The sequence below is a fragment of the Corvus moneduloides genome, chromosome 10, assembly GCF_009650955.1.
Source record: "Corvus moneduloides isolate bCorMon1 chromosome 10, bCorMon1.pri, whole genome shotgun sequence".
NCBI lineage: Eukaryota > Metazoa > Chordata > Aves > Passeriformes > Corvidae > Corvus > Corvus moneduloides.
This window is the reverse complement of record NC_045485.1, coordinates 23,463,452-23,694,464: the sequence shown is the minus strand read 5'-3', so window position 1 is coordinate 23,694,464 and position 231,013 is coordinate 23,463,452. Positions and strand designations below refer to the sequence as shown.

At 47.3% G+C, this 231,013-nt stretch overlaps 4 protein-coding genes across 12 annotated transcripts; all 4 read right to left on the bottom strand.

Moving 5' to 3' along the window:
• Window positions 1–46,721: 46,721 nt before the first annotated feature.
• RPL22L1 (ribosomal protein L22 like 1) lies at window positions 46,722–48,886 on the bottom strand. The gene is made up of 4 exons (XM_032119447.1): window positions 48,793–48,886; window positions 48,394–48,486; window positions 47,887–48,008; window positions 46,722–46,976 (listed from the first exon to the last, which is right to left on the bottom strand). Exons 1-4 carry the CDS (start codon window positions 48,799–48,801, stop codon window positions 46,832–46,834), a joined length of 369 nt encoding a protein of 122 aa, XP_031975338.1. The 5' UTR covers window positions 48,802–48,886; the 3' UTR covers window positions 46,722–46,831.
• Window positions 48,887–49,116: 230 nt separating this feature from the next.
• On the bottom strand, window positions 49,117–56,870 carry EIF5A2 (eukaryotic translation initiation factor 5A2). Its single transcript, XM_032119448.1, has 5 exons — window positions 56,771–56,870; window positions 56,317–56,515; window positions 54,834–54,938; window positions 53,239–53,370; window positions 49,117–52,981 (listed from the first exon to the last, which is right to left on the bottom strand). Exons 2-5 carry the CDS (start codon window positions 56,479–56,481, stop codon window positions 52,922–52,924), a joined length of 462 nt encoding a protein of 153 aa, XP_031975339.1. The 5' UTR covers window positions 56,482–56,515; window positions 56,771–56,870; the 3' UTR covers window positions 49,117–52,921.
• A 7,165-nt stretch (window positions 56,871–64,035) lies between these two features.
• Window positions 64,036–72,775, bottom strand: SLC2A2 (solute carrier family 2 member 2). Its single transcript, XM_032118858.1, has 11 exons — window positions 72,612–72,775; window positions 71,858–71,953; window positions 71,085–71,341; window positions 70,445–70,569; window positions 69,591–69,706; window positions 68,889–69,051; window positions 68,273–68,460; window positions 67,285–67,389; window positions 65,052–65,153; window positions 64,432–64,635; window positions 64,036–64,227 (listed from the first exon to the last, which is right to left on the bottom strand). The coding sequence occupies exons 1-11, from the start codon at window positions 72,624–72,626 to the stop codon at window positions 64,036–64,038; spliced, it is 1,563 nt and encodes a 520-aa protein (XP_031974749.1). The 5' UTR covers window positions 72,627–72,775.
• A 4,359-nt stretch (window positions 72,776–77,134) lies between these two features.
• Window positions 77,135–229,234, bottom strand: TNIK (TRAF2 and NCK interacting kinase). Of its 9 annotated transcripts, none has more exons than XM_032118849.1 (34): window positions 228,978–229,234; window positions 202,172–202,237; window positions 150,775–150,831; window positions 145,690–145,815; window positions 138,574–138,684; window positions 136,176–136,266; window positions 134,705–134,835; window positions 131,342–131,396; window positions 130,507–130,585; window positions 126,379–126,554; window positions 124,718–124,784; window positions 123,689–123,893; window positions 115,503–115,613; window positions 114,954–115,040; window positions 113,472–113,672; window positions 108,602–108,766; window positions 106,702–106,941; window positions 104,336–104,442; window positions 101,912–102,075; window positions 100,688–100,785; window positions 99,942–99,965; window positions 98,298–98,300; window positions 95,895–96,079; window positions 92,625–92,751; window positions 90,329–90,493; window positions 87,322–87,436; window positions 86,773–86,943; window positions 86,347–86,490; window positions 84,669–84,803; window positions 84,327–84,427; window positions 82,726–82,875; window positions 81,633–81,792; window positions 80,892–81,031; window positions 77,135–79,361 (listed from the first exon to the last, which is right to left on the bottom strand). In XM_032118849.1, the coding sequence occupies exons 1-34, from the start codon at window positions 229,032–229,034 to the stop codon at window positions 79,278–79,280; spliced, it is 4,098 nt and encodes a 1,365-aa protein (XP_031974740.1). In that variant the 5' UTR covers window positions 229,035–229,234; the 3' UTR covers window positions 77,135–79,277. The 9 variants fall into 9 exon arrangements, with proteins under 9 accessions (XP_031974740.1, XP_031974739.1, XP_031974747.1 ...); XM_032118848.1 differs by lacking the exon at window positions 98,298–98,300 and adding an exon at window positions 97,127–97,135; XM_032118856.1 differs by lacking the exons at window positions 90,329–90,493; window positions 98,298–98,300 and adding an exon at window positions 97,127–97,135.
• Between the last annotated feature and the right edge of the window lie 1,779 nt (window positions 229,235–231,013).

Below are 231,013 nucleotides of genomic sequence, written 5' to 3'. Positions count from 1 at the left end.
ACCAGCTGCTATCTCATTGTCTTGGCTATTTTTCTTATCAGCATCAAATTTGGCCATTCCAATTTCATGGGACATAATTTTCTTTTTTTATGACTCTAAATACAGAGAGAGAAGAAGCCAGCAAAAGCTGCCCTATTGACTTTCTTTCTTACTTTTATGAAAATGTTTGTTTACCTCTCATAGTCCCCTCACACTTGTCTCATCTGTGACTAATTAATCATGTCGTCTAAATACCACAGTTCCTGCTTTTCTGGGTTATCTCTTTGTCTACACAGCTTTGTGTGTAAACAGTCAACATCTCTTGGCCTGCTGACCCTTAGATTCTTCTAGGGCGTCCAGCATCCTCACCTTATCAGCTGTCTTTCCCTCCATGAAATCTCTTCAGAGAGGAAGGGATCATCCCCAGTTCCATTAGTTTGATGAGTTTTCCTCAGTGCTGTTTCTCAAAATGTTTTGACATCATCGAAACTGACTAATGGAATGTTCAAGACAAACAGCTTGGGTTCCCAAACTATTACGGTAAAAGGAAAACCCTGTACATTGAGACATACAGGCTGAGTCTTGGGTAGAGAACAGTTTCTGTGCTTGGTGGTCGTTGGTGGCTGGCAGCCCCCAGCCAGCCCTGGGGCACAGAAGGGGCTGGCTGATGGAATGTTCAAGACAAACAGCTTGGGTTCCCCTTGGATTTACATTGGGGTCCCAGTGTGTGTGCTTGGTCACTCCATGACATTTTTGTTGGTTTTACAAAAGTGCACTGATTTGGGTTATGTTTCCAAAGAAAAAAGCCTATTTGAAGCTAAGAGGGAGAAGCTGCAGCACCTCTCCTGTGCCGTTTGTATGTCCATATGTGCTGGCTGCCATCCCTCCAGCAGCCTCTGTTAGATGAGCAGGGCTGAATGCACAGCACATCACACTCCTATCATTTAGTGAAGGTGGTTGGAGAGTGTCAGCTGTCTGTCAGGAATGACATAGAATTCATAGAAAAGCACTTCTGTCTGCAAGCACCCAGCTGCACAGGGACATCATAGAAAGCAGCCACTGGGATGTAGTGATGGGAGCTGGTTACTCCTCCACCTGCTTGCTCTGCATGTCCAACGGCTCGTGTCCATGGCTCTGACAAGTGTTCTCTCTTTGATTTGGTCTGTAGCAGCACAAGCCATCTCCCAGAAGAGCAATATCTCCCAGATGACCACTGCAAAGTTCAGCTGACAGTGTCTCTGAGCAGAGACCAGGTGGAGTCCTGCAGAGGTACTGGTATTTTTAGAAACTGTGCCAGGATGCTTGACCTCCCTTTTTCTTCCTTTTGCATCAGCTGGAACCTCAGTGAGTACCTATAGGGGTCAGAGAGATGGAGGCATCCATGTAAGAGGATAAGAAGAAGGATTAATCTTGCTGTCTCATCTGATGACTAGTACCACAATGAATACCAGCATGATGAAGAAGAGTTCTGTCACTAAAGCTCTGACTTGAGATTCATAAAACCTCACTTGAGTTACTGGCTCTGCAACAGGAGTCCTGGGTGAGCTTCGGAGTTCTTTGCATCCCATATGAAATGACATTGGAAGTATTGCCCAGTCTCAGGGAGTGAGCTGGCTGCACAGGCTCTAATTTCTTTGGGTGAGGGACTGTCTCTAAATGTTTTATGGGATCCTGACCTCAGTGGGGCAGTCCAGCTGGATGGTGCAATTAGCTGGGCAGGTGAAAGAAAGTGCCTGGAGTGGTGAGCTGGGCCTCCCTGACCCCATGAGCTCTTACCCTGATGCACAGGGACTGCAGCCCTGACACTGCTGGGCAGGGGATGAGCCCAGCACTCACAGGGCCCCCCCCTCCATTATTTAAATTACTTGTCTGTGGTGGAACTGGCTATGGGTCTAATTTATGCTTAAGGTAATGGAAAGGATTATTCTGGGGTTATTCTGCATTGCTAAGAGGCATCTTGGACAGGTTGAAAGGAAACATCCACAGGGATGTTTCTCATAAACCCATATCAGGCGCTTCCCTTTGCATCAGAGGGGAATCTCAGTGGTACGTGGGCACAAACAGAAACTGGGGTAAAATCCCAGCCCAGCAAACCCCAGGAGTGCTTTGTCATTTGGTGTTATCCAGCTAAAATTTCTCCCAGCCCCTTTCTTTCTTGCTCTGTATCATCCATGCCAGGTTGAGCAGAGAAGATGGATAATGCATCCGTCAGACACATTTGCTGTTCAGAGACACACGGAGTGATGGAGCATTAAATAAATCCCTTTGAAATCCCCACGCAAACAAACAGTCCAAGCCTAGCTCCATCACGAGCTGTGGCCTCTCCCCTGGCTGGAGGCTGTCACTGGTGCGTGCAAAAGCAGTGATGCCCTTTGGCTGTGCCATCACCATCCCCAGCAGGGAGCTCCTACCGGCACTGAGACAGCAGCCTTAACCTTGGCCACAGACACACCAAGAACTCTGTGATGGGGCTGGGGGCTGTGTGGGGTGGGGACACCCCACACTGGGGAGCTGCAGTCCCCAGTGGGGCTGCCCTTCCTGCACTGGGACAGGGGCTGCAGACCTGTGTGGGGGGAGGCTGGGATAAAGCAGCTGCCAGCAAGAGGGGATTAAATGATTCAGTGTTTGGCGGCTGCTGCCTTATTTAAAGGACCACACACTATTTTTTTTCTTATTCAGAGAAGCCTGCTTTTAATAACCAAACCAGACAGAAGTCCCATTTTTGCCTTCTCAGCTTCTTCATATCATGGTTTAATATGAATGTTTTGGGCCACTGTGTAGCCTTTAAGTGGGACCTGTCCATCCAGGCCTCACGGTGTATGCTGTGATGATTATGGATCAATCAAGGGATACTCGATCAGTTCCTGCTGTCCTGCAGGTGGGTTTAGCTCATCTGGATTTTGATAAAGTCATAAGGTGAAGCTGGTGGCAGGATTTGGTCTTAGTTGTCTGTTCTGAGAGTAGCAGATAAAGTAACAGCACAATGAAGGTACCAGTGCAGGGACATTCAATGGATCTGTTGGCAGATCATATACAGGATGTGGATCTGGATATGGAGTTGTCACAGGACAACATCTCTGCTCTAGGCATGAGTGTGGCATCCACTTGGATGCTCCCCAGAAAAGCAGCTCTTACTTGATGTCTTTCAGCCCCCCAAAATCTACCAGCCATGCTGAGTTTGATGGGATGTGCCACATGGAGCCTGTACCGGCTGACACTGACTCGTCTGGTGGTTCAGTGTGGTGGGTCCTGGTGTTTGGCACCCATCACGTGCCCTGTAAAGATGTGCCTCTGACACTGAGAGGACTGCTTGTCTTAGCTGGTTACTCATCTCAGTAAAGCTGTGGTTCTAGCAGGAGCCATGCTGGGCTACTTTTAGGCAGAAACTCACTCTTACCAATGCAAAGCTTGGAGATCTTATTTTTGATTTGCTATAGGAGCAGGTGCTGTAAATTTGTTAACGGTGTGGGAATGCTTTGAGGACGAGGCTTTGGCAAGGGGACACACAGCCTGGTTCACCTGCAATGAGCAGGGGGCAGGGAAGACGTGTTGCCACAGGGCTTATTCATAGAATCACGGAGAAGTTTGGGTTGGAAGAGACTTTAAACACCATGTCATTCCAACCCCCTGCCATGGGCAGGAACACCTTCTACCAGACCAGGTAGCTCCAAGGCCCAGCTTGGCCTTGAACAGTTCAAGGGAGTTCTGGGAGGCTACTGAGGGCTGGCTTGCTCTGCTGTGATGCTGCACACACCAGACTGTGCTTGATCTCCACAGTTCTCCCCTGCTGCCTCTCATGGCCCCCACCTTGAATTCATTTCAGTTGCCCATCACCTGTACCTTGTTTTAGATGGCTGGGAGAGCCAGGCTCTGGGTGGGCAGTGCTGCATCAAGGGCTAGGGAACACCCACGAGCTGCTTGTCCCCAGTGTGACACACTATGGTGACAGGTCCAGCTTAGTCTCAGCTGGGCTCTCCACACACAGGAGAAGCAGTTTGTGTAGTCCTCAGTAACAGCAGTGTTACCCACAGTATTTCTTTTGGGTTCATACACAAAAGGTCACTCACTACAGCTGAGAACGCCAGGTTAAATCAGTGGTCTGCAGAATATTCTACCATTTGCTTGCTGGATTTGACCCAGAGACTGAACTGTTTCTGCTTGGATAAAAAATAAAACAAAAATTTTTTTCTGAGGAAGGAAAAAAGAAAGATATCTGAATGCTTCCCAAGCTTAATAGCTGGCTGTGTGATTTATCCATCTTGCTAATAATAATGGACAGGGCTTTGCCCATCCCAGGGTTTGACGAGAGGCTGCTGTTTGTGTCAGTGCATTTGCTTTGCATGCAAATAAGAGGGTTTATTGTCTGTTGTTTGTTTTTCACAAAAGTGCCGCTTTTTGCGTGTCCAGAATAACCGCTGCTGTCCCAGGAGCAGGCCTTGTGGGACGGGGAAGGTTTATAAACATCCCAGGGTCTGAAGCTCAGTAGCATCAGCTGTTCAGCAGGAGAGCACTGCACATCTGCTCTGAAACCGACAGCACTGCAGAACAAAAGAGGACGATATTGATCTGATAGTTTGTTGTCAGTGACATTTCCATTGATGTACTCTTCCCCGATGATTTCTTACTGCTAAAGCCAAGGGCCAGCGCTGGGAAGGGTCAGCACTGAAGGCAAAAGCCTTATCCAGATGTGCACCATAGTGCAATTTTCCTTGGACTAAACGCAGCTTCTCAGTTGAAGCTCAGCCAAGATATTTTAGCTGGGTCATTCCAGGTCTGTTCAACCTGATTTTGCATGTCAGCTGAAGGACGAGGAGCCAAAGCATACACCTCTGAAGTCACAGTGGATTTAATATCGTAATGCAGCCTTGGCCGAGTGCTGCTTGGAAAAGCAGAGCGGCATGGATTGAATTACCTGCAGCATATTAGTTGAAATCTCCTATTCAAGACCCGCAGGGGCTGGTGCAGCTCAGCTTTCGGGGGAGGTTGATAAGATCATAGCCTGCGGTAGCATAGTTTTAGGTTTTAGTTTGGCATTCATTATATCCTTATCAGCGATCGGGGTCCTGGCTCGCTTACGAGCTGCTAATGGGATCTCAGCCCTGTGGCTGCCCGATGCCCTGGCTTTGGAGCAATGCCTTGCCATGTGTCAGGTCCCTCGCACAGGTCCCTTTACCTGGGCAAACATCCTTTATTGACCTTTTGTTGATACACGGGGAGGTGCTGTTCGTAGGAGCACCCCAAAGAAGCTTTAAAACTAAAGCAAAAGAAGGAACGCGTGCCAGATGGCTTCTCTAGAAAACAAAGATCGGACTTTGAATAGTTTGTGTATCTTCTACTAACTTAAAATAGCTCCTCTCTGTTTGTTGAGGCAAATAAGACAAGACATTAATATGCGCATCCCAGCAGTAAATAGGTTTCAAGTAAGCTTCTATAGAGCTGGGGGAGGATATTAGGACAGCGTGTTTTTCATCATTGATGTGCCAGCTACCATGCAAAAGACTCACAGTGCAGGGAAAGGACTGGAAAACTGAGGAAAAAACAAGTTTTTCACAGGAAAAAACCTGTCGATCCAGAATGTAAATCACTTACTGGGTTTGTGTCTGGTTCCATGAGATCTAGTGCTAAAAGTGCATGCTTTGATGAACTGGTTCAGGAGTGGGCCAGGTGTAGACACAATGTATCTCTGGAAATCAGGTGGAATGTACATAAATAAAATGCTGCTTGCATTGACCCGTTCTGCTGCCTTTTTTTTTTTTTTTTTTAATTTATTGTTTTTTTCCTGGCCCTTGACGTTGCACATTTATAAAGACAGGCTTTTGGAAATTACATATCATGGAAAAATCCACTGGGCTTTTCCACAGAGGAGTTAATGGCTTTTATGAAAAGATGTACCTAATGTGAGGTGATGTTTTCAGTCTCATGAAACCAGCACTGAGCAGAGCTGGAAACGAGAGCTGAAGCAGGAGCTGGTGCCATCTCTTCCATGCAGGGCATAAGGGAAAATGAAGGGGTTTGCTTTGTTTCTTGATTTTGGGTACAGTGAAAGAGATTTCAGTAAAAAACCAGGAGGAGTGAATGAACAATTTATTAATGTATCCAGTCAGTAAAAGAGAAACAACCACATCAATTAGACAAACCAGATTAATGCTCAGGGCGTGTCCTCGCTGCCCACATACAGCATCGACAGCCCGGCTTCTGCTCAAACACACCCTGATAAACCCAGGCAATGGCTGATCTATATTTACCTTCTTGATTTATGAGAACAGAGACCAGCAGGGACTCTGAAGAAGATGATTCAGTCATGTTTCTCCTGCCTTATACAACTCCTGGTTAGGAAAGGCCGCCTGTTGCAGTCAGGGGAGGGGGCGAGGGAAAGCCCCCTCCTCCCACCCCCTCTCCAGCTCCTTGAGAGGGATGTGAACCTTCAGTGGTCCTTACCACCCAGGGCTGGAGATGGCATTTACATCCTGGATCACCGCCGTCTCACGTGGGTGTTGTGTTTGACTTGCTCTGTGAAAACACGGTATTTGAGCTGCATTTTGATGACCTGCATCGAACCATGAGCCAGGGCTGTGGGCTCACTGCCCTGCTGCAGGGCAAAGGGCTGTGCCACAGCTCCACGGCCTCTCTGAGGACAACAGGGACCCCAGGTGCTCCAGCGTGGCCGGGGGCTTGGCAGGGTGGGCAAAGCTAACAAGAGGTAGCTGTTAACCAAACAAGAGCATGGGAAAATCAGCAGACAAACCTAAGCAGCGGAGGAATCATGGAGCACTACAAAGGGAAGGAGGAGAAACCCTCTGTGCAGAGTTCATCATTGTCATCTTTTAGATTTGCAGCATCACAACTAATTATAAAATGTTAATGCTTCAGTGTTTTCCCACTAGCCTAATAAAAAATGGTTTTAATACCCATTTCTTATTTTCATTCTGTTTGTGCTGGTGCTGGGCTGATGGGTGCAGCACTGAGAACAGGGAATGGCCTCTGGGTCTTTCCCACTGGGAAGGATCAGGCTGAGGGACCAGGGACAAAGCTGCTCTGTGCTTCTTGGAAATGGTAACCAGTGGCTGCTGACCTAAAAGCTGCTTCTGTGTGGTGGCACTGGTCACCCCAGGGCACAGTGGGGACCTGCCTGCACAAGAGCAGCCACACAGCAGGAGGAGCAGGAGCACCGACGGCAGAGGAAGGAATTAAACCCAAGATCTATGCTTTAAGGAGAAATTTAAACCGATCTTCTGTTAACAACTTTATTGTGCTGATACAGGATTATTTCTAGTCTGAGATCTGAATGGAGACTTGGCTACTGATTTTAGCATTACGGAATTTCCTGAGGTGTTTTTATTACACAAATTGGAGTAAGAAAAGTTGTGCATAATGAAATTTTGCTGTAGGACAGCACATACTGTAGTGTGAAAGTTATTTAACCACTACCACCCCACACTAATGTTTGTATAAACAGGCTTCACCCAGCTTGAATTGCCACTTTCCCATTCACCAGGGAGCATGAGCTGCCTGATGCCCTGTGCCACACACAGTGCCTGACACCACCAGTTCCTTAAATACACTACAGATGGACATGCCTGCAGGCAATTTTTATCCTCTTGTGCCCACACCAAATCACAAAGTCAGTTTATCCTGGGCCTTTTATGGAGTTTCTGGTGCTCAAGCATACGAGAGAGGACTCAGGAAGATGTGGTTTGCTGGGTATTCCATTCATTTTAATGCAGACTCTGGAAATAGCAGTCTAGGAGTGTAATATCCCTTTTCCTGCTGGGCATTGGTCTGGAGGTGTGCTGTGCTTCAACAGAGTTGCTGTGGAGCATCCCTGGCCACTGCTGGGTGACTTATCCCTTGTATCTCTCCACCAGCTGGTCTTTGGAAAGGTGGGTAATGAATAAGGAGCATTGGCTTTGACAATATGTCTGTTTTCCTTCTTATATTTCTAAGCAAGAAACCCCGGTGATTTGTTGACACAGAACAAGTAACAGTTCATTTGCAACTCCCCAAATGAAGCTAAATTATTCTGAATAAATTAAACATTAAAACAGCATCTGAGCAAACCCAGTCTCCTGATCGAGTTTAGTCCTACTTGGAAATGCAGATGTGCAGCCTAATGGGCTCCTCAAAGATAACCAATGTCAGCCCTTACCCTCACAATTCCCTATCTGTAGGACTTATCCAAGCCTATCCTCCTTTTTTTTCCTGGCTTTTCCATGACTTACAAGATATTATTTCCTGCTGGCAGTTGGATTATCTGAATATTTCCCAGTCAGAGCATGCTCACAAGTGGAATACCACCAGTCGGTCTCATCACACAGCAGCACGGCCCTGGATTGATGAAAACAGATGAACACTTAAATTGAAGAGTCATTTGACATTGTGCAGTTAAAGGAAATGTTTCTCCTTATGATAATTAATGATTCTTGAAGGCAGGGGGGAGCAGGGGATGGGCAGCCCAGGGTGCTGCTGGCCAGGGAGGTGAGCAGGCAGGGGAACGTATCACCGGCTCCTCTCTGCAGGAAAAGCAGAGGGTATCTGTGGGAAGGAAAGAAAGGCTACCCGAGAGTGAAGCAGAAATCTAGAGCCATCTTAGCAATCTCCGAGGAAATTTGTGATTTTGCCTCAGTAGGAAGGATCACCGGGTAATACGCGGCTGCCAGCGGGTGCCAAGTGGCCAAATCTGGCAGCAGAGACGTGCTTAAATCAGAGCTGAATTTGCCTGCTTGTTCTGCTTTATTGGTGCCCTTCCCCGACTTTCCCCCCTGTTGAGGTTGTAATTTCTGTCAAGATGTAACTGCAGAGCTCCGCATTTTAATCCCGTGTAATTACAGTCCGCGGGAACTCGGTCATCCCCTGCATCAGCCATCATCCCTGTCCCCGCTGCCCCGGCAGAAGCAGACTGACGAGCTGTCACAGAAGGGGGCTGGAAGGGGAGGTCTTGTTCTCAGGGGCCTTTCTTATCCCCCCTGCTGTCATTTTCAGAGCTCTGACTCGAGGTTCGCTGCCACAGGGACAACCTCCTCCCCAGCATCCCCCCCGGGGCAGGGTGGGACACGAGAGCCACCCCACCGCCACCTTCAAAGCAGCTGTGACTCAGCCTGGCGTTCGGGGGCTCTTTGTTTGCTTCGGAGGAGGATGAGTCACAGGAGCAGAGGCTCAGCTGGCAGGAATCAGCTGATGGCCTCACAAGTCGGCTCAGCTGGGCTGATTCACCCTGGTGGAGGGTCCTACCCACAGCCATCCCACCCACCCAGCTCCCGGCTGTGCTGGGTAAACACCATCAGTACGGGGCAGCTGATCTGAGAGGTGCAATTAATCAAGGCAATTGTGATGGAGATAAATGGGGGGGGAAAAAAAAAAAAAAAAAAAAGAAAAAAAAGAAAAAGGTCTTCCTGTTCCATTTAAAGATCTGGGAAAACCAGTTTTCTGTTATTAGTTCTCTGTGTACCCCAGTAGGATGTCTGGTGTCCTTGTCCAGCAGTATGGTAAGTGTGGGCCTGGGAGGGCTTGCAGCAAGCTTCTTCTTCAGTTCAAAATACCTTGCAGTAGAGGAAGAAAATGCTATCTATGAAACTTATTTTATTTGCAAGGATGAGGATGGCAATTAGAATGCAGAGAAAGCCAAGTAAAAAAATAGTGTTTCCGGCAGCTGTTTTGAGGAATATTCCTGCTTTTATTTATTTTATCAGTGTGTCACTGTTGCTTTCCTATTCCTTCAATGTATTTAGTCCACACACTTGTCAATTTTCCTTGCTCTTTCAGCTGGGTTCTGTGTTCTCCTTCCCATCCTCTAAATCACGTCAGTTTGCTGCATCCCACGGATGATGCAGCTCAGAGTCAATAATCCTCTCCTGAAGAAATTGCTTCTAACAGGCTGGAGGCCCGACTGAACTAAAGACACCTACAGAGTGGTGTGTTTTCCTCTGGGCTCAGAGCACCTTCCTGTATAGGAGAGGGGATGTGACTTAGAAGGCAGCTCTCAGATGAGCTGTCCAAGAACTATCACCAATTAAAAATGCTTTTTTTGGTACTAATATAGAAGCAGAATTTCCTTTGCCTTTGTGTCAGGTTGGCTGTCAAATGCGCTGTTTGGTGCTGATGGGAAACAGCCTCAGTCCTGTTCCCCTCCTGAAATGAAAAACAGGAGATTTTACATGAAGGAAGTGCAAGGACAGAGTAGAACCATTGAAAGGTATCAGTGTGGATACAACAGGTTGTAATCGTTGTGTAACACGGGATACAAAACAGCTTCATATAGAACTGCTGCTGGTGGTAACTCTTGTCACACATGGACCCAAAGAACCTTATGCAAAAGCTGTGTTATTTATAGAACAGGCTGCAAAAGGGCACCTCTTTAAACCAAAATAAGTCCGTTTGTCATTATGATAAACATTCCTGTTTGGCTGTGTGGACAGTAGATGTGCACCAACCCAAACTTTTTAAATGATAACAGTACTAAAGATGGAATAGAACGTTTTAGAAAAGACAAATTTTAACTGTTACTCAGGTTTTGATGGAAGACCTGTGTGGTAGCCACGAGAGACCTTACAAAAGAATGTTGGGAGCACAACTGTTGGCTTTTTGAGCAAGGACAAAAATTTAAAATACATGGCAGAGAGTGAATAAAAACAAACCAAGTGTGGTCCTGCTGTCAAGTGTCCATTGCACGCAGGAGAGAGCGCGTGGCAAATGCAGCATTTTGCTGGCAGAGTGCTCTTGTTGGGTCTGGAAATTCTTGTCAAAAGCTCAAAAAAATCAAGCAGCCCCCATTGAGTTCCTTGGCCTTGGGATTAAGCAGGATGTAAAATAAGGAGGGCACGGACAGCGATAACTTGTTTCAGAAAAGTTATGCAGATTATGTTAAAATATGCGATTTAAAATATTAGTTCTGGCAGAGAGATTGCTGGAGTTTCGGTCAAGGGGAACAAATATTCAATAAATTAAAAAGTCAGGAGCTGGCTCTGCAACAATTGCTTTGTAAGCAAATGTTGGCTTTTGTGGCTGGTGTGAGATGTGCTGGGGAAGGGATCCAGCTCAGCGGCATTCCCGGGGTAGGCATGGCCATCACCAAATCCATCTGAAGGAACAGCTCAAGTTTGCACTTTTGTTGGTGCTCAGGAACCTGACAAAGGTTTACCAACTCTTTTTATCCTTTTCTTTATACGTGGGAATCTTCCCAGAACAGAACTGTGGTCCATTTGCAAATGTAGGAGAAAAACTGATCAGAGCCCCCTCTATGCCAGTCCAGCACCATCATGAGCAAGGGTTAAATAGTATCTTAAAATTAAAAGTCATATCTAGTCCAAGAAGTGCATTTTATTTTTTTAGAAGCTTGTTGTTTTGGTTTTTTTTTAATGCTGGAAACACACACATATTTGTTGCTTTCAAGGCAAAGTCTAGAGTATCTAATAATACTTCTTTTGTTATTTATCTGGTAAATCCGCAGTGCTATTATTCACTATGGCTTTGTCTCCACAGGAAAATGGAGACTATATACTACAAGAAGGAACTGGAAAAGAGAAGTCAGTTTTTGGCAGTGCAAATAATCTTTAATGGCAAGGGGAAATTTATAACATTTGAAAAATAAAAGATGGCTAAACAGTGGTAATTTCCTCTGTGTGGAAGGGCAGTGTTGTTTTGATTTTAATTCTCCTCCCTGCTTCAACATTTCCAGAATATTGAACAGTTTCTTTTATTTTCTTAAAACTTTTTTCCTGGTCTTCCACCTGAGCATCCAGTGGATGAGCTAAAAGAAGGAGAGGTCTGAACAGTGAGGGTGAGGTATATCCTAAAACTATGTGAAGTGCCTTTTGGGCATGCAAAATCATTACCTGGATCTGGATGCATGTTTTCCACTGCCTCACAGGAGGCTGATCCATGGAAGTCATGTGGTCCAGATGGATTAAACTTCAACCAAACAGTGGGCAGAAATGAAGGAAAGAGAAGCAATAAGTACAGATAGTAATGAAAAAAAAAAAAATAACCTCTGCGTTTGGGTTTGTTTATTTAATTATCTCATTGATTGATCAATCTGATAAAGTGGCATTTTGACATCTGTGCTTGCTTTTCCCCCAAACTGAACATACCTGCTCCCTGCCTGCAGCTGCCAGGGGGTTCCAGGCCTTTTCCAGCAGTCAAAGCAACCAGAGCTTTCCATTGATATTAGCCAGGAACAGGTGGTTGGCCAAAACTTTGCTCTGGGGATGGCACAACCCTTCTGAGGTCTGAGCCTGACCCCAGACCTTCAGGTCTGTGCCACCATCTTCACAATGACCCACCCTCATGATGAACTTTTTACCCAAGGGTGTTTGGAGATGGACTCAGGAATGCTTGTGGAGGGATACTGATACACCGAGATCCTCTGGTCCTTAAAACAGCTACAAGAAAAGCAAAATAGACATTAAAGGTTTTACTTCTGTTTTCAAATTATTGAAATGACACTGGAGTGGGAGGCATTAGTCTTACACTGCTGAAGAACATTGAATTTGATTAGTCCTTCCTCTGCTTTTTTTCTGGCTCGGAAAATACCTATTCCTATTGCAGAAACAATTTATTTGCAGTGTGTAATAGCAGAGCACTGGGATGTGCTCTGTCCCCATTTTCAGATTTTGTGTTATGGAGAACAACTTCATTGCTTTTTCTTGCCTGAATATTTAACATTCACCTTCCTCTGTGATTTTTGCCACCTGAACATTTTTCATTTCTGTGTTTTTCAGCTGAACATTTCTCATTTTGCACAGGCAGACAGTGATAGGACAAGAGGGAATGGTTTTAAACTAAAAGAAGAGAGATTAAGATTAGATATTTGGAAGAAATTCCTTGTTCAGAGTGTGATGAGGCCCTGGCACAGGTTGCCCAGAGAAGCTGTGGCTGCCCCATCCCTGGAAGTGTCCAAGGCCAGGCTGGACAGGGCTTGGAGCAACCTGGGATAGTGGAAGGTGTCCCTGCCCATGGCAGGGGGTAGAATGAGATGAGCTTTAATGTCCCTTCCAACCCAAACCATTCCATGATTTCTGTATGAGAAGGAGATCACTGGCCTCGTCTCACAGACAGAAGAGCAGTCCCTGGCTCTGCCCTGGCACTGGGGGGACCCCACCTTGCTCAGACAATGACTCCAGGTGAGATAAGGAGCCCCCGGGTCGTGGGGGGTTGGGGAGACACTGGCAGCTCCCAGTCTGATTGCACAGCCTGCTGCAAATACCCCGTTCCTTCCCAAAAGGTCAAGGCAAGTGGGGACCAAGACAAAGCCAGCATGATGAGAGTCTGCTCTGTTTAACTGTGGGAAGATGTGAAGGGTGAGCTTGTCCATCGCTGCTCTCAAGAGCAAAATATAATGATACAGAACTTCTTCTGGAGATATTGCTAAGCTGAGAACCCATCACTCACCCACAGTCTCTCCCTGCAGTAATTTTTCTTCTATTGAGTGCACAAAAAAAAAAAAAAAAAAAAAAAAAAAAAAAAAAAAAAAAAAAAATTCTGTCTTTCTTGTCTAATGCAATTGCTTTACTTCCCATCCCAGTTCAGTCCTGTGCTCAGTGAATCCCTCAGGTTGTCAGGGCTGTGCTGAGAGTCCCCTCCTGCAAAGTCCCCTACCTGCTGGGTAGCACTGGAGATGAAGTCTCATATATAACCACAGGTTTGGAACAGGAGGACTGGGTAATGTTTTCCAGGATGACTTTGAGCAAAAAGTCCATGTGCTTGTCATAGTCTCTGTAGGAGTAACTGTAAATGCAGAAGGACTGTAGGGCAGTAGAAACCAAGAAATGTTTATGGAGTGGCTGGAAGCATGGTAGGGGGTTTGCAGATGGGCAACTATCAGTGATATCTGAGTGCTGGAAAGCTACACAGGACTGGCAGATGGCAGAAGGCATTTTAGAAAACATTTTGCTGTCCTAATCACTCTCTTTGCAGTCCATTGGACTCTGGTCAGAGACACTTTTGGGACATGGCCTTAATACTCTGAAATAATAGTACTAATTTAGTGATAGTAATAATGTAGTCCAAAGTAGCCAACACTTTCCTTTTGAGGTGTTAGGATGGAATATTTGACTGCCTTGCTCTTTTCCCCCGGAGTTATGGTTTTTCCTGACTTACGGTGCAGTTATTTATTTTCTTTCTTTTTCTTTTTCAATTTTACATTGTAAAAGACCTGACTTATGTCAGTGGAGAATATCCCAGGCCTTTTGAGCAAGGCCAGCCCTGGCCAGAGCTCTGCTGATGCCTGGGAGGACCAGCCTGCACCAGCCCCTGGCCCACTTGGTGCACGCACAAAGCTTTTGTAGAGTGTAACAACACCGTGCTGTGCTAGGACTGTTCTGGAGGTTGGTAATATAACTCTGAGTTTCTGTGAGAGGAATGAAGAACTCTAAAGCACTTAAAATGGGTGAAGGAGGAGAGAATGAACCTTTTTCTCACAACAGCCTCAGCATGGGGTCACGAATTATTACTCATGGCTTCCCTAGCCCGGCCCACTCCTCCATAATGTCTTTTCTTTTTTTTCCCCTTTTAAGTTTGAAAAGAGCTATGTGTAGATGAGATTCTCATTTTAATTCTGAAGTCCCATCACACGCTGTGTGATCCTGTGTTGGTGTCTGGGGGCGAGGGATTGAACTGCTTCTCTTCATGCCCCAGCCAGGGTGCTGCCTTTGCTGCTGAGAGCGTGGGGAAACAGCAGGTCAGCTTTGGTAAATTGGGATATTGGGTCCCTTGTTATCCCAGACTACCATGGATGTTTCCCTGTCTCCATCTTTTGTTCTGTTGGCCTCCTTTTACATTTTCCTTTGTCAGCCTTCCCAGTCCCTGTGGGATGTGCAGCGCTGTGCCACGCGCAGGGCACATCCCACAGGCTGTGTGGGAGGGCAGTGAACACACGTGAAGCCATGGATGAGCATTTAGTGCATCTGCACACAATTGCCAACTTCTCTGCTCAGGCTGCTGCAGCCGTGTTTCCAGGTTAAATATCTTTGGGAACTGGGAAACAGCTCAGCATCCAAGAAAAATCCAATTGACTGTACAATGGCCTGGAAATTGTTCTTTGATCAAGTAGCACTTTCATATCATCCTAAACAGTGTAGAAGCACAAACTAGGTTACAGGATGGCTTTTTTTTCCCCATTGTTCCATTTAATCTGATAGCCTTTCCTTGGGTATGTTAAGTGCTTCCTGCCTCTCTCTCCCTGAGCGTGAAACACAGATGGTGCAGTACTGCCAGTATTACACAGACAATACAAGGTATTTAACTTTTTTTTAATATGCATTTTAAGCAGTAGAGAAGAAAAACCATCCTCAGAGTTTTTGAGACATCCTTTAGCCCATGGCTTGGCCTGAACAAGGGAAGGACTGGACAGAGAGGATGAGCACCAGAGGAACGGTGCTAAATGGAGGTCACAGTGCAAAACACAGCTCAGGTTCCATGTTCAGGGCTCCCCTTGGCTTTGTTGTGAGACCTCTGGAGGAAGCAGACACTGGAGCAAGCAGCAAGAACTTTGAAATAATTGACTTAAATGAAAAGTGCTCCCTTGAAGAGGACAGCGGTGTCCTTGAGGGAGGGTGACTCCTGAGCCATGAGCACCAAGCTGGTGGTGAGCCCAAGAGCCCCCTGGCTCTGGCTTTGGCTGTCCTTCCCCTCCCTTCAGAACAGGTTCTCCCTGTTCAGACTCCAATATAAATTTACATTGCAGTACAAGCAATACAAAGCCATATTAAGGAAATTGAATATGGCATTAGTCATTCCCTAGGCAAGAGCCATGCCTGAGGAGGGGGAGGAAAGCAGAGCAAGGCATCACACCATGGTTTCTGTGTGGTGCCAAGGCAGCCAAAGCCCAGACCTCCCTCGCTGTTGCTCAGGGGCAGCAATATGTTCAATACTGAGCATATTTCACAACATTGGTCTGTCAGTAGTGCCAATTCATCCTGTTCTCTTAGTGCTTCCTCTCACTCACTCATATCCATGAGGGATTAAGTGAAGAAATACAGTAATGTGGTGGGTTGTACAAGGATTATCCAGGTTTTCCTACCAACTGTATCAAGAAGGCATTATAACTGGAAAAGTGCAAGTTCAAGCTTCCAAGATTAACCCAAAGAGTGTCATGGTTTGCTAAATTTGTGAGCCTTATGTTTGGATTCACTGATAGTTTCCATGATAAAGGACTGTGCAAACCCAGCAACAAGCGTTGGCCCAACGTGGAGTTTGAGGCTGCATTTGTGCTCATGTCCAAGGAGTCTGGGGTCTCATTTCCTGGTGCAGGAGGTCAGTCCTTGATACCATTCAGTTGTCAGAGATGTCCATGGCACACCCCAGGCATGGTGCAGGTGGGATGGGTCACGGGATGGGATGATATCATGGTGCATCAGGATGGGTCAATGCTCCCCACAGGCAATTTTCACAAAAATTTTTTGTTCTGCAGATTGGGAGTGTTAAGCATTATGGACACATACTGTGCCAGCTGGCCAGTATCTGAGAGACTGCTCCTAAACCTATTTAATTTATTAGCAGAGGGGTAGCCTGATGGAATGGATGGTTTTATTTCTGGGGCTGAATCTTCTTTCAAGATTTGGTCATTTGGAGGTGATGAATCTTTGCCTCAATAAAGGCTTCTGGATTTGACCCAAAGTAAATTTGTTCAGATGAGTCAAAAAGCCAGGCACAAAAAAGCTCAGAGAGCCCCATACAAACCGTAAGTTGTGTATGAAGAGTTATGAAGGCAACCTCTTTATTGTCTTGTTCTTTTGGTGTTCCAGGGAATACTTTAGGCAAATACTGTGGGAATAAAGGAAATATTTTTGTCAACAGAAAATTCTCAGTCTCAAAAGGGCAACTCTGCCAATAAATATGTTGAGGGTATGTTCTGCCTTGTGCAGAAACTGCTGAGCATTATGTACAGTGCTTAAACTTGATTACTTCATGTCATGCAACTCCAATCACTTCTGAGTGTTAACGTACGTGAATTAGGGAAAGGATTAAAATTATTCTTGGGAGTGAAATGTGTTCTTTCTGATGAAGCATAAAATTAGTTGTCTCTCAGGGAAGGCCCAGTTGAACTGTTGTTTCCAGGGGTTTCTTTCAGAATTGGGGCATTGACGGTTTTGGTTCAGATTTAATTTAAAGAAGAAAAGGAAAATATTTGTCACATGTTCAGGACCACTGTGTGGCGTTTTGTTTGCTGACATTGATGTTGCTTGCTGCAAGATAACACCAAGTTATCCCAGGGTTTCCTTTCCACTGTTGCTTAACTTATAATGGATGACCCTTTTCAGGTAGGGAATAGTTTCCCTTATTAGGGAAGATGAGAAATTGTATGATTTAAAAAACTGAATTTAAACAAGACAGTTGTTGTCCAGGCAGTCTAGAGGAAAGCGGGAACACACATAAACCAGGGGCATGAGAAGCAGGATCATAGGAATAGACAAGCTGTGCCCAAGGGAAATGCCAAGGCAGAGTAACAAATCAGTTTTAACCCCCCTGCCTCTGTTGTGTTCGTGTGGATAAATGAGTCAGGCTTTGTAGGGAAGAGACTGTATGTTGCCACTCCATTTTCTGAATCAAGAAAATCCATAGGGAAGAGTCAAAGCCAGTAAATGATCCTCAGGAGGATGCCTATTTCATTTCATTCAAATGACCTTCACATGAGATTGTACGAGCTGGGCTATGACCACAACAATCAATTGAAAGCTGAGTCACAGGTGCTTGAATCACTCCATGAGTCATGTCTAATCCAAGATATTTCTGTGAAGATCCCTAGGGTTCATGAACAGATGTCTGGGGCAGGTGAGATACATTGTCCCCATGAAGTGCTTCCATCCCTTGCTGGCTGTGGAGGAGCTGGATGAGGTCTTAGGCCAGGCAGGAACCCTTCAGGCAGACACATCTTGTCATGTTATGGCGTGAGGCCACCCTGAAGCTGGTGGACTTGGCAGTGTTAGATTTATGTCTGGACTCAGTGATCCTAGAATTCCAGCCTAGAGGATTCTATGAGTCTACATCACTCTTTGCCCAAGCAGAGATTAATCTGGTGACAGGGCTGAGAGCAACCCTTGGGGCAAACTGGACTGAAGTCCAAAGACCACTGGTAAAGCACTGCTGAAGGATCTCCAGGGTACAGACACCTTCCAAATTCTCTGACAAATGGCACATTTTCCAGCTGCTGTTCTCAGTAAGTTCTCATCTGATCAAACTTGTGATCTACAACAGCTCTATTCATTCCTGGTTTTGCATCTGTGCCGTGGCCCAGAGGGCAGTGATTAGGTGTAGCCTGGCAAGAGCATGTGCCAGCTGCATTAGTGGCTGCTGCTTGGCTACACAGCAGGGAATGGGGAGTTCTCACAGTGGGGTTTGAAAGTTTATACTAAAAATGAATGCCTAGAAAATAAGTGGTTTGCAATTTTAATCCAAGTAAGTCCAAGCAGGTAATATTTGTGTTGTAAAGATCAGTAAGGTTGAGCCCTCAGGTAGATGAATGCTTTAGGGACAGCTAGAAAAGCTTCAGAGCTCAGAGGCTGATTGATTTACCATCCAGAGCAGAGATCACTGCTTCTGTGAGTGGGCCTGTGAACATCCTGCACTCAGAGACTGTAGGAATGTGTCATTTTTGTCATATCTACTGGTTGGAGCTACTGGGCATTTGCATAACAATGCTGTAAGAGAGTGAAAAGCTGTCAGAGCCTGCTCAGAGGATTCATGGGTGAACCACAGGTCTTACAGCAATGAGGAACTGAACATCCTCATTATCCTCCAAATGCAACATCACATCCCTTTCTGTTCATTTAGAAATCTTTTATGAGTTCAGGTGATCATCTGAGCCCGTGGGCTGCCATCTTCTCACGTGAGCCATTTGTTCTGGTGCTAGATTTAGTCTGCAGCACTCAGGAATATGTGATTCACCAAGAAGAGTTCAGTCAGTGCAAGCCCAAGGCCCTCGCCAGGAGATGCCGAGCAGCCCATTGGGCCACTCTGCAGTGGTCAGCATCATTAAAACTCCATGGTAGCATCTAAATCTGCTCCAAATAACCCCAAATCAACATTTTTCCCTGATGAGTGATGGGTGTTGGCTGGGCTTGCAGCTTTGCTTTTTGGGCACTGTCCTGTCTTACATTTCTTTGTGGGTTTTTTAATCAAGAGTTAACCCGCTTATTCCAAGAGTGGAGGAGACTTGCCAGACATAACAGTATTGGTTTGATTTCCTTCTGTGTAAGCACTTTTGTGCTCGTTTTTCATTAAAATTTATTTCCATTTCATCTTCCTGAAAACAAATGTATCTTTTTGAAGACCTGCCAGGACAATTAAAAGAATACTGCAAGGCCACAGCGATGTCACATATGAGCTTCATGAGCCATTTGCAATGGAAATATCTGTGACAGCATTAGATTGGCCTTCCAGGGGCTAAACAGGATTTCCAGGGGCTAAACTGCACTTCCAGGGCCTGAACTGCACTTCCAGGGCCTGATGTAGTTCCAGCTGCAAGTTACTCTCTTCTGCCCTACATCAGAGCAGTCAGGTTTTAATTGCAGTTTCGTGTCGTGCAAGGTTGGACATGGTGTTTAATGCCAAACAATGGAACTTAGCTCTTCTTTTGTTAACTTCAGAAAATAGTTCCTAGTTATAATGTCTGGCAAAGAAGCTTCAAATGTGACTCAGTATGGTGGGTCTGTGTGGATTGTGGGGACTGCAAATCTCACTTCTGAGACGGTGAGCTGCGCTATTCATCCCCATGAGAAACTGTTACAAGACTCAGAGGAAATGATGAGGACACCCTTGTCTGCATTTAAATGTCTTTTTACTTTCATCCACCTCTGGTCTGCGCAGAGGTAGGTGCTGGGAGGAGTTGAGACTTGCCAAGGGTTAGACAACAAGCACTAAATTCCTGCTGAAACTCTCAAAGTAGGGATGAAGAAGGCTGGAAGTCTGAACTGCCTCTGCTGCTGAAGTTGAAATTGCCTCCTACATGGAGTGATTTAAGTCCTCACTCCTCCAGACTTCAGCTGTGGAGTAAATAAGTGGTGTAGTTCAGCACACAGTGAAGAACAACATTGAATTTAATACTCCCAATACTTTCAAACAAGAGAACTTTCCATAGCAGTCACTCAAATTGTACATTAATTAGAAACAAAGATCTTAAAATACACCGATGACAGATTTAATTCTAGAGGGACTTTCTGCAGTTCAGTTTACTGGAAGCCATGCAAATATACTGTGGTGTGGGATGTAGTTTCACAGTGAAGAGTTTGAGATTCAGCTTTCTGGATGACCTGTCTTCACAGTCACTGATGTGCAGGTTCCTTCAGCCCTCTAACCAAAGTGCTTTCACTGGCTGGAGTCTCTGGTCGTCAGGACAGGGACAAACACCTGCTTCCAACCTCCCAGTTTTTACCTGATGGCCACAGCATCAGCAGAAGCAAATCCCCTGTGCAAACTGCCCTTCATCTCCCAAAGAAAGGCTGATTTTTTTCCAGATCTGACTTTTCCTGCTGTTTTCTTTTTTGCTCCAACTCTAGTGGTAGATCTCCCAGGGCTGCTCCAATCCCTATCACCTTACAGGAGACCTTGAATCCTGTGTCTGCCTTCACCTGCAACAGGCTGGGGCATCCAGGAGCCTCACAGGTGTAAAGCTGGGAAAGAGCCTCTGGAAGCACTAAAGTGGCAAAGCAAAACCCAAAATGCAAACCCTTTGGGGAAAGATGGAAATTATTAGATGCATTGGTTTTGATCTTTGAGCTCTTGTAATGGGAACTGAAATTTTGCAGCTTTGGGAAGAATGAGTTTTGCACAGTCTCTGATAAGCTGGAGGTTTGACACCTTGCAAGGCAGAGGTGGCAAAGGCCGTGTCCTGCTGAAATCACCTGGGAAACAGGTGACCACCTTCAAATCCACCCCTCGCCATCATTCAGCCCAGGACACCAGGGTTAAAGCTCTTACATGTCCAAAGCATTATGTCTTCTCCTGAAAACTCACTCTCCAGAAAATAAACCAGGCCATTCATCCCAACCTTCTGGCACCGTCTCCAAATGCAAATACCAGGTTGCACAGCCTGCTCTTCTCAGCATTGCATGCTCCAAACTGGGAGGCTTTTTGTGCGCAATGCCTCCTGCAGCTGGCATGTCCCCATTTTGTACTAGACAAACACTGACAGCTTTATTTCTTGTTTGTTTGGTCGCAAAGATCCTCAACATCCTGGTTTGAATTGAGTATTGTGGTTCTTCACTAGCAGAAATGTAAATAACAAAGAAATTGCATGTATTTTAATTACCTGAAGGCGTCTGTTTTAATCTGGTAAATCCTCTTATGTGATAAAAGTAATGTTGCTATGGGAACCCTATCTAACAGGAAAGGTAGCACCAGTCTGCCTGTAGATAATTAGGAAACTGATGCAATGAAGTGATTTTTCGGTCACTTGGCACAGAACAGGCTTCACGGTGAAAGTTTAGACCTGTGTTATGGTTTTATATGTATGAGTGAAAGAGGCAGAGATTTAACTGAGAGGATCCCCTTCAGGCATCTTGGAAGGGTCAGAAAAATGTTTCTTTCTCACATATATTCACCAAAATACAGCCCACCCCCACCAGCAGTGCATTTGCATACTGTGACACTCTCGTCAGTGTTTATTAATTATTTTTACTCAATAATGTGTGAAGTCCTCTCAGGAGTGAGACACTCACTGAAATAATCCCTCAAAGGCACATTCTAGCCAGTAAATTACTTGTGCATCTCTGCAGCAGCCCTGGAGCCCCACTGGTGCTCGAAAGCAGAACCAGCACTGGGGGTCTCCTCTGTCTCCCCCAGCAGTGGTTGGTGTGGCAGCAGCTCCTGCCGTGGTTTTGGCTGGAATGGGCGGGGGAAGGGTTTAGGAGTTGGTCGTGGTCCTGTTTGTCTTTAAGTCACCAAATTTCTTTGCTTTGGGAAAAGCCTCCAAGGACAGCAGTGCTGCCCACATGGATGAGTGTCTGCTGGTGAGTCCCTCAGGGGCAGGACAGGCATCCTCTCTCTTCCCTGGAGCCCATCCCCTGTCTCCTTTGTCCCACCCCACGGTCAGCATTTGTGCCAGAGCTGTGTTGTGAAAGGGTTTATTCGTTTACCAAGAGGATATGCTGATAAGAGCCCTGTGATAACAGGCAATAAAGCAATAATGGCAATATGGTTCAATATATTAGAAAATTTTTCATGCTATGAAATCCTTTTCTCTTTTCTTAGATTAAAATGAATAGACTAATAGGATATTTCTCATTTTACTTTCTGTAAGTACATAATAATCAGTATATTCTTGTGCCTCAAGGCCACTATTGAGAAAGAAGCTCCCATTATAAATTTGGAAGAGATATTGAGTTACTCCAAAGTCAGGGATTCAAAGAAAAAGGGGGGAGATGAAATTTACCATTTGTTATATACTTCTGTATTAATTAAATTAATTACACAGTAAAGAGAACTCATTGTTTGCACATAAATGTAGGGTGATCGCTGAAAAGCTTGTAGACTTTGTTTCACAAGCTGAAGAACTATATATCAACCTACTCCTCATCCACAGGTTATTGTGCAGTGGTGGGTGACATTTGTGTCTCATTGCATATCAGTAGCATGGTTTCCATGGATAATGCTTCCATGAGAAATTGTAAATTTTTGTCAGGAAAATATTTTGTCTGCAAAGAAAAACCATTGTAGAGGCAACCTTAATATATATGCTGCATAAATACAGGTTTTTTGCAAGTTATGATTATTTCAGTCAACACTGACAATGTGCTGACATAACTTGAATGGAATGATTTCCTTTAACACAGGAAAAAGTTTGTTATAGTTGAATAGGAAGGCTTGAACATATCCTAAAATCTTGACTTCCAGGAATGTGACAATCAGAGATTTTTTTTTAAGACTGTTCCTGGTAGGAGCACCATGTGTACCAGTCTCAGGATAAGGTTTCAGTGATCTCATGGATTTTATTCAGACTCACCAATTAGAAGATCATATTGTAATAAATTGACTCTCAGAAATCATAATTAGGTTCATGGAAAATAATCCCACTGGTCCAGCAATTTCAGATTGAGCCTGCCTCATGGCAAGAGCATTAAGGACAATTAACTGCTATTTGGGTTGTGCAGGTGGTCTCCAAATGTCCTTGTCTGGGACAGTGATTTGGGGAGAAGGGGTGGGAGAGGAGAGGCAGCAACACTGGGAGGATCTGGGCATAAAAATATTGCAAAGCATGTTTTGTACTGCAGTATTATGTTAAATTAAAGTTGTATTCCTGACAGAGCTCCTGCCCAGCTAGATATGAATCATTAGTACAAAACCAATTTCCTAATTATCTTTCCATTGCAGGGTAATGCAATGAGTTTTGTAAAGCTGTAATTTTACCGTGGTTTATTTCCATGTCCTCTACCCTCCCTAGAGACGTGCTCTGTTCTCCTCTGAGGTTATTTCTGACGTGGTCTTTGGCAGCAGGAAAGGTGGTGGCGCACGGATGAATTCATCCATCGTCAGCTGCTTTCCCAGATTCCCCGGGAATTTTTGCTGGGAATGTATAAACTTGTACAGGTGTTGGATGGTCTCTAGCAAAACAAGTAGTTTGTCTTAATGATTGAATTGAACTTCATGGCAGATTATAGGAATATTTTTGTTGCTGACCTGCTGTATCATCAATTGGTATTTTTAGGTGGTTTATATAAAACAGGTGTAAAAAACACAGCAGGGGACCATATTATGAGGAGGTTCCTGAAAAACCCTCTGCGTTAACAGACATTTCTGTCAGTACCTGTAGATATCAGAGAGGTGAATTAGTGGATTTTGTGAAAAAAGCTGAAGCAGGAAAGTGTTGGAGGAGGAAGTTCTGTCCTCCCTCACCTTCTGAAGGTGCAGATGCTCCTGTTCTGCACAAGGCTACTTCGGTTGGGTTCAAAAACTCAGTCTCTATGTAGAAACAGGGGGAAGACCTCAAACTTGAGTGACGTGGCATCACCAGCGGGTCTGTGAGAACTGCAGCCGCGCTGCCAGCAGATGACCTGTCCCTTGACCAAGGGAGGGAAAGAAACCATTGCCACCACCCCGGGAGGGGAAGGATGGGAGAGTCCCCAGCTCCACTTAGTGGGCAAAGCATAAACAACATGTAACAGCTCGGCAGCGACAGCTGAAGCCAACTGAAGAGTGTTCAATCCTCCAGCTCAGCCATGACTAGGAAAAGGCTTTCTTTGGCCTCAGAAGTCCATCCTGAAGCCCTGGATTCCTGGAGGAGGACCCATAGGAAGTGTCCCCACACGGACTCATCTGGGTTTCTCTTGGAATTACAGAGGGATGTGGTGGATTGATCATGTTCCTGCTCAGGCAGATATTATTTATTAGCCATGATCAGACTTTCTAACTTTTGTTATTCAAATCTCCTGTGAAACATACCCACAAGGAGGACCAGGAAACCTCTTCTGAAAGGAAGGCTTCAGCCTGGCAGCAAGGATCAGCCTGCACAGCAGGGGCTTCTCTCCAAGGGTCAGAAGGATGTTTGTTGGTAGCTCTGGTTCTTCAGGCTGCGGGGGAGGCTGCACAGGGATTTCCAGAAGGGTCATCAGAACCAGGGGAAAAGAAAAACCAGGATTTTAGTGCAATCATCTTTTCTGCTGATATCTGCAAAACATCTCAGTAGCTCTGTTGCTGGTTTAAGGGCAATTAATCATTTCCATTGGTTAGACATCTCACCCAAATCACTTGCTTCTTCTCTAGTGCTCCTACTTTTGGCATTTCATCAAGAAAAGCCTTTTTAGGTTATATCTTAATTAAAAGCATCCCCTGAGCCTGGCTGCAGCTCTCCCTGGAATGCTCCTCAAGCAACAGCACTTCATGTGCTATTAGCTACCTCCTGACCCCATCCTCTCCTGGTGGCCAGGTCCATTTAAGATGATAAATTAACACAAATCATATAAATGCAGCACATTTTGAGGGGCCAGTTGCCATTGCACATTGTCCTGTGCTCCACAGGGATTTTGGGGGTGTTTCCTGTACTCCCACAGGGATCTTTTTACTAAATAATCCCTTGAATCAGTAAAAAAGACTCCTAGTCCCAGGATTTCAGGATTACTTGCAAACAGGATGGGTCTCACATCATATAAAGTTTCATCTAAACAAGTGTTCTCCTCTTCCTCCACGTCAGGACCTGTCCCACATTGAAGGAGCAGGGAACTAAAAGTGCTTTTAGCATCTGGTTTTTTTTTTTCCTTATTCTTTTATGAGAAAGAGTTGCAGGGGAATCAGGAAAAATGGAAACGGTCCCCTGTGCATTTGGAAAGGATGCAGAGAGAGGATAATGCTTGGTGGGCTGGCATTCTACTTTAGATATCCAACCTTTATATATATATATATATGTATATATGTGTTTTTTTGTTATTATTCCTTCTTGTGAAATTCAGGTTAAAGGCATTCCCAATCCACCACTGTTTACAAAAGTTGCCGGATTTTTTTTTCCCCATCCCCTCTGTCTCTCTGCTGCTGCTCCACCCCTCCCTCACCCTGGGAAGCTGATGAGCATGGAGGTAGCTGCACAGCAGATAGTGGATCCTCAGTATAATTTTCAGCACTTAATTAGCAGCTCTGCTTCTGACATTAAAAAAAAAAAAAAAAAAAAAGGAAAGCTTTAACTAGACTCACAAAGGGACCCGAAAAACGAGCTGGCAAGTAGCATCTCTTTGCCTGGGTAGGTGAGGGACTTGCATTGAAGTGTGGCTGTGCTTGCAACCTCTGCCGTGCTCAGAAAAACCAGTTTTATTAGAGAAAAACATGAGAAGGAGACGGGAGAGGTTCTTATTCACAATCTGAACTGTGTCTTCTCTACTTAGTGCCCCACACTGGCTTGAAGTGTAGTTTTGCAAGTCATTATTCTGTACCCACTGTCAGGAAGCAGCTATTGCTGCTCCTGCTCTTGCTTAGCTTTTTTACCGTGGGATGTAGCTCTGCCTTCTCCATCCACCTTTGCTCATTTCAGTGTCTCTAGAAATATTGGCAGCTTCCAGGTTGCCTTTTCAGATGTGTGGCTGAGAAGTGCCCACTCAGGAGTGAAACACACAAGTCTTGTGTGCGGATGGGCCCCAATTAAAATGCAAAAGCTGGACAGTGTTGAGAGGGGATGGAATATAGGATCAGAATGGCTTGGGTTGGAAGGGAGCTTAAAGAACATCTCGTTCCACCCCCCTGCCATGGGCAGGGACACCTTCCACTACACCAGGTTGCTCAGAACCCCATCCAACCTGGCCTCAAACACTCTCGGGAATGGGCTGTCCATGGGGAGTCTCTTAATAGCTGCATTATCAGTCTTAAGTTCTGTGCTGATGCCAATATCTACTGTAGAAAGGGGTTTTTTTTGAGACTGGAAAAGATGTATTGACTTGGCAATCTAGGCACTGTGCTACAGCTAACATTTAAAATAAATTATTACACTGTTGTATGATTTAATCAGTTAATGAATATAACATTTTTGGATAATGCTTTTGCTAATATTTTTAGAGTCTCTTTAAGATACTCTTCCCTTGCATTAAATACTTTCCTGACCTTAAACTGGCCTTCTCTCAAGGCAATGAGAAGGGTGAAACACAGGTCTGGGTGTTGCACTGCCTGCTTCAAGAGTCAGCTGTGAGGGTGCAGGGTCTGTGTTTGGGGTCTTGACACACAGGAAATCCTTTGATGCTGAAATGTCCTCTATGCTCAGGGTTTGTTTCATGTTCTTCATCCTGATGGAATTTACTCAATTTGCAGAAATTTAAAATAAATTCATCAGGGTAAGGCATTTCCACTGCATTTTTTTTTCTGCCAGAGAGCACATGAGGATGAAAAGGAGAGGCAGCTTTTACCTTGAAAGGGGCTGGGATGCCCATCTAGAGGATGGGGGATCAAAGGAGTGGGATCACTGCTGCTCCCTGGGCCACTCCTCCCCCGGTGCTGGGGGGAACTTTGCTTTCCCCTTGGGCTGTTTGGGGGGCTGGTTCAAGCTGCAAAATCCATTTAGCTGCTGCACATCTGCCAGTGCTCTGCCCCAGAGAGACGTTATTACATTGAGCTGCAGATCTCAGAGACTGCAGGAATATTTTTGTACTAAAAGATGCGTTGTCCCAAGATGCCCCTGACGGCAGGGGACTGATGGCCACCATGCATGTTGATGTCCTGCCCTAATTACCCCCCAGCCGAGCTTTTGCAGCCATGCATTGACGGCAAAGCTCCTTATTTTGGAAAGGAGAGTGAAGCTGCAGGGCAGAGAACGACCCCAGGAGCAACCTGGATGCTTTTTGTCTCTCTCCAAAATTGTAACCTATTTTTGGACCAGTCATTGAGAGGATTGCAATTTTATTAGCTGAAATAACCTCAAACTGCAGCTACTCACCAAATGGCTGCAGCTTTTGACCCGTGTTTTTGCCTCCTTCTCTAGGGGTTGGTGTTTGTGGCTCAGAACAGGCTGTGACCCTCTGCTTGCTGCCAGCCAGGGTGATGTGGGCACTGCTGCAAGGTACCTGCACAAAAAAACCCCAAACCAAGGAGGGATGCTATTTAAAGGAGAAAGAGATAATTTTAAGATTAATTTTAGCTATTTCCTCTGTTCTGCTCTCTCCAGATGTCAGCTATACTTAAGTATAAGTGGGAAGTGGGTACCAAATTCCTTATATCCCTCAAGGGTCCTCTTACCTTCATTTTCAAAATATCTCTGATGTATACAAGAAGCTGGTGTCTTGGAAACAGGAACACCCAAGTCATTTGCCTCAGATTGCACAGCCAGTGCACCACAGATCCTGCCTAGGAATCATTCCCCTCTAAACATTGCTGCAGGTCAAGGCTGGGCAGGGAAGGACCAGCAGGTGCCAATGCTGGAGCGTGCCCTGCTGAGTCCCCTCACCCTCCCTTCCATGTTATGCCCTGGTTTTAATGCCACAGTGGAGCCAGATCACACACAGGAAGGAAATCTCCAGCTTTCATCACTCAAGCCATGTGGTGCTGGGCTGTGTGGAATCCCCCAATGTTGTTTTATCAGCTATGTGCCATTGGGTTTACACGAAAAAAACACCATTATTGCACAGCACAGGCTCCCCTGGGATGCTGAGGCTGCCCAGGCTGGAGCAGGTCACACAGACTGGGCAGGATGGAAGTGCTGGCACAGCTTTTGCTTGCTTGATGCCACAACACTCCTGCCCAGGAAAGTCAGGCTTCCTCTACCACATCCCTGTGGGTTTCAGGCAGGGTCATTCTAAAATAAGTAGGGTTTGCTTCAATCTGCTGGTCCCAGTGAAATAGAATTTTAGCAGTAGGTTTGTGTGTAAACTCTGATCTTCAGGATGGAGATGATCAGTTTCAGAGGACCCTAGATCCATCCTGAAAGTCAACATTTGATCTGTCTGGAGCCACAATTGTGTCCTCCACACCTGCAGCTACTAAGTAAGATGTCCATCACCTTATGGTAGTCACAGCCCTCATGACCTGCCTTGGCCTGTGCAGATACCTCTGCCCAGCAGCATGTAGATAAATTCACCTGTAGCTTGCAAAGCACAGGGTTTAGCAGACATCCCCTCATGTTTAGGCTGTTTATGGGGCTGCAGTTCTGTCCTCAGGCTGGGGCAAAGATTTTGTCAAATCGTACAGCGAGTTGGAGAACGGGGGGAGGCTTTGGCTGCTCTACAGCCTGAGAAATTCTACAATGACTCAGAAAGGGAAATTTTCTGCCTGAAGAAACTGGCAAGATGCTACAAGCCATGAAAAGGGACCTGTCACTGCAGTGGTGATGAGAAAGGTGAAAGAGAGATTGATGCAGGAGCTGAAATATTCGTCTGGCACGAGAAGGCATGAGAAGTTTCACTCCTCCAAATATTAGATTGCACTCTGAGTGGTGCTTTGCAGTTAATGATCTGACCAGAAGCACACTTTGATGGAATAAATGCATGTAATTAGAGACATCTCCTACTTTTCCTCCTGTTCTAGATGACAGTCTCTCCTCACACAATTCTCCAGCACAATTTGCATGTGCACATTAATTAATGCCTGGTATAGAATGGAAAAATATAGAAGCCCATAATGCAGACCTTCCTCAGAGGTGGCAGACCTACTGCCTGCTCCACAGGGAGACTCTCCCAGTGCCTTGGGCTGTGTGGGGACATCAGCCAGAGCAATCTCATTTTGCAACCCACGATTCCACCAGCAAGGGAGTGAGATATTTTGGCATTTAGTGCTCAAAGAATTTTTAAGAATGATAAAAAGGATTGGGTAGCTCAGGATGGAGTGATGCAGAGGAAGTGCCTTAAAGGAGTGGAGGGCCTTTTGTGCATTTTGGACCACGGGAGCCGTGCTGGCTGCCAGGAGCATCCTGCAGGTCCCCACTCACAGCAAGGAGAGCAGGCACCGTGTCCTTCCCTGCCCAGAACTCTCGAATTGCTGCCACTTGCAGTTCCTTATTAGAAGAAACAGCATGGGTAAAGCTGAAAAGAAAAAAAAAAAGAAAGAAAAAGAAAAATCCAGCATGGTCATTAGGATGAACTGCTTGGAGTTAGATAACCAGAAAGGAGTTGCTAAGCAATGCTCAGGGAAAATGATTTCAAGAGAACGTCATGGTGTGTGATACCTAAGGAGGGAGAGATGCGTGTTTTTAGCAGAAATCATGCTCAGCTACCATGGCACAGCAAGCTGGGCACCAGGGCCATTACAGAGAGGAAATGCAGCATTTTGATCTATGGATTATTACCTTTATTATTTACTCCTTTATTGTTACTTGATGCGTTCTGGAACTTTCAGGGTCTGAATTTGCAGAGGAGCTCATCTTGAAAATGCATCTTCACCCTTCTGTCTTGAGACCTACACAAATGTATTTACTCCTTAGTTAAACAGATTTCCATCATTTTGAAAAGCCTGTCAAAACCATTTAGCTATGAAAAATCACTGATTGTTTCAGGTATCTTCAGAAGGAGAGTGTATTTGTGGAACTAATTAGCTCCTGTCAACACATAATGTGTGCCTTTACTTTCTCTGGTGTGGAAAACCACTCAACCCCAGCCCTGAGAGATGCTGGGCAGCATCAGGGCACTAGGGACTCCGAGGAAGATGAGATCTCTGCCGTGCAGTTCAAGGTTCCCTGGCTGCACATGCTTGGCATGGAAACTATTTAAGGATTTTGGTGTTCAGTACAGACCAAGCTGCAAAACGGTTAATCAGCAATAGCCTCCTCAGTAAAATCGAAGCTCCTTTTTCTCCTGGCATTTATTCATGGTATCTATTTACAACCCCTTGTCTCTTACCCCGGCTCTGAGCCGTAGCTAATGACTCAGTGCTGTGATATCACCGTGCTTGGCTGTTCTCCCCCCGCCATCCGCCGCGTGTCTGCAGCCCGTCCTTGGTGCCTTTTCCCGAGATAAACCCTGCCTGGAGCGGCACAAAGCGCGGACTCCCCGCAGCCTCGCTGCTCCAGCACTCTGGGAAAGCCAGCCTGCCCCACGCCAGCTCGCATCCAACAATCGGCAGCATCAGTTTGGATGGCCCCAAAGAGCAGCTCCCCCGTGTGAGACCCTCCCTCCCGTCAGCACATTTCCCAGGGAACAAAGGCGGTGTATCCGCGTTATCTCCAGGCTGGAATCGCCTCTCCCAGGCACAGCCCCTGGCTCGCACAGAAATGTTTCTGGTTTAGGCATGGGGGACAGCAAGCACTGTGAGGAGTGTCCTTGTTGATAAGGGATGTGTTGAGCTAAGCAAGCCTGGTGTTTTCATGGGCCAGCTCTGACATCGAGGGGGTGAAGGTGGCTCTGCCAAGCTCGTGCTTAACCAGACCTGGATGTCCCCAGACTGGGGCCGATCCATGCTGGCTCATTAAAGGATGATCCAGGTGTGTGAGGAGGGATTTACCATCAGTGAAAGTGCCATGGTCAAGCATCAGTGGCATGTGGGAATGGGACATGCCCTGAAACTCTGGCACTCTAGATTTGGGGTGGCTAGTGGAAAAGGTTTGGGACAGTTGTAGAGAAACCTGATCATGCCATGTTTACTGTGTGGAGAAGCTGGTGGGCTTATCTGGTGGGACCTGGTTTTAGAGGGGAGTTCACGGTGGTGGTAAGGAGGGAGTGCCCAGGGAGACCCCAGGTCCTTAAGGACACCCAAAGGGTTGCTAGGACCAAACCTGGAGCTGGTTGTTAGGACTTTTTAGGAGCAGACCACCTCAGAAAGAGGCAGAGCGAGCTCCAAACCTTTGGAGCTGGATTTTCCCATCCCATGTTGCACCTTTGCCTTTTGCAGCATCCCCCGGTGAGGCAGTGATGTTGGGTGCCCACGAGCTGGTGGCACAGCAGAGCCTGGCACTCAGCACTTTGTCAGAGCACAGACTTCAGGCCTAGCCTGGCGTGATTTTGCTTTTATTATTTGCTATAAAACAGCAGTGATCTGGGTCAGGACAGGGCCCCTCCTGCTGAGCTGTGAATACCCTGTGCTGATCAGTTAATCTCTGTCTGCTTTGCTTTTTGCTGGGTGTAACAGCCTTGTGAGGGCTTTGGGAGAATTAATAGCCATAAACAGCTTTGATGAGCGCTACAATTAAAGACAAATTGCAAGTTCAAGGAATTGCAACCGACCAGCTTGGGAATGTATTGCAGGTTGGTGGTGGTTGTCCCTCAGATGCTGGAGAGCAAAGGGAGATGTGTCTGTCAATGCCTCAGGCAGGATTCAGACCTCTGGGAGTCAGGGGGTTGTCCCCTCTGTGCTGGGAGGGGACAGTGTCATGCCCACAGCACTATAGCAGAAAGGGTGTTGCTCAAAACCACCCTCCACCTGACAACTTTGCTTATTTTTAGCTTTCTATGAATTTTCTCTGGTCAGAAGATCACAGGTCACCAGCACTGCTTGCTTTCAAGACAGTGAGAGCAAGAAAATTCTAATGAACTCCTCATTCCCCAAGTATTTTCTTCTATTTTGGGCAGTTAAATAAGACTCAGACTGCAATTAGCCAGCCCAGTCTTTCTCATACCCTGACCCTGGGTTTAGACAAGGCCACAGTGCTGTCTCATTAAAGTTTCACAGAGACATTTATTTTCATAAGAAAGTTTGAAAAAATACTAGTTTATTAAACAAATGTATTTTTAAACTGACCTTCCTGCAATTTGCATTCAGGCCATCCTATAAAATGCCAGTAGGTGCTTAATGGCAATTACAAAGAAACCATAAACTTAGAGGAGCCAGGGATATTGGCCATCTCCTCCCCAAGACTGTTGGTCTGCAGTGTGTGTATTTGCACTGGATTGTGGTTGGGTATTTGTTGCCCTGTATAAAGGGTGGAATGAAATTCTGGTAAATTCTCCTGTCTGCCCCTCCCTCCCATCCCCATATTTTAGACTAACTGGAGGCAAGAACTGATGTTTTTATGAAGATTTCGTTAATGGAGTGAAACTTCTCATTTCCATCCTGAATAATTTATGGCCAGCTCATTCCCACTAGTTCTAACTAGGGTTGTTAGCCTAATTATTTTCTTTTCCTGCTGATATTCCTTATTTACTTATAAACAGCAGTTGTATCCTCTCTCAACCTGTTTTGTTTGGTTTTTGGGTTTTTTTAGCTATATAAGCCAAAATTCTCTAAGCTCATAAAGTTGTGCTCTCTCATTTCAGGTAATAAAATTATTAAATCCATAAATGAAGACCCAGCCGGGATCCTGATCACCTGTCCCACTTAATCTTTGCCCAGCAGGTGAAATGCTGCTGCGTGGGGCTGCTGAGCAAACCTCCACTGATTTTAACATGATCACGATTTCCCTTGCCAAATGTAAGCATTTGTAAAGTCATACGAAGGAGCTTGACAAATAAACTGATTTTTAAGTGGGGGTTATTTATGTGCAGCCACAGAAAAGAAGAAGGTTTGACTGTTTGATTGAGGAAGTGGTCTAGTGGAAGGTGTCCCTGCTCATGACAGGAGGTTGGAATGAGATGGTCTTTAAGATCCCTTCCAACCCAAATCATCCTAAGGTCTGCGGTTATCTGCAGAGCAGTTGCAGAGAAGAGCTGTCTGCATTGCTGATGTCCAAGTCTGACATTCAAAGGTTAGAGGTCTTTCAGGTGGCATTTCTGCTTAATTGTCACTGATGAAACTAATTTACAGCAAATTGTATGAAATTTGAGTGAATTTTCTGAGAGCTACTTTCACAGAAGGCAATTCCACCTGAAAAAGTAAGGTTTTTCCTTGGCTGCCTCATCAAACCCCTTTACTAAACCTTTTTAGCTGTGTCATGAGATGTCCATGTTGCAAAGTTTAGGGTTTTCACATCTTTTCCTGGGGCTTAGAGCAGAGTGTTGTTGGCATGAGGAGCGAGGCTGTGCACAGGAATCACATCACAACACTTCATCCATCGCTGGATTCCCCCGTTCTCTCTCCTGGAATATCTGTATTTCACATTTGAAGGCTATAAATGAATCATTTCAGAAAAGAGAATGCAGCTAAATCTCAGGGAAAGCACGTATTTGGCATCCATCTCCACCATGTGAGATCTGTGCCAAATCTGCTGCTCTCTTTTGAGGCACAAGAAAACGTCCCCAGTTTTGTAGCAGCCAGCAGCACCCACTGAGCACTTCAGAAATCTGATCTATTTTCTTCTGGAAATGTGATGGAGCGTTTGAACTACACGACTGGGAATGATTTTGAAAAATGGTGCTAGGCAGCCTTGTTTACTTTCTGAAATCTTTTGAAAACACCAGTTTTAGGAAAACTAACTGCAACCCTAGCAGAAGGATTAATTCATCTGTTTTCTTAGGGAAAAATAATTACTACGGATCTTTCATAGCTCCCAAGGAGTGGGCAGAGAAGTCTTCCCCAGAGCTGTCATCTGTGACAGCAGATCTAGCTGTGATACTGTAAAATCAATCATCCCTCTTGGCCAGGGCAGCGAGCGGGAGGAGGCACCTCTGTGCTGGAAGCTGGAGACTCAGAGCTGCTGCTGAGGCTTTCCTTTTGCTGAATGTTTCAAGAGATGCAGCATCTGCCGTGGTTGGTGGTGATGAATATATATGAGGGAGATGGTTTTAATTTAAAATATTCCAGTTCTTCGTTAGTAGGGAGGCACAGTGCCCCAAAGGGAAGCAAAGCTCAGCGCTGGTGGTGGTCCCTGGAGCCTGGCAGTGGGAGAGGGTGGGTGCACAGGCAGGGTGGGCAATGAAGCATTTTACATCTAAGTGAAACCACTGGGAAAACGGAACCAGTGGTGGCAAAGGGCAGCAGGGAATGAATCTGGATAAAAGCCTTGCAGGGAAGCTGTGAGCACATGAGGGGGTTGGTGTTGGGGCTTCAGAGAGCTCAGAGACATCCCAGAGGTCCGCAGGAGGGTGAGGATGGTCCCGATGCTGGATCATCCGTGACGGCTGCCGGCAGGGAGGCGCCTGGTGAGACTTTAATAGCTATCAGCACGCTGCTGTAAAGTATTAGTTCTCCTGGGAGGAGAGCCCCAGGCAAGTGGTAGAAACAGGAAGAAAAATAGGAAGAAAAAAGAAAAGGGATGGGGAGGCAGCAGAGCTGGGCTGGGTGGCTGAGCATCAGAGTGCTCAGCTCGCCTCTACCTGCTCTGCTCCGGGGCTGGTGGGATGGATTCTCGGCAGGGACTGCCTGTCTTGAGTTGCTTTCCCACTGAACAAGACATTTTTCATTTCACATTTCCACAGGAAAATGTCAGCTCCAGAGAAAAAAAAAGAAAAAGTGATTGTTGTTTTTATTGTTATCTGCTGTCAGTTCTTTCTTCGGGCTCTCACTTTTCTCACTGTAAGCTCTGCAGGCAGGGGTTTATTCACCACTTTCAAATGACTGGCATGAAGGTACCATGCCAGCAGAAATAAATGTCCATACTGATAGGAGTTAGTATCTTACTTAAGCATTTTCCTTTTGGAATGAAATGAAAAACTGGACAACCAAAATTCAAGTTGCTTTTGTATTATTTTGAAACCTCTTTTTAATTGATTGGCTTCAAATCTTTTTTGGGGGAAGTATATTTTTGCTACTAAAAACCTGTAAGCAAGGATTTTTCTCCAGGCATGTCTTGTCATGTGAATTTTATCAGCTCTCCAGACAAATGAAAAGCTCAGGTAAGTGACAGTGGAGGTGGGAATGACTCTTTCGTTCAAGAAGATCTTGTCTTTAGAGCTTTGAAGATATTTCTGGCTTTGAAGAAGACCTCACCCACTTCTTTTTCCTAATTCTCAGCCTGTGGCTTCTTGCTTGTCGAGAGGTGCTGGACACTGGAGCTGTTTGGCCTCTAAACCTCAAGGAAAATCAGTGTGCCTGCAGCAAGAAGAAAGGAGACTTCAGCTTCTCTTTTAGGTACTTGTAAAACCATTGCGTTCCTCCTCTGAGATTTTGTTCAAAGCCCTTGAAAATCAATTGTACCATGAGCAGACAAGCTGGCAGCTTGTGCTTTGCCTGGTTCCATGGGTTCTCTGTCCTGCCCTGCCACCTCTCCCTGCCCAGTGCTCCCATCGTGTCCCCAGTGCCATCAGGGACCTCAGGAGGAGGTGCTCTTGCCTCTCTCCACTCCCCTGCCTGGTCCCTCACTGTCTTGAAATCTGAGCAAATGCAGCACTCTGAGAGCACCACTGCCACGCCAGATTTGGAACAATGCTGGCAAATGGGTTCAAAGCCTGTTAGAAGAGTGGTGGGAGAGGGGCAGGCCAGGCAGGGGAATACACCAGAGGACCTTTGCCTCTGTCAGTGTGGACAGCCACTGTTTCCCTTCATCTGCAGAGCACAGCACAGCCATTCCCGAGCACAGACTTCCCCTCTCTGACATCCCCCAGTGCATCCCTGTCCCCACTCTGCTCCCCAAGGGCTTGAGGTCACCTTTGTAGTGGGTTTGTTCAATGATTAGCAGGGAATCAGGGGGGTTATTCTGTTTGTGTTGGCATCTGCTGTTTTGTGGAGGAAGAAAGGTTTAGTTGTGCTGGTGATGGACAGAGGTCATAAGTGCTGACTTCAAATGCTGCTCCCACTCTGGTGGTGTGGAGTGACTCCTGCAGGATCCACTGTCCTGGTATGGCTGTTTAACTGCAGCTGGATGATGGTGTTGGGAGCCTGCCCATCACATCCACCGGGCTTTCTGGATAACAACCCCACTGCTCTCTGACATGGTGACTGTGAGGGGCCTGAGCCAAAGCTATGGGTTTGGTCCTTCTGGGCATTTTGGAATCAAAGCACAGCTGGGACCTGACCACAAAGGCAGACTGTACCCCAGCTTTGGGTAGAGCAGAGAGATGTATAGAGATGTACAGCCACCTACGTTTAGTGGCTCACACCGGTCTCTGAGCAGACCTTGCAGTAACAGGACTGTTCTTCATTTTCTTGAAAAGCAGATTTTAGCATGATGAGTGATTTCTTGGCAGGATATCGAGTATTGCTGAGGCCATGGAAACCAAACTCCTCCACTAGCAAGAAGGCTTTAAAGTTTCAGAATGTCCATCCCACCCCTGCTGCCTATGTCCATCATTGGTGGATCTTGGTGGTCCCAGTACCTCCAAAACCTTGCTCAGATGTTGCAGTGATGGAGCCCAGCCCAGCTGGGCACACACACCTCCCCACCTGGGGCAATGGCCCCACAGCTCTGACAATGTCCCAGCTGTGCCTGTCCTCAAATGGACCTTGGGTGGACCTGAAGGAGCCTGAACAGGTCCCAAGGACTGATGCTGCTCATTGCATCCAAAGCTGTTGAGCATCCCACATGAGGGTGCTGGGACATGGATAAACCACAGTCACAGCTTGCTTTGCCCAATACTCTTCCTTCAATCTCCCCACTCCTGTCTCTGTGAGCAGCAGAGCCTGTGACACCTTCTCTCCTTCACCACTCAACAGCTGCAGATTCACTCTTCACATAGAATCAGAGAATGGCTTGGGTTCAAAGAGACTTTAAATCTCATCCAGGTCCAACATCCTGTCGTGGGCACGGACACTTTCCACTGGACCAAGTTACTCCAGGCCACATCCAGCCTGGCCTTGGACACTTCCAGGGATGGGGCAGCCACAGCTTCTCTGGGCAACCTGTGCCAGGGCCTTCCCACCCTCACAGTAAAGAATTTCTTCCCAACATCTAATCTAAATTACTCTCCTCCAGTTTAAAGCCTTTCTGCTTTGTCATCTCTTCACTTAGATTCTGCAAATGGAAATTAAAAAGCCTCTGAAAGAATCTGTAAGTAATTTCTAATGATTCTTCCCAGGACATTTTATAAAATGAAAGACCCCTGTGCTCTGTCTGCAGTTAACCAAGGTCCTCTGGAACCAGGAGAATATTTTAAGAACAACATTACTTTGCAGCAGCTCATAGCTAATGAATTCCCAATTCATATTTCACAATAGGTTTAGAAGAAAAGAAAAATCCATTTTCCTCACAGCTGTAATGCATTTTCCAGTCACTTGTGGAACAGACTGTGCTCAGTCCTGCAGCAGTGTAAAAAAGCACAGCTCGAGTTTGGCTACTTTGTGGCCGGGGTCCCTCATCCACTCCATGCTCTAATTGCATTAAAAGTGTGCATTGCAGGGGCTGCCAGAGGCTCCATTTTCATATTACTTTGTTGGGTGCTCTCCCCATTTCTTCTTATTCTGGTTTTGTTAAGTGCCTGCAAAACAAATTACAGCAAATATTCCCTCATCAGGGCAATGCTTCTTAATTCCCAGTGCATTATAGTTTGTACATGTTGATGCATCCATCTAAATTGTGCCGGCGGAGACCTTGAAGGGAGTCATCAGGAAATTTCATCTGTTTGGTGATCAACTTTCTTTCACTTATCCTGGTTCCTCTGATTCAGGATCAAAGGAGAGAGGCATGACAGTAAAATCATAGAATCCTAGAGGGGTTTGGGTTGGAAGAGACCTTAAAGATCATCTTGGTCCACCCCCTGCCATGAGCAGAATGACCCCTTAGGAAGGAAGACACCTTCCACTATCCCAGGTTGCTCCAAGCCCTGTCCAACCTGGCCTTGGACACTGCCAGGGATGGGGCAGCCACAGCTGCTCTGGGCAACCTGTGCCAGTGCCTCACCACCCTCACAGGGAAGAATTTCTTTAATCTCGTTCAGTAAATTATGGTATTTTGAATATCCCTACTGCAAACAAAAGCTGGTATTCAGTTACTTCCCATAACAAAGTCAAGGAGGTTTCTTGGTGGATCTTCCATGACTTTAGGGAACTGGAAGCTCCCAGCATGGAGCAGGATGTGATGGTGTTTGCTGGACACGGCTCCTCCTACATGACAATGGATCTGGGTGAGGAATCCTCAGCACCACTTTGGGGTGGGGAGAGACACAAGAATTTGTCCTCGGGTATCTCTGCAAAGCCAACAAGTGCTGCCCTCGAGGCTGCTGCCCACCAGAGCTGCTTGTTGTCACTGTCATCTGACGCTCTGTTGGTCCTGGGGCTGTGAACAAACAGCAGGGATGCAAAACCTGACTCTCACCAGATGATGAAGCATCTTCTGGCATCTATGCTCACCTTTAGGCAGCAGCCAGCACAGAATGGCAGCAGGTCTGTGCTGGAGAGGTGGCAAACAGGGCTGGTGTGACCTGGCTGTGGCTTTTTCAAGGCATTTAGTCTGCCAGACAGGGCAACAAAATCCCCATGCATTATTCTGGCTGTGTATTTGAGTCTGGCAGAGGGCCAGGATGCAGTTGGAGTCAGAACAGCCTCTCTGGGTCACAATTCTTCCTTCCTCTTTGCTCCCAGGAGTCACCTTCAGTCCCATGTCTGCTGGGTCTTTAAAATTTTAGGAAAAATACTCATTTCCAGTCAGTGTGATAAACTCTTAAGGGAAATGGGAGGAAATCTTCCTAGCAAATATTTTACCCAAATCGATGGGTTTCTAAAGAATGTTTTTATTTTGGCTAATCAACCAAGAACTAGTCTGGTGACAATTCTCCCCAGCTCTTGTTCCTGGAGATCCACTATTTGCTCCTGGACTGTGCTAGTATGTGCTTTGCCATAAATGTAATGATTTTGGGCAGCTCCTTCAGCAAGTGAGTTGGAGCATCCCATCAGCTTATCCTCAGTGAGCATTTTCCTCATATCTAGACTACAAGCTTCCAACTTCACTTGGGATCTAGCTTTCCCATATCTCATCTCTTCCATATGATTCCATGTTTTTAAAGGCTTGGCATGAGGTAATTGTGGTTCTGCCTGTGTCAGCCAGGGCTGTCACAGCCAATAGACCCACATCCCATGATGTGGATGCTGACTTGCATCCCAGCTCTGCTTCTCACTCGCCTATTCGGTTGTTCTTTTGCATCTGCAATGAATCGAAGTGTGGTCTCATTAATAATAGGGTCTTGAAGCATTTTAGCTTCAATATTTGGTCTTCAAGGTATTGTAAATAGTACCTAAGTAGTGACATCAATGCACTGCCTTAGAAGTAAGAGCAAAGGAGGAATCTGGAAGTACAAGGGGATGTGGATGTGCATGCCAACATGCTGATTCTTGGAGTTCATTGAGAAAAATACCCAGGGAAATGTAAAATTTGTAAAATTGGTTATGGATAATGAATGCAGCTGTAAAAGTGCATTGTGCACCAGCTGGAATGTTGTGTACCAGCTGGACAAGCAGCTCTTTTCCATAATTCTGGATTCACCTTAGAACTTTTAATTACTCAAATTTCCAATTATTTTCAAGACTGTGTGACAGGTTGTAAAATAATCCTGATTCATTCAACCCAGCCTGGGCCATCAGCCCCTGGCTGCTGCTGCCCACCCAGGCTGGAGCTGGGCTATTTGGGTTGTGTCCTGCCTGCAATGGGGGGTCCTGGGCAGAACATGGCTACAGCTACTTGGTGCAAAATACGATCTTCTGCCTTGATCTTTCCCCTGTGCAGCTGAGATGGACTTTGCTGCTGTGTTTTCCATTTTGGAGGCAAGCTCTTCTGTTATCACCCCCTGACATGAGCAATGGATCTGATACGTTGTCTCACCCTGGAGAAGTTTTATGAAAAATCAGTGCAGCGTTGCTTAACCTCTACTTCTAAGTCCAGATAAACACTCGTGCAGCGAATTTCAAATCAAAAGAATAAACCACAGAGCTGTCCCAGGTACTGGGTAAATAATGAATGAGCAGTCCTTGGTGCCTCGTGTGGATTGCCCGCTGCAGCTCTCCAAGTGCATTGCTTTGGTATTACTCCCTCCAGCACTTCGGCAAGAGCTCACGGAGTGTTTGTGACCAGCTCACCACCACCTTGCTCCATTTGCAGCCCAGGCCAGGGTTGATAGGATGTTGCAGAAGCCCTCAGGTTTCAGCAAGGTATTTCCCTGCAAACAAGACTATCAAAAATGGGCAAACTGGGAAGGAGCTTGATTGTACCCCGTGTTCACTCATCCCTCTGTCAGTCCAATCCTGGCCTAACATCAGCACTGATTCTGACTCATATTTTCTCTCATATCTTTGAGTAACTGTGCTGAATGTAGCCACGCTAGAAGACTGATTTTTTGAGCTCGTATCTCTAAAGTCTATTTGTAAAACTGTCTTGAAAGGGCTGGCACAGGAGTACCATTTGTTTTACAGGAAGTTAGGCATCCCAGCTCCTTCTGGGGCCTAGCAAAGCTGAGGAGAGCACACATAAACATCCTCATAATCATAACGCTTTTTACTTGGCTGTGTGCAATACAAAAGGCCCAGAGGAATTAGGCAATCAACAGCAGAAGCTTCTTGACCTGCAAGCAAAAATCTCCTCAGAGGTTTTGTGTACAGCAGAACAATGTCCTTTCTGCACTGGGTCCAGCAATCCCACCCTGGCAAAGAGCATTGGAGCTGGGGCAGGGAGATGCCCCTGCCAAGGGTACTGACAGACACAATCCCCAAAATATACTGGAACAAAAGCCGAGGGTTTTGCCTGGCTTCTGGTTTCATGGGCTTTGATTTTTTTTGGTTACTGGGCTGATGTGGGAAACAGGCTCCCTGCTAAGGGTGAGCAGGAAAGCCGCAGCTTCATGTCACAATCTCTGCAGCTTGTTCTCCCAACAGATAATTCTGCACCTGCAAAAACATTGGTCACTTTGTGCCTCTTTATTGTGTTTGAGGGGAGAGGAAAAGAACCCTCCTGAGCTTTCCAGTGTGGGTTTGAAGGTCAGAAGTCACTGAGAATAAGCAGATTTCCTCTCCCTGCTAACCTCCAAGGGCCATCCAGCTCATCCCAGTCCCCAGTACTCAGGACTGACACCAAATACTCAGTTACACTTCTATGACTGCTGTGTGTAATTATGGAGATATCCTGATGGAGTTTGGAACTCAAGTACTCAGTGCAAGCTCAGATGTGGGGCAGCACTGTCAGCACCTGCTGCTGTGATCCCTGTCCTCTTAAAGGCACTTTCCCTGGGAACCATACATATTTATAGATAGATGGACAATTTATCCTGCTTTGGGCTTCAGGCTTCTCACCCCAGTTCAGCTTCCCCTTTCTTCCCACCCACAGGCTCTGCAAATGACTCCTGCCAGCCCCACACTGTGCCCCGTTGCAGCTGAGGGCCATGGGGAGGGTCTTTACCACCGGGGGTCTCAGCATGGCAGGTTGTGGCAGGAGGAAGAACCCTGAAGCAGCTGCTGGGGGAGAAGCACAGAGGCTTTACAGCTCCCAGCCTGTTGTGTCAGCAAAACTACCCTTATCTCAGGACCCTTATCTGCCAACAGTGCAAATAATTTCTAAATGAGCTGGAAGGAGGAAGACTGATGAATGCAGTTTTGCTGGAAAATGTTATCAGGTTGGGAACAGGGATGGCTGAACACTCCCTTATCTGTCCTGGACAAGAAGTGGGGGATAACAGGGTCTCCCCAGCCTGACTCAGTGACAGCACTGCTCCCAGAAGCATTTTACTCTTCTGTATCAAACTGAAGAGTTTTAGCTATTTGCTTTCAATTCTGCTGTTTGTGCACCTTGCTGTTTATTATTCAGTGCCTTCTGTCCTCTGCCTGCACCCTGTGCCAGGGATTAAGAAGATGCTGATGCTGTTGTTGGCTTTGCCTCCTGGAGGTTGGGCTTAGAGCATCCTGTTGGTGTGCAGGGAACACCAGTGTGGTGATGGAGCCACTGTGTGGGCACTGGGCCACTGTTTAAAAATCCTGTTGTCCCATGTCCCCATTTAAAATCCTTACTAAACCTCCAACCTGACAGCAAAAACCGTGTAACAAACGTGAGGCTTAAATCATGCTTTAAAGCTTGCTGGGATGTGCTGTTTGAACTGCCTTGACATGTTAAATCATTTAATTAAAAAAAAAAGATAGTAATCTATTAAAGCATTTCTCTCTTAGTTTCTCATTTAAATCCAGAATGGAAGGACAGCAATGGAAAATCTTTCCTGGCTGGTGGCTCTTCAGTGTTTTATGAGTTTATTAATGCCCAGACCAAAGGGATTCAGGTACAAAAAGCTGCTCAGGGCAGTTTCCAGGTTCAGAGTGCTCACAGAAACCCCCCTTGGAAACAATCCCTCAATCTCCTCCATGAGGACATCATGGGATCCAGCTGGATCCAATTTGGGGCATGTTGTAGCCACTGTCCCAGTTATTGCAGGCCACTCCTCCCACCCAGCATTGCTCCAGCATGAGCTGGGGCTCAAATAGCAGCCAGAGAGCTGAGGCAAGCCTCAAAGGGGCTTCATGCCAGCACCCTGCCAAAAATGCACACCCCACAGGAATTTAGTTATTCCTGTGTCCCCAGGACAGTGAGGCAGCAGTAGGAGGCAGCAGGATGGGCTGAGTGGATTTAGTTGCTGCAATAGGATGGTGCTGACAGGAGTCCCTGCCAAGCCCCACCAGGACACCTGGGGCAGCCCCAGAGCTCTCTGAACACATGATGATAAATAAAATAGATGCCTATGTAGAGCGTATGCAAATATTATACTCATACGCATACAAAATGAGGAGGTAACTTGATCCCTTCTGATCTGCCCAATAAGAAGCCTTTGCTTTGTTTTTGTCTGTAAAAAGAAACAACAATTGCTCCTATTTTTTGTCTATATTTGGTGTAATCAGATCCCTCCATCACTGAAGCTCATTTCCTGCTGCTGGGCACATCCAAGCTATTATTATTTATTTTTCCATGGGCCTCTCAGTTTCTAATTACTTTGTGCTGATGTTACGTGACAATGTTGAGTCTGCACCTCCATTAATACCTGCCACATGCTGAGTATATTGTAAACAACACATTTTTCAGATATTTCCTGCTATTATTTACCTCTTTATTTCTGATCTTACTGTTTCTGGATACTTAATGAAGCTGCTTTCTGATGGGGTTTTTGGCTGGGAGGGCAAGCAGACAGAAAGCAAACAGGTACATTAGAAGTAACTTAGCTAGTGATGCTTAAAATTGGTGAAACCCTGTGGGGTTTGTTGCTCTTTTTTTAATAGAAGACAGTGAGAATTTTGCTGCAGCAAAAGTGATAAAAGACTGGCGGTGCAGAAAAATAATATCTCTGTATGCTCACACATAAATAGCCTGTGTGGTGCTGCTACTGCTGCTCTGGCAACAGCCATTTGTGCTTAAAATCTGTTTCTTCTTATTTGACAGACACTGGAATTTTACATGTGTGGGATGTCTCCCATAAACTGATTTTATTTGGAAGACAGCAGCGAAAACATTTTTTTGAGAAATGAAGGGGAAAACCATTGAAAAATGAAAGGGGGAAGAACATACTTGTTATTTTATTTATATATATTTATAAAATATATTTATGTAAGTATCTTGGCTGTATTAAGGCCTTGTAAGAGTTATGGTGCCATTGCCCTCCTGAGCCCTGAGCTGGCAGGTGTTGGCCCTGGCCCATCTGCTGTGCTACCAGTGCAATTTGCAATGATTCTGGTGCTCTGCAATGATTATTCCTCTTCCCAAATTAAACCTCTGGCTTGATGGACCAGGGCTCTCAGCTGGGGGAAGGCAAAGCAGTGCTCCTGGAGCACTCACTCCTGCTGGATTTTGCACTTGCCCCTTCTGGAAATCCTAAAGCACCCTGAGCATCATCTGAGACTGGGGTGTTTCTGTGGCTGCTGAACTTGGCAGCAGCTCCTGTCACCTGTTAGGTCTCTATTCTGTGGGTGCATTATTTTTCCCAACAGCTTCATCCCGTGGCTGACACAGGAGCACATCCCTGCAGATCTGAGGAGAGCCTGGCCCTCCATCTAGCAGGGCTCTTGTCCAGCACTAAACATGGAAAATTCCAACAGTAAATCCTGTGCATGATCAAGCTGTTTGGGATCTTTTAACTTTCAAAACAAACGCGAACAAAACTGGTTATTTTACAGCAGATTCTGTTGGAAAGAAGCAACTGGCAAAGCATGTTCCTGGCTGAGCTATTCTCTGCCTAAGAGCACAGAAACACTGACCTCCGGCTTTTAAAAAAGCTTGCTTCAACTCTAATCTGGGTGATTTGCATAAATTTACATTTGAACAATAACAGGCTCTGTTTCCTGCTTGCCACCTGCATCACACCTGGCCACTTCAGCTGCAAAAATACTTGAAATTATGAAAGAATCACGATTTTTCTGAAGCATTGCCTGGAGTCAGCTTCTCATTTGTAGTGGTAGTTTTCTCCATGAACCTTTTAACAATCTAACCATACAAGCTCCACTTAAATTTAAACCTTTTTGTGGTTTCTATGCCTAACACATACAGGGACCATGACCTGATAAAAGTCCGACCTGCACAAGAGCTGCAATAGCATCCACACTCAGAATGGGAAGCTCTGGGTATGGTCAGTGGAGCTTGGGCACCAACACAGGGACAGGACAAAAAAGCCTGGCTCGATCTAAAGGAAAATTTTACTAAGATTATTAAGTACTCTAGATCCACAGTTGTTACTAGAATTTTGCTTTTTCAAAGTTTAACAATATTTTCAAGCATTGGGAAAAGAAATTCCTGCCTTCCATCCTCAGGGAGCAATACAACCTGCAGGAGCACGTTGGCAGTTTTTTCTCCAAACCCAGCTATGAAATAAATTGCTTTGCTTGCTATCCCAGGCCTTGTTTTCCTCTGACTGGTGACAATCTTTATCTAGGCTCTACCACCACATGGGTGGCTGCCAGCCTGCTTTGAAAGGAAGGATAACAAGGCAGTGTGATCCCATTAGCTCCGATTTTTGTTCGTGCTTGTTCCATTTAATCAGAACAGGTTTGTTGTGTCAGTGTGGTGTAAAGGAGATACTGTCACATAAAAGCACAGCTCTGAAAAACCAGGTGGGGCTCTGTTTTGAAATACAACTGTTAAGTCAGGCCCTTTGCTTAACTTTGTGCAGCAAAGAAAACAGATCAGATCAGTTTTACAAATACTTGCAGCCTTACTGTGAAAAAAGTGGCTTGTTCAAAACAGTATCAACTACTGCCACTGTAAATGCTTTCTAACAGCAAAACCACCCTCAATTGTTGCTTCTACACTGCCTGGTTCTTCTCCAGTGGGAAATCCCAAGGCAGCACTACCCAGTGGCCCAGACTGCAGCAGGACTTTTGCAGTTTATTTCCACTGAAACATATGAAGTCCAACACATCGTGTCTTGCAGCCAGTTACACACACTGCTCCCTTCCTTTTGCTACCTCTGAAGCAGCAAAATAAAACAACCACTGAGGCAGACATGGCACAAGTAGCAGTTATTCCACTGCTGCTGCTTCTCTTCTCCCTGGGCCAGGAACAGCTGCTCAAGCACATTGGAAAATGACAAATGATACCCAAAAGGCTGTTGACAAAATTAATTTCCCCTTCTGTACTTCTCATTTCGATTTAGGTAGCAAAAGTGGGTATCATTTGACTGTAAAGTATTGTTTTGTGCTTTGTCAAGTCTCTAAATCATCTGTCTCAGAGGTTTGTCAGTAAAAACAATGCCAATCAGATCAAAAAATTTAGTGGGCACACTTCAGCCCCAACTACCAGACTTATTCAAGCACAAAGTTCAGTATCAGAGTCTAAATATATCCCTGGTTTATGACACTGAACAAATAGGGCATTACTTATTCCAGAGTTCACCAACACACCGGAACATGAGTAAATATTCCAAGTAATCACCTGCAGAGGACACTACGTGGCAATGAAATGCATCTACATGCAAGTTACTGCAACCTCAGTCTCACAAATACTCTTTCCATAATGAAAACACAAATCTCTCTTGATATTACATGAAGAACTAGTTCATAGTTATGGAATTGTTTGTTCCAATGAAGAATTCTCCACTTGTACTAGAGAAATACCTGTTTTAAAGAAATAATCCCAGAAGTCAAATACAAGAACTGTAAAATATATCATAAAAGCAGAAATCTGTATGGATTTTATGGGATTCAGGCACTGTCAATACAGAAGGACATCTCACTCCTTCCCTTAAGATGTTCTAGCTGGTTGCTGGCAATCAGGTTTGTCTTCATATCCTTATTTATCCATCTAATATAACCTTTCAAATCTCTGTTCTCCTGCAGTTTGACTTCTGGTTACACACAGGAATACCACAACCAACTAGTGAATGAGGTAAATCACACAGGAAAAAAAATATTTACAATTTGTAAGCCTATTTTTAAACTAAAATAACTAGAAGTAAACTTAGTATTAAGTATTATGCCATTACCTTCACATAAATTCACTGAAGGAGCTGGAACTTTCAGTCACAACAAGCTCTAGAACTATTTATACCAACATGATTAACAATTGATTAAACTGTCCTACACATGGGCAAAGGGCTTAGTTTTTTCCTACTGGGACTTTCACCAGTGCCAACTGAACAGCTGATTCCTGGCAGTGGAAGGAAAACTGCAAGTCAAACAATTCCCGTGCTGTTTTCTAACTAGAATTTAAGAAAAATACTAGAAAACCAACCATGCTCTGTCCAACAGGGTACAAAATCTTTATTCACCAATAAGTTAGAAGTGTTTTTATAAATAGATGTTCTAGTCTTTTGTACTCTGCACTGAGCATAAAGCCAAGGTTCAGTTACTCCTCAGACTCGGATCCCTCTTCATCCTGGCTGATCTGGAAGTAGCGCAGCTCGTACGTCTCCTTGTCGGACGCGACAACGCGGAGCCAGTCCCGCAGGTTGTTCTTCTTGAGGTACTTCTTGGTGAGGTATTTCAGGTACCTGAAAAGCAGGAATTTCACATTAGAAGTTTCTCACTGAACAAGCATTACTGCTGTCTGCACTACAGCCAAGACAATGTCTTGAGCAGGGCAATAACACAGTAACTATACCCAGAAATGGGAAGTTTTCACATGTAACAGGCAATAAAAGTGTATTTTCACTACAAGTATGTAAGAATTTGTTATCTGTTGCTTTTTGACTACACAGTAAAACGCCTGCAACTGAAAAGCATTGTTAAGTGGTTCTAAACCTCAGTCTAAGGTAACAGATTCTGGTGCACCTGTACCAGCAAACAAAGAGGGGATGCAAGGAAGGATCCGTACCTCTCATCAATGCACTCAGTTCTTGTGTGTCCTAACAAACCAAACAGTTTAAGGCTTCATTTGGTTTAAAGGGTTTGTTTGCAACAACTCACATCATGCACGCATTCATTATAATACAACCAATTAAGTAATCAAACAGCCATCCACGACATTAGTTCAGTGTTATTTTAAAGGTCCATCTTCTCCTGATACATTTCTAAGGACCGATATAAAGTACCTCTATTAATATGCTTAGAGTCAACATTAATTAGCAATCAAGCCTTGAGTTTTAAAAAGTGGTTTTTAAATATCTGATATAATAAATCTGTTTTAATTACATGTTTCACTAATATTTACAAGTGCTATGAAGGTTAGAGCTAACACCTCTCCAAGTATCAGAAGTGGACTAATTTGAACTCATTTTGCAGGCAAGAGCTGAATATTAATGTGTGTTTTAAGGGACATGGTTTAGTGGTGAATTTGACAGTGCCAGCTTTATTGCTGGACTTGATTGTGAAGATCTTTTCCAAGCTAAATGACTCTGTTTTTATGGTCAACATGCCACAGTTCAAACCCCACAAACACAGCAGAACGACACCCATGCCAACCTTTTAGAGAACTGCTTCTCGGATGTCACTGTGATCTTGTTCTTCAGACGTTCAATGTGAACGGTGTTGCCCAAGTTTCCAGTTTTCCCATTGACCTTAACCTTCTCCTTTAGGAACTGTTCCTGTTTCAACATTAAAGAAATAGAACACTAGGGAATGGCACCCTAGGTATGAACTAGGGAAGGGACCCTAGTCAGGTAACAACATTAAAAACCACTGTTTACTTATGTCCTGACAGAAACACTTACAGCACAAAAATATTTTACAGCATGCAATTATTAAAAAATCACCCCAGTGCTAAAACAGAATTTAATCTAAAACAGTTCTATTGCTGGACAGGTATGAAGCATGCTATGGAACCAAATGGCTTTTTTAAAATGACAGTATTTTAAAGAACAGCTAATGATCTAACTCATTTAAAATGCAGCTTGTCAACTGCAACTCAGTTACTGCACTAAGGCTTTTATTATACTATGCGTCACAAGAATGAGCAAAACCACAACTTACAAAATTCCCGGAATCAAAGATTCCATCTTCCACAGGATGGGTCAGGTCAAGGCAAAACTTCCAGGTTGACTTTTTGCATTTTCTGTCCTTCTGCTAAAACACCAAAGAATCCCCCATCATTAACAAACCACGCCGTAAAAAACTTTTATCCGACCCAAGGGGGGACACACACATGGTAGCGGGAGCGCCATCTCCCGGCCAACTCTGCTCGCTGCAGCCGGCTCGGCTCGGCTCGGCTCGGCTCGGCTCGGCTCGGCTCGGCCCGGCCCGGCCCGGCCGCCTCCCACAAGAAGCCCTCTCGGGGAAAGCCCCGCTCGCAGCGGGACGGCCGCCGGCTCCCGACCCGCCCCACGGCTCCCGCAGCTCCCCCGGCCGCCGCCGCCGCCCTCCCGCTCTCACCGGCGCCATGGCGCTCCGCCGCGCTGCCCCGGCCGAAAGGAAGTGAGGCCGGCCACGCCGCCTTTTTATACCCCCGCCATGTGACGTCACCGCGCAGGTGCGCGGCGCGGCGCGGAGCAGGCCGGGAGGGGCTGGCGCTCCCGGGAAGATGGCGGCCCTGGGAAGGGAATCACGTGTGGAATTTCCCGGCGTTATTCCCCTGGGACAGGACACGGCCGCACGGGCTCCTCTTCCTCCCACAGCCACCCGTCCTCCGCCCCTGGAAGTGGCTGCGAAGTCCCTTGGCAGCCCCCCCGCGCTCCCGTCACTGTAACGAGCACCAGCTCCCCACAGCACTGACACCTTTATTATTTCTGGAGCAAAACACACACACACGTACAAATCTTTCCCCTGATCGTTTCCATGGTGTTGAGAACAGTAACAGAGCTTCCCAAACAGACACCGGAGCTGCCGCCGCACGGGTTGCAGGGCCGGGGGTGTCCCACGAGCAGCAGAAGCCGCGGTGGCCATCGGTGGCCATCGCTCGCCGCTCCCCCGCATTCCAGGAGCCGCGGCAGCCGGGTTTGCTTACAACAGACAGCACAGGACAAAGGGGTTCCGCGATACAGCAAAGCACAGCAAACGTTTCCCTGGAGTTCACAAACCAAGTCCCTCTCGGCTGCCAAATCCTGCAGGGCCACAGTGCAGGTGCTGCAGAGCCTCCGACCACCTCACGCTGAGCTGCCGATCGCTCCAGGAGCCACACCTTCAGGAACATTCCCAGTGGATACTCGAAATATCCTGAACAAGGTCTCTTTATAGCCTGAAGTTTAGTTGTACTGTAACAAACTACATTCTAATTACTCAATCGAAAAAAAAAAAAAAAAAAAAAGTGGGATTTATTGAATTTTGAATTCTGTGAGACTGACCTGCAGTAACCATTAAGAGTTAGAACTGTCAACAAACTTGACTTCTTAACAGATTACTATGTAAAGTTATCTGTATTGTGAAACTACAGACTGTGCACCGTTTCTGGGTACACTTTGGATTAGAAAAACCTGCAAGAGAAACAATGAACTTCAGCTTAAAAAAAAACAGCCCTGAGAACGTGGCTCAACCAGCAAGAGCCCAGTTGAAAAACCACCATTACAAGCAAAAATTAGAAGGATCTATTGGATTCTCAAAGTATTATTTGCCAACATTTGAGGCAGGAAACACTGCAGTCTTTCCAATTGTGTGAAGTTGTTAAGAGAAACTCAATGAACAGGAGCCATAAAAAACCGCCTTATTTGTGTGGAGTGGAAATACTGCTCACCAGCTCCCTGTGTTCACAGGCTTTACTCTAAGCAATTGCCATCATCTGTAAGTTGTTTATGGTTTTGACACAATTTAAGTGTTAAGACAGTAATACAGAACAAATACACCGGTAAGATTTGTTTTAAAGTAAAGCTATGAAAAGAGAACTTCCCTAAGCACTTGGTTATGGATATTAAAAATACACATCTCTATGGACTACTGATCACAAACAAAGTTTGTTGCAATGATTCTGACAGGAAACTGAAGCGTCTTGCTTTGGAAAAAAATGCCTCAAATACATGTTCTAATTTAGAAGCAACTTTTAACCTTACTGAAACTTGGAGATTATGCTTTAAGACATGCTTATGTATTACCTATGGGAAACTTCATGCATGATGCTCTGCACTTCCATGGTGCCTGAAGTGCTTCACAAAGACAACTAAGTATATAAGAACAAACCTATAATGAAGTACTTAATCATTTAAATCTTGCAGAACTGAAGGTTGCAGCAGAAGGACATGTGGAAGTCCCGAGGAGGGCTCTTCCAGCAAGCTGGAGGTCATAAAACCTCTATGTTTAAATTGCTGTAGTACCTGAAAACTCTAGTCAGGCCAGGACCCTGCTTGTAGGAACAGGGCTTACACCAGCCCTGCTCCCAGAGAGCTTAGTCCAAGTAACTGCTCAGATTGTGGGCCAGTGGCACCAAGTACCTGTCTTCCAACAAGGTTTCAGAGGACAGACAGGCACCTGATAATAGACTAAAACACTACCAGAGCAAGGACAAATTCAAGTCTTGTAGTTTTCAAGCATATTGGAAGTATTTGTAATATGGTGATAGAACTTGCATTAGTTTGACTTCCCATGTGACACCACACAGCTCAGCTTGCTGTCAGCACCATCAGCAATCATTTCAGTCAGCTCCAAAGCCAACAAAGCCTGACTTTCAGGTACCAGCTCGATGGAGAGGCAGAAAGGAGGATAGTGCAGACTAGCCTGAACTATTTCTCATCTGCTTCAGAACGGTTCTGAAGCATTTCAATCTACAGCTTCTTTTAAAAGCAGTTTTGCCATTTCCGTCAAGGTGCTATTTATAGAATTCACCTGCAACATGTTTTGTGCTAGGCAAGAGCATGTGGCAGGTCCTACCTCTGCCAGGTGTCCCAGGTAGCTGTGCTTTATTACCAGAGTGTATTTATTGCTGTCTTTACCTTCACTGGCACTGCTCTCCCTGGCACGGGAAGTCTGCGGACAATGCGTGCTTTTGCCACCTGCACTGCACCTCCAAGGTTTGCTAAGCCCTGCCCCAGTGTAGCCAAGGACAGCTCAGGACAGTTGCCACGAGCCCTTCGGGGACTAGAGAGTACAAACTGTGAAGCTGAAATCATTTTAAGCAGTTAAGAGCAGCATGAAGTCCGACTCTGGCTGCCAGTAGTGTGAATTGTGCGTGCTGTCCGGGGCAGCTTCCGTGTCAGCCTCCATCAGCCACTGAGCATTAAGGCAAGTTCAGGAAACAATTTATCAACTGTGAAGAGAGGTCTGAGCCATGGACTAAGGAAGTTTCCCCACTCATGAAAAGTCACCAAGCCTTAGAATTCTAAGTTGAACGCCTTAAACAGGAGCAGGCTAATTATCCTTCCATAACTATTGCTGTGAAGCCTTGTTAAGGTACTAAATAGTTAGAGGCATGCATGCGTGTTGCTATGACTCAGAACTCCCCAGGATAGGAGCCAGCTTCCCTAACTAGGTAGCAAGTTAGTTACTCTTATAGTGAAGCCATGGTTGTTCGGTATCATCTGTCAAGTTTATGTTTTGAAAATACAATAGGTTTTTTTTTTTTAAAAAAAAGAATCACATGCATTTAGTTTAGGCTCAATGCTACAGTTTGTCCCACTTTCTGAAAAACGTGTGGTCCCTGTGCTACAAAAATATGGTCTGAACCTGAAGGTTAAAACCTAAAGCTGGAAGCACTGCAACAGATTCCCATGGAGTTTGTCACCCTTTTATAGTTTAAGATAAATATAATAAAGGAAAGCAATTGAACTGCATTTTTCTATTTTATTTTTCAAGTCTGACAAAGGCCTCGAGTGAAAGTCTATAGCTTTAACATCCATTCTCACCTTTGTGTCCCCTTGACCTAAATATGTCTTATCTACTCAATATTCCAACGGCCTGCCTAAACCACAGGTAGGCTTTTTTTAAAATCATTTTATCATTACAATAAGCCAACAAGTTGGCAAAGAAGAAAACAGAGGTAATACAGTTTAGTTGCACATGGCCACTGGGGCTTGGTCAAGCCAGCTGGCATTTCTGATCACTTGAGTTGCTTGGTCTAAAAGTTGCGATTGGCACCTACAGTTCTGCAAGAGTCCCAATCCACAAAGTACTTAAGCTTTAAAAAAAGGGGGAAAAAAAAAGCTACTTTTATTGTCAGTTCTACCTAAAGATGTCAAGAAAAATACTATTTGTGCTCTAGGTCACTTTATAATCCTAGATACCTACCAGCTTATCTAAAAGCCCCTGAATACTGTATTTTGTCTGTTCATACAGACAAACACTGTTTTGCTCAAGCAAATAAAAATATATCCACTAGTAACACCTGATTGGTTTCTTAGATCCATAGCTGAAACCCACAGGAATGTTAAAATAGTTACAATTAAGGAATTAAAATCTCAGTGATTTTGAAAACTGCCAGTTAGCCTGCAACACTAATCCAGAATCCAGCACTGCTTTTTAACAATTCAAAAAGGAAATGAGGTTGCTTGTGAAGGCCAGAGCTTTGGTGACAATAAGGACCAAATTTATAGATTTGTGGTTTGTCCAGACCTGAGCAGTTGCCCGAGCCTGGAGATCTTCTTTACTTGCAAGGCTTTATGGCTACAGCACATTCTTCATTCATTGCACTTATGACAGATATCTGGAAGAGAAGACACGGAGGTGAGCTCCAGCCCAGGCCACAGGAAGGAGGTTACAAACTTTCACATTTTACTATCTATCCCATCTCTTTTGAGTGCTCCAGTACAAATGTCCTTCTGCATCTCCAAGTACCAATCCCCACCCCTCCAACCCACTCTTCACAGAGAGATACAAGAGGTCAATATCAGAATAATACTTTTTCATTGTATCGACAAGTGAGATTAACCAGAACTGTTCTTGTCTGCCCTCCCTACTCACCTGCACATCTTCATTGGCATTGAATTTTCCTTCTATTTCTTTGCCAAGATCCCCTTCTGGCAACTTTAGGTCCTCACGAACTTCACCACTTTCTGTCAGCAGGGAGAGATACCCATCCTGAATGCCTATCAGCTGCAAAGAGAAGTTCATTTTTACAAGTCTAACATCAGCAGTCACCAGCAGGTAGTAGCTTAATGTAAGCAGAAGGCAGTGAACTCTCCCTGTTACAATAATTCTTCAGTACTGTAACAATTAAGGACCTTATTCAAATCCATTTTTAACAAAGGCTGAGTGGGCTAAGAGTTAGGGCAACTGTAGCAAAGGCATTCTGCTATCAAGAACCAACAGAACCCTGCTGGTTACATCCTTGTAGGTGGGACACTACAAACCCTGTATGTGTGATTTAGGAAATGTACTGCTTCCAGGTCACTGGTTCAGCTTTCTTTATCTGTGAATTAGAAACAGTATCTGGAATGGTGTTCACTCAACTACACTGCTTGTATAAAGTGTAAAAAGTACACAACAGTGTAACTATACCCTTCTATACCTGCATGTCTACAGTGAGATACAATCATTTACATTAAACTAATCAATAAATTAGGGAACATCCACCAAGACCTGGGCCATTTTATAATGCTGTTTTCAGCCTAAACAAAAGCCTGAGCTAAGAGGAATGGCTATTTTGACAGAGCAGGTTGAAAAATTTGGGACATGTAACAGTGAATCCAAAAGATCAGAATCCCAGAACAATAGAGAAAGACCACCAAGATAACATTAAGAATTTCTTGTAAGGTCTGAACACTAAGACAGGCTGGTCACACTTTATTCCAACAGCATCAGCTGTCCTGAAGAGTTGCTAAAACACTGAACTTGGCCTGTGTCAAGCAACTGCAGCTTTCCAGATGATGTGGATGTGTCAGTTCCTGACTAGAACTATTCCCAATGCAATGAGAAGATAGCAAACAAGTTATAAGTCAACCTGAACTGTGCTTTTAAGAGCTCACTAACCATATCACAGACAGCATTACAGAAGTTGCTCCTTTCATACATGTATTTCAGTGCAGAGTTCAGGAGCTTCAGAACTGTTTAGTATCACCTATAGCCACTTTCCACACAAGGAGCAAAAAAGTTAGAATTGGCATCAGATGCAGTTTAAGACTATTTTGGGGATTCATCTACCATATGTAAGAGTGAAACTATAAATGACAATTTATGTTTAGATTCAAATTTACTTATGTGAGATCTTGATTCTCATTTAACTAATATTAACTTGCAGCAGGGATAACCTCTCTCCATATTCTAAAGCATGCCAGTACCACAAGGAATCCAGAAGTGGCGTTATAACAATGGCTAGAAGAAGCATGGTTATGAATTATGTCTATTACCTGTAATGCCTAAAGACTACTACTCTAACCTGAGGTTGTTTATACACCAAGGAGCTCTCTCTCTCTCCATCAGTGAGTTTTGACAGTTTTAGCAATTCAGTAAATGCTATGTCATATCAAGACAGTACTTTATTGAGAGGCAAATTTGGGGATGAAGAGAGTTTATGTGTGGTACAAAGAGTATAAAGCCTGGTATGACTGTTAACTCACCTGGTAATCATTCCTCTTGATATTTGGAACATCCATGTTATGAGTTGATGGGCAAATATCTTCATATTTTTTACCAGTGAAGATATCAATACCAACCAAATGGACCTGTAAGAGCAGAAAAATAACTTCAGTTACTGTTGGTCCTGGAGAAGCAAGATGCTATTGCCATCAGTATTGCTGGTTCTACTCACTTCCCTACGAGATCATGTGCAATCCCAGATTCTGCCTCAACCCTTCGCTTGTGGTATGAAAACATCCCTCACATCAAGAGGAGGCCTCTCACTCCCTTCCACAGTACACTACAGAAACCCCACAGGAGAGCAAGCCACTGTTATCTTCCACTGCCTTCTGCAGCTTTACAGCAGCAAGCTAAGAGTTCACAGTGGTTAAGAAAATGTTTATTTAAAGACCTAGCTGTTCTGAGAAACAGAACAGTGGAGGTTAAGGGGAAAGAGTGGTCATGCACAGCGATCACAGCAGCTCCCACCTCCCTTTATGCCAGCTGCACTGCTCTCTGCAGCTAGAGCTTAGATGACCAGTTCAACCAGTTCTTCTCAGGTCCTTTTCTTCTCACAGCTGTTTCTATATTTAAGAAAATTGGATCTGTCTATTAAAACAAGCCAAGGGGAAGGAGAAGGGGAAATACTAGGAAGAGCTTGGTCGACTCTAGCTTGGAAAAATCCCAAATACTCTACTCCCCTATACATATGGCACAAGGTTGTGGAAACTTATAAATCTCTGTAGTCTGCACTTGTAACAGATCTGTCTCCAAACTCTGATATACCCACCCTAAAGTGTGGCTGAATGAATGAATGAAGAGGGATTCCAGCCTTGCTCCAAGCTCTGGACAGCTGCATGAGCCAACTGCTTAGGCAGCAGGGCTGCAGCCCCAGACAGCAGCTAAGAACATCCCTACTGGGACACAGGCACTCCTCTCTCACTGCTGGAATAAGGAAAGAAGCTGCGAGGCAAAGGCAGCAAAACAGGGCCAGAGCAGGCCCACAGAGTAACGAGTGTCCGCGGAGCTCTGGATTATGTAACACAGCCTGGGCACTCCTGGTCTAACACTGCAACAGTAAAAGTCTGCCGGCACGGGCAGACACAGAAGTGCTCTGGTGGGTATCGACAGCACAAGCCAACCACGCCCTAGTGATTTCATCAGCCCCCCTTCCAGAACTTACTCTACCCCCACTACAGAAACTGGTTTTGTCACTATGAGTGTTAAAGCTTTTTTTTTTTTTTTTTAAAAAACGTTAACTAGTTAAAGTTGGGAGAAAAAAACAACCCCCCCGGTCCTCGATCCTTCCTGCTTTGTATGACTGGAAACCCTTGAGCCAGCTCTGGAATGATGAGACACTGCTGCGAGAAAGGCAAAGGCGGGACGCAGAGCCAATTGAAACGCTACACCCTTCCCTGTCGGCCAGCCGGGAGCCGCAGGAGCGCACACTGCGGGCTGTGCGACAGCCGGGCCGGCAGCGCTCACCTTGGCGTGGCCGTGCTTGCCCGTCTTGGAGGTGGACATCTCCACGATCTTGCAGGGGCGCCCCTTGAGCACCACGAAGCCGTTCTTGCGCAGCGCCGAGCACTGCATGGGGTAGGTGGAGGAGGCGCCGGCATCGCCCGTGGTGAAGTCGAGCTCGTCGGCCATGGCGGTGCGAGGGGGAGGGCTGGCGGCGGGGGGGCTGCGCGATAACGAGAGAGGGTCTGCTCGGAGCCCCGGCGGCGGGAGGGGGTGGCGGGGAAGGGGAGAGGGGGACAGACACGAAGCCAACCACCCACCGCGGGGAGCGCGGGCCGGACCCCCCCCCCCCCCCCACCCCGCCCCGCACACGTGCGCGGCAGGCGGGTCCCGCCACGTGCCGCGAGCCCCCGGCCTCCCGCCCCCGGGCCTGCCTCGCCCCCCTCCCTTCCCGTGCCGTCCCCGCGGCCCCCGTTACCTTGCGAGGAGAGTCGGGGGGTGCCGGGGGTCGCGGCGGTGCCGGGGGAGCGGGGCGGGAGCGGCGGGCGCGGCGCACACGCGCCCGACACCACTGCGGCGGCCGGCGGGAAGGGGCGGCGCGGGCAGCGCGCGCACGGCCCAGCCCCGCCCCTCCGCTTCCGCCGCCGCTCATTGGCCCACGGCCGTTCCGCGGGGAGGGGCGTGGCCTAGAGGCCCCTCCCCGAACCACGTGCCCGCGGCCCTTCCCGCGCCCGCCCACTCGCGCGCTCTGGCCACGCCCCGGCGCCGGCGGGGAGCGGGCGGGTGCCGGGCGGGTGCCGGGCGGGTGCCGGGCGCTGCGGAGGCGCCGCTCATCGGCCGCCAGGCGGTGCCGCGCGCCGCCTCCTCCCCACAGCCCGCACCCCGCGCCGCCATCTTGGGTGGCTGAGGCCGCCGCGGGTGTGTCCGGGCTGGTTGGCTACGGCGGTGGGAGTTACACGAATGTGGGGGGAAATGTGCGTCCCCAAAATGTCCCCAAAGCCGTGTGAGCCGTGCATGGCGGTACACACAAAGCTCCTTTGTCTGCCTCGTGTGCCCCCTCTCAGAGTAATCAGAAACGAGCGTTTTGAAAGCATTATAATCAGCCAAAAGGGACGGAGATGGCTGAGATCCATACCGAGAGTTTCTGTTTGATATTCCATGAATAGTGGAATTATTAGTACTGGAATACTGTGTCCAGCTCTGTGGTCTTCAACATAGGAAACACAGGGATCTGTTGGAGCAGATGCAGGGGAGGAACATGAAGATGATCCTCTGTAAAGAAAATCAGAAGGTTCAGCCTGGAGAAGGGAGACCTTCCTGCAGTATTTTCTCTTATAAAGGAGAGTTATGTGAGAGATAGAGACTTTTTACCAGGGCCTATTGTGACAGGACAAGGACCAAGGCTTTCAAACTGAAAAGAGGGTAGGTTTGGAAAAACCATGTTCAGAAAAAATGTGGATGTCCCATCTTTGGAAGTGTTCCAGGCCAGGGTGGATGGCATTTAGAGCAATCTGATCTAGTGAAAGATGTCTGTGCCCATGGCAGGGATTTGGAGCAGATGATCTTTAAAGAGGTTTTCCAATCCTAAGTGTTCTAGACTATGGCACAGCCCTCATCCTGTCCAACAACCATTCCCTGCACTGCCTCAGGAGAGGTCTGTGGCCATGGAAGCCTGACTGTGGGATCCTGAGCAAAACGAGGCCAAAGGACTGTTTTTACTAAATCCTTCCTAGGGAAATGTTGTAATACTTCGAGATCTTTGAACAAATTCACCTGGAGCGTTCCTGTGGAGCTGCTGGTGGATGTGCTCCAGCTCTGCAGGTTGCCCTGCAGATCACCTACAAACACAACAAAACCAGGAAAATTCAGTGGCAGCACCTGCCTCAGCTATCACCACCACAGGGTGCTGTGTGCTGTCCTACGTTTTTTGCCCTGAGACCCTGAGTTTGTCATCTGTGCTCTAATGGGGTAGCTACACAAGTCACTGTTAACATCACATTTTTAAATGCTTCATCATGAGATGTTTTATTTAATCTGTGTTAACTTTTGTGATCTGTTTGCCTGTGGTCCCCCTGTTGTTGTTACACAGATCCCACTCCAAATTGTACAGCCAAGGAGTTAAATTTGGCTCTTATTTACATGGGGCCACTTCATGAGGTCCCAGCATCGTGTCTTTCTCCTTTACTTGGGCTTTCCTTGGATGCTGCCTCACCCAGCCCGCTATGGAGATGATAACACTTTATCCTGCCCATTTTATTGCTGTCTCAGTTGATAAGCAGAATCTGGGGCATCCTGTTAAATGTTTTAACATGTGCAGTGTGTGTTTACCTGCACGTGTGTGACAAGTTGCACATGCTCTAGGGCTTTTTATCTTCTAATAAAATACTTCGTGAGAAAACGACCAACTGCTCTGAACCCAAACTGCAGCAGCCTGGGGCTAAGCACTACTGATATATTTTTTTCTTTTCTCAAGTATCAGTTGATAAATTTGGCTGATTTTCCACAATTAACAGATTCATTTTGAATTACTTGAGAGATCTTATGGGGTGAATCAAGTCTTTTTACTGAAGTGCAGCTGTAGATGATATTTATTTTTTCAGACACAAATATTCCAAGACAGCCTTTATTTGAGAGTCAATAAAAAATACTGGAAATCCAATCCATCAGTCATTACCTGTAGGCATCCTTCCTTTGTCTGGATGAACATTTATTTTCTGAAGTGTGTTTCTTGATAGTATTAATGTGATTATCCCACTTTTCTATACAAGAACAGCAATTGGGTTCAAAGCATATTTGTAAATAAAATACCATGGTCTTTCACATTTAAAGGCGTTTTCTTTCCAGTGTTGCACACACACACCTTTTCTCTCAAGTAGGCTCAGGATGTTATCAAGCTTTGCTTCTCCTATCTGTGTCTTTAAGATGTGAAGAGGGATTAGAAAACTTTTGGAAGATTTAAACTTAGTGAGTTGTGTGTGTTCTCAGTTATGTTTTGGAGAAGTGTCTGATGCCCTAAAGCTCCTCATCAAAGCCCAGCCGTGAGAATATGCATTTCAGCCAGTGCTGGGGGAAACATGCCGCCTTGTTTCCAGAAACATCCCACCTCGTTTCCAGCCGGCCCACTGGAACGCAGGAGGTGGTGTTTACACCTCTGGGCCATGGGGTCAGGTCACACGATTAGAAATACCAGGCCATGAGCGGAGTGGTGTAAACAGCCCAGTTCCAGCCTGAGCAGTGTCTCTGTTTCAGCTGCTGAGCTGACTTTCCTGGGATCCTGCTGTGTCCTGACTGTTGGGGTGAGGGCTCACAGCAGCTTGTGTGCGCAGCCTTGAGCAGGAGGACGTGAGAGAGGCTGTGAATCAGTGATCCCCCTCCACAGGACAGTGTCACGCTCAGCAGGACTTCAGAGTTCCTATGTAGGTGTATCTGTGTGGCAGGAATGGGGTCAGGGACCCTCTGCAGTGACCTTGCCACAGGCACCCACTCTGCTGTCACTGCTGTTCGCTGTCAGCTTCCTGTGCCAAGCCCATGTCCGAATCAGGGAATCACCCTGGGCACACGCTGGGGATCAGAGGCAAGCGGTGACAGTGCAGTGACACTGTGAGCTGGCGGGAACCACTGTAATTGTAACTTCCCCAAAGGGAAAGCACAAAGTAACTCCAGCTGTTCCCTCCTCCTGGGGCTGCAACTGTGCTGGAGCGGTGATATCCCACCCACGACCCGCAGGGACCTGATGCTTTTCAGAGTCACAGAGCCGCTCTCTCTCCTGAACAGCCGCTCTCTCTCCCTCCTGCAGGGAGGCAAAACCGCAGGACACTACCCAAGCCTTGGGTCTGGAGTTGTATCTACAGCCTGTAAAATTTAAGGACTGCTGATCTACAGCCAGGATTTATTGCTCTAGTGCTGGGGAGGAGATTCCTTTCTTTTCAGCACAGCTACTCAGGCTGTGCCTCTGGGTAAAATCTGCAAGTGTTGCTTCAGGATTTAGTGAAACACTTGAGCACAGTTACCTTAAATTTAATCTGATGCTTACACATTCTGCTGGATCCAGTCCTGATGTCCTGCCTTGAAATTCCTCAGCTCCCATAGATTCCAGTGAAAGATAAGCACACTGAACACCTCAGAAAATTCTTCATACCTCAAAGACTTTGTCCCTGTATATGTAGTACTTGGGTTAGCTTCATCATTATCAGTGGTTTGACTCCAGAGATACAGGGTAGTGCTTCTCAGTGATGAAAAACAAGTTGAAGTGAGGCAGAAAAACCTGTGATAAATTAGTGTGGAGAGCATTAATGGAGTCAAATGTCCTGAGTTTATTGAATTAGGGAAGTCAAACTAATTTTAAAATTAAGCCTAGAGAGTGGGAGACTAGATACTGTAGGCACAACAAAAAAGTCTTAATGGCTGTCATCTCAGCACATTAGGAAAACACTGTCAAAGCTCTTGCTGACAAGATGCTTTCTCGGGGATTATTAATTATATTGCATTATTAGCCAGGCATGGTATGAGAACATATTTAACACGTTAACTAAAATGCAACAACCATTTAGCTAATAAGTTTGACTTGCTCTTTTAAATTTTCTTAATGATTAGCAACTTAGTAAAACTGTAATGGTAAGAGATAAAAATAATGATTCAACAAGCCGTGTCTCAAGGACAAGTTTTAACTGGAACTTGCATGTGGCAAGGATAGATAAAGTGTACAGTCCTAATTATCAGGACAAGACAAAAGTAAACATATCATCAGATTTAACTAACTCTAATGACCCTGTCCTGTGCTGGCATATGGTTAAAGTGCTCTTGTGATAGTTCAGCCCAGCTTGATCCTTCCACTGCAGCCATGGGGAGGACAAAGGGTCAGCAGTGCCTCACTCTGCTCATCCTGTCCCAGGCTGGAAGGAGAAAACTCCCTTACCTTCCACATGACAGCTGCTGCAAGGAAACACAGCCTGGCAGTCCATTTTCCTTAGGTGCCTCTGAACTCCTAGGCAGCACTTCCGGGAAGTTCAGCACTGTAGCCATGGGCAATGTTAATGCTGTGGGCTGTGTTAAACTGAATTATGTGCTGCATTACAATAATTGGATCAGGCTTTCTATTGTCATTCACCAGTGACACAGGAAAACAAGGACTGACTGCTCAATGTTGATCAATAAGGCCCCTCACTGCTGAGTTGCCAGCAGCGTCACTGATGCCCCGCAGAAAATAGGACAAAACTTAGCAGAAGTTTAGGAAATAGTTTTGTACCCCCTGTATAATCACAGGGGACTCAGCCTGCCTGGGCCCTGAGAGCAGCAGCAAATCTGCTTTGAACTTCACCTCTCCCCAAATGCTCCTCCTGCCTCTCGTGCCTAGAGAGGCCCCAGCACCAGGTTTTAGGCTGCACCAGCACCATGCAAGCAGAGGTGCTTCACAGTGGGGTGGAGTGGGCAGCGGGGTCAGCTGGGGCCAGACAGCGGCACCCCTCCAGTCAGGGTTCATCCTGGCCCAGAGCCAGCTCCCACCGGCTCCAGGGCTGCCTCTAACCCCACAGTCTCACCTCTGGACCACCCTTTTCAAAGGGATTTAGCTGAGGGCTTGCACATCTTTGACCACCTATGGAGCAAATGTGTCCTGCTAGGAAAACAGCTCCCATCTGGCATTGGATGTGTGTCTGGGATGTACAGACGGGAAGAAACAGCAGCGCAAGCCAACACCTGCCATAGATATTGTTCATCTTTTATCTAACAGACCTAGATAACAATGCTGATAGCAAGAATTCTCTTTTTTTCTCCTTTTTGTACATTCAGACAATCCATTATAATATTTATGGCAGTAAACACTGTGGAGAGCTTCTGAGTCTGCTTTGTCCATTGGTCTCACCTGGGGGGACCTGTGTGCAGCACACAGATGGACAGCCCGACACAGACCTGTGCCCCAGCTCTGCTGCTCTCTTCTCAGCCCCAGCCTGGTTCCAGCAGCCCTGCATGCCCTGTGTCAGACCCGGGTCACTCACCACTGCAGCACATGACAGCAGTGACCCAGTTCTCCTCTAGTTAAATCCCAGCAGTTGCTCCAGCAAAGCCTTTGGTGCAATCTTACTGCTTCAGTGCACACACTGTGGCCAGACATTTTTCCCAGTGGACCTCGTGGCTGCACTTCCCATCACTTGGAAGTGATGAGAATTGGCTGTAGGGACTTAGTACCAAGAGAGTAAAGTCTACAAAGGAAAAATGTTCACAAAAAGGAGCATAAACCTCCCCTAAAACCAAACCCATAGCAGCAGCATGATCCTCCTCAGCCCTTCTATGATGTGCTTTTCATTATGCTTGATCCTCTGTTACATTTTGGCCACTGCTTCGCCAGGAGCTGTGGTGAGCACACAGTGACCAAGCAATGCTGGTGTTTCATCTCTAAATAAATAATGGGTTTCTACCCCGAGAAAGCTGCTAGAAAGTAACCTGGTATCACAACAAGTAATATGCAAATCTTAAAAGTCAAGCAGAGAGCAGGCTTTTACAATGGTTCCAACTATCTCCCCAAAAAAGGAAGAAAAATCCTTGGAGTTTGATTCTGCCACATAAAAGTGTCTCATAAAGAAGCAAAAGGAGCATAAACAAGGCTATGGAAACAGCACGACCTCCTGCTTGCACACGATCTTGGCTGAAGCACACCCAGCCAGCAAGATGCTAAGTGATGCAAAGTGGGAGTTGGGTAAGTGGCACCTTCCAGTTAACCTTTCAATACCCATTTCTTCTTTGGGTCATCATTAATTGTTGCTTTATGGGCAGCCTGAGCCCTTGGCTGGACCTGGAGCCTGTGGGTCTTGAGCACTGCGTGAAAGGAAGGGAAGGAAGTTGCAGATGGGGACGGAGGTGCCCTGGCAATGGTCACACCATGGAAGGGGTGGCAGCAGGACTCCAGTCTCCTCACACGGAGACCAGGAGTGCCCAGGCCTCTTGTGTGGTCAGTGTTGTGCTGTGCCTTGTGCTGAAGCAGCAAGAAGGGAGAGAGGAGAGGCTTCCTGGGAGGAAAGAGGGAGCTAAGTAGTCTGGCTGAATTGTAAGGGAAATACCCATCAGCCCAGCCACAGTTTCTAAGACTCTCCAAAAAATACTGTGACTGAGAAATCTGTATGAGATCAGACAGAATTTCCATAATGCACAGATAGCAAAGCAAGGGAGGATCATCCCAACCAGTTCAGGTGGGATCCACCGTCTTCCTCTGCAGAAGCAAGAGTGAGGGGGAGTTTGCTCCACCTGTTTTCCTTAGCACCTGGGGTGATCAGTGCTGTGTGCTGGTGACACAACTGCGCTAGCAATTGGTTTCTCAAGGCACCAGGTCTCTCAGCAGAATGAAGCAGAGAGCAGGGGATAAAAAAGTGAAAACATGACGCTGCAGCATCAGCCAGCCCCCTTTCCTTCATCTCAGCTAAGAGATGGCCCTGCTCAGTGCCGTCTGGTAAGCTCATTGTCCCAATGGGCTCTTCCCATAGGGCATGGAGACACACATGTAACATACTCCTCCAGTCCTTTCCCTGGCTCTTCCTGCAGCCCAGTTGTCCCAAGTGTCTTAGAGTAAAAGGCCAAGTTAGCACCTGTTGCTGGGAGGTGTGAACCACAGCAACCAGAAGGAATCCAATGGATGGGTCCTCCTGGTCTGCCAGCTGCAAGGTTTTTGCGAAATGAGACTTTTGCCCAACGTTCTTCTCATGGTTCCCGAAGGAGGTCCATGCCCAGTCCCTCCTTTCTGGGTGCGTGGGATGTCTATGCCTCCTCGCTGCGTCGCAGGTCTTGCAGCTCAGTCATGGCTTTGGCCGAGAGCTTCTTGCGGCGGAACGCGGCTGCGATCTCCTCAAAGGACTTTCCTTTCGTCTCCGGTACTTTGAAGTACGCAAACAGAAAGAAGACGAGGAGCAGACCCGCAAAGATCACAAACACGTATGGTCCGCATAGATCCTGCAGTGGGAAAGTGGGAACAGGGGAGACCACCATCAGCACCACAGGGATGGCTTCCCCTTCCTACTCCCAGTGGCTGCGGTGCCCAGCCAGTCTAGGGGATGGAAATCTGGGAGGCACATTCACATCCTGATGGGCTGCTTTGGGAGCCAAGCAGTGGGGTCATGCCAGTTGTTTATTTGTATGGTTTAAGGGATTTCTTACCGCTATATACTGGAAACACATTCCCACGATGAAGTTGCAGGCCCAGTTGCAGAAGCCAGCGACAGCAATGGCGGCAGGGCGTGGGCCTTGGCTGAACAGTTCAGCTACAATAAACCAGGGAATGGGCCCGGGCCCCACTTCGAAGAAGATGACGAAGAGGAAGATCGCAACCATGCTGACATAGCTCATCCAGGCAAACTGGCTCTGCAAGAGGTTGGTGTTAGAGTCCCAACACAACTCTCATTAATTATCACTAATTACCTTATGTAGGCTTCTTTTTCAGAAATTCCTTTCTATTCAGACAAAGGGGGACTGGACATGAATAATTAAGGTTTTAAACTCTTGTGGCAGGTGCTGGCTGGGCATGTAGTACCAGCATTGCTGCCTGGAGGAGTTCACAGCCATCAGTTCAGCTGTTACTTTGAGCCCTCTCCTTGCCTGCGGCTCAGCAAAATGAGGCAGAATGGCAGCCTTTAATAACCAGGGTGTTCAGCAAAGGAGGCCACTCCTTACTTGCTTTTTCATCTGGACAGGCGCTTGCACCAGTGGTTTGGACTGACTTTGATGGGATCTTCTCTTGTTTTCAAACCGAGGAGGAAAAAATGGAGAGAAATCCTTACCAGGAGCACAAGCCCAACTGTCATGGCCACAGCGCTGACTAACATGCCCATCAAACCAGCCAGGAACAGGGACCGCCTGCCTGCCTTCTCCACCAGAAGGACCTGTAGAAATACATGCAGCAGCTCAGTGTCCAGCACCACCACTCTCAGGATCAGGGCCATTAGCAATAACCAACCTGCTACCACTGCCACACTGCTCTTTTGCTCTTTTAGCTCCAGTGGTAGAGATTTATGGGCTGGTTTCCAAGTATCAGAAACTCTGCTTGCGGCTGCTGGGAAGCCAGACTGAGCAGTCACCCTGCCAAGGGCAAGGCAAAGGCACATACGCTCAGAGCCCATGTATTTCCAAGCTCTCAGGACTTCCCACCACTCCTACATGAGTTGCTGACTGTGGACTTTCTCTCTCTCTCCCTTTTCTTTTTTTCTTCCAGTAACTAAAAACTTACTAGGTCTGCATTAGTTCGAAATCAGCCTTCAAAATGTAGCATGATTCAGGCCACATCTTGGGCCCTTGCACCTTGCCTGTCTAGGGCAGGGATACTTGTGTAGCAGCTGCAGTCAGGATTTTTCCTCCAATCACTGCCAGACTCCTTTTGCTTCCCTGGTAGTCACAAGGCTTAGTTTTCTCCTTCTCAGCTCCTCTTGGTGGGTTCCAGTCGTCTCACACAGCTTTTGACAGATACCTAAGTCTGTACCAGACACCTCACCGGGCGGGAAGCTGTAGGTCCCTCCGAGGACAGTGCAGCTAGCCTGGCCTAACCATGCAGCAGCCTCTGAGGCTGCCTGCTCTTTTCCCTCTGCTTGAAAGGACACCTCTGGCCAGCAGCTCCACCTTTCCTGCCATTACAGCCATGATTTACACTTCCCAGAGACCGTCTCTTTTGCTGGAGGCAGTTCATGTGCTGACACGTGAAGTTGTAGAGGATGAATCTCTGCTCCCTTCTCCCCATGCCAAGGTCCACCCAGCTGTCAGTGCCTCTGTCTTTTGATTTGGGTCTGTCATTTATTGACAAAAGCAGGTAATTTTTAAGTGCTCATGGACAAAAGAAGCAAAGAGCAAATGCCCAAGGCTGCAAGTAACACAGCCCTGGGATGGGGACTGAACTGCAGGACACCCTCCATGCTGAAGAAAGGCTTCTTCCAGCTGCACATCTCTGTGCCTCCTTTCACAATAAATATCACATTTTCTCCTCAGTATGGGGCCTGTGATGGACTTTAAAGCAGGTTCACTCCAAGACCTCCTATCTCATAGGTGCTGGGTTGGAAGGGACCTTAAAGATCATCCAATTTCAACCCCTCTGCCATGGGCAGGGACACCTTCCACAAGACCAGGTTGCTCCAAGCCCTGTCTAACCTGGCCTTAGACAATTCAGGGATGGGGCATCCACAACCTCTCTGAGAAACCTGTGCCAGTGCCTCACCACCTTCACAGCCAAGAATTTCTTTCTAATATCTAATCAAAACCTGCTCTTTCAGTTTAAAATGATTCCTCCTTGTCCTAAATCTCTTGGAGCTGTGTATTTCTGTCTTGCAGCCAGTCCTGCATCATGTTGGTGAAAGTCCTTTATTCCCTAAATCTCTTGAGAGATAATAGGGAAATAGGCTTGGCATTTCCTGATCTTATATTAATGGCCACATCATAAAACTAATTGCCAGCTGATAGGAATTGTATTAATCCTCTCAGGAGAGAGACGAACAAAGGGAAGGTCTGTGGAAACAGAACCATCCTTTTATTGCTGCAGAGCCCTGCTGAGATAGGATGAGGATAGGTGCTGGATTACTTTTATTACTGTGGAACAGCCTTTGGGTATCACTCGTGCAGGTGCTGTGTACATACAGAAAACAGTTTGAAAGATAACAGGTAAGAGCAGACTGTGAGCTGGTGACTTCTCCATCGCAGCCCCCATCCCGTGCCTGCTCCCTGGGGGAATAGGACCTGCACAATTGCAATCCCAAGGGCAACTTTTATGTGGGGGGGAAATGCAGAGTTTTCAGAACTTCCTTGAACACAGTGGTGCAGTTTCTACTGATGAGACATTTAGCAGTGCTGATTGATAGCAACATGCTCTATGTCAAGACTTGAATTTTCAAATGAAACTTGTCCAGGGAATGATTTTTCCCTGTAAGGTGTTCAGGGTCAGTCCTGCAACACTGCAAATCCCAGCTCTGGGATAAAATCATATTTCAAAACCACATTGTAGCTTCTGTCCAGCGGGCAGAAGTGTTTACTTACAGAGATAACAGTGAAGACTGTGTTCACCACTCCAACACCGATGGTTGCATAAACTGGTTGTTCAACCCCAGCTCTCTCGAAAATGTTTGTGGAGTAGTAAAAGATCTATCAAAATACATCAAGATGAAGGATTAGGCAATAGGGCTGGTGAAACTTTTTGTTCTCATGAGGGAACAGTTGCGTTTGCTTGGCTGAGATGTGATGTAATTTAATTATGAATAATTTTTCAACTTTTAACTGCTTGTTATAATAATTAAAGCTGAAAATTTCAAAGGAGCCTGAGGGAGTTAAAAATCCTGTTGAAATTCCCCTCTTGAGCTACTGCATTTGCACATCTGTTTTCTTCTATGTAGTCCATGTTTAATCTCAAAATCCAGATTGCCAGCACTGAGCACTGAAGACAAATATCTTAATATGACCAAGTTTTACATGAATTTTAAAATATTGTCATTGCAATGACTCCCATTTCTTCCTTCTCTCCAAGAATAAGATAATTCCTTTTGGGTGAAAGCTAAGGGCAGGAGGTAAACGGGTGGCTGACCCAGTGGCTGATGGATACGTTGGGCATGGCCTGGAGCCAGCTGGGCTGGGCATCCCTGTGTGCTACTTAATGCTTCTGGGTGTCAAGTGGTGATGTCTGGTATTCCAGGAGGTGATGCAAAAGTTGTTTAGCTAAAAATGGCTACAAAATAGTGATTCTGGGGTGCGCATGATGTCATTTAAGAGAGCAAACTGCTGACAAACTCGGGTAGGTGGAGGGTCATGGGAGGGCTCAGCATGGGCCTGCTGTGCCAGCTGGTTTTGTGCTGGACTCCCTCCTACTCTTCTTCCCTCCTGCCCTCCCACAGCCAGCTTTGCAGGGACTGAGGAGCCCATTGCAGCCATGGGAAAGCCTTCTTTCATCCCTGCAGGACTTGGATTGAACCAGAGCTGCCTTTTCACGCTCAACATGGATTTCTTGAAAGACGAACATTTTGGGGAGACTCACCGCATTGATTCCTGAGAACTGCTGGGATATTTGCACCATCAGTGCCACGATGACAGCCTGCCTGTACTTGGAAGAGGTGAAAAGCTGTTTTATGGAGACTTTCTTCTCACTAGCAGCCTCTTGCTTTTCCTTTTCCATCTCTTCAATCTCTTTCATCGGATCACAGTTTCCTCGAAGCCTCTTCAAATCTTAGGGAAACAAAAGATTGAAATTTTATTTTCAGTGGTAGGTAAGGTGTAAGTAAGGACAAGAATTTCTTTAGGCAAAACTTAAGGTAAGCCAACCACATGGACAGCTGTGCCCTCTTGCTCTGAGGGTTCCTGTGGCACACCCAAGGTATCCAGGGTGGGTCTGCTTGGTCAGGGGAAGCAGCACATCAGCTTTGCAACAGCCCTGAGACATCACTCTCAAGCCTCATCCCTCAGCAGTGCTGCTTGGTCCCATGCAAACGTCTCCGTAGTTTTTGATCCAGAGCTAGTTTGTACCTCAGCAGCTCAGAGCATGAGATGGAGCAACCACAATCACATGGGAGTCCTCAGCTGGGCTTTTCCTTCTGTGTTTAATACTATGTACAGTATAAAAACAACTCTAGACAAGCCCAGAATATCTTTCTTACTTTTTTTAGCTTCCTCCACCTTCCCCAGTTTGATGTAAAGGTATCGGGGGCTCTCGGGGCACAGTAAGAGCAGGAAGAACTGCAGCAGGGCAGCCACGCCAGACAGACCAAGGAGCAGGGGCCACATCTCATCATTGCCCAGGAGAAAGTCTAGTCCAAGGACCTGGAATAATTGAGGCATATTTGAGTGGATCATTTTGCACTGTAAGAAAAGAAAGTGATTGACCACTATGGCATTTTGAAGTGACAAGCTGGAGGAAAACTAGAAGCAAATACCAGCTCTTTTTCTGGATGTGTTTGTTTTCTGTACATTTTTGTGCCCACCTGTTGTGTAGCTGGGACTTGTGCCATGGTGGGCAGTGCTGATGGGGACTTTGGGCTCCCTGCTTCCCTGAAGAAGCCATTTTTGAGAACCTGATTACCAGGGGTTGAATGCTCAGGATCCAGCCTGATGTTGATGAGATGCTGAGAAAACTTCCTCAGGGAGAGGAGAAATTGTTTGCAGAAGTATTTTTTATTTCTTGAGAAGTTGTCTTTGTTAAGACACCTCTTACCTAAGGCAGGGGTTTAACCCCATTAGAGCAGATTGTTTTGCACACTACTTCGGTTTTGGGGTAGAATGGTGAACAACACCTCATTATATCACTGGGTCTTCCTAATCTCTGAAATGCTCTCTCTGGATGTGTGTGTTTTCCTTCTTACCTGGCTGAAGAGGATACCTGTGACGATAGCGAGCTGGTGCAGCGTCCCCAGCGCTCCTCGAAGGGCCGTGGGAGAGACCTCGCTGACGTACATGGGCACGAGTCCGGAGGAGAGCCCTGCACCGAGCACACACAGGCATCACCACTTCCAGACACAGCTCAGCAACCAGCAGAAACCACTTCCCAAACAGGAAAGGAGGATGGAGCCTGTGTGCTGCACCCCACACCCCACCAAGCCCTTCGCGCCTGGCTGGGACCCACCTGCACCTTGGAAAGGTCAGAGCTCAAAACTGGGAAGCCTTTTTGCTTGAATACACCGAGCTTGAATCATAGCACAGAGCAGGGATTGTCTGCTGGGAGAAGTTACCACAGGGCAAGGAGCTTTCCTAAAACTTGCCTTGAAACCTCAGAGTGGAGTATTGTATTTGCATAGTAGTAACAGTGATAAAGAGCTGTTATTTCTAAGCTAATTCTAATGGAATGCCATATTATTTGCTGGCTACCGTAACCTCTCTGTGCACAGTGCTCCTGTGCTCTCTGTCTAGGGAACCTGTTAACCAGGCTGGCTAATGATGTCCTCTTACAGCAGCCACCAGCAAACCCCAGCCTTGAGATACAGAGCAACCTGCTCCCTTCTAGGATATGTAAAATGAACATGTGATAGAGCCAACCCAAATACTTCTGGGAAAGATCCTGGATCAAGAAGGGCAGACACAGGGAGAAGAGGGAAACTCCCATCTTTGAAACCCCTTCTGAACTAAAAAAAGGATTAAAAAATACAGGAAACTCTGAACTGCAGCCCTGGAGCCTGATGCCAAGGAGCTGCTTTCAGTGGCTGACCCAGCCTGGACTCACCACAGTACAGCCCCGTGACCGCTCTGCCGGAGATGATGAGGATGTGGGATGGCCCAAATTTTGCCAGCCCCATGAGGAGGTTCCCAGCAATGGAAAGGACGTTCACCACCAGCATGGCTTTCACCCTGCAAGGCAGCAGCAGCACAGCTCCTCTGGCACCTTGCTCAGCCAAAGCAGCCTTTGCAACACACAAGAGGAGCTATGAAGTGATTTAATCAGCACTATAGGGGAAAAACAATGATTGTAGGCACTGCAAAGTATGGGGCCAGGGTGCAATCAGAGTAGTTAAAATGATATTATAATTGATACTATACATCCTGTGCAAATGCCATTCAGATGTCCTCCTCTTCCTTTTGCCATGGAAAGAAAAGGGGGAATTCAGAAGTTAATCAAGGCTGCTCATCAGCTGCTGTCTGAAATGCTCAAGTTGCAATAAAATGTCTGATTTGTAACTGAGGATTTTAATTGGCCCAACCTCTGTGATGGTTGAAACAGTGTTTTGGAAGTTGGAGGATTTTTTCCTAAATTGGGGAGAATAACACAAATTGTATTTCTACAGGGAGGAAATGGTTCTATGGGAAAAATCAATCAGAAGGGTTTGGGCTGTGGCACAGAGCCCCAGCACACACGAGCCTCTCACCTCCCGAGCCGGTCGCCGATCCAGCCCACAGTGAAGGAGGAAACCATGCCGCCGATGGCAAACACGGACACAGACAGGGACCAGTACATGGTGAGGATGTGTGGGGAGGTAGCGAGATCCTCACTGATGTCAGTCAGGGGTGGGAGTGTGCCCTCTGTTCCAGCCTGGAGGAACGTGCCATCCTCCCCAGAGGCATTGGTGGCATATCTGTCTGGGGAGACGATGCCCAGCACGCGCCCGTAGTGCGCTTCTATCACCTGCGACAGGCAAAGATGAAAAACACCATCAGCTCAGATCTATAACCACCCCAACCCCTGTTTTGGATTTTTTTATGCCTCAGGAGAAACTTTTCCTTGCAGGCTCTGCAGGGGTAAAATCTCGGGGTTCACCCCAGCTCCACAACACCCAGACCCCAGCGGGGAGGGGCTGCCAGAGCATTCCCCCTCCCAGGGCTGGGCTGAGCTTGGTGTCCGGATTTGGCACTGCATTTGTTGGGGGGGGGTGCAGTCCCTTGGCCTGGGTACAGGGACTGTGCTTCAGTGGAGGCAGCTCCATTATGTGCAGAGACCCACTCCTTTTCCTGGGGAAGTGCCAGCGGAGGGTCCTGGCTATGTTCTCACCCCACTGCCTTGTCGTGGGGGCTTTGTTCTGTGGGAGAGACTGCCTTGGAAGGGACAGAGCTCTCCTGAGGGCTTCTGCAAGGCACAAACTGGCCCTGGCTGCCCTGAAGCCGTAGTTCCTTGGCCATGCAAAGCTTGAGGGGCTCAACTTACCTTCTGGGGTGCGTTAATGACCCCCAGGCTGTAGCCGTACTGGAAGAAGCCCAACACCGCGGTGAAGACCGAGAGGACCAATGTTCCCGTGAGGTGCTGGGGCAGGAAGCACAGAACAACCTCATCATATGGTCCTAGCAGTGCCCAAAAGTGGGGGAGGGCTGCATCCCATCCCTGTCCCAAGGGACCCTGCTGCCCAGCTGGCTGGGACAGTGGCATCCAGGGATGCTGCTGCAGCAGCACAGGTGGTTAGCTCTCCCCAAAGGAGAAGGAAAGCCCCTGGGGACAGGCAAGATCAGGCCCCCAGGGCAGAGGGGTGTTGCCCCACAATGACAGTCCAGCTCTCCCTGCTGCACTGACCATCCTGGCCCTGGAGCTCACAGGAGCCAGAGCTCTGCCCGGCACAGCAGTGCAAGAAGCAGCAGCAGTAGCAGTAAGTCATGCACCATCCCCACCCCTGGAGCATAACAGCTGGGAAAAAAACACCAAAAGGGTTTTTCAGCAGCACTGTTTCAAGAATTTTTTCCTCCCATCACAGTTAAAGCTACTCAGTGAGCCAACAGAGCTCTTAAAAATAAAAAATAATCCCTTGGCCCTTTTCCCCTTTTGCCCCTGTGCACAGTTAATTAGTGGAGGGGATTTTTTTCTGGTTGGTTTTGGTTTTGCAAGGCATTGCTCAGTGCTGCACTCCTGCAGAAATTCTAATCATTTCACTAGAAAGCCTAGTGCAAAAATACCGACGAGCCATGATTACCTTCTCTGTCTGCATTTTCCTTTTCTCATCCACCTCGCAGCTCCTCCGCCCTCCTCCTGGGAACAGTCACTGTCCTGGGCTGCAGAGCGAGGTAGGGGCTTGGGCAGGGAGGGAAGGACAGCAGAGCTGGGATGGAGGCAGGAAAACAGGCTGGTGCTTGGAGAGATGGGACTATATCAGCTCTGGAGTTAATGAGAAACCCAAGTCTTCCACGCATTATTTGGCCACCACTCAGCTCAAAGCAGCCACCACCAATCCCCGTGTTTGGGACACACATGAAACAATGGGAGACCTGCAAAGACATAGAGTAGATCTGGAAAATTCAAATGATCCAGCTTGCAGGGCTGGTTTGGGGCTGTCCCTCAGCTGAACCATTGGAAACGTGACATACCAGGGGCTTGAGAACACGGTAGAGCCTGTTTTGAGATGCTCAACACCTTCCTCAGCTTCTGTGCTGGGTGTACATGTCGCATCACAAACCTCTTGCTGAATCAGGGAGAAGAAACCTCTCCAGCACATGTAGCAAAGCAGTGAGAAAATGACTGTTTTATTTAAATAGCACTTAGCACCTGCTTTAAAATATATTCATGTGTATATATCACATCCAGAGCCACATATAAACACAGATGTATACAAGGTCTCTCTGTGTGTCCATACACAGACACCTGCACACACAGAGCCCCCCAGCAGGCAGCTCTAATGCCAGTACACACCTATCAGAGGAGACAGCTGTGTGTGTATATGGACATAAAATGTAGCAAAATTACCCTGAATATTACAATAAAAGAGGCTTTCATTAAAAACCCCACAGTGGTGGAACAGTGAGCCTTTCAGCACTACCAGCTGATGGTTGCACTGTCAAATGTTGGGGATTCTGGGAAATACTGCCAATGCTGCCAAATACTACTGATGCTGCCAAATATTTTTGCCTTGGCTCACTTGGTTTTCATGAACTTTGCACATCTGCACAAGCTGGTCTGAGCTGGTCTCGCTCTGGCTTGGGCTTTGCTGTCCTTGACATGGTCAGAGAGAGGAGCTGCAGGGCTGGGGGGACAGTGGCATCCTTAGTGGTAGCAGACCGTGCCAAAATCTGAGTCAGCTGGGAAGGTGATTAATGCTGATTAAAGTCATTATCTTCCAGATCAGCCCCTGATGGGTCCGGCAGCCAAATCACAGCACTCATTGGAAAATGCTCTCAGTCAGCCAGGCTTCACATGGGCACAAAATGTACTTTCTACAGAGGAAGAGCAAGAGAAAAAACAACAAAGATGAGTGTAAGACCACTAATCTTTGCACTGGTCTCCAGTAAAGTAAAACTTTAACTGGAGGAGGAAAGTTCATTGCATTAAGCAGGCTTTGATTTCAGCCACAGCACCTGCATTCCCCTCTTGGGCTGGTGTAGCTGTGACAGGAAGGGCCCCAAGGATGAGCTTTTTAGTTTTCCCCAATATTTGTCCTTCCTGCTGAGATCTTTGCCAATGGTGTTTGTTTGCTCGCTGTGTGTGGATACCCAGGCATTTACAAGCAGTTTCTTTGCATTGCAGTTAAATACCTTCACAATGGGACTGGCAGGATTTGACAGTTACCAGGCTGCTCAAGCTTGAATCAGAAAACAAATGGGAGCCCTGACCCAAGACCCCAAACTGAAACCCTCGGGCACTGTGAAATCCTTGCCAGGACAGATGTCCCCCTCCAGGATTCCCATGTACCCCTCTGGGATCCCCATCCTGTTGCAGGTGCCTGGCCAAAAGAGGATGATGCTTTCCCTCCCTACTCTTCCCATCCTATTGGAGTTGGAGGGATCAAAGGCCACCAACATCCCACGAGCAGGGTGGCCTTTCCATGCCCTCCCCACTGCTGCTTAGAGCAGAACCTTCCTGTAATCTGGCTTCCTGGGGACGGGGTGTGAAGCAGCTGGAGCAGTGCTGGGGAGGCATGGGTGAACACCACTTACCTCCCCAGGAGCAGCCCTTCAACTTCCATGGAAACTTTGGATGCCAAAGGCAGGAAGCCCCACAGCCACACATATCCCTCGGCCAGGTATGGTGGCAAAAGGATGGAGCTATCCCAGACTTCTCCCATCCCTCCCTGGCCCCTCTCACCCTCCCTGCCAGGCAGGATGCTGTGTGCCAGTGCCAGGGCTGCCTCACCTTCGTCTTTGAGCCCCTGGCTGGTGCCAGCTGGGCTGTCACATACTCCTCCACAGCCTGGCCCCAGGCAATTTAAGCACATATTGAACTCTCAGTGGCACTAACAGACTCCAGACCTTGTGTTTCTCTGAACAGGGGGCTGGATGTGGATGTGCTGATTAGCAGAGGCCAGCTTGAGGCTCATGGATGGAAAAGGTTGGTGTGTAAATCTTCCTGTCATGGCAATCACTTCCCAAAGGGGCTGACTGTTAGCTTGAAAAGCAGAAGCACAATGTTCCTACAGGACAGAGAATCAGGCCTGGCTCCACCAGGATGAATGATCAGTCCATCAAATCTCTTGCCCATCTGACAGCCAGTTGTGGTCACAGTGCAGAGGGTGCAGAGAGTGGCACAGCACAGCCCAAAGCAACACTGACCCATTCCCCAGCTGGCCAGGCAGTGGTTAGGTGATTGGCAAACAACAGTGCCTGCATTATTGCTAATGCTTTATTTAAATAATAAAGTGCAAGAATTGTGCATAATGTTAGTTAGGCAGAATTGCCATGCTTACTGCCCACTCTATGTTGTGTGTAGTGTAATTGGTGTTGTTGATAATCTTACACTGTGTGATAGAAGCAATGGGCTGAAGTTTATGGCGGGGCTCTGCTTTTGAACAGCTGAACATGCTTGTCACCTCAGTGGAAGGAATTCAAAGATTCCAGAGGGGCTGTGAGGCTACCCCCAGGTGCTGGGGTAATTTGCACACCCATTTTACTGCCTCTGGGTCATTCAGAGACAGCTTTGATGTTAAAAAAAAAAAAAAGGAAAAGTATGCCATAAACCAAAACAAAGAAAAAAGGTAGATCTGGTCTGCAAGACTCTGGATCTCTAAGAGCAGGCTGATGTAGCACATCAGTGGCTGGCACAAAACCGAAATTGCGTGTTCATTTCTCCTCTCTAAGCACATCAGCTGGGGCAGGCAGCAGTGCTGGGGCCACATGTGAGACAGCAGCTCAGGCTGATAAAACACATTTAGGAGAGAGAATTTGGCGCATTTACAGCACTGCTGTAAAGATACCAGAGGTTAATGAGCCCCTTCCCACCCCCAACTCTGGGTGGTGCAGTGTGTCCCAGAATAGAAAAACTGGGAGGCAAACCCAGCAAACCTCTCCTGCTGCAAGTCCCGACTGCACAGATGGAAGTGGCAGCACAGGGCAGGACACAGATGCTGCAGGGCTGTGACAGGCATCCTGTGCCAGGAACTGCATCCTTATTGCTGAGGAAATCTCTGCTGGATCTCCTCAGAGCCGTGCCCAGGTGGGTGACTTACCCCGGACACAGACAGGGTATGACATGGGAGTTCCACCCCCCACCTTTGGGAACAGACAGGTTCAGTCTCTGCCAGCCCACACAATACTCACTCTGGCCCCAATGAGAGAGTATCAAATTGTTGCATGAGCAGGAAAGGACCTTAAGTGGGCTCACGTCGAGACAATGAACTGCAGCACAACTTCAACCATTTCCAGCAACCAGTCCAGCTCTGGGGTTGGGGCCAGGGTCATCTTGAGCATCCCTGTTCTGTCCCAAAACACATAGTGTCAACCCCCAAACCATCTCACAACAAGAAAAAGGCCATTTGATAATAATTCTGAAACAGGTTTGAAAAGATTCAGTTCCCACAAGCAGCTGCTACAGCCTTACCTCTGAGCACCCTTCACCTGGCAGTGGTACCCAGCATCTCCCCAGGGTGGTGGAGCTAACCAGGGCCCTTGCACGGCCTCATGCCAGCTCTCAGGGCTTTTCTTCCATTTACCATGACTCATCCCTGAAGTTATACAATATTTCACAGCAACTCTGTAAATAAGTGAATCTTCAACAGGCTCAAGCGATCCCTGCATGCACAGACATTACTGCTTTTTCCTCCTGCAGCACTGCACAGCTGAACAAATAGATTTCCTTTCCTGGGTGAAAAGTCCCAGAAACAGGGTTTTAAAATGAGCCCCAGGTTTTATTTCTTTAAACACTAGTAATAAGTAGTTTCTGAGAGCACTGATCAACCATAAGCACATTTTACTTAGAGCAAAAGACAAGCAAATCAAAGCTAGTAACATTTGGAGGGGAAATGTCTTTATAATAACCATGAGTTGATTTTGTAGAAGAGCAGTTTTCAGGTGGTGAAGGTCCATCACAACATCCCTTGGCCACTGCCTATTGCTGGGCAGCATCACAAGGGACATGTCCCACTTCCCTGCACTCTTCCTGTTCCAAAACCACCTTCCCAAGAGTCTCCAGACAAAGACCATCATGGCTGGGAGCCCTTGAAATCCCCTTTACCTCCATGTCCTCCAACACCCCAGGTTTATTTACCCAAACATAAAAGGCATGGCTTAATGGTGAAGTTTTGTGTTTTATTGTGGTTGGCACCAGAAAAGCATTTGCTCTGTGTTATCTCCATACACACATGCCATCAACAAGACTGTGGCAATATTGGCTTATTGTGATTTTTGCTTCAAATGATTCTGAGATTTAGAAAAATACATTCACAAACTACCTGAGTCATTTAAACTCAACGACTTCCTTCTATTTCATCACTGTACCCAAAAACCCGTAATAAAAAAATCATCCAAAGCTGTGCATTTGTCACTTGAAATAGAACAAAACCACCCCAAAACAGTTATCAGTTTGCAACACAATAAAAGCTCTGGGCTTTATTTAATTTGTATTTTAACCACAATGAAAATACAAAGAGCTGGTGGCAATCAGTGTTGGCGATGGGATTTATATGGGGTTTGAATACTAGTATTGTGGTCCTGTGGCCATCCCTACACGCTGCAGGCTGCACCAGCACAGTGGGAGGGTGCCTGGTGCTGGAAGAAGGCACCACAAAGCACATCCCACCTGTTTTTCCCTGGACTCCACATCCTGGGAGTCCCACCACTGGCAATCCCTGCGGTACCAAACCCTGACACCCTGCCCACAGAATGCTTCAGGTGAGGGTGGCCCAGCCCATCCCACCCCTGCCACCCCACATCACCTCTTACCCTTGATAAAGATTCAAGTTTGACCAAGTCCTGTTGATTTAATCATTTTTTAATAAAGCCATCGTTACTGAGTACACCAAGATTGCCAGTTAAGCTCTCTATATGTCGCTGGAGGTAACAGCGCTGTGATCGACAGCGGAACGGAAAAAAAAACCGAAACCAAACCAAAAAACAAACCCCAACCGAAACGAGGTAGGTTAAAACCAGCAACACAGACCTTGTTATGCGACACCCCAACACCACAGGCGGCCATGCTTGCAGCTACTGAGAAAGAAAACCCCAGATACGCACCGAAAACGGAAATCAACTGAGCAGAGTTTATAAGGACACGATTCAACCTGAACTAAACACACACACACGGTTCGGCACAGATGTTGTCTTTCACTGTATGTTGGGTAATTCCTAGGGAGTGGAGGGGGTGGAAAACAAGTAGATTCAGACCCTTGGCCGAAGAAATCACACATATATATATTTTTTTTAAGCTCTTTACAAGCCCAATCTAGCAACGTGGGGGACAGGCAGCTTGTTTCGTGGTCCCCATCCCTGTGCCGGCTGCTTCCGCACGCCAGTGCCCGGCTCCGGACTCGGGGAAACGAGCGCCCACAACCTGCGCCGGCTTTGGCAGCACGGTCTGGTGCCCACGGCATCCCGGGAGCCGTCTGCGGCCACAAATCCCCCTCAGGGGTGAGCACGGGGCTCCTCCGACAGCTCCGCCGTCCTCTCCTCCTCCGATCCCCTGTCCCGGTGCCCGTGGCCAAGCCCCGGGGCCGGCGGGCACCTCTGGAGCAACAAGAAAGGGCACCTCTGTCCCTATCAAGACACACCATTATGTGAAGATCCATATAGAAATATGGATTGACAGACTTGACAAAAATGGTAGCTGATTTTTATTAGTCTAAGGCTAGTAGTTTAGCCATTTAAAATCCATTTCCCAAAAGAGGGGAAAAAAACCTATTATTTTTTCTCTTCTTTAAAAATCCGTTAAGCCGTTGCTGCCAAAAGCAACATGTAAATGTTGGTGAAGGCAAAAGATTTCTAAAATTACCCAGCTATATGGTTATGGCCTTCATCACAAAGATAAAAGGTACATTTATTGTGCTGTCTCTCACCAGATTTAATTGGTAACTTTACAACATACTATATATTTGATGCTAGCAGGCAGACAGAATTAAAAACAGACTTTTTGACACTGTTTCTTTCCCCGTTCTTACAAAGTAGGGGACAAAGAAAAAGTAAAACTAAAAAATAAAATAAAATAAAATAAAGGAAAACTCATAACCCACTATAACACAGCGTAATCAGGAGACCTCGGGGGTTCCAAGCGTGAAAGTCCATCCCTGGCTGCAGTCCCTGCCCCGGGGCTGGCGGCACCGGGGGAGCGTGGGGAGAGGGTTCCTCAGTGCCCTCCACACCTGCCTCTACAGTGTTAGTCCATGTGTTTAATGTCCTTTAAATTACAAATAATGCCATGGTGGTGAGTGCCAAGTGCTCCTCTGTTACCAGTTCATCATGGAGTTTCTGTTGAGGGTCATGAAAAACACTTGGCTGCTTCCTCCGGATCTCACCGATGCAAAAAATACCTGTTTGGAAAGAAAAAACCCTTATTAAATACTCAGAGGATGGAGCTAACCCATGCCAGACTGGGATTAAATTGAGCCACTCATTAGTAAATGCAGTAATTAAAGCTCTTTCTCTCTCACTACCAAAAGGAGTTTGGAATGCCTTAAAAATACCAGGTTTTACTGCCACAGCATCATTTATTATGAAGTACTAACAAAAAACTGCTGTCAGTGGTCTGGATCTTGCTAAACATTCACCATTTGGGTCGATATCTGCCTCAGTCTGAAATGGCTTTTTTTGGAAAAGTTAGTCCTGGTATTTCAGCTATTCCTGAAAGTAAAGCCCAGAAAAACAACTTCCCTTCAACATGCTCAAAGCACAGAAACGGATCAGGACTCTGGATGAAGAACTGGTTTGGTGCTTCTAGCAGGATCCACCAGCATTTGATCCCAATGGGAGTCTTAAAAAATATGTAAGTTATAATTTGCAAATATTGAAGCAGACAGTCTGAAGCCTCTGTCCTTATTAAAACCAAAAATTACTCAATCTTACCAGTTTAACCAGTTGTCCAGAAAGAGAAACATCTGGGTTTAGTATTTCAAACCCATCAGTGATCAGTTGGTTCCAGTATTTTAGAAAGATCAAGGTGGGTTTTTTCCAGCTTTGTTACAATTAGATTACACTTAAATTAAACTTAAATTCAGCTTCTTGGGCAGCTTCCCATGACATACTCAACTGCAAAGTTAGGATACATTTTCCTGTGGAGCTTCAGCCTAACTCCATGCCTCAGGTAGGGCAGTGCTCAGCTAATGAGCAGTTGTTCAGTCACTAAAGTGATCATGGCCTCAAAGCTCACTTACTGCACATTATTAAACCCTGCTCTGGGGACACAGCAACCAGTTTCTTCACTGGTTTTGTGATTGTGTTCATTATGAAAGATCTCCCTCCTGCTTGGTCCTGACTTATCTTAGTGAAACCTTGTGAGAGGAGGGAACACCACCAGCAGAAACAGACCTCGGCATTTAACCATCTCTTCCATGCAAATATGCCTTTTCCTCCAGCAATTCCTCCTCATTCCCTGCCCTCCTTGCAACACCTGTGGCAGGGGTCATCTACATGACAGCCATGCAACTCTGGTGACCCTCCAGAGCAGTATTTTTCTCTGCTGTCCACAGAAACAGACAAGGCTGTAGAAGAAAATAATTTAAGATGCATCAAAATGTTTCTGCGCCAGAGCTCAAATCAGGGTCACTTACACACCCTTGTTGCTACTCAACTTGTTGATTTCACTTGGAAGCCTCAATTTAATGTTCAAATAAAAGAACTGTGAGAAAGTCAAGCAAAGCCAATGCAGATCTCAGCTAGACATGGAAGAGATCTTGCAGGCTGAGGTCTCCCTCCACTGGAGAAAATTAACTGGGAATAAGCTTATGGGCACTTCTTATTAAACAGGACCTTCAGATTAATTATTAACTCAAGACAAACCAGACATAAGGTCTAAAAGCTCCTTGCAGCTGGCAGCACAGATACAGGCTTTGAAGTGGACTTACCTTATCATTTCTTTCACATAGAAACTTTAACCTTTGAGCTCGCTTGTGCATAAATACTCCATCCAAGTGTCCTGTCTCCACGGACCGGATTTCAATAGCTTTCTCTCCCCAGCCCATTATTTGATTGGAATGAATGTAGGCTGTCAAAAGGAAGCGTTTGGCAGGTGTTACAACTTGTGTTGAGTTAAATATTATGCAATGGGCAGAAAAGCTCTCATCAGCTGTTACTCAAAGCCTAAGCAGATCAGTGGAAGAGCTCTGACAGTCCCGCGTGCCCTGCCTGCAGGGACAGCAGCCTTTTCAGAGCACTTTTCATCCAGAAATTGCTGAGCAACTTAAACAGAAGCAGCACCACTTCTTCCGATTTCAGAAGGTCAGGAGCTGGGCAGTGTTTTGCCTCCATGGGTTGTGGAGCTGAGCAACAGCAGAGCCAGAAGAGCAATGCAAGGGTTCCCAGCTTCACACCCAGCCCCCCTCCACTCAACACAGTATCCCACCAGTGCAACAGCTTGCATTATCTTACATTTATCTTATCTCATACTCAAAAATTTCAAATCTGCAAGAAATCACTTGCTTTTATTATGGAAGATCAAACTGCAAAAATTTAGCAGCTGCATCTCAGAGCTGGCTGAGGGAAATCCCTTTTGATAAAAGCCCAAACGACTCTATCTCAGCATTCTCAACTCCTCATCTTACTTGTGGCTTGTATTTTAAGCAGGTGAAGAGGAAGGGTTGACCTACCCACGGAAGTAGGCATTTCTCCCCACTGGAGCACCACGTCTTTAGTTATCCGCCCGTAGGTGTTCACATAGACACCCTCATCCTCGTAGCACACCAGCATCTCCATCCCGTCTGTCTTGGGCAGGATGACAATGGCATGAGGAGTAATATTGCCCTGAATCTGCAGGTGAAACAGACCCTGAGAGTCAGAATTACACTGAATGGACAAAGGGGAAGGGGCAAGGGAGCAGAGCCTTGGGGGAAAAAAGCCCAAACCAACTAGAGAACAAAGCCCTCCCTCCATTCCCCAAACAGGCACAGGCTTTCAGAGATAAGCCTGAAGGGGAATAAACTGTCATGTTTACCCTACCATCAAAGCTGTCTGACACAGCAAGGATAAACAGGTTCAGCAATTACAGACAGATAACAACATACACGCCCCCAAGACTGATGGCTGACACTTGGCTGGAACACAAGCAAGCGACTGAGCCGATGAATCCATCACCAGTTCAAATCAAGGTAAATAAACTCAGAATTTTACAGGCAGGAAAGGGAGGAAATATCCTGTTTTTTAGCAATCATCCTCTAGCTCCAAGGGCAGCTACACTGACCTTCCACCCATATCTACCTTTCCATAGCTAAGACAACACAAAACCATCCCAAACTGCACCAGTATTTCTCCCTCTGCTCTTGCCAGTTCTCACAAAGGAGACTGCTGCTTGGATCAGATTCAACAATTCCTGGATTTGTTTAGTGACACAGTTTCCCCAAGACCAGTTTATGCTGGGCCAGCAGCACGGATGGAGCTTAAATGACCCAACAAGAAAATCCTGCAGAGGATACACTGCTCCATGCAGTAATGCAGTGTACAGACAGATTCTCCTTTCTGTGGGACATGGCAACCTTAAACTTTACTGCTCCTGCACGAGGGCAGAAACAGCCTGTGCAAATGATGAACATGAAGTATGTGACAGCTCCACGTCCTCTTTAAGTGAGCACAGCACTAGGGAATGTCACACCCATCACTGGTCCCTCCTTCTGAGCCCCCGGGAGCCTGTCCAAACCTCACTGATGCCCCGTGTTCTTCAGGCAGCAGCACTGCCTCTGTACTCACGTGAGATGGTATATAGATATCATAGGAGTTCCCAGAATCTACATCAATCACATGGAAACCAGTGTGGGATCCAAAGATAACCTTCAGCCTCTGACCCTCTTCTACAGTGAGATCCACGAGCAGCGGCTTGTGCTGGAGATCTGCAAAAGACTTTTATAATCCCTTCCATGAGCATCACTGAAAACCAACAAATCCCCATTGCAGCAGCGTGATATGGTTTTGAAATTGTATTTGACTGTGTTTCCTACTAAATATGTGGTTATTTATACTGCTGCCTCTCTGTTCCCCTGTCAGATGCCTCAGAGGGTATTCAGCCATCCCAGCAGATCAGTGCCCACCCTTGCCAAACACAGCTCTCTCTCACAAGAGCCCGAGGCCAACACAAGGATTTGGTCTCTAAAGGAAGGCGACAGCTCAGTTTTACATGAGCGTGTGTTCAGTCTCTCTCCGCAGAGATCCGTGACCACCCACCTCCTCTCTTGGCAGGGATCACCGCTCTGGTTTGGGCAGCTGAAATCAGTCAGGTGAGCAAAGACCTGCTTTCCCTGCTCCATTTAACCTGCTGCATCAAGGCTGGGACCAACCCCCAGCCATGGATCAATGTCCCCATGGCTTAGGTGCTCAGCAGGACACTGAAACACCCGTGGGGAGAGGAAAGGGCTCCTGGCACTCTGTGCAAGGACCACTCTGAATCCTCACAGGGAAAATCAGTGAGTAGCATTTCCCTCTCCCAACAGATCCCTGCCTACAAGACAAGGCAAGGATGTTCATCCCCCCAGGCTGCAGGAGCAGCACCAGGAACATCAACCAACACTCTCAGAGCCCATGGAAGTTGGATCCCAGACCATTTTGATGCTGCTGAGCTCTCCATGTCACTGAGCCCATTTATTCTGGCTTTTGTTCAGAAAATGCAAATGTGACCTAATACTGAGTAAGTCCATTTGTGTTGGAAAGATGTAAAATCAGATTACTCAGCATGAACATCTCCACAAGGCATTGCCCCTTGTGACTTGTCTCTGCACAGAGCTTGGGATGAAAAGTGCTCTAAAGGACTAAGTACAAAATACCCACTACTGGCAGGCTGGAGAGGAGGAAGGTCTCCCTCAGGAAGCCGAGGTACGTGAAAAGGGAGAAAAAAAGAGAGAGAAAGAGAGAAAGAGAGGGTCACTCTCCCAAACTTTCTGTCTTGAAACAGAATCCACATTGCAGAAGGGGAGAGGACCTTGAAAATGAAAATAGAAAATCACGCCAGCCTATTTTTGTACTGTATGTTAAAAATTAGTCAGAGGGGAAAAAAAAAAAACCCAAACACAAAAACCCCACAAAAAACACCCACCCAAATCCCCAACTCAATTTTACTCATATGCATTTGATCAGCTTTCTGCACGTTCCTTAAGTAAAGCCTGCTAGCATAAACTAATAATAACACTTCTTCATTGGCCGTAAGCAGAACATATCCAATCTCTTCAGCCAGCAAGGATCCCGTCTCCCATGCCTGCCAGGCATCCTGAGGAGCTCAGCTACATAAGCAGGGTGCTTTACTGCTCTGAGTACAGAAATCTCATGTATTTACAATTACAGAGTGTAAAAGGCAAACATACCTTAAATGCCATAAACTTGTGATATGGTTTAGGAGCCCAAGCGTAGATCTCTACAGCGTTCTTTAAGGCAATCACCAAGAACTTGATTCTTTCGTATTTCACTAAAATAAAAATAAACCCAATTTTAAAAACATTCACTCTCTTTCCGACACATCTCCAGGAACAGCTTCTCAGGCTATCCCTCTCTTGATTCTCATTACATGGAGTCCACCTAATGCATAAAGATTAATTCCAAATTTACTTGTGGCTATGGTCTACCCATACTTTTAATATCAAATTGTCAGGTCAGACCTAAGACTAGAGAACAAAACCACATCTCTTCAGACATTTATTTCCACTCACCGACTTTGTAATGGATGCATCCCTCCAGGTCCCCAACTGTGATCCAGCCCTGCTTCTTCTCCACCTCAGGGTCATTGTGTAAAATCCTGTTTCTCAGCCAGGACAGGTAGTACACACGCAGCTTGTTCTTCTTTCCTGTTGGCAAAGGAAATGTCCCTGTCAGAGCAGAGCACGTCTGCATGGGCCATCTTGAGGTTTCAGTGCTTATTTTCAATCACAAGATGATGGAATTCAAGTCCATTCCATGATAAAAGTAATATAAACAGTAATGGAAAATAGCAATTTAATTGTTGGGTTTTTCCTTGGGAAGAAATATATGGAAAGCAAAGCCCAGCCCTCTGTCTCACAGGCTGCAGGCAGACACTGGAAAAGCCAGGGTTTTGCTTCCCACAGGCTGGAAATAATCCTTTTCCTATAAATCAGTGTTCACAGAGGGACAGTGGGGCTCAGTGGGGCAGTGACCCCAACCCTCATACAGCTAAAAGCTTATCCAACCACTCAGCTACCTGGTTTCGTCCCTTTCCTCTCCTTCATACAACATTAATTCCACCCTGAAGATGAGACAGGAGCTCCTTGACCTGCAACAGGCACTGCTGTTTGCCAGCAAGCCTGGTGCTGGGCTCTGCAATGCTGAGGGGCTGCCAAATTCCTGCACGGCTGCCTGCTCTTGGATGGCTGTGACATGGCTGCAAAATCCCTGTGGCTGCAGAGCCCCCGTTACAGGGACAGGACACAGCTCACACCAAGCCTGGTGGGACGGGACCCAAATGATAAACCCTGTCTGCTCACAGGTTTCCACAAGTCCCCAGGACTCATTCTCAGCATCATCTTGGGGCTTGGTGCTCCCCCCACTCATTTTCCAGCTGTACTAAACCCCTTATCCCTACAGCTGTATCCCAAAACCACAGGGGAGCTGCAGACCAAGGTAAATGATGGAGCTGGGAGTTTGGAGCCCTGTCTGAATGGAGGCAGCAGGAATTTGCAGGTGAATGCTGAGCAAGGCCAGGGGGTGTTAACAATGTGAAAGCAAATAGAAGGATGATATCAAGCAATTTCCTAATGAGCATTATCTTGCTGCCCTCTGTGAGCTTTGTGGGACAGGTATCAGCAGGAGAAGACTCTGCCCTGGCTCCGTCACCCGTGTGCTCCTCGGGGCTGCTCTGCAGGAGGATGCTGGATGCTCTCCTGGGAGGCTGGACTACAGAGGTTTTGGGTTTTTTGCCAGAAATCACCCCATGAGCCTGACATGAGCACTCTGGAGCTCCCAGCTAAACATGGGCACAGTGAAAAGTCTGTGGCCCTCACAACACTTGGGACAGCCCGAGCACAGCCGTGGTCTGAACTGGAAATCTGAAGCCATGGATGATGGCTCCCTCAGCCAGAGCCAAACAGAGCCAAAAGCAGAGCTCTCTGCCCCTCAAGCTGCGACTACCTGCCTTGCCTGTATCCTGCACCCCCCTTCACGGCTAAAGGAGGCTGGAGATGATGTGCAGTCAGCAGGTGAAGGGACCAAACTCTCTTGAAGGCAGATTTAACTCATTTGATTCCGGAATAAACCACCTCCATCTCCCCTGGGAGCTTCCCTCTGACACCAGTGAGCAGGTTTTGTCTGAGCTGGAACTACTTGGGGCTTGTGGCCGAGCAGGTGAATGACGGGCTGAAAACACGAGAGGAGCACCTGATATTGTCACGAGGACGTTGAGGCCCTCGAGGACGTCCATCTGCTGGAATCGCCGCCTGTTGATGAGGTTGTACACCTTTCCTTGCCCACTTCGATCCAGCAGCATCAGGCCATTCTCTGTGCCCACCAGCAGATTGACACCTGGAGAGGAGAGGGCCATGGGCGCCAGGAGCCACGGCTGCTCCCAAGGACAACACCCCGAGCTCGTCTCTGCTGCCACCCAAAGTGTGGCCAATCCAGCTGATGCTGGGACCTTCCCATGGACAGAAAGGGTCACTCCTAGAGCGCAGGGGGATGTGAGCCTTGGGGGAGGGAGAAGGGGCCAAGTAGAAGCAGGGCCTTGGTGCTGCGGTGACACATTCCCGTCCCAGCACCACGGGCTCCCGGGAGCCGCGCCGAGGGCCGGGCGTGCCCGGGGCTTACCCCACAAAGCAGCACAGAGAATCTCCGAGTTGAAGCGCTTCTTGTACTTCCGGATCTCCGGGGTGTCGCTGTGGGGACGGATGTTGGTGGGGTTCACGTTCACCACCGAGATCTTCCGCGCCTCGTTCAGCTTGGCCTGCTCCTGCCTGAGCAGCTCGCTGGTGAACAGGGCTGGCAAGGAAACACCAGAGGACAGGGAGGGGTGATGGGTTAACTGTTCCGTCACCTCTTTTTTTGGGACACAATGACAATACTTGGGTTATTTCTCAATGAGGGAGGCATCACTGTGTTACAAGACATTAGTTTGCCCAAGCAGTCAGGAGGGTGGATTTCTGCTGCTCCCTGTTTCCTCCCAGACCTTTCTGGTGGCATTTTGCTGGTGGGGGAGAAAAAGATGGATGGCAGCTGGAGAGGGCAAGGATACAGGCAGTAGTTATGTTTGGACAAGAGTGAGTGAAATGTAAGAGAGGTTCACTGGGGTTATTCAGGCTCCCCGACCTGCTTTTCCACAAAGCACTCCCATCTCAAACTGGCCACACTGCCTCCTACCAGTAGCAGATGACTCTTCGTCCTCGTCTTCATCTTCATCGGTTGGCGAGGTCTGATACACTCTGGTGTCCACAAAGGGGGTGAAAGAGGCTTTGGTGCTACTTCCCATACCATACTGGAAAATAAACAGTAAAGAGAGAGCTCAGAGCACAGAAATAACAGTAATTTTGTGCATCTGTGTACGTGTAAGACTTTCTAATTAGCAAACAGCGCCTGCCTCTGCGGTGCCCTTTTTGAGCCCTCTATGAACATCTGCTCCTCCTCCCCAAAACTAATCAGAAACAAACACTAAATTGGATTTCTGAGTGTCTGTGAGCAACAGAAAATGGGAGGAGCAGGGCCTGGCTCTGCTCCCTCCTCACAGGCAGAAGCACAGCCATGAGGACAGTCAGCAGAGAAGCCACAGGGCCAGAGGCAAAAGCCAACACAGATGAAAACCAATCGAGAATCACAGAATCATTTAGACTGGAGCAGACCTTTAAGATCATCAGTCCACCTGGTTCCTTGTCTGCATGCCTTAAACCCTCTCTGGGATGTCAGGCAGGCGAGGGTTTGCTTTTCCCACTTTCCCATAGCAGCTGAAGTTGGCAGGATGGTGCTAGGAGCCCCTGTGAAGCCCTGGCCTGGGGCAGCTGGCACAGTTTTAAATTGTCCCCAGCATTTCAAGGGGGACTGCAGAAAAGGGCATTTCTAAGTTAACAAAACTTAACCTGAGGGTATCACAGGGAATGCTGGAGCCAATACTTCACTGAGGGAATCTGGGGATGAACACACTGCAGTGTCACATTGCTTTCTTTTTAAAACCGTTGCTTTAAGGCAGAAAATGAGGCTAAGACCACCTTCTGAGCAAAAGGAAATCCTTGCCTTTGGAGTCAAAGTGACGTGAATTCCCACCTTCTTTGAGCAGCTTATCCTTCCCACTCCAGCATTTACCCAGGACATGCTTTATGGATGAGCTCAGTTTAGAGCTGCAACAGCAGCAAAACCCAGCTCACTCTGCAGCACCACTACAGCTCATGTTTTTCTTCTCTGGGACATTGTCCTTTTTGTGAAATTAATCTTCCTCAGCTTTCACCCAGTTACCAAGCCTAGGCTGCTCCCCATGCCCACTGCCACAGACTCCGTGTGACAGCTGCCATGGGGACAAGTCCCCCATGCCGTGGGGAGATGTGCCATGGGGAACACCACCACCCTGGTACATCCCCACTGAAACCAGGCTGGGCCTGTGCCTGTCCTCCAGTGGGCTACAAAGGATTCGGGGGCACAAAAAAACAGGTGTAGGAGCAGCTTCGTGGCTCGTGACTTTTCCAAGCATTTTGGGGCTGGCATCCATGGGCAAGCCAGCATCCATTCCAAAATCAGGCTGCACATCCTGCTTCCCTCCCAACCCTATTCCCTGACAGCCTGGCTGTTTCCATAGAAACGGGATGGATTTCTAAACAGAACATGGCAACTGAGGCCCGCAGAAGGAGTTAACAGCCTGCGGCAGGGAAGGCTGCAGGCACAGATAGCACTACTTTGTGCTTCTCCCCTATCCAAGAAATACATAGATTTTTTTCCCTGTGCTGGATGTCTTTTCCATACAACAATAGCAATTTAAGGAAGAGAAGATTTCAGTATTTGCAGGGATTTCCAGCTGAGAGCCAGGTGCTTTCCAGCAAATGAATTACGAATAAACCCCTTATCCCAATGCACCGAGCATTTTTCCTTGCTCACATTCAGTTTTTCTCCTCAGAAGCTGACATTTTAATAGCTTCCTAGTCTGATATTTAAATATTAAGACTTCATCTTCCTCCAGGTCCTGTTCAACAGCCTCTAAACCTGTGTGGTGGCTTACAAAGAGCATCAAGATGCAGGCTGAGGTCGTGCTTGCATGAGTCACCTGGAAGCCCGTGAACAAAATCCCCAAGTTTCCACTCACACCCACGCCCTGCTCAGTCAACTCTAAAAATACAGTCTTAGATATGGAAAAGATCTTTTTGGTTGATATTCTATAAATGAATACATCTAAACCCGATCCCAGGCTGCATTTCAGCAGCCCCAGGATGACCGTGGAAGGTGTTACTTTCAGGATCAACTCCCTCATTTTTGCTTTTAATGCCAATGAGGAAACGGATAAAAACTTGAGGTCAAGTCAGGCACCATCTGTTCTTACGTTTTATCAATGCCCAATTCCAAGAAATTTTTATTTTTATACTGCTTGTAAAAGTACACCATAAAGTGAGAACGTAATTTCTATGGAAGAACATAGGATGGCAGAACTTTTGAAGCACAATCCACAAAATGAAACAAAAACATTAAATACAATAGCTTAATTAGCACCAAATGGGTTGATTTCTCATGGGAAAAGAGAACTGTGTCTGGTTCCCACAGCTAGGGATGGTGAGCAGGACACATCAGTTCCCTTGGTTTATTTGTCACATCTTGTACTTTTTAAGACTTTTTACACTTTACACAGTTTTGATGTTCAATTGTGTCCCTGTAAAACACCTACCAGAAGAGAAACACTTTGCCATGACAGGAAACACACGATTTTAGACGTGTGCAGGTTTTTCCTACTCTGAAGAACTATCTGGAATTTTGTTGGCTTTGATTTTTGGTGACCTTTTCAGTCATGATAATTATCAGAGGTTGCACAGATGGAAGCTGGGCCCAGTTGAAGCTAATGGCATCACTGGGTCTCAGCACTTCCTTTTATATCCAAGTGTCAAACAAACACGGGACTTTCTCATCAGTTGGCAGCACTCGTGTCACACCACCAGAACTCCAGCTGGTGGGCTTGAAAGACCTAATAAATCTTTCTCTCATCAGCCACAGACCCCTGTAGCAGTAACCCATCTGACTCCCTCGTATTTCCACTACACTCACCCACGTGGACCAGAAATGCAGAGAGGGAAGAGCCAAGAAAGCCAGGGAGGGAAACAGAAGAGCCCCGTCACGGGGCGGAGATGTTAATATTTGATTTAAAAGCGATGCAAAGGAGAAAGAGGAGCCCCCCACCACCTACTTCAGGCACCGAGTCCATGTCCTGTGCATGCGTGGAGACTCGCCCCAGGGCCTCGGTCGGCGTGCCCGCCGGCGAGTGGCTTTGCTGCACCAGGTCAGGCAGATTGATGTGACCTGCAAAGCCATTGCTGGCTGCGTGGCCAGAACGCTTTTTTTCACCAGAGGTCTGCAGAGACACAAGGCATGAGGAAGAAAGAGAGGGGGCGGGGGAGGGAAAAGAAAAAGAAGAGAAAAAAACCAAAACTAAGTTGTCGGCAGTTCCCCCTTCCCAGAGCAAGCGCAGGAGAAGGACCCTCTCTGTTCCATCCCCATGCAGTCTGGCAAGCAGCAAACCAACCCCCCGCTCCAGGAGAATTAAAGACAGGATTAATGACAAAGTCAATACAGAGTAATTAGCCACGAAACAGCGAGAGAAGCCTGATCACTGTTGTATGAAGAAAAGGAATGTAGGGCAGATTCTGCGCTTGCTCCCGTGGGTGCAAACCCCATGGCCAGCTCTCCTCCCACACGGCCACCGGCCCCTGGCGACAGCAGAATCTGAGCCCTCCATCAGCGTTAGCCTGGACAGCTTTGCACAGCTATGGCAAAGAGCAGCCTGACTGCAAGTGCCAGCACAGCCCTGTCCCATGTTTCTGTGACCCAAACCAGCAGTGAACAGCAGCAGCAGCAGCGCAGGAGCGGCAGAACCACCGGCAGCTCGCCCTGCACATGACGCTCCTTGGGTTTCCTTGGGGTTCCCCTTCCTCTCCATCCCCTCCCTGTGCAAGGCAGGTACTGGGAAGTTTCTCCCTTTGCCATTTTGATGAACTTCACCTACCTGGAGCACATCAATGAGATTGTCACAGAGATTTACCCATTTACTGGGATTAGTGGAAACTCTAACTGGGCTCACCAAGCCCCTGACTAGTCCTGATGACATTTATCTTTTGATTGCTCATTACCATCACCTCCAACCACACTTTGCCATCCCACCAAAGAGTGAAAAGCCCTTTGCCAAAGCCCACCAACCTCAGTGAGACCATCCTCTGATGGCTATGGTGGTGAGGAGGGGAAAAACAGTAAACACCCAGCACGAGGCTACAGTTTGGATTTCTTATCATGCTTTCTCCTCCCAGTGGGGTTTTCCAGCTGCCTGTCTTGCCCATGGCTTTTGAACCCTTCTGCATCCCATTTCTCACACAGCCTCACTGGCACAGCATGGGTTTCACTGCTGTGCTGCTGAACACAAGCTCATTTCAGAAACAGCTGCCAGTTACACAGGACCTTGTTCTCCCACTCACCCAATCATCCTCCCTGATTCTGGGAGGTGCAGAGCCATGGGGACCCCTGCTCTGAACAGCTCCAGTCCAGTGAGGGATGAGGTGGACTGTACTACCACCCCCCCCCAAAACTGATAGAGAAAGGCAGAGAACAGTGACTTCTTTTGCTAACTCCTTCCTCTCTTTCAAAGTTGCATTCATCTTTTTCCTTCATATGCGAATATTTTAGATAAATGGAATTAAGAACTAAAATGCTGCTCAAGTCTCGCTTGCATTTGACCTAAACATCCCTCCTTTATGATTGCTGACTCCAAGCTCCCCTCCCTCCTTCTCCTCTCCCATCCACCACCCTTATGTGCTGGTGGGACACTGACTCCCCTGCTCCCTAACTGCATCCCTACCAGGGCCTCCTGCCCTCTCACCAGGAGTCCAGCTGTCCATCTGCACTTCCAGCAGCATCACCAGAGCGTTCCAGCTACTGGGAAACCAAGAAACACTGAGGGAGATCTTCCACAGCCACTGAAGGTGCCTCCTCTGCCCCACTCCTGCAGTACCATCCCTCAGCATTGCTCCCACCTCTAAAGCACTGGCTCACATCCATCTGGGATGCCCAATGCCTCCCACAGTGCGCTCTGAGCAGGACCAGCCTCTGCTACAAGCCCCCAAATGCTCTACAAACACTGCACGGCTCTAACAGTCACAGGCGGCAAAGGCTGGGAAGAAGAGGGGAAACTTCGGGCCAGTTCCAAGTGAATTAACTAAATGCTGTAAATTGAAGGTAACTCCTGCTGCCTGGAGCCATTTGCAGGAGCCTCCTCCCCGCGTGCCCTGGCACTGCCATTCACTGCTGTTTGTAGTTCTGAGAAACATTTGCACTTGTCACATTTGCTCCGAGTGTAAATTGCATTAACGAGAGCGCTAACGAGCACAATTTACTCCGTGTTTTGTGTTCCGGACACACAGCACTGTTAGTTTTTGTGCTTACATGGGCAAAACCTCCTGAAGATGCTCCATGGAAGTGTTTGTTTTACAACTTACCTCCCTCACCATTAAAGTCCCTTCCCTTGAAATATTGCTAAACGTATCTGCGTGGGAAGTCTCTAGCCCATGGGTTGTCACCATTCCCAGGTTGTACGGCTCGTTGCTTCCAGGAATTCCTGTTGGTCTGGGGACAGGATGGAAAAGCATTAATGATGAGTATTTCCTCTGTTAAACTAGATGAAAAATCCTCTAGTACCGTATTATTTCAATAAGGGTAAGGCTCTGTATCTCCCAGGAAAAAGAGTTAGAAAAATATATCCACTTAGCTGTATGGGGAAGTGATTGATGCTGCCAGAAATACAGGACCAGGGTTAGGTTGATAAACTACAGATATAGCACAGAGACCAAAGAGAGGGACCATTCTCTTTCTTATCCCAAGGTGTCCTGAGAGGAGTACTGATGAACAGGTAACAAGGAATGGCACTCCTGCTCTACTTTGTGTCATTTTTTTCTACTTAAAAAAGCTACAGAAACCCAAAATTTACTCCCTTTATTCCCCATCTCAACTCCTGAAAAGGGAACACCAGAGCACCTGATGGCAAATAACAAGGGAGGGGTGGGGTTTGGAGAAGGTGTGGGCAGGAGGACAAGTTGTGTCCTGTAGCTTTCTGCTGTTTTCCCGGTGAAAATGTAGCCCTAACCCGTGGTTTCACCTTGAAATTTCCATGCTCCTATCTCAAGAAGGAGGCTGGAATTTATTAAATTTTAGGACTGCCTGAGACTGGATGTCACAGGTGCTGAGCAGCCCCCATTACTTTACTATTACATTCTTGGCAGCCTGGGTGCTTAAATATAACTTGAACAAATCCTCAGGCAAATGACAAGCACCCCTGGATGATCAGACCTGTTACTTTGCATTTAAAAGCCACACAGACCACTTGCTTCCATCAGTGTGAGGCAATGCACTCTTTAACTCCTGTGCACACCAACAAGCCCGGAGGCTTGTGAGGGAGCCTGGTCGGTGAAAAGCCAAAACAAGCCTGCACTAATCATGGGGTTACTGCTCCAAGGTGAGAACTGAGCCTTGGGGACCCCAAGGTGGGACTGGCTCCTTACCTGTATCGTATCAAACCTACAACTGGACAAGCATCACAAAGGCACTCCAGACAACAGCGTGCCATATTCCTATGGCACCTTTCATGAGAGGAGCTCACACCTCCCCACCATTAGCCTTTCACCAAAGGATGAGAAAATAGCAGAGTTATTCCAGTTTTAAAATAAGAAAGCAGGGCCAGAGGAGGTTATGTTAATTTTGAGACCGTACAGCCAGTGAATGAATGGCTGTGGTAGCCTTGAGGTCCCAGATTTCCACGTCATCCTGCAAGAATTCCCTGGCCACAGGCAAGAGTTGGCTTGCACAGCTCAAGGAGAGGGAGCTGAAGGGAGTCATCAGTGTTCAGATGGAGAAATGGTATCTCCAGAGGAGGAGGGAATAAACAACCCCTCCTGTCCACTGGGACACAAAGCAACGGATAGGTTTATCCTGCAGCAGGAGAGACCTGGATAGAGCTGGAATGAAGAGCAGCCAAATGTTCAGGGAGGATACTCAAGGAAGTTTAAACATGGGTGACATGAAGATCACTCAGAAGGTGCAGCAGAAGATGAGATGATCTCTCTTGGCCCCACTTTCCACTGACAAACACTGAACACAGAAAAATAAATCTCTGACAAAAAACCACCGCAGTACATCGAGGCTGAACTCGAGTTAAGGTCCCTTTTGTGAAATAAGGGTGTAACTCAGAGCATTTGCTTTCTTTTTTCCCAGACATGGGCCAGTGCAGCTCTGCTTGCAGACACCCCTGCATCTCCACCCTCCATCTCTGGGACATGACAGAGACAGGACATTATGGGACATGTGGCATTGGGCTGGCAGGGGCTGGGGGCATCCAGCTCACTGCTGTGCCTGTCATCCCCCACATGTGACTGCAAGGCACCCACTGAGACATCTATCCGCTGGGAAGTGCTGTGTCAAACCCAAGGTGTCTGAAGAAGGATGTCAGCACAGATTAACCACTCCTGATTAAACTCCTCTTCCACGAGCAGCTTGAGGCCCCTTCTCGCATGCCTGACTGCCCAACCGACTGCTGCACATTCAGAGCCATCCCTCTGCCTCCTGACTTGCTCCAACCAATTCCAAGAGCTCTGTTTTAATTCTTCTGCTGGAAGGAAGCTCCAATCCAGGAGCTTGGCACTCTGAATAACACTGACCCAAGGAGACATGGTCTCCCTGCCACTTAGAGGGCTTCTGTGCTGCTCCATGCCCTACCCACCACCATGAATCAGAGAATCAAGGAATAGTTTAGGTTGGAAAAGACCTCTAAATTCCTTGAGTCCAACCATTCACCCAGCACCATCATGCTCACTGCTAAACCATGTTCCTGAAGCCAGGTATGCCTATATCGACTGCAACTCATTTAGCAGGAAAAATGGAAATTAACTGATTAAAATGATCCCCTGAAACCTTCCCACAGCTCCTTTGCAAACTCAAAGGGGCAGAATTTAGATCCTGCTGCCAGGCAAAGACCTCCAGAAATGCCCCTGCAAAGCACTGGGTGGGAAGCCTGAGCAGGGATGCTCCAGGAACTCTCTCTGCATGGCAACAGCTCCCTGCGAGTGTTGAAGCTGTGCTGCCCTGATCTGGAGAGACTCAAAAGCACAGGTGTCCCATGGGACACAACAGTCTGCTGACCTCGTCATTTCACCACTTTAACCCACCAACACTGACTGAGCCAATGGCAGAAATCCAAGACAAAGATTCAGAATTATTACAATCCTGGCTCTACCAGTTGGCACTGGGCAGGCCACCAAGTACTGACACTTTAGCATGGCTTAATTTGGGGCAAGACCAGACTCAAGAGCAGGCAGAGCTTTAACACACCCATCCCATGGGCAGGGCCCATGGTGTTGGTGAGGTCAGCTGTGCCCACTCTGGCCAAAAACCTGCCTGGATCATCAGCAGGAACAGCTCCATCAGCTTTGAGCCAACATTAACTGAATATGCAGTGGAAATAGCTCAGTTTTTCACATTAATTTCTCTAGTTTGGAACAGGAAAAACACTCATGTGAGTACATGATCCCTTGCAACCATGACGCTGTTCCCAGTGCCAGCCACCAAACACGGACACATCCTTCATCACAGCCACTGCTCCTCCATGCCAAGACACACCAGAGTTTCACCTCCAGGCCAAGACACATCGGGGTTGCATCTCCAGAAAAACCCACCCTGGAGTTTCATGGTTTGTCCCCCCAAAAGAAAGCGTTCCTCACATGAGCCGTGGGATGTCACTGACAGGCACGGTCCCATCATGTGTCTCGTTCTCCCCATCCTCCTCCTCCTCCTCGCTGCTCTCTGACTCCTCGCTGGAGGAGGAATAGTCCGTCACCTTCTTCAGGGGCCGATTGGTTTCTTCAATGCGCAGCTCCCGCAACTCTTTGGCTAAAGCCGTCAGATCCTACAGGGGATGGGGGCAAGGAAACAAGGAAGCGATGGCTGTTACATTCAGAGCAAGAAGAACGTCACATACATCTCTCCAAAAGCCAATGCTAACAGCACGAGCAACAAGAAATAGCTTTACAGAGTCGTTACAAACATGAGACAAACGTAAGACAATGTTTGTAGCATGTAGCATTTATTAAACAAAACAAAACTGGTTTACGCTCACTGAAAAGTCAATAGCCAACCTCTTCTTTTTCTCTTTGGAACGTGTATGTGCATATATATACACACACTTATATGTATATACACGACAAAATTATATTTGTTGGAAAAGGTGAAGTTCAGTCACCATCATAGTAAACTGGAAAACAACGTCACTTCAAAGATTGGCTCGGAGAATTTCTCCTGCAGGGTTTTCTCTTCTTTCAAACTTCTCAAAGAGACCCCGTAATGGTATTTATTCTGTAATAAATGCATTTGGGAAGGAAGCAATGACAGCATCTCCCATGGAGTGGTGCAATCCCCACGTCAAGAGCTGCTTCCATGGTGAGTCCCCGCTGTCGGGCGGCTGCTGAGAGGCGGTGAGGAGCACGAGGAGAAGCGCCCAGCTCAGCCAGACTTTGGAGTCACAGCTCTGAGTCAGCCACACGATCAAAAAATAATAATAACAAAAAAATAAATCCCTCAGCGGGACCCATTAAGCACTTTATGTGAAATGTGGCAGCCTACAAGCTAAGGGAAAAATAAAAAAAAAAAAAAGTCTTGAAACAAGAAAAAAGATAGGAGCAGTCCCAAAGCCTACTCATAATTTTTCAGTTTACCATGACTTTGATGAGGTCTCAGACCCGACAGTCATATAAAATAGACACTGCTATTTCAAAACAAGGAACATGGCAGGCACCGTGTAGAAAAGAGACTTTTTGTTATCTTACATGCTTTTATAGCAATGCAGGGGGAAGCAGTAGGGCAGAAAAGCATGAGAGCTCGAATTAGAATGGGTTAGAGAACTCTGTTGCACAAGACATGCACATGACGAACAAAGCATCGCAATTGTCAGTCTTACCATTTCTCCCTATATTAGTGACCGAGGTAGCCATCAGTGCATTCGGTCAGAGATAAAGGATTAGGGAGAAAGAAACTCATTGAAAAAGACTAAATTCCACAATTGTCTTACGGCCATACTCTCATTTACTGCATTTCCAGTTTACCGTTCCAGCAGGGCGACTACGGCAATATTAATTATGGTTGCAAAAGGAGCTCTTAAAATCTATCCTGTTGACATGTGGAGAAAAGGATGGAAAAGCTCTATGGCTGAGATGCAAACCCAGTTTATTTTTTAATGGTGAGGTAGGAATGTTTTGTAAGCAATCTGTGCTTTGGTTGCTGATAACCCACACCTCCCGGCGGGCTCCCACTGGTGACAGCTGCACATTCTGCTCCCAGGTCTGCCCTGCCTCTGATGTACAAACTCCCCTGGATATTGGAGAGCTTTGCATCAGACCCATAAGTATTAGTACACCAAAAAAGGCCTTGTTTTTTTAAAAAATCAAATTGGTCAATCCGTGTTTCACAGCAGGTACCTCTGATGGGTTTTATATGGGTTGTTCTGTCTGGAGAAGAGAAGGCTCCACAGGGAGACTTCAGAGCATCTTCCAGCACCTAAAGAAGCTCTAACAGAGTTGGAGAGGGACTTTGGACAAGGGTATGGAGTGACTGGACAAGGGGAAATGGCTTCACACTGACAGAGAGTAGGTTTAGATTAGATATTTGGAAGAAGTTCTTTATTCAGACTGTGGTGAAGCCCTGGTACAGGCTGCCCAGGGAAGCTGTGGCTGCCCCATGCCTGGAAATGTTCAAGGCCAGGATGAATGGGGCTTGGAGCAACCTGGGATAGTGGAAGGTGTCCTTGCTTATGGACAGGGTGGGGTGGGAACAAGATGAACTTTAAGGTCCCTTCCAACACAAACCATTCCCTGATTCTGTAATTCTCTGTCACTCCAAATGCTCTCTGTACCTTTAAAGAAAGGCTCTTTATCATGATTAAAGAGAGACTGCGGTATTTCAAGAGCTCCTTTCTGATGCCAACATGTTTGGGATTGAAATAGAGTCAAATCTGCAGTCACGACAACTAATTATTTTAATTAGCGCTGTAGCAGCTTCTATGATATGACTGCTTCTTTTCCTAAATAAGAATTTCAGCAGCTTAACAATGCTTTCCATTTAGAGTATCAAACATGCTCTTTATTGAGCACTTGCCTTTGAATTGGATTAGAGCCTCTCACTTTAAAAGGGATTTTAGGACTCTGTAAGAGCCTCTTAAAACTGCAGCTGGACTTCTGCAGCGCAGGACTAGGACTGAGCTCCTCCCTGTCACAGCACTGGACTGTGAAAATTACTTCTCTTTTGCACCTTTCATTTCTAATGTGCTTCAAGGCACCCTCTCAGCCTTCTTTGGCCATCGCTAGCCGATAGCCAAGTATTTTAAAAATCAGCTTAATTACTTTTTAATAACTAATTTGGAAGTTACAAGAGTAATAATACTCCCAGACAATATCATCAGATAACTCATATTTCCTAGTTAAAGCTTTGCCTCAGGATGGTTAATTCTTTGATGCTATCATTTTCTGTAAGTAATGAGCACTTTGTAGGATTAAACGGCTTCACCGAGTTGCTCTTGGACCAAAAACAATCTGACAACTGGAGAGAAAGTGCTCTGTAGTTCCACACATGTTCCAAGTGTTATTACTGAGGGTGACATAATACATAAGTTAGTAGTGACAGTGCTCTTTAATTACTTTTAATTACAAAGCCTTCTTTAGATTTAATATTTGCTGGAATCAAGTCAGATTGGTTTCCAAAATCACATTGCTCCTTCAGTTTGAATTTAGCACACACGCTGCCTCTATTTAGACACTGATTTATGTGCTTTTTTCTTAACAAAGCACCTCATTAAACAAAATGTATTGCTCATATTTTATCCAAGAGAACAAGTTAACTAACCAGCACATCTTCCTTCTTTCATATCTTCTATTTTTAGAGAAAAGAGGCTGCAGGAGAGGCTGCTGAAACCAGTGCTTTCCACTACAGCCCTGCAGTTACCAGTATCAGCAGTGTGCATAGGGATGCATGTGTGAGGCAAGTGAAATGCTAAATCAGCAATGCTGGGTCTTTTCCCATGAATGTTTAAACACTCACCACTGCCAGATGCACATTTAAAATATTATCATACATGAAAAAGGTGTACTTCAGGACTCTCATTTTTTAAGCAGATGAATGAGGACCAGCACTGCCAGCATCAAGATCCAAGATGGCTCTGCTGACTCTGGCTTTGCAGTGGATGCTGGTCCATGAGAATGAACAACCCACTGTATTTCCACTGCTCTGTTGTCCAGGTGCCTTCATTCGAATTAGGCTTAGAAGAACATTTCAAACAGCACTTGATGGCCCCACTGAAATCAGCGGGTGGCCGGGGGCTGTGGCTGAGAGCAGAATGTGGTGAGGGGTCCAGGCTGCCCGACCTCCTGCACCGGCAGGAGAAACCTCCGCTCTCGCTCCTTCTCCTTCCAACACGCCGAACAACGGCAGCACCACGTGCTCCCCCATGTGAACGCCGGGATGCCTCTGCCCTGGCCTCCATGCAAATGGTGTGGCCAGGGGGTTTTGGGCAGCCCAGGGCTGAGCAGAGCACACCAGCAGTGCTGTCCCCTCCCCGCGGGCGGGCTCCCGACGCTGGAACGCCACCGGTTCGCTCTCCCGTCCGACCCGAGATCGCATCGCCGCCTTTATCAACGCCAGCACCAAGAAAACCCAGCTCGGAATTAAGCACTAACTAGTCAACCTTGCATAGGCATGACCCACTGAGAAAAGATATCACTAACCTCATCTATAGCTTTCTTATAGCTCTGTGGGTAAAGGAAGAATAATCAGCATCAGAGGAAACAGATCGGGACAGGAAAAAGCCAGAGGAAGGGCAAGCAGGTTAGAAATAAAATTAGAATTGTTAGCTCAATGCTGTGGAGTGTAGAGAAAAAAAAAACATCATCAACAAAACATTAATACACATTAAAATAGAGAAGCAGTGGAAATTCATATCGTTATTAGGCCGACTCTGCAGTTTTAAGATACAAATGTCAACAGCATTAAACCAGGAGGAAACACTTCGGATGAGATTTTGCTCAGACTGTTAAAAGGGGAGTGTACAGAGACCACTACCAGGTGGGGTTTAAAGCTGGGAAGGCTGTCAGGGGCTGGTTGGTTCCCCAGCCTTCCTGAGCAGAGCATCCCTCCGCGGGTGCTGCGGGGGACATGCAGCACGGAACACAACAATGTGCCATCGGCCACTGCCGCACCCAAGCTAGCAAAGCCCTTAAGCCTCTGCTTCGCCTGGAAACACAGGCTTAAGTGCTTTCCCCTAGGCTTGGGCTCCTGGTAAAAACTCATGCACTCTCTTAAGCATTCAAATCTCCCAGGGGCTCTCGCCATACTGCTGCTTTCCAGTCTCTCTGCTGGAGCAGCAGCAGTATTAGCCTCGTTTTTGGGGTCCCCGCAGTTGTGCCACCGCACCGAAGGGAAACGCGGCCAAGCTGGCTGGCAGCATTCCCACGGGAAGTAACTGAGGACTCACAGCGGGTCGGCTCGGTCGCGTCACGTCCCTGTTGTCCTCCTGCTTGACCTTGGCGGGCTCATGGGAGAGCACAGGAGACCCTTCGGGCTTGGCATTCCCTGGGTGAGAGGCAGGTGGAGAGAGTGGGAATTAAAATGCTGCCGAAAGCCACCACTGCATCCTGTCAGCTGGGACAAGTGGGCACAGGGGCTTCATCATCACTTTGCTTCTGCTGTCTTGAAAAACCCTCCTGGCTCCTTTCTGCTTCTCCACCAACAGAGCAAGAGAAGTCATAATCCTGCCCAGCCTCCACTGACAGCCCTCTTGCAGAGTTACTGCTCCTTTTCTACTAAAGAAAGAAATTTACTTTGCAGAAGAGCAGGGCATGTGGTAAATGAAAAGCTCTGCAGTATTTGACATTGCTAGGACATTACTTGTCACAGGATTCCTCATTAGTAAAAACAAAACCAAACCCAAAATGACAATGGGTTACAAACTCCTTTTATTGACTATCTAGAGGAGTGATGGTTTCAACAACAGACACATCATCTTATGGCCAAGTTGTAAAATAGTCAAAGCATGGAGGCAGCATTTGTCTTAATGCTCTTCAGCCCTGGGGACTGGAAGTGTGGGACTGTGCCTGAATGCAGATGTGTGCGGTGTACGGGCTGTGGCAACTTCACTGCCATTAAACAGGGGAATGGAGTATCTTTAAGAGGAGCTCTAGGAAGGGAGGGATCAATGTGGCTACAAACATAAACCCCATGCCAGCATTGCTGCCTGGCAAAAGCATTTGAGAGAAAGCTTCTTATAGGCTACGTCACTCCTCTGATCCCATCTCAGGCACAAAGATGAAGCTCCAAAAAAAATTATATATCAATTAAAAGTGAAACACACTCCCAAAGATACCACGTCAGAAGAGGTGCACCTGGGTGGATGAAGACAGGAAGCACACTGGTTGTTTTTTTTGTTTACCTTAAAGCATAACCCCCATCTCCTTTTGTACAGGCTACTTGGCAGTGCGATGCCGTGGCCATCCTACATCAGCCTCTAGGGAAAAGGGGCTGTTGGCAACTCTGTTTGCAAGGAGGCCAGCAGGTCACAAAAGCACAGCAGACACGATGGATCCTTTGATTTTTTAAATTTTTTAAAAAACAAGCATGAGATCACAGACCTCTTGCCCTTCCTGCTTGTCAGGAAGCCTCACAAAGTGTGCCCGGTGCTGAGGGATGCTTCCAAGCTCACCTCTGACTCTGTTGCGCTCGCTGGAGCCAGCCTGGGAGCCGGGCTGGGATCCACCCTGGGAGCTGGGCTGGGAGCTGGGAGTGCTGGAGCTGGAGGAGCTGCCGCTGCTGGTCCTCTGCAAGGGGCTCTCCACGATGGTCTCTGTCCTCCTCAGGTCTGGGTTGCTGTGGGAGGACAAAACAAGAGGGGGCACATCAGCCAGGGTCACACCCACCCCCAGGGCTCCAGACACTTCCCACACTGATGGGGGCAGCTGCAAAGGCCAGGAGAGTCCTCCTCAGCTGGAGGAGACAGGGCTGAGGCCACCAATTTTGGGTGCACTACAACCATGACAAAAAAAAAATTGCCTAGAGAAGCTTTCTGCTCTTATTTTGTCAAATGTGGCAACAGCTAAAAGATTCTTTGCTCTGGATTCCCTGTCTGTAGATTTGCAAAGCTGGAGTTACCTAAGTAGCCACCAATATTCTTCATAAAAGCAGGAATTTTCGACATGCTGTTAGACAAAGACTGCAGCAAAGCAAGGATCTAAAGTTCGCAACAAGGCTGCAGACCACTTGTACCACTTATTCAGTGTCTCCAATTTTCATGGCTTCACTTCAAACTTGCATCAGATATCCACTTTTCCTCCTTGATTTCTCTCACCCTTGTGAACACAGATAAATCTAGAATAAAAAGTGCCCTTGATACACAAAGAGTGACTAATATCTCTCTGGGTATCAGATGCCTTTAGGAAATGAATTCTTACTTGGCATTGAAATGACATCAGAAGAGATGTTCATGCAGAGTTAGGCAATTTGATTTTATACAATATTTCTGGAAATGATCTTATTCAAAGTCCTCTTTAAAATGTACAGTAAATACTCCCTCATTTGTCACAACAGGGTGACAAATAAAAGAAGAGATTTTTTGGTAATATTTACATTTATGCATGTGGAGAATCAAGAACCAATAGGAGAGAGGGGGAAAAAAGAAAAATATTACATTACTGTGAGAGACATGAAGCATGAAATTATTTCAGTGAATACTTAAGTTTAATGGACGTGTGGTAGCGTCCTAATAATTTCCAATTTTCATCAAACTGAAGGCCTCCAGTTCATGCCATATGACTAAATTAACTGATGAAGCATATTTGAAAACTTTGGCAACTCATGTATTTACCTGCACTGACCAGAACTGGCACAGTGAGGCTGCAGGAAACACTGGGCAACCTTGAACTTGAATCCCTGACTCCCATTATCCCTTTTACTTCCAATACCATCCCTTACAAGGACTACACAGTCCAATATCCTTCTGCATTTTAAACTGTCCTTCAAGCAACAGCTAATTAAAAGAACAACGTTTTCAAGAATTCAAAATGTTTCAGCCTTTGGCAAAGAAGACCAACAATCCATGATATGCTTTTTATCTAATTAAAAAAAAAAACAGAACAAGAAGAAATACTCTTCCTCCTACTGCTGCCCCTGCCAGCGACTCGGGGCTGCTGCCTGTGAGTTTGCTGAGGCACAGGGAGGGCACTGAGCTGGAAAGGGAGGCGTCTGCTCAAACTGGTGACAGCACAACGATGAACATCCCCGCATTCACTTTTTGACCTCACCCTCTGAGGACAAAGCAGGAAGAAGAAACCAAGGAGCTCCATCATGCAAGGCTAATTGGAACTCGCATTTCTCCCGGGATCTGCCCGTCTGAGGTCTCGTTCTGCGAAGCAGAGACAAGCTCTCGCATGACTAAGCTGTGTTTTTTCCATCCAGCTCTGAGCAGAGCCTGTCAGCTCCCCTGCTCGTTTTAAACATGCCCAGGGATAGCTGTGACAGGGCAGAGATGGGACCGTGGGGCAACGCAGCACCTTCCTCGGGTGCTCACTGCTGTGCCAGAGAGCTGGATCTGGCTAAGCTAAAGGCCTGAGTCCTGGGAAGCTGAAAGGTATTTAATCCTTGATCTACATCTAGAGAAGATCTCAGCAAGCTGTATGAGTGTCTGTCCTGCAGCACATTCCTCAGTCATTATCTGTGAAAAACCGCTCTGATGCATGAGAAATGAATGGAATGTATGACTGAGACCTCCCCACTGGCTTATAGGGATCCACTGATATGCAAGGGGTGAGAAGCAGGACCTAAGGGGAGCACCCAAACCGCCCTTTGACTCCACAGCATCCACCTCCAAACCCCACAATGTCCATGAATGCATTCAGCCAAGGGAGCAAAGCCTCCAGTCATCCCAGTGCTCGCAGCCTTGTCAGTACAAAACACTAATGGATGCAAAAATTCATCCCAGAGACAAGAGAAGCCTTGCAAATGTCGTGGTGTTCCAGTCAGCTAAAGCAGGGCTAGACCCCAGCCCACGTCTGGGCTCCCAGCGGGGCGGTGCCGGGGGCAGCGCAGCAGTGGCACACTGGGATCACCCCTGCCCATCCCCCCATGTCCATACCTTGCCCGAATGGGCTGGGAGCCCAGCCGGGGCCCCAGGGCGCTGCCGTTGCCTGGGGAGTTCTTCCTTGCCAGGGCAGGGGATATGGAAGTGGTTCGTTGAGGCACCTGGAAGAGAATGGAGACATTTGCAGTCACCCAGTCTGGGCTGCTCACACACCTGAGCCATCACAAGATCACCTTCCAGCACTGCCTTAAGGCTGATTTACAACTGATTTCCCACAGAGAGAAAGGCAGTATTTAGGGCAATACAAGGCTCTCAGCTTTTAGAAGGAATCGCTGGAGTGTGAGGCAGCAGCAAGCTGCAAAGGTGCCCTCAGGGATGCTCCTGGCACAGGAGCCCCCAGAGCAGCCTGGCTACCACCAAACAGGGCACTTACTTCGAAAAGAAATGTATGCACATACACACACACAAATATATATAATCTAAATCTAACAAAACCCATGAAAGTAATTTTTAAGGTAAAATTCAGACTGAAGTGCATTTCACAGCCACAACGGAGGTTTTCTATCTAGCTCAGATATGACACATGCCAGCAGACAGAAGGTGTTGACTGGTGGACAAACAAGAGGGTTGACAGTGGGAAGATCCAGACTGACCCACCTAACACTGTGATTAAACACTTTGACCTTCATTGAGCTTCAGATGCTGCTGCCAAAACCTTGCTGCTGGCAGAACGGCTCAGCACAAACACCCAAAGCCAACCACAGCCTACAGGGGCTGTGACAGGTAACCCTGGAGCTCTGCCCCATCTCATGGGAGCTTGGGCATCACTGCATGGCCACAGGTGCAGCGGCCTCATCCCTCAGCACTTCAGGTGATGTGGAGAGGCACGACAATACTCACCGTGCAATACCTTGCACCAGGTAATAGAGAGGCCAAGGGCTTGTCAGGATCAGCAAGAAAAAGGATTAGGCTTGGCTTTTTTTGAGAATAAACACACGGTTGCATTAGGTAAGATAAGAAAAGATTTAGTGAGCTGGCGATGCTTTAGACTCTGCAGCATCACCAGCTGCAGCTTGTCTCAGTACAAAGCAGTCTCCCCTCCAGGTAGGGTACTCTGCAGTCAGGACCTGGGGAGTTTTCCACCTTCCTCTGAAGCATCCAGCCATAAGCACTGGCAGAAACAAGACCCCGGACCACGGAGACAGCCGGTCCTGCCTCTCGGGGCAGTCCTTTCGTTCCTGCTTGCAAACACATCGAACCCACCTCGGGCAGTCCAGCGTGAAGTCAGGATCCTCAGGGGTGGTACTGCCAACACAACAGCCCTAAATGTGATCTGGTGGGGACCCCTTCCAGAGTCCATGTTCCCTCAGCCAAGGGGGAAAATACTGCATCGTGCTGGAGAACAGCTTTTCTCCCAGGAGCCACGGTCTCACCACGCAGGGCATCACTGTGGCTGAGTGTCCTCAAAGGACTCATGGCAAAAGCCAACATTAAATTGCAGGGGCTTTTTCTTAATTAGGTTAAAATCAGGCAGCCACCCTCCTGCACTATGGAGGAGCCAAGCACACAGACAGTTCCAGGAGCTGTTGGCTTGCTATTCCTTCAGCAGAGCCCTGACGTCCCCTCTTGCTTGGTGACAGCAGAAATAGGAGCATTATTAACACCCAAGACACCACCATAGATCCCTTGAACAAGGGAGGCTTACCTGGTAACTGTGACTTTGCTCGTAAAAAGGCAAGTCACTCACTTTGTAAATACACAGAAAAATTGCCTCTCACTCAGGGACAAATACTGCTGCCCTGCCACTAATCAATTTATAATCATTTCTCCTCTGTAGAAATCCTCCCAGCCTAGCACTGATTCACTTTAAGGGGAACTTTAATGGCCAAGTTATAATTCTTCCAAAGTGAAGGTGTATAAACAACACGATTGAAATACTGGTCCAGAAGAATCCTAATTAAAGAGGTACTGCCAGACACTGTCAAAATGTCAATGAATGTAAAAAGCTGCTGGAGCCCTTACAAGTCTTCCATCAAATATTGATTGCAACTGGAGGCATGGTACTGGACTAAAAAGGACCTGTCTTATTGAGTATGACAAATTTTATGTTCCTGTAATTCCATTTAAGTAGAAGGTTGTTTTTTATCCAAGGGAAAGAAGAGATTAATTTGTTTTGGCCTCTGTGCGGGCTCGAGAACTTTCTTTGCTGGAGGGCAGCGCTGTTTTGCAGCCATTCTGCAGGCAAGAGCAGCTCCCAGCACGTCCTGCAAACCCCTGCCTCAGGAAATGCAGCCCCTGGGCAGGTCAGCACCCGCTGCAGAACCTCGGCATGGGCTCAGTCCTGCCCACTCTGCTTTGCCAGAGGGACTCAGCTCTGGGACTGCCTCTGACGTGCTGAAAGTGAGGAGCGATTGTGTTACCTTTGGTGGAATGTCTTCCTCCTGCCGTAACCAAGAACTTCGGTCAAACTTTTCAATGCGAGGGGGCAGAGGAGGGTTTTCTGAGGTGGGGTCCGAGTTCTGCCTTGGCATCTCAGTGCGGTGAGAGGTCACCGTCAGAGCCTCCTGAAACCCAGCCAGTCCCTTTGCAGGCTGTTCATGCAGTGACTGAGACCCAGACAAGGAGCTTCCTTGGGATTTCACAGTGACCAGATGTGGAATCTAAGCACCAAGTCAAAACAGAACTATCAGTCAAAATGGAGGGGGGAAAAAAAAAAAGGAATAAAAAAAGATTTAAAAATTTGATTTAAAAAAAAAATTGATTAGCACTTTGGATGCACTGAAAAGCCCCCTTGGTCTGAGATCAGCACTGCCTTGGTTTCAGGAACTTCTGACTTACATCACTTCAACGCAAGATCTGTTAAAAATCACGCTCCCGCACACACCGTGCCCTCCCCAGGCTCTGCTGCTGCTGGCCCGAAGTCCAGATCCTACACCTGCACCTCTGTGGTTGTGCTAATGAGGTCTGGCATGGATTTTCCATGTTAAAAATGAAGGAGAAAAAAAAAAAAAGAAGGAAACATAAGAAATAATAATTGATTTTTAAAAATCATCAGGAATTGTGAGGCATAGATAGCTTAAAAAATATCCTGAGGCATGAATTTCTACAGGTCTCGGTGGCCCCTATCCCATGCATCAGCTCTACAGGTTTCAAGTTTAAGGAATACTGACATCTGCTCTGGGAAATCTGAGAAAATCACAAGGTTACAGTTTGTGAAATCAGAGCTTCTTCCCAGGACTCTGTGAAGCTGCACTCCTTTGATACAGCAGGGTTATGACTTCCATTTGAAATTTCTACACGTGTATCTCTGTACGCGTCCGTGACTCACGGGTACACGTGTATGCACACACACCCTGACACGGGGCTCTGGCCTTCAAGCAACTCTTTCACTAGGATTTTATTGCCAAACAAAAGTCTTTTGTAGCTACTGATGGTACAGGACGCCAAGAAGGTCACTGAAAAATATTTGGTCAGTCAGAGGGATGACAGTGAAGCGGGGTTTTGCTCACTTCCCAGTGCATACGGACCATGTATGTTGGGCAAACAAAGTATGTTTCAGGGCCTTCCTGCACATTTTTGTTTAAAGCTGGCATTGTATTGCACATGTGGCTGGCACTTAGCTCACAAATATTCCATAGAAAGCCCAACTGAACTTGGAGCAAAGGCTTTGTATTTCCCTCTGAAATCCCTGCTGGAATCCGTGGATCTGTGGGAGCAATTCCAGGGGCTTGGCCAGAGCCAGAACTGACACTCCTACAGCTTGTGGTGGCCGAGTACTTGCAGACCTCATGGCTGGGAGAAACTTCTAAAATAACGATGCCCCTCCTCTGTGACAGTCACGGTGATCTATGCCCTCTCCAGATGTGTTTGTGACTGATGTCAACTCAATGGAAAACCAAAACAAAACCTTGAATCAAAGCGGCAAAGAAAGCAAAACCTCTTTCTGATGATCCTCAGCATCAAAGCATCCCGGGTCTTTTGTACCAGGTGCTGCGGTTTTAGTCCTTTACATAAACCAGATCCAAAGAGGATCAGAGCAACAGCTGCACTGGACCAGAGCAGCAGTTCCTCCTGGTCCTCCAGCTTGTTTCTAGCAGTAACCAGTACGTGATGCTTCAAAGGAAGGTATAAACCAGCATGATGTTACTAACACATGGAGGTGACGAGAGGAACACACTCATGCATGTAGATGCTGCTCTTATTCATGAATATGCTTAAGGCTGAGAAACCAGGGAGCCAGACGCTATTTCCCTTCCATCCACTCTTCCTTGTTTCCTTACCAGCACCCCCAGCATCCTGGCAACGGGGGAGCACCATTACCTGCGGGTCCACGGGTCGGAGCAGGGGTGGGGTCCGGGCTGGCTGCACGCCGCTGATGCTGAAGGACTCTGACCGAGGAGGCAGGTTGGGGTCAGAAATCCTGTTGGCCACCTTGTGGGGCATGGCCGGCGAGCTCTGGCGATTGAGCCGGGAGCGCTCCTCCACCTGTGGGGCACGGCAGAGGGGTCAGTGCCCCAAAGAACCCATTTCCAATGGAAATCCAGGGTATGCATAAACATACAGAAAGCTCTTTTCTCTTTAGGTATATCATATCTATTGTTTGATCAAAAGGTGGTGATCAGTCACAGGTTGGACTTGATGATCTTGGAGGTCTTTTCCAACCTAAGTGATTCTGTGATCATGGAATCCAAGTTATCCAACAAACTGTGCAATAAATGCATTTTAAAGGCACGAAAAGGACTATTTGTATTTATACGTTTAATTAATTTCTGAATACGAAGTGGAAAAATAAAGAAATTAAAAAGAAAAAATAAAGAAAAGGCAGCACACTTCAGAGAGATGTTCCTAGAAGATGACTCATAAGAAGCTCTTGCTTCTTCTCAAATAGATCTTTAAGCAAGGGGACGATTTTCCTTCACTGGTATAAACACTACAATGAGTGGTTTTCTTTGATCTGAATAAAAGAATAAACATGGCAGCCAGAAAATGGCTGGCTTTGATCTGGATTTACTGAGTCTGGCACATTGTCATGTATGGGAGGGGAAAATCCTCTGTTACTGAGAGAGAACATCAACCCAAAGCCCACTGCTTTCAGCTACCCTTGATGGGAACACAGTGGTTTCAGCTCACCCAGCTGTGCCATCCTGCAGTTAGGCTGTGCATTGATATTCAGGTAGCATATGCTATGCAGAATTTTTGATACCTCGAGATCTGATGTATATTTTATTTATGTGTCATTAAAGTGTTAAATACCCTGAGCATGTCTCTATTCCACCGTGGATGATGCCACATTAAAAGGCAATCTTTACAACAGGTTTGCTTGGAAAGAACCACAGCTCTTTCTTAAGTAAGTAAATATGAAACAGAAGAGCCATTATATGAATAAAAATGAATCCTTTTCAGAGACTGAGCATGACACAGAGTAAAATCTAGGTAAGAAATTTGTGTTACAGACTGTTTCCTTTTTAAGTTCATGAGGGGCCACCTGAGCTACTGCTGTGTCCTAGAAGGTCACCACAACCTCCACAGGTACTGCCCACCAGCCAGCAGAGGCTGTGCAGAGCTCAGCTCAGCAGTGCCCAAGGAAGAGGACACAGGGATGGGAAGGGGAGCAGGGTGGGAAGGAGAACTCCTTCTGGAAAGCGAGCAGCAGCACAGGTGCTGGGTCCCAGGCTGCTCCAGTCCATCTCCTCATCAGCCAAACCTTGGCAGCAACAGCGACAGGCAGAGATGGAGCCGCCGCCGAGCGCTCCTGCTGCTCCCCGGCACAGTGCCAGGCCCTAATGTGCAGCTGATTGTGGAGGATGTCCAAGCTGGTGTGGAGGAGAAGGCAGGAGAGCCATCAAATGGGGATGTCTGGGTATTGGGAAGGAGAAAGGTGCTTGATTTCCCACTGCCAGCATCTCCTCACTCGCACCTTGTAGCACCAGCACAGCAGAAGATGCTCTTGGGACTCTCTGTCTGTGCTTTGTGGGGCCCTACTGGTTCCACTACTAGGCAGAAAGGGCGAAAAAGCAGCAAAACCCTTCAGGAACTCATCATTGCTCAAGTACAGACCATCTCGAATTGAACTCAAGATTCCCCAAAACAGGAAACATCCTTAGCAGTGTCTGTGCAGTCCCAGTAGAAGGCTGCTAATGTTTTAATACATCACTTCAAAGTGAGAGCAGGATAAAAGCCACGGTGACTGAAGGAGGAGCTGATGTGGGCGTTGGCTGTGGCAGAGAACAGAACAGCTTGTGATGCACAGCTGAGCCCTGAGTTCCTGGGAAGCTCTGAACAGTGGGAAAGCACCACAGGGGCCAGCCACCATGTGGGAAACGTCTGATTAAACCTGTCCCCTCCTTTTTGCAAGGTCATGTGTGGTATATTCCTGCCCAAACCCATCCTTCAGCTGACCAAGTTGTCCCTGGCTGTCTTCAACACCTTGTTTAGCAAATATTGGTCCCTAACAGAACAGTCAGTAACAGAGGGAGCCGCTAATTACAGGACCACAGCTCAGAGTGTTAATGCCACATCCCTGGCTGGATCACCAGAGGCTCCCAACATGATCTCCAAAACAGCCAAACAGTCCTTGATTATAAGAGATGTGCCTGGATAAACAGGGCAGGTCTGGGACAGCACCAAGCTACATTCCCAAGTTAACTTCCAGTGGATAAGCCTGGACAACAGGAAGATGAGTAGAAGGGGCAGCAGAAGGGAATGTGCATCCATGCATCTTGGCAGGACTATCTGCTCAGACTGTTCCATTTAGCATCAAGAGAAATCCCTGACTGTGCTCTAGGGAAGCTGTGAGAGATGCAGCACAGGCTGGGTCCTCACCCAGAGCTTTGTCATCACCAACAGGCCAGTCCCTTAACAAGGGGATGCAGGGACACGACCACAAGGGGAGAGGCCACAGCCTCACCTTAAAGCTTTATCCCACTTCTGCAGGGTCTTGGGGTCACCCTGTGAAAACAAGTGAGGTGGGAAAATGTGTGCATAAAGGAAAGGTATGAAAAGCAAAGAGGGGCACAGCATGAGGAGGGCTCAGCTATGGTGATCAAGCTCCTGAGAGAGAAGACTTGAGACCAAAAAGCATAAAAACAAGGGCAGTATGGGATATAATGCAAAATCCTCAGGAAATATCCAAATAAGCTTTGCACAGCCTCCAGAAATTGTAGGCTGAGCACCAGACTTGTCTTTTCATTGTTCCCACAGGAAAACAAAGTCTCAGTATTTCTGTTAAATTAGCATGCATGGGTTGGGTATGGAAATTGCTAAACTATAGCAAGACCCATGGTAGGCTCATTAAGTATCAGCACAAATCTATCTGTGGAGCCAGCAAAGGTGGGCCTTCAATATAGGCAGCAAAGTACCTGAATTGTGTTAAAAGTGGGACTAAGCAGAAGATAAAATGGGATGGAGGCAAGAGGAGTCATTCTGGGAGATTCCCAAGGGGGCTGTGCTGAGGCAGTACATCAAACTACTGCTCCCAACAGCAGAAAGATGCCACAGCTTGCAGCATTTAATTAGAAACCAGAGAGAGTGACACAGGGAACGAATAAATGGTTTGGAGAGCTAATTGGTGGAAGCTGGAGAAGTTCCCCAACAAGAGGAAACCTCACCTTCCCTATGATTTCAGCAAAGGGTAAGAGGCCGTGTTCTGCTGCTCTTAGTCATGTTGTGCAGTTCCCAATGTCCTGCTTCCAGTGACAGCATCAAAAAGATGCCAGCTCCGTGAAAGAGAAGAAATGGGCCTTTGTGTTTGAAAGGGAAAGCTAAATCCAGCACTTTTCTCCTTCACCCCAGATAAAAAATAATATTGCTTTTTATGTATCTTTGCTAAAGTTTTGCAGACAGTGCCAGAAGTACTTTAGCTATGTTCTAGAGGGTTTACTTAAAACCAGGCAACGAAAGATAGAGTTTATTCCCTTTTCCCTGCCCACAACCTACTCTCAGCGCTCCAGCAGATGGACAAGAGCGACCCAGTTCCACATAAAGCTGCAGAGGCACCACCCAGGTGGAAGCCTGTCCTGTCAGAGGCAGCTCAGCACATCTGGAACACCTCATCTGCAATCCCACTTATCAAACCTCCTTTTCCACTGGAAGGGATGGAGAATGATGATGCAACTCCATGAAAATCTATCACCTGGTGCACTGGCACCAAAAGAGACTGAAGACTGAACTGGAAGGCAACAAAAGAAAAATCCAAGAGAGTGTGTAAAGAGGTGAAAAGAATTTTAGACACCCACATCTATCTCTGTGATGGTTCAGAAAGGCCAAAAACATATCACTGGCCTTTTCTTAGCAACAGGCAGCTGAATTCCTTGAGCATTCAATGCTTGCAGGTATTGTGGATGCAGCTGAGGCCTGCCAAGAGGAAAGACCAGCTACATGTTGGATGCACATCACACGTCTGCCAGGACTAAAGGACACCGAGCACTGCTCCTGCTTAGTAGGAGCAACAGGGAAGTTATTAAAATATCTTTCTGCCCAGGAGTAGGGTCACAAAAGTAAACAAAAGAGAACTTTAGAAAAATGAATAGCAAGAGCAGGCACCAGTCTTACTGAAGCCACCACAAAGAGATTAAGGAGAAAGAGTTTGCACATGATCCTGAATCCGCACTGCAGACAATGCATGTCTTAATCTTTTCAAGACTATTCAGAGAAGCAATAATTAATATTCAAGAACTCACAACTATTACAATTCCCTCTTTTTGCCTAAGTGAAAAAATCAGGAAAGAGCAACCCCAAGGGATAGAGCTCTGAGCCTGGAGGGAAAAGCTGTCCAACCCCTGACCATGCGGAATTAGGACTCAGCAAGGAACCCCATGACAACCACCCTCTGCATTCACCCCTGACCCCTGCAGACTTGTGGACATGCCAGGAAGGAGAATGAGGAGATGATCTTTAAGGTCCATTCCAACCCCTTAACATTCTATGATTCTATGTCCACGATCCCCCACATAGGCTGAACCCCTCCAGGAGGGATCCATTCTCCTCCTCCCTTGCCCTCATGGCAAAACCTCTTTCCCCCCTGCTTGTACAAACACACACACAGACACACTGCACCGTAGTGGGAGCATTCCCAGCACAGCTGATGGCATCTGCTGGATCCTGACCCTGTGGAGCACAACCTGCTGTGTGTGTTTCAGACCCAGCCCTGTGGATGCAGACGAGCACCATCATCCTCCTTGCTCTCCCCTACCTCCTTGGCCCACGCTGGCTTCTCGCTGGCATTTATCCCTTCTTTGTAATGGTAGAGGGGCTTCTTCTCTGCTGGCCTCTGGTCCTGCCTCTGCTGCTGCTGCTGCTGCTGCAGGGACACCAGGTAGTCCCGCTCCTGCTGGAGCTGCCTCTGCAGCCTCTCCGCCTGCCGCTGCTCCTCCAGCTGCTTGCGCTTGTACTCCTGCCCAGGGGAAAACACAGTGACAAGGTGCCCGGCCAGCCTGCAACCTGCAGATTTATCTGTCTGGGTGAACAATGGGGCCTGAGCATCTGAAAGGTTGTTTTCTGGCAGAGCTCACCGATTTGAAAGACTTTGGGGACTGAGCTGTAAAGCATTCCCAAGAAGAGACAGCAGAGCCAACAAATTCAGAGTTGTGACTCTGCCACTGATGCTCTGCAGCCACTGAACTGCCCCGCTTGGTAGGAATGGGGGATGTGAGTGTTGCCTTGTCAGGGAAACCCTGTGAGACCCACTGAGGGATGATGTTTGCTCAGGAGTTACCACTGACTTTGCCCAGGTTTTTCTGGATGGGAAAAACAAACAATTAATTTGATGAGGTGCCAAACATCACCTGGTCAAAATGGAGCTTTGAGTAACCTGGTCTAGTGGAAGGCGTCCCTGCCCATGGCAGGGGGGTGGAAAGAGATGGTCTCTAAGGTCCCTTCCAACCCAAACCATTCCACGATGTTATGGTCAGATGAAACCCAACTGCAGCCAACTTCTCTGTAGGACGAAGGATTTGATCCTGGGAAGAGCCAGACTGCAAAGCCAACTGTGTGATCTTTCTGAATCCCTACAGCTCTATGAGTTTTAAGGAGTAAATAATTTTGAAAAGTCCTTTTAAAAGGCAAGGGCTTGTGTGAGGGTTTTTGTTTTTCCTAAATAAAATAGCAAGACCAAAAAATAATGACCCCTGTAGATTAAAAGGAAAATGCAGCAGGAGTAACAGCTACCAGCACTAAAAAAGATAACTCAAACCCAAATTAAATAAAAAAGAGGACATCTAGAATGCAAACAACACACAAGGGAATAGACAGTGTTCCTGCGAGGAAATTAAAACAAAAGCCTGCATTCAGAACATGAAGAACAGCACGGCAGGGTGGGTTTGATGGATGCGGGCACGCAACAGCTCCAACACACCCCAACATGCTGCAAACAGCCTCCAAAACTTCACAGCAGCAACCAGGGCTGCTCCTCTCATGAGGGCACACATACGCCAATGCCGTGGAGGGGACGCAACGAGAGCCGTGCACCAAGAGGGGACCCAGCCCCGAGCAGAACGGGGGATCCAGGCATGCTGCAGCCACGGAGTGGGACAGGAGGCTCCAGGTAGGGTGGTGACAGCAGTGTCCCCCACGTCTGGGCACGGCAGGAGGCACTGGGGGGACATGGGTGCGCGCGGGCACATGCGGACGCGACACGAGCAGAAAGCGGCAAGCGTGGCCGTGGCCTCCCATTTACCAGAAGTAGCGCCTGCTCCTGCAACAACTGCTGCTGCAGGATCTCTAACTGTCTCTGCTCCTCCTCTAACTGTCGCCTGATGTACTCCTGGAGGCACGGGCAGCAAGGATCAAAGGAAAAAGAGAGAGAAGGTAAAAGAGCCAGTATTTCTGGAGAGGAGGAAGAATGAGGTGGGCACCCACATCCGCCCCGCCCAAGTGATCTGATTAGTCAGCCCGGGCACCCTCCATCCCTGCCTGAAGAGCCCAGGGTGTCCACCACTCCACAAGAACGGAAACCACTGGGAAATAGCAAACGTTACCCAAGAATAATAAAAAATCTGACCCCAACAAGCGGGTGTGGAAAACCTGCATCAAGTGCCTTCACATCTGCAGGCCAGCAAGTGGATCCACACAGAAATAAACAACAGCAGTGAAAGCGACACACGCAGTGTTAACAATTAAGCAATTTGCTCTCAAGTGGTAAAAAAATGAGTGTTTACAAGAAAATCCCTGATTAGAGGCAGAGGAATCCGTGCTGAAGGCGACGGCCCCACTCCCAGCCCGTTACCTGCTCGTGCTCCGCGCGCCGCCGCTCCTCCTCCCGCCGCATCTGCTCCTCGTAGTGCCGGCGCTGCTCCCGCTCCTGCTGCTTCCGCAGCTCCTTCTCCCGCCTCTGTTGCTGTGGGGGGCAGGAGGCACAGGTCAGCATCCCCATTCCTCTCCCCCAGAGCTCAAAAGTCTTTTTTCTCATAAATTTTGGGGTGTCACCTTGCCCACAGACCCAGAGTGCTCCCACCCACCCCTGGAGATGCCCTGCCAGCAGGCTGGTCCATTTGGGTGGTAGAGGGACTCCTTGATCCCACTCCATCTTCACACACTCCGGTGCTTCGCACTGGCTGTGGAGAACCCACAGCATCCTCCCAGCCAGCACCAGATCATGATTTCTTCTCCCACCTGCAGATGAAGCCATGGGGGCAGTGCATGGTCCCCACGTTCTAGTGTGGCCAGCCAGGGGGTTAATCAGGCCTTGGACACCCGGGAACTGCACGAGTCCATCGCCTACAGGTAACACATCTCAGCCCCAAGCCCACCCATGAGGATGAGGGAGGCAGCCTACGAGAGGGGAATGCTTCCTTCTTAATGTTTGCTGAGACCAGAAACCAACAAAGACTCAAAATCCAAGCGTTTTTCCTTTTTGAAGCACCAAATGAGCAGGATGGGACTCCCCTTGCCATTCTCAGATCATGCCTACCCCGCTCCCTCCTGGGTCGCATCCTTGCCTGCTCCACTCTGTAGCACCTTTGCTGACAGCAATCCAGGGAATTTTGGGGTGATGACAACCTACAGCCTGCTGTGACTCATCTTGGGGGCCCTGGGTGACACCTGCAGCCCCCACATGCATGCTTTTAGCCCAGCCTAACTCCTCCAGCTGCCCAAACCATCCTGGGAGCAGGGGCTGGCAGCTAAGTGCTGCAGTGCTGCACGGGCTGCTCGGCAGGGCAGCCCCTCACCGCAGCACCACAGCCAGCATCGGCAGAGGGCACTCAAATGCCGGGATTGGCTACTGGAGCCGCGCAACCTGCCCTGACTCCATCATCTCCATCATCTCCTGGGTGCAGCCACACGCCAACGGGAAGGCACCCACTGAAGCAGAAACCTGGCCCTTTTTCCTCCTTTTTTCTCCCTTTCTTTTTTTTTTCTCCCGTTGCCACACACAGTGGCTGAGCAGACTGCAGTGGGAATGCTGTCACTGGAGAAGCTGGCACTGCCATGCTTTCACTAAATCATGGGGAGGGCTGGAGCCAGCAGCTGAAGAGCTGGCTGAGCATTCCAGAGACCAAGAAGCTTCTGTGTGAAACTGCTGCTCTGCAGGAACCTGCACTGTATAGATGGATTTAAAGTCTGTATCTATCCGTAGATACCTATATAGATACTCTATTTTCGTCCATATTCTATGTATTTGTGTCTCTGTGGAGATATACATCTACAGATATCTTTACAGATAGATATCCATAAAGATAAATCTACAGATATTGTAACAAACATTTAAAGACCCCAATGCTCCAATCTCGGCAGGAGCCGCTGCCTGTCCTGCGGCCGCCTCCTCACCCACAGGTAACATCCACAGGGACTCCAATGATTTCCTTCAGCTGCAGCACAGCTTTAGTGCCACCTATAGCCATATTTATCAGAGCTGCTGCACTCGCCTCGGGGAAGGAAAAACTGCATCCAACCTGAAATAACCTGCCAGCTCCAGACACCGGAGTGTCCCACGCCAGGCACAGTCACTCGCGCTGCCCACGTACGCAGGGGACGCGTGTGCTACTCTGTGTGTACGCCTGTCCTCGCTGGGAACAGGGGAATGTGGGCCTGGTTGTAGTGTTTGGAACTCTACACTAGAAATTGCAGAGGGCTCACCACCAGGACACGGTCACTCTGCAGCAGCCTGGTGATACACAGGATTTCTGGGCTTCACCAGCATTCCCTGACCTCCTTAAGTGATAGTCACTTCTACCATGACCTCTGATGCACAGATCTTCAGACTAATGTGCTGAATAAATGTTACCCTGAGCTTCCAATCACAGTTGTGTCACACTGGTTTTGGGGTGGGTTTTAATGGCTAGGGTTTTTTTAGTTAAACTATCACGCTGCTGAATAAAACACATAACGCTTGTGTAGGCTGGGCTTGGCTGGCAGGAGGCAAGGCCCCAAATACCACAGCTATTTCTTAAATAAAAATCACCCAAATGGTCTTTATTTCCCATCTAGTAGGTGAACAAATCCAAATCCTTCCAAAGAAGGAGGCAAAAGAGATTTTCTTAAGGAGGGAGTAGCACACCATCCTTCCTGGGTACCACGTGCCCCAGCGAGGTGCCCCACTTCTCGCTTCTCTCCTTCAAGTCAGCATCTCGCCATCAGCCTCCTAAAAGCCTATTTAACTCAAGGAATGAGAATAGAGGCCCACAGGTACCACTTTCTTTCAAACCTGGGCCTGATGCTCCTGTGGATACTTAAAAGCCCTCTGCACCCTGCTGCAGCCAGGCTCTTGGGGCTCAGGCTGTGAGCAGGATCCAACACACACATTTATAGAGGCCAGGAGTGCAGCACTTCCCTCCAGCTCCACAGCACATTTGTCAGGTCACATTATAAGCAAGTCATTTGTCACGGTCGCATTACCAGCACCTTCAGCTGAACACTGCAGCCCAGCAGAGCGGGGCTGCATCAGCTGCCTTCCCCGCATGGGCCTGCTGCAGCAGCTGGCAAACGTCTGGAGAGGACCTGGCACTGCAGCGGGCAAAGCCTCCAGCAATGCCCCTGTCTCCCCTGTAGGTCTGAGCAGCACTAGGATGAGGGGGACCCTTTTTGAAGCAGGGATTTGGATCAGGGAGATGCAGCTGAAAACAACTGCACGTAGAAACTGAAGAAAAAAAAAAGGAAAGATTCAAAGATCTCTCTTTCCTTGACTTCTTTTCTCCTTGTTTCTTGCCCTCCCTCTCCCACTGCAAGAGCACACTTCCCACATTTCTCCAAGCTTGAAACTACTGTGTGTATTTACACTATCCAGATCCATTATTCATGCAAGGCAAGAGCACCAATTAATTAGGACTGCATTTATATAACTCTGCAGGTAAAGCTATATGTAGCCGCTTGTAAGCCAGAATGGGATCTTATTTGCGCTGCACCAGATATGACAGGTTTTAAATATTGATGAGAGAAGACACATGAAGGCAAAACCTCTGGTGGGAAGGGCCTTGGAGGCCTGGCATGAAACAAGGACTTCAAAGAGCAAGCTCACTTTGCTAGATCAGACACATCCTGGGCTACGAGCAACGAGTGAGCTGCCGCCACCCCTCGAACCCTGTGAGCTTGGAGAGCCACTGACACTTGCAAGAAGAAGCTCCTGGAAACCCTGGCTTGCTGCTCCCAAACACCAGCATGAGCCAGGAAAGAAGTGGAAGGGGAATTCCAAGTGACAAATGAAAACAAATATTCTAGGTGGTTGCGTTGTTGTGACAGGCTCATTTATCTGAGCCACCAGGGAAAGGGCGACTGTGGCTGGAACATCATCTTTCCTGACAGACCAAGCACTGGAGCATGGAGAGGTATTTCCCACTGGTAGAGAAACTGGGTCAGAACTTCCCACCATGGCAAACAGGGATCTGATTTGCTCTGAACCACTGCAGAGCTTTTACTAGGGATCACTATGAAGGGATGCCCCATGCAGGAAAAATCTCATGCTTCAGAAACTATGAGCCCTACATGCTTCCTGACCAAAGAAAAATGAGAGAGACATGAGGTTTAGCTCATACCCGTACTACAGGAGCTGCTGTAACACAGCTCTCCTTGGAAATGGGTGCAGGAATGCTGCTGGGACCACTGCAGTGTCCCCACGTACCATGCAACTGTGACGGGGCTGTCATCTTAATGACAAGGTTCCTACAAGCTATAGGACACCTGCACATGCAGAAGAAAACAACACACCACCATTTTAGATAACCTAAATTTATTTATAATTAATTGCTGAATTTTTTTTGCATTGCTTTTTAAGAGCTTTAAGTCGATGATCTTCTGCTGGTTAACATTTACAGGAGCTTCAGCAATTTTTTATCCCTTGAACATCCAGCTCTGTAAGTGCACTAACTGAAACCTCACATGCAAACAGCAAGATGCTTAGGTTTGCCTTGTACATTCCCCGTAAAGATCTGACCTTCATTTTATACCTAGAAAGGAAAAAAATCCACAACATGGCAGAAAAATGAGGTTATATAAAGCCCTCTGACTCCATCTGCCCACTGCTGCCAAGGGGTCTGCACAGAGATTTGTCTTGCAGGATCCCTAAAGCTCCTGACCCCAGGATGTGTTATTCCTACAGCTCAGCTGGAGTTTTGCTGGTTAAACCAGTGCATCAAGGCTCATTCTGTGCCAGCAACAAATGGAAGGCTGATTAGGGAACTATATATATCTAATATATGTATATATAGGGAAAAATTAAAATATATTCATGTCTATTCACCCTTCTGGATGACACAAACATTTTCTGCAGTGCTGTTGGATCTGTTGATATTTAATTCTCAAATTTGAGGGTTAGTTCTGGTGCACATTTTGAATTCATGAGACCAACTTTGTGCATGAGGGAAAACAAAGCTGCAACGCTGCTCCCATGAAAGCCCTGGTTTCAAAACTAGCTTGGGCCTTTTTACTTCCACTGCAATTAAAGACAGCTGCAAATCTAAATCTCTTTGGCTGCCTGAAAGAAGATTCAGCCTCAGAGAAGGAAATTGGTCAGCTTCTGAAAAAGGAGGCCAAGTGTCCGACAGATGCAAGGAGACACGCAGAGGATGGCAGAAGGTCTTGGGGGCACCAAGAAGTGCATAAGAAGAGCACCAGATTTCCTCACTTGACTTTTTTCTATATGCATTTGATGTTATTGTTGGAGCAACATCAGGAGATGGTGGATTTCCTGAAAAAAGCCCTAACATGGGAGGTACTTTGTGAGACGTTCAGAAATCCCCATTTAGAAAGATCAAGGTGACAGAAAAAATGAGATTCCTTCATTTTGAGCTCTGCTAGATGAGACATGAGAAAGGGCTGGAGCTCTACCCCTGCCAGTATTTCAAGACAGCATTGGAAAACCACCAAACCTCCTGAAGGCCTGCACTGACAGAGGAATGGGCCAGTTATCCCACTAACAGGCCTTTCTTCAGCTCTTTTGCTGGGCATCTCCAGTACAAATTAACTCCAGCCATTTCTGAGCTTGGCATCCTAAGTCAATCCTTTTGGAGCTGCACTTGGGCCCAAATGCCAACTCATTCCCTCAGCCTGGACACCTCCATGGCATCTTATGATGAGTAGGAGCTCTTTCTGTAAACACAGCAATATGTTTGGCAGCTTGAACAGGCTGACTTAGGAGACCCAAAAGCCACCAGCTCCAAGGGTTTATTTGTCCCGGCTGCTCTACTGGGTTTTAAAGGTCAAATTTATTTTGAAAACACAGTAATCTGAGTCTTCCACTGGTCTCTCCTCCCAGAGATCTGCTTGTACAGTACAGTCTGCTGGAGGCACACCCCATCTTAGTCAGACCATAAAGTAGCATGGAAGAAATCCTGCTCCCATTAACCAAAATAAATCCATGGCCAAGAGTCATCAACAATAGTTAGTGCAAAGCTGGTGTAGGAAAAAGCAGAGAGGCCTGGCAGGAGCAGCCTGGCTGCTGCTGGAGCCTTTGAGTGCTGCTGGGATGGGTATGAGTGCTGGAGCAGCACTCCACATCCATGGAGTGTGCTGGGAGCCTCGGGGCAGACACATCCAACTCAGCACAGCTGTGACAGCTGCTGTTGGCTACCTCTGTCTGGCCATCAGATGCTTCCTGCCCCAAAATATCTGGGAAGAGCAAAGACCAAGGTATGTCCCTGCAGCAGCGATGAAACTTCATTTGCTGATCTCTGCATTTACAGATTTTCTGGTTTTGAAGATTCAGGGCACCTTGCAGCTGGCAAAGCCACAGCCAGCCGTGCTGGGGAGCATCTGTTCTCACCACTGCCACAGCCCACCACGTTTGCAACAGAAGGTCTGCACCTCTTTCAAGGACTCCTGCTTTAATCCTCACCATAGCAACTCAGCTGTTTCTTGCCCGCTGCGCAAATGGTGTCTAATAGAGAACAGAGCTCATTTTACTCTGTGGCTGGATGCAGGTGAAGCTAGACCTGGACAGATGGACCTGAGGAAATGGGCACTTGAGAAGATGGGGCCACCACAGCTGCCAGCTGGCCCCAGCATCTGCCCTGATCCTGGCTGAGCCCATGGGACTGATTGCATCAGGGGGGCAGAGGATGCTCTTCAACTACAGCCCCCCTGCCTTTCCCCACTCCTCTGACATGGCAGGAGCTTGCAAACACCTCGCAGCCAGCTTTGCTCCAGCACATCTCCTTTTCAAATGAGGTCCAAAAGCTGTAAGCCATATGGGAAGAAGGCAATGGGTGAAGAGCCCAATGGGGCCGTTCAGAGCCACTAGAAAAGGCGTTGGGCTTTAATCCTGGCTATGGTGGCATTAACTTTTAATTACTTGGGGACAGAACAGAAGGGAGCTGGCAGAGCCCAGGGGACTGAGCACAGCCCAGCCCAGCAAGGCAGCAACTCTCTAGCTCAGGGCAGAGCTCACCAGCTTAGCAAAGGGATTAGTCCTCCATTCAAAACCTGCCTGGGAAGCAGCAAAGAGAGAACAATTTTCTTCTATGTGAAGAGAACATATTAATACACCAGCAACCATTGTATTCATTACAGGATTGCAGCTAATCTGGTGTCTGCTTTTATTCTGCTGTTGTTCTGCTCCTGTACTGCTTGCAGCAAGCAGGCTGGGACAAAGGCAGAGCCAGGCTTCCTTACAACAGTCCTCACAAACATCCACTGGGGCAGGGGATTTTGGGGTGCATCTATGTGCAAACCATGTCCTCTCTCAAAGCAGCTTGCCAGCCTTGGGAAGGGCGCAGGACTCTAGCAAAGCCTGACCTACAAAGTACTGAACACGCTGTGCTCTGATAACATGACAGACCTACATACTTACCAGACTGAAAAAATGCTTTGCCTGGGATTTGCCTGTGTTGATTTTTGCCCTGGAGGAGCTCAGAGGACCACCTCGAAGAGGAGCCATACCATCACCATCAGCTGCCTGAAATTCCTTCCTGTCTGTGCCCCTGGCCTGAGGCATTACCCAGTACAGGGAGAGATTGGTGACCAGAGTAACAGACCTCTAGCTAGTGGAAATTAAGGGGGTGGATGCTCTAATAGTCCATTCACTGAAAAAATCCTTTTATCAGACATATAGGTGACCTCTTCAGAAAGCTAATTGAATGACCCTCAACATATGAACCCTTCAATGAGTCACTTGGGCTGAGTTCAGAGCAAGGCAATGAGTGTCTGTGCAAAACTCCATCAAAAAACCCAAGAGGTGGGGAAAAGCCCCTTTATTTTTTGGTGAACTTCTTCAATACAAGAACCAGGAGCTAAAGCAAAAGAAAGCACTTCCTCCAGAGCACGTGGCCAGGCTGAGCAGCTCAGGGACACCCAAAGTCACACAGTCAAATCCTGCAGCTGGATTTTAAATGGGGTGGATAATTTTATGACCAATTGCATTTGTGGCTGGTATGTTAAGACAAGGGTAATGAAATCTTATCCTTTGGGGCACATATGGATCATTGCACAAGTCAGGCAGGCATCTGCCCCTCCCCTGCAAGTGGAATTGTAATTGGCAGGGACTGTAAGGACTGAAGTTGAAATTAGGGATTAAATGGGACACAAACGGCACATGGATCCAGGGATAGGGAAAATGGAGCTTTTCAGCTTCTTCAACTGTAACAGGCCACAGGAGCAAATAATGATCATGAACTTGACAGATGCTGGACCAGTATGAGTTCTGCCCACCTTGACTGAATACAGCTGTCACCCCAATCATGGGCTAACTCTGCTCAGTAGTTCCAGGGACCCCTTTAGGTTTGGTATTCCAAGGGCTTATTTATAGCAAACCAGTTCTATTACCTTCACAAAAGTTGGCAACACTTGCTATGGTGAGGAGAGTGGCTGGAGGTGGCTATGCCAAAAGGATGAGCAGAGGGGCTTGACCAGTGTAACAAAATGTTCAGGGTTACTGACTAGAGAGGTCAGGACATGACCTTAAACCAGGCTGAGAACAGTCCCTCAGGACTTGCCTCCAGAAATCCTGCTGCTCCACCCAAAACCAGCTCAGCCCTGGCCAGTTACCTCCTCCAGCCTTCGCCTCTGCTCCTTCTGCTCCTCGATCCGCTTCTGCCGCTCGGCCAAGAGCTGCCGCTTGTGCTCCTCGTTCTCGCGCTGCTGCTGCTCCAGCTGCTGCCGGCGCAGCGCCTCCGAGCGCTCCTTGTTGGCCAGCTGCAGCCGCAGGAAATCCCGCCTCAGCGTCGACTCCCCGGGCAGGTTCAGGATGGAGCTGCACACAGGAGAAGCATCAGAGAAGATCCCCTCCATGCAGCCTTGAACTTCTTGCCTCTGTGTCATTTCCCAGCGTGGACCCTCCCCCCTCCATCCCAACAGCATCCGAACACCTGACGGAGCTTGGGCAGCGACGGATGGAGGGATGGGGGCCTGCAAGTGCCAGGCCAGGGTGGCAGAGCTCTGTTCATGGCTCACCAGTCATCTACTCACTGTAAATGGAAAGGTTTCCTTTACATTAAGTTTCTAACCAAAGCCTCTGGTGCTGCAGTGGCTGGCACACACTATATTTAGCTGTGCACAAAGCACATTTAGCATGAATCATTGCCAGCTATTAAAATACTACATTATCTCAGTGAAATAATGGAATAACCTGATACTAATTACAATGGCTCTGAAAAATGCCACCAAAGAAAGTTCCAGCCCCACAGGGCTTGCGGCAGCACCAGGGAGGTTTCATGGTGAAAAATTATACAGAAACATAGAGTCGCGCTTGGATGTAAGGAACCACATTTTAAAGAGGTTTTTAATTTCACCTCACATTTTTCCACATCTCAATATCCACATTCCCATGACAGCACCATGCTGTGCTGCAGATCCCACAGGCAATGGGGTTTTGTTCCCCATCTTTTGGTTAAGGTGATCCAGAGCATCAGTTTATACCCATGCACCAGCTGGCAGCGAGAACATCCTCTGTTCTGTCAGGGAACAGGACTCAATGCTCAGACTGTCCTTTTTCCATTTTCACTTCATATGAGCCCATAATCCAAACTGATTTTACATAGAGCTAAAGGGATGTACAAATGAAATGCTGATTCTTACCTCGGCTCTCCAGAGTCATTTTCCTCCTCCTCCTCCTCACTTCCACTGTACTCGTACTCTGTCTCATCTAGGAACAGAATTGCTCATCAGTGCCCTTTGCTGGACTCATTTGTTTTTCCAGTGGCTGAAAACCCCAGAGCTCTGAAGGCAGAACAGCCAACTCTCTTTACCTCGCATGACCAAGAATAAGCAGCATTACTGCTCTATATTTTCTGGTTTTATGGGGGCCACAAAGCCAGGGAAGCAGCAGCACAGTGGGCAACAGCACTGACAGCCACAGCCCCTTGATATAGAGATGGGGAAGTCCATGAAATAAGGATTTATCCCCATATGACAGTGAGTGACCCCCTTCTTCAGGACGGTTCTGCAACGGGAGGTGCCCCACCAGCTATTGGAGCCGCAGTCACAGGATGGTGGGATTCAACCAAGGCTCTGAAGGCACCAGCTCCTCTTTCCCTAAACATGGACTCTTCCTATGCAAATCCATGTAATTTCCAGACAATGAAGATATCTACATAAAAGCTCACTGCAATGTTGTGTTACATACTGCAATTTCTGTTGGGATATCATCCTTATCGGATGAAGGGAATTATAGCCAAAGAAAGGCTCACATTTATCCAATTACTCTCCATCTCTAGGGTCCAACCTTCATTTGCCAGACTAAACACATTTAATACTTCACTGGGATCCCATTTTATTGTTTTGATTGTAGTGAAATCTATTACAAGGGGCTGGAAGGTATGCATGAAAAATTAATTCTGCTACCAATAAGAAGAGAAATAGCAATGTATTAATTTGCTGGATTCTACAAATGAGCTTTCAAATTAAAATTCAGTTCACAAGCAGTTGAATACTTTAACAAGTTTCTTCTGCTATCTGATCTTTCTTGCAGAGGACTTTATAGGGCCTGGAGAGTTCACTGAAAACATTCAGTTTAATAGGTTATTCCTAGTCAGAGGAATTGCTTTGGGGCAAGGGTCTTATCTGGATGTTCGTTTGCACAGCCCTGCTCATCGCTGGTGCTGCAGGGATGTCACGTAGATCAACACACTTAGCATGAAATACGTGAGCTGGGGAAAATTCGGCTTAGCAGCTTCACCCTCCCACACGCCAGCACGGATCTATGCAAACGTAAATTTTATACACATGCTTTAATGAATCAAAGCTTAGATGTTCCTTGTGGAAATTACCACCTGGGCTAAAAAAAGACACCATTTTTCATTAGGAAAAAACCAGTATTTAAAAACACTGATTAACTCTAATGATAGTCACCTGTCTGCTTTGCATAACACCCATTGTTTAGTTATGGGTATTTATTTTCATTTCAATGACTGAGAGGAATCAAACCAAACAAAACAATCTGACCCCAAAACCACAGGAAGTGTGGTCACACAGAGGATCACACCTATTGAACTCAACCAGATTGCAAAGAAACTCACCCATCTGAGTGAGGGGTACTGGTACTGAGACCATGGGCAACCCAGTCCTCTCTGCCTTCCCTCTTTTACCCACACGGATGTGCCTTGGTCTGTACTAGCGATCCCCAAGCACATGGAAGAGGTCATGGATTGCCCAGACAGGGATGCCTGAGCACATGGCAGAGGTCAAGGATTGCTCAGAGCTGCTGCTTCTCCACTAACCCTCCTCTCTTCTCCACTGACCTTTCTCTCCTCGCTTCTTTTTAGTCCTGTCGATGTGGTCCTTGAGCTGGATGCGGACCTGCCTCTCGTTGGGCTGGTCTCGGATGAAGGGGTGCTTCATCAGCTGCTCCGTGGTTGGTCTCTGGCTGTGGTTCTTCACTAGGCAGCTCTCAATGAAGGATTGAAACTTTTTAGACCTGGTCAAGAACAGGGAAGGAAGGTACAGAATTAACAGGTAAATGTATTGATTCTCATGTTAGAAAGTGAAAAAAACTTGGTGGTGTTTGAGAAGATTTTGCTCAGTTCTTGCTCATCATCCCAGAAAGCTGGGAACCATCAGTATGACCAGAGAACCACCAAAGCCAGATGTCACCAGAGGCAACCAAGAAAAAGCAAGGGAGTGCTCCTCCTCCCTTCCCTCTGAACCTGTGAAACTGCAGGTAGAAACGAGATACAATGCGCACAGATATAAACACAGTGCCTGAGTGGATTGTTTCGGGCAGTGTTTCAGGAGATGAATCTTTGTGAAGATGAGTGCGACACGCTAGGTTAATTTTTTTTTTTAGATTTAAGTCCCAATAGTGCAGGGCTGGGTCAAGCTCAGGCAACCTCTGGGCGATGCTGCTGCCTGCAGCTCTTCCCTGCTCTCTCAGCAGCATCACAACCCACCAGGTCCAGGGGGCCACCAAGCCCCTGATCCAAGAAATCTCTTGGATGCTCTTTTGATAGAGATGGGAACAGAGCCCTGCCCTCCTCACAGCCTCCCTGCCCACAAAGCTACATTCAACCTCAGCTAAAACAGTTTCAGCCAAATCTTTAATAAACAAATTTGTCTTAGTCTCAAGTGCTGCATATCCAAAGTTTTCCTGGAACTAATTTCACCACATTATAAACTCAAGAGAATGGGGATTTACAAGAAAGGAAGATGTTGACAGGCTACTGTAGTCTGTGTTGCTTTAGCAAATAAGAAAATGAATATAAATTAATGTCAGAAGCCAAAAGATACTACAGAATTGCATTAGTAGTAAAACAATAAGCTTTCAGGGATTTTACTTTTAAGCTGTGAGACAAGAAGTGATTTAACTTTTAAGTGCTAATCCATACAAATTCAGATGCAAAAATAAAATATGCTAGTGGATCCAATTAAATCTTCCCTCCAGCTTTGCTAATGAGCAAATCTGCCTTCTCCACCTTGCCCTGAGAAGAGCAGTGTTCTCAGTGTACCCAGAAGGGAAAATCAATGTGATACTCAAAAAAAAAATCCACCTCTAAAATATGATTCTCCCTTGTTGGTGTGAAGCTGGAGAGACTCCAGTCCTGGATGTGTGGTCCAGAGCATATGGAAATACAGTACAGGTGAAGTAGCTAAAAGGTTTTCCTCCTGGAAGTGCTGGGATGGGGGTCCCAGTGCCCCGTGATGCCCTAAGACACCTTTGGTGCCTGAGCAGCTATGGACAGGGATTTCCTGTCCACTTTCCAGCTCAGGCCACGGGATTTCCCAAAAATCCTCCTCTCTAAACAAGCCAGCCTGTCCAGTGGCACAGTTCAGCACTCACTGGAGCAGAACACCAGTTTCTCCCTGGCTCTGATCCAGGAGAACTCCACCACAATTTTCATCCCCTCCCCAGGCCCAGGTCAGCCCACCTTCCTGAAGCACACACTCCTCCAGCTCCTGGGGTTTGTAAAGCTTAAATCAATGTTTGCAAAGTCTTTGCAGCTGCTTGGATGAAAAGTGGTATCACAGTGCAAATATCACCTCATTAACAAAGAGGTTTCATGTCTTTTACAAGGCAGGGCTAGAAAAGGTTTATGGGAACAAAATCACTAAAGTTTGAGTTCATTTTGTCTGCAAACAGGGGAGGAAGAAAATAAGCTTCATTGCTGGCTGGCTTTAATTGGGAAAGAAAATGATACACCAACGACTTTAATTTCAGAGGAACACAGCACTATTTTAAAAGCTAGTTTGAGGATTTAGCAAGCAACAAAATTATTTTCCTCTCTGCAATTTTTAATTCAGGACAGGCTCCCATGCCAGTGTTCCCTCTTGGCTTTCCTGACTTACCCTCCAAGGTGCTGGAGTCCCTTCACTACTTTCACGTGTAAGGAAAAAGATGGTCTGCCCATGTGGCGTACTTTTATTTACGTGTTGCTGTGCACAAAAGCAAGGACAAACTCAAGGTTCAAGTTGAACCTTTCTCCATTTTGCTTTGCTCTTGTGACCTGTGCTTGTGAAAGTCAGCCCACTGACTGCCAGGGAGCCACCCCAAAAGCCTGGTCAAACACCTCCATTCTTCCTTGGACGGGCTTGCAGAATTCCAGGACCCATTCTGGCAAGGTCCAAAACCTCCAGCTGAGAAATGAGCCAAGGACAACAAATCTGCCCAGTGACACATTGAAAATGCCATAAAAATTTGCTTTCAAGGAGTTGGTGGAGCTTCATCTGGATCATTTGGAGCTTTCCATTGCAATGACAGCTTGGAAGATGGATCTAGGTTTGAGCTGCCTGAGGTACACGTGTCCCAACTCTGCTGGACACCAGGGATCCCTGCTTGTTCATGGAAGGATAGCAGAAGCCAGGTGAGCACCACGTTGCCCCTTGAAGCTGGAGTTTTATTACACTATGGCTTCCCAGGAGATCCTACCCTCAAAGCACCCAGGATGCCACCCCGGCACAGGCAGAGCACAGCCCTGGGCAGACACCACAGGATGTGCAAACCTGGGACAGCTGCCAGACGTGTGGGAAGGTGGTGCCCAGGAACCCCCCACCTTGCACTAAGCACATCCTGCAATCTCAGGGCAGGGACTAAAACACAAATTCCATCCCAGCTCCATTTTTACCTTAAGGACATGGGGAAACATCTTGCTCAAAATCTGCTTTCATCAGCTCCCCTCTGCCTGGAGGCTGAGGGAGTCTTTGCTGAATAAACAGCACTTTTGTATGAAAAATAAACTCTGAAGTCTCACAATTCTTTTTGTGCTGTAGGAGTGAGGATAACAAAGGAGCAGACTGGTGATCTGGCAGAAAACAAGCACCTACACTATTTTCTCAGCTGACTAATTGCATCCTCAAAAGGTCGTGCAAAGAGAGCAAGAATATCTGACACCCTCTGCAGAGCCAGCTGGGAATGGGCCCTCTCCCCCTGGCTTGGTACTGGAGCAGCTGATGATCAGGCTGACAGAACTGAGATGCCTCCTGCCAAAGCCCAGGTGAGGTTTTAGGCTGGTCCTAAAAGCCCAACACCATGCATCCAAAGCAGAGGACTCCAAGTCCCTCTCACTCCTCTGTCAGCAACAAAATACCTGCTGCTGTGGCCCCAGATGTTGTCAATACCTACCATGGGCTCTTCTCCTTTTTACTGGTCTGTAATAAATAAAATAATAAGCAAAATTTAAAGGATTAAGGGAAAACTTCCCCCTGTGAGCTCAGCCTGTCTGGGAACAAGGGGCAGTGCTGTCTCTCTAACATGTGGCAGATCTTTCCTGACTAAACCACTGCTGAACCTGGGGCAGGAAAACAGCACAAACCAAAGACAAGTGTTTTTAAGGACTCCACTTCCATCAACACAGAACATACAGTAACAAAACAACATCTGCTGGGCTTCAGGAATATTTTTCCTGTGGGTTTTTATTGGCATGCCTCACTTTCTTTCCTTTTTTTTTTTTTCCCCAAAACAGTGATGCATCCTTTCCTGCAAAATTTTAAAATAAAGCCCAAACTAAGTACAAATCTCTGCATTCCTGGGCCTTCAAGATAAACCATCCTTTTTTTTTTTTTTTTTTTGGCCTGGATACATGTTTCCACTTGAGAACAGAACCTAACTGGAACGAAACGGGAGCCAAGCAAAGTGTCATCAGACTTCAGGCTGCACAAACTGCCCTGGAAAAACCAACTCTGCACTGTGAAATGGCAGGGTGAGCATGCTTCTCTCTCTGCATACCAAGGAAGCCCTCCATCCCACGGTGGATCCTTCAGAACAAATTTCTTCTCCAAAGGAGACCAAACCTCAATTCTGGGGTGGATTCTGGGGATCATCACCAACCCCTAAAACTATATAAATGCCAACACCACGTCCCCAGCATGCCTGGCTGCAGAAACAGGTTGCTCCAGAAATGTTTTTACAGTTCCTAAAGATTGAGAAAGAAACTCACCACTTCTTTGATTTCAACCTCGGGGCCGGGTTGCGGGGGATGAGGAAGAGGGCTCTCATGGGATGCATGTCACACAGAGCTGCAATTTGTAAAAAGAGGCATTAAACATGGCACAGATATCCAGCTGGGAGATCTGAGTTTCCTCTAAGGCTGCCAGACCCTTGTGGCAGGATGACTGCAGCAACAACCCCCTACAGACAATCCCCAGCCCTGGTGCTCAAGTGAGGGCTGATGTCCCCATCCAAGGGCTGTGAGTGTCCCCAGCAGTGCCAGGGTCAATGCAGGAGCTGGCTGGGGACACCTCTGCTCCTGCAGCTCCATGTCCTCAGCACCTGTGAGGTGCTGAGATCAATGGGCCACAGCATGGGACAGCCACATCACATGCCACCATGCTCTGCTTTATTTACTTGCATTTTCCAGCAAGGACGGTCCCAGGATTATGCTGAAAACTGCGGCAGTGTGACCTGTGCAGGTGCACCAGGTGAACCCAGCGTGTCACTACCGGTGTCACACCAGCTCCTAGGTGTTTTACCTGCTTCCAGTCCTCCATCCCTTCTTCATCCGTGTTTTATTTGAGGAAACCATGTCCCAGAGTGCCCAAACATGTATCAGGGTCACACAGGTCTGCCTTTGCTCACTGCCATCCTGCCCCCTGGGCCATGCTGCCCTGGCAGCTTTGTCTCCATGGCGGCTGCGAGCTCCACTTCAGCAAGCCCAGGTTGCTTGGGAAAACCTTGGGGTTGTGTTTCTTGCACAGAGCCGAGCTCTGGCTGGTGCTCAGCAAACCCCAGCATGTTACAACCCAGGGATAATGAACAGAGCAATGACTACTCACGGGGAGCACCTTCGGCCATCTCGATGGCTGTTATCCCCAGAGACCACAAATCACTCTGTGAAAGAAAGCAGAGGGACATTGCCAGTGGAAGGAGAAATGGACACTTTTATCTACCCTGTTCCCAAGCCTTGCTCATCCCTGAGTCTCCTGAAGGATCAGAGCAGAGACAACATACCTATTTGGGAAACTCTTTGATTTCATACCTGTATCACTCTTCCTTCCATCTTCCCCCTTGCCAACAGGGACACTCAAATCCCCAGCTCCAGCCAGACAGCAGCAGTGAGCTGCCCTCCAGTGCCTCCCCCCCCACCTCACCATCACTAACGAGCTGTGGCTGCACCCCCAGCCCTGGTAACGAGTCCCAGGGGATGGACTGGCTCTCCTGGCAGGGCAGGAGGCAGAAGCTGTACGTGCCCAGTGAGAGAAGACGAGCGTAACCCATCTGCTGGACTGTGAACATGACTCAGACCAATGTTGGTGCTTTCATCTAGAGCTGGAAGGGATGGACTCTGCCTTCCACCCTTCCTCTTGTACATCCAGCTCTCCCTTGCCCTGCTGTCTGCCATGTCCCTGCAGTCCCACTTCACCTTTCTCCTCTCCACTTCAAGAGCTGCCCTTTCTAAACCGCCTCAAGCCTCTAAACCTACGATTTAGTGAATAAATCCCAGGAAGGTTGTTTTTCCCAGCACAGAGTCCCAAAACCCCAGCCAGAGCTAGAGAACCACAAGCACCTTTTCACATACATCCCCCCAGGAAAGACAACTTGGATTTTCAATCTCAAGGCACCTTTCCTTGTTTTTAGCTCAAGTTCTCCCTTAACAAATGCTGTCCTTGCTACACATCCTTGTACCTGCTTAAAAATTCTCTCTCAAATCTTATTTTCAGCCCTTTCACAGCACAGTCTCATCCATTCTTTGTTTCTGGTCAGCTGGGATTTCTGCTGCATACTTAATTATCACAGTCTTTCCACATGATTCAGCACACATGACCCCTTCCCTCCGGGTTGCCACTGAACTCCTTCCAAATTCCTAATGTGTCTTTCCATACTGAGGTGCCCAGTATTATATGCAAGATGCCAAGTGATCTTAAAGCTGGAGGAATACAGAAAGGGATTATCACCTCTCTAAGTCTCCCAGAGAAAGCAGAAAACTCAGCGGGAAGCACACATTTTATAATGATCTGGAATTCAGGATTTTTTTGAGTGGTTTTTATTTTTAAGACTGAAAAGCCTTTCAGTCCATCCAGCAAAGGGATGCTGTGCTAATGTATTTGCATTGCCTTGACTTGGGAAGGGAAGCAGGCTTCTTTCTCCCCGTGCTTTTGATTCTAAGCTTATTGAGAAGATATCTCTAAAGAAAAAAGGAAGACTGGCTGGGGAAAAAACCAACAAATAACCTCAGCAGTGGGGGGTTTCTATTTGTTCTTTTTTAAAGTGGTTTATTTATGTGAGGAGGTATTTACTGCCTCCTTCCATAGATTACACAGGCATCTCTTTCTGGCTAAGAAAACAGTGAGATCAGAGGCTTTTTGTCCAACAGATTAAGCCTGTGAGGATTCCTTTTCTCACCCTATAAATCTCATCTTTTGTATATAGTACCTTAAGCCAGTCAGCTAAACCTGAGAGCATCTGATTTGCATCCTTCTAAAAAGAAATAATTATCATTTACATCCTCCCCACCCTACTTCAAAGTGAGAGCATCAGGTGCGGGGATGTGATCCGGGGTATGGGCTAATGTCCAGTGGCTCCCACATCACCAGGAGCTCTGAAAGCACCCTGCATGGAGCGTGTCAGCAGCAATCAGCCTCCTGTTCCACACCCCCAGCCACGGAAAAATGGCCAGGGCCAACTTCAGAGAGGCGAGCGCCCGGCTCGCTGCGAGCATCTGATCCTCGGGGACAATAGAGGGATTCTGGTCTTGCCGCCTGTGCATCAGTCCACGGCATATTAAGTGCCCCAGTTATTCTGGCAAGAGGAAAATCCTCGGGGATTTCAGAGGGTAGAAAGTAGCCTATGAAGATATCAGTCCTTTTTAAGAGAAAGAATAATAAAAAGCTGTGATTAATGAGAGCGTGGCACAGGCAGCTGTCGGAGAAGTGGTGAGAGCAGCCAGTGCAGGGTGCAGCCCTGTCATGAGGCACTGCCCTCAGCAGAGCTGAGGAAATGCCCATTGTAATTGGTTAATCAAAGAGTAATAGGTAACTGGAGATTAAACTATTTCTACACGTCCCCATCCTTAACTATTTCCGTAACCCAGAGTCTGAACTCGGACTGGAGAGCTGCTGTCTGGAAAACCATCGGTTCAAAAGCTGACTGATGCACTTAAATGGCTGCAATAGCAAAGCATCATTTGGTTACCTTAAAATCATTCATTTCTCAAAAATTTCTCTGAATGATCAGTAATTGCAGCCCAAATTGTACCACGATGGTGGGCTGTGGCTCTGTTACATCGGAGTGTTCTACTTTTAGAAAGCAGCTCACACCAGAGGGTCTCAAAGCCCTTTTTAAACACCACCTTGTGAAGCGACCTCTCAGCATGCAGACAAACAGAGGTACAGTGAGCTTCACACATGCCTGAGCTTCCCCCCCAGAGTTCATGTGTCAGTGTCCTGACCTCCTGTCTGGACACACTCAGTGGACCTTAGCAGGCTTGGAGTTAGAAATTCAAGTTCTGGACACTCCAAAAAAACAAGGAATAAAAACCCAAGGGATATTTCTACAGATGTGTGTCCAGAAACTTGTAGTAAGGCAGAAACAGGATAAACTATATTAAGCTCTCCCTGCTTTAAACATCAGACCTCTCTGCAGTTTGAATGGGCAGGTGGGACTCCGAACCTTCCTGTGGATCTGCTGCATGGCACAGGGCTCTGTGCCACATTATAACTCAGCAGCGATGTTGTGCTGCCACCATTCCAAAAATAAACTTCAAACAGGCTGGAGAGACATGTGAAAAGTAGGTCAGCCCCCTAAATGTCTGATTGTGTGGCAGCCTTCACATCTCCCTGCAAATATCAGCCTGCAGGCCAGAGGATGTGATTTTACCCTTTCTAAACCTGACCTGACTCCTCTCCAGAGTAAATAGAGCAAATACAGCTTGTTTGACTGGGGTATTTAAATACACAGCACCAAAAAGCAGGGTAGCAGGTAGGAAACCTGAGTCTGACACCTTTCTCCACACGGGGAAAGACTCCTCACAGTAAATTTGGATACGTGAACAGCACAACAAAGCTTCAGGATGGACCTGAACTGGCATCCCAAAATCCCACAGCCAGAAAGCAGGAGGAGCCTGCGCTGCCTGCCAGTGTGTTTTTCAAAGCTGCAAGGATATTCTGGATTCTTGAGTAAGAAGATGCTCATTTAGGTACCTTGAAGTCGTAAGTGGCATCGGGATTTTCATCGCAGGCGATGACCTCGGGGGCCATCCAGTAAGGCGTTCCAATGAAGGTGTTTCTCCTGCCCACCGTCCTGTCCAGCTGGGCGCTGACACCAAAATCCACTGCGGAGCAGGGAGACAATGGGGCACCGTAAGGTCAGAGACAAACCTGAGCAACACTCTGCTACTGAATGTAAAACATTGTGTTCGTTCAGAACAACGCCACACGGCCAGGAAAGAAAGACGTGGCTGAAGACATCCCTGTTTGATCTCTGCTGGGATCAACAGAGGTCAATCAAGGACAAACCTGATCATCTGATGTCCAGGTTTTGTACAAAACCCTGTGCCTTTTCCTCCTTGCCAGGAGGCAATGAAAAGAAATCACAGCTCCTCATACTAATGAGAAACAGGGTTAGCAACATGAATAAGCAGCAGCCTTTGTTCTACGCTTGCTCATTTGAATTAAAGTCTGCCAAATACTGGTGGAAGCCTCATTTTTCTACCTAAATTCTTGCTGCAAATGGCAGAAATGCAAAAGACTTAAGGAACTAAGGGCCAAGGACAACGGCCCACGGGAAATGTCAAGCAGAGAGCTGCAAAATGAAGCAAAAAATGATGAAATCAAACCAATGAGAGAATACTCTATGGTCCACTAACTGCACTTTGCACAACACAATGGCTGGAGATTTGTCCCAGAGAATTTCCCCTTGGAGGGGAATCTTCACCAGCATAAAGCCAAATGAGCTGGTGGTGCCATCTGTTAAGCCAGGGTTTTATTCTGCTGTAGATGGAGAGAAGAGGCATGGGAAAACCAGGCTTGCACCACACATGACCAGTGTAAGGGATCTTCCAATACCAGCGTAAATAAAAATGTGCAAAGACAGCCTTAATAACATTGATACTGGACAAGCGAGGATGTGAGCACATCATCTGCACTCATCTGCTGCCTTCCATATGATCACCACACCAATGCCAGGGTGACTAACACAGTGCATGAAATTCAGAGTAGTTCTTGCAAATTAAGCCCCCTCCATCAGGTTAGCTTGGAAAAGGAGTCTGGACCATGTCACACTAAACTGAATGGATTATCCTCCAGGACACTGCTATGCAGCTGTGGGGGAACAGCCCTTGACAACATCTGGTGATGCACACAGGGCAGTTTTCAATCCAGGGCATGAAAAACTGGTGTTGGTTGTTTAACCTGTACCTGTGGCAGAGCTGTCTGAACAGAAACACCACTGCAAGTGCACCTCTGCCAAGCAGAACCTGGCCATCAACCCCTGGCACTTTAAGGCACAGCACTCAGTCAACACCCAAGGCCATGTTATCGAAGCCAACATGACAAAACCCACAGAGGAGCTCTTGGTACCCATCCTCTTTCTTCAGGTCACGTACAAGCCAGTTTTGCTGCTTCCCCCCAGCCAGCCCAGCCGCAGTTTCCAGGAGCTCTAACCCACCCTTACCTAGTTTCACTTCTGCATTTTCCGTCAGCAATACATTCTGTCCCTTGATGTCTCGGTGAATTACTTTGTGCTGGTGTAGATGACTCAATCCCTGGAGAATTCAGAGAAAGGTTAGAGGAACCCAAGTTCAAAGCATGTTATTTTCTGACATTCCTCCTCAACCAATTATGCTCCAGAAATGAAAGGTTCACAGTTGGAGTTAAGCACTGGAGAATGCTTTTGTTTATCACATGCTCCAAACACTGTCCCATGTCCCATGCTGGGAGGACATGCCTGGCAAGGAGCCTGTCAGTTCTAAAGGGATTAAACCCAATCTTTCACATTCCTGCAGGAACCTGCATTAACCCAAATTCTTCCATCGCTCCAGACATGATTTCCCCCATGTGCTCCGTTGCCTCAGGGAGCCATTTCTGTGGCAGAAATAACAGAATGGGTTTGTCTCCTTTCTCTGTTTCCATCATCCAGAAACTAAACAAAACAATTCTCTTGTTATATCGGTCCAATAAACTGGATTTCAATACACTGAGAAGCTTGTGTTAAAAAAGCTACCATGCAAATACAAATGTTGTAACTTGCACATATCCCTAACAGAGATATAGCTCAAGTAAAAAGCCTGTCTCAAAGGCTAAAGATAAACTGGCTTTGCTGTTGTGCTGGTTTATTAGCTCATTAATTTCTTTTTGCAATGCACATTTTTATTTCATTCATTTATTATTTCAGTTTCAAAGTAACATCCACCCAGATTGCCATCTTAGGAAAAATATGGATTACTTCAAAAACTAATTTTGCATTAGGTTTACATTTCACATTAAACATTCATATTTGAGGAAGAAAAGGATTTCTGCTATCGCTTCTGGTAGTTATTAGTCATTTTATGCCCGTCACCTTGGGAAAACTGTGGAACAGATTATATCTGTATGGGAGTCCTTATTTTAGCCATATTATACTTGGTTACAGGCACCTTTGAGCATTGGAGCAAAGTGAAAATTCCACTGAATTTCAATAAATCCTTTAACAATGTGGGATTGAGCCTCGTGTCAGAATTCCAACTGTCCACCACTGTCCGAACCACGTGAGCCACATTCTGCCATGTGAAGGTGGGAGCCTTTCCTCACCCCAAACCCCACAGAGGTCACCTGCCCCAACGTGTGGCCAAACTGCAACGGGTGGCACTCGATGGTGGCCCCAGGACATGAGTCAGGCTGGGTTCTGACTCACTGCCAGGACTATTTTAAGGAGCTGGCTCACGGAGCTCATACACATTTTAAAATAAGCCCATGTAACTGTGGCCTCCTGGCACTGAAAGCAGTGTCCATACAACAGCTGATGAGTTACAGTGCCAGCATCTTTTGCACATCATGCTGGTGTGGACAGTGGCATTCAGGGACAATGCAGAAGTGCTGTGCCACCTCTGGACAGCCATAGCAGCCTCAGTGTCAGGCACATCCTTTCAGAAAGATCATTTTTGCCTCATTTTCTTTAATAGAATCATTGAATTGTTTACGTTGGAGAAGACCTTTAAGACCATCTAGTCCAACCATAACCCTGACAACTGCCAAGGCCAGCACTAAACCACGTCCCTAAGTGGCACATCCACACCTCTTTTAAATCCCTCCAGGGGTGGGGATCCATCCTTCCCTGGACAGCCTGTTTCAATGCTTAACAACCCCTTTGATGAAGAAATTTTTCCTAAACCTCCCCTGGTGCAACTGGAGGCAATTTCCTCTCATCCTATCACTTGGATGGCTCTTGTACAGATTTCCTTCACATGCCAAATATTTCTGTTTCCTCTTGAACAAATCTTCAGTTCCCAGAGCAATAGATGTTAATGCAGGGCAACCATTACAATCCCATCCTCCAGCCTCAGCAGTGCAAAATGCAGGGAAGTCTTTGCTGAAGCTGCCATCTCTCAGTACATGAAACTCTGGCATGGCCCATTTTAAGACATTTCAGTCAAACATTTATATCGTGAATATAAAAGCTGCAGCATCCTCATTAAAGTCAGACATGTGGATTTAATAAAACATAGGATGCTTTTTAATCAGGAAGATTCTTCTTTCCACAGACTTTATTAGTCCTCCACCTTTCTGTTAACTAAAAACGTAATTCTAAAGTAAATAAATCTTTGCTCTTTTAACACTAATAGGAGATGATATTTTTGTTGAAGGAAAAAGAGGGTTAAAACTCAGGGAACTAACAGAGCTAAAGGGCATTAAGCAGGACTTATTTATTATGCATCATACAGGCACATGAATCATTCAGGCCTGCCGGCACCACACAGGCTCCAGCCCATGGCAGCCCAGCATCCACGAAGTCTGCGGAGCCAAAGGCTTCCCATGTCCCCTGAGCACTCAACTGCCACACTCCCAACAACATTCAGCTCCCCCTGGACACGTACCCGCAAAATCTCTCTGCAGATGTAGGCAATCCACTCCTCCTTCAAGGTGTTCCCCTTCGTGTTCTTGATGAGGTCGGTGACGGAGCCCGCGCCGCAGAACTCCATCACCAGCTGCCAAAGGGAACAGGAATGTAATTAACGACATAAATGTCATGCAGTGACACCACCAGCAGCATCCCCCGGGCTGCCTGGCCCCAGGGCAGGACCCCGACGCTGGCATTGCTGCTGTGGGGACCCCACGGTGCTACGCAGAGCCATTGGGACATCATCCTGAACCTATCAGCTTGTAATCCATTTGGGGTTTGCTATAAAATGAAACAGTAAAAGGCTGGAAGGCTTGAAAGGCTTGTGGCCCTCCAGAAGATTGGGAGCAAGAAACAGGAATCAGTCCAGTGCTGAAAATCAGTGGAGGAGATCAGAATCTCAAACCCTACCCCTACATGCCCTACTTTATACCTGTGATCAATGTTTAGTATCAACAGCAATAAAACAAAACTCTGGCTCTTGCATAAGTTCTTCAACTCTGAAAATACAAAGGCACTGAGGCAGATATTTGAAAGCTTCCTATGATTTAAGAACCAGGTGTACTTTTCAATTTTTATTTTTTATTAACCAGACAACCTTTGGTTCTGATCATGTTTCTGAGCAGGAAACTTCCCTTGAGGGGAAGGTTGCCAAGCAGTGTCAGGCCTCCCGCAAGAGAGCTGCTGTCCTGCTGCTCAGGTTGGTTCCAACATGACTGGCCACCACTGCTTGTACCATTTCCAAAATTTCAGAATATCAAATATAGAAGTGTAATGATCTAACCCAGCCCAAACTTAATCTTGTCATTGAACAACTGTGAAATAAACGTTACAAAAATAGCACGGGATGTGAGTCTGCCTCCCAGGGATTTCACAGATCCCCAGGGCGTGCAGGAGCCATCAGCGTGCTCCAGAAAGCAAGCACAGCCCATGTGTGAAAGAAGCTTCCTCCAAGGCCTGTGCAAGTGCTTCTTCTCAGATGTGAAACCATGTTTTCCAATTAGATCTGCTTCCTACTTAAAGATACTCGCTTGCCAGTGGTTCCTTGCCAGATTCTTCGATGCGCATGCTTCAAGTTTCTTATCGCATGAGGCTTACATGGCATTTTAACGTTCTCCAAGCAAGTGACATCACTACCAAAAGCACAGGCCAAGAAGAGAATTAAAACGGCAGAAGGGTTACTCCTGACCAAATTGCACAAATGCAGTGATTTAAGACTATAATAAATTATAATGATTATAAAATCCAGACACAGGATGGCCATAAACCTTCGGGCTAAATAAAATACTTGAGCAGACTATACCTTACTTGGTTTTGACCATGCTCCTATCTTTAGTTTTGATGTTGAGTTTCTCTTCTCTTCCTGAACAGGTGCTGAAAAATTCTGGGAATATCCCTGTTATGTCATGAAAGTGGCTTCAAGAAGTGGAAGAAAGGGCAGAAATGGACGGGTCACCGGCCAAAATCTGCCCCATGCAAAGGTATGGGATATCTGTGTATACTGTCAACAGTAAGGACAGGTAAGCACCAGAGAGGGAAAAAAACAATGCAGATACTGCCATAATATCAATTTATCAACACTAAGGGTATGTTTAGCCTGGAAATGAACAGTCTTCCAGGAGAAAAATTAAAATGAACATAAGTCCTTGCTGATTTTAGGGCAGAGCTTAATATACTCAGAAAAGGCTTCAAATGGCACTTGGAAAGTGCTTTGCCCTCACACACTTGCATCATGACCAATTTTCTTAAGGGATGAAGTCATAATGGAGTAAGACAATAAACTGGAAATGCATTTTGAATTTTTATTAACCATAATTAAAATTATCATCAAGATGGGCTAAAGGTAAGATCATCTTCTGAAATTTAATTTGCAAGGACATTTATTGAGGAAGTATTTTTAAATACAGTTCATTTAGCATTGACTTAGCTCTTCATACCAGAGTGACAGCAAACTTCATAAGCAAGGCAAATTCAGAAGCTGCAGCTGTAAATCTCTGTGTCCTGCTGTCTCATGAATTTTTTGTTTAAAGAGCCTTTGCAGTTTTCAAATCAACCACCACTTTCCTCAGTTTGGGAATGGCAAGACCTCTCCTCCGATCTCTGCTGTGTATTACCTGGAAGAGCTCAAACCCTTCAGAACATCAACCCAAATCCATCCTACAGTGAACTGCTCCAGCTTGTCTAGAGGAACTCCCCAAATCAAATCCTTTATTACACAACACATCCTTCTGTGTTCCTATGCCCCAGCCCAGGAACAATTTGACTTCTTTTAAGTTACAGAAAACAAGCACACAACACCCTCAGGCTAAATGCTACTGGAAATCAATCCTTCTGCTGTGTGTAAACAGAACCTGGGTGCAACATGGTCCCATATGCCCAGGCCACCCAAATTTCTCATCCCACCCCACCACCTGGCTCCCATGCAAAAGAGTCCCTCACCATCTGCATCGTGGGACCTGAAGCCAGTGACAGAGCATTAAAAGCACAGAGACCTTCCCTCGGTGGATCTGCAGAAAAGCTGATGCCCATTTCAGAAACAGAAATGGCAATCAAATTGGTGTTAAACAGCCAATAAAATATTCAGTAGCAAGATAAGCCCAGGTTTTCATTGCTTGTGTTGGTGATGGGGTGAGAGCACTGGGGCCAGCACGGCTGCGCTCTCTCCTCTCCAACAGCAGCATCCAACTGCTCTCACACGAGTTCCTCCATAAATGACTTGCCTGGCTCTGCCCTGCCTGCACCTCCCTGCACATCGAGGCCAGCCAGGCAATCCACGCCCCTTGGGGAGGCAGCAGGCAGCTGCCACCATGGGTCCTGAGCAGGCTGAAGGCTTCAGGTTAGGGATGGCAGCAAAAGGAGCTGGGCTCATAGTCCTGAAGTGTTTACAGCACTGACATTGCTTTGAAGAGGAGTGAGAGTTAAATAGTGCTGGATCACTCTGCCAGACAGCAGCAGCAATCTGCTCTGGTAACCCTGAGCTCTCGGTCAGGAGTGGAGGAGCAGCCCCGATCCCCTCACGCTCCCCTGGGACTGCAGAGCTTGGAGGGACTGAAGAGAGATACAGCTCAGCTGAAAACAGACCCCTCTCAAATGTTTCATGATCCAATTTCTGTAATGCAAAGAATCAGCAAATGCCCAAAAACATTTTTCAGGGTATATAAGCAGATTAAGAGCAATCCTGCTCAGAGCTGCATAGGTGTAACCCAGTCCTTTGACAGCTCATGCCCAATTTTCAATGGAGCCTTGCTGCCCCCGTTTCTGCTCTCCAGATCCCTGGTGTGACTCTGTTCACATTACCCTAAAGCAATTCACTGGGCCCCCACAGCTCAACAGAGTGAAAAAACACATATGCAACTACACAATCACATCCCTGAGCATTGCACGGCTGCAGTGGTGCCACCCTGACTGAGAGGCTGCTCCCAAATCACCCTCATTCCTTTTCCCCCCACATTGCCCCAGATTATCTGCTGCAGAGGACACCCTGGAGGCCACCCCCACCACGTGGGTATCTGGCAACCTGCCTATTAGCAATTTGTCCCCCTTGGTGACAGATGTGGCCGTGGGCAGGGTTGCCATGGCAGCCCATCCATCGAAGCCAGCGCCGCTGGCCCTGGGGACCGCGCTGGGCTCTGCCCTGCCCTGGGTGGGCTCTGGGTTGCTGCCAGCCATTGCTCAGCCCCCACACTCTGCACAGCCCCTGTGCCTGCTGCCTATGTTGGGAGGGGGCTGCTCTGTCCATGGTTTCAGTGCACAGTGGACAGCAAGGGCAGATGACCAGTGTCCAGCTGAGTGGCACCTCCATGGACCCTGCACATGGGCACAGTGTATGGGAAGCACAGTGTCTGCAGCTTCCAGCAGTCCTCAGGGCAAAGGTCCTTTGGGATGGGGTCACCTCCCCCATCCAGTTCACACTTCCTAATGAATGCCTCATCTCCCACCATTTAAAAAAACATCCACCCCAAAATATCTCAAAACAAACCCCCTGGGTTAGGCACACCCTGGTGTCCCATAGCTTAGATTTGAGATGAGCAAGGGGAATTTAATGAGTTTAACTTTGAGAAGCAGCAGTTAACTGATTATCTGGGTCCTCATATCCCCTGGAAATCATCCCAGTTTCCCTGTCCCCTTGCACCACAGCAGGACCCCCTCAGCTCAGCTAGTGAGAGGCACAAACCCTCACAAAGACCCACAGCACCTCAGAACGCAACACATTATCCAACATAAGAACAAACCTACCCCATATTTTTAAATTTCTTTTTAAATGTTCCATAAAGGTTGTCCCTATGACTTTTGCTTCCTTTTTTTTTTTTGCCTGACATAGCAGATTTGTGATACATCTGCTAAAACACCCTCTGCACAGCTCTTTAATTTCTGAAAACAGGGTTGTTTAGTGAGCTTGAGCTCATCTTTCAGGGCAAGTGGCTGCTGTGGAATGGAGCAGCAGCACCAACAATACTTCATGTCGGAAGCCTGCCACGTTTCCGAGAGATCTTAATCTCCACTGAAAGAGTTCCCTATTTTTTATTTCCGTATCAGCCTCCTGAGTGTCGATAAAAAGAATTACTTGGGCATTATCAGAAACCGTTTTATTTCAACAAAGAGCCAATGAAAAATAAACAAGCCTTTATCTGTGAGGCAAGACTGATAGAGTTCACATGAGTCCTAATTCAATCAGATCCTGAAACACCACCTATTTAACACAGTGGCACCAGCACACCTCTCCTCCAGGGCTGGGGAGCTTTCCTAGGAATAGCTCCACCAGTCCCAACACTGGGCATGGACTCAAAAAAACCCCTCACACCCCTGTGCAAGAAAAGCAGGTTTCGAAAAAATCTTTTTCACTAACCCATGAGAAAGGCCTCAAATTGAGAGGAGAGGTAGCAGTCTGGTAGAGAATTCAGATTATCTAGTCTACCTCTCCTGGGGGCAAGAACAAGCAGCACAGCTGGATGATGACCACCTTCTCCCCCTGACTTGGGGTATATGAAGGTGATACAGCACATACAGCCTCCTCTGCTATACCATGGTGATGGGGATTGATGGAAGAATCCTAGAGTTTCATGAGTTGGAAGGGATCCCATAAGGATCATTGAGTCCAGCTCCTGGTCCTGCACAGGAAAACCTCCAGAATCCCACCCTGTGCCCGAGAGCTTTCTTCAAACACTTCCTGAATTCTGGCAGGCTTGGTGCTGTGACCACTTCCCTGGGGAGCCTGTTCAGTGCCTGACCACCCTCTGAGGGAAGAACCTTTTCCTGATATCCAACCCAACCCTCCCCTGACACAGCTCCACACCATCGCTCTTCATGCCATGCCTCTTAATCCAAGGAGTTCTCTAGTGAGCTTTTCTTTTTGAAAGTTTGGGCTGTTCTTTTACTAACACTTGTGTATGCCAAGAGCCCTTTGTACTGGAGCTGGAGGAAAGAAACCAAACCAAACCAAACCCTCTTGGCCTGGCCAGAGCACACAAACCCCAGACCCAACCAGTGTAAAGCCACTGAGCAGAGGCCAGCACCAGGGAAGGCTCCTCTCATTACTGGGGGACTTGGCACACAGCTGGTGGGGTTTTTTCCCCTCCAGGCACTCCTGCAGCACAAGGAGGAACATTGTGGGTTGTTTTAATATTTCAGTTAAAATAAAAAAACTATAAACCAGCCAAAGCCAAATGGAATTTCTTGGGATGAAAAAGCATTTCTCAGCCTGACAGCTTTCGCCTCACTGAATCCCAGGCCAGCTGCAAAGAACATGTTTTTTACGAGTTCCCACCAAAAATACCCTGAACACCCAGGCTAGGAACGCTCCTGGAGTCCAAGCCCCCAAAGCCTTCCCAATAATTCAGTGTACCAGAAAGTCTTGGGGAGCAAAAAAGCACACAAGTCCATTAACTCCAGTTTTCTCCTGGGGGGAATGTCCTCTGAATCCCTCCACTTCCCACTGGATGCTCTGGCATGTGGTTGCAAGGGCAAACAGCTGAAGTCACTAAATGTTTTGCTAAAATAAAGCCTATGTAGTACAGAAACTACAGGGAAAAGGGTGCTGCTGCTCTTCAGCACCTCCATGGTCTCCCAGGTGAACCACAGATATTTGTTACTCCTGAAAATTTATGCTGTAGCAACCTTGCTCGGGCACAGAAAAGCTTTGGAAACCACACATGGCTAAGGCAGAACTGACTGGATTTACAGGACTGTGAGGAAATAAAGACTTTTTTGACCACAGGACAACACCCAGGTCATTGTACTGATGATAATTCCAACGTAGCCTTCTCTTCAATGGAGCTCTAAGTAAAGCAGGGTCCTACGCTGCTGCTCTGATGGCCACGGGCACTGCAGGCTGCTGCTCCAGAGACTCCAACCAGCACAGCCAAGCTCAGAACACAGCACAACTTTAATTAAATTTACAGCAACGGCCAGAGCCCTGATCTGTGGTGTCACTGCCCTGCCCGGCCCCTGAGCACCAGCTGCTGCCAAAGGGAGTGGGCTCTGATGCTCTGTCTCTCCCCAAGGATAGAGCGGATTTAAACTCCATCCTCCCTGCTCTGGGAATGCTGAATTAATACCCGAGAAGGCCCTGACAAGGGAAGCAGCGGGAGGAGGCAGCTGAGGATTTACGGAGACACAAAGCAGCTTGGTGCCCTTCAGCAACGTCAGGCGTCTCCACCGAAGTGGCTGAGCAGCCACAGACTTCCCTGACCTCTCCTCGCTGTTCCCCTCCTCTTTATCTGCCTGCACAGGCTCCATGAAACACGAAGCACAGGGGGCAGCACCAACAGCTGCCAGGAACCACACAGCATCCCTCCTCAGCTTCCATCTTCCCAGCAAAGCTCCCGGCTTCCTCCAACTGCCAGAGGATGGAATGATTTTCATCTGAATATAGTAACAAAGAATAAAAATGGGTTTACAATCAGCCTGCGAAGATTTTATGGCAAAATGGAGAAATGTTTTGCAGTGCAGCAAAAGCCTGTTCAAAGGCATAACTTTGAAAAAGATGGATGCAAAATAAGGGGTTTTGTGTAAGTTGGGTGCTGGTAAGAGGACAATTCAGAGTAAATAATCTGTGTCAAATTCCAGTTATTTTAAAGAGAAGAAAGCAACTTACCCAGAGCTGATCATCCATTCCTGGTGGGTTCTTTTTAATAAAAGCACCATAATACGTAGCAATATTTCGGTGGTGAGAATACTTCTTCAGCATGTTAATTTCTTGTTTGATCTCTTCCTCTTCATCCTGGGATGAGATGTAAAGAAAAGAAAAACAAACCCAAAGGCATTAGGAGATGGCACTTCACAGGGTCCGAGTTGTCTTTGTATGTGGGTGAACCTCCAAGCACCCCATTCCTGACCAAACTCTCACAGCTTTTTTGCACCATTTTTTACAGTCACTTTGCAGCAGATCCTGGGAGCCTGAGAGCTGGACTGGAGTCTAATGTTGCTGTGAGGCTCAACCATACCTGCATTACCCCAGTGATGCATCACACACCCTCACAGACACACCAGAGGTCCAAGGTGTTCTTTTAGAAACCACTGCATGGCAGAAGTGCTCCGGTGCTCCCAGCCCTCTGGCACATCACTCCTGCCCACCATGGAAGGAGCACAAGACCTCTGGAGAAATCAGGAGTTGCTGGTGGTGGGGTGGCACCACATCGGGAGCAGGCAGGTGCTGCCTGTCCACAAACTCCATCAGACTAACTCAGTCCTGGTGACAAGTACTATTCCCATGGGCTGTCCCAGCCCCTCTCTGTCCCATCTGCAAAATGGCATTAGCTGAAGCAGCTGAGGCAGAGGAGCCACACCAATTCCTGTTTTGATATCCCACCTCTTTGTTCTCAGACCCATCAGACGTGCCCTGGTTTTATTTTAAGCTGACCGAATTCCAGCCCGCTGTATTTCCACAGGCAGCACTTAGCACCTTGATGTCAGTGAGCTTTATTAGAAAGGACCAAGAAGGGCTGTTTGCTCTTTATCCTCCTTTATTCCCCTCGTGTCCCTCACCTGCCTCTCTTGACCTCAGTTTTTCAGATGGGCAAAGGACAAGACACCCACAGAGCAGCACAGCTGCAGGAGCAGCTCTTCTCGAGGAGCAGTGCCCCCTGACCAGGTGTCACACAACATGGACAGAAACACGTCTTTCTTCCCAAAATACCATGGGAAGTGATTTAGTGACTACGCTCCTTCATTCAGGGAAGAACAGCAAAGGTGAGGATAGGAGGAACAAGTACAAGAAATATCTGGATGGATCTTGCATAAACAACCTCCAGTTTTATTTTTGGTAAGAACACAGAGGGTATAAGCACAAAAGAGGAGGAGGAACAGACTCAAACATTACAAAGAAAACCAGGGGACTATTCTGGAAGAACCTTTATCGCCTCTTTTCTTCAAGTCAACACAACTTTGCTCGTTTTCATCTGTCCAGGAAACCAAGGAATGTAACATGAAGTTTATCAGGCCACAGAGGTGATTTTTTTAATTGAAGCCCTTTGCAACAACTAAAAAGCAGCTGGATGCTCAACAGTGCCGGGAGCAAGGAGCAGCACTCAGCACAAAATCCCTCCAGCTCTCTGAGCACCCAGCCAGCTTTTCAGTCATCCCTCAATTCATTCCTGGCTCTCCAGGAAAAAATGAAGGGAAGGCAGAGGGATACTTGGTCTACAGTTTTATTTTAACTCTGTCTTCAAGTTGAAGAACTCAAAATGGGGGGAAAACACCTCCAAAGCATCAGAGCTGTGGATGGCACCTGAGGACATGTCTGCATGGCCAGGCTCAGGGGCTCTGGCCCAGGCTCCTGCTCCAAGCAGGCCTACTGAGATCAATCATCCCCAGCAAATCCAGTGAGGAAGGGAAGCAAATGGAACCATCACAGCAAACTGCTGCAAATACTCCAATCCCAAACCCAACAAAAGCCACAGGCCAGGCTTTGCTGCCACACTTTGCCTCCATCAATCAATTCTGTTGCATCCATCGCTGGAAGTAGGTCATGCAGCACACAGCAGGACCAGCCCCTCAAAAACAAATCTGAACTCTTAATTCAGAGATAGCAGCTGCCCAAACTGATGAAGTGCTGTAATTTGAGGGCCTCTATTCTGCAATCTTCCCTAACAGACAATTAGCAAGAGTGGGGATGAGTTAAACAAAGCGTCCTTGTCAGGAGCCTGTCCGGATTTAGTGTAAGGCACGTGGTCAGGATGAGACGCTGCTCTGGGAGCTCAGTGAACACAGAATCACCATGGTTTGGGTTGGAAGAGACCTTGAAGATCACCTAGTTCCACCTCCCCACTATGGGCAGGGACACCTTCCACTAGACCAGGTTGCTCAGAGTCCCATCCAGCCTGGGCTTTACCCTCCAAAAGTTGCAGATGGCCACACTAAGTCTGTTCTCTGCTGACTTCTGAAAGACACACTGTCAACAGAGACATCCTGGAAAAACAGGTGGGATGGAAGGTCAGGATCAAATGAAGCACTGAAATTGTGTGTGAGGAGGAGGTGAAGGAGTGAGTTTGGGTTTTCAGCAGCAGCCTTTGCACTGAGCCTGGATCAGGTGCCAAGCATGGCTGTAGGCACAATGCAGGGACCAGCTTTAGAAACTCCTCCAGAAGCAATACCCAGGACCATTCCTGCAGTGGCTGGAAGACATGGCTCTGGAAGTGCCTCCAGCACCACGAGCTATGAGGCACAAGCAGCCCTCACCATGTGTCTTGGGGTGACTTTATGATGTTGTATCCCCTATTGCTGTTCTACGCCCGGTAATTAATTCTGTGCCTTTCTGTGCCCTTAAACTGAGCCTGAGAGGGGGGAGAGGAAAAAACCAAGTGAACTTTTCAAAAATGGTTGTTCAAAGACACAGACACACACTCCTCTCCTGCTGCAGCAGCAAGAGCAGAGGAAGCACCCTTCTTGCTTTACAGCCAGCTTTCAGCTCCTCTTCTCCGGAGTAAGACCGAGAGTTGAACTTTGGTTTTCTGGGACTTTGGCTTTTCCCTTCTTCTCTTCCGGACTGTTTGAACATCAGAACACATCGGGAGAATTTTGCACCGAGGCCCCGGAGGTGGGCCCACACCCACCCAGCTCTGAGGAGGAGGAGAGAGACCACACCTACAGAAGGACTCTGAAATCTTCCCAGGTTTCTCTCCACAGTGAGAGGTTTCATTATTTAGTGTTACTACACTTTTCCTGTGTGTTTGTTAAATAAATAGTTTTCTATCTCTTTCACTTTCCTCCGAGGAAAATTTCTTTTTTCCCGAACCTGGTGGGGGAGGGCTGGTTGTAACCTGCCTTCTATCAGAGGGTATTTCCCTCCAAATTTGTCTAAACTGGCACACCATGGCACAGGTTTGCACTGCCAGCACCGTGGTCACTGCCCATCCTGCCCGAGCCTGGTCCTGCCCTGAACATGCCTTCCCTGCCTAAAAGCAACCTAAGGGGAAAATAATTAAATATCCAAAAACCACATCCCATGACAAATACCTGATTTACACCTTCCACATTCAGAAATGAGGGCTAGCTTTGCCAAGGAGAAGTTTTAGATCAGGGACATCGACTTTAAGATGTGTATGAAATTATTACTGGTCGGGATCAGATTTCAGGTACTTTCCTCCAATATCTTTCCTTGGAAGCAATGGTGTTTTCAAACCACTGAATTAAGTGAGGATTCAAATTTAAGCCTGTGTTTGGCCTCAGAGTAATATTTTGATTTCTCAGCTAAAATTCATTCTAACATCAGACTTCATCCCATGGGAATTTCACTGCTATTTATGTCATGGGTTTATGCTTGGTGGGTCTGCCTATTCCCTTAGAGCCTGCTTCCCACGGGAACGAGATAAATGGCACTTGTAGATACTGCAAGTAAACAGGAACAAATCTCATTCACATTTACAGACTTATTTCCACACATCATTTCACCTGTTAGCACCAAAAATAACCTGGATGAAGGTCCCATAGATATTAATACCACACCACAGCATCTAAGGTATTTCAAAACAGATTCCCAAGGCCAGCTGACTGCTTTCACAGAGAGTCTTTTCTGTATGTGCTGAGCTCCTGAAAGCTAATTTAAAACATTAACTCAAAAATTAAGGTGGGTAGATTGTGATCAAGTCCTAATTTTGATATGTGTTATTCCAGTTTAAAAAAAAAAAAAACCAAAAAAAAAAACCAAAACACAAAATACCACATTCTTACTCCCAAGCCTGGCATTGTTTCCAGTGCAGGAACTTTGGCAGGGGTAGTACTGCACTTAGAAAAGAATTATTGAAGAAAAAGCATCTTCATGCCACGCTCCTAAATGGATCTGTTTAGGGTTTTAGGGATCATAGCAACTCAGTTTTTCTTTTGTGGCAACTGGGAAGTGGTGAAACTAGTCTTACCCTCAATTTTGTTATTCATTTAATAATTGGTAAATTCTTGGTTCTCTCATTCTGACAGAAGTTTCAAAAGAGCCACCTTTGAGACCAGGGTGGTGTGGTTTTTTTCCTCTTTATCAGTAGGATGCACAGGAATTATTCAACTTGCCTTGTGAAGTTATTCATGACAATAATTGCAACATAGTTTTGGTGAACAAAAGCTCTTCAGTGAAAATCATGGATGCAGAGAAACAAAAATGAGTTACGAATACACAATCCTGTTGCTACTTTTGACAAGGTCATGTGCAACAGGGCAAGGGGGAATGGCTTCAAACTGACAGGGGGCAGGGTTAGATGGAATATTGGCAAGAAATTCTTCCCTGTGAGGGTGGCGAGGCCCTGGCACAGATTGCCCAGAGGAGCTGTGGCTGCCCCATCCCTGGAAGTGTCCAAGGCCAGGTTGGACGAGGCTTGGAGCAACCTGGGATAGTGGAAGGTGTCCCTGCCCATGGCAGGGGATTGGAACTGGATTTTTAAGGTCCCTTCCAAACTCAAATTCTATGATTTTCTTCAGAATTTATTAAGGCATTTAAAAGAGCCGCTGCTGGAACTGGATGTTGCTTTGTTTCAGCGTGAAAGTACTCAGTCTCCAAATCTCTTTCAGATTTATTTTTTTCTCAAGTATTTATTAAAACTAAAACCTCTTAATGGCACATATCACGTTAAGACAAAGGCAATTTACTTCCCAGGAACATCAGTTTTCCACCCACCCCCACACATTATCACACCCCTTCCCCTTTCTCCCCTTATCTGTAATTTAAGGATGCAGGAGGAGGAGGAGGATACATTACCCCGGTGACGTCCATAACCTTAATAGCAGCAAGCTGGCCTGTTTTAACATGACGACCCTGCAAAATAAAAGGGAGAAGTTTGTTTGGTTTTGCTCAGTGACAGTGTTTTCCTCGCAGTGAACAATATCCTTAAACAATCTCCTCGCCCTGGCAGCATCCACACATTATTTGTTGCTTTTTCAAGAGCATCTTCACAGCAGCTATGATGGGAAAGCAATTCCCTCCCTTTCCTCCTGCCATTACAATTAATTAGTACAGGGCCTTCAGTGCTGTATTTTCCTGGCAAACAAGTGCTGGAAATACCCTTTAATGCTCAGCCATGCACAAAAACCAGCTCAGGGCCTCTCCTGAGCACAGAGCATGACTCGGCTGGAAATGGGCTGCTGGAGCTGAGCTGATGGGAATGTGCTGGCTGGGATACCCACACTGCCTTCAGTCCACTTGTGTCCCATCCCAGCTCTCATGGACCTGGGGACACACCGGGACTCCTGGCCTGCAGGGTACCATATTCACTCTGACCAGTAATTTATTCATTTTCTGAAAGCCTTGGTTAGCAGGCTAGAGAGGTTTTTTAAATTTTCAGCAACTGAAAAAATCAGCAAACCACTGCAATGAACTGTTTGTTGCACAGTGCTCGACTACATTAATCCTAATGGGAAAATGCCTGGGAGAGATGGTGAAAATATAAAAGAGCTCCAACTATTTATGAGGTCTTAAAACCAACACAACTGCTATCAAGCAAAGCAATTCCCAGCCTTTCCTCCATTCCCGCGAAACGAATCACCCAACATCATATCCAGATTGTTCATATCAAATCATTCCCACCCCCAACTGGAGGACATGTGCTCTGCTTCCAAACCAGGCAGTCTGAGGAAAATATGCTTTTCCTCCAGGAAAGCCAGCAAGTGCTGATCCAAACAGGAGAGCTGGCAGGCAAAGGTAAGCACCCCTACTTCCCAGCTTCCATCCCTATTTACCGTGGGAGCTGCTCTAGGCCCCATCATGTGAGATATGAAGACACAGAGAGAATGGCAGCTCCTGCCCTGCAGCATTGGTAATTAACACAGCAAGGACACAACCAGGAGCAGAGGTGGAGAGGGGTCAAGCTGCAGCATGGTACAAACAGGGAAAAATAGAAGCTTTTCCTAAATTGCAGGCTTCTCCTGCCTCCACACCAGCGTACACGATGAGCTGGGGTTTGTGTCAGGTCTCCCAGCCCTCCTGCAGGCTGGAGATGGTCTTTCACACCATCTCAGCTCAAGAACCCTCAATTACCAGACATGGGAACCTCTGCCTGGTCCCTCAGGTTTCCAGGCACGGCGCTAGGAAGCAAACCCACGCGCCGGCTGTGGAGCAAGGCAGCATCATCCTCTCCAAATTTATGACTTCACCAGGAAGCCAATTCACCCACCAGGGCGCCTCGCTCATTTATTAACACAATTTATATGTCCTGAGCAACTGCATGTTCTAACAGCGGAAAAAGAGCTTTATTTTAAAATATGTGCAACATAAAAAGGAACAGAACCAAGCACAGCCCAGCAGCCCCGGGCAGCGGCTGAAGCATCCCCTGGATGCGGCTGTCGGGAAGGAGGGGCACGTCGCTAGACACCATCTATTTAGACAGCATGATCTGCAGAAACAAATCCTCCTCTTCCTAAATTCATCCTTGCTGGCTTGCCCAGGAAGTCCCCACGTGTACTGACACTTTAATTAAAGCCCACAGAGCACCAGCAGGGTAAACACTTGGACCATGGCACGCCCCATCTCCTGTGAACTGGAGGAGGAGGAGGAGGAGGAAGCAAGCTGGGGCATTTCAAACCATGGATTTAGGAGTTATACCTGCCTTCATCTGATGCATCACCACCTCATTTTATATTTTAAGGAAATGCCCCAGCCTTGCCGTGGTGAAGTGCTGCTGCTTCCCTCAGTACCAGCCAAGGAGAAATGGATCCCTATGTGTCCACAGCATCCCTCTCCCAGGAATCTGCTGCCTCCTTGCACACCTCCCAAATATTTACAGACAATGGTAAGAATTTAATATCGTGTAAGCATTTACCAAAACAAAATAAACCACTCGGAAACATATGTTAATGTAAGCCATGAGGGGCACTTAGTCACGCAAAAATCAGGCAGAGTAGAACCAGTAAGTGTTCACCCTGGGATACTGTAGCAAAGGTTTTTTTGTTCTATAGTTTGTTCATGACGATGGATTGTAGAGCTTCACCCTGACAGACGAAGCCATCCAGGGAAAACAGGCATCTCCTCACTAGCCAACCATCCCTTTTAATTCAACCTACTGCTCAGCACTGAGACTTGCTGTGAAACCTTCATAAATAGTTTAGAAAACCCAGTGGATTTTTACCCTACTGCAGATGCTCTTGAATTTGCAATAAGTATACAGAGAGGCTGAAGGAAGACACCGAGAACTGGAAGTGAGAAATATAAGAGAGGCATTAAATCAACATCCAACCTGTACCCATTAAAAGACGTCACGGCAGCAGCAAAGCCCTCTCACAGCGTCAGCCATCAGCCGCCTCTGGCACCTTGGCCACACAGGTTCCAGTGCCTGTGCCCAAAGCCTGGAAGCAAGATTAGAAGCACCCATGCCTCTGCAGTCTCTCCAAAGTATCCAGTTGGATCAGGCAGTGGAGCCACCTGTGCCAAAGCCAAGGCAAGCTGAAATTGGGAATTAATTAATGTCAAGTGTTAAGTTTTCCAGTGTTAATCTGTGCTGCTGTAAGAAAGCTACAAAAGAGGATTGGGGTATGAGGATAAGAAAAGCACCAAAAAGCCCCTGTTGTGATGCTTTTACCTCCTGCGCGTCCTTCACCCATAAAAACTTGGATTTTTCCTTTAAACCATCACCACAGCAGTGCCCTCCACTCAAAAACCACACTAAGACTGAGCCTTATTCCTGCTCCCCTGCTCAACTCTGCCTCCTCGACACCAAAAATGTGGGTCAAAACAGGCAAGAAGTGTTGAAGTTCAAGAGAAAATCTCCATTTTTTCAAAAGTCCTCCATTTTGGTGCCCCCAGGGACATGCTGGAGAAGGTGCCCGAAGGCAAAGCCCTCAGGAGGATGGGACCTTTCCTGGGTAAAACAGTCACTCGTAGCCTTCAGACCACAGCACCAGCAATACTTTTGGTGACAGGAGCAAAGGTAGCTGGCAGGGAACAGCCATCATTGAGCCACCCTTGCTCCATGCGCCCTCCTCACCTCCTGCCTGCCTTTAGTCACCTGTCTGCAGTGGGAAAGGAGCAGATGTGCTCCTCAGCAATCTGTAACACTTTGTCTTCCCACCCTCTTGATCTCCTATTGTTCAGGATTTTCCCGTTTGTTGGGGGTGAGCTGCTTCCAGATGCTCGCACAGAAGGGCAAGACGTGCACGAGAACCAGGATCATTCCCTGAGCCCAACCTTCCACCACATCCCACCATCCCACCACCATCCCCACCCTGCTGCAGGGCTCAAACTCCTGCACGACACCGCCTTTGCTTTGGATGTAACCATGGGTTTTCCCAGCACTCCCTCCCCACTCACGTGGGGTGAACCTCCACAAACCCAAGGAGAGGAAGGAAGAGCTCTCCAGGAAGACTTTGGTCACCCCCATGTTGGCTGTTCACAGCCAGCACTGCATGGCTTGAAGGAGCACTGCCAGCACCACCTGGGGCACAGCTCCTAGAGGCCTCGAACACACAAACATCCTCCAACATCTCCCTGCTCTTGTCCCACAGCAGGTTCTGCCTCTGGCTCTTCGTGAATTCAGCACTGTTACAGACACTGATGGCATAAAACATACAGGAGGAAATCTGAGCTACTAAAGCATTTCCCCCTCTCCAGATTTGCTGTCAAGGTTCACTTGGGTACAAACCCACATTTCAGCCTCAGGATTATTCAAGCATGATCTTCAAAGCTGCCACAATTTTTAATTAAACATCCACCTGAGCATAAATTCATGCTCCTAATTACTCTCAAAACGTTATATCAACTGTCACTAACTTGATAACGTCAAGTATTAAGACTAATTTCTACAAATGAAGCAAGCATCACGAGTCTTTTTCTTCAAAGGTTGTGGTCCTCACACTCCATAAAGTGTAACGGACCAGAGAACATTGGTAAATGCTTTTGAACATCAATTGATGCAATCAGGCATTATATTTACTAAATAAATAAACCCTGGCCTCAATATCAGCCTTTTTAGACAACAACTGCATATCTTGGCCCAAAATTCAAGTCCACATTTTAAGGACAGAAAGAGGATGATTGATTGTTGCTTTTTAAAATTTTCCTAGCACAAGCACGGATTTCACCTCTAAGCAAAATCTGCAATTTCTGTACCCAGAAATGTATTCCATCATATTTACTTAACTTGTGCTGTCGGCTTTTATTCATCCAACAAAATAAGTGGCCCACCACCTGCTGCAGCCAGTGGGACACAACCAGAATTGTCACTTTCTTGAGAAATGCAGAGCTCCCATTTCCTTCTGCCAGGCAGAGCAACATCTCTTACACTTCCCAGCCTGGATACGCAGCCTCCAACACCCTGTGCATACAAAATTCCCACTGCAGGCACTTAGGGGAGTAACCATGTTGTATGTCTGATACTTTACAGCAAAACACTTATAATCCAACCATTTTGCACTGCCCTTACTCATGCTGCATGTAAATATTAAAATGAGTGGGATCAGGGTGCTCTTGCAAGGCCCTGCTGAAATTTCGACAAGAACAGCCCTGCTGGGACCAGACCACAATGCCAGCCCTCACTCACCACTGAGGAACGCTGTGTCTCACAGAGAATCTCAGTGAACTGAGACAAACAACAAAAACTCTCATGGAAGTCCAAATATTACCACTTTGGCAGCAGAGAAACCTCCCAAGTAAATTTCTTCCATTACATTTCTGTTGCAGTTAAAATACTGAGCCTGGTGCCAGCAGCCCAACAACCAACCTTTCTACTGTCCAACTCCTGCCTCCAAACCCAGCCATCAGACATCCTCAGCACCACCACATCCTGCATATTCCTCCTACAACAGGAATGGCACAGGACACCAGAGATTTTACCAGGTTAGAGTCACCAGCTCACTTCTCTGTGTTAATTTTTGGTAAGTGCTATGAGAAACTCTTTGCCCAGCCCCTACTTCTGCACAGGCACCATTCAAGGTGTTCACTGGTGAGTCCCATCTCCTCCAGACTCTGTTTCAGCATTCAAGACCTTCTGCAGCCAAGATCTCCTGGGATGAGCCAGAACTTCACACAGGTCTATGGTCTAGGTCCTGCCAGTTCCTTGTTTTCCTGTAGTTAAAGGTAATCCAGGGACTCGGTCCAAGATTTTTAGCATGAAGGCACTTTAGCACTAATGCACTGAAAACTGCATCCAATTTTTCCTGGGAGAAGGAGCTTTGCCTTCCAACAGGAGCCGTGAATCTGAACTGCTATCCTGCTGTACATTAGACCATTTTATAGCACCTGGCATGATTTGTTCTCAGCTTTTACAGAGTATAGGCACATTTATGTACTTGGTTTCCCATTGAAAGCAATCTTGAGGGTGCCAAAATCCCCTCTCCAAGTAGTCTGAGGGGCTAAAATACTTATTGATGTAAAAAATAGGCTTATTCTAGTGTGAAAATTCAGCAATCTCCAAAACAAGCTGGCTAAAAATGACATACACGAGCTTTGCACTTGGTTTACAGATCTCTTCAAATACATCTGAAATAAATCCATGTATCCAGGTAATTAAAACATTGGATACTCTGCATAGCAGGCCAGCATCAGAAAAATCGAGTCATGAAACAGGATGGGGAAAATGTTTATTTTAACAAAGAGTAACATATCTCTTTGATTAAAACAGAGCAATCATGGGCCAAACCTTATTGTTGCTGCCTGCACTTGACTCCAGTACTGGGAGTGAGATTTCAAGCCAGTGGGGACACAGAACACCACCCGGGGACCAGTCCTTACCCTGCCCAGGAATTCAGCCCCATCTCTCTGCTTTACTGCAGCGGGAGCTTTTTGAGAGAAGCAGTGTGACCACAATGGCAGTGTCCTTCCTTCCCTCCACACCCTTCCATCTCTCCATCATTTCCTGGGTTTAAAAACAGCTTTGCAAAGCTTCAAAGTGATCCCACTGCCTCAAGGCACCAAAGGACATGACTGACTTATTGCAGTTCCTTTCGACTTGGGGCAAACTCCACTTAAACCACCCAGACTGTTCCCCCGCACTTCGATGCTCTGTAAACATCATCCTCCAATAAACATGGCACACCTGAAACTCCAAGGCTTTGACACCAGAAATGGCAAACCTATGAAAAACAAAAAAAGGCGCATCCAGTGTTTGACATCTCACTTGGTGGCCAGGTGAGGCTCCAGGGTTGCTCCTCTGCTCTCCTGAGCTCTCCTGCAGAACACTGGTTGCTCACTCGAGCACCGATCTTCACCTCTGCCCACCCTGCTGCCTTCATTTGGGCTGTTTCTGGAGAGCAGACAACCTTCCCTGAGCAGGACAAACACAAATTTCACTCCTCCCCTTACACCTGTCATCTTTTCCAAGCTTTTGAAGAGTAAAATCTTGAAAAACATTCAGAAAACTCAAAGATAAACTAAACAAAGTGGAATTTTTTTTGCTTGCTTGTTTGTTCTCAGCTGGGCTTTTTTATTAATACATCAGTTTGGACTGAACAACCAGAGCTTCCCTTTAGAAAAGCCTAAGTCTGCTCCCAGCACAGAAGCCTCTGATTGCACAGAGCCAAGCTAATGCTCTGTGCTGACCCACCAGAGCCGACCTTCGGACTGAAGTGTTTCCAGTCCTCTGTATCAATCCAAGCTCTGATCAGGACCCTGCAGCTCAGAGAGCTGCAATTCCATTAATGCAGCTCCACAATAGCTCTGACGTTAAGCAAAGAAGGCAGGATTATTAGATTAACAAACTAAATTGTTAAATTAGCATATTATTCATCTCCAGAAATAACATGCACTACAGCATATAGGTGAGCAAGACTACAGTCTTATATTCCCTACATAAGGGAAACACATCCCTTACGCCAGTGCTTGTACTTATTCCATCCTCTATCCCTCTTGTAGTTCAAATGAGGCTGGAGACTCCTCCCTCCAGCTCAGGAAGAACCAGGTTTCCCTCTTCCATGGATAAAACCATTGCCTTAAGTAGTCCAAAATCAGCATCAGAGAGCCTGAATCCTTCCAAAAGCTTCTGGAGATGATTCCTCTAGATGCGGCCTGCTCCACTTCTGATTTCCACCCAGGGAAAAACACTGGTTAGAAAGCCTGTCCCCCCTCTCTGTGGCACCATTCAGCACCAGCACACTGGCCATGCCAGGCTGTGTATCTCCTCCACGGTCACACCAAGGACTGTGACAGATTTTGCCCACAAGTGTTTGAAGATGCAGCTTTTGAAGGTCTGCTCATCATGGTCATAGCAAACCTTGCCTTGCGGCAGAGCAGATTTCAAGGTGTTTCTGCATTTGTCAGGGCTTTCCCAGAGCCCAGGAACAAACGTTGCTTTGGGAAAGGGAGGTCAAAGCCTCAACGTGAGCAAGTCTAGGCTGGAAGAGGAGTGGGTTGAGCACCACTGCAGGGAGCAGAGAGAGCTGGAGATCATCAACACACAGCAAATACACTGCAAATGGGATTTAGGAGCAGCCTATGGAAACCTGAGGCACCAAAGGACTAAGGAGCGAGAGATGTTCCTGACAAAGAGTGATGTATATATAATAAAAACCAGAATGACAAGCACTGTTTAGGAAAATATTCACTGAGTTGGTCCCACACTGAAGGCAGCAGGATTCAAAAGAGTATCACTGGGATGAAAGAAAGGGATGCCACCATTTACCACTGAACCCCATGCAGCCTCCCCAGGCCCTCTGTGAGCTTTGCTCCCTGCCCCAGCATTCCCAGGTCCAACACAGGGCAATCCCCATGGGTCTCTGCCAAGAGGAGCAGCCCATCACCTGCAGCCCCCCAGGCAAGGAGGGCAGCAGCCAGGCCTTGGGGTGCTCCTTCCTCTCACACACAACCTGTCCTCCTTTTGCCCCAGCTCCTCTGCAAGTGCACATTTTCACAGCTAAGAAGAGGCAGCACAGCCTGTTCCCAACAACATTAGTTCATGACAGCCATGTTATTACCAGCCCTTAACACCCCCACTGTGCTTCTGTTTCATGTCGCTGCCTATTCAACACTGCAGTATTCATAACTAAAATTAAATCTGCCTTTAGGAGACCCACAAGGCACCCTTTCACACAGGCCACATCTCTGATAGAGGCACCAGGTTGTTCCTCCCAGTGGCAAGCACTGAGCTGTAGAGGCAACGGTACTGCCTGGCCCACCCAGTACTCTCAAGGGAGATGCCTGGCTCTCGAGGGTGGCCCAAGAAAGACCCAGCCTTCTCCAACGGGCCAGGCTATCCCACAGCTGGCACCTTCCCCCCAGAGCCCTGCTGCCTGACGTGTGGCAGGGGCCATCACAGACCTGGCCAGGTCTGGACTGCAGCAGGGAGCTGTCACATCTGCAGAATGCCACGCAGATCCCGAGTTCCACGGGCTTTTGCTGTCTGCAGCCCACAGCCAAGCATTTCTGCATGGTCCCAGGGCACGACGGCTTTACCCATGGCCAGAACCACATCAGCTTCAACATTCAAACCCAAACTCTGGGATAAGCCCAGCAGCTTCAGAGCACCAATTCCCATCACAGGTGAAGCTAGCTCCGTACAGGACACAGGAACAGGCATCCCAGGGCACCAGGGAGCTTCTCTGTAATGACTGGGGCTGCTCATGACTTCAGAGCAAAAGCTCAGTATGAGAACGAGCTGCTGTGTCCAGAGCTCAGGGGCACCAGCACAGTCTCTACAAAACTGTGTGTTTTGGCAGCTGCTGCTATTTCTTCTGTACTTGTAGAGAAACAATTCCTTTCAAAAGAGATTGTTCCTAACCTGCTCCCTGCTGCAGGGCAGACAGGGCTTAATGCCTGCAAACGTGTGCGGCTGCCTCTCATGGCAATCCATCCCAGAACACTAATGGACACAGGTACCCCTCAGCCTCCTCAGGCTTTTGGTACCCCATTTATCTGTGCCACACAATAAACAATTGCTTTGCAACATCTGAAGTGTCACATGCTCTTTAAGCCATTCCCCAGATCAGTAACTGTCTTGCAAACCGAGTTTAAAAAATGGCCCTTACGGAAAAAACACTACACACAGTGATGGAAATGCAGTTTCTGGAAACACCTCTGCAGTGCCATATGCTTGACTTCGGGTCTAGTTTTATAGTAGCAAGATTCAATTTTGGAGGTGGCACATAAAGTGCATGGTGATTTTTCAACCAACAACAGCAAGGGAGAACCACCTTCTGTGAACCTGAGTGCTTGGCATCCTCTCTGGCAGCAGGGATGGACAGCACTGGTGGCAGGAGACAGCAACAGGGGAGCCAGGTAACACAGAGGCATCTGTTATCTAAAGCTGGTTGAGGGTTTTGTGCTTTTTTTCTGTCCCTGTGTAAGGAACACTGAGTACAAAGGAAAGCCCAATATTTGTGGTGTTTTCCCGACCATTTAATTCAAGAAATTTAACTCTATGGTTGTCAATGGCTTTTCATGAAGGGATTCCATTGCATTTCATTGACTTGCCAATGGCACAAACCAACCGTGCCCATGTTCCCATGAATCACCCCAGCTGACTGAGCAGCCCAGCCTGCTCTCCCAGCCATATTTTTCCCATTTCCTGTGTTTCTCCACATACCTGCAGGGCAGGACTCTTAGCTCAGCTCACAGCACAGCACAGCTGTCCATGCTGCCCCACATCCCCCATGGCCCTGTTTCTCTGCAGACACGATGACTCAGGATGAGATCCCACCATGGATCTCTCTGGACACCTCAGCAGGGGTTATCAAATGGGGCTCTCACCTCTGTCACCTGCTCCACGACTCCCTGCTTGCAGAAAGGAGCCTGAACACAAACCCACCGGGTTCATTTGTGCACCAACCCTAACACCCCAAATCCAGTAGAAATTTGGGGACTTCTGAGGTCCAGTCCCAATGCTGGTAATGGCTGAACCTACACACCATGAGCCAGGATTTATGTCCAGTCACCTTGAACCACTTTCTAAGCAAACCATCCTTACAACCCTTCCGCTGCCTCCCTCTTTGAGCCTTTCCAGTCCTGCAAACACTTGGATCAACACAGATCTAACCCCCTTGATTCCTGCCCACGTGGCAAGGCTGACTGGCACCTGAGCCAATTCATACATTCAGGCTTCACTCATTCATCAGTTGCCAGCTGACTCCAAGTCCCTGTCTCAGGGTGGTAGAAGTAACAAGAACAAGCTGATAAAGGTACTTACGTTTTATGGGGCTTAGGAGAAAATACCATAGCTGCCAGAAAGTCTCACATATATCTCTTGGGTGACTGAGGTCGTAGCGTGAGGAAAATGAGTGTAAGAATGACATGAATAACCCCATATCTTGTGCTGTGGAGCGCAGAGGTGCTCCCCTAATCCCAATGACTTTGTAGCTCAAGATACTGCAGACCCTGTGCTGCACATTTCTCTATATATGTCAACTCAAATATCAATTTCAAACCTCACATACTTGAAGGCAGATGGACATCACACTCCCTTTCATCCAGAGTTGCCTCTAGGGTTTTTGTCTGCCCTGAGCAGCCTTGACAACTTACTGTCCATCCCATCCTACCCTGAATCACTTACTGTCAGGAGTCAATAAACGTTTTGCAGTGCCTGTGTTCTACTGATTTAAAAGACCCAGCCATGCCTAGAGCAATCCTCTGTGATATGCATACGAATTTGGCTGCACAGGGAGACATCAAAGCTTTCACGTTGTCCGATGTTTCAAGCAAGTCAGGTACAGAGTAGCAAAATTTTAGAATTGTTTAATGGAAAAGGGAGGCTGAGAAATGACATGCAGGCCCCCTTCACCCTTGTATTTGATTTACATCTGTCACACGTGCACTCGCTGCTTTGTCTGGGATAAAGATGAGATTCTTGACTCCGCTGCGGAACAGCCCCTCTGTGGCTCACCCTCTAAGCCAGCCTTGTGGGCTGGGATCAACGGCGTTGATCAGCAGATTAAACTGCACTGCTTTTACAGCTTCTCCATTTCCCAGTCTCCTCTCTCAAGCAGGAATTTCCTACCATTGCACTGGCAAGGCAAAGCTTTTGTATGAAGCAGCAAGGCAGCCAGGTCACTGCCTTTCCCTGCCTTCCCTGCCAAACAGATCTGATGGCACCATTGGGATGCCCTTGCATGGCAAAGGGTCCTCCTCCCAGGACACCCAGGGCCCCTCACTGGTCCTCATTTCTCCACAAAACAGAGAAACTGGGGTGCAAGGGCTCCTCTAGGAAAGGAGTGAGCCCTGAAAGACCCCACAAACCAGAAGAGCCTCCCCAGCCCCACGCGTGACCCCCATCCAGCCTTGCCACAGGCAGCACAGCAGAGAGAGGCTTTAGCCAGGAATTTGAAAGCAGGGAAAAGAGGAGGAGGACTTGGGATAAGCAGAGGAAGGTTAAGCTGGTACCAGGGATTACATGGGAACAGTACAGCTCAGGAATGAGTGGGAGGAAGCCAGAAAGGACCGAGTGTCCCTGCCACCTTCAGCACTTGGGGACATGAGGGACGAGCCCAGCACTGGCACAGCAAGTCACTGTTTGGCAATTCCAGGACTGCAGCCACTGCCTGGTGTGGTTACCAATGCAGGAGGGCTCTCCAGCCATTAAGGGCCCTACTCAGAGAGCAATAACATGTACAGACACAAATCGATGCTGTACAGTTTGAAGGAACTGACTGAAGGCTATGGATTTTACTCACTGTTATTTGCAAAGTGAAACAAAGCAGACAAAAAAGCTCTCAAAGCAGCCCAAAAAGCTGCCTGCAGGAACGTGGGCAGCTCACGAAGGCTGCCTGCAGCTTTGCAGAGAGAACACATATGGGCAGGGGGTGATGGCCTTTTATTCCACTGGATAAAGATCTTAGTGGAAATCTGAAAAGCTCAGTGTGGCACCTCATCCACAGCTAATCCACATGGACTATGCCATGCTGTAGGCACGCCAGGAAGGAACCAAGGCCAGGCACTGCACTGAGTCACACCACAAACCTGTAACTTCAGCTGTACTAAGAGAAAGAAATTGGTAAGATACAGCTTTAGAAGCATAACTCCAGACCTGCTCCTACCTAAAGACAGCTCAGGCCACCCAGAAATCCCATTCCCTACAGCCAGGACAACATGCCACTCCCCCCAGGCCACCGCAGGCTTTTAACCCTTTCCCAGCAGGATCAATGTTTGCTAAGCACTAAAAGTCACCAGTAGGTTACAGGCAGATTCACATTAAAAAGCTCTTTCATATTCAAGGTCTTTCCCCTCAGCAAGAGCTGGCCGTCAGACAAAACACCAGTTTGCTCATGCTGCTTGGTATTCAGGGACTGGTCACCTGTAACAGAGTGGGCAAAGGTGATTTGTAGAAGCCACCAACATGTAAGAACAGGGGAAAACCTCCCTGCATTTTTCCAGGGAAATAAACCCAACCTGTCAGTTTGCCCACTCCCTCAAACCCCCACAGCCAGGGGTAAGTTTTGGTATACACTTAACAGGGTGCATGAATTTCCTTTACATTAGAGCCTTGATTGAGTTAATGCTGATTTTTAAGTGCGCTGCAGAGTCTTAAACTCCAAGCAAGGATGGAAAGCACAGCCAGGGATGTGTGGCGTGAGGCAATTTCCTGGGATGCGAGGCCAAGGCCGAGCCAAGCAGCTGGGTGCTATTCCTGGATCCCCACCAAGTGCACTCGACCTTGGGTGAGAGACTGGGCTCTTTGCTGCTCGATGTTATCCCCCAGTAAAAGGGGTAAAATAGTATTGCAGCTACCCCATAAAGATGATGCAGTGGGTGATGCTATACTGCAAAAAGCCTCCAAAGCCTTGCCTAAGTGTAGAAACACGTTAGTGAATATCAGGAGTTGTTCCTCACACACCCGTACCCGGCATCAGAGCCGTGATTTGCACCTTCAAACAACAGTGCTCTATAAATTCTTAATTTTTTTTTTTCTGCCACAAAGGGCTTTTGTTTTCCCAGGAGACTTAAGAAAAAAAAAAAGTCAACAAAATTTCTTTACATTTTTAATTCAAATGCTTCTACACAGCATTTCCACAAGACTGCTTAAAAAGCACACTAGAAATTGTAATTAAAAGCTGATCTGCTCCACGAAATGACTCAGGCTTCTGCAGCTTCAACCCTGGCCTCAGACAGCTCTGCCAGTGCAGCACTGACTGTTTCCAATCAGCACACAGGGAGCTGCCAGCATTTATGAGAGAACAGGGGAAGGTTTCCTTAAATGCGAAGGATAAAAGAAAAAATTCAGTTACTATCACCTACTATCTGACCAGCATCAGAGGGGTAATGAGCAGACTGTGAGAGCAAAAGATCAACCCCCTCTCTAATGCCCATAAAAATAACCCAAAGCCCATGGACAGATGTGGTTTTCTGTACAAATACCATCATAAATGTAACCTGCCCCTTTGCCTTTGGAGCAGAAAACTGACTTGTCAGATTGCCTGGTATTTCTCATCCCTCCCACAGCTGTAGCTCAGCAGGACACACTGGCTGCAGAAATATCACCCTGGGATTTAGTTTCTAATATTTCCACAGACATCACATTTCCCAGAGGGAGCTATAAGATGTGCTTGGCTCTTCTTTTGTTGTTGTTGTTGTTTCAGTAATCACAGAATTGTTTAGGTTGGAAAAGACCTTTAAGGTCAACGAGTCCAACTGTAAACCTTACACTGCCAAGTCCAGCACTAAACCACATCCCCAAGCGCCACATCTACTCATCTTTTAAACCCCTCCAGGGGTGGTGACTCAACTGCTTCCTTAGGCAGCCTGTTCCAGTGCCTGACAACTCTTTCTGTGAAGAAATTTTCCCTAATAGCCAATCTACACTTCCCCTGGTGCAACTTGAAGCCATTTCCTCTCATCCCACGATGCAGGTGAAGGGCTGAGGTGAGGCAGGGATGTCCTAGTGCTCCTCACAGTCACAGCTTCTGCAAGAGGCGAACCTGGGGGACTCCTGGGTGGGCGAAGGCAGCTGGGAGACTCCCAGAGAATAATGAAATGCCAGGGCTGCATTTGCTCAGACAGGAGCAGCACTGTGAGAAGCAGAGCATGTTTACAGCAAAGGCACCTTTTACAGCAAAGACCATGAACTTAAACCTCTGGATATGCTTGGAGACTTGAGAGAGAAAACCTTTGTTCAGGGCATGACAGAGAAGATCCCTGCTCCCCTGAAGTCCATCTGCCATTCAGTCAGTCATACAAAAATAGAAGATTACACAGCGGGGCAACAAATGTGACAGACCATTTTTGCTCCCCCGCCAATGCCCAACTTGTCTCCATTCAGGTCATCACCCTCTAGAGGCATGACACCAGGAGCAAGTGCTGTGACTGAGAAGCCACTGGCAGCAGCACCAGGACTGCACAGGAGGTGACTGCAGAAGCCACAACTCATCCTTGCTGCCTACAAGCCATGAGCCTCCAGTGCTTCAAACAAAGGAGGAAGATGAGTAATTTCAGACAAAAGAATGAGCCATCATCAAAACTTCTCACACAAATATCTGAACTGGATTAGGTACCTGTGCTACAAGTCTCTTTCTTTTTTCTATTCTTCTTTTTTTAAGCTTTTAACATTTTGTTTCCTTCCTCCAGATTTCCAAATTCCTACCCGCCTCTGAAAGAGCTGAGCTGAAGTATTCCCTGAAGGCTACTGTTCCCAGTACCTTCCAGATCAAGAAGAACCAAAGGTTTCAATAAATCTTGCTCCTATTCACACACAAGCACTCCTATAAATTTCTGTTGCAGTATCTTTCCTTGTCTTCGCTGGCTCTCAAAGCATTTATGTGATGGACCAGGAAGAAATGGAACTCAGCAAATAAAACCTACCCTGAAGATAAATGTAAATATAAAGGGGATAAACTGCCTTGCTGTAGATGTAAACCATGCAAGGAGATCAGTCACCACTAAGGTGACCTGAATGATGGATGGCCAAGCTAAGCTGTCCCCTGACAGCAAGTTGGGTTTTGTGGTCGTGGATGATAGTTGTTAAGAATGAGAGATTTCAGCAGCACTTGCAGCCTGGGAAAAGCTCCTTATACCTGCTCAGAACATGCCATCTGTAGCAGCCTATTAATGTCCCCTGAAACGATGGTCCCTTCCCTCCCAAAAGGGCTTATGCTGATGATAAATGAGAGTCATTCTCTGTCTTAAATGCTGATGGGGGAAGAGTCTTTTAGAAGTTATAAAACCTGCCAAAATTATCAGTAATGCACAATGTTGTGATTTAGCACAAACGTGTCCCAGTTCTGTGAAAATACAAGGCAGAAAGAAGAAGTGAAAAACACCCCAAGTGACAACAGAAAAGCAGATCTTGGTCTCCCCTGAAATTCCTGGACAGCTTGAAATCCCTTTGAGGAAATCTCAAACCATTTCCTCTTCTGAAAGTTCAGTGAACAAGTCAAAAATATACCTGTCCTTCCAAAATAAGCATCCTGTTTTCCTGAATGATTTTATGCAGATTAGATTACCCAGCCCTTGCTCTTCTGCTCCGAGCCCAGAGCCACTTGAAATACAAACACTTAGGGAAAATCTTCCAACATATAGCAAACCTGGTCCTGGATGACAAGAGGTTACCAACTTGGTAAGTTGCTATTAAGCAACTGAGTGGATAAAGCAGATTTCCAGGAGATGGGTGGTACCCGGTTCCCTGGCTCATGTGCCACCTGGAAACGCTCTGCTGTGCTGGGGCAAGTCCCAGGAGCGATGGGGTGGGAGGATGCCAACACCTCTCATTCTGCAAATGCTGTGGGTACCAAGAAAGGAAAACAGAAGTGAAACAAAGCCTAGTGGAGCAGGTGGCAGGAAGAGCAGTCATTTCTCTTCTCCTCCCCCAAACCCATTATTTGCAGCAAAGTATAAACCCAAGTGTCCCTAAAAATACAAGTTAAGGCTTTCTGTGGCATCGTCTGACAGCAGCTTGCCTCCAGCTTTCCAAGCCCTACGAGCCCTTACTGCCTCCTCACTGCCCTCCTCCTCTCACCCCTTCATTTTCAGTCTTTCCATTTTCCTCCCTTTTTCACATACTGTTTTTCCCTGTTTCATTTCCACCACAGTCCTGGCAAGGATGGCAAGGCATTCACCTGACACCAGGTATCCCCCTGGTACTTGACATCCATCTGAAAAGGAGGTTGGAGGACTTGGTAAAAAGCCACTGACCCCACAGTTTCATCTCGAGAAGGGTGCAGGGACAGGACTGATGGAGGGTTTCTCTTTCCCCCACCCATTCATCTCTAACTGTGGCACCTGGACACAACACAAATTAGAGCTAAAAGCACCTAAAAGCACGGAAAATGAAACAGGCTAACTCAGAAAAGCAAAAGTACATCTAATTTAGTTACAGAGAAATAAATGGCAATTCCAAGGCTGCAAAAATGTTCCATTCTGTAAAAGAATTTATATACTTTTAAGAAAGGGGAAAAAAGGTGGGCTGAGAACATTCTCCATTTATGACTACTTTCCTAAGATCTGGCTGTGCTGCCACACCAGTATTTAGCAATTCCCCCCTCTCGTCACATAGGCAAATGTAAGGATTCACATTTCTCAGGTAACTCACTTTTTTACTGCAGTCCTAAGGTTGTGTTTCTGCAAATTTATGTTTTGTTTCTCTAAAAAAAAAAGGTTAATTGAGCATTGCTGCCATGTAATTATTCACAAATGGGTATCTGCCACACAGGGCCTTGATTTTCACATATTTTCTACACTACTAAACCTGACACAAACATTTCAGGCTAAAAATTATTTCCAGCAAGAATTCCCATAATTCCATGATTCTTGCAACATACGGAGGAAGATACCATGCCACCTTTTGACCCACTAACTTGTTTTCTCAACCTTGTCACAGGACAGAGCTCCCACTCTCAAGTCTCGGGCACACTTGACTGGGAAGCTCTTGCAGTGCTCCCGAAATGCACCCCAGCATCCTGCAGGGTTCCTGTGTGGAAACAGCCAGCATGGTGGGTCTCCTGCTCAGAGGGTGTCATGTTATCCCTTCTCAGGCAGGAATGAGGGCACTGAGCCTTCCAGGGGCTATTCCACTCTATTTATTCCTACTGATGTCTGTGCTGTGGCATTCCTGGAGAAGCACCTTTGCTTTCAGAGACGCTCAACCATCTCCCACCCATCCCAAAACCAGTAGGACTTACCCCAGCACTCAAGCACACGATCTTCTAGGCACAGCCTGGTTTTCTGGGTACAGATCACATCTGGGAATAACTGCTGCTCACACAAAACGCCCTCGGTGTTCACTTGCAAGCCCATTTTCCCCTCACACACGGCGCTACCATGGCACCAGCGCACCGTGCCATTCCGCGCCTGCCAAACCACACTTCAGCATGCTGACCACACACATTCCTTGCCCTGCAGAGCAAAACCCTCCACGCTCAGCTTGGACTAAAAAGATACCATCCCTCCTCCATTTTATCCCCGCTTCCTCAGGAACGAGCCGGGATTCGACTCACGTGGGTGCATGCATGCGTGCACTTGCAAGCTTTAGCACTATTAGCTAACTTCAAAGCCATCAAAGATAATTATTTTCTACCAACTTCATGGCAACAGGCAGCTGGGTGGCAAAGGATGCTGGACGCAGCCTTTCAGGAGGTTTATCTCCAACAGCTTTTAATCCTGCTGGCCTCGTTCTCCAGTCAATTATAGCAGCCTCAGCAGCCAAAAAAGTAATGGGAGTGAGAGACTATAGGTATAAGCAGACATAATAGAATCCTAATTTAATTAGGGAAGTACTCAATCAACCAAGAGACATAAATACAAAGAAAACCAGGTTTATTAGCTCTGGTGCTGGCAGAAATGCCCATTTCATTCCTGATTACTGGGGGAGGGATAAAACAGATCAGTAATCTTAACAGTCCTGGTTTGCTCTTTCAGAAAAAGTTAATTACAAAACCAAGCAAAACTCAAGAGCTTCTAGAACCACAGCACTCACGATGGGCAAGTAGCTGAGCTCAATATGGAGGGAGCCAGGTTCTGGCTTAACTCTGGTTACAGAACACAAACTACAGCTGGACCAGCCTTATGGGAAGAAGTTTTCAACCTCAGTTCTCAGGTCAGATTTAGATCAGTGCCTCCCAGCAGTTTACATACCTCACTTTCCCCCACGTAAGAGGAAAGTCAGGATCACTGGGTGTCACAATGCACTCCAAGAGGCTTTGAGAAGGAAAAGGTGAAAAGCACCAACTCCCCAGGGCAGCACTGAGCCCACCTGAGCTAGAAAGCTCCATCCTTTGCTACCCCATCGTCATTCGGGACTGGCAGGTTCAGAGCCAGTGGGTGTATGTAACATTTGTGCTTTAATGCCTGAGAGTTTAACAGTGCAAAGTGACTAACGAGGGGCTGGGGAACTATTTGGAGATTAGCTAACGGATTTCATGTTATGAAAGAGCAGGTTGTAATTTTAGGATTAGAAATCTGTATTTTGGATGTCAATACCTTGTGTGAGAAAGGGGCCAGAAGCAGTGGCACGATGACGCTCTAATCCATCCACAAGGAACCAAGAAGGCAAGCAGGGAATGAGCAACCCATGCCAAGAAACACCAAAGAAATAAAATAAATCGACTGCCAACACCACGTTCTGTGCTCTCCTGTAACAACAGGTGGGCTAACATGCACCTCTGTGCAGACTCCCACTGCCTTCCCTGGGATTATCCAACTACAGCCACAAGATTTCAGCGCCTACCCAGCAACGTGGCAGAGCTCACTCCACCATCAGATGGATCCAAGAGGAGTCCTCCACCACAGAACCATCCCCACCTCTCCCTACAGCCAGACAGAGAAAAATGTATGAGAATATATATGGGAAGCCATGTGGTGAGACTGAGCATCCCATTCTGCCACTAATTTAGCAAGACCGAGAGCACACAGCCACACTGCTCTTCCTCCATCCCTGCCTCAGTTTAAATGAAGTATTTAACCAGCCCTGAAGGACTGTGACCTTTCTGACAACCCAAGAAGTCCCAGCTTCGCTGTGCCCTTTGGATTTATCCCTCCAGGGTAAGGAGAGACCCTTTACTACAACATGGCAAAGTGCTCAGCACCCTGCATGGGTGCATCTCGCCCAGCTCAGCCTTTTGTGAGCCTCCAGTAAAAACCAGTGAATCCCCATTGCCCCAGCAAAGCTGTAGAGGAGCAGTGGCTCACTTTTAACACTTATCATACATATATATGTACCTATATACAATATATGCAGAGTGCTGAATCAGCACCTCCTGGTTTCCTATTGTTGCTGTTGGCTCATCGGGATAACCCCCAGAGGAGTCAGGGATGAGCTGGATAAAGCCATGACTACCGAAGAAGAAAAACAGTCCCCTTGCTGCCTGCTGTATCCAAGGTACTGTCTGAAGGCACATTAAACACAATATTTATCTTACCAGGCACTTGGGGGTTTTACGATTTGAGATTTTTTAACTTCCAGTTAACTTGCAGGCTCATAAAAAGAAAAATACTCACTGTAAGGTGAACATAATTTACCAATGCATTTTTCACTTAATTTGGTTTTTCATCTTTCCTTCCTTTTTTCATCCAGTTTTTCCTCTTCCTCCTCACCTCTTCCATTTTCCACTACTTAAAATTTACAAAGTTTGAAACAAATAAAGCCAGACTGAAAATACACAGTCAGTCTTCAATGTTGCAGAGGTTAAAAATAGGCTTTAAACCAGCTAATGTCAGCATCAGCATGAAAGAAAGGACACCCTGACAGCTCTAATTATTACATTCTCTTGTTTTGCACTTCTGAAGAGCAGCAATTAAATCTCTGCTTGGGCTTATAAGGAAAAAGTAAAGTGCTCTGCACCTGCAAAACGGATTCTGTTCCATGGGAGGATTTCAGCTCCCCAAAGCACATTATCCAGGGCAACCTGCAGAAAAAAAACCATCCTCCCCTTTCCAGCCACCGAGGATTTTGACGCCAGGTCACAGGGAAGAATACTAATAATGGCAACCCCTCCTCTGCTGCCTTTGCTGGATAGATTTATTTAAGAAAAAGCTCACCATTTCTGGACAAAATCGCTGCAGACTCTGTATGTGCAAGGCCTGAAACTGCCATATGGTGATAAGAGTAGTTTTATTCATAATCATTTTTATTGCAGTAGCCTCCGGGGACTTGAACTAGGTCACTTTCCCATCAGGGCTCACTACAAGCCATTAAGTAAGTGGTGCACACAAGGCCCTTTAAGCATCTTGTATAAACGAGTCATTCTGTTCATTAAAAAAGGAAAAGAGAAACAAGCACTGCAGTTTATGAAAACTATTTTCTGCCACTCATAAATATAAATTCTTCGATGCTCAGTAATGTCAGTGTTTGCAGCTGTTCCCTCAGCAGCACAGAGGGTCTCTTGCTTATTCCAGCTACCTGTCTTTGGGACACTCGCTGGTGCCAGGGACCTCTACTCTTGTTAAATCTGGCTGGGATGAGCTGGGAGGTTGGAAATCTCCCTGACCTAGAGACAGAGGAGACTCCCTGATAACCATGCCAGTGGCAGCAGCTTCATTTCTTTAGGAAATTCAACTAAAAAGCATATCATCACTTTCATGCTCAATTCCAGGCTGGCACCAAGTAGAGACAGTTTAAAAAATCCCCAAAAGCCCATAACAAAAGAGAAGAAACTTCCCAAGAAACTATATGAAAACAAAGTCAAGACTCTCCATGGAAAACAAACTTTTAATTTGCAGAAAAGTGTATTTTTTTTTTCTAATGCAAACCAGTTTTGAGCAAGAGAGTCTGGGCATCCCCTCTCCGTGACGAAGGGAGGACTTGGTATGCACCAAAGGAAGGGCAGGCACCAGCTGGAACGCCAGCAGAAGAAAGGCACAGTGTTTCCATAAAGCCAGTGGAAAAAAAAATATAGCTGGGAACATTTTTCTGGCAGAAAACATTCACTTATGGAAGCAAAGCACTGATAGCCAAGGAGAAAGCTGAGCTCGCTGAGCCAGCTCTCCCGCTCCCAGGGACACCTGCAAGTTGTCTTCTGTGGGAGCAGCCGGATGGGGACATAAATAAGACTGCCTGGGCTCTGTCCCCAAACCCAAGAGATCCCCAATGTCTTCCCATCTATCTCAGTGGGTTTCACATCAAGCCATTGACCCAAGGATCTTGGATCTCCTTACGAAAGCAAACAAATCCCATCCATTCTGCCTGGAGACAGAACAGCCTTTCCCACCCTACCTGAATCGCCGTCCCAGGAAGCCAATTTAGATGCTGCCTAACACAGTCAACAGTCTGCTGAAAATATTTTCATCATCTTTTCCCAGGCTGAGGAAAGGACTGAGCATGCCCCAAGGCTCAGGCAGCTCCTCCAGCCTGGCTAAAAACTGCTGTTCTAATAAAAGACATTACCTCTCAGTACAAACCTGGAGTTCTTCTGTCCCTGGTTCAGTGAAGCTACAGCCAACACTATTTCTAAATGCTTTGCTGGCTAGGTACACAAAAAGATTTAAATAAAAAGGCTACCTCTACTCCATACAGTTTAAATTTACTCCTAGTTTTACAGGTCTTGAAAACTTTTGATGTAGTTTACCAGTCTGTGAGAAAAATGAGTTATCCCTATAAAGCTCACTGTGCAGAACAAAAATGCTGTATCCCTCCTTGACTCAGCCCTCAATTGCTGACCTTATAACGGAGCAAAACAGTGTGATAATGTCCTTGCAAGGTACTTCATCACAGTAATAATGTCACCCAAGATAACTCAACAGTGTGCTTCTGGTGTTTGTCTTTACCCTGTAAGTCACGAGTTTATCTGCTGGTTGGAAGGGCCAAGAATAAAGGAGCATATTTGAAGGTGCACGTCATGCGGAGGCCCGCTCACGGGAGGCCTTGCATTACTCCTGTCACACAAACTGCTCTGCAGTTGCTGCTGGGCTGTGGCACATGGTGGGACAGGGGCAAACACCCTCAGCCAGCGTCTCCTCCAGGAGCTCCCACTGCCCAGCGGGACCTGGGACCACTTCAAAGCATCACTGGCCCTCAGAAAGCTGAAGAGGATCAGTTACAAACTCATGAAGCAACTCTAGAGTTTAACTCGTGAAACTGGGGAAGTACAGATGAAAAAAAGCCCAATCCCATGAATGTTAGAGCCAGCAGCTCTGCCTGTCCTTGCACCAGGAGTATGGTGTTCTCCACTGCTTTTCTCAACCAGAGGGCTGTGTGCCTGACACTGTGCCATGAGCACCAACAGTCCCAGTGCAAAGAGTGCTGCCATGATTTGTCCCACAAAGTACCTTAGTCTTTCTTAGCACTAGTATTAAAAATCTAGTACTTAAATTTTTCTGCATGAAAAACACCTGCTTTATTTTTAAAGTCTAATGTTTATCCTGACAGATTTCCTCCAACAGTCATGTAATAGATTTCACACGTTATGGAGGTGTTACAAAAGTTGTACTGATTCTAAGCAATACCACTTATCAATTCCAGGTAGATTGCTCTTCTGTCGACACAGGGATGGAAGTTAAAGTAAGTCCTGAAAGATGTTCTTTTTTTGGCAGGTCTTATGAGCCAGCTCAGCACATTCCCATCTCCTGCTTCGTCTAAAAATAATAAACCTTCTGAAGCGAGCAGTGGGGATGATGTGTGCTGAGCTCAGGCATGCGGCGTGCCCGGCCAACCCTGCTGCTCCCACCTCCAGCCCTGCCTGGGAAACACCAGGGCCTTGAACCAGGAACAGTGTCCAGCCAGTGCTGCCAGAAAAAGGCCATGGTGCTCAGTGGGACGTTCCCTTGGCTGCCCACTGATTAGCCACTGCCCACAGGCAAAGGGAACATGCACCACATCCCGATACTGATGGTGCAGAAATCAGACATTCATCTGGCCTGCTGGTGGGAATGTCACCTGGTCACCCACCTCACACGTGGGGACAGTCAGAAAGCAGCACAGCTAAACCAGGACTTGCTCAGCTCAGCCAGTTCCTCACACCTGCTGACTCCACAGACAAAACCAGCACCCTAACTTTTTTAAACGTGCAAGGGTACGGGTTGGAAGTGACCTTCATCTGGTCCAAGGCCTGCCCAAGGCAGGGCCACCACAAATTATGACCACCCAGGTGCTGGAGCTGACCCACAGGAGGGAGCAGGGCTGCAGCACAGAGGGAGATGCTGGTGGACGCTCCATCAGCCACCATGGTGACCCTCCACCACTTCCCCCAGGTCGACAGCATGCCCCAGTAACTAGCTGTAAATGCAGACTTCCAACAAAGCCAAGAGCTATCAAATTTTAATGCTCTATTAATGGCACAGCTCTATCTGAATTCCAGGAGGCATTCTCCAGCTAGTAAACCTAATCTTCTACCCACGACTTTTCAATTTGCTGCTGTGATATAGGTGCATTCTGCTCCTCTGAACAGCAAGAATGAGATTGCTCTCTCCTTCCGTGTGATATAAGAGCACCCGACTCACAGTCCCTTCTGCCCATCTATTTCTTGCAAATACACCACTGAACACACTCTGGAATTCTCCTATAACAGGGTGTGCGAACACAGTGGTTCATGAGAGCAATTTTTTCATTGCAGTCGTTTGCTCCCTGACTCCTAAGCCATTTAGTGTAGATGCACAGCGCTCACATGAGAAAATGGTCTCAGTCCTACAGGAGATGCTTATTTGAACTTTAATCCCAGGACTGATGCCATTTTTTCACAAGGTATCAAGAAGAAAATAGATATTAAGATATTAAGAACAAGAAAAGACTACAGAGAGAGCTTTGTTCCTTGCACAGGCAATGGGCATCAGCAATATTCAAGGTCCACCACCAGGCCCTTCTGTGATGGTCACTTGTCTATCAGAGAAGTCCCTCATTCATCTCTTCACATCACTGCTGGCTTTTTGTTCTCAGAGACCCCATCTCTGACTGTTCTCAAAGCAGGCAGGAAAAGCAGAGCTGACTGGGTAAAACGCTGTTTATTTAGGTGGCACAATTGAACCCTCACGCTACGCTGAGCTCAGCTGACCTGACACATCAAAGCCTCTGACTGCCTTCCAAGCACTGACAGCACTCACAGAAACACCCGGATGTGCAACACCACTAAGAACCCCAGAGTCACAGATGAGAGTGGAAAAGAAACCACAAAAAGTGATGCTTAGCAAAGAGGAGGATGTTACTGGCACAACAGGGCACTAAAACACTGCCATGGTCCTCCCTGAGGTGACCATCAGTTCTCCATGGACCAAAAGGGACAACTTTGCCAGTAAGAGCAGAAGAGCAGGGTATTTAACAGCCAAGGCCTTTTGGGTGACACATTATCTGGCTACGGTTGAACTCACCATGGTTTGGGGACAGAGCATGGTACCCACTGGGTTTTGCTGCTCACTGGGAAACAGGGACCATAAGTCCTGCTGCTCCTACAGCAAGCTCATACCACTGCCTATACTCTTTCCGGAAAATAACATACCTTGGGACATTTGGGAGATGAAGGAGCAACAGAATTCAGTCATTCCTCCCAAAAGAGGGAATATGTTTTAAAGAAACAGCCAAAAAAGCAAAGGGGGATGAGGGGAGGGATGCAAAGCAATTGTCTCATAGAGTTTAGTCTTTAATTAAAAGGGTTGAGCAGAACGTTTCAAACACCACACGGGTATAACTTAGAGAGTAGTTCGTAATATGAGCTTTGATCTTCAGCGTGTGCTTTCCTGTATTGACAACACATAGAATTTTTATATTATTTCCATGAACACCAGCCTTTGCAAAAATCCCAGCTTTTTCATGGTGGCACAGCCAAGGTTCATATCAAACCGTCTGTACAAAAGTCATTCTGTGAACATCACAGCGAAGTCCTGGGTATTTGGCCAAAAAGCCCAGCATCTTTCAAAGCCACTCTGAAAAAGGACTCTCATTTTCTTATACTAAGAAGCCTGAGATGCAGACAGGTATGGACAGAGCAGGATCTGGCCTGGAGACACATGTATGCCACAAACTGTGGAGGGCACAGGGAGATCTCTGACTCCACTTGTTCTACTTCTTTTAAAATCAGCAGGAAGTTTTTCTATCCACACCAGTATATTTTAAAGCGTGATTCCTGTATCACCTCCACCTAAATTCATCTCTCACCTGCTCATCCTCTCCTGGGCTCTCCCTGAGGGGCCAAGGTGAGACTGAGCAGTGTGGTCCCTAGCAGAGTAATAGATGCAGTAGTAAGTGCAACATCAGTATCAGATCACAGTGCTTTACCACAGAGACTGACCCTATTTCCTTCACAGGATGGTCCACTGAAGAGCACAAGGCTGGCTCTGTAACCAAGTATATTCCCAAACAACAAACTGCCATGCCTTCCAGGTTTTAAATCCTGTTCCCATGGTGGGGCACGTCATAAATTCATGGGAGCGACAGCAGCCCCGGTTTTCCCCAGAAACAAGTATCCTTGCTCACCAGCCCTGACCCTTTCATCTGTACAGCCGAAAACGGGTTCAGGACTGAGTCTTCTCCATGGGGGATGTGATCTCCTCCAAGTGTGAAGGTCCTCCTCAGTCACAAGCACATCTGCCTGCAGAGACCAGTGCCTCTGGAGCCCTCCTGCAGCAGAGGACCCGGGTCCCCCATGACCCCTCTCTGAACCAGACCCCACCTACCACACCAAGGACCCTCCCAGAGCTTCACAAGGCTGACCAGCCCATTCAGCAACTCCCTGGGGAGTCAGAAGGACTGGCTAGAAAATGTGGTTTTGGCATCAGTTACCCAAGAACTGTAATAAAGCGAGCAGTGTCCCCGCTGGGCTGACGGTACCGATGAGTCAAGGGAGGCACAGAAAGGTCAGCAGTCCTGATCATACCAAAACCACGTCGCACAGCAGAAACATTCAGCTCTTCAATCCTACTCCTGTCCTACTCCTGACCGCATACATCTGATCCTTTTCAAGCTGTAGCCCACCGGGCATTATCTGACTAATCCCGCAGCAAGGAAACCCCAAAAGTTCCCTTTTCCACAAAGTTTCTCATCACCACAGCTCAATGACTTATACAGCAAAAAAGGCCACAAGGAATCACTGTTGCAAGCCCTTTAAGGGAGATGCCAAATTAATTACCAAAGCACCACAGAGTCCAAAGTCATTCCAAATGTAACAACATGGCGAGAGATGAGACATCTCAGGAAATGCCAGGAGCTCCTCTGTCACCAGCCACAAGGCAAGGCCAATTTTTGCTCCTGACAGGAAGAAAAACACTTGATAATCTGAAATGGATCACACCAGTCACTGGACAGGAGGTAGCAGAACATTAGGACGGCCTGCAAAATCTGTTTGTGACACTGAAAAAGAAGTGGAGATGTTTTTCAATGTGCTGCTGTGCAGGAGAAGCATCCTACTTCCTTCCTCATCACTGCTTCAGAGAGAGCACAAAGAATGCTCCTCCAAGAGTAAATTATTTAGGCAGTCATCTCAGCGAGTTATTTCCGCTCATTTCCGAGGAACAATACGGCTCAGCCTGGGATTTAAACCAGCAGCAATGAAATGGTGCCCAGTCGACTCCAAGCAGAAGACGGACAGAGAACACCACGAAACCCCCGTTAATAGAGGAGGATGCAGCACACACTTAACGTGGCTTTAAACACAGACAATGTGTTTATGCAATCACAGGGGCTGCAGCTCTCCACAAAAAACTGCTCCATCATCACATCCTGTGAAGGAATGAAGGAACAGACTTTCCTCCTAGAAGACAGCTGGGTTTTCTAGTTTTACGTGAATTGCTCTAATCTTGTTGTGACAGTGTAGAGCAACCAGAGGATGCTGCGAGTTAAACGCCCTCATTTGTCTGTAAGTTTTACGAGGGAACAGGGCTGCCAAATCAGACCACTGCAAAGTGAGGATGTGACAGCTGTAACTAGGGCAATTTCAGTCAGGGAAAAGATATAAATAAATGAAGAAATGGGAAAAAAAAGAAATAACAGAGAAACTATACATTACAGGAGGGGAAGGGGAAAAAAGAAATGCAGCTACTAAAGACAAAAGTTGGCTATTTGCCTATTTAATGCTCTCTTCAAACTATTATTGTGTTCCTCGCGTGCCTGATGCACAATGGTTTAAGAACAGACTGGGAGAGGGGAGAGGAAGTTGAGGGTCAAAGCACAGCACCTGCCTGCCTGATTGCAGTCTTTCTAAAAGAACTCCAGCTAGGACTTGGCCAAAGCCACCAGCAGCACTGATGGAGGCACGCACGTACCTCCCAATGTTGATGGAGGTGGTTTCAAGTCTCAAGCATGTGAACCCTGCATGGAAAAAGTCTGTGCTGCGACGTTACAGCCAAAGCAGGAAACGACCTGACACCCTGACCCTGATTTGCTCTGAATTCTAGGGGAATCAAAGAGGCTTTGTAATGAGACTACTGGAAAATCAGATCTACCTGAGCATTCTCCAAAACAGAGGCCAAGCCCCTCTGCCGCTACCCGACTTCCATGGAATTATAAAACATTAAGCCATGAAAAAAGAAATAAAATAAAAAATCTCAGAATTGTCAATAAATTTAGATGTGCAGCCATTTAATAAGATTGCAATTCTTTTTAAGAAATATTTTCTCAAAAAACAGTCTGAGAAATAAAAATAGTTCAGAGTCCATCTAGCTCCAGCCCTTTATCCTCTTGTCTTCCTCAGCACCAAAAACATGGAATCTATCTTTAAAGCCAGAGAGCCCTCAGTGGCTGTGGATGGCCTGGAAGCAGAGCCGAAGTCTGGTGGCCAACAAGCTAGTGCTGAGGAGCGTATTTTTAAAATGTGCACTTTGCAAGGTTTTGGCAACGTTTCCTTTTTCGTCTTGACCTCATCACAATTATTCTTCCATTTCTGCTCATCACAACAGTTTCTATCATGAACTACGTGGTCCTGCTGGGTCCATGATATTTGGAGTCAAGATCTCCTGTAACAAGTTGCCAAGACCATGACAAGGTACAGCAGAACTTCCTTCCAGGGACAGCCTGGGCAGCAGAGCTGCCTCCAGCTGTAGATCCTGAGCCAGAGACTCCTCGTTTGCCTTCCAGCAGTGTCCACATCAGCCTAATGATGATGTATATTGAAGACAATTCCTGTCTGACCCCTCACCTGCTTCCCATACCAATTCCCTTGTAGGGCAGCCAGTGCCCATCAGACTGCAGGGGAACAGCAGTTGGATGTGACCTTGAGCTGTCCCCAAGCGCTGGAGCTGCACCACAGGCAGGTTCCTGGTCACGGCTCAGCCCCTGGTCCACCCGCGCTTCCCGTGACCCAGTTCCATGCTGGGAAACTGGATTATGGCTCCCATTGATCCACTCGGTTTTCCGCTTTGATTTTGCTGGTGAAGCAGTGAAAGAGGTCATCCCTCTCTGCCATGTCTGCTGAGGCAGCTTCCTACCTACCAAAGAGCAGAGCTTATCTCCTTGGAGCTCCTTGCTAGCAACCAAGAGCCAGACAGCAAAAATATCTTGGAACTGTTAAAAACAGAAAATGTGACAATCAAGACGTGTTCCTGGATACACAGAGCACCTTCCCAACCTGTATACTCGGCAAGGCTTAAAAAAGGGCTGCCAGCACATACTACAAACAGTATTTTATATTATCTTTACAGTGTAGTCCACAGCATCCATCACCAAGATGCTGATGATGCGCTGAAGGACAGACTTCTATTGTCAGCAGGAGATACCCATCGCAGCTGAAGATTCTGAAATTACTGTTTCTTAAGAGAAAATGGAAGATTTATTGTTCACATAATAGTCAATGAAGGTCTTTTCTGGTGTAGAATAGTGGCTTACTTACAGGCCTTCATCTGTGTCTCACATTGTATTATACAAGATTAAACAGCTTAGTTTTTTCAAGCTAGGATTTTAGGTAATGTGTGGATTGTCCAGCAGTAATTGTAAGGACAGAGGTTACTTGTATTATCTGCTGTGCCCTCCCCAATCAGCTGGTACAGGGCTACCAGGGGGGACTCTCTTCCTACCCAGACAGTTTCTGGCTGAATTTCTTTAAGCTATGCAACCACAGGTAGAGAAGATTTATATTCTGTCATTGGATAAAGGTCTTCAGCTGAGATCAAAGCAGTTAGCTATAAGTGCAGAGAAAAGGTTGCAAAACAAATCCTAATTTATCAGTAGGGATTTTTCACCTCCTTAAAGTATGTGCCATCTAGAGTAGGCAACAGAGACAGGAAGGCAGGAGAAAATCATCCATCATTAGAGAAGCTGCCCTCATTCCCTGTTTTGCTATTAGCCACAACAGAAATCCTAAACACAAGACAAAATCTCAGTGCTGTGTATTTTTTGACTCCCTTAAAAAACGTCTTCTAAATGAACAATGCATGCACAAAGTCATGGATCCCACCACTGCAATGTTTCTGCCTTCTCTCCATCCTCCTTCTCCCAGCTTCTTCTTAAAGCCGAGACCAGATTGTTTAATCCCAGCAGAAATTTCACAAGAAATCACAATTCCAGACAGAGGCAGAAAATGGCAGACAAAGACCACAAGACCAAATGACTCCAAACTGAAGACAGACAACGACTAATGGGAAAAAAAGAGCATCATTTATAAGTGAGAGTAATTAATCACCAGCAGGGATTGATGGATGAGCAGTGGAACCACTGATGCTTGAAGGATTTACACCAAAATTAAAGTTTGATCTGAATAAACTGCTCACGATGCAGCTGAGCCACTGTATGAATTAACAGGTGGAGTCTATCATCCGCCAGATGGCAAGGTAGGTCTGACCACCCCAAAATCCAGGATTTCTCACAGGGGTAGAGGCTGGAAGAAGCGGACTGACCCCTCTCTGTGCTAACCCACATGATGCCATCCTCCTGCCCAGCCCGGCACCAAGGAGGAGATGCAGTGTAACCCCTCTGCCTGCAGACTGGCATCACCTCACCACTTCAACCCTTCTCAGAAGCTTTAAGACTAATTTAGGTGTTGCACAAGCTTTTGGGACCAGGCTGAATACCCACTTGTAAATGTACTATGGGAGTTTGGTCATCACTTAAGCAGTTCTTGAGTGCAAGAGAATAAAAGAATAAATAAACAGGAAAGAGAAAGCCCAGCCATCATATAATCAACCACCAGAAACATGCAAGGCAAAAGGGAGGGAATAAAGAACAGTATTCTCCCCTTTTACCTCAGCCTAGCATTAAAAAGACAAGATACACTCCAAACTACAAGCCTCTATGAATGAAAAACTGGCAGAGTCAATAAAATGTGAAGTAAGCCTAATTCATTTTTACTATATGACCTACTTTCAGCCAGCTTTGATTCACATGAGCAGCTAGAGCTTCAAGGTGGTGATTCGGCAAGGTCTGTTCATTAAAGTCATTCTTTTCTTTATGGCTTTCAGCTTCAAGGGATAAGAAAACACATTTCTGTCAGAGACATTCGCCAAAAAGGTTCCCCCGGCACAAATGCAGCAGCAGCCAGGGGAAAAATGGGTATGAATGTAAATGCTGCTTCAGAACTGAAAGATGCTGGGAATGAAGAAAAACTTAATTGCTGGAGGTGATGCCTCCTCCACTGTGCTCAAACACCCACTGCATCCCATATGAAGCCCTGCAGGACAGGCAGGGATGCTCTGGGGGGGACCGGGGTGACGGTCCCTGCTCCCCAAGCATGCCCCTGCTGCAGCCATGACTCAGCTGCCTGCCTCGAGGTGTCCTGCCACCACGGATTCCTCGGTCCCTACGAAGGAACAGTGACTGTTTCCTCTGACAGGCCAGGGTGTGACCCCAAGGTGTAGGGATGGGACCCTTGTACCACCACCCTGGCAGCAGTAAACCCCTTGAGGCTTCCCCAAAGAGCTCCCTCACACCCTTTTACACATTGGTGTAAGAGCCCTGACAGCTTTTTTCCCCCCTCTCTGTCTCCCCAGGGAAAGAAAAAAGGAATTTGAAATAATCTGCTGGCACCTAGTTCTTCATCACATCCAGCTGGTCCTGGAGCAATAACTGGGACTGGATCTCAGATAAAATGCTGCAGAAAGTAATTTTCCATTTTGATTGGAGCATCTTCTCCCCCCTGATTCTAAAAGGGCTGTTCATATGCTTGGGCTGAACATGTAAACAAACACATTAGGAGCAAATATGGATGAGATTGAGCGTTGATTGATTTATCCTTAAATAACCACAGAGGTGATCTCCTCTCCTCACTGCAACACCAAGCAAGCTGGGTGTCTCACCTCTACAGACAATCTGCAAACCTGGGAGGAACTCAACCAAGGGAAGTAATTTGCTTTGTAAGCAGATACCTCATTCTGTTCAAAACAGTATGTGTCTTGACATCTCCCTGGCTAGCCCCGACATCAGGGTAGCTATTCCAGAATAGCATCCCTATTACCTGCACTGCCTGGGGCAGCCAGGGATGCCGTGGGGCAGGGAAGGATGGATGAACATACAGATCCTTCCACTGCAGTTTTCACTGTCTGCTCAGTCCCAGCTTCAAGTACCTCCACCATTTACAGAAAATTAGCAAGAAACAGTATTTTGACGAAGGCTGAGAATGCTGTACCAGGACAACATAGCTCTGCAGGCTGGAGTGAGCCACCCCTCGCCAAAGTCACCGCAGCAGAGATCAGTTACAGAGCCTTCAGAACAATCTGCCAAAATAACAGTAATTAGAAAATAAAGAGTTCATTTCTGTGCTCCTCTCAGGCTGCTGGCTGACAGCTTTGCTCCAGCTGGAATGGAGGGCACTGTCACCTCAGCAGCTGCTGCCACGAGCTGCTCCCACAAAGGGCACTCCGCGTTCTTCCAGGAGCAGCCAGGCTTCACCTCGGGCCAGGGCAGGAAAAGGCATGTGGCTAAGAAAGGGGAGCCTTGGAAGACCTCTCATTAAATGCCTCCATGTGGAGCGAGCGGAGCTAGCTGGAACAGCAGCAGCTCATGCTGCAAAGACGTGTTAAAAACAAAGCAAAACCCCAGAGTGGGAACCAAAGCTCAAAAATACTGCACATTCCTCAGACAGGTATTGTGTTATACACACATTTTACAGTGAAGAGAAAAAAAAAAAAAGAAAAAAGGATTTTTTTTTTTTTTCTAGAAAGAAACCATCATTTGAATATTTTGGCTCAGAAGAATTTCCTTCCGTCATCAGCAAAGCAAAGGATCTGTGAGAAAATGTCCTTCCTGCAGAAAGGGGGAAAACAATTTCTGGCTTGAGGCTAAAAAATGAAGCAATAAACCCTCTAAAGCTCAACTGAATAAAATGCCATGAGAGCTTCTAGGTGGAGCTGAGCCTGACCTTAAGCCTGGCCTGACTAACTGTAGACTTCTCATGAGATTAAATAAAAATAAAAAATCATGCCCTGTGCATTGGTGTTCTGATGGACACACCCTCCTGGCAGCAGTCCTGGCTTGCCACCAGTCAGTACATTTGAGACTTAACTTACTTCTGTTCACCTTGAAGCAAAACATGCAGCTATACAAATATTTTCCATATTTTCAATGCAAATGGGGGATTATTCAAAAATAAGTTGATCTCAGCCTCCTAGGACACATGGAAAGGTCACAGAGCAGGCTGCAGAATATTTTCCCAGCCTTCCTCAAAAACCTTTAAACTTACATGATTTCTCTATTTTAAGGCCTTCTCTGAGGCTTCTTCCCAAAAGTTCCAAAAAATAATCAATTAAAATGAAACCGCTCTACTAAAAGAGGACACCTAAGGACAAGCAAGTGTGGGCAGGAAAATAGATTTGGTACTTCTATGAACTCTGGCAGCAAAGACACAGGCAGATGGAAGCAGCAGCGAGGGAGCTCAGCTCAGCAGATCATGTGCCCAGCAGGAGGGTGCCCAGGAGTGCCACCCAGCACCGGGCACCTCGCTCCAGAGACACAATTCCCGTTCCTCGATCCCACTGGAGCAAAGGGCAGACTCCGTGCGGAGGCACGGGCTGGCCCGGGCAGCACTCACGGTGCCCACGCCACGGGTGGGAGACACCGGGCTGGAAAGGAGAGCAGAGGAGGATGAGGGGATGTGGGAAGCAGGGCAGCCCTGCGGCCCCGGAGCTGCCAAGGCTGTCAGCGGAGATGCTGCAGGATTGCGCTCGCTTGGCTCGGCACGGGAGCGGAGCTGCCTGTGAGTCACAGCTCTGCACCACTCGGCCCCGCTTCCCTCCCCTCCCAACTGGCTTGAGTATTAGATGTATTATTATTATTATTCCTCTCTCCTTTCTCTGGGTTTTTTTTTTGCCTCACTGGCTGTTTTGCCGCTCGCCAAAATATCTTCTGCTCAAGGGAGGGAGCTGCAGAGGGCAAAAGCCGGGGCTGACCGGGAGCCTGCCAGCCCCAGCCCCAGCCAGCCCCCATGGCCACAGTGGAGAAGCACCTGGGATGTGGACTTTTAATTTCCACTCATTTAATCGAAAACTCCTTGTAGGAGGTTTGCTAGTTCACATAAAGCTGCAATAATAAAACAGGTTTTCAGTGTTTAATTCACAACACTAACCTGGGCTCTAAAAGCCTCTAGAGTTTTTCCATGAGCTCCTGGCTAATGGGATGTCTCCAATCTTTACAGTGGGTCCTTTGTTTAGAGATTCAAGTAATCTCTGGCACAGCCTGAAAACATTCTTCTTGTCTCCTTTCACCTTAAAAAATAAAGTAAGATCTATAATAATTAATATTAAACTGAATTAACAGAGCCAGGAAGACTAAGTGGCAGACCTGCTGATATCTGTGGGAAAGCCTACCCAGAAGTTGATGGGAACAGACCCACAGAGCTGCTCTCCAGGTACCAGAGCTCAGTGCAGATCGCTGGGCTATGAGTCCATTTCTCAGGATGACATTCAATGAAGATGCAGGATGGGGATGTGCTCCAGCTGGAACATGATGCACCAAGTGATAGCTAACATGGCCATTGGTGTTGTGGTTGGATGCACAAACGTGCCAGGGTGTGAAAGCGCAATGGAGTGTAAATCATCTGTGTTCAGTGTTTGCACGGGATTCACCATATCCCAGCTTATGGGAAGAGCTCACAGGTGGTACCAAAGGTAAGAGTACACCCTGAACACACCATAGAAAGAGGGATTTGAAGCTATTTGAGAAGAGGAGAAGCCACCCATCTTTGACCAGACAAGGGATGCAGCCTGGGCAGGCACACACAAATGCTTTAGGTCCTACCTGCAGAGGGAAGGCAGCATCTAAAGTCAGCTGGGTAATTCAGTCTGATCTCCCCATCTTGGCTGTTGGCAGAGGGGCTGATGAGTTGCCTTCAGGAAAAGAGATCTGCCCCATTCCAACAGCTTGTACAGGCCACAGACAGACACAAAATGCCACCAGCAGAGCAGAGTCAGGCCAGGCTCAGCAGAAAGGGGATTGCTGCTCTGACTGGCAGCTCCAGTTTCCATGGTTAAGTTTTCATTCAGAAGCCAAAGCTACCCATATACAAAGCAAACTGAATCAATTTAAAACAGTGAACCCTGTAGCACTACAACATCACCTTCCTCTGTAGAAAAATGCTGCTCTTCACAGATGCCTTCTGCTTGTTGAGATGTAAGGTGTGTCTGCATCCTCCATAAGAGACCACAGCCGGTGCCAGACCCTGGGAATGCACAGATTGTGTGTGACACCACCAAAAACTATCCTGGGTCCAGGTAATCTGTATCCACAGCTGCCCTCTCACTCAGCTCCCTTTTATCCATTCTTCAAAGTCTCCCCTGATGCTGCTAAAAGTGATCTCATTCCTACACTGAGCCAGTCAAATTTGTTGTCGTCAATTCTGCACTCACACAGGTTTTCTCCTCTGCTGCTGAAGACAGACCAGCTTCTCTGCAGGATCCCAAGGCCTGCACGGACCACAGCCAAATCTGCAGCTACCAAAAGGACCTCCTTCCTTTGCACTCTTTGCACCAGCAAGGGCTCTTGAGAGGATGGAGCAACTGCGAAGTTCATTCCCCCAGCTAACAGCCGTCTCTGCACTAAGTGCTGAAGATGTGCTGAGACTTGTTTGGTTTTTTCAGCAGCAGTTTTCCCTCAATACTGACCCCAAAGCCAGTTTCTCTTCCTTTGAGGACTCAAGGTCAGTCAGACCTTAGGAGAGGCAGAGGGTGTCTGCTTTGGGATGGTTTGTCCACACACAGGGCACATATCTCAGGTGAACGGAGTAATCGGGATACTTCAGTAACTGACTTGGGCTTACCCAAACATATCCCACAATCCTCACACCTCAACCTCTTTGCTAAATCCAGTGTTTCCTGGTTCAGTTGCACCTCTGCTTTTCCCCCTGGGTGGATCCCTTTTCTTTCACAGCATTCTCTGCACTTCCATTCCTTTTGCTAAAGTCAGCAGTAAATCTTGTGGTAGCCCCTAATGGTAGGCATCAATAAAACAAACCAGCCTTGAGAGTCTTTTGTTTTCCAGCCAGACATATATCTGCTTTCTCGCCCTCAGTACTACCTTCCTCTAAGCACCAGCTCAGCTGAGGGACTCCTGCATCACTGCTGCCAGGCTGACATCATTCAGATGAATGTTGTGGGACCAGTCAACCCCGAGAGCTGCCTCACTCCTCCATCATTCGGAGGTGCTCATCTATTACAACCATTTCCCTTCACATTTTCCTCCACCACTCTCACAAATTATCACCATCCCTACCAGATACACTATATTCGCTACACATTTCTAGGTAACTCTGCTCCAAACAGTTTTACTTAGAAGCCTTTGTACCCATTAAGGCCTGAAAGGATGAGTGCCAGTGGCCTTTTGTAGGTATATCCACAAGAGATCAAGAGAGTGCAAGGCATTCTATTCAAATTACTCATTTTACAGTATAATAATATTAATATTGTCCATTGAAAAAGTGCATTAATTAGGATGCTGGCAGTTTTTTGGACCACTGCCACACGAAGTAAGCACTTGAGGGTATGTGACTATTCAAGCCCAAGTCCCAAATTGCCGTTTACAACAGCGGCACACTCAGTTCAAGAGCCAAATCACCAAAATAATTAACAAGGGAACAACCTACAGAGGGTTAATGTTACTTATTTTTCCTCTACTAATTTCAGTTATTCCCTTCTTAGTAAAACAGTATTTAACCAGACCACAAATAATTTGCATAGCACACACGTGCTAGCTGCTGGGAGGTTTTTAAGCAAACAGAACAAATGCCTCATTAATAACTAAGTGCCAAGAAATGCAGAAAGAATTTTGTACAAGACTACGAAAACCAAAGTAGTTTATTATTCTGACACTTGCCTTGGATTAAACACTATGCTCCTTTGATAAGACTGGTTTGGACACATGAGAAAATGAAAAGGGCAAGATCCACACATGTACAAGAAGGACACAAACTTGGGAGGTTTTTGTAGTTCAGACACAACTTTTTTATGCAGGTAAAGCTTCCACAAGCTCAGGGAGAGGCCTGGTCACTGGTACATTAATAGCACATGGGTAATCTTTAACAGACACGATATTTCCCCTTTCCAGTTTCTGTTTCTATTTTTATCCTACAGCATGGACATGCAATCTTCACTATAGTCTGCTGATCTCAAGGCTGATCTTCATTTCAGCAAAACGAAAGGTCAGCTACGGACCAGACACCAGAAAGGCCTCCCAGATGCCTGGGTATTTATTGACCTGATAATCTGGATGTCAGTGAGGATCTTGCCATAGAGGAAGCAAGAAGCCCTGGCCACCGCTGATCACCACCAGGACAACACCACTATTCCCCAAAATGCCTGAGATTTGCAAACACACTCTTTTTTACACAACAGAGTAAACCCCAAACATTTTTAAGTTTTTGCAAAAATAAGATTTGCACCAAGGGGTCCAATCTGAATGACAAAGCCACAGGTGTTGTTTGGCTGTGGTGTTTTCCCAAGGTGCAAGAGAAGTACATTTGATCCCTTGGATCTTTCTCATTCTGCTTCAGGGAAGGTATTTTCCTTTGGGATCACTAAGTTTGAAACCCAAATCCTAATTTCCCACCTGTGAAGCCACTGCTGTACCATAGTTATTAAGGGTCAAAGTCCTTCTACTCCTCAAAGAGGTTAGAGCCAAAACCTATTTTCAGAAACTAGGGTTTCTCAGCATTGTGGGACTGACAAAACTTAGTGCCATCCTCTTCAGCATCTCAAAATAAGCTAACTTTGGCTCATACCCATCAGCCAAGAGATCCAGTTTCTCCTGCAGGATCTTCAGCAAAGCTTCCCAGCCCCATTTATGAAAGCAGAGACTTGAAAACATCTGCCAAGGCAAAATTACTTCATTTTTAGAAGCTCTTGGTGCCCTGACCTGCAATGTAAGTCAACAAAAGAATGAGGTCTACCAGCATAGCTGCAGGTCAGGTCCCCTTTTGCCTCATTGTAACCTAAGGCATCTAAAATTAAAGCAGACTCCTGCAAGTGAGGATGACCAGGGCCTCTGGTTTTTGCATTCCCAGCCTGACATATGGGGCTGCAGATGAGACTTTGCATGTGCACGTACACACACAGGCTTGGGGTGAGAGAAAGGTTCAAACACAAAGAATTCCAGGCTCTTGAAGACCATCAGTTGGAAGCAGCTGCAGAAACCTTTGATAATTCCCTGGGTTAGTGAGCACTTTGCTGCTTAAATCTCTCCCTGGCCAGAGCTATTGCTTGTCACCCACCAAAAGCTAATCCTCTTTTTTTCTGATTTCATCTCTATCTTCTCTTTTCCCTCTCTCCATACGAGTGCAAAGCACCTTTAATCTTAATTTCAGATGTACTTTTCATGATGCTGCAGATGTGTTATCTGCCAATGACAGTATTTGCCACCTATTTCTCCTTAAAGGACACTGCTTGACCTTGCAACAGCTTCCATGCCTCCAGCTTTAGAGGCTTTCTATTTGAATGGATCACAAGTAATCACTTTGCTGTATCCATTATTAGCAGTGAACCAGCTACCCAGAGAGCTTCTGCTTTGTTGGTTTTTTTTTCCCCCTTCCAAATGCAGCATTTTTCCCAGGCAGAGACATATTATGGCAATTCAGACACTGACAACTGTGTAAATCACACCCAGGCAAAAGTTATTGATGACCTCATTCCAGTAAAGCATGAGATGATCAGGCTGCCCCACGGTATTTTGATCATCTGAGAACCCTGAAATTGAAAGTCACAGGCTCCATTTTGCTTGGAAATCTAACAAAAGGCATTAACTGTGACAAAAGGCACTTAGAACATCTCTTAAATTATCTCATTTCACACCAGCAGTAACAAATACTCATTTTCCTTTATTAACACACTCTCCTTGCCCATAACCATTCTCATTTTTCTAATTTTGAATTAAAACGCTTTCAAGTTATTGATCGCTTCTGCTGGAATTCTTTCCTCCTGATTTTATTAGCTCTTGTACACAGCCTAATTTGAGCAATATGAACAGTGCATCCAACACAACCACCTCTCTAGCAGACCTGTCTCCCAGGAGTCGACGTGATTAATCTCTCCCGTGCAAGACAAGTCACGTTCCACAGCCCCAGCTCCTCCACACTGCTGGTGTGCTCAGAACGGCACTCTCAAATCTGTTATTAAATTATGTAATTACCTTATTTCTTCTCAAGTGCCTTCCCAAACAGGTTGTAGACAGTCACCAGTGAGGGAAGAAGAAAACCCAACACTGGGAGTGTTTGCTGGAGCTTCCAAGAGCATTTGCTCTTGCCTTTCACTGGATTTCTCCCCATGCCAGCTCAGCTGTGGGCTCCCACAGCCCAAGGAACATTCCCTACCACTGGAATAGTGCTGAAGGCAGTAATTAGCACAAGCAAAGGTGCACACTGCTGTGGCTATGCCAGGAGATGCATCCCCTCCGAGGGATGCAGGATGGCCTCACAGCTGGCTGGGGTTTCTTGGACCCTCACAGGCACATGCCCCTGGCAGGGCCTCAGCCAGCTGAGGGACAGGGGTCACACACTGCTCCCACTGTATTTAGATCCACTGGTGATATGCAGAGTCCTCACTAAGCACAATCCCAAGCGCCATATCACAGGTTTAGGGTGCCTTCTAGAAGAAAGATGGCAGATTTGGAGGAAGAAGGGTCATCTTAGACACATGGCCTAGCCCAAAATTGTGCTCTCTGTCAGCCCTTTGGCTAATCCCCTGCTAGGTGCCCTTTGTAGCTGCTGGCACTGCTCTGCAACCCTGTATCTGCTGTGGAACAGCATGGGAAAAGCACCAGATTTCCTCGGCCAAGTTTTAGCTACTATGGGCAGATGCAAATAAAAAAGGTCCAAACAAAAACAAATCCCCAAGATTGCCACAAGAGAGAAAAAGGCTGGAAGATGGAGGTGGTGCTGTAGTGCTTAACCTGGGTGAGCAAACGTGTTCTGCTTTCTCTGCACAAAGCTAAACGCCAACGATTCACAGAGCCCAAGTCAACCCAGGCCAAAGACACATGAATGGCTGGAGAAGCAGCCTCTCCCTGCCCTTCCTCAAGCAGAAAGTTCTCCTGTGACTGCACAATCCATCACACCAGCACAGCAGCATGTGTGCAATTCCATCTGCAGTCCAAGGAGTCACACGGCAGCCAGCATGAAGGAACAATGTATCCCATCCATGGTGGCTTTTAAAGGTTGAACAGTGACAGACCTCAAATCCAGCTGCTCCTGGGGGGGCTGAACTCCATCGACAGCATCCCTGCTGGGGGGACAGCCATGCCCTGGGTCACTGCCCAGCTGAGTGACCTCCCCGTGATGCCCACTGCCCCCCTAGCCCCTGAATCAGTGTGGATGCTAAAGGCAGAGTACTTCCAAACCACACCATGACTATCCCAAGAGATGCTGGCTTTTGTCAGTTCAAAAAACATTAAGAATACTGGAGGAGTCCTTTCAGCAGGTGTTCACGGGCCCAGCTCAGTGCTGGGCTGCTGCAGGATTTTCAGCTGATGCTGAGTGTTTTCTCTGTGACCCGGACTCACCCACTGGATACTGCCCTTCAGCGCCACAGATCAAGACTTTTCTGCATTTTTGGCAGTTTCATGACTACAGCAAACAATGTTTCTGCAGAGCCCAAAAATGTAATTTGACACTGCATTTTGGAAGCCTGTTTCTCTAACACAAGATTTCCATTTTCTTTGGCAAACTACCCTTCGTGTTAGCCCTACTGGCATTCACATGCACAATTCACAATTCATCTGGAACAGGCTATTTACAGAAATTTTGCTGAACTGGCTGTCTTTCTATTAGTTATGTAGAAAAGAAAAGGTTTGGCCTTGATCCTGGACCTGCTGAATTAAAGTGTGAAAGGGAAAATCTCTGAAGCCTAGGAACGCAAAGGCATTTCCACTGGTGCTGCCCACTTCAACTACAGCCATAATTGTTCTAAAAAACACAAGAGACTAATGGCAAGTCCAGTGGAATTTGCAATTTTTCCTAAGCCCTGATCACTGCTTATACTGAATTTCTACCTCTGTAAAACAAAGATGCATTTCCAGCCTTTGTGTTGTCCATGAGAGCTTCAAACTCTGAAGACTCCCAGGTGGGGAGGGGGGAGGTTGGCTGGAGACTTCTGAATGCTCAGGTTAGGTACTGAATGAGGCATCTTCTTCTCAAATAATGGTTTTTCTCAGGGAGAAATTGCAACGCCAAGGAAAGTATTGGCATAAAGACTTACCAACAGCAAGATATGCCAGAGTGGAAACCTCCCATCTTTTCAAATGGGGATGCAAAGCAAGAAGAAAAGAGTTAACCTGGAAGGGTGAAATGGTTGCATGTCTCACTGTGCTGGCCCCAGAGAGCAGGGCACAAGAGATGGTGGTCTCTCCAGCACATCTGCTTACCTCTGTTTCCTTTGCCATCGAGTTCAACTTTCCCTCAGCAACAGCCACTGTAAGCTTGGGGCTTTTTAAATGCAAATCAACTCTGCCACACAGGACACTGACCTGAATGCAGGCACACAGCCCCACCAGCCCAATGCCCTGGTCATTATACCATCATCAGGAAAGTTAAGGATAGGGAGCAGAGGCCTTGGAATGAATTCCTAGCTTTCCCTTCCAACCCTCCATCTGGTTACTACTACTGACCATTAAAATAGGGGTTCCAGAGGAGAAGCTCAACTGAGAGCTCAGTACCAAAGATTCCCATACCATCCCAAACTTGAGGCCTCCACCAGGAATCCCTGCAGACCCCAGGACTGATTGCCCAGATGGAGGAACCACCCTGAAGTGCACAAACACCAACAGTTACTTCAAGGAAAACACAATACCAACCTGTGAGGCACGAATCACACCTTTTAACTAATAATAAGGAATCCATGAGTTACTATTTTTTTAATGTAGCTGTTTCACTATATAATCCTGACCTCGTTTGCTCTAGATACCACACAGGCAAACATAAAATACATTCCTTCACACTGACCCTGTTAATAACCATTTCTTGAGGAGCAGAAGAACTGTAAGGAGCTAAGAAAATTTTTTGTTCATTATAAACCAGACCTATTGAAACAATATCCCCACTCAGCACTAACTGGGGAAAAAAAATAATTACATCAGGCTAAGGCCACATCCCCTGAAATAAGATGTGATGGGACCATCATCTGTTCCTTGCAGCCCAGGAGGAGCATCTCCTCCAGTGACAGCAGCACATCACACTAATGGGTCTTGCCCAGCCAAGGTGCTTCTGCCTCTCCATCCTTAGTGGCCACTGAGAGCTAACAAAGCCAGCACAGCTTCCAGACCAGGCATGTGGGCAGCTTTGTAAAATTAACTACAGGCATCTGATACCCAATTTGGTCCTTTACAAAACTCTCTCCCTTCCATCCTTCCAGGGCTCCCATTTTTAAACATAATGGACTGGATTACCTCCCTGTCCCTTTTTGCTCCTGCACATTCCAGGTCATTTCAAGTATCATTTTTTGTCAGGTTCGGCTTTACAGTGGGGTTAAAAAATAAAGAAAAAAACAAAGGTGTGCAGAAGGCTGTTCATTTTGGAAACTCACTGCCAGGGGTCACAAACATCCCTGTAAATATTAGAAACTGGAGCAAAGCAGCATCCCTTCCACTCCAGGGTGCTCCTCCTGCGGACACTGGGTGACTCTTGGTGAAACCCCCCAACCTCACAAATGAAATAGCCCAACAAACGAGGAGGTTCCTACAGCCCCCAGGTCCAACCACCACAAGAAATTAGAGATTCACAGCAAGACAAAGCCCACCATCCCCCATCCAGCCCTTACATTTTTCATCCTCTTGCAGACCTGTGGGCCACTTCTGAGTCTCCTGGATGCATCCCATCACAACCTCTCTGCTGGGAAAACCAAGGTGGCACATGGAAAACGAGCATTTACCAACTCCTCTTTAAGAGCACTGCCCTGCTCCAGAGGAGAGAAAAAAAACCTTGGGGAGGGAAGTCTGAGAATACCAGCAATCCCTGGGACATCAGTGCACAGGTGTGTAGCCCAGCCCAAGGCAGATAACTGTGTGAGCACACGGGCTGGGATGCTCCACACCCAAGGGCGAGCACTGGGCACAGGGAGAGGTGACTATGGCACCTGACAGGACTCTCTGGGCTGGATCACCACAGCTTGTGCTAACAACGGCTCAGGTTCCCCCACATCCCTCTCCAGCTGATAGCAGCACTGTCTGCAGCCCCAAACTCCTTCACAGCTACCTACACATGAGCTGAGATGGGCTGGGGGACAAGGGGATGTGAGGATGGACCTGGGCCTTTAGCCACACACTTCCATGTGCACATTTCAACACAAGAATTTAAGACACCTAAAGACACACCAAAAAATTTGAAGACTTAAACAAAACCAAAAAAAATTTACACCAATCTGCCATTCTTATGCAAGAAGAGGAAAAAATCCCACAACATTTGGAAGCAGGCTGTGTTTGCTTGGCGCTTTCCATCTTTAGGTAATTAGTGTAAAGGGCTTCCCAGGTAAACCTAAGAATAAACAGCAGATTTCAAGAGAGACACCATTCTCTCTGCAGTGAGCCTTCAAAGCATAACCAGGAGAAGCTGCAGAGCTCCAGCTGGCTCCCTGTAGGCATTGCTTGCCTCTGAGTCCTTAGGGTCAGCCACAAGTCAAGCTGCATCAAAATTGGGAATGACATAAAAAAATGACAAGCAAGAAATGTCTCTGAAGACAAACACCACAGCATTCACAAATGCTTCAAATGCACAGCCTGGACCAACAGCCTGCTGCTCCTCCCATCCTCTTCTCTAAGCTTTCTAAAAAGTGCCTTCCTAGCTGAGAGTGGCACCTTCAGAGCTGGGAGGAACAAAACACCTCCCGGCTCCAAAACCTACTTTTCAGTGCTTCTCTCGGTTGTTTTCCTCAGCTGACCTAGTAGCAGCTGCTCTACTTGCTCCGCTGGGAATGAGCCTTGCTCCCAGCCTTCTGTTTCCAAAATGTTGCTGCAGGGGCACCTAGCCTCCCCATCGCCTCATAGATGGATTTCCAGTGCTGGTGCCACCCAGCAGCTCCCAGCTCTGCCCCCCCAGACCACACCAGCATTGCTGTTTCTGATGATATCGAGAAAGGAGGTGAAGACAGGGATGGGAAAGGAAAGATGGAAAGGAGAAGAGAGGAGTCATTCAGCAAAGGTCACTGGAGAAGTCCAGAGCAATGAGGACCTGGCCCCAGGCTCCCTGCGCACTGCACCCGGCTCTAATTCACCAGAAGAGCCTGTTACTTCTTAAATACAATATCCAAGTTTGCAACTGCAAAAAGCAGCAGGTACCAGCTTCTGCTGAGAGCAAGAAGCTCCTCACCTGCGCCCTGCAGCCCGGGGCTACCATTAGAGGGATATAAACTAACAGCAAATAGTTTTTGTAACCCACCCGAGCCTTACAGCACGCACATCTCATCCACCAGTCACAGCCAGTAAAATACTGCTGGTAAGATCCTAGAGCGAGCAGAGCTATGGGAGCTTCAGCAGACAAGAAGCCACCCCTCCCAAAACAGAGAGCGATGCTTTCACGTGTAATAACCCAAATTCTAAAAGCTGGCTCTTTTCTAAACGCCTGTCCCACACTGCACCCCCACCTCTCACTTTTAAGTGTCCTCACAAAAGATCTGAGAAAAGACAAGTCTGAGTTCCCAGTCCAGCCATTCCTCTGGGACAGGAGAAGGTGGCACTGGACACGGTGCTTGCTCCTGTTATCTGCAAAGCAGCTGCTTGCACTGTGCACCTTCTAATGCCCACAAGTCAAGGAGAGGGCTCTCCCTCTGTCCCTATCCATGCCTGGCACCCACACAAACACGTTCCCCATGCTTTGCAGCACCACTGACTGCACTTGGCATCTTTAAAAGCAGCTTTTTTAACCCTAAGACATCGCAGTTATTTCCTTTGTCCTGCAAAACTGTGCAGTATTTACAGAATCAGAGCATCCAGCAATACAAGAGAGACTGGACAAATGTCACTCCACAGATGCATCAGTCTGCTCCTGACCTTCACCCTGCCCTTTCCCTTCACAAACTCTGCAGGGAGGGAAAGGGAACAGAGATTTAAAGGGAGCAATGCAGAAACATTTTAAATCACCTTTTATAACCTGCATTCTCTGGGACTGAAAAAGCACCTTTCCCTTCCATTATTCAGAAAGCAGCGAAGCTAATGTGACATATTGGTGCGTAGGTGTGTGGGGGCTGGTTTCTTGTGGGGGGAGGGAGGGCTGAGGGCTCGCTCTGTGTTTCAGAGAAATGAAGCAGCACAAGATGTACCAGTTGCTCTGGTAACAAAGCTTTTGCCTTTTTTTTTTTTTTTCTGTAAGAATGAAGCATCACTTTAAGCATTTTTCAGTTCAGACTTCCTTGCCTGCATGGCAAAAACAAATCTGTGTTTCAGAAACACACACACTCCATTTGAGTCAGCATGGAAAGGACCTTCTCCTCCAGAGCTACTATAACACTGTGGGGAAGCTGAAAAAATTGAGATCACCCGTTTTCCTTCTGATAAGGCTACAGGAGTTATCACACACACCAGTACTCCAGCCCAGCCCCTTCCTGTCACCCAGTAAGAGCTCATAAAAGCCCAGCACCACCTGCAAGCTGGTGCCTGTGGAAGCAGTGGAGACCCCAGCCCTGGTGAGCATCCCCACACGGCAGCACCACCATCCTCTCTTCCAGCACACGGAGCCATCCCAGCGGAAACAATGGCTTAATATTTAATACTGTGCTTGTAATACAGAAGGATTATAAAGCAGCTTGTAAGTCTTGTAAATCCATTCACACCCACACAGACCATCCCTGACCTTGAAGGTGACGTGTGGCCGGTGCCCGCCCACAAGGGTCTGTGTCTGGATGTGGATGTGAGTGGTCCAGCCAACCCCAAAACCATCTCCGTGGAAGGAAGAGCCTAGGACAGGGCAGGGTGGGCACACACAAAGTGCTCCCCTGCCTCAGTCCCTGGAGCAGGCTCTCAGTGCAGCACTAAACCATGGGGAAAGCCAGGGAGCTTCCCAAACCAGAGGGACCAACCCCTCATGTGCAGTGACCATGAGAGCATGAGGAAGGATGGCTACACACATTCACACACGTGTGGTTACACTCAGCCTGCCCTGCGCCCTGCAGCAAAAGTAACCTCTGAAGAGCTTGAAAACACAAAAAAGGACCCAAAGCTGAGGATACAACACCAGAACCACCAACGCGGCTCAAGTCACACCCAACTTCACACCATCACAGTTCATCTGAGAAACAAGAAGGTGGGAAAAGAGAAATGCTCACAGTGCACCTTCAAATGCAATAGCTGGCTGTCTAGGGTTGGAGCTGCTTGTTTAGACTGCAGCATGATGGGGCTCTGAATTCCTTCAGCAGCCTGGGGATGGGGGCACCAGGTGCCCTCGGTGTGCTCAGCAGCAGCACCCAGCACCGCAGGCCAGGCGCTGGGACAAGGGTGGTCTGCAGGCACCGGTGTGCACACATTCAGTCTGGCCTCTCAAGTAAGGCACAGCAGTCAGTCTGCAGCTGTAAAAGCTGTGTATATAAACTACAGTTAATTCTTTACAGCAACAATCCCCAGGAAATATTAATTGTGTGCGGCATGGTAGCTTCTTCCACACAGATAAAGCAACAGTGATTAATTATCGAGCTATTGACCATCAGCCTTTCAGAAAGGGAGACAATAAACCAACTGATGATTAAAGACAATTACTGTCATTCTTGACTCAGGCTAATTATCTGAACTCCTGATAATGACCCAGGAACCTGGAGAGTTTCTGTTCTCACCAGGGCTGATGCAAGGGCCCAGCACTTGATCAGCAGCAGCCAGACTGAGACAGATGTCAGGCAGGCTGAACACAGCAGAGACCCACCTCCATTTTCTCATATCCACCCTCAAAAATAAGTTAAAGGAAAAAGGAGTCTTCTAAAAGCCCTTTTTAAAGATGTTTACCTGCTACCCCACCAACCTGCACTGGTGGAATGCCTGGGGATGCCAGGAGGAAAGATGCCACTGTGCATGGAGTGCACGAACAGCACCCAGGAGCGCGGGACACATTACCCTCCTCCTCTGGCATCTATGTAAAGTCCAGGACAACATTATCAAACACAGGCTTGTGCCTGGGACATTCCCACAGTCTCAGGGACCAAACCGCCCCAGCACCCCTGCTGCTCCCAGCTCTCCAGCAACAGGTGACCTTGGATTTCAAATATTTTATTCACTTTCTCATACCCACATACCTCAACATCTCCATCTACTGGGTCAAATCTGGGCGTTTGCCTCCAGGTGGATCAGCCCTGGCTTCCGGCAAATACCAGCTGGAAAAAAATACATCCTCACGAAAGACCTTGGGATGCATTTCCTCAACCTTTCCCCCTGTGTATTGTACCCCAGACAGACACACACACACAGAGTACAACAAAGAGCAATTACAAAAACCACGGTTTTTTCAAACAGCTGCCTCACTTGGGCTGGCAGAGGACATGGACAGCCTGAGAGTGCTCCACTGCCCTGGGTGGCTCCTAGGGGTGATTCCCTTGCCCTGCCCCATCACGTGGTGATGGTAAAGGAGCTCCTTGGAGGGCCACAGCTGACACTGGCGGCACGTGGATCCCACACACTCTAAACTAGAGCACCGACTATTGCTGCGTAATAGCTTGGTGATTATATGGCATTTACCAGATAATTAAACAATCAATAGTTATTGTGCAGTTACAGAGGTGCCCACAAACTCTATCTTGTTCCCTGTGAAATAAAACCGTGCTGAAGCTGTAAATGGAGACCCACATCCCCAGGGCACAAGGCAAAGCAGTATTTGGCATTAATGACCACTGTCCTCCTGGTACAGTTGGCAAGAAACACGTGAGTATGTAATCTCAACATCATTTACTTCAATGTTGTAAAATACACAAGATGAGAGGTACAAAGGTTACCATCTGATCTACTTCCTGATTTTTTTTCTCACTACTGCAAAGGCATCAAAATCCCTCTTGGCTGACACCATCCATGGGCCACTGTCTGAATGGCCATAGCTAAGCCCATAAGAACACTGGGGGATTGCTCTGGTTTTCCACTTACTCAGTGCACAGTAAGTAGCCCACCACATGGCTCCCCAAGCTTTGCAACCATCTATTGGACAGGTATTTCTGAGTAACCCAGTGTCCTTTGACTTTGAACCCATGTATTTATTGGTGCTGGACACACCACCGGTTGTGGCCCTGATCTATCCAGGCAATCTTAGCACACACGGTATTTTAAGGAGTATTTGTTTGCTCTCATGCAGAGTAGAAATAAACAGTAATAGTAATGTTCTGGGACATAAAAGCAGGATTTCCTCACAATTTAGATAATGCTCTGAAGGGTTTTATTGAGTTTTGTGTTTAGAGTTTTGCTTTCAGCCATCAGCTATAAACCAGTGAGGCAAAGGTTCAATTCCCCAAGTCCAACTCATTGTATTCCTCATAGTCATTCCTTAAACACCTATAACAAAAATAAAATCCAAGGACACAAAAATTCACTACTACCACAATGTCTGGCACAGAAGCTAGCAAGTTCTCAGTCTTTCTGCAAAACCAGTTTACAATCTGTAACATAAGATGCAGGATTATTAGAAAATAAAGAAAAGCTTCTGATTCAATTAGATAAATCATCACCAGTGTGGTCCCTCATTAAAATAAAAATCGAGCTATTCACAAGAGATTGTTAAGCAGCGAACAAGGAATGTTATTTCTCTCTGCATTTTTCCAAAGCAAAGAGCTTGTGGTTGGGGTTAGAGAAGTGAGAGCAGAGTAGGTCGCTGCCGAGGGCTCCTGCAGTGCCCAGGTGTCACTGGGGTATGGCCAGAGCTGGGAAGAACCAAAGGGATATTTTAACCTGCTGTCCTGAGCAAAGAAAGACTTTTACGTGAAAACACAGAGGTCAAACCAAATCAGTTGCCATGCCTTGAGCACAAGGCTCACAGAACAAGGCTTTGATTCACAGAAGCACTGTGAACCACCTGAAAGGGATCTTCAAACCATGGCCCAGAAAGCAGGATCAAAGTAGCAGCTGCATCCCGGTGCACACACCTGGCAGTGGGTGCCCTCCTTCTGGGAGCTCTCAAGGTGCGCCAGGCTTGGCCAACATGGCTCTCCTCCTCTGAGCAAGGAGAAAGGCACATGGTGTGGCAGGGGCTGGCTCCATGAATCCCTGCTCTCTGAGGGCTCCTGTAACACTCCTCAGGCTCCCCATCCTGCTGGGCTGTGAGATCGTTCAGCTGTCAGAACAACATAACCATGCCCTTTATCCCATGGGATCAGTGGGAAGTTTGCACCTTGCACATTTTTCCCCCAGGTCCTGGGCAGGCCAGCTGGCTACCACCAGGACACCTGTAGTCTCCAGCACAAACGTGGCCATGCAGCAGTGTTAGACCTGGCTGCTATATCAGATTTTCTAGGGGAAACATCAGGACTGCAGTCCTGTTCTGGCAGTCTTGCAGCACACAGACATAAAATGTTATCCCCTGCCTGGTACAAACATCTCACTTCTGCCTCTTCCCAACAGGAAAGTTGCTTTTCTTGCTTCAGAGAGGGACCAGCCATGAGAAGGGGAGGTGATGCTCACCAGGTGACTGCTCCTAGCTGAGAGCACAGGGGTTGGACATGCAGAGCTTGGGCTGGCACCCAGCACCAGAACCTAAAAACACAACCAGAGGCACACACAGCCTCTAGGAGGGCAGCAGTGGTGCACCTCAGGTAACACAGCACAGGGGGGTGGGTCACCACCCCTACAGGGATTTAACAGATGTGGCACTTAGGTACATGGTTGAGGGGTGGGCTTGGCATTGCTGGGTTACTGTCTGGACTCAGTGTTAAAGACCTTTTCCAAACTAAATGATTCTGTAAGCAGTCCAGCCCTGCCTGAGAGGGATTTGGAAATGGCAGTGGAACAACCATCTAATTACAGAGGACACTGCTCCTAGGTATGGATCACTTCTAAGGGCTGATTTAGAATGGAGCCAGAAGGTCTGTGTGTCTTGAAAGTTGATCCATTTGTTTTGCTGCAAGAGATAAATACAGCGGTGGTATCTGGAGAAAAAGAATCGCAGAGATCTTATTTCCGTGCTGGGTTTTAGGGTGGGACACCATAAACAGTTATGTATGTTTTATATCAAAGTCTCCTTTTGTTTATAGAGTGTGTGCTACTCTCGGACTTCAGTTTAAGAGAGCTGTGAAGTCAAGCTTAGCCTAAGCTCATACCTCAATACTTACTAATTTGGTTTGGACAGCAACGTTCTCCCCTCCGCCCCCGGCACCATCCCGTCTGGCACCGGCACCACGTGAATCACACTGAGGACAATCCGGTTACTCCAGCAAGTTAAAAACAGTTAGGAGGAGGATTTTCCCCTTGTACAACATGGGGAAAAGGAACACAGAAACGTTCAGCCTACACTCGGGACATTTCTGGGTGGTTTTTATCTCCTTTGAGGTAACACACAGACTCACGGAAAGAATCGAACCCAGCAAGAGGAAATCCGATCAGCTGAGCCACACAACCAGCAGCACCAGCTTATTTCCCTTTTCTGCTCTCCACAAAAACATGATGCTTTGAAAAGGCCATTACAGGCACATAGTTTCCACGGATTGTTAGAAATATGAACCAGTTAAAATTAGGTCACCTTCCACCGTTATTTTAGCAGCTGAGAAGAAAAACAGTTCAGAAGGGAGCTCCCGTGGCAGGGAGCACATGGTGGGAAAACAATGAATACCAGAGGGGAAGGCTCCCTGGAATATAACCTTGATAAAAACAGCTTTGGGGTGGGGCAGTTTTTCCTTTGTTTTTGGGTTTTTTTTAAAATCTATTCCAGTTCAAAAATTCACACATTTAAAACTCCAGAAGTTCCAGTTCATCTTCAGTTCACTTCAATCCCTTGATCCTTCTACTGACAGGATTAGTCCACAGCAGCAGGAGGATGGGGAACATTGGTTCTTTAAACACCATTCTCTTCAGCAGGGGCAGCTTGCTGTCTTTTAGAGCACGACAGGCAAGAGCTGCGTCTCCAAAGCCACAGAGCAGGAGCACATGAGTGTGTTCTTTTCTACAGTCAAAATGAAACATGGGCATGACGGGTAAACAGGATCCCTGTGTGCCCACACACGCATGAGTACATGTGTATACAGCACTTGTGCCCACACGTACAGGAGTTTCTTGGAGAATGAGGCCCAGGGGAGGTACTGACTCCCAACAGAACCAAAACAGTTGGCAAATTCCTCATGCAACCATGACAAGAAACATCTCGCCACCATACATAAGCACAGAAACCCCAGACTTTGAAATAATTCAATCCCACCCCAAATGCACAGGAATCATCAATAAAAAGACCCCACCAAGACGACAAAATCTGGAAATCCCCCAAGCTAAGATGTGTTTGGGACAGGTGATATAATATAGTAGAGGTGGGCATTTTAAATATTCTTGTAAAGAAGTTCATGCTTTTAAAATCCTGCTCTCCACAATCCCTTCACTATTCTCATCTGGATTGCTGCTTCTAGATGTTTAGAAAAACTTAAAGCAATCCTACTGCCTGTAACAGGCACTTCAATAAAAACATTTTAATAGTGTTTTTAATCCTGTAGCAGGTTTCTGCCAGTGGAAAGGACGGCAGCCAGCCCACGTGCAAGCAGAGCACTAGACTGTAGCAAACTCATTTGGCAGCCTATTGCAGCCGTAAACTCAGCTCTTAGAAGAGATCGAGATTTAGCTATTAAAGCACAGACTTTTCACTCCCTCCTCATCATCTAATCAATAAAAAGCAACTGGGGGGAAAGGGGGGAAAAAAAAGCAATGCATTTTCTTGTGACAGTTTCAGAACTAATGTGAATTGCTTATTATAAGAGCTCTGTGTGCTACACAGTACTTGCATACAAGACCAAAAGGCCAGAGTTCAGCAGGGCTTCTTGTCAGGTCTGGAATGGTCAAAGCCTAGTCAGGGTGATGTGCTGGGATGCTCCATGCTCAACACACAGCCAAGGCAAACAGGATCACTTCAGCTGGAACTCTTACCTTATAGACCTGCCCGTAGGTACCATTGCCAACGAGCTCCACCAATTCAAAGATTCCTGCAGGATCCTAGGAGAAAAGAAAAAAAATATTTAATAAACAGTATTTATAGACTTCTGAAAAAATAAACATTCAGTGAAGATCAACATTTGTCTGACAAGGGATTTGAGGGGTTTAAGGTTTTCAGGCAGACCAGGGATGGGAATTACAGGGACAATGAGCAGAAGCGTGGCACTGTCGCAGTGATGGCGCTGTGTGGGCACCCCCAGCACTCTGGGCAGCACAGACCTGCCCAGGGCTGCCCACCTCCAGCACCTGGGCTGGGAGATGCCAGGCAGGTGCCTGTGAGGGAGCATCCACCTGTTTGACTGTCATCTGCTCGATGTATGAACACTCAGTGTACGCTTCAAATACAACAGCAAACATTCGCCATTAAAACTTAGATTTTCTCATGCATCTGCTTTGGAATAAAACAAGCTAACCGACAGGATGTCATTCTGGGCCTCAAAGCAGGGCTTTCCAGGTCTATCTCTGAGGTCAGCAGCACTAGTGCTACTTGGTCTAAAGGCCATTTCTGGTTTGGTTCATCCTGGCTGTTGACATCCTGGCTTGTCAACTGAGACGAGCAAATATAGGGCAATGCTATATGAGGACACAATACCTTGTGAAGGTGGCAACAAAACCCCAAACCCTGTCCCCAGATCCCCCTCCACTTGGCATGTCCCCAGCCAGGGGAGGTGCAGTCACACACGTGCACCCACCAGCACAGTCCAAAGATGATACAAGCAGTGAGGCACGAGGGAGGGTGGGGAAAGAAAGAAAGAAAGGAAGAATAACCAGTGTTGCTATTTTCTCCTCTCAGTGGGTTTTCCCCTTCCAGAAGCTTTATTTACACTCTCCTGCTCCTCCTCCTTTTCCTGTACTCATCACTCCAATTCTGGAGAGCACAATCCCCTTGGAAGACGGCGGATGTGGAGACATCCTGACATCCCTGGGGTCTGTGTGTCCCTGAGCCCACCCAGCCAAGGAGTGACTTGCTTCCCACACCACCACTTATCCTCATCCTCCCTGCTGGGGTTTGAGTCACTTGAGCTGTTGGATGTCCTGGCATCCCAGCAAGCCCAGCTGCAATCCAAGGGGATGCAGACAGGTCAGTTACCAGCTCCAACAGGCCAAGGAGGATCAGCCAGCAGCACTCCCAGGGAGAGAGGAGATGGACACCCACCACCCCGTTACGGACACAGAGGTTTAATTCATTACAAAGCCGCATGAACTCAAGATGCTTCTGGGTCCAAAAGTCAAACACTGGATCTTTGTGAGCAGCTGAGAAGCAAGGTTGAATCCAGTAATAATGCCACAAAAGTGAATTAATCTGAGTTCTGATGTGACTTTCCACCCAGCCAGGAACACGTGCTGCCGTGGAGCTGCCGGGGTTTGGCACAGCTCCGTGACAGGGTGACAGCAACCCCTCTGATCATTCAGAAATGCCACATCCTGCTTCTGCCTGTTCCTCCATCATATATGAGCAGCTTCCTCAGGCTGCCCAGGAAGCCCTGGGGTACTCCAGGGTGGGCACCCCATTCAGCCTTCAGTGGGACAATCTGCAGCAAAGGGCAGGGAAGCTGTGCTGGAGGAGGCTTGGAGACCACCGAGGACACATCTGTCCTGGTGCAAACACACCTTCCTCTGGACACTTGGGGCAGACACAGGTGAAGCTGCAGCACAACAGGTTTCCAGCATGCAGCATCTCAGATGGGTGTGCATAGCCTGTGGGTTTTGCTGCCTTGGTACCAGGCAGGGGAATGCCAGGAATGGATGGGAAAGGGAACCAACTCACCGGGTTTCCACACTGGGTGAGGAGGCGGGGGAGGGGGAAACATGGCAGCAGCTGCTGTTTATTTTTTGAGTTTCTTTCCTAAGGGTTGTTCTCTGCAGTGCTGAAACAACTCAGAAAGAGGCTTTTCCACTGCTACAAGTATATCTATTTTTGAATATTCACTAGGAGATTAAGGCAGAAGAAAGCCATGCCTAGGGCATATGCTTAGGAGGTTTGGAGAAACACCCAGGGATGCAGCTGGCCATTTCTGATAAAAAGAACTCCTTTTTGCAATATGTTTTCCAATCTCTTTCCACAAATCCCCAAACGAAAGAGCACCCTATCCCACCATCCCAGGCTCACTGCTCTAATGTGTGCAAACGTCACACTTGTGGCTCCAACAGGTTTGCCTGAGTCCATCCATCACTTGTTTGTAGACCTGCCTGCCCCACATCTGCTTCTGCTGCCACTGTGCCCAGGGCAGCTTTGTGCCAGCCAGGGGCAGCTCGGTGCCAGGAGGGCTTTCCCCCATCACTCCCATCACCCACATCTTCCACTCCAGCTCCCAACCAGCCAGGCATTTTCTCTGTTGCCATGTCCCCTCTCCATCCTGTTTCTCCCTGCATTTTTCCAGAAGCATTGCCAAGGTAACTGGGCATCTCTCAGCACAGCCAGGAGTGACACTGCTCCCCTGACTGCTGCCACCTCAGCACAGCCAACACTCTGGGAGCACCAGCAATGTCAGGGAGCAGAGGGGGCTGATATCTCCTCCCTACCACGCTGCCCTCCTCAGCCTGCCTTCTTCCCATGCAGCAGGCAGTCAAAGGTAAAAGCTTCTCCCCAAGAGCCACCATTAGGACCCAGGAATAACATGCTATTAATGGCCTTTCCAGAAAATACACAGCAAAGGATCGGGCAGGCAAGGAAAAAAAAACTGCTTCCCACTGGCCTCCCCTGGACTGATTCATAGACAGAAAAGAGATTTGCATCTTAATGGCTGCTGGGGAATAGGCTGTCCCTGGTACCAGGGGCACATCCTGCACATCCCACAAAGCCCCTGCTGAGATGCTTCACAAGGGTACCAGAGAGCAGCGACAGCAGCTCGGGCAGGCTTGAGTGGGCAGCGAGGGAGAAAAATAAAGAGGCACACAGCATGGGTGATGTTAGCTAGGGGAAAAAGAAATCCACCCTGCAGAGCCCCAACCAGGACCAATCCAGGCCAAGCAGGGAATAATCTCAGACCAAATATAGCCTGTGCTGCAGATCAAGGCTCACAGCAGCGCTGGGCTGCACTTGGCTGGGGGTGGCTGCAAAGCTCATCCCACACAGCTGCTTCCAGCCCGGCACCTACCACCTTCTGCAGATGCCCCCTCCTTGATCCAGGAGGGACACACAGATGATAAGCCTGCAGCAGTCCCCTCTTCCCACACCCCAAAATGCCTTCACAAGAGTTGTATCTAACTGAAAACATCTGCATGGAATAACAAGCCCACAAATAAAAGGAAAAAATGGGGTGAGCTGTTAGTTTAGGCAAACCCACAAATAATTTTCAGCCCTAGGTTAGCTTCACTCGAACTAGAAAAGGATTTGTACAGCTGTAGTAGCACCAGGACTTAGCCAAGAAGAGCCCTTAAACTAAGGTAGGGTCCTGCCCTCCTCCCCGCTACTGCTACTCAGAACTTGTGCCAGAAGACACAGGAGCAAGCTCAGGCTCTCCATAAAGTATGGTCTCCATAAAGCAACAAAACACTCAACAGGACTTTTCATCTGCTCATGGGATGGGAAATGTTTCACAGAGTAGCACCTGTGGCAAGGGTTGTGCAGACCCAGCGTCCCTCCAGGCAGAGATGGGTTGGGACCTGAGCTCTCTTGTGCCAGGATATGATCATGCTGCCACAGCTACAGCCAGTACAGGCTCAAATTCAAGTGGGAAATCGTTATGTTTCTACTAATCTCTCAGGAAAATCAGTGGTACTAAAGTTTCAGTGGCTAAAACCAGTCTGAGACACATAAAAACACAGAGACATCCCCCTTTCCAGCAGTATCATGGGTAAAGAAAAAAAAGAAGTCCACTTTATTTCAATAAGCACTTTTGAAACTGGTGCATTATCAGAAAAGGGACTTCTGTGTGTGGATGATAAAGCAGGATGTATTCAAATTTCAGTAACAGAACATGCCTCCCTTTTGAAGACTTATCAGCATGGAGCACACAGTGGGGCTCGTGGGTTCCTGGGTAAAACTGCTCCCTTCTGCCTAACCCAGACTCCCCCACAGAACTAAAGCTGAAAGATGTCCTTGCCTACACCATGATGTCTCAACAAGTCCAAGGCACAAAAGAGCCAACACTTTGCTTGAGGAGACTATTCAGAGAGCAATCTCCACACCCAGGGCTAAATCACCTACAGGCCAAGGGCTGCAGGTGTGTCTTAGTGCTGGCTACGGTGACTGCTGAGTGAGCAGAACACAAGTTAGCCATCTTTAAATATGGCCAGGCAGGTGTCCATAAACACAGGAAATATTTACATACAGCCTGTACACCAAATCTGCTTGTTTTCCTTGAAGGAGACTCATTTTCCTCCCTTCTAGCCTCCTACAAAAAGGATGTAACAGGAAGGGTTACATGAGGAGACAGTGGAAAGATGCTCAGGAGAGGAGAACCCAGGGGCACACCAATTAAACCACGATTGCTGTGGATGCGCACGAGGGGAAATCAGAGATTGGAGCCTCTGTAATCATTGTGCACTCAGTCCCCCAATTGTAGCAGCTAATGACAACTTCCAGCCAAAAATCATGGAGCTATCCAGTCATTAAGCAAATGTTACAACCCTAGAGAAGGAAAACACACTGTGTAACTGGAGGCAGCGCAGTTACGGGTCAGTAACAGAGGAGTGTCCCCAGGCACGAATCAGCTAAAGCAGCTCCGTGGCATCAGAAGAGTTTTTTTAATCTCCACCAAGATATAAAGCCTGTGCAACTAAAGCTCCCAAGCATCAGGATATTATGAGCCTCTGCCTTACATCTCCATAATGAAACAGCCTCAACAAGAGCTCCCAGAAAAACCAAGGGCTTACAAAGGCCATTTACTCATCACCCTCAACACGAGACCCAGGGAGCTCTGTCTATGTGCAGGTGCCTCTGCCTAGACGAGTCCTGGCAGTTGCAAGGAGAAATTTTGGCACTGGGAAGCACCACAGGGTCATTCTTCACAAGAAGTTGGCTCTTGTAAACTAATGGCAATGCCATGGCACCCAGACAGCCCAGGAGAGCCAAAATCCCACCTGGCATCACACAGCTTGGCATGGCAGCACTCTCAACCCAAGTGGCTGTCTTGAGGTGTCAACTGCCTGGAGAAAGTTGAGTCTTCCAACCCCACCAAGCTCCAACCAGAAGTTGAAGATCATTGATCCAGAATGTGAGAAAGGTTTTGCAAGGAATGCAGGAGAAACAGAAAAGCCTTTCAGCAGTAGAGTTCAATAGGCAAAACTGTCATCAGGGTAACATTTCTGATTATGCAAAGCATCACTGCAAGGAACAAGTACAAGGAGGCAGCCTTCAGCTCTCACACTATACACCTGCCCAGATTTCATTTCCCCAAGGCCAAATGCTCGGGCTGGACCATACTCCATGAAGCCACCTCTCACGTTAGCAAGAAGTTCTAGAAGCTCTGCAGACAGCCATAAATCTCCAAGGCATCAGGACCCGAGTAACCTCAAGCTCTACAAAGTCCCCTGCTATTCCTTCTGAAGGCACATCACTTCACTCATTTTGCAACACTTTCTCCACTGGCTTCTACAGCAGGAATTGAAGCACTTGTACTGGATCACCTTGGGGAAGTTACCCCAAATGACACGTAGTTCAGAGAAAAATAGAGGGGTTTGAAGAGCACTTGAAGACACAGCTGCTTTTTAGTAATCAGCTGGCTGTCTCCATCTCCAAGGCGCTTCTAGTTAACAGCCCTGTGAGTAATATGAAGATGGACTACACAAGCCAGGAGAGGATTGTTAATATAGCTGCAGACAGCAGCAAACAAAGCAGAAAGGCATTGGCCAAGGCAACCAAATACTGATTGAATTACTGTGAACTTTCTAAAAGAGAGGTTGGGGACACGACTTTTTCAAGTTTCAATCACACAGATGTGTGACTGAAACTAAGCCTGCCCATTAATTAAAGCAGTGCAAAAAACCTCAAAAGGCTGCACAGGTATTTTTGAGATAAAAGCCAAGCAATGAAGCAGAACCATGCTGGACTACTGGATGCTACTCAGCCCTCACAGGGATTGCTTAATCTCACGCCTTCTCCTGCTAGCTTTGGTACCCTCCCCTCCTTCGCCCACCCATCCAGAGACTCACAAAACAAGCTATCATCAATGGCATCTACCACTGCACCTCCTGCCTACTCAAGCAATACAAGCTGCTCTACTTGGAAGAGTAATAATGAACTCCCCGAGGGCTTTGTTTTCATTTTGAAGAAGCAGTTTGTCCTCCCTCACCCCCAAATACCCAGCTCTGTAACTTAAAAGATGTTAGTCTAGAAACAGCATTACTACACAGCATTAAGAAAAACTGCTCTCAAGGCTAAGTTATTAGCAGAAGAAAAACGTCCCACCTGGACAGCTGAGAAGCCTGTTTACAAATCTATTTGAACCACTCCTCTGCAGCATTCTTACCAGGAGATGCTCTTCCAGGCAGGCCCTACTGAGAGCCACAGCTGTGCTCTGTCCATTACCACTTGCTCAATCATAAATCCACTTTCCCAGGTTTCCAACACTCTCCTCCACAGCTTCTCACTGCAATAAAGCTCCAGTCACCATGTGAGCGTCTCTTTCTTTTCCAGAAAGTTAAGACCTGCCAATAGCTGGCAGCAGCAAAATTAAATAAGAACTAATCACCACATTGGGCTTTTCAGTCAATAAAACTGTATTACTTCTTCAACTATTACCTGTTCAAGTTAGGATGTAAGTGTGGATTTGTAGCCCCCAGCCAGCAAAGGAATAGCCAACACCAGTGCTAAGGGAAGAAAAATACAAAATCCCCTATGCACATACACAGCTCATTCCCACTTGGCCCTGTGGAGGCCAAGCCACTGAAGCTACAATAAACTGACTATTCCAGATTTCCTGCTCACAGACTCACACTTGCACACACAAAATTAGAGTTCTTCTGACCTAGTTTCTCATTTCTAGCATGTCAAAAGAAAAAGCAGCCATTCTGTACCCTCTCCACAAATATGAAACGTGGGAGCTCTAAGCCTGTAAGGAACACATGCAGTGACCTGGAAAAAAATGGTTTTTCCCAACCAAAATGATGCAGCTGTAGCACTGCAAATGGTGGGTCCCACAGCCCAAGATGCAGCAGTGACACCAGGAGAGGACAACGATGACACATCTAAAATTAACCTTCCTCCAACGTTGCATGTCAGAGCAGTCCAGTCCAAGAAAAAGCCACCCACAAGCTACACATTTACATCAATCAAAACAAGAAGGGTCCAAGCCTCCGCCCCACTCCTTCAAAAGCATTGCTAGCAACATGGTGAGTCCATCTGTCCTGATGGCATTCAAGCAAAAGGCAGCTAGTTTTGACTTGAGGCTAATGAAGATGAACATGTGGCCTCCATGAGTCTCAGCACAGTAAGAAAATGCTGAGATATTCAGTAACCCTCAAGACAACACAATTGTACTTATTCTTCATTTGAAGTTAGTTTCCCTCCAAAGCAGCCAGTCCTCTCACCCTTTCAAAGCTCTACAGCACATTACACAGATCACCAGGACAGACTCCGTGAATTGTTTGCCACTGTATGACAAGCCCACCTTCCAGTTCACAGAAGACTGTTCATTTAGAACAGCCAGAAGCCAATCAGACCAGAAGCATCAGCAAAAGCACAACTGCCAAGTGAACCCCAAGGCTTTCAATGCCTTGCTACATGAAAGCAGCCTCAGCGCCATCAACCCCTTCAACATATGCCTAATTCAAGCACACAACTTCAACGGGGCAATATATAAAAGGCTTGGCTAAGCTCAGTGTCTCTAAAAAGCTGCAGTGCCAATTATAAATCATATCTATAGTCCCCAGAAGATCTAAAGTCACTACCAGTATTGTACCACACTTCTTTGGAGGCAGACATCAATTAGAGCACAGCAGCTGGACGCTCTCCTCACTGGAAGTCACTCGTGTAGTTTCAGACCAATAAGATATTATTCCTAAATGTGTAGATCTCATCCCTCCGAGAAACAGAGAGTTTCAAGCTTAGCCAGCAAATGATTGCGTCAAGCTGAAATCGTTACCTACCACTAAACGCTGTCAAAGGTTTATGGGGTCTTGGAGGAGTTGGTTTAATTACTTAGCAAGGCAGCTGTTTTGGGAATGACAGCCTCTTAACATCCCACTCCTGGAGACACACTGCATAAAGCAGGGCTGCTGCCAAGCCCATGCCAAGAGCAGGGAGCACCCTCTCACATGCAGGTGAACATTCACTCTCCACAGCAGGTCACACTTGTGGCTTCGTGCGAGTGTGTCTGCAGGGGTGACAGAACCCAGTCTGCACCTTCCTGAGGCACTGCTGGACACTCCAGCTTCTGCAGCCCTCACAGGAGGCTGCTGGGGTCACCATATGGGATCACCTCTATCATGAAATGACAGCCCTGCTCCCTCCTTGCAGTGAGAGTTGTGGCCAAAAGGGATGCTTTAAAACAGGAGAACATCTCACTCCCACAAGCATTTTGGAGCAAGAAAAGAAAAGCAATCTTAAAACCTTTTGCTTTTTTAAACTAGGATGGTTTCGTACCTCTATGTCTATTTTTCAATTATGGTTGTGGGCTGAGCTGACCAGAAAAGTTGTCAGGGATGAAAGGGTTGTAGTATCAACAACCCATAGACTACAGCCTTCAACAGCAGAGATCTGTGCAACAAGCAACACACAGCCAGGCATGAAGGCATGCATTCCAGAAATCCCTGCATCCCAGATTAAAGATGTGCCATTACTTTTCAATATTTTCTTGTCCCTATATACACTGGAGAAACACCACCTCCCTGCTGGATTCAGTCAAGAGTTTCTCACATCAGCCCAGTTTTCACAGATCATCTGGAGATGGAGTTAGCTGCTGGTTTCATGCTTTTCAAAGAGTTTACCCACAGCCTGTCACTTGTCATCAGCTCCTCACACTTGGCTCTACAAGGGCTGGTTAGCAAGAAGGCAGGTAACTCTCCAGTGGCAGTAGCTTCAAGAAAGGACAATACAGGGAACAAATCACTTCGAATTATTGAGCAGAACTCTGCAGGACAGACTGAAAAAAACCCCAAACCCCACAACTATACCAACAAGCTGCCAAAACTGTGTACTATAAACTCACTTTTACATTGAACTGTCTTGACAAAACAGCAAAATTTTTTAAAATAATATCAAATATATGTTAGTTTGCATGTTTCAGTCTAGAAATACGTGTCTCATCCAAGAGTTAACAAGCTGTGAGGAAGGGGAAAGGAAGGCTTCTCACCTTTTTTCCTACATTTCACAGGCTGTCTCCAGCAATGCCAGATCCAGCAGGAAGTCTGAAAGGTTGGTTATGACAGACACTCACACTGGGTGGAAAACAAGGTCCCACAGCAAAAAGCAAGCTCCTGCCTAATGCATGCCAAAAAAACAGCCTAAAAGTCAGGGTTGATCCACAGTTGCTGAAGTGATTTGCAAGAATTTTTTTGCCAGGGTGTAAAGTATTTCCCACAGCAAGTCTTCTGTATTTCTTGGTGGCTTCCTACATTGTGAAACACTCTCAGAAATTCAGGGATATGTTTTTCATTTCAAACCCCAATGCCCTGAATTACCAAACTCGGTGGGGACGCACAGATTATTTAGTTTATTAGTTCATTTAATATATGCATTAGAGCAGCACTTTGGAAAGACAAAGTGGAGGGACCTTTCTCCCAGACATCCCAGGAAGATGTGTATGTTTTACTTTGCAAGTCATCTCGATGTCCTGTAAATCCAACCACCACATTTTGCTTCACAGGATCAGCTGTGCTCCCTGTCAAATCACAGCTCTGTGACACCTCCCTGCCTTGGGAGCTCTCTGCTAGCTCTGGTCCCTGGAACCACCTGTGACATTATCTAACTCTTTGCAGAGCTCCAGGATTTTTATTAGTTCACACGAGCAGGCTGGAAACGTTAATATAAACATGCATACAGCAGCTAGGCAAGCCCTGTAAAACTACAGGGACCATCCTGCTGAAGGCCAGTACAAAACAAAGCAGGTGAGGAAGCCCATAATAATTGGAATTTCAACTGAAAAATCAGACCAAACCCTCCTGGAGGCACAAAGTGCCAGCATCCACCAGCCACTCATCTCAGCCCTGCCCACAGTCCTTCCCCATACTCAGGAATGGGGTCAGCTCTTCTCTAACCCAAGAGAGACACTGCACGTCCCCACGAGGATTTGGCCCACAATCATAAGATGTGAGATTAATGATATGTGTTTAGGGATCTGAAAAGGGGATGAGAAACATTAGTAACTGCTTCTAAATTAATTGCCGTTATTGTTATTTGATTTGCTAAACTCTCTGGGGCTAGATTTTATTTTAGAAAACTATGAACATGTCAGATTAATCAACTTTAAATAAATGGTCTTGATTTATTTATTTCTGCTGTATCTACTCCTCTTTAAGCTTGGCAACTCACTGCATTCTTTCCATCCTGTGAAAGAGAAAGAACAGGGGCTTTGCTTTACTATTATTTTAAAGGAACCTCTACGAAGCTTAGCAGTACTATGAGTTTAAATCATGGCAAAACTATGTTGTGAAGGAGGACAAGTGCAAGGCTGGAGCTGGTTTCCACACTCTGCAGGAGCCAGCTCTGCACTGGGAGCCCACCAGCAGAGTCACACCACACAGTCCAAGCAAATCAGATCTATTCCCCAATAATTTAGGCATCCAAAGAGGTGAAAGACACCCTACCAGGTTTCAACAGGGGCTATCCCAGTGCGAGCCACACTTCTTGCAGAAAAGTCCTGCCAGCAAGGAAGAAGTTTAATCTCCTCTAGTCAGATTTCGCTGTTTCTGAATCCTCTGGAAGTTGGGTCAGCAACCTTCCCCCCCTCCTAATCCCCTGCCCTCAGCTTTAGCAATGCAGCAGTGCCTCTGCCAGCAAACTGAAAAGAAAAGCCCTCACATGTATTATGCCGAAGAATATTAATCTTGTGTTTCACAGAATATTAAGTGGATTACATCTACAGCCTCCAAGGAGAAAAACGTTGACTTCCATGTATCTTGTGCTATTATTCACCCTTATTAGTTTTTCCTACCAGCCAAACGTTAGTCATGACAATTTCCCATTAATTAGTGCAGAGCTCAACTGGCTTCACAGACCAAGGAATGAGAGCGAGAGTGGGACTTCTCCATGGCCACGAGGCAGATCAGACCACTGTGGCACAGTTGCTGCACAAGAACACATACGAGGTGAAGAACAAAGCCAGCTTTGGGGTTTTTTTGGATGACTTCCTGGTGGGATCACCCTTGAACACCAACGTCTCTTTGTAAAGGTAACAGAATAGAAAATTGCTGACATCATTTGAGATGTGCCCTTAAACAGAAACATGGAGAGACGGATGTTTCTGGCTTCTAGGGAATCGTGCTGGGGGAGGAACTCAACAAAAGCTTGAGGTGCCTGTTCTCACACCCGGAAAGGAGCCCTGACCCCAGGCTGAAGGGGAACACCACCATGCCTGGGTGCTGGCCACCCGTAGGCACTGCACCACTACCAGCACCCCCTTTCTGAAAGACCCTCCTCAGCACAGGAAGTCCAGCCCTCTGCTCTCCGTAGAACCATTCAAACCATTGCAAAGTGCCACCAGCTGACTTTACTGGAGTTTTACACTTTCTTTGCAGAGGTGTTAATGACTCTAAAAAAGCACAAGACTGGGATAAGCAGCTTTAATACCATTTAAATGCTTATGATTAGGAGAAACAGAGAAGCCTGCAAGGGCCAGACTCTCAGAGGGTGGCACATCCATTGAAGCTATAGCTCATGTGAGAGGAGTGTAAATTACTCAGCATGGAGTAAGCAAGATCAAAGCCACTCCAGAAAGATGCAACCCACTGACAGTGATGCAAACTCAGCCCAAGCTTTACTGAATATTTCACAAGCAGGCTGATGAGTTTAAAAGGCCAAATGGGGTGTTCTGATGATGCTGCACAATGTAAGGAAGGAAAGGAAATCACAGGACATATGTTTTGTTCTAGACATAATACACAACCAAGAACTCAGCTTCAGCTTGATGCATGGAGGCACTCACAGGTTCTATTGACATTTTGTTGATCTGTGTACAGAAAAGAAACACAACTTCTCAGCTGCAACTCCCAGGCTCTATCCTCTTTTTTATAGCTCCTAGAGTAATTTCAATTCTACACAAACAGCAGAACAGATAAGAAAAGCCTTATCGGATGAAGCAACTTACATCTTCCCACATGGGCAAGACAGAGAGCTAATGGCTACAGAAGCAGATAATGATGCTCATAACCAGAAATCAAATCCACGTGTTTCAGCAACAACACACTGCCTCAGAAAGGAAAATAAACAGTACAACAAACTCTGCCAGGCCACCCTAAATCCCCAGAAAGCATCACCTCATCCCTCCTTGCAGACCCAGCTGGCCCATCACCATCTCTCCTGGTCAGAAGGGAGGGGAGATGCTGCAGTTTCACTGTAAGCCAAATGCAGTGTGTGCTCAGCTGAGCTCTGGTCCATCTTACAGCCCCAGGCTACAGCGAGGAAGACAAACGAGTACAAGACCAAGATGCTTTTTCCATACTTTCCTTCTCTGAAGACCTGATGTGTTGAAAAGGAATATTCATGATGCAGGGAAACCAACTCAGCTACTGGCTTCCCCAGACTGCAATCTAAAGCAATCTAAAGCCAGGCTGGACTTCTTGTTCAGGGTAACGCCAAATACTGTGCTACTACAATCCCTTTAGCATCCATCCCAAGCCCAAACTCCAGTGCTCATCATTGCCAGAGATCCAGATTGTTCAGTAATATCCAAACTCATGGTAAGCTGCTGGCAGTAGAGCTGCACCCTGGGTCCCCCATATCACTGAGTCTAAACCAGAGACACAGAATGTGATCCTCACCACTGAGTCATTCCAACAGCTCTAACCTGTTGGGTATTATCTCTTCATCTGATTCATCTCCTGAAAATTGACGCCTGCAAGTCATTTCCCTTCCCTCATGTCCCAAACATCACTCTGTGTTGGCAAGTATACAAGAAAAGCATTTATCCAAAGGAATTTGCTCATCAAGACTTGCAGACACTAAAACCACAGGTTATCTAATCTTTGGAGAGCATAGTTTAATGGCTACAACACAGGATGAGAGGCCAAAGGGTTTGACTTCTCCTCTGAGCTCTGCCAGGGCTGCATGGCTTATAAATCAATCTAAGGAACATGCTTGACCACTCCTCACCTTGATTTCCCCTGCTATGAGACTCTCCTAGCACTCCTTTCCTCACAGGGGATGTTATCTATAAAGTCCTCATTAGCATGTGAAAAGAGTTATGGATCTCCAGATGTGTGTGTAAGGAAAAGTCTGAAGAAGTGGAGAAGCAGCACTGGCCAGGGAGCCTGGGGACACATCCTCTCCAGTGTGCTCAGCACACTCCACATCTGTGCTTAGAGAAAACATTTGAACCCTTTCCTCCTACAGGGATGGGAAAAAACAACTATTTCCTTTTTCTTGAGAAAGCTCAGAGGAAAGATTAAATTCTGCATCTCTTAAGTCAAGGAAATCATTCGAGATTCTCCCAACAATATGAAGACCCCACGACCTCTGGCAGAGCCAGCCCACAGGCAACCCCCACAGAACAGGATAACCCTCCCTGTCCCACCCTTTCTCTGGATGCCACTGAGTGGCAGAACTGGACTGATCAGGAGAAAAACTAGAGGTCTACTCTGAGTTTTCTGCAAAATCTGGATGTGGAGGTAGGGAAAATCCAGACCCAGCACAGATGCTCCCACAGGTGTGACCAGGGCTGCACTCCCAGGGTCTCACTTATAGCACAGCTCCTGATTGGGTCCAGAAAGGGCTTCTTCTGGTGTTAAACAGAAACTCCCACTTGGAAAACAACTGAATAGCAACAAGCAAGCTAGTATTTCAGCTCTTTTGGGAAGGAAATAGAGTTATCCCATTGGACCTGTTCCCGTCTTTCCCAGCTGCCTCAGTTAACCTTGAAGGCAAATCACACCAACCACACCAGTGCCAGAAACAGCCAAGCACCAGCTGGAACCACTTCAGTAGAGCAAGACCTCTGCCCCTAAGATTGGTCCACAAACCTCCTGCTTTGTCCCAAGCGGCAAAAGACAGTGCAGCGAAGGACAGAGGATATGCCCACTCTGGTCTAGCCATATGGAGCAGAAAGGTCTCAGAGGAGCAGCCGGCTCAAGAACTTGAAGAAAAAACAAAGAAGGCTCAGCTCTTTTTAAGAGGAAAATGTCCCATTGTTCCATAATTAATGGAAAGCAGAAGAGGTTTTATGGACTCATTGAGAAACGAGGGTGAGCATTAGAAAGCACTTTTCAGTATTTCATGATCACAAGGTGAGCTGCTTGCATAATACTGACAAAGAACATGAATGCTGATATCACAAGGCAGTTATGAAACTTGGGCTTTAAATACTGAATAACAATAACTCAGTAATTAAGTCTCATAAGTAATTTTTTTCTTCTTTTCTTTTTTTTTTCCTTAACTGCAAAGTAGATGCTGCAACCTTCAGCTGAGGTATGACTGTCCTCTCTGGCAAGGTGCACACATGATGGATGTCCTCTGCTCCCACCACCTCACAGCACCAGGGATCCATGCCACCCCAGAGCCTCACTGCCAGTCACATCCCTTCTTCAGGCCTCCCCCTCCTTCAGGGGAGGCTTCAAGATCACAGCAAGGGACAGGCTGTGAACCTGTGAGGAGCAGGAGGATGAGGGAATAAACCTGAATAACTGCATTCTGCCAGTTCACTGCTAAACCGCAACAAGCTCTTCAGTCCTCCTCATGATGTTTTTTGACACAAGCCCACATTCTTGTGAATTACTCCACTGTGACCAGGACACAGTCCCCTGAACAAGACACACAATATAGAGCAGCAAAATGTCATGAAAATCAAGGGCAAACGAACACAGAAGACAGTCCCTCCCCCTAACACCACTTCTATTTTTAGGCAGCCATATTAGCTTGGAGCAGTTTTACTTGTTTCTGATAATGAGCAGAGCTTTTGCATCTTCTCTTGAGGACATTTCCTCTGTGCAGGCACTTTGCTTTACACCAGCAGCACGGAAGAGGTCACGACAACAGGCAAAAACAAACCCACGATTTATTGAGAAACCAAGTTCAGCTTTGAACTTATGCCCTTTCTCACTGAATAACCACGCTGCTCCATTTTTGGGGGGGTATGGTCTGCCCACCTGCCAGGCATCCCTCCAGTTCAATCACATGGTAAACCTTTGCCTGGGCAAGAGGCACTATGAGAGCTCCTGAGAGCTCCCACAGCAGCGGGAGCACTACGCCAAAGAGGGAACTTGATAAAGAATAGGGTGATCATTATCAAACGAGCAAGACAAAACGCAGATGTGGTGAAGATCTGGGTCCTACTGCACTGGCAGCTTCTCTTCAGGAAGTAACATTCCTCCACACCTCAGAGAGAACTATTCCTAAGGTACTACACACCATTTTCTGCAATACAACCAACTCGTACATTCAGTACATAGGGCAGGCCTTAGACTGCCTTCATACGAACATGCAAGTGCAAAGTTCTCTCCCTTCAGGTCCATTCTTCCTCATCCCCTCATGCCTCAACGTTCCTCCACAGCCCTTCACCACTACCATCCTGTCTCCTTGTGCCTACACTGGTACTGTCTAAGGCAGCAAGATCCTGGATGGATGCTAGATCTGTCTGGACTGCCAAGGCAAAGTCCAGAGGGCAAAATACACCGTGGAACAGGTGGCAGAAGAGAGGGATGGTAGAGGTAATGCAGCTTTTCACTTGGAAAATGAAAGCATGGCACAAGCAGCTCAGGGATCTGTTTTATCACTTGGGGAAGAAGGCAGGCCTCACACATTTATCTCCATTTTTTCTTCTGAATTTTCAATAAACTACTTGAAGTCTTCTATTTGCCCTTTGGATTATGATCTTTCAGGAAGGCCTTTTTCCATGCTTCTCTACAATTATGAGATCTAGGGGAAAATACTCCCCTTTCAAGTTAACTTTGTGTGTCAGCATTTCACAGAATTTCCTGACTACAGACAAAATCATGAGGCTTTTGTCAACTGAGAAACCCCTTCCCGAGCACAGGAGCTGATCACTCCTTGGTCAGCTCCTGCCCCTGGTCACAAGCACCTTCACACCAGGCTCTCACTTTCTTCTGTGGATTGTGAAATCTCATTTATTGAGGAAAAACACTAGTTCACTAAGAGGAAGCATTTAAGACATCTAGTAGATGATTAACAAGTGAGTGCTCAAGTCAATTGCTGCAGGAGCACTGCGAGTTCCTTAAGGCCATAAAAAACTTCTCACACTGCAGAAGTGAGGAGTTCATGGAGAAGCTGAGCCTGGCCAAGCCCTCACTGCACAGGACCACAGGGCCACAGACTGCAGCTCCTCACCTCCCTCCCCCCTGCTTCTGGCTGCAGGTCTCCAGCCCAGGGCTCTGCATCATTGGTGGCCCAGGAACCTTCCCAGAGTTATTTTATTTCTACCTTCCCACTCTCCCATTGGCTAGGTTGTCCCCAAGACCTCCCTCCCCATGTTCTGCAGAGGTGGCCATGGCTTTCCATGCCCTCTGCACAGCTGAGCACCCACCCACCCACCCACCCCCCTCCCTCCCTCTCTCCCACCAGCAGGCACTTGTCCTCTGGCCAGCTGAGCCATCTGGCAGGAAGGAAAGTTATCAGGGTCCCCACCCTCGGGCAACATCATGTCAAGGCAGTGCTGGGGAGGAGAGGTACACAGTGTTGTGTGGCTCTTAAACCAAGGCCAGAGAAGTAGCATTTCTGCTCAGGACCTTTGCCTTTCCATGCCAGAGTCACCCAGAGCAAAGTAAAGGTGCTTCAGCACTCTTAAGTATCAGTTACTTCTAGGCAATAATATCCTGAGCACCGTTCTTCATCCTGGCTTTTACAGCGCACAGTGAAGAAGTTACAGGGATTTGGCACTTTTTCCTTAACAGGCCATCATTAACAAGTGACTCATATTATATTGCAGCATGAGTCATCTTGGCAGAGGTCACAAGCATAAGTGACAACTAGTCTTCAATTATTTCCTTCAAGTTGAATTAAAGGTGTATTGTTATGCTAATTTTACATCTGCTCCATCCTATCTTTCCTTCCACTGTCTCCAGAGCAACCTGGAATTTCAGCTCGTGGTCCAAACTAGCTCTGGAAGAGCTCTTGCACCATGGTGTTGTTACAGGTTGTCACAAAACATGGAGATGCCAATGGAAAGCCTTCTGGATGGGCTTTCAGCTATGGCAACTAACAGCTAAAGCATCTCTCCATCCATCCATCCCTCCTCCCATTGCTGCTCCACAAGGACAACGAGCTGCTGTCCCTGCCATCTTCCTGCCCTGTTCATGCTTTACTGTAGCAAATGCTCAGGGATCTGGGGCTTGCCCACAGCTCAAACACAACCACCTTCAGGCTGCCACATCACGTCCCTGGCTCCAAGAGCAGGGGCAAAGCTCAACAAGCAAAATCACTTCAAACTGTGCCCAGCATCACATTGAATACTGCATCATATTGCATGGCTGGTATAAGAAAGGACATTTTCAGCCATTTTCCATTTTCTAGCCAGGCAGCCCCATATTTCAGCCTCTCCTCTTCACTCACCCCCCCCAGAATGAGCCCATCACAGGTCCCCAACCAGTGGACCATCCCTGCCAGGGCAGGGCACAGTCACTGCAGGACACTTGGCAAGGAGAACACAGTTTTGCCCATTAGAAAACATGGCCATTACCAGCCTCGTCACCAGTGGAGCACTTGTTTACATTTAGAGCAGTCAAACACAGTCACACTGGCTGCGAGGATCACTTTGGAGAGCATTTGTAAACTGCTCTCACTACTGGAATCCCATTTAGCTATTATAGCCTCTTCAGCCATACTAACACACCGATCCCCACAGAATAGCAATGGGAAGAGCAGAGTCATCACACTATTTACTGAAGCTAATCAATACATAAAGGCTGAAGATTTATTGCACTGAAGACAGCCTGTCTGCATGGCCAGAAAACACATTTAAAGTCCTTTTCATTTTGCTGCTTTGGCCTCTGGTTCTCCTCCAAAAACATTTGCCTTGCACACCCATCTTTCTTTTCTCCCCAAATGGTGGCACCTGCAGACGCACGAGAGAAGCCCCTTCCCCAAACACCTACCACGAGTATTCAGTGGGACCATAAACCACAAACCCCACAGGTTTAAGGGCACTGCACCTTCTTTCTCAGCCATGTTTCACGGCTGTTTTGGCATCTCCTATCTGAGTGAGCCTGGAAAATTCTGGCTTGTGTTCTGAAGAAGGTCTACGTGCCAGGTACAGGGACACAAGCTGTGCCACTCATAGCCACACCCTGCTGTCCTGTTCCACTCAAGAGGGAACAGTTGGAACCATGCTTATTTTTATATATATTTATACACATTGTTTTTATATATATAAATACAAGAACTTTGTAAGTGCCCCGCAAAGCCCACAGCATATCCGACTTGCTGTGTTTTGGGGGTGACCTCCCACAGTGCTGAGATACCACCAGAGTTTCACAACTAGTGAGGTACACTGAGCTGCACCATCAAAACTCATTCTCTGGTTTCATCCTGGCTCATGTTTTGGGGAGCAGTAGCCTGGTAGGCAACAGCCATCAGGCTTAATGCTCCTGAAGTACCAATGTTAATTAAAGCAACATCTGACAACTAGACACGTTTGTTTTGGTCACTGTGCCAGCTATATGGCCTCAGTGTAATTGAATCACAGAATGGTTTGGGTTGGAAGGGACCTTTAAGCTCATCCCCCACCATGGGCAGGGATGCTACCCACCAGACCAGGTTGCTCCAAGCCCCATCCAACCTGGCCTTGAAAATTTTCAGGCCTGGATCATATGCCACTTCTCTGGGCAACCTATTCCAGTGCCTCACTGCCCTCTTAATACAGCTAAGAAAGATTGCAGTGAGGTAGGGAGGAGACCTGTGCCTTCACTTTTGCCAGTTTATCTCAAAATCACACTCAGCTTTTATGCTTTTGTATGAAAGAAAAAGGAAAAGGCAAATATATTCTGATTTACAGGGAGATTTCTATTGTTGCCTGGACATCAAACAGCATCCAATTAGTCCTGCAAGGATCTGACCCACAAATTATGAAAATAAATGCCTCTGAAGCTTTGATCTCATGTATTTCTATAGCATGCTACAGCGGTTATTAGACACATTTTATTAGGCTCAAGCTGTGCGATCTTTTCCTCAGCAAAGACTCTACCACCTCCAATGCATCCTAAAGTCACCATCCAGCGGATTAAGGGCATGATCCCAAACAGTCACTTCTGTCATGCACTAAACACATGACTCAGCTGGCAGCAGGCTTTTTCCTGCCGAGTTTCAAAATTAGGAGAAAAGGGAGTTTTTAAAAGGAAGGGGAGGGGAAACCGTCAGCCACATAAATTATTTACTTTTTTTGTTAGCTTATAAAGGAATATGCATGTGAGGCAATATCCCTGGCTTTTAAAGAGCGCTGCTTTTAGAACAATTTACTGTTCTGAAAGCAACACCTTCTGCACCCTGAAATACCACCGCTGGAGGGAACAAGCAAAAACTGTAACAAAAGGTTTTGTGCGCTCTGAAGCTGAAAACCACACGTGCGCTCAGGCAAGCAGAAACACCCACCCTCGCTGCAGCAGGAGCGCTCAGAACCAAGAGGATGTTGAACTTGCATTGCTCAGGCTTTGCTCGGAGGAGCAGCTCACTGCTCACAGCTGCACAAACCAGGCAGGGACCACATCTGCCAGAGGCTAGGGCTGTTTTCACCCCAGTGCATCCATATAGGAAGGATGGGACCATGTCACCCACCCAGGCGTCACTGACTGGCAAAGGATGGTGTTTCCATGAAGCCATCAGCTTCTGACAGGGCTCCTGTGGCAGAGCACAGCTGGTTACCTGCAGCAGAGCCAAGGGAACCCCTTCTGCTGGTCGGGGTAACTCAGCTTCTGAGTGTGGGGCAGGACATGCTGCTGGCTCCCCTTGGGTGGAAGCAGGAGCTGGGATCCAACCTGGCCACTCCAGTGCTGCCCGCCTGATTGCCATCATTTACTACCAACACACAACCTTGAACTTCTGGCAAGCACTGCAGCCAATTAACACGGAAAAGAAACATTCTGGATCAAAGGGAAACGTTTTCTGATTGGCCATTACAAAATAAAAATCAGGCGTGCAGAGAGATAGAACTGAGTGCCAACTAAACTTCTTATCAGTGTTTTCCAACCTTGGTGGCTTTTCCTCTCCTTTCACTAATGAGCCACTGGAGGAGGTCCCCAGGGCTGGGGGCCTACGTGCTGGGCATCCTCATCCTATTGCAGGAAGGGGATGCTCAGCCCCTCACAGGGCTCATCTAGAAACAGCCATGGAGGAGGAATGCAGGGAGAGAGGAAGTATCCATTTTCCAAGCACCATGTTCCTTAGCCAACACTCCTTTAGAAATCATGAATGATTTACGTGGAAAACATCAAATCTCACTTACGTAAATTGTTTTCCTGAGCCCGGAGCAGACTGACCATCAGTTCCAACGTGCAGCCACACTTCAAAGTGACAAAACGGGACAGGAGAAGGGGGTTGGGGAGAAGGAAATTAAAGCTACTGGCTTTCTAAGTGGGAAACACAACCTCTCACTAAACGGAGCTATCAATGACTTACACTAGTGGGTTTTGACCTGCAGCCTGCTTTAATGGCTGTGTGAAAGGTAACAAAGAAGGCACCTGAGCATCAGCAAACAGAAAACTCATGTGGTGGAGGCTCTACATCTGCAGAGCAGTCAGGGCCAAAAAGGCTACCAGCAGGGAGAAAAAATCAGCCAAAACCCTGGGAGGGGGAATGAGGGTCTGCCTTTTATTCTGCAAGGCTCACAGCCTCTTCTGTAGCTGGCAGTAAGGGAAAACAGCATGTGTGCTCCCTTGGCAGCCCAGGGCAAGCAGCTGCCTTCAGGTGCTAGGTCCTGAGCCCTCAACACCATCCTCCACACCCCAAGGCACAACAGTTTTTGCCAATGCTGTTTCTTCACAACAGGCACCCTTTTGCCTGTTGGTAGTTTTTTACCAGGGGAAGCACGGGAAATCTAGCAGGATTCTCCCCATTTATATATGAGGCATGAAGAAATGAGAAAGGGATCAATACCCCGTCCTTGGTCTGCAGGTCAGAGTCACAGAACTCTCACTGGTGTCTATAATTACTCTTCCAAAGGGTAAGAGTGCATTAGGAGGAGTCAGGCACGGGTTTGCATGGAGCAGCTCTGAGCCTGAGTCCAGGAGGTGATTGCAGCTTTCACCTGACCTGGCCTTACATGAATGATACTTTCCAAGGACCTTTTCCACAGATGGGCGATTCATTCATGGGGATTCACCTACAGAAAAAATGGAAACTGTTTCCTCCCTCACCCCATACAAACTGCACCACTACATCTACAAGCCTGGCAGACAAAAACTACCTTCACAAAGCAAGGTTAAAAACCTCTTCTAACTCTTCCTTGTCACATGGATTAAAAACAGACCCTTTATTTTAAATATGCACACCAATCAAATGCTCTTTGTTGCTTCAAAGCTCGATTCAACAAAGTGCTGGTGCTCAAACTTCAGCCTGCTCAAGCATATATTTTGCCATAAATTCACTCCAAATTATTAATTTTTATGGCTGCCCAGCAAAGGAACACTAGTGAGAACAGAGAACTCTCCATGCTTTCAAAAACACCATACACTACTGTGTTGTGGAAAAACTGCAAAGATGGGGAAGAGTAACCAGTGCTGAAGAGTAACTGCAGAAGAGCAGCAGCTGGGCTGCACAACTCCAAAAGGCAGAGAAAAGAATACAATCAACCCCAGAGAAAGATCTGACAGAAGACAGACCCTTTTCTGTTGGAACTTTTAATGAGCACACACAAGAATACGCACAGGTTGCATAGAGGATGCATGCCTGCACCAATGGTTCAAGGAATGGAGTTGGACATCGCCATCCCTTTGGGATGACTTAAATTAGAGGAAAGATTTAGATCAGATGTTAGGAATAAATTATTTTCTCAGAGGGTAGCAAGGCACTGAAACATAAAACCCAGAGAAGCTGTGGATGCCCCATCCCTGGGAGTAGTCAAGGCTAGGCTGGAAAGGACTTGGAGCAAGCTGGTCTAGGGGAAGGTGTCCCTGCCCATGGCAGGGGTTTTGGAACTAGATAAGCTTTCAGGTCCCTTCAAACCCAAACCATTCTATGATTCAGAGACCAGTATTCTGCTGCAAAGTTTTATGGTTTAGAACTCAAAAGGCTCCAAAACAGACAAAGTACATGGATACTGTCATGGTCCATAGCTTACACATGCACTGAATGACACTGGAAGAGGACAGATTAAGTCCCTGATGGAATACTCCTCAGAGTGTCTTTCCTCGGGAACTGTGAATAAATATATTTATTTGTTGAACATCTGCCCCAAATTTTGCATGGTAGCATTATCACGTAAAACACAGCAAAAAAAAAGCTTTTCGTGTCTTGTTTTTAATCTCCAGAAGTCATCTCCAGTCAAGTTTGTTCCTATTTCTATTTAGGAAGGTGACCTTTACAAAAGCTGCCCAAATTCTGTTGAGCTACAGAGTTTTTCTAAAAGGCGGTGGAAGAAGAAACCTAAAATAATGCTGCCAGGGTAATGCTCCTGAGTGGTGGCTCGCAGTGCTTATCCCCCATTAGAACTTCTCCTAAATCTTTAATGATGATGAAATATGCCATAAACTGGCAAAGTTCTAGAAACAAGACAATGCCAGCATGTTTGAGTTTTGTGGGTTTTTAACATACCAGCTTTTATCTTCATTGACAGTGATCAACTAATGCAAACAAATGGCCACTGAAACTTCACTTTTGTACAAAGCAAAGCTAAAGGAAGAGTAGTGACATTTTTGGGTTTCATCCAATTCTTCCCAGCAACAGCTAATACTCACCGGCTCCTTAAATTCTGCACTGTCTCCTCTCCAAGCCTGAGCATGAAAGGCCAGGCTTTTCCAAAACAACAAACGATTTTAGGATACAGTTTCCAGAGAATGCATGGTCAGCACTTCACTAAAGTAAATAACAAAAGCCTCGGTTTTGTTAATGAGTTCAAAACAAAAGCAACATCCAGGTACGTGAAGAAAACAATTGCTTCTTCCCCAAAAAGGCTCTTTTTAAACTCCCTGCCTTGCAGGAAACCCTGAGCCAAGCTGTACATCCCAGGTGAGCCTGGTGACCAATGCCCAGGGCAAGACCCTGCCTGGGAGACAAAGAAGAGCTGTGAGCAGGGGGGGGATTGCTGGCCCCAAACCAGTCCCAACCCAGGGGTTATCAGCTCCCTGGGAAAGGTTTTCCTCCCTGAGATCTTCTATAACCGCCCACACACCTCACAAAGCAACTCAAATGAATCCAGGTGTGGCAGCTACTGCAGAAGAGCCCACTGCCACCGCTGGTACATCAGCCAGAGGCCCAGCCCTGCAGATGGATGCAGCAGAGGAAAAGCTATTGACCTGAATATTTGAGAAGGATCAAGGCCACTGCCTTCAGCAAGAGATGACGGGCTCTTGCATTTTCTGAGACAAAAAGAAAAGCAGGGGAAAAAACACCAAACCCAGCCCCATCTTTCTGCTCTCTCCTATTGGGATCAGCTGTGCATTTACCACTAGAGACCACAGCCCACTTCATCCCTCCTCATGCTCATTCTCATTTATTGCAAAAATCTGTTTCTCCAACATGCCTGTCAACAGCCTGTGTGAATCCCTGCGTTAATCATTATTCTGCTAATAACACCACCAGGTCATCCGGCTATTAAACATGCTGAGTGGACTAGCAAAAATATCTCCTTGCCCATACAAAAGAACATTACAATGTAGTTTATCTTATCCCCTTGTCAGTATAATATGCAGCGCTACCTGTTCGATGGCCTCGTTGTTTTAAGTTACAGTTTTCTCCAACATTAACGATCCTCATTACCAGCACCACCACTGCAAGATCTCTGGTTTAAGAATCCTTCCTATCCTGGCACCATCAGCCCTCTGCACCCACAAGGGCACTCCTGGGTACCACAGCAATGAGCACGGTGCCCAGTGATGGACAGAAATATGTCACAGAGAAGGCAGGAGCCAGCCCCAAGTGCACTTACTCGATGCACCAGGCCGTGCATTTTAATCAGAATTCAGTGCTTTGTTCCTGGCCCAGCCGCCAGCACGTCAAGCAGATGCACTGCTGTGGTGGAGCCCGATTGAGTGGCCAAAATAAACTCTACAGTGTGGCAAAAACAGGAGCTCCTGCCACCTCCTATGTCACCTTCCAGCCCAGATCTACAAATCCCACCCTATAAGCCCGTGGTCAGCAGCAAACTGAAATGAATACTGGTGTGCAGGGTTCTGCTTGTGCCATGCTCAGCCCTCAACAGCACACTGCCACGCTGCAAATCCACCTCCCTTCCTTGGGACAGGAGGAGGGATGCCAAAGCAAAGGACAGAGCAAACTGGGAGTCAAAGGTCCACCTTTCTTACACATTTGCCTGTGGTTCATAAGCCCCAGCCTCCTGGAACATTTCAGTGAGTCAAACTCAGAGATAAGCGTCCTGAGTGCTTCCTTTCCCCGCTGCTGGGAACAAATCATCCCCTTAGCCAGATTTTTGAGTCACTACCTGCTCCCAGCATTTCACAGAGTCACCCCTCACCCCTTTAAACACACAAGCAGCACAAGAGCAACATCTCCTCCCCCCAGACTCATCTACAAACCCGCAGCAATGTGACACTTCTTTTTTAATACATAAAAATTTTGCAAGGCTTGGGGAATTACTCCTCCCTGCCATGTTTTGTGCTCAGGCAGCAAATTTACTATTGATTTCTGATTCAGACCCCATGGAATGATTCACGCTTCGTGCCCTATCTGCTGAATTTACGACCTTTAACAATTATTCTAAGTGCTAGAGGAGCTTAGTTTAGAAGAAGATCTATTCCTTGGCAAATTAAGTTCCTATTCTTGTCTCGCTTGCAAACCACCACATCTCTCATAATTTACAGGAAAGTGCCATAGCAGGTCTTTCCCCTGAGAGGGGGCAGAGGTCTGAGTGGCAGCAGCCCCGTGCTGGCAGACTGGCCACCACTGGGCAGGGCAGCAGGGCTTTGCTGTCCCACCCCGCTGTCGGTCGGGGTTTCAGGTCCCCTTGTCTCCGTTTACCCTGAAATGCCAGCACTGCTCTGCTCACCGACCAGGCGCTGCCGCTGGGTCTCAGCGGGAGGGAGGGAATATACATTTCCTCCTAAAGTGAAAACAAAACCCTGACTGTATATGGTGTGCATTGCTATTAAAAAGCCACAAACAGAAAAAAAAAAAAAACCAACCCCAAACCTAAGCACGTGTGGCTACAGTTTTAAAAAGAAATGGTACCCTAGTTCAAATACAATTCCCGACACAGATGTTAAACAAAAAATTAAAATAAAAAAACAGAGGGTGGGGAAGGAGGAGAGGGCCCCCTCCCCCCCAAATTATACTGTTCTCCTGGAATAACTCCACCGGCTTCAGCAACCTTTCTCCCAAGGCACCTTCCACCTAAGAGGGGAAACCAGCTCCAGGTCTGCTTTTAAGGCAGATGGTTCCCCCATTCCAATCTCATGTACACTGTGTATTGCTGAGCAATCATCTACACTATTAATCAACCAGAAACTCACCAGGAAGAAAGTAGGGCAAGTGAATAAAGATAGACTTCTCCTTTTTTTTTTTTTTTTGCACTGAAGCAAATAATATTTCTAAAAATACACTTGTTCAAGTCTTCAGCGGATTCTGCCTAATTTTATTTATTTGTCTATGCCAGCGGGTTGCAAGGAGCAGCCTGGCTGCTGCCTCCCGCATAAATGCTGTTTCTCTCAATGACTCCCCGTGCTCGTTCCCAACGAGCTGTTCTTACGGCCAGAAAAATGGAGAAAGGGGGAGAAGGAAGAAAGTTACAGGAAAAATGGACGGGGGGGACATCAGGCCACAGCCCACGCCGAGGCTGACACCTCTGACGAGCCAGACATTTCAAGGGTACACGCTGGGCTTCATTTTCCAGGGGGGTGAGGAGGAGGCAGCGCGCAGGGACACAGCGGGAGAGAGATGGAGAGAGGCTGCGGAGCCGGGGCGAGGAAAGCGGGGTCTGGGGCGCAGCCCCGCACCCCGGCGATGCCCGGCCCCGCGGTCCCTGCGTGTCCGCCTGCCCACGCGTGCTGCCGGGGGGGAGATCGGAGCGCGGCAGGGTCCGGGGGGCACCGGCCCCGCGCCCCCCTGCCGCGGGGACCCGCCCGGCCGCACGCACCCGCGTCCCCGCCGCGCTGCGCGGGTGCGCACACACGGACACGCACACACGGACACGCACACACGGACACGCACACACGGACACGCACACACCTGCGGGGGCACGGCCGTGCCCGCAGCCCCACGCGGCGGGTACACACACACACACACACACACACACACACATGTGCGGATGCACACACGTGTGGATGCGCGCACACGCGGCGGCGGGCATGCACATGCACGCGCACACGGCTATCCACCCGCATGTACATACGTGCAGGCGCACATCACACACACACACACACACACACACACCGAGCCCCGCGGCCCCCCCAGCCCCATCTCCCCGCCACCGGGGGATGGATGGATGCATAGGTGGATGGGTGGATGGATGGCTGGCTGGCTGGCTGGATGGATGGATGGGGGGGTGCCGCTCCCGCATCCCTCCCCGCGAGCCCCGGCCCGGCGCCTCACCCGCAGCGCCGAGAGGTCGATCTCGTCCAGGCTCCGCGCCGGGGAGTCGCTCGCCATGTTTCCGCCGCCGGCCAGGCGGCCCCGCCGCCACCGAGCGGGCAGTGGCGGCCGCCGCGGCGCTGGCGCTATTTAACGCCTCTCCTCATGCGGGGCGCCGGGAAGGAGAAGCCGCCGCCGCCGCCCCTGCCCTTCCGCCCGCAGCGCGGCTGGCTAGGGGCGGCCAGGCAGGCAGGGCTCGCCGCGGGCTGCGTCGGGATGGCGGCGGCGGCGGCGCATCGCCGCGCCCGCCCCGCACCGCGCCCGCACGGCCCCGCGCCGCCCCTGTCTGTCACCGCGGGGGCGGCGCCCGACCCGCCGCCAGGGGGCGGTGCCGCGCGGGGGCGGGCAGAGCCCCCTCAGGGGCGGGCGGGGGCTGCGAGGGGCGAGGGAGGGGACGGGGACGCAGCCTGTGGTGGCCGCGGGACCCTCGGAGGGACCGAGCATCGGGACCCTCGGGGGTGCACGCCCAGTGCCCCACAAACGGGCTTATTCAGCACGCAGATCCCCCCGAGAGAGCGCGGGCAGGGATGTTCGGATCCAAGCTGGACCTGGGCAGAAAGGCACAGGGATCCAGGCCGCCTGGGTTCCCCCATCCCAGGACCCCAGGACAGTGGTGCCTGTCAGGTCCGGTGGGAAAAGCCGCCCAGTTTCAGGTGCTGAACCCAAATTCGGCCAGGCAGGAGTGTGGGAAGCGCCAAGGCCAGAGGAGCAGCCATCCGCCTGCTTTGTGCTCCTCGGGATGCTCAGTGAGATTTGGCTCTTCTGCAGCTGGATCCAGATGTCACACCTGGATTTGCTGACCTGTTGTCGACCTGTTCGCTCGGCACTCGGGAGCCATCCCAGCCCTACCAATTCCCATGCTGATCCGGAGTAGGAATCAGAGATTGATGCTGTGTTTGGAATTGGCCAAACCCCCTCCCAAGCCAGCAATAGCTAGGTAGAGTCAGCTTTTAGTTTTCCTTATTTCCCTTTTTCGGATGTGGTTCCTGCCAAACCAGGTGCCGTATATAAATATATATGTATAAAAAAATCTGTTGCCTTTGAGAGAACCGTATGGAAGCCGTACTTACAACATCAACTTGTGTCAGGAGCTTACAATATGCAGATCTGGGAAGCGGAAACCCTACACATGAGTCAACTGGCAGGCGGATGGGATTTTCTTACACTTTCTGATTGGAGATGTGCTCCAAAAAGTAATAATAAATGGTATTACAAACAGCCGTGCAGTTGTGGGGAGGCTGCGTGCTGCTGCTGGTGCGGGAGGTGCAGCCTCACCAGGCAGGACTGCGGAACACGGACGGAGCAAAGGCCAGAAGGAGCTGCTGAAGCCTCCCCAGAACAGCAGGATTGGTGCTGCCAGTGCCTCTGCCCTCGGCTCGCTGGGCAGCCCGCAGTGGGGGAATGCATCCCTGGCTTATCATTTACTAGTCCTGACTGCAGCAGGGCTGACAGGGACTGGGGACGGCAGCGCCGGCGTTTCAGCTTGCAGGGCTGTGAGGGCGCAGCAGAATGTGATTTTTTTGGTAATGAACTGCCCGAGTGGCAGGTAGCGGAAGTCGCGCGGGGCTGCACATCACCCGCAGTGACGGCAGCCTGCCTGGATTTAACCCTTTTTCCCAAGCTACAAATCATCACTCCTTAATATCGTGCACAGTCAATAGCCCTCACTCACATATAAAAAGGTAAATTTGATCAAAATGCTAAACTCAAGAAACTCCCGAATCTTTTGTGGTGTTTTTCTAGACCAGATGTTGTCTGTGTCTGTTCCAGCCCAGGGATTGCCATGTTGCGCTTGTAGTTGGGGAGCTGGAAGCAAAACTGCCTGGAAACTGGTAACAAACCAATGCGAGACTTCCTCGTGCTGTCATTGTTCTCAGGGAGAGAAGGGAGGAACAAACAGGATGAGAGAGGACGCTGGCTTGTTCTAATGTGCTTTCCATCCAAGAACACACAGGATTATTTGTGAAAAACATAAGGATTAATATATGCATATATAT

Bases quoted from the DNA above. Each gene is read 5' to 3' on its own strand.
- RPL22L1 (XM_032119447.1), bottom strand. The intron at 48,009-48,393 runs GTAAGTTGTGGT...ATGTTGAAACAG, and splicing joins TCTTTGATTCCGGGAATTTT to GAACAGTTCCTAAAGGAGAA. The intron at 46,977-47,886 runs GTTGGCATGGGT...CCTGCTTTTCAG, and splicing joins GAGAAGCAGTTCTCTAAAAG to GTACCTGAAATACCTCACCA.
- EIF5A2 (XM_032119448.1), bottom strand. From the start codon at position 56,481: ATGGCCGACGAGCTCGACTTCACCACGGGCGATGCCGGCGCCTCCTCC. The intron at 54,939-56,316 runs GTGAGCGCTGCC...CTGCTCTTACAG, and splicing joins GCAAGCACGGCCACGCCAAG to GTCCATTTGGTTGGTATTGA. The intron at 53,371-54,833 runs GTGAGTTAACAG...TTCTCTTTGCAG, and splicing joins TCAAGAGGAATGATTACCAG to CTGATAGGCATTCAGGATGG.
- SLC2A2 (XM_032118858.1), bottom strand. The intron at 68,461-68,888 runs GTAAGAAAGATA...TGTTTCCCTAAG, and splicing joins GGTGGAGGAAGCTAAAAAAA to ATTTGAAGAGGCTTCGAGGA. The intron at 64,228-64,431 runs GTAAGAAATCCC...TTCCCACTGCAG, and splicing joins TGTGTTTCCAGTATATAGCG to GATCTATGCGGACCATACGT.
- TNIK (XM_032118848.1), bottom strand. From the start codon at position 229,034: ATGGCGAGCGACTCCCCGGCGCGGAGCCTGGACGAGATCGACCTCTCG. The intron at 126,555-130,506 runs GTGAGTTTCTTT...GTTCTTGACCAG, and splicing joins AGGTTGAAATCAAAGAAGTG to GTCTAAAAAGTTTCAATCCT. The intron at 106,942-108,601 runs GTAATGGTGCTC...CTTGGTGCTTAG, and splicing joins TCCGACCCGTGGACCCGCAG to ATTCCACATCTGGTCACTGT.